This window comes from Salvelinus fontinalis, chromosome 10, assembly GCF_029448725.1.
Source record: "Salvelinus fontinalis isolate EN_2023a chromosome 10, ASM2944872v1, whole genome shotgun sequence".
Taxonomy (NCBI): domain Eukaryota; kingdom Metazoa; phylum Chordata; class Actinopteri; order Salmoniformes; family Salmonidae; genus Salvelinus; species Salvelinus fontinalis.
The window spans coordinates 35,826,387-36,114,744 of record NC_074674.1 but is presented as its reverse complement, the minus strand read 5'-3'; the positions used below and the strand labels follow the sequence as shown (position 1 = coordinate 36,114,744).

Sequence of the window (288,358 nt, the reverse complement as noted above, 5' to 3'; positions counted from 1 at the left end):
AGTGAGGGTAGGTGCCGGCATTGAGATAAAACAAGATTATGTGAATCTGTTTATCTGAGAATGGTTATTGTCCATCTCTCGTTAGCATTAGGATTCTACCCCCAGACCTCTTTTGTGGGATCCTATTTTCATTTTAAAAATATATTTTTTGAAAATAGGTTTATTCAAATAATATTTCTGAACATAACCTCACCAGGCCCTCTTTACAATTAGCATTTGAACTTACAGTATATTTCAAAAAAATATTTAACCCATTTCTCCAGAACATTCAAAAAAACGTGCTCTAAATCTGGAATTTTTCTTCACCACCTAAGGTTTTCTATTTTGTTCTGGCTAAGAAATCCACAAGGTCTCATTTATACAGCTAACAGTTAGTTCTTGAGACAATAATACATGTTTTATATTTAATTTGAAAGTTTCCATTAAATAAGCTTTGGCAGTTATAACCACATACCTTGCTTACGAGTGGAATGCAAGTGCAATGCCAAACCAATGAACACTCCCAACCAAAATACGGAAGTACTTTCATATGTATACAGATATGCTCTCTTAATTTGACCAGTTTCTCAAAGCAGGAAAATTATTCTGCAGCAACGAGAAATGTGAATTATTATGTGGATAATAATTAGAGGGGGGCTGCACTTGCTGATCTGGACACATTTTTTGGCTTCTTCCTCAAGAAATGCTGACTGCCATGACAAAAGCCAAACATGAGTTGGCTTGGGGGTGTGGTTTGGTTTGGGTGTTTCTTGGGCGTGTCCTTGCCACCACCAAGACACACCCATCTGTCAGAACCTTGTCCACAGCTGTTTCCACCCACTCAATCACAACAAACCTCGTACAAGATGAGTTCAATAACTACAGGCAGATGTATGGTGAGATGCCGGAGGAAGCTTTGAATAGGTCAGTAGCCTAGAGAGGGATATGAGAAGAATGCAATTGCTGAATTTGTGTAGATATTCTAAACTAAGTGTTTTGCTAACTTTCAAATGTAGTATCAGGTCCATGTAGAATAAACAACCCTTTACATAATACTATAGAAGCAGTGTTTTGCTAATATAACAATGTGCACCTTTCACCTTTCATTGTCATTCCCAGCAGATACAGATACTGTGCCAATTGGCATTTTGTCTGGTGGTAATGTGGCGCTTGGCAAATATGTCAGAGTGGTAATTCCTTCCTGTGTGGTGTCCCGTATACAACAGGAGTTCCCTGATCCTGGTGCAGTATACACAGGGTTTCTCCATCCCCATATTGACTGAAACCATTCAATTCAATAAAAAAACATACAATTAAAAGCCACATCTAGTAACATTTTAAAAACATCTTAAATGTAATGGCAACATTTTGATTTCCGCCTGAACAGACATACCCAAAAGTAACTGTTATTCATGAGTAATTACATGATTCTGACGTGCAACAACTTAGTATATTTGGAAAGAAGACATCTGGGAGATTGTGAGGAAATGATCAGAAGATAGATAGGAGTTACATAGTTCAGAATACATAAGATCAAGTACACACAAATAAAAAACATATATATTTTGAAACTCATCTTTCATTGACAAGTGAATTATTGATGACCAAAGCTGGAAACACATCAGATGGCTTCTACAACATGTGAACAATATCAGGAAAAAAATGGGATTGATAGACCTAACAACTTGTCACAATGGCGTGTATAAGTGGCAGAGGAAGTCAGGCGCAGGAGAGTCAAATAGAGTGTAGAATGGAGTACTTTAATTAAAGTCCTAGTAATCTGCTCCATAACACTCACTTAAAAAATATAAAACAAATCTGGGTACGAAGACCCGTCGCACACCTATACACAATTTACACAACACATGACAACGAACAATCTCTGACAAACACATGAAGGGAAACAGAGGGTTAAATACACAACAGGTAATGAATGGGATTGACAACAGGTGTGTGGGAAGACAAGACAAAACCAATGGAAAATGAAAAATGGATCGATGATGACTAGAAGACCGGTGAAGTCGACCGCCGAACACCGCCCGGACAAGGAGAGGCAACGACTTCGGCAGAAGTCGTGACATTACCCCCCCCCTGACGCGCGGCTCCAGCAGCGCGTCGACACCGGCCTCGGGGACGACCCGGAGGGCGAGGTGCAGGGCGATCCGGATGGAGGCGGTGGAATTCTTTTAACATAGAAGGATCTAAAACGTCCTCCACCGGAACCCAGCATCTCTCCTCCGGCCCGTACCCCTCCCAGTCCACGAGGTACTGAAGGCCCCTCGCCCGACGTCTCGAATCCAAAATGGATCGAATAGCGTACGCCGGGACCCCCTCGATATCTAGAGGAGGCGGAGGAACTTCACGCACATCAGCCTCCTGGAGAGGGCCAGCCACCACCGGCCTGAGGAGAGACACATGGAACGAGGGGTTAATACGGTAATTAATGGGCAGTTGTAATCTATAACATACCTCGTTCACTCTCCTCAGGACTTTAAACGGCCCCACAAACCGCGGACACAGCTTCCGGCAGAGCAGGCGGAGGGGCAGGTTTCGGGTCGAGAGCCAGACCCTGTCCCCTGGTACGAACACCGGGGCCTCACTGCGGCGACGGTCTGCGCCAATTTTCTGGCGCCTTATGGCACGCTGAAGGTGGACGTGGGCTGCCTCCCAAGTCTCCTCAGCGTGCCGAAACCAATTGTCCACCGCAGGAGCTTCGGTCTGACTCTGATGCCAAGGAGCCAGAACCGGCTGATACCCTAATACACATTGAAAAGGGGTAAGGTTAGTGGAGGAGTGACGTAGCGAGTTCTGGGCTATCTCTGCCCAGGGCACGAACTTCGCCCACTCCCCTGGCCGGTCCTGGCAATAGGACCGCAGAAACCTGCCCACATCCTGGTTAACTCTCTCCACCTGCCCATTACTCTCGGGGTGAAAACCTGAGGTAAGACTAACCGAGATCCCCAGACGTTCCATGAACGCCTTCCAGACCCTTGACGTGAACTGGGGACCCCGATCAGACACTATATCCTCAGGCACCCCATAATGCCGGAAAACATGTGTAAACAGAGCCTCCGCAGTTTGTAAGGCCGTAGGGAGACCGGGCAAAGGGAGAAGACGACAGGACTTAGAGAACCGATCCACAACGACCAGGATCGTGGTGTAACCCTGTGAAGGTGGAAGATCAGTCACAAAATCCACTGACAGGTGCGACCACGGCCGTTGAGGAACGGGTAAAGGTAAAAGCTTACCTCTAGGCAGGTGTCTAGGAGCCTTGCACTGGGCGCACACCGAACAGGAGGAAACATAAATCCTCACGTCCTTAGCTAAAGTGGGCCACCAGTACCTCCCATCAAGACAGCGCATCGTCCGACCTATCCCAGGATGACCAGAGGAGGGTGATGTGTGAGCCCAATAGATCAATCGGTCGCGGACAGCAGACGGAACGTACAGACGACCAGCTGGACACTCAGGAGGAGAGGGCTCTGCACGTGACGCCCGCTCAATGTCCGCGTCCAGCTCCCACACTACTGGCGCCACCAAACGCGACTCTGGGAGTATGGGAGTGGGATCCATGGGTCGCTCCTCTGTGTCATACAGCCGAGACAATGCGTCTGCCTTGACGTTCTGGGAGCCTGGTCTGTAAGTAAGCGTAAACACAAAACGAGTGAAAAACATGGCCCACCTTGCCTGGCGAGGATTTAGTCTCTTCGCCTGCCGGATGTACTCCAGATTGCGGTGGTCAGTCCAGATGAGAAAAGGGTGATTAGCCCCCTCAAGCCAATGCCTCCACACCTTCAAGGCTTTTACGACAGCTAACAGCTCTCGGTCCCCCACATCATAGTTACGTTCCGCCGGGCTGAGCTTCTTCGAAAAGAAAGCACAGGGGCGAAGCTTCGGTGGCACACCCGAACGCTGAGAGAGCACTGCTCCTATCCCAGCTTCGGATGCGTCCACCTCTACTATGAATGGCAAAGAGGGATCCGGATGAGCCAACACAGGCGCCGAGGTAAACAGAGCCTTCAGTTTACCAAAAGCCCTATTTGCCTCGGCCGACCACTGCAAGCGCACCGGTCCCCCCTTTAGCAGTGAGGTAATGGGAGCTGCAACCTGACCAAAACCCCGGATAAATCTCCGGTAGTAATTGGCAAACCCTAAAAAACGCTGCACCTCCTTAACCGTGGTTGGAGTCGGCCAATTACGCACGGCTGTAATGCGGTCGCTCTCCATTTCCACTCCTGAAGTGGAAATCTGATGCCCTAGGAAGGAGATGGATTGTTGGAAGAACAAGCATTTCTCAGCCTTGACATATAAATCATGCTCCAACAGGCGACCAAGCACCCTGCGCACCAAGGACACATGCTCAGCGCGTGTAGCAGAGTATATCAAAATATCATCGATATACACCACTACACCCTGCCCGTTCAGGTCCCTGAAGATCTCATCTACAAACGATTGGAAGACTGATGGAGCATTCATCAACCCATATGGCATGACCAGGTACTCATAATGACCTGAGGTGGTGCTAAATGCCGTCTTCCACTCATCACCCCTCCTAATACGCACCAGATTGTACGCACTCCTGAGATCCAATTTTGTGAAGAAGCGGGCCCCGCGCATTGACTCCATTACTGTATTGATCAAAGGTAGCGGGTAACTATATTTTACCGTGATTTTATTAAGGTCTCGATAATCAATGCACGGGCGTAAACCGCCATCCTTCTTCTTCACAAAAAAGAAACTCGAAGAGGCGGGTGAAATGGATGGCTTAATGAACCTCTGACGCAGGGATTCAGAGATATAATTATCCATAGCCACTGTCTCCGCTTGCGACAGAGGATACACATGACTCCTGGGATATGCAGCGTCTACCAGGAGATCTATCGCACAATCCCCCTGTCGATGGGGTGGTAATTGAGTCGCCTTCTTTTTACAGAAGGCGAGTGCCAAATCGGCATATTCAGGGGGAATGCGCACGGTGGAGACCTGGTCTGAACTTTCCACCGTAGTAGCACCAACGGAAACCCCTAAACACCTACCTGAGCACTCTCGCGACCACCCCGTGAGAGCCCTCTGTGGCCAAGAAACAGTGGGGTTATGACACGCTAACCAGGGTAGACCTAGCACCACAGAATACGCAGGGGAATCAATAAGGAAAAGACTAATCTTCTCCTTGTGACCCTCCTGCGTTATCATATTCAACGGTGCAGTGACCTCCCTGATAAAACCTGACCCTAATGGTCGACTATCTAAGGCATGAATAGGAACAGGCATATCCACAGACACAATAGGAAGCCCTAAACTATGAGCTAAATTTTTATTAATGAAATTTCCAGCCGCGCCTGAATCTACTAGCGCCTTATACTGGGACTGCAGGGAAAAATCCGGAAAAGTGACAGAGACAAACATAAGTGCAACAGAGGGCTCTGGATGAGAATGGTGCCTACTCACCTGGGGTGATGCCAGAGTGCCCTGCCTGCCTTCTCTATTCCCAGAGGAACCAACCCGGCACCGATCAGCAGTGTGATCTCTGCGATCATAGATGGTGCTCGAGCGGGTACCCCCTCCGGTCTCCCTGCGCACCATCCCTCCCAATTCCATAGGTTCGGGAGAGAGAGTGCGGGAGGATGGAACAACCAGACCCCGATCTAGACGTCCCCGAGTAGCCAGCATGTTGTCCAGCCTGATGGACATATCCACCAGTTGGTCGAAGTTGAGGGTGGTGTCTCTACAGGCCAGCTCCCGACGGACGTCCTCGCGTAGACTACAACGGTAGTGGTCGATCAGGACCCTGTCGCTCCATCCAGCGCCGGCAGCCAAAGTCCTAAACTCCAACGCGAACTCCTGAGCACTCCTCTTCCCCTGCCTCAGATGATAGAGGAGCTCACCTGCTGCTCTGCCTTCGGATGGGTGGTCGAATACCTTCCGGAAATGGCAGATGAGCTCCTCAAAATGGTCCAACGCCTTATCCTCTCCACACACAGCGTTGGCCCACTCCAGGGCTTTCCCGGTAAGGCAGGAGATGAGGGCGAAGCTTTTCTCACGGTCTGATGGTACTGGAGAGACCGTGGCCAGATACAAGTTTAGTTTTAGGAGAAAACCCTGGCAGCTGGCAGTATCTCCATTGTATCCCGTGGGTAGGGATAACTGGATCCTGTTCTGTTCCGGAGGGGAAAAAACGTTCGAAGGAATTCCAGGGGGTGGTGGAGGTACTGGACACGCTCCCTGTCTCTCCCAGCGATCCATACTCTGGACAATGCGATCCATGGCAGCGCACAGACTGTCAATCTCCGCCGCGTGTTCCAGGACGCGTTCCTCAACCTCCATTAGTGAAGTGCTTCCTCCTGCTGACTTCATTTTTTATTGGTCAGAGATTCTGTCACAATGGCGTGTATAAGTGGCAGAGGAAGTCAGGCGCAGGAGAGTCAAATAGAGTGTAGAATGGAGTACTTTAATTAAAGTCCTAGTAATCTGCTCCATAACACTCACTTAAAAAATATAAAACAAATCTGGGTACGAAGACCCGTCGCACACCTATACACAATTTACACAACACATGACAACGAACAATCTCTGACAAACACATGAAGGGAAACAGAGGGTTAAATACACAACAGGTAATGAATGGGATTGACAACAGGTGTGTGGGAAGACAAGACAAAACCAATGGAAAATGAAAAATGGATCGATGATGACTAGAAGACCGGTGAAGTCGACCGCCGAACACCGCCCGGACAAGGAGAGGCAACGACTTCGGCAGAAGTCGTGACACAACTAGAAATGGGCAGATGTTTCAGTAAGTGCTGTCAAGTATGGTCGCGGGACGTTTCAAAGTGTCCATAAACTTCTCCAAAGTGGAAATGTCTGTACATTATATAATTCCAGTGCTATTACATATTTGCAATCCCTAAATGCTATTTGTTCAGTATAAAAACACTATTTCTACCATATCAACCTCACTCAAACATTGTGGTGGTGTTATGGGGTATCCAGGGTATCCAGGGTATCCAGGGTACATTCAAGTGTCCCTTCAACCTCTCCAAAGTGTTTGAATGTGGTAATTGCACACTGGATGTGTCTAAAAGTTATTGTTCACTTTAAAAACAAAATTTCTACAACACCAACCTCTCTCAAACATTGTGGTGGTGTCGGGGAACATACAGGGGATATCTAAGTGCTTTATCAACCTCTCCAAAGTGCCTGAACATTTAGACTAGGCATATCCAATGTATTTGTCCAACATACAAATTATCTGTTTACAAAAAAATATAAAAGCAAGAGATATACATACATAATTTTTTTTAAATGTCACAAACTTGGTTACATGTGTCCACTAAAAAAGGTGCAAATATAGAAATAAGCTGAACTATTTACAAATGGCATTAGTGTTCGTTTTACATACCCGGTGTAGATGATGCGATTTCACTTTCACCATAGCTTGTGCAGGTGTGATAGTCTTTGAAGCAGTCCCTCTCTGACAGGAAACAAAAAGCGAATTGGCATTTCGGACAGAAGATCTAGCATTTCCCCCTTGTGTTTTGTGCAATGCTTGCAGTTCTTCCTTTTGTCTTTTGGCATGTGTGGGGTATAGTGGCTCACCTTGAGAGGGGGGTCTTGTGATGGTTGTGAGGTTGCTTTGGGCCCCCAATTAAGCCATTTCCAACACCAGTTGCTCTCGGAAGGCCAACTGGGGGAGAGGGGTTTGACCTTTTGCTTTGGCCATTTGCTTGTGGAGAATAAAAGCATTTACTGTAGCAATGTCCACAAAGTGGTAAAAACAAAGTCTTACACAACTTCCTGGTCTTGTGGAGGACCTGGGAGTAGCCTATCAGTGCATCAGATGGGTTGACACCCCCCATGCTGGCATTGTAGTCCTTCACAGAAAAGGAATGGGGACATTCTTCCTCACCCAATGCCACATTGGCATTTTTAACCATCCTTGAGACATCGTCGTTATTGAATGCCTTATGCTGTGTGGTGAGCATGGTTACTTCCCTAGTGTCCTTCCCTTTCACAAAAATCAGCTTGTTAGTCCTGATCCAACGTATGGTCCCCCTCTCCGCTGTCTTTGTCATGTTGTTTACCTTGGTCTTGGGGAAAGCGATTCTGTTAGGACGAATGGTGCCACAAGCCCCTATATTCATTTTGTAGAACCACCAAACAGGATGATTGACATAGCAGTGGGCGGTGAAGACCTTGACCGGCGAGGCACCTGCAGGATAGGGGTGGCTCCCAAACATCATCATCCAAATCCTTTGCATCCTTCACTCTGTGCTGAACAAAATAAAGGGATATGTTGTTGTAAGACACACAGAATTACAGCTGACTAAATTTACAAAACATTACTGTAAAGTAAAAACACCAAGCCTAAACTCTATCTGTACAGTGACTGACATAGAATGCGTGAAGCGCACACACAATGCAAACAATAACACTCTGGAGACAAAGGCAGTGGTGAGAATGACAAATAAACAATGGCCATGAGAGTTTAGTGATCTCTCCAAAGTAACAAGGATGAAACTTAGAACAGCATATAGTGAACTAATATGAAACATAGACAATAACTACTTTGGAATTATATAACATCGAAATGACTTGTTACATAGGCCTATGTAAACTAAATCCAAAGCACAAAAAGCAGACAACTTATAAAAAACGAAATACATGTAGTAAATTAGTTATATAAAAAGTCATGAAAATTATTTACTTACAGATCTAAAGTGGATCCAATCCTTATAGAAAGCAATCTTTGTCAGCCGAGTCGAAATCCTCTTTTTAGGTTCCTGTTTGATATTTTTTTTAGATTCCTGTTCGACATTCTTAGTTTTTACCTTTTTTTCCCCTCCTTGAGAATCCATTTCTACTGCTAAAATGATTAAATGAAAGCGATGAAATCTGTTTACAATGTAATGAAGCATGCTTGGTGCATCTTGCTGTGAGCCAGATAGCAATAGTTTGCATTACGCATAAAAGGTTCTAGGCCTTGCTTTGTCCCACCCAGGTCAACTGCATATCCCTGGAAAGCTTATGTCATTAGCTACAAGACTGTCAGGGTGCCATAGTAGCCAATTCCCTGTGTCATGGATGCCTACAGCGCGTAAGCAGGCAACGTCATATTTTTGACGCGCAAAGATGGTCACTCGGTGGACATTCGATGTTGCTATTGGCAATAGGCTATATTGGATCCGACCAACCTAAGGATTCATTTGATACCACCCATAGTTCCAACACAGACCAAATCAAAGCTTGCCTTGTAAGATGTTTTCTGTTTCGTGAAAACGTTGTGTAAAGTAAACATTTTGACTCTCGGGTCTGGTGATTGATAACAGTAGGTCACAGGCAGACAAATAATATATCCTCATGATCTATGGAGTCCCGGCTTTCGGGGTGTATCAACCTATTATGTGTTTATTTCATTTATGCTTCACAACGCTAACCGGAATGTAGGTAGCAGCCATCTTGAAGTTAGGTAACCGGCTCGGCCTGCGCTTATATATTTGTGTAACCAAATATGGTAGTAAGTCTCACCAAAGATTTTGAAGGCACCGATCAATAGCCAAGATACTCAGCTTTTCACGGACACCCTGCTTTTGCAGATAGGGGCTACCGTTCTCATACTAGACTGAATTGAATTTTAAAAAATCTGATATGAGGACTTTACATTTAAGAGGTTCCCAAATGCCAGGTCTCTTTCCATTTCGAGACATCAGTATCAAGCCCATCTATCAGTCTGGACTTAATAACATCATCTTGAAAGTCGCCAAGTGCTGGTGTAAAGGACGTCACACAAAAACTCCACTTTGTCCATGACAGCCGACAGAAGCTCATCATGACACCAAAGCACCACGTCCTCACGATTCAGCCCATACCTGGCGCAACTCGGTACCTCTGCCTAGCTATTCGCTGGCGCAAGTGGGGACACTTCAGGCTAAGGAGTAAGTTTCACACATCCTCATACACCTAAATGTGAAATTACAAACTTTACAAGCTTTTATTAACCTTGAATTAACATTTCAGGAAAATGATCTGTAACATCTGTAACAACAGACTGATAAAATAAAATAGCTCATCAGTAGATACTCTACCTGAGCACCAAAAACACCATAATCCATCTACATTTCATCACAGTCGTCAGAGCTTGACTAGTGAACTTAAGTAAACTGTTATTAAGCGATGGCAGCCATTGTCTGTTTCCTCCTCGTAGCATATTCAATGATACCATGTTGTGGCAGGGGGACAGATAATCGATGAGGCCAGCGGCAGCAGGCAGGGCCCAGGTCTCCTCACATTAGGCTAGGGGAAACAGTGGGACATCATTAACATGCTAGATGGATACATAGGTGACATGGTGAGGTGACAGATTGTTTACGAATGCTATTTGAATTCGAAGGGATTTGAATGGTTTCTGGAAGAGTAACACAGAATGTATTCCAGGTCATACCTAGGCCTCTACCTGCTTTCTTGTGCTCCATCTTTTCTATTGTTGCAAACCAGAATACACGTTTGGCAGATTTCAACTACCTGTAACTACAACATACCTGGTACAACCTTTTCCTTCCTCTTATGTCATGTAACATTTTGTCTTACTCCATTTCACTGGCATCGTTGTCTTTTGTTTCTCTATTTGGGGTTTTGGCAGAAACATTTTCGCGCAATAAAAGTGCTATTAATATCAACACACACAAGTCAAAGATTCCCTAGTACTAGTATTCCCTTGATGCCATTTTTCCCAGAGTAGAAGTAATCTAGACACAGGCCTCAATGACACCGAATCACACACTCAATCTAGGTTAGAACATTTGTTCTCCCAATCCATTGTTTTTTCATAATTCATGTCAGCAAGATCAGATAGCCTTATCTCTAGAGAAATGGGTAGAGGAAGGTGAGAAGGGGGAGGAGTTAATCCCTGGGTCAAGATGTATTTATTGAAGATTAATAACAGAGCAGCAATCTCATCATGCTCTCTATGATTTTATAATTTTGTTCCGTGTAGGATCAGGGGCAAAGACAGAGGTAGGGGCCATATTGACTGGCAGGCTACAGTATATTTTCAGCTTCAGGGAACTAAATTAATATCCGAAAAGGTATGGAAAGAGATTTATGTGGCCTTAAGGGACACAATGTGTAACTATCAACATCTTCCACCCCTCTGATAATTCAACATACTGAATGTAAAGAGCTAGCATGACTTCTCATATCAATGGGATGTTATATATCTAAGAAATATGCATATTTCAACAGGCCATTATCCTAGTGGTGAAATTATTATATGTGAAGCCCCAAGTAAAACACAACTTCTCACTTTTATACTCAACACTTATGGAGCAGTGGAACACCGTTGTTTGTGTTCACCTTGTCACGAACCACACAGTGACAAGTTATAATGGCGCTGGAGAGGATGGCTTCCATTTTATTGGCTCTTAACCAACCGTGCTATTTTTTTTATTTTTTTTCGCATTGTTTGTAACTTATTTTGTACATAATGTTGCTGCTACCATCTCTTATGACCGAAAAGAGCTTTTGGACATCAGAACAGCGATTACTCACCCCGAATTGGCTGAATAATTTTCTTTAATGAGTCGGACGGGAATGATATACTCCAAACACCTGAACAGGCCCTGATCCCCGTCATTCGCAGAAGACAGAAACTGAAATATCGCGGAAGGAGATAGGATCAGGCGACGACTGGCTATTCTGCCTTTGCCATCCATACTGTTCGCCAACGTTCAATAGCTGGAAAATAAGTGGGACGAACTAAGAGCATGTATATCCTACCAACGGGACATTAAAAACTGTAATATCTTATGTTTCATCGAGTCGTGGCTGAACGACAACATTAATAACATACAGCTGGCGGGTTATACACTCTATCGGAAGGATAGAACAGCAGCCTCTGGTAAGACACGGGGTGGCGGCTTATGTATATTTGTAAACAACAGCTGGTGCACGATATCTAAGGAAGTCGTGAGGTTTTGCTCGCCTGAGGTAGAGTATCTCATGATAAGCTGTAGACCACAGTATCAACCTAGAGAGTTTGCATCTGTATTTTTTGTAGCTGTCTACATACCTCCACAGACCGATTGTGGCTCTAAGACCTCACTCAATGAGCTGTATACCGCCATAAGCAAACAGGAAACAGCTCATCCAGAGGCGACGCTCCTAATGGCTAGGGATTTTAATGCAGGGAAACTTAAATCAGTTTTACCTCATTTCTATCAGCATGTTAAATGGGCAAGCAGAGGGAAAATAATTCTAGACCACCTTTACTCTACACACAGAGACGCGTACAAAGCTCTCACTCGCCCTCCATTTGGCAAATCTGACCATAATTCTATCCTCCTGATTCCTGATTACAAGCAAAAATTAAATCAGGAAGCACCAATGACTCGGTCCATAAAAATGTGGTCAGATGAAGCAGATGCTAAATTGCTAGCACAATCTGATGGCATTGAGGACCACATCAGTCACTGGCTTCATCAATAAGTGCACCGGTGACGAACCATCAAAGCCTCAACACAGGAATAAGATTGAATCGAATTCTGCCCCTGAACAAGGCAGTTAACCCACTGTTCCTAAGCCGTCATTGTAAATAAGAATTTGTTCTTAACTGACTTGCCTAGTTAAATAAAGGTTAAATAAAAAAAATATGAGTAAGACCTTTAAACGGGTCAATATTCACAAGGTTGCAGGGCCAGACTGATTACCAGGATGTGTACTCTGAGCATGCGCTGACCAACTGGCAAGTGTCTTAACTGATATTTTTTACCTCTCCCTGTCTGAGTCTGTAATACCAACATGTTTCAAGAAGACCACCATAGTCCCTGTGCACAAGAACACTAATATAACCTCCTTAAATGACTACAGACCCGTAGCACTCACATCTGTAGCCATGAAGTGCTTTGAAATGCTGATCATCGACACTATTATCCCAGAAACCCTAGACCCACTCCAATTTGCATACCGCCCCAACAGATCATGCAATCTCTATTGCACTCCACACTGCCCTTTCACACCCGGACAAAAGGAACACCTATGTGAGAATGCTATTCATTGACTACAGCTCAGCGTTCAACACCATAGTGCCCTCAAAGCTGATCATTAAGCTAAGGACCCTGCGACTAAACACCTCTCTCTGCATCTGGATCCTGGACTTCCTGACTGGCCTTCCCCAGGTGATGAGGGTAGATAACAACACATCCGCCACGCTGATCCTCAACACGGGGGCCCCTCAGGGGTCCGTGCTCTGTCCCCTCCTGTACTCCCTATTCACTCATGACTGCATGGCCAAGCACGACTCCAACACCATCATTAAGTTTGCCGATGACACAACAGTGGTAGACCTAATCACCGACAACGATGAGACAGCCTATAGGGAGGAGGTCAGAGACCTGACCGTGTGGTGCAAGGATAACAACCTCTCCCTCAACGTGATCAAGACAAAGGAGATGATTGTGGATGACAGGAAAAGGAGGTTCGAGCACGATTCACTGCCTGGTATGGCAACTGCTCGGCCTCCAACCACAAGGCACCGGGGACCTCTATACCAGGTGGTGTCAGAGGAAGGCCCTAATAATTGTCAAAGACTCCAGCCACCCTAGTCATAGACTGTTCTCTCTACTATCGCATGGCAAGTGATACCGGAGCACCAAGTCTAGGTTCCAGAGGCTTCTATACAGCTTCTACCCCCAAGCCATAAGACTCCTGAACATCTAATCAAATGGCTACCCAGACTACTTTCACTGTCTGACCAGAGAATCTTGTTTCTCATGGTCTAAGAGTGTTTTGGGTGCATTTTGGCAAACTCTAGTAGGCTGTCATGTGCCTTTTACTAAGGAGTGGCTTCCATCTGGCCACTCTACCATAAAGGCCTGATTGGTGGGGTGCTGCAGAGATGGTTGTCCTACTGGAAGGTTCTCCCATCTCCACAGAGGAACTCCAGAGCTCTGTCGGAGTGACCAACGGGGTCTTGGTCACCTCCCTGACCAAGTTCTTTCTCCCCCGATTGCTTAGTTTGACCGAGTGGACAGCTCTAAGAAGAGTCTTGGTGGTTCCAAACTTTTTCCATATAAGAATGATGGAGCCCACTGTGTTCTTGGGAACCTTCAATGCTGCAGACATTTTTTGGTACCCTTCCCCAGATCTGTGCATCGACACAATCCTGTCTCGGAGCTCTATGGACAATTCCTTGGACCTCATGGCTTGAATTTTTGCTCTGATATGCACTGTCAACTGTGGGACCTTATATAGACAGCTGTTTGGTTTCCAAAGCATGTCCAAACATTTGAATTTACCACAGGTGGAGTCCAATCAAGTTGTAGAAACATCTCAAGGATCATCAATGGAAACAGGATGCACCTGATTTCAATTTCGAGGTTAATAGCAAAGGGTCTGAATACTTATGTAAATGTAAATAAGGTATTTCTGTTTTTTGTTTTTAATACATTTGCAAAAACCTGTTTTCACTTTTTCATTATTGGGTATTGTGTGTAGATTGATGAGGAAAACAAACAAGTTAATACATTTTAGAGTAAGGCTGTAGCGTAACAAAATGTGGAAAAAGTCAAGGGTTCTGAATACTTTCCGAATGCACTGTACATGTTCCTCTTAGAGATGTCACACAATTTAAATTCCCCCACTTCTACTATATTTGGGACTTCTAGAAAATGGTACTCGCCCCTTAAACACAGCACTCTAAATAGTCTCATGTTAATCTACTTGCCCAGCACCAGTGCATGGAGAAGAAAATATTACATTTTCTCGCTCTAACAAAATGGTGTCTGGGAATATTGTATATGCAGAGTTGCGGTGTCCATCTCATCCGCCTAATGGATCAAGTGCATGCACGCCGGACCAGGGAGCGAGGGATGGAGATAGAGGTGTAGTAGAGCAAAAAACTATATATATGAATTCTCTCTCAAGATAAGGGTTCATGGTTCAAGGTTCAGTCCCAATCCACATTTGTTTATATCCCTAATAAGAGAGTGGATTGAATAGATTGGTAATACCTGACCTTGGTGTTCATCGAAACCTCATCCCACTATATTAGGGCAGACAGACATACAGAAAGACTGACAGATAGATGGGCAGGCAGGCAGCGAGCAGAACGTTGTGCAGTCTGATGCCTGCCCCACTGTCAGCCTGGAGATGGGGGATGATAGGACAGAAGGAGGGAGGGATGGAGGGACCATGTGGAGGAGTAGAGTTGGGGGGTGGAGGGGCACCTTGTTTGCATTCTGTATGGAAATGAGGAGGAGCTGAAGGGTGTGTGAAGGACACAAAGGAAGGGGTGTGTGTGTGTGTGTGTGTGTGTGTGTGTGTGTGTGTGTGTGTGTGTGTGTGTGTGTGTGTGTGTGTGTGTGTGTGTGTGTGTGTGTGTGTGTGTGTGTGTGTGTGTGTGTGTGTGTGTGTGTGTGTGTGTGTGTGTGTGTGTGTGTGTGTGTGTGTGTGTGTGTGTGTGTGTGAGAAAGAGAGAGTGTTCCCTAAAAAAGCCTCTCACCTTTATTTAATATGATGGTCCTCTGCAATTCACTGATCTAGATGCTATCCCCTACCCCCTTCTTACTCCGTTCTAGACACACACAAGCACACACACACACACACACACACACACACACACACACACACACACACACACACACACACACACACACACACACACACACACACACTTTGATGTGTATTGATATGTACAGTGTACAGGGGCCCATCACTCCCTGTCAAAATAAAAGTAAAATAAATAAATACAAATGTCTAAAAATATACAAAAAAATCTTTTGTCAATAATGAAAATTGAAATCAAATAAAACATTATATATTAGGAATATAAATTACAGGCTGATACACAATAGAGATAAGTAGATGAGGATATTCTCTTCCAATTCAAACGTTTCAAGGCAAGTTCTCCAAGATCAGCCCAGCACTGGCCATCCAACCTTCAACGGCCATCCTTAGATATATTACATGTATTTAGATCTTACAAAGTGCTCCCGGTTGGCTCAATCTCTTCTTTTAAATGACCGTGTGTTAAGAGAAAAAAATATCAGGTGCAGGAGGGAAAAAGCGAGTGGTGGATTTATGGTGACAAAATGCCCAGGTCAGACAGGGTGTGTGGCGTTGGTATTGATCAGAGAGGCTCGCGCCGTGCCCATGGCCTGATCCCTGACCTTTAAATAGCATATGAATCTCAATCCAATAGACTGGAGTGTCTGGGCTCCTTGGTTCAGCACGACCTCCCCTCCATCACCACCATCACACTCGGACCCCCACGATCAATACCCCCGGAGCATGATTTCCACATTGTGGATTGGCAGCCTCCTTATTAATAGAATAGATGTGTATGCGTTCGTTCGTGCGTGCGTGCGTGTGTGTGTGTGTCTGCGCACATGTGTTTGCGCCCTTTACTTTGCTTCATATTCTGCATTCAATTATGCCTATTATCCTGTGCACATTCAAAAATGTGAATTACAGAAATGGGTGGGGATCATTTCAACACGTGACAAAAATAGTTACACGCTCAGTTCGTAAACCTACATATAACTAGTATTGGCCAGATACCATAACACCAAACTAGACAATTCAGGACTGTGTTTGTGGGCCAGATGAGCTCTCATCTTACCCTGTGTGGTGACTGTGGATCTGACTGAAGGGGCTATTGGATCTTCCAATCCAAGCAGCCGTTCAAATATGAATTCCCCTGGGACACTTCCAAGTTCAAAAGGGCAGACGACCCAATGGGCGGTTCAGTGGACAGCATCAAACAGCAGCTTTAAGTCAAACGCATGCCGGACCTTGGAGGGAGAGAGGGTGAGAGGGGGAGAGAGGTGGAGATGGAGGCCCAGTCCAACTAATCTCCCAATAGAATGAAAGGCAACCACCCCAACATGGTGTCAGACACACACAGAGACAGACACGCACTGGCGATTACCCATTCAGTAAATGTTTAGAATTACAGGAAATTAGCTTTAAAACTGCAGCATTTTCTCTCAGCCTCATGGCAAAACGAGCTGACAAGGTAAAAACTGTTCCCCGGGTGCCGAAGACGTGGATGTCGTTTAAGGCAGCCCTCCGGACCTCTCTGATTCAGAGGGGTTGGGTTCAATGCGGAAGACACATTTCAGTTTAACGTGTTCAGTTGTACAACTTACTAGGTATCCCACTTTTCCCATTACTTGTGGTGCAACGAGACCACTCACGGTCTGTAAAGTTCTCTACTTTTGCTAGATTTAAACCAACAATATTCGAATCACCATGGTCACAAGCATAAACTGTCAACTCCATCTGCCTGATAGAATATACATTTTATTTCAAATATGTTAGATTTAATTAGGTTTTCAAATTATCAAGCAACTGAGGAAACACTAAATTGCTACTCTGTATACCACTTGAATGAAGAAGAAAAATGTAATTTTTGTCAACTCTGTAAAGCATCAACTCCGTCAGATTTTTGTCTAACATCAACTCCGTTAGAGTGCTGAAAAGATCTGATAGAAAGGGTTGTTTTATTGGGTATTTTTACATTTAATTTTTTTTTCCATATTTTACAAAAGTTTGTACTGAACTTTTATTTTTAGAGGTAAAAATATGTCTGTTTTGAGTATCTGTTGTCAACTTTGTTAGTGGCTTTTTAACTCTTTTTTTTGTCAATATTGAGAAAAAAACGTTTTAATTACTGTTCTACAACATATGCTTAAACAGTTGAACTATTTGCTGTGCTACACCTTAGGAATAAAGTTTGCTTTATAAATGTTGTTTTATATTCTAAATCTAGAAAAGCATGCCAAAATGCTAACAAAACTAGCCCTGGCACATTTAATAGTGCTATAAAACAAAACAAAAAGACGTTTGGAGATTTGTATTATATAGTTGAATAATCTAATGTTAGAATTAAACAAAACTGCACTACGCCACTGCATACACACATGTTCACAGGGAGACATATACAGTATATAAGATATACACACTCACACATGGATACATACACGCACGGTGCTATACACAAACACAAACTGTATACACAGACCTTCATAGCGTAATTTATGGCTTTCAACCTTACGTGGGGAATTCACATGACTGAGTACTGGGTATTAATAAGGCATTGACAATTAGCAACAACTGTTTGCAGACATGAACATTTTCAGTACAGATGAACAAATAGATAGACAAATCGTAACAATATTTTTGGTTGTTGATAAAATAGATACAGTAGGTACAGCACACCCCACAACTAAATACAGATAAGTGAGAACATTATTATTAAGGCTGATTGAGGATCAGACCGAGGTCACTCAGTCCCCTTTCTGCTTTTTCTTCAAATATTATAATTATTGAAATTGTCCTTTTTCATTCGGTTCTATATTCAGATTGCTCACCTGCATAAGTGCATGTTAAATCTAAGATGGGCCACCCATGCTTGGATTATTCTAATGTTGGTAAAAGGCTCTCCCCTTTATTTAATATGATGGTCCCCTCCTTACTTAAATCTCCACACACAGGCACGCACGCACGCACACACACACACGCACACACACACACACCTTGGCTAATAAAGACCTCCACCCACACACACACACACACACACACGCGCACACGCACACACACGCACGCACGCACACACACACACACAACACACACTCTCTCTCTCTCTCTCTCTCACAAACACACAACCCTTTTACGTAATGAAATTACAAGTAGTCATATGTTCCATCATTGGCTAGAGTTATAGGTACGTTTTACATAAAATTCATATCGGGGGCATTGTTGGGGATGCATGTGTGCATACGGATTTACATTATAGAAGTTATTAAAGAAATGAGCGTGGCGCAGAAAAATAGAAGGGTAAAAGGGAAAAGTGTCTGTTTCCAGTCCCATAATCTTAGATCCAGGCAGTAGGAAATAACGGTAAACTCTCAGACACACGCACGCACGCACGCACGCACGCACGCACGCACGCACACACACACACACACACACACACACACACACACACACACACACACACACACACACACACACACACACACACACAACAGGATTCCTGTTGTTTTCCCTCCATAAATTAAGCCCTGATGATAAGTGCCAACACCTTATGGAGATCTGAGGTTGATACCAATCTACAAAAGATCCTAAATGGCCACGACAGTTTTTATTTCTTCGGCCTGTGTTTTCTGCAAAGGAAAATCTGTAGTTTGTAGTTTTGTGATAAGCCTTGTAGTTTTTTTATATTCCCTTTAAACGCTAAACTAAATGATTCCCACCTAAGCATTTATTATGTGACTTCCAGTACATTCAGTCAGACATAAGGTTGAGAAGATCCTGGTGGGGGATTAAAGGGGGGCTGGTAAGAGGAAATTGTAATACTACACTCAATAGCTTTCTTTCCCTCTTCCTTTTCTCACTCTTTTGCTCTCTCTCTCCTCTCTCTCCCCTCTCTCTCTCCTCTCTCTCTCCAATCTCTGTCTCCAATCTCTCCTCTCATTCTCTCCATCCAGAGCTGAGGGTTGAACACTGGGTTGAGGAGTCACCAGGGGGCATGAGCCACAGCCTCACCAGCCAGGCCAAACCAGGTCAAGGCCAGGTCAAGGCCAGGTCAACCATAATCTAACATGCACCGCTGGATTCCAACAAGCAAATCTCTTATTTTTAAACACTGGATTATACATTTCTTTTATTACTGCTCAACAGAACGGAGGGGTGAGGGGCTGGTCTGACTGACAGGATTAGGAGAAAAGCCCTGGGACTTAATACTGAAGAGAGGAATAATAAAAAGTATCAAGATGAGCAGAGGACAAATATGAATGGTGAAAAGCTATAAATAAAAAAGGTAGAACTAGGTCTACTGTGGATGGAGTGCTAATCCTTAGTTTTAGCTTTAATGGTGGAGGTTAGCTAGAACTAAGACAAAAGACAGGATATGACCAATCAGTGATTCACACATAGATATGCTAATAGTTACACACGCACGCACGCACGCACGCACGCACGCACGCACGCACACACACACACACACACACACACACACACACACACACACACACACACACACACACACACACACACACACACACACACACACACACACACACACACACACACACACAGGACCGCTAACCAATGGCTACCATGTGTCCGGTCAACACAGGACATCTGCGTCTGGTACTATAGATAATCTTGTCATGATACCGTCCTCATAGTTATTCATACGTCTGTATATTTTCTCCATGTTCATCTCTTTATGTGTATAATACCATCACAGTGTGATGTCACAGCATGCTCAGTATGGCCCATCACAGCAAGACGAGAGGGGGGTTCCTTCGAGGGAGGGAGGAAGGGAGGGAGGAAAAATGACCTTGCTACAAATAACAACAGCAACCTTAATGTGCTGCATTACAAGATATGTAATAAAACACTTTTATGGGCTGGTAGTAAAAGGTACGGTGTCGTCCTGCACCAGGCCCCCATTTGAAGGCCACATCCACAAAATGGGTCAGGAACCAGGGACCGACGATCGCCGGGGTGAGTGCTGCCAATGACTAATGTTTTTGTTCTCACCTTGGCCCATGTTCTGCTGCATAAACGGGTTGGGCATTCCTCGCCTTGTACACCTGTTATGGGCCTCTCCGATGGAGGATGTGTCATTGTGTCTTGAAGTGCATTACTTTTACGGGCGTCTCTTCTCTCTTAGTGATTTTACCATAATGAGACATTCATTTTACAGCGTGCAGCAGACATTATATAGGTTTGTACAGGTTGGCCCAAAAAGGGGTTTTTGTTTTTCCATTTGGAGAGAGATGGTTGTGCTATCTATCTTTACACAGAGGATGCTCTCTGGAGTGCAGTGTGGTATTGGGATGGTGATACTGGTACCTAAATCCACTATTGCCCCCTGTTGGGGATGGCACAGAATAACACTGTCAGTAGGGGATGATGGCAGGTAAATCATGTAGTAGAACAATATGTATGGATGCTTCAACTATGCTAGCTTGTTAACATCTTCTTTGTATTTGGATTGAACTCAAATGGTTCTCAGTCTCTAAGAGTTGAACACAAGTAGTCATTGATTTTAGAGTGCTATCAGATGTTTTTGCCAAGTCTACAAGCTTTGCAGTCACTTGCCTTTTTCCTTAATGGCACTTATCCCTTTCCCTGCCTCTCACACTATCCTTATGTGCATAGCTCTTCTTTTATCTCTCACTCACTCTCTCCCTCCCTCCTTACCTTCCTCACCCTTTCCTTATCCTCTTTTCACTTCATCCTTTCTTCCAGCTGTCCTCTCTTCCTTAGTGAACCTTCTCTCCTTCCCTTGCTTCCTGTATCCCTCTCTCCTTTCTCTCCTCTCCCTGTACCATCTTAACATGCATTCCCTCCATAACTCCTTTTTTCTCCCTCTCAGTATCTCTCCATTCACACTCCCTTCAGTGTGTAGACCCTGACAGTCCTCCCTCTTATCCCAGCCCGTGGATGTTAGGCCACGACTTATCGATCACACCATAAATTACGCATGCATCTCTTCCTCTCCCCACCCCTGCGATCAGAGACTAGGCGAATAACAGAGAGAAAGTGAAAGAAATAGAGAGAAAAAAAAGAGAGAGAGCGAGAGGGAGAGTTTTCAAAAGTCTCTGAAAAATTGTTAATTAAATACAAATCAATTCTTGGCCATTTATCAGAGTGAGCACCCACCTCACTTTTAAAAAGGGTGTCAGGGAGGTGGTGGGAGGGAATTGATGAGGCAGATTCGAGGGAGGATTGTCATTTAATTTGCCAATCAAACTGTATCGTCTGTATAATCCTTAGCTGGGTATTAGGTCCCTTTGAGTGACATGTCTGAAGCTGATTTCTGAGTACTCATATTGTACCTATAAAGAAGACATGCACAGGATAAGAAAAGCAATACACACAGCATATCAGTAGAGAACTTAAAGAACTCCAAATGACAGAACTCAGCCACATAATCCCATTTATGAACATGTGTTCTGTAGAATCTTCTCCTCCCAGATACAAGAGCAGGGGAGAAGTATTGAGGGATCTCATATAACCAGTACCAGGGTAATCCCTAACTCTACAACAGCATAGATTTCAGTGGCAGATGATTTGGAGATGGTGTCTGAGGCTGGGACTCCCGTAGATCACCTGGTTTTCTTTAGCTAGAGGCAGAGATTGGCCATTGCGAAGAGAGATAGGCCCTACAGGCACTGTCTGCCAGACTGTTGTGATTTTGGTTGATTTCTGATGTACAATATGTGAAAAGAGTGGCTCACAACATCAAGTTTTTAATGTCACATGACATGCACAAGTACGGTGAAATGCCTTTCTTGCGAACTAAAAACCCTACAATGCATTAATCAATAGCAATGTAATAGTAGATAAAAACACACGCAAAATAAGAATATGTAGAACACAATTAGTAAGTAAGTAAGCATACTATATACAGGTGTGTGTGTGTGTGTGTGTGTGTGTGTGTGTGTGTGTGTGTGTGTGTGTGTGTGTGTGTGTGTGTGTGTGTGTGTGTGTGTGTGTGTGTGTGTGTGTGTGTGTGTGTGTGTGTGTGTGTGTGTGTGTGTGTGTGGGAGAGAGAGAGAGAGAGAGAGAGAGTGTGAGCGTGGGTGGCAGGGTCTGTCATGCGTCAGGAAGTATTTGAGCAACGATAAGCAGACCCCCTCCCAGCTATTGCTTTACCACCTGTTGAAAGTGTCTCCTTTCCTATTGCATAACACCTATCCATTTCCATAACATCTACAGTACAGTAGCCTCCATTACCTCAGTCTCATAACATGACCGACTACATAATAATGACGCTACCAAGCAGGCTAGTTTTCTATATCATGTAACATACAGGCTATGCTTAAACAGGTGCTGTCCAGTGCTGAAATCAGGCAATACTGCATGACTTTCCCCAAATGTGTGTATTCCATGACAAAATGTTTTGATGTGATGTGAGGTATTATAACCTTGACCTGTGTTAGTCCACTTTGTGTATAAAACACTTCATGAATTACTTCACGTACAAAAAATAGATATTCATATTTCCACGCGCAGTGCTGCAATTTATAGCAATGAGCACCATAAACATAACAACATGGCCAAAATATATAAAAACAGCATCTGAATGTGTGCAGGTGTGTGTGTGTGCATGTGCGTGCGTGCTTCCATATGTGTGTGCCCAAGATGGTTTTCATCTTTATTAATTACATAATCCAGATTTATGATCATAATTGCTGCCTCAGTTCAGCTCAGCAAATCATCCCTTTAATTATTTCAGTGGTGGCCTACCAAACAGACTGGCCAAAACTCTATAAATCCACTGAGACTGGGAATAACAAGGGATTTGACCCCAACTGTAAATCTGGGAGAGGCTGTAAAAGTTGCTGAAAGGACGGACACTGAACTGATAAGACTTTAACCAATGTTTAAATGTTTGATTTTGGGGTAGGTTATTCTGTTATGATTATGGTATCATGGCAAGGTGGAAGAGGTAATATTGAATAGGAACAGGTAGTTTGTTTCTGTGAAGTTAACTTATTAATGAGCTGTATGTAAAAACTATACTAGTAAGATGCCTAGCATGGCCGTTTTATACATGATAGGTTCATGTGTACTATGTACCAATAATACTTATGTGCAATACAAGCACTATACATTCTGAAGTCAACAGTATCCTTAAAATGTAAACAATGAAACCTAATCACTTTTGGGCCACAGTTACTTCTATGCAATTCTTAAATCCCTCCTGTGCCATTTTGACCTTGACCCTATAGGTTTCCGTAGTGTAAACTTAATTGTAAACCTCAGTATAGAATGGTAAAGTCTCTATACGCTCTAAGACACTGAGCTTAAAAGGCTGTGGCCAAAATCTGTCTGGAGTCAAGAGGAAGTCTGAGGCCCAGATGTCAGGAAGAGTGGTCTTATAGGAGAAACATGGTGGCATCCTGTTCCTGCTTGGCCTGGTCCTTCACTGGGCCGCCCAGTGGGTGAACTGGGATTACAGTTACAGCACATCCGGTGCCCTGGCACAAATGGTGCCCTGCTTCCATATCTGATCAAGCATGAAAGATTAAAAAATATATACTGTTTATACATGGCATGACAGATTTCACAAAGGTACCGACTTGCATTGGTTGTTGTTTAATATTATTAGAAATGTGGATTTCACTACGTTCATTCATTTGACCCAGGCTCTGATAGTCTTTACAGTAATATAATGTAGAACAATGAACGTTCGATAATCCTATTTTAAGGACAAAGTCCAAGATATAAATGACAATTAGCACATGATCTCAGTTTTCTAATAATGAAGGCGGGGCATTATGAGGTTGATTTATGACATCTCTGCTTATGAAGAAATATTTATCATCCAGATGTGACCCCTGGATCACGGCTACACTGCTGCTTAAGCCACACATACGCACACCGCTGACCAAATCCACTGATGTCCGACTGTGTGTGTGTTTGTTCTCGGGTGGATGGGTGGCAGAGTTTGTTCCAGGTGGCTGAATTTTCTCCTAATCATGTTGCTGCTGTCTCACACCTGTAATCCTGGCGCTGGAGCCTCGCCTCGCTCCTAATCTAACCCTGCATCTCTCTTGCAGATGGTTCTCTCCTTAAGCACTGCACAAAACTGAGTTCATCCCTCTCTCTCTCTCTCTCTCTCTCTCTCTCTCTCTCTCTCTCCCTCTCTCCCCTAATCCCCGATGTCAGAGGTGGAAGCACCAGGCCTCCCCATGCCCATCCAGTCCAAAACCTACCTACAGTCAAACAGTCAAAACTAACAGAAGAACATGATTTCAATGAAGCACCCTTCAAACCACCAGAAATGTCAAACACCTAAAAGACTGTATTCTAAAAATGTACCCTGAAAACATTGCAAATCAACAACGCTATCCCAAGTGGCCTTTTAGCATTAAGTGTGGTCTGGCCCCCAAAAAATACCTCTCCGCCCTCAATTGATAGTATGCTTTGCATGGTGTTCTGTAAATGGCACATCAAGAGGGAGAAGTGGGAAGAGGAAAGAGGAACAAAGAGTGCTGGGCAATAATCCAGGTGGGTTTCCATGACGACGGGGAAATAAAAGCTGTGAGGAATGGCGGGAAGCCGGCGCAATGATCTGGCACTGTCGGAACGCAAGAGGGAAATGCACGGGCCGGGAATGGATTGCTGTGTTGGATTCACTGCAGTCAGGGAAAGCTAAAGAGGGAAGGAGGGGAGTAGGAAAGGAGAGGGGGAAGAGAAAGGAGTGAGAGAAGAAGGGAAGGGGGGGTAGTAGAGATGAGTGTTAAGGCAGCATTTTTCACAGCAGACAAAAACATTTGCCTGGATATCAATTTGGAGCCGGCGAAGCAGTCTTCCCCCTCTGCCCTGTCATCCATCATCTTTTCGCGAGCTCACCCCTCCACTACCCCCCCACCCTCCCCCTTACTCCTCATCCCCCTTCACCCGCATCATGTTCCACCTTTCCCCACCTCCTCGTCACACCCCTCCCTCCACAATACATCCAGATAGCACAAAGCTGAAAGAGAAAGAGTGGAGAGAACGACATGGGCTGGTGTGTGGGAAGAACCACAAACGGGTGAGTGTGCGTGTGGGTGGGTGGGAGGGGGTGAAGGAGCAGGGCAGAGTGGTTTCCACAGCAGTCGTGGCCCCAGTCTCATGGCATTAAGCTCGGCGGGGGATGCCCCGCCCCCTTGAGGCCCCCTTATTGGCACCTTCCCCTGCACCCCATCACTCATCTCAGGCCCATCATCCATCACCCATCGCGATCAATAGGAGGCCGCGCATTCATCAGCCTTGGGTGCTGATGGGAAGAGGTAGGGGGAGGAGAGGGGGGAGTGAAGGGGGTGGGGAGGGGTGGGGAGGGGTGGGGGTATCACGTGGATTGGGCGGTGGTTTGGAGTTTGAGAGAATTACCAACGGGGGAGTAAAAAGAAAAAAGGGAGAAAGGAAGAGTGATGTTCAGGAGAAAGGGAAGAACAAGAAGAGGCTAAGAAGCACAGAAAGATGCATCAGCAGCCAAAAGAGGTTCTCCTCTCTTCCCACTGGGGATGGCTGGAAAAATGTCAGTCAAAAAATGAACTCTATGTTAAAAACTGAAAACGAAACAAAATATAAGTTACAACATAGATACTTGCAGCGCACCCAGCATCTGACACATGAATGTTGAGGTGTTTGAGCACAGGAATAGAGGTGCAGCTGCATCCCTATAGCTCCAGGTCAGGGGGAGAGTTGCTACCTTGCCTAGCCACAGTTCAGTTGTAGAGTTAAAACCCAGCCTCAGTTCAGTTGGAGCGTCAATACCCTGCCTATCCCCAGTTCAGTTGGAGCATTAATAACCTGCCTAGATCCAGTTCAGTTCAAGTGTTAATACCCTGCCTCAGTTCATTTGGAGCGTCAATACCCTGCCTAGCCCCAGTTCAGTTGGAGTGATAATACCCTGCCTCAGTTCAGCTGGAGCGTCAATACCCTGCCTAGCCCCAGTTCAGGTGGAACGTTAATACCCTGCCTAGCCCCACTTCAAATGGAGCGTTAATACCCTGCCTCAGTTCAGTTGGAGCATAAATACCCTAAATCAGTTCAGTTGGAGTGTTAAAACCCTGTCTCAGTTAGGTTGGAGCGTCAATACCCTGCCTAGCCCCAGTTAATTTGGAGCGTTAATACTCTGCCTAGCCCCAGTTCAGTTGGAGCGTTAATACCCTGCCTAGCCCCAGTTCATTTGGAGTGTTAATACCCTAACTAGCCCCAGTTCAGTTGGAGCATTAAAACACTGCCTAGCCCCAAGTTCAGTTGGGGTGTTAATATCCTGCCTAGCCCAAGTTCAGTTGGAGCATTAATACCCTGCATCAGTTCAGTTGGAGCATTAATACCCTGCCTAAACCCAGATCCGATGGAGCATTAATACCCTGTCTCGCAACAGTTCAGTTGGAGAGTAAATACCCTGCCTAGCCCAAGTTCAGTCGATGCGTTAATACCATGACAAGTCCCAGTTCAGTTGGAGTGTTAATACCCTGCCTAGTCCTTGTTCAGTTGGAGTGTTAATACCCTGCCTAGCCTCAGTTCAGTTGGAGTGTTAATACCCTGCCTAGCCCCAGTTCAAATGGAGCATTAATACCCTGCCTAGCCCCAGTTTAGTTGGAACATTAATACCCTGCCTAGCCCCAGTTCAGTGGGAATGTTAATACCCAGCCCAGCCCCAGTTCAGTTAGAGCATTAATATCCTACCTAGCCCCAGTTCATTTGGAGCATTAATACCCTGCATATGTTCATTTGGAGCGTTAATACCCTGCCTAGACCCAGTTCAGTTGGAGCGTTAATACCCTGCCTAGCCCCAGTTCAGATGGAGTGTTAATACCCTGCCTAGCCCCAGTTCAGATGTAGTGTTAATACCCTGCCTCGCCCCAGTTCAGTTGGAGCATTAATATCCTGTCTAGTCCCAGTTCATTTGGAGCATTAATACCCTGTCTTGCCCCAGGTCAGATGGAGATTTAATACCCTGCCTAGTCCCAGTTCAATTGGAGTGTTAATACCCTGCATATGTTCAGTTGGAGTGTTAATACCCTGCCTAGCCTCAGTTCAGTTGGTGTGTTAATACCCTGCCTAGTCCTTGTTCAGTTGGAGTGTTAATACCCTGCCTAGCCCCAGTTCAGTTGGAACGTTAATACCCTGCCGAGCCCCAGTTCAGTTGGAATGTTAATACCCTGCCTAGTCCTTGTTCAGTTGGAGTGTTAATACCCTGCCTAGCCCCCGTTCAGTTGGAGCGTTAATGTCCCGCCATGTCCCAGTTCAGTTGGAGCGTTAAAACCCTGCCTCAGATCAGTTGGAGTGTTAATACCCTGCCTTTCCCCAGTTCAGTTGGAGTGTTAATACTCTGCCTAGTCCAAGTTCAGTTGGAGTGTTAATACCCTGCATATGTTCAGTTGGAGTGTTAATACCCTGCCTAGCCCCAGTTCAGTTGGATTGTTAAAACCCAGCCTAGCCCCAGTTCAGATGTAGCATTAATATCCTGCCTTGCCCAAGTTCAGTTGGAGCGTTAATACCCTGCCTATCCCCAGTTCAGTTGGAGCATTAAAACCCTGCCTCGCAACAGTTCAGTTGGAGAGTAAATACCCTGCCGATCCCAATTTCAGTCGATGCTTTAATACCCTGCCTAGACCCAGTTGTTGGAGCGTTAATACTCTGCCATGCCCCAGTTCAGTTGGAGCATTAAAACCCTGCCTCAGATCAGTTGGAGCGTTAATACCCTGCCTAGCCCCAGTTGAGTTGGAGCATTAAAATCCTGTCTATCCCCAGTTCAGTTGGAGCATTAAAACCCTGCCCCGCAACAGTTCAGTTGGAGTGTAAATACCCTGCTTATCCCAATTTCAGTCGATGCGTTAATACCCTGACAAGTCCCAGTTCAGTTGGAGTGTTAATACCCTGCCTAGCCCAAGTTCAGTTGGAATGTTAATACCCAGCCTATTCTAAGTTAAGATGTAGAGTAAATACCCTGCCTAGCCCCAGTTCAGTCGGTGCGTTAATACCCTGCCTAGTCCTTGTTCAGTTGGAGTGTTAATACCCTGCCTAGCCTCAGTTCAGTTGGAGTGTTAATACCCTGCCTAGCCCCAGTTCAAATGGAGCATTAATACCCTGCCTAGCCCCAGTTTAGTTGGAACATTAATACCCTGTCTAGCCCCAGTTCAGTTGGAATGTTAATACCCTGCCCAGCCCCAGTTCAGTTAGAGCATTAATATCCTACCTAGCCCCAGTTCATTTGGAGCATTAATACCCTGCATATGATCAGTGGGAGCGTTAATACCCTGCCTAGACCCAGTTCAGTTGGAGCGTTAATACCCTGCCTCGCCCCAGTTCAGTTGGAGCATTAATATCCTGTCTAGTCCCAGTTCATTTGGAGCATTAATACCCTGTCTTGCCCCAGGTCAGATGGAGATTTAATACCCTGCCTAGTCCCAGTTCATTTGGAGTGTTAATACCCTGCATATGTTCAGTTGGAGCGTTAATACCCTGCCTAGCCCCAGTTCAGTTGGAGTGTTAATACCCTGCCCCGCCCCAGTTCAGTTGGAGCATTAATATCCTGTCTAGTCCCAGTTCATTTGGAGCATTAATACCCTGCCATGCCCCAGTTCAGATGGATATTTAATACCCTGCCTAGCCCCAGTTCAGTTGGAGTGTTTAATACCCTGCATATGTTCAGTTGGAGCGTTAATACCCTGCCTAGACCCAGTTCAGTTGGAGCGTTAATACTCTGCCATGCCCCAGTTCAGTTGGAGCATTAAAACCCTGCCTCAGATCAGTTGGAGCGTTAATACCCTGCCTAGCCCCAGTTGAGTTGGAGCATTAAAATCCTGCCTAGACCCAGTTCAGTTGGAGCATTAATACCCTGCATATGTTCAGTTGGAGCGTTAATACCCTGCCTATCCCCAGTTCGGTTGGATTGTTAATACCCTGCCTAGCCCCAGTTCAGATGGAGTGTTAATACCCGGCCTCGCCCCAGTTCAGTTGTAGCATTAATATCCTGCCTTGCCCAAGTTCAGTTGGAGCGTTAATACCCTGCCTATCCCCAGTTCAGTTAGAGCATTAATACCCTGCCTAGTCCCAGTTTTAGTTGGAGCGTTAATTCCATGTCTACCCCCAGTTCATTTGGAGTGTTAATACCCTGCCTAGCCTCAGTTCAGTTGGAGTGTTAATACCCTGCCTAGCCCCAGTTCAGATTGAGCATTAATATCCTGCCTAGCCCCAGTTTAGTTGGAACATTAATACCCTGCCTAGCCCCAGTTCAGTTGGAATGTTAATACCCTGCCTAGCCCCAGTTCAGTTAGAGCATTATTACCCTACCTAGTCCCAGTTCATTTGGAGCATTAATACCCTGCATATGTTCAGTTGGAGCGTTAATACCCTGCCTAGACCCAGTTCAGTTGGAGTGTTAATACCCTGCCTAGCCCCAGTTCAGATGGAGTGTTAATACCCTGCCTCGCCCCAGTTCAGTTGGAGCATTAATATCCTGTCTAGTCCCAGTTCATTTGGAGCATTAATACCCTGCCTTGCCCAAGTTCAGATGGAGATTTAATACCCTGCCTAGTCCCAGTTCAGTTGGAGTGTTAATACCCTGCATATGTTCAGTTGGAGCGTTAATACCCTGCCTAGACCCAGTTCAGTTGGAGCGTTAATACCCTGCCTAGCCCCAGTTCAGATGGAGTGTTAATACCCTGCCTCGCCCCAGTTCAGTTGGAGCATTAATATCCAGCCTAGCCCAAGTTCAGTTGGAGCGTTAATACCCTGCCTATCCCCAGTTCAGTTAGAGCGTTAATAACCTGCCCAGCCCCAGTTTTAGTTGGAGCGTTTAATTCCATGTCTAGCCCCAGTTCATTTGGAGTGTTAATACCCTGCCTAGCCTCAGTTCAGTTGGTGTTAATACCCTGCCTAGTCCCAGTTTAGTTGGATTGTTTATACCCTGCCTAACCCCAGTTCAGTCGGAGTGTTTAATACCCTTCCTAGCCCCCGTTCAGTGGGAGTTCAGGAGATGACACTGATTAAGCATTCTCAGTGATAAGTGGGACTTTCGTGCACAGCATCACAAGGCGGAATGAGAAAGGAGGGGAGGGGGTAGAGGGAGATGTAAAATAGGAGAGAGAGAGAAAATGAGAGGGAACAAATAAGAAATAAGCGCACATTCTCGCTGCAGTGTCAGTGTCAGTCATTCCCTGGTTGTCAGTTTCCGGCAAGGCTCTGCACTTTGTAGTGACAGCTCATAAGTTGTACCCACACACACGCTGGCTAAGGCCTTTCCACCGGCTGAAGTTGGGCTGGAATGGATCCGCACTTTGAGATGATGGATAACCCTCCTGCACAGAAAGGTTAGGGACAGGGGGATAAGTTACTGGGCAGCGTTTACCATGAATGGCGTCTCCGCTAACTCAGGAACATAGCTTTTACATTTATTTAGCGCTGTAGCGGAGCACTTCAGAGCTGCGGATTGAATCGAACTCTAAATGTGATGGCTTGACAGCTTGGAACATGTAACACACTTAGAAGATGCAGAGAACAACCTTGCATTGTCATGGATAGCCCTCAACATTGTTTAATGGGAAATAATGTACCTCATGATAAGTTACAAACCACAATACACCATCTGCCTGAGGCATTGAGACAACGTATCTACTTGCATTGTCAAACAAAAAACACCACCATTCCCTCCTACACAAGCGCACACACACACAAATGCGCACACACATACGTAAAAGACCACCACCACACTATTGGCAAAACAAGCATCCCATGACAATCTATCGAAACCAGACACTCCTCACATAGCCAGGTGGAAGAGTACATTTAACCTAGCCACGACCCTCTCTGTCTCTGTCTTCTGTGACCACGCCCAAGGACCAGCCAGTCCCCAGGTCTCTCCCTTGTACCTCCTCAGGTGTCTCTCTCCTGTTTCAAACAACCCCAGGTCCCCATCTGCCAGCCCATCTGCCAGCCGCCAGCTCACTCTGGTCATCTGGATTATTCAGGAGTGTCTAAACGCTCTTTGTAGTGGCATGCCTGGACAAACTACCAGCAGGCCCACTAAGCCACCAGGGCTCTGCTGCAAGCCCACAGCCTGAGCCACACCGTGAAGATGCAGTTTTAGCTTTACTGTGCTTTGGATAAACCAAAGAAATTCTTATTTGGACCGTGTTCAGCTATGCATTAGAGACTAGAGGTCTTCAGGGATCCATCTGTACCTGAATACCCGAGACCCAATCCGGCACCTGAGCGGTTCCGGATCCAGAATTCTAAATAATATCATGGGTTTGGGTCGGATCTGATTGTCACGGGTCTCGGGTATGTGTAATTTTAACTGACTTGTCTGGAAGGGCCCATACAGATCCAATCGTGGCTGCTGCAGTAGAGAGAGCAAAATCTTTTTGTTTATGCTGCTGCTCTTGCTTTTCACGAGAGTTGAACACGGCGCGTGTAGCTTGTTGTTGGCCAATCATGAGTCATCAAAGCGGCGATAGGCTACAGTCATAGAGCCTCGCTCCATGTGTGGCAAAAGTGAGGAGATCTCTAATCAATGGAATATGGAATTAAAAGTTAAAGGAGAAGGCTAGGTTACATTGACCAAGAGCCAACAGGCACTGTAGGCTGCTCCTTAGTATTCTGAATGGAGTTGTTGTAATTTGTAACTGTAGGATGAGAAAGGTCATGCACTGCAGCGTCAGTTAGCCTAGCTAGCTAACATTAGCTAGCTTTAACTATATAGTTTCTCTTGGTTTGATGCAGTCAAGACAGTTACTACATAATCATATTTGATGATAAATAACCTAGCTATGGCAACTATTAGTCTGCTGTAAAGCGAATAGGCTTGGTTGATTGGTGTCTCTAGATTCTCGCTCCCTCCTCCCTGTGTCACTCACTCACAGCATGGTCCCGCTCCGCCTGCTAGAGTGGCACCTCTCTCTCTCCTCTCGTGCTTTATTAGCTTTCTAGGGAGTTTTTCCTAGCCACCATGCTTCTACACCTGCATTGCTTGCTGTTTGGGGTTTTAGGCTGGGTTTCTGTACAGCACTTTGAGATATCAGCTGATGTAAGAAGGGCTATATAAATACATTTAATTTGATTTGGTTAATATCGTCACTTAAAACATTTATTTTCTGCTGCTTCCAACTTTTTGGACCCGTGAAGACCTTTAGTAAAGACACTTTAAAAAGCATAGCACACACCATCATGGAGTTTCACTGTACATATCAGGGTATAACTCCCTCTTGTTAATCTTCCTCATTTTCTCTTTTGGCTATCCGACCTTTAGCACCTCACAGCCTATGTGCTGTGCTTTTATAAATATTTTATCCTGGGCCTGTCCGTCTTCCTCTGTGTATGTACGTGCGTGGTCGGTAAAGAGCACCACGTCCCTGCCTGTGTAAAGGGAACAGGAGGACATAATGGAGGGGTGTGATTAATATTGGAGGAGCTGAAGTAACCGCAAACCTCCCAACCTGGGGTCACCATGTGTGAAGCTTGAAAACAGACCGGCAGTCATATCTTTAACCTGATTATGGTTGTATTTTTGTACTCTTATTTGTTTTCTTAGATAGTGGTATACTGTATGTATTAGAAATCTTATCTTCAATTAATGTGAGAATAGGCTATGTACTGTATTAGCATAATCAGATTACAAGAGAGGTGGTTTACCTGTGATAAGCTATACCCTACTGTACGTTAACACAAAACATGTATAGCTTCAGCCTACAACTTCCAATTTCTTGAGGTCATGCCCCACACAAATTCCTGAAGAATATATAACTTCAGAAAATGTCTCCAATAAGCCAGTGATGAGATACACTCACAGGTGGTTCACCTGCAGAATGACCTATCCACACAGACTGCCCCTGTGGTTGGATTTTCCCTGCCCTTAACTCAGACAAAACCAATCCTCCCATTTATGAGCCATATCTAGCTGCAGACTGGAATGACAGACAGGCAGGGACATATAGAGAAACAGAGAGAAAACCGGAGGGGAAAACGTCTCCTTCCCACCTCGCCGCCTGACCTTTCAATAAGAGGCCAGTTGTTAAGCGAATTTCGGGAATCCTATAAACACAAATTACCGTTTGTAATCTCCTGCCACAGAGCAGAGAAATATGACCACAGAGAGTGATCAATCAGATACTTAGAGCCCTGCACTGACATCTGGAAAGAGGGAGGGGGGAGGATGAGAGGAGGAGGTGGGAGAGTTGGCAAAGCCTCAGTCTAATGCTGGAAAAGAAGTGAGGTAGAGGGAGGAAGAAAAATGGAGGGAAGGAGTTATACTGTAGGGAGAGGGATACGTGTTATAAGGAGTGAAGGAGAGAAAGAGGTGAGTAAAGCATAAAATGAAAACAGAATGAGAGAATGAAGGAGGAAGAGAGAAATACCACATTCCCCATTCCCGTCATCATCCCCTCATCCATCCTCTCATCTCTTCATCCCTCCATTCAGGGTGATGCAACCACAGAGTTAGGTCACCGGTTAGGCCATTTCCCCATCCTTAACCAACAGACTACTTACGTCATGTCCCTCGGTCAGTGCGGAGTGTTGAGGTATTTCTTTCCAGCGGCTGTGGGAGATACGGTTTGGACGGGTTTAAAGAAGAATCGTATCCGAGCCGCAATACTGTTATATTTACTGTAACATTAATGGGCCCTGAGGAATATAGATCCCTAAGCAACGGGCAATGCATTACGTCGTTTGGTTCGGAAACTGCTTTTATCTCAATCTATATTTAGCCAGGTCATGTTTTGGTTCATGTCACATGTGGGTTTGATTAGTTTATTATTCATGGATGAACTTTTGAGCTCGGTTAGAGCTAGGGCTTAAAACAACATTCATTGGGTTTATTCAATAACAATATTCGATTTTAGGAGCTACCGGGGTTATAAATTCATACCTGCCACTCAACAATTTCTTTCAAAGTCTTATTTTTAAAAGCAATCAACTAGCATCAAAAATGTACATTGTTCACACATCAAAACACTCCCCCATGTCTAACTACAGTCAAGTACCTACGACATAAATCTGCATGCATTTAAAATGTTCACTTCAGCTGGTCAAGAGGCTTGTGGGGTTCAGTAGCCCAGGCGTAAATCACAATATGTGACCTGATAGATTTTCTGTGTTAATGTTGCCAGGTCTTGGCATGGCCAATAACTCGGGCTATTATTGCTAAAGGACCGGCCTTCCGTGCACTACTCCAATGGGGCTGATCATCCAATCGACAATGTGATTTACCCCTTGATTGACCCCTGTTGACCCCCTTGGCCAATCAGAGTAATGGTGGCGGTGGTCTGAGGGTCCTCAGTGACCCAACCTCACCACACACAAACACACACACACACAGACATACACACACCCTTCACACCGTGTGATCTCACACCCCGGGTGTCTAACCTGTCTCAACTTTAACTGCCCGTATTGATGCTTTTCTTCATTGAGGCAGTCTCGTTAGCGCTGACCTCTCTCCTTTTCTGCAGGGCAGTTAAAATCAACAGCCCCTGTCCTCGATCACTTCATAATAATGCAGCCAAAGAGACTAGCTAAACTAGAGGTCTTCATGACTCCAAAAAGTTGGACCCGTTCCAAAATGGACCTGGAGCTCTCCCACCCTGACACGATATGCATAAATAAAAATAAATAAAAATATATAGAAACCCGTTTTGAATGGACCCGAGGACAACTAGACCCGCTCCGTATTTTTAAAAACATTTTTTAAATGTAACCTTTATTTAAATAGGCAAGTCAGTTAAGAACAAATTCTTATTTACAATGATGGAAAGACCTGGTCGGATCCGATCTGAGTAAGGGAAGCAGCAGAAAAGTCCATTTTAAGCTACTTTATTGACCAGAGCTGATAAAACGCAAGAGGAAGGAGGTGCCGCTCTAGCAGGTGCCGTACTGTGAGCAAGTGACACAGGGAGGAGGGAGCAAGAGACTAGAGACAGCTACCAACCAAGCCGACTCGCGCTATACTAGACTAATAGTGAAGCTGCCATAGCTGTTATTTATCATCAAATATGATTACATAGTACCTGTCTTGACCGCATCAAAGCAGGAGAAGCTAATTAAGCTAGCTAATGTTAGCTAGCTAGGCAAACTGAGGCTAATCCTACAGTTACAAATAACAACAATTCACTGAGGCTGCAGTGCATGTGTTTTCTAATTCTACAGTTACAAATAACAACAATTCCATTCAGAATATTAAAGAGCAGTCTGCCTGTTGTCTCTTGGTCATTGTAGCCTATCCTTCTCCTTTAACTTTTAATTCCGTCATTTTAATTCCATCTTCCATCGATTAGAGATCTCCTAACTTCTGCGACACATGGAGCGATTCTCCAAGATTGTAGCCTATTGCCACTTTGATGACTCATGATTGGCCAACAACAAGCTAGGTGCAGCAGCATAAATTATACAATTTCTCTCTCTCTACTGCAGCAGTCGTGTTCAGATCTGTACAGGCCCTTCCAGACAAGTCAGTTGAAATTACACATACCCGAGACATGTGACAATCATATCAGATCTGACCCAGACCCGTCCCGTTATTTCAACATCTGGATCCGAACTCGGGTATTTCGATACAGGTGGATCCGTGAAGACCTTTAAGCTAAACCATAGGGGTTTTCACTAGTGTCTACATTGCAAAGTTCGAAACAAAAAGTTCTGAACAAATTTCTAGGCCAAGACAGTGAGATTTGAGGGGAAATCAAAATAGCCACTTGTGGACTTGGGACTATGGCATTGAACCCAGTATTACAACACATTGATTAGAGGCGGTCAACTTTGCAGTTCCAAATCAAATCAAATTGTATTGGTCACATACACTTATTTAGCAGATGTTATTACGGGTGTAGCGAAATGCTTGTGTTCCTAGCTCCAACAGTGCAGTAGAATCTAACAATTCACAACAATACACAGTTTCATGTTGGTGATACACAGTTAGTGAGCATTGTCTAAAAAACTAACAACACAAAAGCATCACTTTCACACCACAAAAAATGATTTGGTTGAATTCCATTCCTTTCTATGAAGACAACAAGGAACCACAGGACCAGCACCAAGTTGACTCCGTGACTTGAAAGGCCTCCACCTCCACACATCATCTCTTCCAGCAGGATGTGGAGGGAGCACTAGTTGGCGAGTGATGAAATAAGGCTGGTAGGGTGTACTGTAAATCCATTTGATTTGGGTTAGGGGAGGTTGATGAGAAGCTGTGAGGCTGCAGGCCTGGGAGGAGGATTAGCCACTGTAAGCTCCACACTAAGTTTCCTGATCGGCCTTCTCTTCCTGAGCCCTCCGGCCTGGCAGGCGACGTGTCAGAGGGACTTAAGCTGGCCAGTGGGGGACAGCTGCACAGGTTTGTGTGTGTGTGTTCCAACATGTATGTGTATGTGAGTATGTGTGTGTGGTTCATCAGCCCCACCACAGCTGCTTTTACTGGTACTCGCACGCACGCACGCACGCACGCACGCACGCACGCACGCACACACACACACACACACACACACACACACACACACACACACACACACACACACACACACACACACACACACACACACCCTCCTCACCACTCCCACACAAATGTTTCTCCCCTTGTCCCCCCCATCCCTCTTCCCTGACATCCACCTAATGGTCTCAAAGCTGGCTTTTTTTATCATTACACGCACCAAAACAAAAACTGTCTCTCTCTCTCTACACCAACTCTCCTTCCTCCTCAGCACCCCCTGTCAACCTTGGCTTCTAAATCATCCTGAGATATTAATAGCTCTATGTATCCTATGTTAACAAGGAAATATGAATATATGCTAAATGCTTCACTAGCGCCTGCTGTGTGGTCTCATTGGGAACCAGCAGTTTCTCGAATTATTAAATTGTGGATATTTATTTAACCTTTATTTAACTAGGCAAGTCAGTTAAGGAACAAATTCTTATTTACCATGACAGCCTACCCCGGCCAAACCCGGACAACGCTGGGCCAATTGTGCGCCGCCCTATGGGACTCCCAATCACGGCCAGTTGTGATACAGCCTGGAATCCAACCAGGGTCTGTAGTGACGCCTCTAGCAATGAAATGCAGTGCCTTAGACCGCTGTGCCCCTCGGCAGGTCCTCCTTCAATTGGTGTATTTTGTATGCAAGTTGTACAGTGTTCCAATGAGTGGAGGCTAGTGTTAATGAGCAGGTTGTTTTTGTGGGACGGAAGTAAGCAAACAAAAAGTCTGGACGTGTTCTGTATTTATTATCTTTTGAATTTTTATTGTGAGGGACAATATTGTTTTATGGTCTCCATTAACTACTAATGATGTTGAATGAAGGTTACGATACCAGGTGAAATTAAGGTAAAAATAAAACAATTCTAAACGATAAGATTGTGAAGATACACCTCAATAACCTCAATAACATCCATAGGCATGTAACAGAGATCTTTCTCTAAACCAAGACTCACAAGGGTTCCATCATAACATAATGTCACGACTTCTGCCGAAGTTGGTCCTTCTCCTTGTTCGGGCGGCGTTCGGCGGTCGACGTCACATGCTTTCTAGTCACCACCGACCACCGGTGCGACTGCAGTGGTCAGCTGAGGCGGACAGGGCATTTAGTCAACTGAAGGCTCTGTTTACCTCGGCTCCCATGCTGGCTCATCCTGATCCCTCCTTAGCGTTCATAGTTGAGGTGGATGCGTCCGAGGCTGGGATAGGGGCTGTGCTGTCTCAGCGCTCGGGTACACCACTAAAACTGCGCCCCTGCACTTTCTTTTCGAAGAGGCTCAGCCCGGCGGAGCAAAACTATGATGTGCGGGACCGGGAGCTGTTGGCTGTTGTCAGGGCTCTGAAGGCGTGGCGACATTGGCTTGAGGGGGCTAAACACCCTTTCCTCATTTTGACTGACCACCGCAATCTGGAGTACATTCGGGCAGCTAGGAAACTGAATCCTCGCCAGGCGAGGTGGGCCATGTTTTTCACCCGCTTTGTTTTCACTCTATCCTACAGACCAGGTTCCCAGAGCGTTAAGGCAGACGCACTGTCCCGGATGTATGACATGGAGGAGATGTCCGCGGATCCCACTTCCATAATTCCAGCTTCTTTCCTGGTGGCACCAGTGGTATGGGAGGTGGACGCGGACATCGAGCGGGCGTCAAATACAGATCCCCCTCCCCCACAGTGTCCAGTTGGGCGTCTGTACGTTCCGTTTGATGTCCGCGATCGTTTGATCTGTAGGGCCCATACGTCACCCTCCTCTGGTCATCCTGGCATCGGTCGGACAGTGCGCTGTCTTGCTGGGAAGTACTGATGGCCCACTTTAGCTAAGGACGTGAGGGTTTATGTTTCCTCCTGCTCGGTGTGCGCACAGTGCAAGGCATCTAGACACCTGCCCAGAGGGAAATTACAGCCTCTTCCCATTCCACAACGACCGTGGTCACACCTATTGGTGGATTTCGTGACGGATCTTCCCCCGTCACGGGGTAATACCACGATCCTGGTCGTTGTGGATCGTTTTTCTAAATCCTGCCGTCTTCTTCCTTTGCCCGGTCTCCCTATGGCTCTACAGAATGCGGAGGCCCTGTTCACCCACGTATTCCGGCACTACGGGGTGCCTGAGGATATAGTTTCTGATCGGGGTCCCCAATTCACGTCTAAAGACTGGAGGGTGTTTATGGAACGCCTGGGGGTCTCGGTCAGCCTCACATCAGATTTTCACCCCGAGAGTAACGGGCAGGTGGAGAGAGTCAACCAGGATGTGGGTAGGTTTCTGCGGTCCTATTGCCAGGACCGGCCGGGGGAGTGGTCGGTTTTCATCCCCCGGGTGGAGATGGCCCAAAACTCCCTGTGCCACTCTTCCACTAACCTATCCCCTTTCCAGTGTGTGTTAGGTTATCAGCCGGTCCTGGCACCGTGGCATCAGAGCCAGATCGAGACTCCTGCGGTGGATGAATGGTTTCGGCACTCGGAGGCGACATGGGATGCTGCTCATGTGCGTCTACAACGGGCCATCAGGCGGCAGAAGGCGAGTGCCGACCGCCACCGCAGTGAGGCCCCGGTGTATGCACCGGGGGACCGGGTCTGGCTCTCGACCCAAAACCTGCCCCTTCTCCTGACCTGCCGGAAGCTTGGTCCGCGGTTTGTGGGGCCATTTAAAGTCCCGAGGAGATTGAACGAGGTTTGTTATAGGTTACAACTCCCCCCTGATTACCGTATTAACCCCTCGTTCCATGTGTCTCTCCTCAGGCCATTGGTGGCTGGTCCGCTCCAGCAGTCTGAGGTGCGGGAGGTTCCTCTGCAGAGGGGGCCCCGGCGCATACTGTGAGAGCCATCATGGACTCAAGACGTCGGGCGAGAGGCCTTCAGTACCTCGTGGAGTGGGAGGGGTACGGTCCGGAGCAGAGATGCTGGGTACCGGTGGAGGACATCCTAGATCCATCATTACTGCAGGAATTTCACCGCCTCCGTCCGTATCGCCCTGCGCCTCGTCCTCCGGGTCGTCCCCGAGGCCGGTGTCGGCATGCTGCTGGAGCCACGCGTCAAGGGGGGGGTACTGTCACAACTTCTGCCGAAGTTAGTCCCTCTCCTTGTTCGGGCAGCGTTTGGCGGTCGACATCACCGGCTTTCTTGTCGCCACCGATCCATGTTTCATTTTTGTTTGGTTTTGTCTTCATCATACACACCTGATTTCTATTCCATTAATTATGTTCCTTATTTAACCCTCTGGCTTCCCTCTCTGTTTTGTGCGTTATTGTTTGTCATGTGGGTTCGTGTTCTTGTGCTTTGGATTATTTTGTGTTTTCCTTGTTGGAACATTATCTATATTTTTGAGTAAACTTTCGGACTATACTCATATCTGTGTCCTGCGCCTGACTCAGCATTTTTTCCATTCACCAACACCCTCACACATAGAAATATGATTTGATTTGATTATTTAAATATTTAACATGCAAGGCAGTCATTTACTATATCACTCTCATACCACTTTTGTTACTATTTTCAAACAGAAATTAAACCTGCTTAAATACAACACATTGCACTCTCTTTTTAATATTCAGAAACATATTTATTGATTATTGCATTACAATAACTCATATCATTAACATACTGAATGTATTGACATTCAAGCTCAAAGGGGTCAAATGTCAAAGAGCTCCTGCTGCCGCCCCCCTAAACACACACACGTAAACACAAAATAGTACACAAGAATACACACACACAAAAACACACACTTTGATCATGTGAACTACTAAGCAGGTTGTTGCAGTGAATACTGAAATAGATCCAGGCTGTAATTCCTGACCATAGATATCCCCCTACAGTATAACTACAGTTTTCTACAATCACTAACATCCTTTTGTCCAATCTGTAGTCACATTTTCAAAACTCTAAACACAATTAGCACAACATCCATCTGAATATGCAGTCAATTAAAACGTTTCTAAAATACATACATTTTCTTTACATGCAAGCTTACCCAATACCAAAATATATATCTTTCTTGTCTTACTTACAAATGTATGCACGCAGCATGCCAGAAATGAAGACCTAATGTTCAAAACCTTAAATATAGTATAAAGCTTCTACTTCTGCAACAACAGCAGCTCAAAAGCTATATTGAAACAGCTGATAAGCATTTTTGAATGAACAGATCATTGAAACATTGAGAAATAGCTGATTTACTGTAAATTGTGTAAAATAGACCAACCACAGCTGATTCCAATCTCAATCGATAACATAGCCAGGTGTTGAAGTTATTTCAGTTACATGAACATTGTAATGAACACGATGGGAGACAGAGTGCTGGTTTCAACCGCAGGGCGCAGCAGGTGTTTATTAGCAAAGGACCACAGGAGGCGGCAGGTAGCTGGGTCCAGGGACAGATTAGAAGGTCATACACTGGGACTCCAAAAGGGTAAGAGTACAGGCAGGGAAAAAGATAATAACGTAGTCCAGGAGATCAAGCAAGAGGTTGACACCTGGAAATCTGATAGGCAAAGTACAGGCAGGGAACAGGCAAAAAGGCATCATTAGTGAGGATGGCCAAAAGCCACCATACACGGGAGGACTAATACGGAAATAAACAGTGCTCTGACTAGAAATGTGTATCAAAACAAACAATACTTCACAATGATGGGGTGCAAAGAACTGAACTAAATAGTGTGTGTAAATGACATACAGGTGTATGATCAGAATTCAGGTGATTGGGATCTGGAGAGTGAGCTGCATTCAGGGAATCTATGTGTTTGAGAGTGTGAGCTGGAAAGTGGGTTGGAAAGGGAGCTGCGTTCAGGGGATCTATATGTTTGAGAGTGTGAGTTGAAAGCAGACGTTACAGATATACACAGTAAAGAGGGGACTCTTTGGGTTGATTTTGTTCAATGTGGCTACAGAACAACACAGGAGGAGCAGAGAGTGAAAAAATTATGTCTGGACCAGGGAGAGGAATAGTTGGACCAGGGAGAGGAGTAGCTGGACCAGGCAGAGGAGTAGCTGGACCAGGCAGAGGAGTAGCTGGACCAGGCAGAGGAGTAGCTGGACCAGGGAGAGGAGTAGCTGGACCAGGCAGAGGAGTAGCTGGACCAGGGAGAGGAGTAGCTGGACCAGGGAGAGGAATAGCTGGACCAGGCAGAGGAGTAGCTGGACCAGGCAGAGGAGTAGCTGGACCAGGGAGAGGAGTAGCTGGACCAGGCAGAGGAGTAGCTGGACCAGGGAGAGGAGTAGCTGGACCAGGCAGGGGAGTAGCTGGACCAGGCAGAGGAGTAGCTGGACCAGGCAGAGGAGTAGCTGGACCAGGCAGGGGAGTAGCTGGACCAGGGAGAGGAGTAGCTGGACCAGGGAGAGGAGTAGTTGGACCAGGACAAGGGAGAAGGAGAGGTAGGGGGAGAGGAGTAAGAATGCGTGGTGGTGTTCAAAGGAGAGTAAGAGCTGTTGTCACTGATGAAATAAGAGCCACCATCATAGACCATGTGATAAACCATGGTCTATCACTGAGAGAGGCTGGTGAAAGAGTCCACTCTAATACCATGGTCTATCACTGAGAGAGGCTGGTGAAAGAGTCCAGCCTCATCTCAGACGGTCAACTGTGGCTTCCATTATCTGGGAATTTTCAACAAACCAACAGGTAAGTGATGCATTTCACAAGGGCTTCTTGTATCATTACTGTTGCTATGTCCCACAGTAAATGTAGGCCACCAGTCCCTATGCAAATACATATGTTGTATTTTTGTTCCTCTAAAGGATCCAACGTCATCCTCCCTCTGGGGGAAGAGGACAGCTCCTCAGTGAAGACCAAGAGCCGTTGTAATACGTCCAGGTATAGTGTCTATCCAATATGTCTTGTTCTATAGTGAGTTCAACACTATGCTACTCTACATGTAAACATGGGTTACAGTATATACAGTAGGACATCCTGAAAAGCATTTACACATACTGTGTTTGATTTCTTTCAGAGAGTCATGGAGTTGAGGGCTAATTAGAACCCACATGAAATAATGTATGTAAATGAGGTAGGGTTTAAAATGGCAAAAACATGTTAGCGGGGAAGAAACGTCATCGGGAAAAGGGTCACCATTGATGTGCCGGCTCAGAGAGGATCATATATCACAATGTGTGCTGTAATGTCGAGTGCTGCTTTGGTCCTGCAGAAATGCCAGATTGGTCCCTTCAACACTGAGCGCCGCCTTTTGTTTTTAGATGACCTCCACCAACAACTGGTGCAAGAGGCAGAAATGGAACAGGTGTGAGGAAACATGAGGACATTTGTGATTGCATGTGACAATGTAGCATTCCACCATTCTCGTGCAATCACAAACTGGTTTGCAGCCCATCCAAGAATGGTTTCCCTTTTCCTTCCCCCCTACTCGCCTTTCCTTAACCCCATTGAATTATTTTTTTCTGCCTGGAGGTGGAAAGTGTATGACCATCGGCCACATGACCAAATGTCCCTCCTGGATGCAATGGATGCCGGCTGCAGAGACATCTCAGCTGAAGACTGCCAGGGGTGGATAAGGCATGACAAGCATTTCTATCCAAGGTGCATAGCGAGAGACGACATAAGATGTGATGTGGACGAGAGCACGTGGCCAAATGCTGACGATTGTATAGATTACAACAGAACTGCATTTTTGTGTTTTTTCCCTTCTGTGCCTTTTTTACAGTAATTGTGTTTTATTTTTACACATTTGGAACCAAAGGCCATGTATGTTGGATTTTTTGTTGATCACTGGCAGCAATTTCATGTTGCTAATAAAGCTTTTACTGCAGCAATTCTGTCACTTACTATGTTTTTCTACTGTACATTCTATAACGTAAAGATGACTCATTCACTTTTAGATAGTATGTTGCCAAAAAATGCACACATTTGACACTCAACCAAAAAAATGTAGAGTGATTTACAGTAAAATGTAGAGTGGTTTACAGTAAAATGTAGAGTGGTTTACAGTAAAATGTAGAGTGGTTTACAGTAAAAGGAACCTGAATTATAAAAAACAATGGATTTCATATTGTCTATTGTCTGCAGGTAGATCTGAAACATGAAAAGTTATGCAGTTATTGCAATGCCATGAACTGTTAGTATTATGAAAGTCGTTGTGCTATGATTGACTATACGTTCCTCTTGGATAGAAAACGTGCTAGTGTTTAGACAAAATGATTAGATATTGAGTCGGGTTTGCTGTGTTTTGATAGAGTTAGTGTATGTAGAGTTTTTTTGGCATTTTGAAATGTAGAGTTGGTATTTAATGAAAAAAAAGTGGTTTTGAGCAGAAAATTAACTGTTTGGCTAATTGTGTGATGTGGGTGTGTTACGAGTTTAGAAAAAGCATCTTCAGTATATGTAAACGCTTGTTAGCTATTGTAAAAAACTGTAACATCCTAGGAAATCCAGGACATCTTGGGCTCAAACCCCCTCCCTGTTACATCATAGCCCCAAACACATCCCTGCTCCCCCCAGGTTGATATAGCCCCCATACATATGTTTCCACATCAGTTTGTAATCCTGCAAGGATTAACACCAGGCCAAATCTGAAGATGCATGGGGAAAGGGATGGAGAGAGAAGAGGGTCTTTGCTCCCATTCGAACCAAACCAATGCTGATGTCTATCTTGTTTTCTACTCAACTGAAAAGTGTTTTAAAGTAAGCCTACAACTAATTAATTGTCATGAATCAATTATAAAGGGAATTCACAGATAAGATTTATACAATAACTGTACATATTTGCCCCTAAGCACATATTATTTTTTTGGTGCTATAACAATGCAAGTGCATTTTGTGTTTGTGTGTTTGTGTGTTTGTGTGTTTGTTTGTTTGTTTGTTTGTTTGTTTGTTTGTGAGAGAGAGAGAGAGAGAGAGAGAGAGAGAGAGAGAGAGAGAGAGAGTTTTGAGTTTTTATAAAACCTTTATTTTCTACTCAATTGTTAACATCAATAATGACACACTGCCTTTTCAGAAATGAAACAATAAATGTAATTCCTACACAAAATAAATAAAAATACAAAAGAACATATACATTCAACTTATTTCCTCAACAAAAAATAATTTCCACTCCTCTACAAAACAAAGCGCTCCTTCATATGCCCACTTCTCCTCAAACACAGGGAGATCTTTTACAGCTGAGAAGAACTCAAAATCCACTTTTATTCTTGCTTTCACTAATCCTTTAAAAACACATCTGATATCCTTCTCATATCCCGTGTCTATCTTATGTTTCCTACTCAAAAAAAATGACATCTTAGCTTGTCCCAAAATAAAATTTAACAGTTGACATTTTCTTTTCTGTTGCTTACTATATTGAAACCCCAAAATAAAAACATTGTTATTGAAAATCTCACCTACAGCTCTAAACAAAGATTCCAGTATTTCCAATAGAGGTTTTATCCTCTCACACTCCATAAAACAGTGAAAAAATTTTCTCTTAAATTACAAAAAGGACATCCATCTCTAACATCTGAGTTAATGACAGATACAAAAGCATTAACTGCAATAATGCCATGTAAAACCCTCCATTGCATATCACCAGTACCCTTTTGTAACGGTGGTTTGTACAGTGCTCTCCATGCTGGCTTTCCCTTGTCATCAATTCCCAATTTTACCCTCCATGGAGTGTCTTTTCTATCTTTCAATTTATCTTTATTTATCACCTTGACACACCCCCTATACAAGTCCTTCCCATTCACCTCAAACCCACCTCCTCCAACCCTCTCAAATCCAACAATAAACCCTTTCTCTCTGACTCTGGGATATTTGGTGTAATCCCTAGTCTTGGAAATGAGACATCTTCATCTTGTACCTTCTTCTCGTGGCTATTAAGCATTCCCCACTCTTCCTCTGACAGAGCCTTCCTGCAGCTTCCCAGCATTTGTTCGACAATCCTTTCCGACCTCACCCCCAAATGTTCAGCCACCCGTCTTCCATCCATTAAGGCGGGCCCAGCCATGGCAATTAACTGTTTTAAGGTGATGATTTTGCCCTTCACCAAAATCTTAGAGAAATGTGGAACAGCTGCAGTTGTACAATCCAGTCTTGCCCCATACACCAGAGGTTCCTCCAACAACCAATGCACTGACTCCGCTGAAGTTCGTCTGGACACCTTCATTATACTCCACACTCTGAGAAGACCTCTGTAAAACGGAGGTACTCCCTCCCTAGAAATCTGTCTACTATCAACCAGAAATAAAGCCTTCTTTAATCCTAATCCTCCAACCCTCTGTAATACAAGACCTGCCACCCCTCTCCACACCACCTTTTCCGGTCCATAAAGCAACCTTTGAATAAACTGAAACCGGAAAGCAGCAGCTCTACTAGCAAGATGTACAAGACCTTGACCCCCCTCCTCTTTTGATAAATATAAAACACTTTGTGGAACCCAATGATATTTATCCCAAAAGAAATCCACAATAATTGCCTGTATCTTAGCCAGAAGGCCAGATGGTGGTTCTAAAACTGACAACCGATGCCACAGTTGTCACGTTCCTGACCTATTTATGTTAGTTTGTTATGTGTGTTAGTTGGTCAGGACGTGAGGTTGGGTGGGCATTCTATGTTTTCTGTTTCTGTGTTGGTTTTGGGTTGCCTGGTATGGCTCTTAATTAGAGGCAGGTGTTTGGCGTTCCTCTAATTAAGAGTCATATTTAGGTAGGCGTTGTCACAGTGTTCGTTGTGGGTGATTGTCTTCCGTGTCTGTGTAATTGTTTGCACCATACGGGACTGTTACGGTTTGTTCGGTTTGTGTAGTCTAATTGTCCTATTCGTGCGTTCTTCTTGTTTTATGTAAGTTCGTCGTATAGGTCTGTCTACACCGTTTGTTGTTTTTGTTAGTTTAGTTAAGTTCGTGTTTTCGTTAAATAAATATGTGTTCAAACTCCACTGCGCCTTGGTTCGATCAATACTCCTCCTTTTCGGGCGAAGAGGAGGAGGACCGCCGTTACAACAGTGCAGAGGCAATCACATTATTAACTATAATAGTGCGCCCCCTATATGACATACGAGATAATAACCAACGCCATCTCCTCATCCTCCCTTCCACCATTTCAACCACCCCACTCCAATTTTTTTCCATAGTCCCCTCATCTCCTAGGTACACTCCAAGATACTTAAAACCTCCCTTACACCATTCTAGCCCCCCTGGCAAAGCCATGATCCCTCCAGCCCATTTTCCAATCTGTAAAGCACAACTCTTTTCCCAATTTACCTTTGCAGAGGATATTCCCCTAAAACGATCAACCATTATACTCAAACTATCCACCTCCGCTTGATTTTTCACTAACACAACTACATCATCAGCATAGGCTGAGAGACAAATAGGAGGAATATCCTCTGAAAGGTACTCCCCTTCAATGCGACTTCTAATGCTATTTAGTAGTGGCTCTATAGCAACGGCATACAACATCCCTGACAAAGAACATCCCTGCCTAATACCTCTACACACTTTAAAAGGAGCACTCAAACCACCGTTAACTTTCAATACACTTTCAATGTCACCATATATCACCTTTATCATGGCAATAAAACCCGAGCTGAACCCAAACGCCTCAAGCGTGTGCCATAAATATTTATGTTCAACTCGGTCAAATGCCTTTTCCTGATCAATTGAAATTAGACCAGCATCCAACCCAATAGCCTTAGAGACGTCCAAAAAATCACGAATCAGAGAAATGTTATCCCCTATCTGCCTGCCAGGAACACAGTAGGACTGGTCCGTATGTATGATTTGCCCCATCACCTCCCTCAGCCTGTTGGACAAAGCCTTTGACAATATCTTATAATCAGTGCACAATAAAGCCACCGGCCTCCAGTTCTTCACCTCCCTAGGGTCACCCTTTTTGGGCAATAGGGTGAGGACAGCCCTTCTGCAGCTTATTGGTAGTAACCCTCCGGTTAAACTATCATTAACTACCTCAAGCCAATCCTCTCCCAACATAGCCCAAAAAGACTTAAAAAAGTCATCAGGAAGCCCATCAATGCCTGGTGCCCTTCCATTTTCCATGCCTTTTAATGCAGTGTATAACTCCTGCAAAGACAATGGTTGCTCTAGCTCAAACGTGCGCTTCTGCAGCCACCTTTGGGAGCCCATCACAGAACTGCTGTGTCACTGTTTTATCCTCTTTGTACTGACACTTATAGAGCTCAGCATAGAACTCTACTGCCCTCTTTCTAATTTCACTCGGGCTAGTGAGCTCTTGTCCAACAGCTGATTTGAGACAATGAATAATTTTTCTTTGTCCATTCTTTTTCTCTAAACCAAAGAAAAACTTGGATGAGGCATCCATTTCAGATATTCCCTGAAACTTACTTCTCACCAATGCCCCCTGTGCCCTGATACCCAGCAGGTCTGCCAATGCAGCTTTTCTCCTCTTGAGGGCCTGCGTATGGCCTCGATTTCCTGTGGTCTCAACCAACGTCATGAGTTCCACTATTTCAACCTCTAAGGCTTTCATTGATCTGGTGATATCCTTGGTGACATTCCTCGTGTATTGATTACAGAATTGTTGAATCTGGATTTTCCCTATATCCCACCACTGTTGAAGGGATGCAAAACTGTCCTTTTTAGACCTTCACCTCTCCCACAATAAACTGAAACATTTCCTGAAATGAGCATCACTCAATAAAGTTATATTAAAATGCCAGTATGCACTTTTGGGTTTTACATCATTAATGAACACCACCTCTGTTATTAAACAATGATCAGAAAATCCCACTGGGGTTATCACACTTGATTTACAGACCTGAGGTTGATGCTCAAAACAATAAAACCTATCTAACCTAGCCATAGAGATGGTGTTCTCTCTCACATGCGCCCAGGTGTACTGCCTTGTGCCTCCATTTTGACTCCGCCAAATATCACACAGTTCATGTGTTACAATGAGGCGTTTTTAAAAAATCCTTGAAGCTATATGAGGTTCTTGGTGATTTCTATCTAAATCGCTGACTGTGCAGTTGAAATCCCCAGCAATAAATAAATAATCCTCTTTATTACATTTCTCAATGGTATTTGATAATGTCTCTAAAAAACATACCCTCTCAACTGTCACCACTGGGGCATATACATTTATCAGACACATAGTGATGTTTTCATACCTTGCTCTGACTTTTAATAACCTCCCCTCAACTATCTCCTCAACCTCATAAGACAAAGGCAAAAACCCTTTTGAGAACAAAATAGCCACACCCCCACTTTTTGAGTTTTTATGACTACACACCACTGTCCCCCCCCCCCACTCCTGTTGCCACATAACTTCATTTTCCAAATTACTATGCGTTTCTTGTAAAAAAATTATGTCACTTCCCTTTCCCCTAATTAACTCATACACCATGGCTCTTTTTTTACCATCTCTTCCCCCATTTACGTTTAAAGAAGAAATCTTAAAACTTCTCATGTATGAAAAAAATATACAGAGGATGATACAGCCACCACATCTCTTTACAGAGTTAAAACTGCAACTAAACTCTTTCATTTTCTTTCGAATTTACATCACTTATCACTCTCGTGACCACTTTCTTGAGTCTAGCAATTTCAGGGCTTTTCAACCCTCCTCCTGTAATTTTTGACATCAGAAACTTTGCTGATTCAATAAACAATTCACTTTCAGGGAAAAAATCATTTACATTGTAATCTTGCATATATTTCTTCCCTTTTGTCACCTTTAGAAATTGACGTATCTTCTCTATTCCATATCTCCCTTCCACCCCATTTGTCTCGCTATATTGTTGTGACGCGTCAGATGACTCACTCTCGCTATCCTCCCCAGAAGAAAACTCCACCATCTCTACCACTTGTTCATCTTCAACTGACTTATCACTCTCTACCTTTCTCTTAGAACTAGACCCTTACATTCTTCCTTTTACTCCTCGGTATTTTGAAAACATCTGCTTCTTTTTCCGTTATTTCAACCTCCTCTTGCCCTCCAATTTCATTCTCCAGCACCACCTCAGCGACGGCAGTCGCAATCTCACCACCTGTTTCCCCTCCCTCTTTTTTCTGATCTACCACAATTTCCACCTTATCCACAATGCCTTCTTCTCCTACTTTTCCAACCACATCTGCCCACCTTCTCCCTTCCCCTGCACCCTTAGCATTTTCATCCCCTCGCGTTGGTGCTTATTTGCACCAGCACTATAACTACTACCGGTCTCAGCGCGCTCATTCTCGGGACAACTGCGCACCAAATGCCCCTCCCTTCCACAACCAAAACATTTCATTGATTCAGTCGAAGCGTAAAATACGTAATCAAATCCATCAATCTTAAAACTGAACGCTAAATTCAGTTCATCTACGTCCTTTTTTAATATCATATGCACTTGCCTCCTATGAGACACGACATGTTTCAGCAACGGAGATTTGCATCCAAAAAGAACCTTCTTTATTGTAGATACGATTTGACCATGACGAGATAACTCTCGCTGCAACACTTCATCTCTAACAAAAGGTGGCACGTTAGAAAGTATCACTTTTTTTGCCAGGTTCATAAGCGGAAACACCTGCGTCTGTGTCTCCCGTAACACAACACCCGTCTCAACTATTTTATTCACCTTTTCAATAGAATCTAAGAAGATCACTACAGCGCTATTCATCCTTGAGGCTGATTTTATGCTATCATACCCAATGATAGCACCCACAGCAAGACTACATTCTTCTACTGAACACCCGGCCTCGGCAAGAATCTTCACTCCATGCCTCCGACTAAGTTTTTCAAACTCTACACATCCGCGAGTGGCCATTTCAACCAGCCCCACCCGCTGGTTGTGCCCTCGCGAAAAAACACACAAACAACCTCAACGATCCCACCACCCTTATATGTGCTTAATGATAGTTAAACAATATACCCTTAAAACAACTAAACTAATCAATATATATATATACATACCAAAACCCAATAGAGTGAAAAGAATTTCCATTCGCTCTCACAAACACTCCTGCTTGACGACTCACTCCCAGCATGCACTCCGAAGAGAGAGAGAGAGAGAGAGAGAGAGAGAGAGAGAGAGAGAGAGAGAGAGAGAGAGAGAGAGAGAGAGAGAGGAGAGAGAGAGAGAGAGAGAGAGAGAGGAGAGAGAGAGGAGAGAGAGAGAGAGAGAGAGAGTGAGAGAAGAGAGAGGAGAGAGAGGAGAGGAGAGAGAGAGAGAGAGAGAGAGAGAGAGAGAGAGAGAGAGAGAGAGAGAGAGAGAGAGAGAGACTCCCGGGTGGCGCAGTGGTCTAGGGCACCACCAGAGTCTCTGGGTTCGCGCCCAGGCTGGGCTGGGTTCGCGCCCAGGCTCTGTCGCAGCCGGCCGCAACCGGGAGGTCCGTGGGGCGACGCACAATTGGCATAGCGTCGTCCGGGTTAGGGAGGGTTTGGCCGGTAGGGATATCCTTGTCTCAGTATGTAAAAAAAAAAAAATGTAATAAAATGTATGCACTGGATAAGAGCGTCTGCTAAATGACTAAAATGTGAAAGTGTGAGTGTTTTATATGTGAACTATCTATTTTTTATGTGAACTTTCTAAGTGTCTTAAAAAAAATCACTGGACAAGTAAATGGAAACATAGCTACTGTTAGGGACAAACAAAAGCTTGCTAGTAAGAGGCAGATGTCAGCAGCAGAACAAACTCAAATCAACTAAAAATGAGTTTGTTTTGGCAGCGTAGGTAACTAGCTAGCTAGTTAGCATATTTATACAATTCGCTCTGATCAGCTGATAGCCACTCTTTTCCTGATGTCAATCGTTAGCTTGCTTGCAATGTGTGATGATGCAAAAATAAATAGGCCTTTTTTATTTTGAGCACCTTGCCTCCCAAAGGTCTGTGCACTGCCCTGTGACCATGTGCTTTTTAATAATAATATCAAGATATTCCTGATTGTGTCCCCAAGAAATCCAATATGCCACAGTTAGGCAGTACCACTCACAGAAAAGCAATTCAAATCCCTGCAAAAAGGATCAGTGTGTTTTTAACCTCTTTCCAGCTTCTAATTCCATGGAATACCATCAGCCACGATTGTGGAAAAGAGGGAAAGAGAAGAGACATTCAATCTTTCAAAGGGATTTTCTTTAAACCCAAACTGAAATTGTTCCTCAGACACAGACACACGCTTGTGCAAGCGTACACACACACTCTTCGCATCTTCACACTAACACAAACTAATGAAACAAAGCTCAACTCTACACAAAACTCAAAACAATTTGATCAAAACTACGAAAACCAAAATATTTTAAAAACAAATTCCACTGAAGTCTGTACCCTGGTATGTAAGGAGCCGGCCATTACACCCAGACACAGAACAGATGTCTGGCGACAGCCCCCATGCATCTTTACAGAGAGATGCACTGAACTAGCTCATAACGCCACACCCCCAAACACACTTTTAATTAAACTTCCTCTCTTCTTATTGGCTCCTCCTAATTTATTTAATGTGTCTTTCCTCAACTATTGGCTGTGAACTCTACTTAGTTAATGAATTAATTGATTTACCGCAAGTGTATTTGGGCTTCTAAGAGTATTTGGACATCTTCACCCTTTAATCTTATGCCGTGTGGTCACTCTGGGGCTGGACGGCGATGTATTAGGAAATGCTGCAGGGATTTTGCTATAGATTTAGACCAACAGCGATTGACGTACAAGGTCATATTCTCAGGCCTTCACACAGCTGCAAACTTCGCATCAGGCATTTTCCTTAATGAAATTAAACATAAAATATTGAGATGGTGAAGAAATAAAAAAGTCATCAACATAAATATAAAAGTACTGCCATTTATCTGTGGTTCGGGTTGACGTCAGAGTTTATTCAGTGTTGCGAACAACTTTAATCCCAAAGAAAAACTACACACAGTGTTTGTGGCCATAGAAGTTTGGAAGGATGTACTAGCCAGCGGGCGTGTGTTCCAAATGCCCTCGAGATTTAAGGGAACAACATACGAGGTGCTAATATTGCTGTAATTAATGATTAGGACCAGTATACCTCCTTTACGAGGGGCTCGGATACAGAAATCACAGACACTGGTTTATGGATGTCGTTTTTCTTAATAACTGTGTGGGCACTGGACTAGATGCACTCATTAAGGAGACTGTGTAGGAGGAGAGGACATCAACTTTTGGCACCATTTTAGTGCTGTTTGCTTTAAGGAGGTAGAAACTGTAATGGCTGCTGAATCTGCCCATTTGTCAAAGGATATGTTGTTAATGTATGAGCTGGACATTGTTCAAATTTGCCCACTTCTATGAAAAAAGGCAGTTATCTGCCATGCCCATGGAAGAGCTCTTTACCATTGACCCAAGTGTGTGTGGGTGCATTAGTTTGTATGTGAGTGAGTGAGTGTGAGTGCCTACATTTGTGCATCTTAAGTGTAAGTTGGTATAAGGAAAATGTTTCCTAATAAAACTTTTTATATTATGTTATTCTAAGAACAGACCAGAAAGAAACATGTGAAATATGTTAGACAAAGAAGCTGTGAGTTATAATGTACATTGTTATCACAATAAGAGAGTTATGCTCACCAGACTTCTCTATGTACATCATTGTCTGCTTACTGCGTTTGAGAAGGCAGCATGCAGAGATGGACAAACAGCTCTCTCTAGTGGTGAAAGTGCAGACTGACATGATGTTATTTATGTATCTTTTTCAAGCTTGTGCTCCTATATGAGGAAAATAGCAGAATATCAACAAACCATTGGGTACAATACACAACCTACGATGTACAGTTCTTTGCAAAAGGTTCAAGACTAGTCATTCAACTGAGACTGCTCTTCTCTGTGTCACGGAGGCGCTCCGCACTGCTAAAGCTAACTCTCTCTCCTCTGCTCTCATCCTTCTAGACCTATCGGCTGCCTTTGATACTGTGAACCATCAGATCCTCCTCTCCACCCTCTCCGAGTTGGGCATCTCCGGCGCGGCCCACGCTTGGATTACGTCCTACCTGACAGGTCGCTCCCACCAGGTGGCGTGGCGAGAATCTGTCTCTGCACCACGTGCTCTCACCACTGGTGTCCCCCAGGGCTCTGTTCTAGGCCCTCTCCTATTCTCACTATACACCAAGTCACTTGGCTCTGTCATATCCTCACATGGTCTCTCCTATCATTGCTATGCAGACGACACACAATTAATCTTCTCCTTTCCCCCTTCTGATAACCAGGTGGCGAATCGCATCTCTGCATGTCTGGCAGACATATCAGTGTGGATGACGGATCACCACCTCAAGCTGAACCTCGGCAAGACGGAACTGCTCTTCCTCCCGGGGAAGGACTGCCCGTTCCATGATCTCGCCATCACGGTTGACAACTCCATTGTGTCCTCCTCCCAGAGTGCTAAGAACCTTGGCGTGATCCTGGACAACACCCTGTCGTTCTCAACTAACATCAAGGCGGTGACCCGTTCCTGTAGGTTCATGCTCTACAACATTCGCAGAGTACGACCCTGCCTCACACAGGAAGCGGTGCAGGTCCTAATCCAGGCACTTGTCATCTCCCGTCTGGATTACTGCAACTCGCTGTTGGCTGGGCTCCCTGCCTGTGCCATTAAACCCCTACAACTCATCCAGAACGCCGCAGCCCGTCTGGTGTTCAACCTTCCCAAGTTCTCTCACGTCACCCCGCTCCTCCTCTCTCTCCAATGGCTTCCAGTTGAAGCTCGCATCCGCTACAAGACCATGGTGCTTGCCTACGGAGCTGTGAGGGGAACGACACCTCCGTACCTTCAGGCTCTGATCAGACCCTACACCCAAACAAGGGCACTGCGTTCATCCACCTCTGGCCTGCTCGCCTCCCTACCTCTGAGGAAGTACAGTTCCCGCTCAGCCCAGTCAAAACTGTTCGCTGCTCTGGCACCCCAATGGTGGAACAAACTCCCTCACGACGCCAGGTCAGCGGAGTCAATCACCACCTTCCGGAGACACCTGAAACCCCACCTCTTTAAGGAATACCTAGGATAGGATAAAGTAATCCTTCTAACCCCCCCCCCCCCCCCTTTTAAAATATTTAGATGCACTATTGTAAAGTGGTTGTTCCACTGGATATCATAAGGTGAATGTACCAATTTGTAAGTCGCTCTGGATAAGAGCGTCTGCTAAATGACTTAAATGTAAATGTAAATGTAAAAGTATTCAGACCCCTTGGATTTCTTCATATTTTATTGTGTTACAAAGTGGGATTCAAATGGATTTAAGTGTAATTTTTATATAATAATCTATATAAAATACTCTGAAATGTCAATATGAAAGATTTTTATTTATTTAAGAAAAAAATATATATAAATAAGATATAGTCGTTGCATAAGTATTCAGCCTCTTTGTTCAGGCAAGCCTAAATGATTTCAGGAATACAATTTGGCTTAACAAATCACATAATAAGTTACATGGACTCACTCTGTCGAACTAACCCTTCCTCTGTGCCTCATACATACAACATCTGTAAGGTCCCACAGTCAAGTATTGGATTTCAAGCACAGATTCAACTACAAAGACCGGGGAGCTTTACGAAAGGCTCATAAAGAAGGGCAGTGATTGGCAGATGGGTAACAATAACAAATCATACATTGAATGTCTCTTTAAGCATGGTCAAGTTAATAATTATGCTGTGGTTTATGTATTAAACCACCCAGACACATCAAAGATATGGTTGTCCTTCTGAATTGAGCTGCAGGACAGGAATGAAACTGCTCATGGATGTTGCCATGAGGACATTGGTGATTTAAAAAAAGCTACAGAGTACAATGGCTGTGATGGGAGAAAACTGAGGATGGATCAACAACATTGTAGTGACTCCACAATAATGGCCTAAATGACAGAGTGAAAAGAAGAATACAAATATACAGAATACAAATATTCCAAAACATGCATAGGTATGCAACAAGGCTCTAAAGTTATACTGCAAAAAAACCACAGCAAAGGGATACACTTTTTGGCTTGAATGCAAAGCCTTATGTTTGGGGCAAATCGAACAAATCACATCACTGAGTTACTGCCTCCTTATTTTCAAGCATGGTGGTGGCTGCATTATGGTATGGGTATGCTTGACATAGGTAAATACTGGGGAGTTTTTCAGGAGTAAAAGAAATGAGATGGAGATATCCTAGAGGAAACCCTGCTTCAGTCTGCTTGACACCAGAGACTGGGAGGGGAATTCTTTCAATAGGACAATAACCTACAACACAAGGACAAATCAACACTGGAGTTGCTTACCAAGAAAACAGTGAATGTTCCTGAGTGGCCAAGTTACAGATTTGACTTAAATCTGCTAAAAAAATCTATGGCAAGACTTAAATTGCTGTCTAGTCATGATTGCCAACATCTTGATAGAGCTTAAAGAATTTTGAAAAGAATAATGGGCAAATATTGCACAATCCAGGTGTGCAAAGCTCTTATAGACTAACACATGAAGACTCAGATATGTAAACAGAGTGTGAATTACACCATGACATTTGGGGGTCTCTATTGAGTGCACAATTATTTATGGGACTAATAATAAAGATGTCATTTAAACAGTAATAATGAATTACCTTTTACTGTGGCATGAACAAAACCAGTCCTAATATTTTCCTCTGATTGTCATGTTCGTCTACTCCAAAATAATTTCAGCATCCAAACTACATATCTACTCGTGCCATTTGATGAATGGAAATAGACATCTGTTAAAAAACATCAACAAGTGTCACTAATGACATTCAGCTATGGTCATTGATTAGGCCTACATTAATTGATGCTCCTAGCTGACAAATTGACCTTTTTTTGTAGCCTGAAATGTCGGGACACGTGAAATGGGGGCCGGGGCTGAAACTATCCCAGGAAAAGGGATACACACATGGTCAACTTATTTGACTGGGCTACAATGTGTATTACCATGAACTTCAAATAGGCCTACTGGTAGCCACTGATGTAGTGGTAAATATAGGTGGGTAATCTCTGAATGCCAAAAATATAAATAAAAAAAGGAACGCTCCATATACTTTAAAAGCATTTTTCTGAAAAAGTTGGCCTACACTAGGCCTACACCACTGCCGGTAGCCTACCCTCTCAGCCGAGGCAATTTTACACACATGAACACAGGCAGAACAGGTAGCCTACATTCAATATAATACATGAGTTGAATCAAAACATGTTTCACACCTTAGTTCATGAGTTTTCCAAAATGTATGCATTAATGCTAGGAGTCTTCATAGATGGTGTGACATAAAACAATACCTTTCTTTCCTTACATGAATTACATTTTTGACAGTGTTATTTGTCATTGTTAAGCATTAAACTTTTTTATTTTATTTTTTATTTCCCCTTAATTTAACCAGGAAGGCTAGTTGAGAACAAGTTCTCATTTGCAACTGCGACCTGGCCAAGACAAAGCAAAGCAGTTCGACACATACAACAACACAGAGTTACGCATGGAATAAACAAACATACAGTCAATAATACAGTCAATAACACAGTAGAAAAAGAGGTAAGGCAATAAATAGGCCATGGTGACGAAGTAATTACAATATAGCAATTAAACACTGGAATGGTACATGTGCAGAATATATATATATGTATTTATGAATGTGCAAGTAGAGATACTGGGGTGCAAAGGAGCAAGATAAATAAATAAATACAGTATGGGGATGAGGTAGTTGGATGGGATATTTACAAATGGGCTATGTACAGGTGCAGTGATCTGTGAGCTGCTCTGACAGCTTGTGCATAAAGCTAGTGAGGTAGATATGAGTCTCCAGCTTCAGTGATTTTCTCAGTTCGTTCCAGTCATTGGCAGCAGAGAACTGGAAGGAAAGGCGGCCAAAGGAAGAATTGGCTTTGAGGGTGACCAGTGAGATATACCTGCTGTAGCGGGTGCTACAGGTGGGTGCTGCTATGGTGACCAGTGAGCTGAGATAAGGCGGGGATTTACCTAGCAGAGACTTGTAGATGACCTGGAGCCAGTAGGTTTGGCGACGAGTATGAAGCGAGTGCCAGCCAACGAGAGCGTACAGGTCGCAGTGGTGGGTAGTATATGGGGCTTTGGTGACAAAACGGATGGCAGTGTGATAGACTGCGTCCAATTTGTTGAGTAGAGTGTTGGAGGCTATTTTGTAAATGACATATCACCTAAGTCAAGGATCGGTAGGATGGTCAGTTTTATGAGGGTATGTTTGGCAGCATGAGTGAAGAATGCTTTGATGCTTTGTTGCGAAGCCGATTCTAGATTAACTTTGGATTGGAGATGCTTAATGTGAGTCTGGAAGGAGAGTTTACAGTCTAACCAGACACCTAGGTATCTGTAGTTAACCACATATTCTAAGTCAGAACTGTCCGGAGTAGTGATGCTGGACGGGCGGGCAGGTGCGGGCAGTGATCGGTTGAAGAGCATGCATTTAGTTTTACTTGCATTTAAAAGCAGTTGGAGACCAAGGAAGGAGAGTTGTATGGCATTGAAGCTCGTCTGGAGGTTAGAAAACACAGTGTCCAAAGAAGGGCCAGAGGTATACAGAATGGTGTTGTCTGCGTAGAGATGGATCAGAGAATCACCAGCAGCAAGAGCGACATCATTGATATATACAAAGAAGAGAGTCGGCCCGAGAATTGAACCCTGTGGCACCCCCATAGAGACTGCCAGAGGTCCGGACAACAGGCCCTCCGATTTGACACACTGAACTCTATCTGAGAAGTAGTTGGTGAACCAGGCGAGGCAATCATTTGAGAAACCAAGGCTGTTGAGTCGAAAGCCTTGGCCAGGTCAATTAATACGGCTGCACAGTATTTTTCGATCTTATCGATGGCGGTTAAGATATCGTTTAGGACCTTGAGCGTGGCTGAGGTGCACCCATGACCAGCTCTAAAAACCAGATTGCATAGCGGAAAAGGTATGGTGGGATTCGAAATGGTCGGTAATCTGTTTGTTGAGTTGGCTTTCGAAGATCTTAGAAAAGCAGGGTAGGATAGATATAGGTCTGTAGCAGTTTGGGTCAAGAGTGTCCCCCCCTTTGAAGAGGGGGATGACCGCAGCTCTTTTCCAATCTTTGGGAATCTCAGACGACACGAATGAGAGGTTGAACAGGCTAGTAATAGGGGTGGCAACAATTTCAGCAGATAATTTTTAGAAAGAAAGGGTCCAGATTATCTAGCCCGGCTGATTTGCAGGAGTCCAGATTTTGCAGCTCTTTCAGAACATCAGCTGACTGGATTTGGGAGAAGGAGAAATGGGGAAGATTTGGGCGAGTAGCTGTTGGGGGTGCAGTGCTGTTGACCGGGGTAGGGGTAGCCAGGTGGAAAGCATGGCCAGCCGTAGAAAAATGCTTATTGAAATTCTCAATTATAGTGGATTTCTCAGTGGTGACAGTGTTTCCTATCTTCAGTGCAGTGGGCAGCTGGGAGGAGATGTTCTTATTCTCCATGGACTTTACAGTGTCCCAGAACTTTTTTGAGTTCATGTTGCAGGAAGCAAACTTCTGCTTGAAAAAGCTAGCTAAATTTCTAACTGCCTGTGTGTATTGGTTTCTAGCTTCCCTGAAAAGTTGCATATAACGGGGGCTGTTCGATGCTAATGCAGAACGCCATAGGATGTTTTTGTGTTGGTTAAGGGCAGTCAGGTCTGGAGAGAACCAAGGGCTATATCTGTTTCTGGTTCTACATTTCTTGAATGGGGCATGCTTATTTAAGATGGTGAGGAAGGCATTTAAAAAAAATAACCAGGCATCCTCTACTGACGGGATGAGATCAATATCCTTCCAGGATACCCCGGCCAGGTCGATTAGAAAGGCCTGCTCGCTGAAGTGTTTCAGGGAGCGTTTGACAGTGATGAGTGGAGGTCGTTTGACCGCTGACCCATTACGGATGCAGGCAATGAGGCAGTGATCGCTGAGATCTTGGTTGAAAACAGCAGAGGTGTATTTAGAGGGCAGGTTGGTTAGGATGATATCTATGAGGGTGCCCGTGTTTACGGCTTTGGGGTGGTACCTGGTAGGTTCATTGATAATTTGTGTGAGATCAAGGCATCAAGCTTAGATTGTAGGATGGCTGGGGTGTTAAGCATGTTCCAGTTTAGGTCGCCTAGCAACACGAGCTCTGAGGATAGACGGGGGGCAATCAGTTCACATATGGTGTCCAGAGCACAGCTGGGGGCAGAGGGTGGTCTATAGCAGGCGGCAACGGTGAGAGACTTGTTTTTAGAGAGGTGGATTTTTAAAAGTAGAAGTTCAAATTGTTTGGGAACAGACCTGGATAGTAGGACAGAACTCTGCAGGCTATCTTTGCAGTAGATTGCAACACCGCCCCCTTTGGCCATTCTATCTTGTCTGAAAACGTTGTAGTTAGGGATGAAAATGTCAGAATTTTTGGTGGTCTTCCTAAGCCAGGATTCAGACACGGCTAAAACATCCGGGTTGGCAGAGTGTGCTAAAGCAGTGAATAAAACAAACCAAGGCTATTACGGTTACAGAAGTCATCAAAAGAGAGCGCCTGGGGAATAGGAGTGGAGCTAGGCACTGCAGGGCCTGGATTCACCTCTACATCACTAGAGGAACAGAGGAGGAGTAGGATAAGGGTACGGCTAAAAGCTATGATAATTGGTCGTCTAGAACGTCTAGAACAGAGAGTAAAAGGACGTTTCTGGGGGCGATAAAATAGCTTCAAGGAATAATGTAGAGACAAAGGTATGGTAGGATGTGAATACAGTGGAGGTAAACCTAAGTATTGAGTGATGATGAGAGAGATATTGTCTCTAGGAACATCATTGAAACCAGGTGATGTCATCGCATATGTGGGTGGTGGAACTGAAAGGTTGGATAAGGTGTAGTGAGCAGGGCTAGAGGTTCTACAGTGAAATAAGCCAATAAACACTAACCAGAACAGCAATGGACAAGGCATATTGACATTAAGGACAGGCATGCTTAGACGAGTGATCATAAGGGTCCAGTGAGTAGAGGTTGGTTGGGGTCCCGGCGATTCAGACAGCTAGCCGGGCTATCGGTAGCAAGCTAGCATAGGATGGAGGTCTGTTTTTAGCCACCTTGTGCGTTTCCGTCAGTAGATTAGTGGGGTTCCGTGTGGTCGGGGGGGATCAATCCAATTGGCAAAATAGATATAGTTATAGTGACCCAAGAAAAATTGTCCGAAAGACTTATTCAGATAGCAGCCGATAAGACAGCTAACGATTAGCGGGCCCCAGATGAGCGTTCAGGTAACGTCGCGACGGAGGTGCCAGTTGGATAACTCCCTCGGGCAGATAACGTCGGTAGTCAGTCGTGAAGGCCCGGTGGGGCTCCGCATTGGCAGTAAAACGGGTCCGGATAGGTGATTGTAGCCCAGGAGTGGCTGATGGAACTCTTCAGCTAGCTAGCTCCGGAATAATTGATGTTTGCTCTGGGACGACGTAAGCCAATAGTTACACGGGTAGCAGCTAGCTAGCTGCGAAATCAAGGTGTAAATGTCCAAAGCTTGCGGTTGAAATCCGGGGATATGGAGAAAAATAGGTCCGGTATGTTCTGGTCTGAGTCGCGTTCTACAAAAGTGACGATAGATTATCGAGCTAAAGGAATAGCTGATGACCACAAACCGTGGTTAGCTGAAATACTAACGTTAGCCAGTGAACTGGCTAGCTTCTGGGTAGCTTCAGGTTAGCTTCTGGCTAGCTTCAGGTTTCTGGTTAGCTTCTGGCTAGCTTCTATTGTGGATTTTCAGATTTGAGGTAAATAATATTTGTTATTTGTAATTGGTGAGGCGGGTTGCAGGAAAGCGTTTTGAAGTTGAATTTTTGGAAAAGAAAATATAGAAAAGATATGCAAAGAAAGGTGTAAATATATATACGGGACACGACAAGACGAGGACAAAAGGACGTCTGACTGCTATGTCATCTTGATTATTATACAAGCTTGGCACACTTGTATTTGGAGAGTTTTTTCCGTTCTTCTCTGCAGATCCTCTCAAGCTCTGTCAGGTTGGATGGGGAGCGTTACTACACAGCTGTTTTCATGTCTCTCCAGAGATGTTCGATCGGGTTCACGTCCGGGCCCTGGCTGGGCCACTCAAGGACATTCAGAGACTTGTCCCAAAGCCACTCCTGCGTTATCTTGGATGTGTGCTTAGGGTCGTTGACTTGTTGAAAGGTGAACCTTCGCCCCAGTCTGCGGTAGCAAAGAGAACAGTCTCTGACTTAGATGATTGGAGTCTGACAATTGTTTCGGCCTAGGTAGGTCGTGGATGGCAGGAAGGTTGGCCCCAGTGATGTACTGGGCCGTACTCACAAACCTCTGTAGCGCTTTACGGTCGGATGCCGAGCAGTTGCCATACCAGGCAACAACCGGTCAGGATGCTCTCGATGGTGCAGCTGTAGAACTTTTTGAGGATCTGCGGACTCATGCCAAATCTTTTCAGTTTCCTGAGGGGGAAAAGGTGTTGTCGTTCCCTCTTCACAACTGTCTTGGTGTGTTTGGACCATTATAGCTTGTCGGTGATGTTGACACCAAGGAACTTGAAACTCTCGTCGTTGTGAATGGGGGCGTGATCGGCGCTCCATTTCCTGTAGTCCACAACATTTAACCTTGACATTGTTCCCACATTCACCACAATCATGTTCCCCTCCACACTTGGCATATCTTTTCTTTCCTTTGCACAGAGCTGCTACATGTCCCATTCTTTGGCATTTAAAACACCTTAATGGAGGTGGGACAAACTCTCTAACAGTGAAATCCAGGAAGCCCATCTGTATTTTCTTAGGTACAATCTTCTCAAACATGAATAATAATGACAGGCTTTCACTTCTCTGCCCCTCTTTCTTACTGAACAGCCTTTTGGCTTCAACCATTTTATTTGATATAATCTACGCATATAAATAGTGAAACTCCAGAAATGACCCCCCTCAGCTTAGCCAAAGTTCCAGACATGACTGTGATTTTCTTCCCATTGAGAGTTTTAATTTTCAGAATCTTCCCTTGCTGAACATGGTCAGCACAGAATGTTGACGGTCTACCATTACCAATGAACCGGGCTAACGTGACTTCCCCTATCTATTTATTAACGCCATTGGTTAATTGAATAGGGTCTAGATGAGACACATCATTACTTTTGCTTATAGCAGGGCCATTCTTTTAACTTTAACTTTTCACCACAGACCATCCAGGTCCATGACTTTCATCATCCCACCCATACCATCAGAACTATCATCCATGTCAACCACAGACTAGCGCTGCTGTTGCTAAAACCGCCTACAACAATATAGAACAATGGAATCTATTTTGCTTCCTTGTTTGAAGTCGAACCTCGCGCGTCCAAGCTTACAAAGATTCTGTTGCAAAAACCTATCACTCCTCTAGTGAGAATCGTCCGACCCTTCCTACCCGTTCCACCTCCTCTGACATGCACTGTCAACAGTGGGACCTTAGATAGACAGGTGTGTGCCTTTCCAATCAAGTTGTTGAAACATCTCTAGGATGATCAATGGAAAAGAGCTCAATTGCGAGTCTCATAGCAAAGGGTTTGAATACTTATGTAAATAAGGTATTTCTGTTTTTTATTTTTAATACATTTGCAAATAATTCAAAAAACTGTTTTTGCTAACTCATTATGGGGTATTGTGTGTAGAGTGATGAGGATTTTTAAAAATGTAATCCTTTAGAATAAGTCTGTAACGTAACAAAATGTGGAAAAAGTCAAGTTGTCTGAATACTTTACGAATGCACTGGATGTGTGCAGTTATAAGTTGTGTTCCTCTGCTCAGATGTTGCTGACACATGCCAGCTCGTACAACGCCTGAACAGCTATTTTACGTATCAGCGAACCACATCATATTGTAGCGAATTCGGAGGGTACCCCCACCAGGACTCAAATCCGGACCCAGTGACTGTTTAGCCAGGTCTGAACCTCTTGACGAGGTCGCTTGGTGGTAGGTTAAGGTCACTACATTACCCCCTTCTTCGGGACAGCGTGTCTCCACCCTTCTCTATACCAGGTATAGGTGCCTCTCCGATGGCCTACTCGGTTAATGCTCACTGCTCACCATCTGGAGAGGTAGCCTTTTTAGATGTTGTCACGATCGTGTTGACATGAACGAGAGGACCAAGGCGCAACATGATTTGGATACATCTTCTTTTTAATAACGACGAAGATGAACACGACACACTATTACAACAATAACGAAAAACAACAAACGATCGTGAAAACTTCAAACGTAAGTGCACACACAAACTACTTACGTTGAACTATACATATACACAAACAATGACCCACAAACAGCTAAAGCCCATGGCAGCCTTAAATATGGCTCCCAATTAGAGACAACCGAAATCAGCTGTCTCTAATTGAGAACCCATTCCGGCCACCATAGACTTTCCTAGAACTACACCCAACATAGACACAGCTAGACACATACACTCAACACCAAACCATAAACTACACCAAACACCCCCTCTACCATATAATACCCCAAAATACACACATACCCCATGTCACACCCTGACCTAACTAAAATAATAAATAAAACAAATAATACTAAGGCCAGGGCGTGACATAACCCCCCCCTTAAGGCGCGAACTCCGGACGCACCAACACATAGTCTAGGGGAGGGTCTGGGTGGGCTTCCTTCCACGGCGGCGGCTCCGGCACTGGTCGTGGTCCCCACCCCACCATAGTCATAAGGGGCAGCACCGGGATAAAGGGCAGCACCGGGATAAGGGCCAGCACCGGGATAAGGGGCAGCACCGGGATAAGGGGCAGCACCAGGATAAGGGGCAGCACCAGGATAAGGGGCAGCACCAGGATAAGGGGCAGCACCAGGATAATGGGCAGATCCTGGCTGGACGGCTCATGGCTGGCTGACAGATCTGGCTGCTCATGGCTGGCTGACGGATCTGGCTGCTCATGGCTGGCTGACGGATCTGGCTGCTCATGGCTGGCTGACGGACCTGGCTGCTCATGGCTGGCTGACGGACCTGGCTGCTCATGGCTGGCTGACGGATCTGGCTGCTCATGGCTGGCTGACGGATCTGGCTGCTCATGGCTGGCTGACGGATCTGGCTGCTCATGGCTGGCTGACGGATCTGGCTGCTCATGGCTGGCTGACGGATCTGGCTGCTCATGGCTGGCTGACGGATCTGGCTGCTCATGGCTGGCTGACGGATCTGGCTGCTCATGGCTGGCTGACGGATCTGGCTGCTCATGGCTAGCTGACGGATCTGGCTGCTCATGGCTAGCTGACGGATCTGGCTGCTCATGGCTAGCTGACGGATCTGGCTGCTCAAGGCTAGCTGACGGATCTGGCTGCTCATGGCTAGCTGACGGATCTGGCTGCTCATGGCTAGCTGACGGATCTGGCTGCTCATGGCTGGCTGACTGATCTGGCAGATCCTGTCTGATTGGCGGCTCTGGCAGATCCTGTCTGGTTGGCGGTTCTGGCAGATCCTGTCTGGTTGTCGGCTCTGGCAGATCCTGTCTGGTTGGCGGCTCTGGCAGATCCTGTCTGACGTACGGCTCTAGCGGCTCCTGTCTGGCTGGCGGCTCTAGCGGCTCCTGTCTGGCGGACGGCTCAGTAGGCTCATGGCAGACGGGCGGCTTTGCAGGCTCATGGCAGACGGGCGGCTTTGCAGGCTCATTGCAGACGGATGGCTCAGATGGCGCTGGGGAGACGGATGGCTCAGATGGCGCTGGGGAGACGGATGGCTCAGATAGCGCTTGGCAGACGGGCAGTTCAGGCAACGCTGTGCAGACGGCAGACTCCTGCCGGCTGAGGCGCACTGTAGGCCTGGTGCGTGGTGCCGGGACTGGTGGCACCGGGCTAAAGGCACGCACTTTCAGGCTAGTGCGGGGAGAAGGAACAGGGCATACTGGACCCTGGGGACACACATTAGGCCTAGTGCGTGGGGCCGGAACTGGTGGTACCGGACTGGGGACACTCATCTCAGGGCTAATGCGGGGAGCAGCAACAGGATGCACAGGACTCTGGAGACGCACAAGAGGCTTAGTGCGTGGTGCCGGAATTGGTGATACCGGGCTGGAGACACGCACCATAGGACGAGTGCGTGGAGGAGGAACAGGGCTCTGGAGACACACTGGAAGCCTGTTACGTGGTGTAGGCACTGGTGGCACTGAACTGGGGCGGGGAGGTGGCGCCGGAAATACCGGACCGTGCAGGCGTATTGGCTCCCTTGAGCATTGAGCCTGACCAACCTTACCTGGTTGAATGCTCCCCGTTGCCCGACCAGTGCTGGGAGGTGGAATAACCCGCACCGGGCTATGTAGGCGAACCGGGGACACCATGCGTAAGGCTGGTGCCATGTAAACCGGCCCGAGGAGACGCACTGGTGGCCAGATATGTAGGGCCGGCTTCATGACATCCGGCTCAATACTCAATCTAGCCCTGCCAGTGCGGGGAGGTGGAATAACCCGCACCGGGCTATGCACACGTACAGGAGACACCGTGCGCTCTACTGCGTAACACGGTGTCTGCCCGTACTCTCGCTCTCCACGGTAATTACAGGGAGTAGGCGCAGGTTTCCTACCTGACTTCGCCACTCTCCCTTTAAGACCCTTCCCAAGAAATTTTTGGGGTTTTCCCACAGGCTTCCTACCGCTTCGTCGTGCTGCCTCCATTCGCCGGTATCCCTCCTCGCACTGCGCCAGAGAATCCCAGGCGGGCTCCGGCACTCTCCCTGGGTTGATCGCCCACCTGTCGATCTCCTCCCACGTAGTGTAGCCCAGATCCTTTGTAGGTTCCTTTTCCTGCCTCCTAGCTAGCTCCTCATATCGCCGCCTCTCTGCTTTCGCTGCCTCCAGCTCAGCTTTGGGGCGGTTATATCCTCCTGGTACCTCCCGGTCTAAAATTTCCTCCCATGTCCATGAATCCTTGCATTGCTCCTGTTGCCGCTGGTCATGTTGCTTGGTCGTATATAGGTGGGTCATTCTGTCCCGATCGTGTTGACATGAACGAGAGGACCAAGGCGCAACATGATTTGGATACATCTTCTTTTTAATAACGACGAAGATGAACACGACACACTATTACAACAATAACGAAAAACAACAAACGATCGTGAAAACTTCAAACGTAAGTGCACACACAAACTACTTACGTTGAACTATACATATACACAAACAATGACCCACAAACAGCTAAAGCCCATGGCAGCCTTAAATATGGCTCCCAATTAGAGACAACCGAAATCAGCTGTCTCTAATTGAGAACCCATTCCGGCCACCATAGACTTTCCTAGAACTACACCCAACATAGACACAGCTAGACACATACACTCAACACCAAACCATAAACTACACCAAACACCCCCTCTACCATATAATACCCCAAAATACACACATACCCCATGTCACACCCTGACCTAACTAAAATAATAAATAAAACAAATAATACTAAGGCCAGGGCGTGACAGATGTACTGTAGGCCTACGCAGGGTTATTGTTGTCATTATATAAACCAGCAGTTTACTTTTATTAAATTTAGTTATATTTTTGTACTAAAGTTCCTGTAATACTTTTCCCTTTTGCTCTTTGGATTCCTACAAGAAAATAACCAAATCTAAACGTGGTTCCTGGTGCAGCGACTCCCTCCTTTCACTCCACCAACACCCTTTAATCACCAGTACCATCACTGCAAGACTTAGGCTCTAGGTCTCTTTCTTACAATCTTTCATAGCACTTTGCTGCATTTGTAGAGTTTGACAGGGCTTTGTTACTAATAGGCTGCATGACGTTATTACAACTTTGCAAAAAAGTTGTGACATTACTATGTGACAATGCTGTGACAACCTAATTTGGTTAGTTGAGTTCTCCCTACAAAGCAGTTCAGTTGGTGGGCAACTGGGCATGTAGAGAAATAAAGCATTCTGTAATGGATGGAATATATGCCCTCCCATTTTAATCATAATCCCCAGAGCTCTCTGCAGAAGTCCTTATCTCTGTGTTCGCAAATCTGATATCAATCCTCAGCCACCACTCAAATTATTACACTGTTGATTTAATTAGTAAAAGCAATCACAATCTGGAAGTAAGGTAATTGGGATAATTTATTAAGCCCTGGCGACAGCTTTATGCATGTTTGATTAAGTATTATAAGGTTTGTTTTTCAGATTTTGCATAATATACCTTTAAATCCTGTGCAAAGTAATCTGGCGCACCATTAACGACTGTAATAAACTCTTTTTAAAAACGACTCTGTTCATGATTTATTTGCATGTGCCTTGTCTCTCCCGCGGCCGTCTGGCCGTCTGACAAATACCCGGGCAGTAATCATTTGGTCACCTCGTAAATCTGCCCAATGAAGGTTGCTTGATCTGCTGGAAAGTTAGAGAAGGGTTAGAGACAGTTTACAGGGGTGACATGCGACCCGTCCAGGCGATAGCACGGCACCACGGCCAAAAGTGCATGACATAGTGACGTCAGAAAGAGAAATGCTTCCCAAGTTTGGCTCAGTGCTTTGAAATACATTATAGTATTTGAGGATATTATGGCTATGCAAAGGTTATGGCTAGCCTACTGCTCGTACCACTGTCGCGGAACTAATTGTGACTCAAGGAACTATGTTTCATGATGTATGAGTTAAAGCCCCAGTGCAGTCAAAAATGTGATTTTCCTGTGTTTTATACAGTTGAAGTCGGAAGTTTACATACACTTAGATTGGAGTCTTTAAAACTCATTTTTCAACTACTCCACAAATTTCTTGATAACAAACCATAGTTTTGGCAAGTCGGTTAGGACATCTACTTTGTGCATGACACAACTAATTTTTCCAACAATTGTTCTCAGACAGATTATTTCACTTATAACTCACTGTATCACAATTCCAGCGGGTCTGAAGTTTACATACACTAAGTTGACCTTGCCTTTAAATAGCTTGGAAAATTCCAGAAAATGATGGCTTTAGAAGCTTCTGATAGGCTAATTGACATGATTTGAGTTAATTGGAGGTGTACCTGTGGATGTATTTCAAGACCTACCTTCAAACTCAGTGCCTCTTTGCTTGACATCATGGGAAAAACAAAAGAAATCAGCGAAGTCTTCAGAAAAAAAATTGTAGACCTCCACAAGTCTGGTTCATCCTTGGGAGCAATTTCCAAACGCCTGAAGGTACCACGTTCATCTGTACAAACAATAGTACGCAAGTATAAACACCAGTCATACTGCTCAGGAAGGAGACACATTCTGTCTCCTAGAGATGAACGTACTTTGGTGCGAAAAGTGCAAATCAATCCCAGAACAACAGCAAAGGACCTTGTGAAGATGCTGGAGGAAACAGGTATAAAAGTATCTATATCCACAGTAAAACGAGTCCTATATCGACATAACCTGAAAGGCCGCTCAGCAAGGAAGAAGCCACTGCTCCAAAACCGCCATAAAAAAGTGCACATGGGGACAAAGATCATACTTTTTGGAGAAATGTCCTCTGTTCTGATGAAACAAAAATAGAACTGTTTGGCCATATGACCATTGTTATGTTTGGAGGAAAAAGGGGGAGGCTTGCAATCCGAAGAACACCATCCCAACCGTGAAGCACGGGGGTAGCAGCATCATGTTGTGGGGGTGCTTTGCTGCAGGAGGCACTGGTGCACATAAAATAGATGGCTTCATGAGGTAGGAAAATTATGTGGATATATTGAAGCAACATCTCAGGACATCAGTCAGGAAGTTAAAGCTTGGTCGCAAATGGGTCTTCCAAATGGACAATGACCCCAAGCATACTTCCAAAGTTGTAGCAAAATGGCTTAAGGACAGCAAAGTCAAGGTTTTGGAGTGGCCATCACAAAGCCCTGACCTCAATCCCATAGAAAATGTGTGGGCAGAACTGAAAAAGTGTGTGCGAGCAAGGAGGCCTACAAACCTGACTCAGTTACACCAGCTCTGTCAGGAGGAATGGGCCAAAATTCACCGAACTTATTGTGGGAAGCTTGTGGAAGTCCACCTGAAATGTTTGACCCAAGTTAAACAATTTAAAAGCAATGCTACCAAATAGTAATTGAGTGTATGTAAACTTCTGACCCACTGAGAATGTGATGAAGAAATAAAAGCTGAAATAAATAATTCTGTCTATTATTATTCTGACATTTCACATTCTTAAAATAAAGTGGTGATCCCAACTGACCTAAGACAGGGACTTTTTACTAGGATTAAATGTCAGGAATAGTGAACAACTGAGTTTAAATGTATTTGGCTAAGGTGTATGTAAACTTCCGACTTCAACTGTATATATTTCCACACTATGAGATTGGACTAATACTGTGAATTTTTTAAAATGATGATACTGTACTTTTAGTGTAGGAGCTGTTTGAAATTTCAGCCTGTTGTGGTGGGAGGGAGTTTTGGCCTGTCTGGTTACATCACCAGGTGGTGCGTTAGTTAATAGACCAATAAGAAAGAGGGTTCCAAACCTCAAATCAAATTGCAAATTAGCATATGTTAATGCATGTGTAGAGAAATGCTTGCACTTCTAGTTCCGACAGTGCAAAAATATCTAACAAGTAATCTAACAATTCCCCCAACAACTACCTAATACACACAAATCTAAAGGGATGGAATAAGAATATGTACATATAGATATATCGATGAGCGATGGCTAAACATCATAGGCAAGATGCAATAGTTGGTATAAGATGCAGTATACACATATGTGATGAGTATTATAAGATATGTAAACATTATTAAAGTGGCATTGTTTAAATTGACTAGTGAGTCTCTATGTACGTCAGCAGCCTCTCTGAGTTAGTGCTTGCTGTTTAGCAGTCTGATGGCCTTGAGATAGAAGCTGTTTTTCAGTCTCTCGGTCCCAGCCTTGATGCACCTGTACTGACCTCGCCTTCTGGATTGTAGTGGGGTGAACAGGCAATGGCTCGGGTGGTTGTTGTCCTTGATGATCTTTTTGGCCTTCCTGTGACATCGGGTGCTGTAGGTGTCCTGGAGGGCAGGTAGTTTGCACCCGGTGATGTGTTGTGTAGACCACACCACCCTCTGGAGAACCATGCGGTTGAGGGCGGTGCAGTTGCCGTACCAGGAGGTGATACAGCCTGACAGGATGCTCTCAATTGTGCATTTGTAAAAGTTTGTCAGGGTTTTAGGTGACAAGACACATTTCTTGAGCCTCCTGAGGTTGAAGAGGGGGGTGCTTCTTCACCACACTATCTGTGTGGGTGGACCATTTCAGTTTGTCTGTGATGTGTACTCCGAGGAACTTAACACTTTCCACCTTCTCCACACTGTCCCTTCGATGTGGATAGGGGGGTGCTCCCTCTGCTGTTTCCTGAAGTCCACAATCATCTCCCTTGTTTTGTTGACGTTGAGTGAGAGGTTGTTTTCCTCACCTCCTCCCTGTAGGCTGTCTCTTCATTGTTGGTAATCAAGCCCACTACTGTTCTGTCGTCTGCAAACTTGATGAATGAGTTGGAGGCGTGCATGGCCACGCAGTCATGGGTGAACAGGGAGTACAGGAGGGGGCTAAGAACACACCCTTGTGGGGCCCCAGTGTTGAGGGTCAGTGAAGTGGAGATGTTGTTTTCTACCTTCACCACCTGGGGCGGCCCGTCAGGAAGTCCAGGACTCAATTGCACAAGGCGGGGTTGAGACCCAGGGCCTCAAGCTTAATGATGAGCTTGGAGAGTGCTATGGTGTTGAATGCTGAGCTGGTATCAATGAACAGCATTCTTACCTAGGTATTCCTCTTGTCCAGATGGGATAGGGCAGTGTGCAGTGTGATGGCGATTGCATCGTCTGTTGACCTGTTGGGGCGGTATGCAAACTGAAGTGGGACTAGGGTGGCAGGTAAGGCGGAGGTGATATGATCCTTGACTAGTCTCTCAAAGCACTTCATGATCACAGAAGTGAGTGCTACGGGCAATAGTCATTCAGTTCAGTTATCTCTCTGCCAATAACAGATCGTTTTCAGTTTCCCCCTCCGCACTCAGAACACTCCCAGACAATTCTAGCAAAATTCTTGGTTTAGAAAATGCTCTTTGCAATTTATTTTTCACAGTAAAGTACTTTATTGTTACCCTGAAATTAGTTGATAATGAGATTTAAAAATGGCTGCATTGAACCTTTAAACTTTAAAGTATACTTTATCAAACATATTTAGATGTACATTTGAATTAATCTATAGGTTTCAAACACACTTACTAGGTCAACATGCTTTAGGAATGACTGTAGTGGGCAGGCTATGGCTAAACCTTAGTTTAGGCCTTTTGTGTTAGGGTGAAACTAGCAGTTCGCTGTCTCCCAATATTACAATGACAGATTGGGGGTGATCTCTGTTCTCTGAGGCTATAACATGATGTGGCCATGTATTCTCTCTCTGAACTCTCTCCAATACTTTTTTAATTTCAAAACCATATTGCAGTTTGGCTTGACTGACATTGAGACTGAGGAGTTTTTCACTGTCATCACACATTCACGGAAATCATTAACCTCTATGCAACTTGGATTTGGGGAGGTAGCCGGGCAAGCCATTTTTCTCACAATAACAATCTCTATCACCTCCAAGGCAAAAAAGAGAACCAACTACAGTTTTAAACCGGAAAAAAACAAACAATTGAACTCTTCTCCTTTAAATTTCAGATGTTGTCGTGAGGAGAATGACTGAAACATTTTACGACAGGATGTATTCACCAGTTGTCAGAGCAACACTACCGCCCCTGTTGAGTTACATTGCAGCAAGCGTAACCATCTATGTCAATACAATGATGTATCAGATGGCTGTAATTACGGTTTGTTGTTTTTGAAAGGTCTTTATGCGACGAGTTATAACATGATAACTTGCAGCAGTCGTTTCACAGCATACTACGACGAGTTTGAGGAACTCATGTATGAGCATCGAATCGAATGCTGAGAATTCATTGTGCAAGACATCTTTCAATAACTCGAAATAATTTTTCTAAACGAACGGTATGTACAATTTCAGCTTGATAAATAAGATACATATTTTAATGACGTTTACAAGCGGTCAAGTCTATAGGCCCAGGCTACATCCATAATTGAGATTTTAAAATATTTGACAATTATCATTTTCAATAGACATAAGCAGCATAAACCATGATTTACTGCTTTTACTATCAAGGCTGTCCTAATGTCACACTGCTATCATAGTGTGTGAGGGAGATGGATTGCTCCTTGCAATGTCCATATTTAGTTGGGTGTGTGTAACACAAAAATGTAGCATAAATGTGTTGTGCTCTCTTTACAGAGCCTTGTTGCCTTTTGGATGCCTGTAGCGACAGACTCCAAACAGACCTAATCAGAGGTCCACATTCCATGCCTGGGGTTCCGTTTTAAGCTCTAAGCCAGTCAATGATGCTAACCCCCACCACCCCTGAAGCAGAGGACAAGGCCTATTGCTGTGACTCCCCACAGAAGCTTGCGTCTCAATTCTCCCACTCATGCCTGTGATCCCCATCCCTCGGCGTGTGCGTAGCTTCCATGGTCCCCACACCACCTGCATGCACTCGGCCTGTGGGCCTGCACGCACCACCCAGCTTGTGCGCACCAAGTACAACAACTTTGACCTTTACCTGCGCTCACGCTGCATGTACGGCTTCCTGCGCTTCCTGCTCTACTTCGGCTGCAGTCTTCTGACCTCCCTCCTCTGGGTGGCGCTGTCGGCTCTATTCTGCCTACAGTACGTGAGCGCCCGTGTCTTCCTGCGACTGCAGTACAAGCTGTCCGTCATCCTGTTGTTGCTAGGACACCGGCGCCTTGACTTTGGGGTGCTCAACAACCTGTTTATCTACAGTATGCAGGTCACAATGTTCCTGGTGGGAGGCCTGGGCTGGTGCTTCATGGTGTTTGTGGATATGTAGCTTCTGGTGACAACAGTGACGATGGATTTTTTATTATAAACAAAAAAAATGTAACCTTTATTTAACCGGGTAGGCTAGTTGAGAACAAGTTCTCATTTACAACTGCGACCTGGCCAAGATAAAGCAAAGCAGTGGACACAAACAACAACACAGAGTTGCACATGGAATAAACCAACGTAGAGTCAATAACACAGTAGAGAAAAAAAAGTATATATACAGTGTGTGCACTGTTATATACCAATGTCAGACCTCTACCTAATGCACAGCAGCCATTTTGTACCAAAACATTACCACACAGCAGCAGTTGCGATGAAGGCGTAAGGATGACCAGGAATAGAAGCTGGACAGAATATATGGTTACACTCTGCTGCTATTTGCCTGAAAACAGCTGATGCATACTTACTCTAAGACTTCTGTAATACTTACAGAAGTCTTAGAGTAAGTTACTTTAGTTTGGACTATGAAGGCCTTACTTTAGTTTGGACTATGAGGGGTGGGATGCCTCGCAAGGCCCTAGAAAGGAAAACATGCTATCTTCTGTTTGACTGGAGAAAACAAATCACACAAAATGTTGAATTCTAAACATAAAGGATACGTTTGTATTGGTGTTGGAATCAATTCCCTAGGTGACCAACATTATTTTTGTAACATTATTATTTTACACATCGTCTTTTGATAAAAAAAATAAAAAAGCATCAGTATCGTGCTATAAAGTATATGGATAAGTGAGTATGTGTGAGTGTTTGCAGATTGTGTCTTATTGATGCCACTAATATCTGCCATGGGCAAGGCCTGCTGCTTGAGCTGTGTCATCGAGTCTGTAACAGTGCGAGTTAGTTACAGTGGGTGGCTTTGGGTGAAGTGTTCATTTAGTCCCTCACATGGTCCCAGAATCCCTCTCGCAGAGAGAACACTCTGTTCGGCCTCCCTCAGAAAACAATAGCCAATCACAGCCAGACACCTCCGTCTCTGCCAACCAAAACAATGGCTGTGGCTGTATCCCAATGGCCTCCTTTACTCAGCTTCCTCCCTACACTAGGACTGATCTGATAAGTATAGGAAAGGCTGTAATGATAGGATGAAAACCTATTCAGAATGTTTATCAGTGTGGTCATGTGTAAAGCCTGTAGTTTTCACTCACCATGTGCCAATAACTTTCTCATTGTTCATTTTAAGTATTGAAATCCTGATAAATTTCTCCTAAATTCTCCTCTTTTCCTTGTCCCCTTTTCCACAAGCCTAGGTTCTGGCCAGGAAAAGGTCTGGCCCTAGTTATAGTCACAGCCTCTGTTTCAGTACTTAAACAGTAAACAGTGTGCAAGCCAAGTTTCCACCATGCTACTTTCTATTCAGTCTGTTTCAGATCAGTGCTCAATACTACCATTTGAAAGATTTGGGACTCGGCCCCAGTTGTTGGATGGAGTTCAGAGATAGATAGAGGACTCATCTTAATATCTGTGCCATTATAGTGTCTGTGATAGCCAGTGAGGCTACAACCCATAGGAATCCCTACCCAGTTGACTACTTTGACCAATTTAAAATGGCGACATGGAAAAGGACTGGCATTGGGCCGAATTGGGTACGCAGCACAACCCTGTATTGTTCTAGAATCAACTCATCATATACCTCATACTCTGGGCTACTCATATTTGTTAGCCTAGTTCGTATATGTCCTGTTAAAACTGAAAGGAAGGAAGAATTGTGTTTTTGAAGGAAGTGTTCATACCCCTTTACTTATTCCACATTTTGTTGTGTTACAGCCTGAATTCAAAATGGATTAAAATATATTTTTTTATCTCACCCATCTACACACAATAACCCATAATGACAAAGTGAAAACATGTTTTTAGAAATGTTTGCTAATGTATTGAAAATGAAATATAGAAATATCTCATTTACATAAGTATTCACACACCTAACTCAATACTTTGTAGAATAACCTTTGGCAGCGATTATAGCTATGAGTCTTTCTGGGTAAGTCTCTAAGAGATTTCCATACCTGGATTGTGCAACATTTGTGCATTATTCTTTTCAAAATTCTTCAAGCTCTGTCAAATTGGTTGTTGAGCATTGCTAGACAACCATTTTCATCTCATGGATTTTCTAGTAGATTTAAGTCAAAACTGTACCTCGGACACTAAGGAACATTCACTGTCTTCTTGGTATGCAACTGCAGTGTAGATTTGGCCTTGTGTTTTAGGTTATTGTTCTGCTAAAAGGTTCATTAATATCCCAGTGTCTGGTGGAAAGCAGACTGAACTAGATTTTCCTCTAGGATTTTGCCTGTGCTTAGCTCCATTCTGTTTATTTTTTATCCTGAAAAACTCCTGTCCTTAACTATTACAAGCATACCCATAACATGATGCAGCCACCACTATGCTTGAAATTATGGAGAGTGGTACTTAGTAATGTGTTGTATTGGATTTGCCCCAAACATAACACTTTGTATTCAGGACAAAAAGTGAATTGCTTTTCCACATTTTTTGCAGTAATACTTTAGTGCCTTATTGCATCCAGGATACATGTTTTGGAATATTTGTATTCTTTACATGGTTCCTTCTTTTCACTCAGTCAATTAGGTTAGTATTGTAGAGTAACTACAATGTTGTTGCTCCATCCTCAGGTACCTCCTATCACAGCCATTAAACTCTAACTATTTTTAAGTCACCATTGGCCACATGGTGAATTCCCTGAGCAGTTACCTTCCTCTCTGGCAACTGAGTTAGCTTTGTAGTGACTGTGTTGATATACCATCCAAGTGTAATAACTTCACCATGCTCAAAGGGATATTCAACATCTACTTTTTTATTTGTACCCATTTACCAATAGGTGCCCTTCTTTATGAGGAATTGGAAAACCTCCCTGGTCTTTGTGGTTGAATCTGTGTTTACAATTCACTGCTTGACTGAGGGACCTTGCAGGTAATTGTAATAATAATGTTAAACTTTATTATTGTACACAGGCCATGCAGATGATTTTCTCCTGAACTTACACTGAATATACCAAACATTAGGAACACCTTCCTAATATTGTGTTTCAACACCAACCCCCCCCCCCCCCCCCCCCCCCCCCCCCCCCTACTACCATACCCCGTTCAGAGGCACTTTAAATATTTTGTCTTGCCCACTCACTCTCTGAATGGCACACATACAGTACACAATCCATGTCTCAATTGTCTCAAGGCTTAAAAATCATTTAACCTGTATCCTCCCCTTCATCTACACTGATTGAAGTGGATTTAACACGTGACATCAATAAGGGATCATAGCTTTCACCTGGATTCTCCTGGTCAGTCTGTCATGGAAAGAGCAGGTGTTCTTAATGTTTTGTACACTCAGTGTATTTAGACTTGCCATAACAAAGGAGTTGAATACTTGAGTCAATAAGACATTTCAGCTTTTCATTTTTCATGAATAATTTGTAAAAATGTTTTTAAAAAACAACACATAATTCCATTTTGACATTATGGGGTATTGTGTGTAGATCAGTGACAATTCACAATTTAATAAATTTTTTATTCAGGCTGTAACTCAACAAAATGTGGAAAAAGTCAATGGGTGTGAATTCTTTCTGAAGCCACTGTAGCTGTTCAATGCAACATGTATAGTAGGCCTATGGCAAGTAGGGTTGGGGTTAATTCGAAATCAATTCAGTTGAGGAATGTAAAGAATTCACCTTGTATGAAATGAGAGTTGCAAGTTATTTTTACCAACATTTCAATTTGAGTTGATGGATGCCAGGTGGATGCCAGGTGGTTTGACCCTCCATTGAACCTGGTCGTCACTAGTTACCAAAGCCACAAAGTCATAATTATGTCTAAACCTTGCCTATTTCTACAATTTCTCATCTTAAAATGTAATTTTAAGCCTAACCCTAACCTTAACCACACTGCTAACCTTATGGCAAATCCTAACCTTAAATCAAGACCAAAAAAGCATTTTTTTGTTCTCATGAATGTTTACAATATAGCCAATTTGACTTTGTGGCTGTGGTAACTAGTGACAACCATTGACCCTCATTAACAATATCTCAATCTGTCCCGAAGCTGTTCAGAATGCTTATGTGGAAAAGTCTGTGTGAAATGGACATGGTATGTTATTGTTTCCTCCGTTGCTGCTGTTATTCAGGGCATTGTACTGTACATTTTCATTTTACCAAAGCTGCTCGGGAAGAGCATATGAATAAATGTATATATAACATTTAAAAAATGTGTCTGCTTCTGGTGTTTTTATTTGGGTAATTCTTTACCATACTAATGTATTCCCTGTTATATAATAAATACTGGGGCAAAGCTTGATATGCTTTAGGTGTTTGCAATGTTTCTGGACTGATAATTTATGGTTTCATAGAATTACAGAGACAAATTTCCATATTGTGTTGTATTTAGATTTTTCTTATACATTTGTGTAGTATATGGAAATACATTAGGATACAGTATACAATGTATACAGTATGAATGATGGGGACCTTATGGTTATTAAACATTACCAATGACCATACATGTGTTTATTGACAGTGGGCATAGTCTACATTGCACCCTCTGTCGAGGTACACACACTAATGTTTGGGAATATTTGGTCAGACATGGTTAAGGTCCGTTGCTTTTGTCATGAAAATGCACAGTTGGGATTTAAGGGCATGGTCTACATTTACATTTACATTTAAGTCATTTAGCAGACGCTCTTATCCAGAGCGACTTACAAATTGGTCTACAAACAGTAAATATAATATCAGATTTTATGGAAATAGAGTACTGGATAGACATATCAGTGAATGTAAATATATTTTGTTGCCTGACAGTGGGTGGTATATGGATTCACTACAGTAAAACAGATATAGCAGTTAGGGGACAGTTGACTTGCGGTCATAATATGTAGCCCGCAGTTGGTCCCCAAAGTTATGAGCTGCACACATGCGCAGTTTGCAACTAATAGGCCACGTGAGGTAACCATGCATGTAAGTGCACTCCAGAGCGCACGCTCCATATGTTGCGTGCTTGAGTTTTAGCTAGATTTCGGTACAGTTAAACAATTAACTTTGTCGTGACTTCTGTCATTAGAATCGAGTGCATGTAAAGGTGTCATAATTTAGAGGTGCATAACGTAGAGCGCTCAATGTTTTTTGTATGTACAGTAAAGTACATAACATCTGAAAGACTGTACAGTAGCATCTCTAAACGCCGAGTCTGTGTCTTTAATGGAAGTGTATCGACTGTAGAATGATGTCAGTCTGCGGCTATGCGCACAGTTCATATAGCGTCCATGTAAGCGTCATTCACTTCCTGCACAGGGATACATTGGGGAGAGAGAGAGAGAGCAGCGAGAGAGAGCGCGCTGGGGGCGAGCAGGCAATATAGGAGAGCGAGCAAGCAAACGAGGTGAACTCGGGGCCTGCCTATGCTACAGACGGAACCTGGAAACTTTACATCGCAAGAAATAAAGCTGTGCCGGCTACTGACAGCACCCTTTTATGGAGGAGCGACATATCGGGTAAACATTTGTCTTAATCGTGGCTTGATATGTAGGCTATAGTGTTTGTTTGATTAACGCATATGGTTTTGCCATGTTTTATTTCCTCGTATGTAGGCTAGATTTAATCTGCCCATCTTTCATATCCATCGCTTGATATAGTAATTCACGAATGACATAGCGATATTGACATAAACTAAAACAACGATTTAACTTTTTATAGCATTGTAGAATGGCCTAATAATTTCGTCGATTTTGTGATTATGTTAGAACCATGACATTGATTTAATGCAACTGGATTCCTGAAAAATATAACCCGCCAGTATTTTAGACTAAAGGAATTTGCGCAGATGTTTAGAAATTCTACTTTAACAATGAACTTTATGAAATGTAGGCCTAACATTTTGTGACCACTTTTTATCAGTCAACGAAATACAGTGTTTCTAACGGGATATGTGGAGGATATATCGGTCATTGCGTCGCTGTCAAGTCCAAAACAAAAACGCCCCCCACTTCTTTGTAGGCTATAGGCATTATAACACACATGTAGCCGACCTAACCACACCCCCAGACATACAGTATGTTATATACAATGTAGCCTATTCATAGCTGTTGATCTTACAGTTATGGGATCCAAATGAGAGCGGTTATACTGTGAACTTAGGTCAACTCGACTCACCACCATCAGACCAGAATATTTTGTGGCATAATATAGGCTTCGACCTTATATATCATAGTATTTTTATGTCCTCGGTGCTACCATAATTTGTGAATCAGGGTGTACAGAAAATCAATCTAAGTCTGAAGCCTCAGGAGTAGACTATAAAGTAGGCTATGCAGCATGGAGAATAGCTTATAAACTTGGTATAATTGAACTATGATGTCCTCTTGTAATTCTGTCCAATATTTAAATGGGTCTGTAGTTGTTTAAATGTACCCCACGTGCCTTAGCCTATGGAGTATACATTATTTTGTTTGTGAATAGGTAATAGGCCATTATTGATTCAATGGACTCTCAATAGGCTACATCCTTGCTGTTTGTGGCAAGAAATGACAGAATTATCAAAATCGTCAAAGTCAGTATCTTCTTGCAGAATCCCAGGTTTAAAACCATTCACTCTGACAGTGACACACTAGACCAGTGCTTCTCCATGACCTGGGGTCTGACTGGCATGTCACTCACTTTCTGCTTCCCTTGAAGCCCCTGACATGTGACCAATGCCTACTGTACTGTTTGCGCCTTGCATGTGACTTGTGGAAATGTATTCACTTCCTGCTCTCTCGCTCTCTCTCTCTCTCTCTCTCTCTCTCTCTCTCTCTCTCTCTCTCACACACACACACTTTCTCTAACTCTCTCTCTCTCCCACACACACACTTTATGTTGTTTAGTTATTGTTTAGAGATGATTTACAGCTGTTAGACCAGTACATTGCAAGATGTTCCCTCTATTTTCATCTATATGAGGTGGAATGGTGTCGGGTTGGAGGTTGGCCTCATTTGCCTCCTGTGTGTGTGTGTGTGTGTGTGTGTGTGCGTGTGCGTGCGTGTGTGTGTGCGCTTGTGTGCGCGTGTGTGTAGCTTTAACTAACATGGCTGGCATCCAACACTCCAAGTCTACAGGTTTGCCTTTCACACACAGCTCTCAACACTGTGAAATCCATCTGAGCTGTCATACCAAACAAGAGAAAGATATACAGACAGAGTGACTCCCATCTCTCTGCTTATTGATTCAAACGAAATCTATAGGCACATTGTGTGTGTAGGCGTATACTTGGCTGCCTGCCTTCCTATATACACTACATGACCAAGAGTATGTGGACTCTTGCTCGTCGAACGTCTCATTCCAAAATCATGGGCGTTAATATGGAGTTGGTCCCCCCCTTTGCTGCTATAACAGCCTCCAATCTTCTGGGAAGGCTTTCCACTAGATGTTGGAACATTGCTGTGGAGACTTGCTTACATTCAGCCACAAGCATTAGTAAGGTCGGGCACTGATGTTGGGCGATTAGGCCTGGCTCGCAGTCTGCGTTCCAATTCATCCCAAAGGTGTTCGAAGGGGTTGAGGTTAGGGCTCTGTGCAGGCCAGTCAAGTTCTTCCACACCGACCTCGACAAACCATTTCTGTATGGATGGTGCATGGGGGCGTTGTCATGCTGAAATAGGAAAGGGACTTCCCCAAACTGTTGCCACAAAGTTGGAAGTACAGAATCGTCTAGAATGTCATTTTATGCTGTAGCATAAATATTTCCTTTCACTCGAACTAAGGGTCCTAGCCCGAACCATGAAAACAGCGCCAGACCATTATTCCTCCTCCACCAAACTTTACAGTTGGCATTGGGGCTGGTTAGCGTTATCCTGGCATCCGCCAAACCCAGATTCATCTGGTCAGACTGCCAGATGGTAACGCGTGATACATCACTCCAGAGAAAGCGTTTCCATTGCTCCAGAGTCCAATGGCCGCACGCTTTACACCACTCCAGCCGACGCTTGGCATTGCACATTGTGATCTTAGGCTTGTGTGCGGCTGCTCGGCCATGGGAACCCATTTCATGAAGCTCCAGACGAACAGTGCTTTTGCTGACATTGATTCCAGAGGCAGTTTGGAACTTGGTAGTGAGTGTTGCGACAGACGATTTTAACACGCTATGTGCTTCAGCACTCGACGGTCCCATTCTGCGAGCTTGTGTGGCCTACCACTTTGCGGCTGACTTGTTGGAAAGGTGGCATCCTATGACGGTGCCACGTTGAAAGTCACTAAGCTCTTCAGTCAGGCCATTTTACTGCCAATGTTTGTATATGGAGATTGCATGGCTCTGTGCTCGATTTTATACACCTGTCAGCAATGGGTGTAGCTAAAATAGCTGAATCTCCTAATTGAAGGGGTGTCCACATACTTTTGTATATATAGTGTGCTTCACACAATGACACCTTTTTTTCTTAGTGGTTGCTTTATTGCTGGGAAGTCAGTGAGGGCATCGAGGTGTACTGCCAAGTTCTTATCTTCAATGTTTAACACAACATACAGTACATGGAAGGAGTGTGCTCTTTGTTAACTTTTTTTTTCTCAACCAAGGCCTTCACCGCCACACGTCTTTGAGTTGGACGGCTGCCAAGCGCTGTGATGGCGCTCAACAGCTGTATTTGTGTGTGCCGTGTCCTCAGATGCCCTTCCTCCATAGGCCCCGCACTACAAAACATTCCACAGGGGGGCCAAGGGGGGAAGTGAGAAGAGAGACACACACACACATTTTGATAGACACCTACATGGGAAGAGAGAGAGGTTGTAGGGTTCACTCAACTGCATCATCAGATGCTTGACTGAACAGTCTGGACTCATTATCATAAGGGGTGATCGACAGTAAAAGAAATGTTTAGGTTTATTGTTACCTTCCTTAATGTTTATTCTCCAGCCTTGTAGGACAAACCCACTATGTTGCTCGACCAGTAGAACTATTTTCTCATATTTTTGTACTACCATAACTTGAGTCTGGTTTTTGTAATATGAATATTCAACCTTATAGTAATGTCTAGAGAATTTGTTTTATTTAACTTCCAGTATGTGGGAGTAAATGTTATTTATTTGACAACCAATATTTGAGATGAGATTTTCTCATTCTTTGTTTACAGTGCTCACTGAAAAATGCCTAGTGTTGATTTCTGTCTCTTTGGCTCCTTGGTTTAGCTAGTGCACTTGGTGAGAGGGAGGGGGTAACCATACTACAAAGGCTCTGTGTAAAAAAAGCCCTAAACGGCATTCATCTGGCCTCTGTCTGTGAGGCCCTCTAGAGATGATGATGGAACAATGGGATGACAATGTGCATGGTACGTGATACAGAGCAGGCATACATTATTTTCTCATACGTCATCTTTATGTACAGTATGTACAGTTGCGCTGGGCCAGTGGCGTTGTCGCAGATCCCATCACAAGGTCAACTGAGTGCACTACACAGTTCCTGTCATTTAGATGTGGAGTGGGTTCGGTCATACAGTATAGTATAGATGTGGAGTGGGTTCGGTCATACAATATCATACAGCCTTATTCTTTTTGACGTGTGTGTGTGTTTAGTTATGGGTATGGTTTCAAACCTTGGTTTGGTTTTGTTTCAAACCTTTTTCTCTTAGTTTTTCCTTATTTTTTCCATATAATATAGTGTTTAAAGATTCTTGTGTGAAATGGACTGAAAATAGTTTGATGGATTTGTATCTGTATGGCGAGACAGATCTGTATATACATTTGTTTCTATCTTTCAAGCATTCTAAGCATATGCAATCAATAAACAATAAACAGGCCTACCTATGGAGCCTAACTAGTGATGTCGACGTATGTTGACTTTATTTGAACTACTGTTGACATTTTGGGTGGCAGATTAAATCAAACTGTAGGTAGTGTAGCATGGCGTTGGTTCTTGGTTGGTCAACAGTGGATTGTTCGTCAAATATTATTTTCCTCTTTGGCGTTGTTCTCAAAACACCCTAGCTGTGTAAATCCTTCTACCAGAGGGGTTTAAATGAAAAGCAGAGGAGAGAAAAGTGTGTTTTCGTAACTGCTAACCCACTGTACATTCTAAATGAAGACACACACACCAATACAAACATACACATTCAGAGAGAGAGAGAGAGAGAGAGAGAGAGAGAGAGAGAGAGAGAGAGAGAGAGAGAGAGAGAGAGAGAGAGAGAGAGAGAGAGAGAGAGGAGAGAGAGAGGAGAGAGAGAGAGAGAGAGAGAGGAGAGAGAGAGAGAGAGAGAGAGAGAGAGAGAGAGAGAGAGAGAGAGAGAGAGAGAGAGAGAGAGAGAGAGAGAGAGAGAGAGAGAGAGAGAGAGAGAGATTCAGATTCATGAAATGTAACTGATTTGGGTGCTTTGGCTCATTCTGTGATTTTCAGGAAGTCTTCCAAGAACTGAGACAATGGACAGTAAACATGCTCTCCAGAACAATTTAATATAAGAGCTCATGTGCTCCTTGTTACTAAGGGCTCCTTGTTACTTAGGGCCTACTGCCTCAAGAACATTGGAGAAACAGAGAAAAGTCATAATGCTTCATATGCTTTTTCAATGTACGTTGTGGAGAGGATTGACAAAGAGCTCTTGCATAACTAAAGGCCCTTTACTCTCCCCTTCCTTGCTTCCCTCCCTCCCTTCCTTTCTCTCTCTCTCTCTCTCTCTCTCTCTCTCTCTCTCTCTCTCGCTCTTGTGCACTCTCTCTTTCTCTCTGTATGAGATTTCTGGTAAGTGACATGGTTGGCCTTTGGCATAACGCCTGGCAAGATCACATGGCATGGATGTCACGGCAGTTTTGTGTGTGTGTGTGTCCGTGTTTGAGAGGAGGGGAGAGAGAGAGTGCGAGAGAGATTTTGTGTGCATTTTACTGTTCTAAGTGTTTCCCTATGAATGAGAGCACATAGCCATTGCAGCAAATTAAGAGAAGTACTAAGGGGTGGAATGTTTATGGAATTCTAATGACATTTTGATAGCCTTACTCATGCAGTTTCCCCTGTTCCCACTGTATACAAAAATTCAAGAGTAGATTTGTCTTGGTTTGGCCGAAAAGAAGTCAATCACTTAAAATCACTAAAAACCATCAGTAAATAGTTTGTAGACCATTAATAGATGTTGTGTAAATCATTAAATAATTTGTTTTATGTATCATTAGCATTTGTGAATACATACAAAACACTAAATGTTAATAATTTATTATGAGGACTTGTAGTACATATAGTATATGAATTTACATAGATTTTTGAAAAAATATAGTAATGTGTATAAGAAGTATAGCAGACCTTCAAAAGGAAGTGTTCCCTACAGTATCTATAAGATTATGCTATACAGAAGCTCGCGGTCAGTGGTATTACTAATGTGTATCCGTCCATGGACCTTGAGGTAAAATGTAAGTTAATTTGCTAAGGGGAAAACAATACCATTGGAGTTATCTCTCCAGTGAACACTAAATGGGTCTTGAGAGTGTGTGGGCTCAAAACAGCATTTTAATTTCCCTTATCTTTTTGAGGGTCCGGCTTTCTCTGATTACAGGCTTTATCTGATTACGTCTATAGCTCAATTATAGGTTAATATATCTCAATTACCTACAGTACATGTTATTCCCTCAGTCCCCAAGGCTTTTAAGTGACTTGACAATTTGGAATACTTACAGATGTAGGATCTTAATTTGAGCCAGTTGGCTACAGCAGGAAAATAATCTTGCAGCAACAGGACATGTGAATTATTATGTGGACTATAATTAATGGACATTTTTTGTAGGTGTTGATACATTTTTCTTTAGGGCAAAGAAATTACAAACTTGTTTAAACCTCCAATACACTTCAACTTTGTATTACCTGATGCAATTAAGATCCTACATCTGTATATATACACACCACACATAGGTGCATGCACACACAGGCACACTCAACTTGACAGTGAAATATATAACAAAGTAGTGTGGCTCGAGTTCTGTGTAACGTCTGCGCAGTATCTTACTCTGGTTTCACTTTAAACAAACTACAACTTAGAATTGCTTTATATAGTATACATAACATCTTTATTTTACCTTGTCAGTTTACTGAGGGCATGTGTTATTGGCTTAGTTTAGCATAAACACATTAGGCCTCACATGACGGTTACACCTGTCCTGCTCCAGGCCAGAACACGAGGTATCCACCAAGTATGGCGGTTGCATATGCAAATTAAAACTGTTTATAGGGAAACTAATGTTATGTGTAATCTATATCGCCATCACAGAGTACACTTCCACTGCTATGCTGATGGTACCTAGCTCCACCTCAGCACCAAACCTAACACTCCCCTCCCTCTTCAGCTGCCACCAAGACATCGGGAGCTGGATGAGCATGAACCTCGTCAAACTCAACAGCAACAAGTCCACTGTCTTCAAATGGCACAAACTCAGCATCACCATTGACGGTTTCCAGGTCCCTTTGTCAACAAAGTCAAACGCCTCAATGTCACCCATGACTGTAACCTGTCATTTGAACCCCACATAAAAACCATCACCTGGACAGGATTCTTCCACATCCGCAATATCTCCAGGCTCCGCCCCGCACTGTCACACTCTATCACTGAAACCCTCATCCATGCTTTTGTCCCCTCCTGACTGGACTACTGCAACACTCCTCACTGGTATTCCCACCAAACTCACCACCAAACTTCAACTGGTCCAGAACACTCCTGCACGAATCCTCACCTGCACCAGATCAATTGAACACATCACACAAATCCTCATCAAACTACATTGGATCCCTGTCCAATTCTGTATTAACTTTAAGACACTCCTCACCTACATATCCCTCCAACAATCTGGCACCTACCTGGCACCTACCGACCTCTCTGAACTCCCACTCTATGCCCCCTCCCGCTCTCTTTGCTCTCTACTTGTCACCCCTCCATTACGCTTCTCCACCATGGGTGCCGGGCCTTCAGCTGCTCGACACCCAGGCTCTGGAATAGGCTTGGGCTGAATATCATATATACAGTTGAAGTCGGAATATTACATACGCTTAGGTTGGAGTCATTAAAACTCGTTTTTCAACCACTCCACAAATTTCTAGTTAACAAACCATAGTTTTGGCAAGTCGGTTAGGACATCTACTTTGTGCATGACACAGTAATTTTTACAACAATTGTTTACAGACAGATTATTTCACTTATAATTCACTGTATCACAATTCCAGTGGGTCAGAGGTTTACATACACAAAGTTGACTGTGCCTTTAAACAGGTTTTAGAAGCTTCTGATAGTGTAATTGACATCATTTGAGTCAATTGGAGGTGTGCCTGTGGATGTATTTCAAGGCCTACCTTCAAACTCAGTGCCTCTGCTTGACATCATGGGAAAATCAAAAGAAATCAGCCAAGACCTCAGAAAAAGAATTGTAGACCTCTTGGGAGCAATTTCCAAATGCCTGAAGGTACCAGGTTCATCTCTACAAACAATAGTACGCAAGTATAAACACCATGGGACCCCGCAGCCGTCATACTGCTCAGGAAGGAGACGCGTTCTGTCTCCTAGCGATGAACGTACTTTGGTGGGAAAAGTGCAAATCAATCCCAGAACAACAGCAAAGGACCTTGTGAAGATGTTGGAGGAAACAGTTACAAAAGTATCTATATCCACAGTAAAACGAGTTCTATATCGACATAACCTGAAAGGCCGCTTAGCAAGGAAGAAGCCACTGCTCCAAAACCGGCATTAAAAAGACAGACTACGGTTTGCAACTACACAAGGGGACAAAGATCATACTTTTTGGAGAAATGTCCTCTGGTCTGATGAAACAAAAATAGACTGTTTGGCCATAATGACCATCGTTATGTTTGGAGGGAAAAGGGGGAGGCTTGCAAGCCGAAGAACACCATCTCAACCGTAAAGCACGGGATTGGCAGCATCATGTTGTGGGGGTGCTTTGCTGCAGGGGGGGCTGGTGCACTTCACAAAAAAGATGGCATCATGAGAAAGGAAAATTATATGGATATATTGAAGCAACATCTCAAGACATCAGTCAGGAAGTTAACTTCACTAGGGTAGGGGGCAGCTTCGGAATTTTGGATGAAATGCATGCCCAATTTAAACTGCCTGCTTCTCGGGCCCAGAAGATATGATATGCATATAACTGGTAGATTTGGAAAGAAAACACTCTAAAGTTTCCAAAACTGTTATAGTAGTGTCTATGAGTATAACAGAACTGATTTGGCAGTTGAAAACCTGAGAAAAATCCATTCAGGAAGTTTTTGGTTTTGTAGTTTTCTATTCAATGCCATTACAGTATCCATTGACTTAGGACTCAAACTGCAGTTTCTATGCCTTCCACTAGATGTCAACAGTCTTTAGAAATAGTTTCAGGCTTATATTCTGAAAAACGAGGGAATAAGAGCATTCGGAATGACTGGACGCTAAAGTGTCGCAGAGCTTTTTCATGCGCTAAATTGTATCGTTTACCTTTTAAATTTACGACGTTATTGTCCAGTTGAAATATTATTGATTATCTAGGCTAAAAACAACCTGAGGATTGAATATAAACATCGTTTGACATGTTTCTATGAACTTTACGGATACAATTTAGATTTTCTTGTCTTCCTGTTTTGACTGCTTTTGAGCCTGTGGATTAAACGCGCAAACAAAACTGAGGTTTTTGTATATAAAGAGACTTTATTGAACAAAATAAAAATGTATTGAGTAAATGAATGTCTGCTGAGTGCAACCATATGAAGATCATCAAAGGTAAAGGATTCATTTTATCTCTATTTCTGACTCTGACTCTGTTCTACTCTGCTGGTTACTGTTTGTAATGAATTGTCTAGTGGGCTATGTTCTCAAATAATCGTAAGGTATGCTTTCGCCGTAAAGCATTTTTAAAATCTGACACCGTCGTTGGATTCACAAGACGTTCATCTTTAAACCTATGTAAAATATGTTTTGTTTTTTGAATTTTTATAATGAGTATTTCTGTATTTGAATTTGGCGCCCAGCAGTTTCACTGGCTGTTGAAGAGGTGGGACGCTAACGTCCCACATACCCAGGAGAGGTTCAAGCTTGGACGCAAATGGGTCTTCCAAATGGACAATGACTCCAAGCATACTTCCAATGTTGTGGCAAAATGGCTTAAGGACAACAAAGTCAAGGTATTGGAATGGCCATCACAAAGCCCTGACCTCAATCCCATAGAACATTTGCGGGCAGAACTGAAAGTGTGTGCGAGCAAGGAGGCCTACAAACCTGACTCAGTTACACCTGCTCTGTCAGGAGGAATGGGCCAAAATTCACCCAACTTATTGTGGAAGCTTTTGGAAGGCTACCCAAAACGTTTGACCCAAGTTAAACAATTTAAAGGCAATGCTACCAAATACTAATTGAGTGTATGTAAACTTCTGACCCACTGGGAATGTGATGAAAGAAATAAAAGCAGAAATAAATCGTTCTCTCTACTATAATTCTGACACTTCACATTCTTAAAATAACTGACCTAAGACAGGGACTTTTTACAAGGATTAAATGTCAGAAATTATGAAAAACTGAGTTTAAATGTATTTGGCTAAGGTGTATGTAAACTTCCGACTTCAACTGTACCATATACTGGGGAATTTTGAAATACAGACGGTATCATTTTCAATGCCGTCCCCCCAAAAATATATACAGTGTGTGCAAAGCTGTGTGCAAAGTGTGTGCAAAGCTGTCATCAAGGCAAAGGGTGGCTACTTTGAAGAATCTCAAATATAAAATATATTTTGATTTGTTGAACACTTTTTTTGGTTACTACATGAGTCCATATGTTATTTAATAGTGTTGATGTCTTCACTATTATTCTACAATGTAGAAAATAGTAAAACATTTAAGAAAAAAAAAACCTTGAATGTGTAGGTGTGTCCAAACTTTTGACTGGTACTATATATATATATATATATATATATATATATATATATACACACACAGTACCAGTCAAAAGTTTGGACACACCTACACATTCAAGGGGTTTTCTTAATTTTTTACTATTTTCTACATTGTAGAATAAAAGCTTTGCACACACCTTTGGCTTGAATTGGAACCCCGGCTGCGAGCCAGGCGTAATCGAACCAAACATCAGTGCCGACCTCAATAATGCACTTGTGGCTGAATGAAAGCAAGTCCCTGCAGCCATTTTCCAAGATCTGGTGAAAAGCCTTCCCAGAAGAGTGGAGGCTGTTATAGCAGCAAAAGGGGGACCAACTCCATATTAATGCCCATGACTTTGCAATGAGATGTTTGACAAGTAGGTCTCCGAATGCTTTTAGTCATGTCATCTTATGTATCAAAATTTGAAATTGTGATTTTTACATATGAAAAAGTAGAGCTTTTATCCAATGTAATGATTTTCAGAGCTAGAAAATGGTATATCATACACTGCAGTCGAGGAACAATGGGAAAGTAATTCTGCTTTGAAAGTTGATAAACTTGTAACCCCACTTTTGGGAAAATGGCCCTTGTATGTTATGGTACACCTACTGGAGAGTGCTTCTTTGTCTACGCACATTCAGCATTGTTCACACCCTCTTAAGCCTTAGTCCCACCCATCTCTTTAAGGATTCACATGTGAGGCCATGTACTAAACAGAGTGAGTAGTTTAGTAAACAACCTAAGATTTAAAGATTAAAAGTAGTAACCTACAATAAGGAAAAACTCCAGGTAGAATTACACTTTATCTAGTGCTTGGCCTATATCCTAATCTGACTTTGGTGCAGGTCATGCTGTTGTCATGTTTATTTGTCACATGCACAGGAAACAGAAGGTGTAAACGGTACAGTGAAATGGTTACTTGCATAGTAGCAATATCAAAAATAGAGAGTGTCCAGATAAAAATATTTTAGAAATATTTTATAATTATTAGATGACGCTTACCCGACACACTTGTCTAAATTGATGGGTCATGTGAAGGAAATGCTATAACCACCCCAAAACACATCTAGCTAAGTGGATGGGTCGCTATTGTCTAGACATGTACTCATGTTCATGAAATGCAATAGATGGCCTTACTCACCCCCAGACACACCTGGCTAACATGATGGGTCATGTAATCATTTGGTGAAGTGGAGTCTTTTGTTTAGACATGTAGCTAGCTAGCTAAACAATGAACCGGCATAATCCCAACTCATACTACTACCAATACGAACATTTTCTTAGCTGTAGTATAAATCTGCAGGTAGCTAAAGAGCTAACTAACTATGTTCAATGTTAGCTAGCTAACATTAGGCATGATCTTCTCTAGGATAGGGGGTAGCATTTTCACGTTTGGATGAAAAGCATACCCAAATTCAACTGCCAGCTACTCATCCCAAGAAGATAAGATATGCATATTGCTAGTAGATTTGGATAGAAAACACTCTGAAGTTTCTAAAACTGTTTGAATCATGTGTGTGAGTATAACAGAACTTATTTAGCAGGCGAAACCCAGAGGACAAACCATTCAGATTTTCTTTTTTTTGAGGTCATTCTCTTTTCAATGGAGTTTCATTGGGAATACAGATTTCTAATTGACCTTCTTGCAGTTCCTACCGCTTCCACTGGATGTCAACAGTCTTCAGAAATTAGTTGAGGGTTTTTCCTTTGTGTAATGAAGAAGTACGGCCATTTTGAATCAAAGTCACTTGAAGTGTTAGATAGAGACGCATGACCAGAAAGCATGCTACAGATTGTTTTAATCCTGTATTGAACACAGATCATCCCGTCTTCAATTTTATCGATTATTAACGTTAAAAAATACCTAAAGTTGTATTACAAAAGTAGTTTGACATTTTTTGGCAAAGTTTACAGGTAACCTTTGAGATATTTTGTAGTCACGTTTGAGCAAGTTGGAAGCTGTGTTTTTCTGGATCAAGCGCGCCAAATAAATTGACATTTTGGATATATATCGACGGAATTAATTGAACAAAAGGACCATTTGTGATGTTTATGGGACATATTGGAGTGCCAACAACAGAAGCTCGTCAAAGGTAAGGCATGAATTATATTTTTATTTCTGCGTTTTGTGTCGCGCCTGCAGGGTTGAAATATGCTTATCTCTCTTTGTTTACATTGGTGCTAACTCAGATAATAGCATCGTTTGCTTTCACCGAAAAGCCTATTTGAATTCTGACATGTTGGCTGGATTCACAACCAGTGTAGCTTTAATTTGGTATCTTTCATGTGTGACTTAATGAAAGTTACATTTTTATAGTAATTTTTATAGTAATTAATTTGAATTTGGCGCTCTGCATTTACTCGGGCTTTTTGCCAAGTGAGACAGTAGCGTCCCGCCTAAAATCAGATTTTTGGATATAAATATGAACTTTACCGAACAAAACATACATCTATTGTGTAACATGAAGTCCTATGAGTGTCATCTGATGAAGATCATCAAAGATTAGTGATTCATTTTATCTCTATTTATGCTTTTTGTTACTCCTCTCTTTGGCTGGAAAAATGGCTGTGTTTTACCGTGGCTATGTACTGACCTAACATAATCGTTTGGTGTGCATTTGCCGTAAATCCTTTTTGAAATCAGACATGTTGGCTGGATTCACAACAAGTGTAGCTTTAATTTGGTGTCTTTCATGTGTGATTTCATGAAAGTTGGATTTTTAAAGTAATATATTTGAATTTGGCGCTCTGCATTTTTACTGGCTTTTGGCCAAGGTACCACATATCCTAGAGAAGTCAACTAGCAATGCAAATGGATTTCTGAATAGAATAATATTACCACACAGATCATACCCGTAACATTAGCTAGCCAGCCAGGAAGCTAACATTCGCTAGCTAGCAAACAATACGTTTTAACTTGCAATGAAAATGACTTTCTGACAAAATTTGAAACTTAAAATATCTGAAAATGCAGCTACACTTACCCGTATATATGGATGAACGCTTCACGGCAGACTAGGATCATTTAACTCGGTTTGTGTGTTGTTAGCTACATCTTGTTAGGCGAGCATTGTGTCAAGTCACTCCGGTTCACGCTGACCGTGGCGTGTGCAGAAAGTAGCCCATCACTTTTTCCAACTCTGTTGATAGCGCCTGCTAAATTCAGAGCCTCAATGTTGTTGAGAAAAGTAGCAAAAAGTTTGTTGTTCTCAATGGCTTAAGTTATATCTTTCAAAAATGGCGTGGTAGAAAGGACTATTAACACGTACTGAGCAGCTGATGTTATAGACGGCAGACCAATCCAAATCTCCTGGCATGTCCAGCCCATCCATTATCTCAGCCAACTATGGCTAGCGGAAAGGTTACTGACTTTTTCAATGGCTAAACCAACCATGGTTGAGAAACAGTTGAGAAAGCGTTGAGGTGACTCCAGGATGCTGGCTTTCTAGGCAGAGTTCCTCTGTCCAGTGTCTGTGTTCTTTTGCCCATCTTAATCTTTTCTTTTTATTGGCCAGTCTGAGATATGGCTTTTTCTTTGCAACTTTGCCTAGAAGGCCAGCATCCCGGTGTTGCCTTTTCACTGTTGACGTTGAGACTGGTGTTTTGCGGGTACTATTTAATGAAGCTGTCAGTTGAGGACTTGTGAGGCGTCTGTTTCTCAAACTAGACACTCTAATGTACTTGTCCTCTTGCTCAGTTGTGCACCGGGGCCTCCCACTCCTCTTTCTATTCTCGTTAGAGACCGTTTGCGCGATTCTGTGAAGGGAGTAGTACACAGCGTTGCACGAGATCTTCAGTTTCTTGGCAATTTCTCGCATGGAATAGCCTTCATTTCTCAGAACAAGAACAGGCTGACGAGTTTCAAAATAAAGCCATTTTGAGCCTGTTATCGAACCCACAAATGCTGATGCTGCAGATACTCAAGTAGTCAATTTTATTGCTACTTTAATCAGAACAACAGTTTTCATTTGTGCTAACATAATTGCAAAAGGGTTTTCTAATGATCAATTACCCTTTTAAAATGATAAACTTGGATTAGCTAACACAACATGCCATTGGAACACAGGGGTGATGGCTGCTGATAATGGGCCTCTGTACGCCTATGTAGATATTCCACAACAAATCTGCGATTTCCAGCATCAATAGTAATTTACAACATTAACAATGTCTACACTGTATTTCTGATCAATTTGATGTTATTTTAATGGACAAAAAATGTGCTCTTCTTTCAAAAACAAGGACATTTCTAAGTTACCCCAAACTTTTGAACGGTAGTGTATCTCTTGGTAATCTGTTTGCATGCATCGCTAATTCACCAAAGTAGCCGAAAGTCTGCCTCTTCCTCTCTGGTTTTATTTAAATTACACAACTCTCCCCAGGCCTTTATAGCCTATCGTCTAGTTAGGCTATAACACAGAAAATAATGTTTTTTACAAATTTTATTGTGTTACAGCCTGAATTCAAAATGTATTCAATTGAGTTTTTTATCACTGGCCTACACACAATGCCCCATAATGTCAAAGTGGAATTGTGTTTTTTTAAATGATTACAAATTAATAAAAAATGAAAAGCTGAAATGTCTTGAGTCAAACAGTATTCAACCCCTTTGTTATGGCAAGCTTAAATAAGTTCAGGAGTAAAACAGACATTGAATATTCCTTTGAGCATGTTAAAGTTATTAATTACACTTTGGATGGTGTATCAATACACCCAGTCACTACAAAGATACAGGAGTCCTTCCTAAATCAGTTGCCAGAGAAGAAGGAAACCGCTCATGGATTTCACCATGAGGCCAATGGTGACCTTAAAACAGTTACAGAGTTTATTTTTATTTATTTTTCCTTTATTTAACTAGGCAAGTCAGTTAAGAACAAATTCTTATTTTCAATGATGGCCTAGGAACAGTGGGTTAACTGCCTTGTTCAGGGGCAGAACGACAGTTTTTTACCTTGTCAGCTCGGGAATTCAATCTTGCAACCTTTCGGTTACTAGTCCAACACTCTAACCACTAGGCTACCTGCCGCCCCAGTTTAATGGCTGTGATAGGAGAAAACTGAAGATGGATCAACAACATTGTAGATACGCCACACTACTAACCTAATTGACAGAATGAAAAGAAGGAAGCCTGTACAGAATACAAATATTCCAGAACATGCATACTGTTTGCAACAAGGTTCTTAAGTACTACTGCAAAAAAATGTGGCAGAGCAATAAATGTTTTTCCCTGAATAAAAAGTGTGTTTGGGGCAAATCCAATACAACACATTACTGAGAACCACTCCCCATATTTTCAAGCATAGTGGTGGCTGCATCATGTTATGGGTATTCTTGTAATCATTCAAAGACTGGAGTTTTCAGGATAAAAATAAATGGAATGGAGGCAAAATAGGCAAAATCCTAGAGGAAAACCTGGTTCAGTATGCTTTCCACCAGACACCCGGAGATGAATTCACTTTCATCAGGCCAATAACCTTAAACACAAGGCCAAATCTACACTGGAGTTGCTTACTAAGAAGACAGTGAATGTTCCTGTTAAAGTTTTAAAGTTTTCGAGTTAAAGTTTTGGCAAGACCTGAAACTGGTTGTCTAGAATTAACAACAACCAATTTGACAGAGCTCGAATAATTATTTTAAGAATATTGGGAAAATGTTGCACAATTCAGCTGTGGAAAGCTCTAATAAGATCTTTCTGTATTTCATTTTCAATACATTTACAAACATTTTAAGAATCATGTTTTCAATTTGTCATTATGGGGTATTGTGTGTGTAGATGGGTGAGAAAAAAAATATTGAATTCAGGCTGTAACACAAAAAATGTGGAGTAAATCAAGGGGTATGAATACTTTCTGAAGGCACTGTTGTTCTTCAGTTTGGGAGTTCCTTGTGTGCCTTCCCAGTATCCCTTCGTGGCCTGTCCTGTTTTGTCTGGTCTTTGATTTTAATTGCACAATTGATTGATGCACTTGATTTATGATTTGATGTATTGTCACTAGATTTTATGCAGGCATACTTTTATTGTAAGATGTCCTTGAGTTCCCTGAAAGGCATCTGCTAAATAAAATGTATTATTATTATCAACAATTGCAAATGAATTAGCATGTGTTATAAAGAACATATTTTGGGAGGAATGTATATATTGAGTTATGTTACATTAGGCAACACACCTTACATAGGGAGATTTGATGATTTGTGAAATATCTGTGTTGTGCTCATAAAGTAGTTGTTTGTTCAAAGTGTGATTCTAACTATCATGATATTATAATACATGACATTGTGACAAACAGGTTTCTCTGCAGAGCGAAATCCAACCTAAATCAAACCTCTGTGTGTAAAGTCAGATTTCAGCAGGAGTTAGCACCATTACCCCTCTCTCCCTCTGCAGTCCTGCCCTGTATGTGCGCTGTTTGTTCAGTTTGTGCCAGAGAGTTTAGTGGACTTCCAGTGCAGGCCAATGGAAAAAGCCTGCCATCTGAGGCCGCAACTGTCTCTGCTACACAGCTCCCCTAGTCCACTGCAAAACACATGAGCAATTAGCATAGCATTATCGGATGCTCATGCCTGTCATGGTAATTTTATGTTGAAGGGGGCTTTTGTAATTTGTCAAATCCTGAAATTTCCATCCCTAACTATAACATTTCTGACAAGATAGAACTGCCAAAGGGGGCGGAGTTGCAATCTACTGCAGAGATAGCCTGCAGAGTTCTGTCATGCTATCCAGGTCTGTGCCCAAACAATTCAAGCTTCTTCTTTAAAAATCCACCTTTCCAGAAACAAGTCTATCACCGTTGCCACTTGTTATAGACCCCCTTCAGCCCCCAGCTGTGCCCTCAATACCATATGTGAATTGATCGCCTCCCATCTATCTTCAGATTTCGTACTGTTAGGTGACCTAAACTGGGACATGCTTAACACCCCAGCCGTCCTACAATCTAATCTAGATGCCCTCAATCTCACACAAATTATCAAGGAACCTACCAGCTACAACCCTAAATCTGTAACCATGGGCACCCTCTTAGATATCATCCTGACCAACTTGCCCTTTAAATACACCTATGCTGTCTTCCACCAGGATCTCAGCGATCACTGCCTCATTGCCTGCATGCGTAATGGGTCCGCGGTCAAACGACCACCCCTCATCACTGTCAAACGCTCCCTATAACACTTCAGCGAGCAGGCCTTTCTAAACGACCTGGCCCGTGTATCCTGGAAGGATATTGACCTCATCCCGTCAGTAGAGGATGACTGGTTGCTCTTTAAAAGTGCTTTCCTCTCCATCTTAAATAAGCATGCCCCATTCAAAAAAATATAGAACTAAGAACAGATATAGCCCTTGGTTCACCCCAGACTTGACTGCACTTGACCAGCACAAAAACATCCTGTGGCATTCTGCATTAGTATCGAATAACCCCTGTGATATGCAACTTTTCAGGGAAGTCAGGAACCAATATACTCAGTCAGTTAGGAAAGCTAAGGCTAGCTTTTTCAAACAAAAATTTGATTCCTGCAGCACTAATTCCAAAAAGTTTTGGGACACTGTAAAGTCCATGGAGAATAAGAGCACCTCCTCCCAGCTGCCCACTGCACTGAGAATAGGAAACACTGTCATCACCGATAAATCTTCGATAATCAATCATTTCAATAAGCAATTTTCCACGGCTGGCCATGCTTTCCACCTGGCTACGCCTACCCCGGCCAACATCTCAGCACCCCCTGCCGAAACTTACCCTCCCCTCCCACTTCTCCTTCACCCAAATGGAGACAGCTGATGTTCTGAAAGAGCTGCAAAATCTGGGCCTGTACAAATCAGCTGGGCTAGACAATCTGGACCCTCTCTTTCTAAAATTATCCGCCAAAATTGTTGCAACCCCTATTATTAGCCTATTCAACCTCTCTTTCGTATCGTCTGAGATCCCCAAAGATTGGAAAGCTGCCGCGGTCATTGCCCTCTTCAAAGGGGGAGACACTCTAGACCCAAACTGTTATAGACCTATATCCATCCTGCCCTGTATAAAATCTTCGAAAGCCAAGTTAATAAACAGATCACCGACCATTTTGAATCCCACCGTACCTTCTCCACTTTGCAATCTGGTTTCCGAGCTGGTCATGGGTGCACCTCAGCCACGCTCAAGGTCCTAAATGATATCATATCCGCCATTGATTAAAGACAGTACTGTGCAGCCGTCTTCATCGACCTGACCAAGGCTTTCGACTCTGTCAATCACCGCATTCTTATTGGCAGACTCAATAACCTTGGCTTCTCAAATGACTGCCTCACCTGGTTCACCAACTACTTCTCAGATAGAGTTCAGTGTGTCAAATCGGAGGGCCTGTTGTCCGGACCTCTGGCAGTCTCTATGGGGATGCCACAGGGTTCAATTCTCAGGCCGACTCTCATCTCTGTATATACAGTATATCACAAAAGTGAGTACACCCCTCACATTTTTGTAAATATTTGAGTATATCTTTTCATGTGACAACACTGAAGAAATGACACTTTGCTACAATGTAAAGTAGTGAGTGTACAGCTTGTATAACAGCATAAATTTGCTGTCCCCTCAAAATAACTCAACACACAGGCATTAATGTCTAAACCGCTGGCAACAAAAGTGAGTACACCCCTAAGTGAAAATGTCCAAATTGGGCCCAAAGTGTCAATATTTTGTGTGGCCACCATCATTTTCCAGCACTGCCTTAACCCTCTTGGGCATGGAGTTCACCAGAGCTTCACAGATTGCCACTGGAGTCCTCTTCCACTCCTCCATGACGATATCACGGAGCTGGTGGATGTTAGAGATCTTGCACTCCTCCACCTTCCATTTGAGGATGCCCCACAGATGCTCAATAGGGTTTAGGTCTGGAGACATGCTTGGCCAGTGCATCACCTTTACTTTCAGCTTCTTTAGCAAGGCAGTGGTCGTCTTGGAGGTGTGTTTGGGGTCGTTATCGTGTTGGAATACTGCCCTGCGGCCCAGTCTCCGAAGGGAGGGGATCATACTCTGCTTCAGTATGTCACAGTACATGTTGGCATTCAAGGTTCCCTCAATGAACTGTAGCTCCCCAGTGACGGCAGCACTCATGCAGCCCCAGACCATGACACTCCCACCACCATGCTTGACTGTAGGCAAGACACACTTGTCTTTGTACTCCTCACCTGGTTGCCGCCACACACCATCTGAACCAAATAAGTTTATCTTGGTCTCATCAGACCACAGGACACGGTTCCAGTAATCCATGTCCTTAGTCTGCTTGTCTTCAGCAAACTGTTTGCGGGCTTTCTTGTGCATCATTTTTAGAAGAGGCTTCCTTCTGGGACGACAGCCATGCAGACCAATTTGATGCAGTATACGGCGTATGGTCTGAGCACTGACAGGCTGACCCCCCACCCCTTCAACCTCTGCAGCAATGCTGGCAGCAATCATACGTCTATTTTCCAAAGACAACCTCTGGATATGACGTTGAGCACGTGCACTCAACTTCTTTGGTCGACCATGGCGAGGCCTGTTCTGAGTGGAACCTGTCCAGTTAAATCGCTGTATGGTCTTGGCCACCGTGCTGCAGCTCAGTTTCAGAGTCTTGGCAATCTTCTTATAGCCGAGGCCATCTTTATGTAGAGCAACAATTATTTTTTTCAGATCCTCAGAGAGTTCTTTGCCATGAGGTGCCATGTTAAACTTCCAGTAACCAGTCAGTATGAGGGAGTGTGAGAGCGATGACACCAAATTTAACACACCTGCTCCCCATTCACACCTGAGACCTTGTAACACTAACGAGTCACATGACACCGGGGAGGGAAAATGGCTAATTGGGCCCAATTTGGACATTTTCACTTAGGGGTGTACTCACTTTTGTTGCCAGCGGTTTAGACATTAATGCCTCTGTGTTGAGTTATTTTGAGGGGACAGCAAATTTACACTGTTATACAAGCTGTACACTTACTACTTTACATTGTAGCAAAGTGTCATTTCTTCAGTGTTGTCACATGAAAAGATATACTCAAATATTTACAAAAATGTGAGGGGTGTACTCACTTTTGTGATATACTGTATCAATGATGTCGCTCTTGCTGCTGGTGATTCTCCGATCCAACTCCACGCATACGACACCATTCTGTATACGTCTGGCCCTTCTTCGGACACTGTGCTAACAAACCTCCAAACGCGCTTCAACGCCATACAACACTCCTTCCGTGGCCTCCAACTGCTTTTAAATGCTAGTAAAACTAAGTGCATTCTCTTCAACTGATTGCTGCCCGCACCCTCCCACCCGACTAGCATCACTACTCTGGACGGTTCGTACCTAGAATATGTGGACAACTACAAATACCTAGGTGTCTGGTTAGACTGTAAACTCTATTTATTGCTATTTACAGATTGGCTGTGTACAGGTACAGTGATCGGTAAGCTGCTCTGACAGCTGATGCTTAAATTAGAGAGGGAGATATAAGACTCCAGCTTTAGAGATTTTTGTAGTTCGTTCCAGTCATTGGCAGCAGAGAACTGGAAGGAGAGGCGGCCAAAGGAAGAATTGGTTTTGGGGGTGACCAGAGAGATATACCTGCTGGAGCGCGTGCTACAGGTAGGTGCTGCTATGGTGACCAGCGAGTTGAGATAAGGGGGGACTTTATTGATTGAGAATCATACCCGGCCGAACACAAACAACCCAACAAGAAAATAACACCTCGACCACCCACCCCAACTCACGCCCTGACCAACTAAATAAACACAAGAAAAAGGAAAAACAGGTCAGGAACGTGACACCATAGTTCTTTTGTGTTTTCTTTGTTTTAGTGTTGGTCAGGACGTGAGCTGAGTGGGCATTCTATGTTGTGTGTCTAGTTTTCCCGTTTCTATGTTTGGCCTGATATGGTTCTCAATCAGAGGCAGGTGTTAGTCATTGTCTCTGATTGGGAACCATATTTAGGTAGCCTGTTTTGTGTTGGGTTTTGTGGGTGGTTGTCTTCTGTCTTCGTGTGTCTGCACCAGACAGAACTGTTTTGTTTTTTTCACATTTGTTGTTTTGTATTTTGTAGTGTTCAAGTTTATTGTCTTTATTAAACATGATGAACACTAACCACGCTGCGCTTTGGTCCTCTCCTTCTTCCACCGAAGAAAACCGTTACATTATCTTGGTCAGGTCGCAGTTGTAAATGAGAACTTGTTCTCAACTGGCCTACCTGGTCAAATAAAGGTGAAATAAAATAAATTGTGTCTTGACTGTTAACTGTGTGTAGTCAGTAGGGTAGGAAATATGCTATAGAAATATCAATGAAAGGCGTGGTAACACTTTACATTAAGTCAAAGAAGTAGTATAATTCTTACTACATCATTGTACTAACATGGATTTAATAAAGTTATCACTGCCACTTTAAATAAAGCCACTTTAATAATGTCTACATATCCTACATTACTCTTCTCATATGTAAACTCAGCAACAAAAAAAACTTCCTCTCACTGTCAACTGCGTTTAGTTGTTTATTTTCAGCAAACTTGACATGTGTAAATATTTGTATGAACATAACAAGATTCAACAACTGAGACATAAACTGAACAAGTTCCACAGACATGTGACTAACAGAAATTGAATAATGTGTCCCTGAACAAAGGGGGGGTCAAAATCAAAAGTAACAGTCAGTATCTTGTGTGGCCACCAGCTGCATTAAGTACTGCAGTGCATCTCCTCCTCATGGACTGCACCAGATTTGCCAGTTTTTGCTGTGAGATGTTACCCCACTCTTCCACCAAGGCACCTGCAAGTTCCCGGACATTTCTGGGGGGAATGGCCCTAGCCCTCCGATCCAACAGGTCCCAGACGTGCTTACTGGGATTGAGATCCGGGCTCTTCGCTGTCTTGCAGGAAATCACTCACAGAACGAGCAGTATGGCTGGTGGCATTGTCATGCTGGAGGGTCATGTCAGGATGAGCCTGCAGGAAGAGTACCACATGAGGGAGGAGGATGTCTTCCCTGTAACGCACATCATTGAGATTGCCTGCAATGACAACAAGCTCAGTCTGATGATGCTGTGACACACCGTCCCAGACCATGACGGACCCTCCACCTCCAAATCGATCCCGCTCCAGAGTACAGGCCTCGGTGTAATGCCCATTCCTTCGACGATATACGCAATTCCGACCATCACCCCTGGTGAGACAAACCGCGACTCATCAGTGAAGAGCACTTTTTGCCAGTCCTGTCTGGTCCAGCGACGGTGGGTTTGTGCCCATAGGCGACGTTGTTGCCGGTGATGTCTGGTGAGGACCTGCCTTTACAACAGGCCTACAAGCCCTCAGCCCTCTTTCAGCCTATTGCGGACAGTCTGAGCACTGATAGAGGGATTGTGTGTTCCTGGTTTAACTCTGGCAGTTGTTGTTGCCATCCTGCACCTGTCCCGCAGGTGTGATGTTCGGGTGTACCGATCCTGTGCAGGTGTTGTTACACATGGTCTGCCACTGCGAGGACAATCAGCTTTCCGTTCTGTCTCCCTGTAGCCCTGTCTTAGGCGTCTCACAGTACAGGACATTGCAATTTATTTCCCTGGCCACATCTACAGTCCTCATGCCTCCTTGCAGCATGCCTAAGGCACCTTCACGCAGATGAGCAGGGACCCTGGGCATCTTTCTTTTGCCGTTTTTCAGAGTCAGTAGAAAGGCCTCTTTAGTGTCCTGTTTTCATAACTGTGACCTTAATTGCCTACCGTCTGTAAGCTGTTAGTGTCTTAACGACTGTTCCACAGGTTCATGTTCATTAATTGTTTAAGGTTCATTGACCAGGCATGGGAAATAGTGTTTAAACCCTTTACAATGAAGATCTGTGAAGTTATTTGGATTTTTACGAATTATCTTTGAAAGACACGGTTTTGAAAAAGTGACGTTTCTTTTTTTTGCTGAGTTTATATACTGTATTCTATACCATCTACTGCATCTTGCCTATGCCGCACGGCCATCGCTCATCCATAGATTTATATGAACATATTATTTTTCCATCCCTTTACATTTGTGTGTATAAGGTAGTCATCGTGAATTTGTTCGATTTGTTAGATTACTTGTTTGATATTACTGCACTGTCGGAACTAGAGGCACAAGCATTTCGCTACACTCGCATTAACATTTTAACATCTGCTAACTATGTGTATGTGACCAATAAAATTTGATTTGATTTGACATACTACATAGTATTTTAGTGATTACAGCGATAGACATTTATAGAGATTTAAAAAGGGCTGCCACAATCAATTCCCTTATTATGAATCCTATCATGCATGGAGACTAATCTCTCATGGACAGACTACGGGTCTCCATGTAATCTCGGTTAACCCAGAACAAAAATGTTGTATAATTTGGTCAGATGCTCGATGTTTACGTAAACATCAAGTATCTGACCAAATGATGAGAGATTTTAGTTCTGGGTTAACCGAAATTACGTGGAGACCCATGACTTTCCCGCTTTTAAGTAAACTCACTGAAGGTCAATCCCATGTAAATATAAGGAAGTCTTTGTCTATGCTGTTTATTACTAGGTCTATAGGAAAAGACACCTCCTTTGAGTGGACTGGTCAGGGGCTTCCAGTAATTATTTAAGTTGACATGCTATTTGAGTTCACATGTATGTGGAGTGTGGGGGGATGTAACTGCTATAATACCTAGCCAAGTCTGGTAAACCACTAACGTGAGATTCTGTCTGTGTGTGTGTGTGTGCGTGCGTGCATTCTTGCCTGCGTGCCTAGCTGTGTGTTTGTGTAAAGCGCCATACCTACGTGTCTAGCTGTGTCTGTGGAAAGCAAGTGGAAACAATAAAATTACACTGAACCAAAATTGAAACGCAACAGGCAACAATTTCAGAGATTTTACTGAGTTACACTTCACATAAGGATATCAGTCAATTGAAATAAATTCTTTAGGCCCTAATCTATAGATTCAACATGACTGAGCAGGGGCGCAGCCATGGGTGGTCCTGGCAGGGCATAGGCCCACCCACTGGAGAGCCAGGCCCAGCCAATCAGGATGAGTTTTCCCCACAAAAGAGCTTTATTTCAGAAAGAAATACTACTCAGTTTCATCATACCAAGGTAGCTTAGCAGTTCAGACGTATTTTTCCGTGTTGTCGTGTCGTGTCCTGTATATATATATATTTACACCTTTTCTTCACATATCTTTTATTTATTTTATTATCCAAGAACTCAACTACAAAAGCTTTCCTGCAAAAGCTTTCCTGCAACCCGCTTCACCAATTACAATAAGTACTATTCACCTCAATCTGAAAATCCATCGTGGAAGATAGCCAGGGGCTAATTCAGAAGCTAGCCTGAAAGCTAATCCAGAAGCTACTCCGATAGCTAGCCAGAAGCTAATCTGTAGCTGCCCCGAAATTAGCCGGTTTGCTGGCTAGCGTTGGTGTTTCAGCTGCCCACGTTTTGCGGTCATCAGCTATTCCTCTAGCTCGATAATCTACCGGCACTTTAGTGCAACGCGACTCGGACCGGAGCATTCCGGGACTTTTTTTCTCTCAGTTTCCCCGGATTCCAACCGCAGCCTCAGCCTCTATTTTGCACCTTGATTTCGCAGCTAGCTAGCTGCATACCGTGTGACTATTGGCTTACGTCGACCCCGGAGCTAACTCAAATCATGCTGGAGCTAGCCAGCTGAGGAGTTCCATCACCATCCGGACCCGCTTCTTTGTTGCTGCTGCAGATACGGAACCCCACCGGGCCTTCACGACTGACTGCCGACGTTATCTGCCCGAGGGATTTATCCAACCGGCACCTCCGTCCCGGCGTTACCTGAACGCTCATCTGAGGCCCGCTAATCGTTAGCTGTCTTATCGGCTGCTATCTGAACAAAACCCCACTACACGGAACCTACCGACGGAAACGCACGAGGTATCTACAAACAGACCTCCATCCTATGCTGCTACCGATAGCCATATACCCGGCCAGCTGTCTGGATCGCCACGACCCCAACCAACCTCTACTCACTGGACCCTTATTTATCACTCGATTAAGCTTGCCTCTCCTTAATGTAAATATGCCTTGTCCATTGCTGTTCTGGTTAGTGTTTATTGGCTTATTTCACTGTAGAGATTCTAGCCCTGCTCTCTATACCATATCCAACCCTGCAGTTCCACCACCCACATATGCGATGACATCACCTGGTTTCAATGATGTTTCTAGAGACAAGATCTCTCTCATCATCACTCAATACCTAGGTTTACCTCCACTGTATTCACATCCTACCATACCTTTGTCTGTACATTATTCCTTTAAACTATTTTATCGCCCCCAGAAACTTCCTTTTACTCTCTGCTCTGGTAGCTCTAGGCGACCAATTCTCATAGCTTTTAGCCGTACTATTATCCTACTTCTCCTCTGTTCCTCTGGTGATGTAGAGGTGAATCCAGGCCCTGCAGTACCTGGCTCCACTCCTATTCCCCAGGCGCTCTCTTTTGATGACCTCTGTAACCGTAATAGCCTTGGCTTCATGCATGTTAACATTAGGAGCCTCCTCCCTAAGTTTGTTTTGTTCACTGCTTTAGCACACTCTACCAACCCGGATGTATTAGCCGTGTCTGAATCCTGGCTTAGAAAGACCACCAAAAATTCAGACATTTTTATCCCCAATTACAATATTTTCAGACAAGATAGAACGGCCAAAGGGGGCGGTGTTGCAATCTACTGCAAAGACTGCCTGCAGAGTTCTGTAATACTATCCAGGTCTGTTCCCAAACAATTTGAACTTCTACTTTTAAAAATCCACCTCTCTAAAAACAAGTCTCTCACCGTTGCCGCCTGCTATAGACCACCCTCTGCCCCCAGCTGTGCTCTGGACACTATATGTGAACTGATTGCCCCCCATCTATCTTCAGAGCTCGTGCTGCTAGGCGACCTAAATTTGAACATGCTCAACACCCCAGCCACCCTACAATCTAAGCTTGATGCCCTCAATCTCACACAAATTATTAATGAACCTACCAGGTACCACCCCAATTCCGTAAACACGGGTACCCTCATAGATATCATCCTAACAAACTTGCCCTCCAAATACACCTCTGCTGTTTTTAACCAAGATCTCAGCGATCACTGCCTCATTGCCTGCATCCGTAATGGGTCAGCGGTCAAACGACCTCCACTCATCACTGTCAAACGCTCCCTGAAACACTTCAGCGAGCAGGCCTTCCTAATTGACCTGGCCGGGGTATCCTGGAAGGATATTGATCTCATCCCGTCAGTAGAGGATGCCTGGTCATTTTTTTTAAATGCCTTCCTCACCATCTTGAATAAGCATGCCCCATTCAAGAAATTTAGAACCAGGAACAGATATAGCCCTTGGTTCTCTCCTGACCTGACTGCCCTTAACCAACAGAAAAACATCCTATGGCGTTCTGCATTAGCATCGAACAGCCCCCGTGATATGCAACTTTTCAGGGAAGCCAGAAACCAATATACACAGGCAGTTAGAACAGCCAAGGCTAGCTTTTTCAAGCAGAAATTTGCTTCCTGCAACACAAATTCAAAAAAGTTCTGGGACACCGTAAAGTCCATGGAGAATAAGAACACCTCCTCCCAGCTTCCAACCGCCCTGAAGATAGGAAACACTGTCACCACCGACAAATCCACTATAATTGAGAATTTCAATAAGCATTTTTCTACGGCTGGCCATGCTTTCCACCTGGCTACCCCTACCCGGGACAACAGCACTGCCCTCCCCTCTGCTACTCGCCCAAGCCTTCCCCATTTCTCTTTCTCCCAAATACAGTCAGCTGATGTTCTTAATGAGCTGCAAAATCTGGACCCTTACAAATCAGCCGGGCTAGATAATCTGGACCCTTTCTTTCTAAAACTATCTGCTGAAATTGTTGCCACCCCTATTACTAGCCTCTTCAACCTCTCTTTCGTGTCGTCTGAGATCCCCAAAGATTGGAAAGCAGCTGCGGTTATCCCCCTCTTCAAAGGGGGGGACACCCTTGACCCTAACTGCTACAGACCTATATCTATCCTACCCTGCCTTTCTAAGGTCTTCGAAAGCCAAGTCAACAAACAGATTACCGACCATTTCGAATCACACCACACCTTCTCCGCTATGCAATCTGGTTTCAGAGCTGGTCATGGGTGCACCTCAGCCACGCTCAAGGTCATAAACGATATCGTAACCGCCATCGATAGGAAACAATACTGTGCAGCCGTATTCATTGACCTGGCCAAGGCTTTTGACTCTGTCAATCACCACATCCTCATTGGCAGACTCGACAGCCTTGGTTTCTCTAATGATTGCCTCGCCTGGTTCACCAACTACTTCTCTGATAGAGTTCAGTGTGTCAAATCGGAGGGTCTGTTGTCCGGGCCTCTGGCAGTCTCTATGGGGGTGCCACAGGGTTCAATTCTTGGACCGACTCTCTTCTCTGTTTACATCAATGATGTCGCTCTTGCTGCTGGTGATTCTCTGATCCACCTCTACGCAGACGACACTATTCTGTATACTTCTGGCCCTTCTTTTGACACTGTGTTAACAACCCTCCAGGCGAGCTTCAATGCCATACAACTCTCCTTCCGTGGCCTCCAACTGCTCTTAAATACAAGTAAAACCAAATGCATGCTCTTCAACCGATCGCTGCCTGCTCCTGCCCGCCTGTCCAACATCACTACTTTGGACGGCTCTGACTTAGAATATGTGGACAACTACAAATACCTAGGTGTCTGGTTAGACTGTAAACTCTCCTTCCAGACCCACATCAAACATCTCCAATCCAAAGTCAAATCTAGAATTGGCTTCCTATTCCGCAACAAAGCATCCTTTACTCATGCTGCCAAACATACCCTTGTAAAACTGACCATCCTACCAATCCTCGACTTCGGTGATGTCATTTACAAAATAGCCTCCAAAACCCTACTCAATAAATTGGATGCAGTCTATCACAGTGCCATCCGTTTTGTCACCAAAGCCCCATATACTACCCACCACTGCGACCTGTACACTCTCGTTGGCTGGCCCTCGCTTCATACTCGTCGCCAAACCCATTGGTTCCAGGTCATCTACAAGACCCTGCTAGGTAAAGTCCCCCCTTATCTCAGCTCGCTGGTCACCATAGCAGCACCTACCCGTAGCACGCGCTCCAGCAGGTATATCTCTCTAGTCACCCCCAAAACCAATTCTTCCTTTGGACGCCTCTCCTTCCAGTTCTCTGCTGCCAATGACTGGAACGAACTACAAAAATCTCTGAAACTGGAAACACCTATCTCCCTCACTAGCTTTAAGCACCAGCTGTCAGAGCAGCTCATAGATTACTGCACCTGTACATAACCCATCTACAATTTAGCCCAAACAACTACCTCTTTACCTACTGTATTTATTTATTAATTTATTTTGCTCCTTTGCACCCCATTATTTCTGTCTCTACTTTGCACTTTCTTCCAATGCAAACCAACCATTCCAGTGTTTTTTTTAGTTTTTATTTTACTTGCTGTGTTGTACTCACTTCGCCTCCATGGCCTTTTTATATTTTTATTTATTTATACATATATCTGTTTGCCTTCACCTCCCTTATCTCACCTCACTTGCTCACATTGTATATAGACTTCTTTTTTTATCTTTTTCACTGTATTATATGTTTGTTTTTACTCCATGTGTAACTATGTGTTGTTGTATGTGTCGAACTGCTTTGCTTTATCTTGGCCAGGTCGCAATTGTAAATGAGAACGTGTTCTCAATTTGCCTACCTGGTTAAATAAAGGTTAAATAAAAAAATAAAATAAAAAATCAGCTGTCTGGGTGGCTGGTCTCAGAGGATCACTCAGGTGAAGAAGCTGGATGTGGAGGTCATGTTCTGGCGTGGTTACACGTGGTCTGCGATTGTGAGGCCGGTTGGATGGACTGCCAAATTCTCTAAAACGATGTTGGAGGCGGCTTATGGTAGAGAAATTAACATTACATTCTCTGACAACACCTCTGGTGGACATTCCTGTAGTCAGCATGCCAATTGCATGCTCACTCAAAACTTGAGACATCTGTAGCATTGTGTTGTGTGACAAAACTGCACATTTTAGAGTGGCCTTTTATTGTCCCCAGCACAAGGTGCAACTGTGTAATGATCATGCTGTTTAATCAGCTTCTTGATATGCCACACCTGTCAGGTGGATGATTATCTTGGCAAAGAAGAAATGCTCACTTACAAGGATGTAAACAAGTTTGTGCAAGTCTGAGAGAAATAAGAGAAATACGATTTTTGTGTGTATGGAACATTTCTGGGATCTTTTATTTCTGCTCATGAAACAAGGGACCAACACTTTGCATGTTGTGTTTAAATTTTTGTTCAGTATATTTTTAGAGGCATGGGTGGACCCACAGCAAAGTACAGCAGAAGTTTGCCAAGTCCTTATCATGGAAAATCTGTAGGTTATATAATATAACTTGCTGGAATTCAATATTTCCTGCAGGTTTACAGTAGTTTATCTGCAACCAGTTCTCTGTGCTCCATTTCAGAAGTATACTGAGGGTGTTGTGTATGTTTCGGTGTGCCGACCGTGACCGGTGATGCTGAATGATGTGTCCTCCTTTCACTTTGCGCATCAGCAGCCATGTTGCCCCACTCTGATGTCAGACGTGCATCACATGATGTACAGTAATTCACTCAGCTGAGAATGGAGGTTATGTATGTGCTCTGCTGACCTGACTAGCATGTTTTCTGTCTTTCACTCTCTCTTTTTTTGAATTTTTTGTCGTCTCTCACTCAATCACTTTCCAATTTCGAGACTGCATATAGCCTACTACAGTTTGTCTTTCTCATTCATCCCTATGTGCCTCTTCCCTCTCTTTTTCTCTCTCTCTCTCTCTCTCTCTCTCACTCACTCACTCACTTTCCCTTCATATACCATGTATCTCTGTGTTTTTCTAATCTCATTTCTCTCTCCCCCTCTCTTCTGCTGACTCATATAGAATCAGGGCGTTCCGTCCTTAAAAACAGGTGACTCAATGGCACAAGAACACAGCAGAGTTTTTTTGTAGATTGAGTTATAGAGTCCTCTTACCCTGCAGAGGATGCTGTACCCAATTCTGTCCTCCACACACACACACACACACACACACACACACACACACACACACACACACACACACACACACACACACACACACACACACACACACACACACACACACACACACACACACGCCTACACTCGTTTCTCTCTCTCTGTGTCATACTGTACACAAACAAGAACACACTCAGGCACACGCCTACACTCTCTCGCTCTCTCTTTCAAACTCACACCAACTTACTCTCATACACATGCATGCATGCTACACTTTCTCACCAACTCTCTTTCACACACACACACACACACACACCCACACACCCACCCACACACACACCTCCCATTACCTCAGACCGAGTGGAAACTACATCCCTGTATGAGACAGTAACATTCTGCAGGCCCGAGTCTGTAGTGTTGACCCCCCTGTCCTTAAAGGCCCAGTGCAGTCAAAATGATTTTCCTTGTGTTTTGTATCATATTGTACAACAGCTGATGAAACAAACACTGTCAAAGTGTGAAAACATTTCATCAGTGTTATTTCCTGATAGTTGCTTGTTGAAAATACAGTCACATGACCTAATCAGCAGGTTTGCTGATTAGAACAGCAAGCGTTTGTGTCCCTGGCTAGATTGCTATTAGAGGACATTGATGCTAGTGTCGTGGAAATTCTACACAGGGACACTCGGAGTCTATCTTAAATTAATAATTGTTTATTAACAGCAAGCTGGAGAGGTCACAGTATGTGGACACTTTTCAAATGAGTGAATTCGGCTATTTCAGCCACACCCATTGCTGACTGGTGTATAAAATCAAGCACACAGCCACGCAATCTCCATAGACAAACATTGGCACCGTCATAGGATGCCACCTTTCCAACAAGTCAGTTAGTCAAATGTCTGCCCTGTGGAAACGTCTAGAAGCAACAACGGCTCAGCTGTGAAGTGGTAGCCCACACAAGCTCACAGAATGCATAGTTCCAACTGTAAAGTTTGGTGGAGGAGAAATAATGGTCTGGGGCAGTTGATTTGAATTAGGCCTCTTGTTTCTAGTGAAGGGAAATCTTAGCGCTACAGCATAGACATTCTAGGCGATTCTGTGCTTCCAACTTTGTGGCAACAGTTTGGGGCAGGCCCTTTCCTGTTTATTCATGACAATGCCCCTGTGCACAAAGCGAGGTCCATAAAGAAATGGTTTGTTGAGATCGGTGTGGAAGAACTTGACTGGCCTACACAGAGCCCTGACCTCAACCCCATCAAACACCTTTGGGATGAATTGAATGCAGCCTGCAAGCCAGGCATAATCGCCCAACATCAGTGCCAGACCTCACTAATGCTCTTGTAGCTGAATGGAAGCAAGTCCCCACAGCAATGTTCCTACATCTAGTGGAAAGCTGTCCCACAAGAGTGGAGGCTGTTATACTTTTGGTCATGTAGTGTATTTGTGAGTTTATTCTAACACCTGATTCGCACAAGGTCTATGACCCTCAAACTCAACTCTGGACCTCGAAGCCAGTTCCACTGCATTTTTTCATTGTTCCCCTCTAATCAGGGACTGATTTAAACATGGGACACCATGTGTGTGTAATTAACTATCAAGTAGATCAGAAAACAAGCAGGCCTCATATGGTAAGAGTTGAGTACCCCTGGTCTATGATATAGACTGTGACAATGACTGTCGTCTTACTGTAGCTATTATTAGATCACATGGCACTTATGCTGCCCTCGATACACAGCTGATACACACGCTCATGTTAGCACACACACACACACACTCCTCGGGTTTGGGTTTCCCTGGACGGAAGGGAATAACCTGCACAATTCTCTAATGTAATACTGAGTTCTCTACTGCTGTCTTCTTCAAGCACTCTAATGGCATTTTTTGTGTTATCTCTCTCTTCACCTAGATCATTTTCTCTGTCTGTTTCTCTTTTTATGTCTCTGCCTCTGTCACTCTGTCCCACTTTTTACCTACCTCTCGCTGTCTCCCCTGTTCCACCCCCTCTCTCTTTCTCTCTCTCCCTTTGTCATCCTCCATCCCCTCTCTCTCATGCTGTATTCATTGTCAGTGGGGCTGCTGTGAATGTTTGTTTGTTTAGCTCCTACGCCCACTTGGAGTCCATTAGCGCACTCACTGGCAGTCCCTCTACTGATTTTACTCCCTAGGAGTACAGTCAGAAACCTGTGTTGAGAGACTCAAGTGGAGGGTGGTTGAGATGTGAGTGTATTGGTTAATAGAAATAGTAGTTAGTTACTACAATAACTATACGGCTATGCACCAGACTAGTTAGGGAATATATGGATGTTGTATGAATATGATAAATATTGTGATAAATGATACATGTGTGTTATGCTCTGTACGTTTAAACTGTAAGTTGTGTTGTATATGTAGCCATTGTGATGATAACGAGAGCTTAGAGACAGCTAAGAAAGCCTTGAACAAAAAAAACTAAACAATATTCATAGCAACAACAAACAAATCATTGTATGCATATTACACAAGCCGCAATTCACAAAATGATTCCAACGACAAAAATAAATGATCTGACATTGACTTTGCGCAGACAACTTCTCCCAGGGGAGTAGTCAAACAAAGCCTGACGTTGTATTATAGGCAGCCATAAGCACTCAGACACCTCTCCTCTGTTCCTCCTCCTCTCTCTCTCTCTCTCTCTCACACACACTTCTCTCAATGCATACCATAATGCTCCTCTCAGACAGAGAGCTGAGGCTCTCTCCCAATTGGTAGAACTGTTGCCATGGAGCCGACCGTCTCAACAATGTAGATGGAATCTGTTGTCTGTTAAACTTTAGACATGAGAACAACTGCAGTATCTGAATATTTATAGAGAGGGATTGTTCATATTATCAGGATAAAGATAAGACCCAGATGCCGACCGTGTCGAAGTAACAATGTTTATTACAGCAACAGGGGCAAAGGTACAGGACGGCAGGCAGGCTCAGGGTCAGGTCAGGCAGAGGTTGGTAATTCAGAGACGGGGCAAAAGTACAGAAAACGCTGGTTGACTTGACAAACAAGACGAACTGGCAACAGACAAACAGAGAACACCGGTATAAATACACAGGGGATAATGGGGAAGATGAGCTACACCTGGGGGGGTGGAGACAATCACAAAGACAGGTGAAACAGATCCGTGTGTGACACATATTGAGAATGTATAGCTTCACCATTATAGCAGTGACTAGACTTTGTGCTGGAAAGCTGTTAGCCTATGTTTGCCTCTGTTTAACATTGTATAGAATTTGAATTGACTTGTATCTATCCTCGAAGGGATATTGAATAACACACATTATAAGCATTGAAAGGTGCTGCTGCACTATATGCATTAAAACATATATTGTTAAGCCTACATATGTAGGATCTTAATTTGAGCCAGTTTGCTACAGCAGGAAAATAATCCTGCAGCAACAGAAATGTTGAATTATTATGTGGATTATAATTAATAGACATTTTTGTAGGGGTTGATACATTTTTCATGAGGGCAAATCAAGTCTGAAATTTCAATGTGGAAATTACAAACTTTAGATCCTTTTTGAGACTCTAATACACTACAAGTTTGCATTTCCTCCTGTGCAGGAAAATTCTCAGCAACAAAATACTGATCAAATTAAAATCCTTGCTGGGACGGCTACTTCAGTTGCTGAGACCGCTACTATTTGTCCCGGAACACTGCCAAACCCTAAAGTCTGAAGAGCTGCTACTTGGCAAAGCAGCTAGCCTATCTGCTAGCTATTGAGCTAGCCAGGTTTCCTTGACAGTGTGAACACAGCCCGTGACGTGGTTAGCCCTTGTGGCTGGGACCGCGGATATTCCCGGGTTTGTGGCAGTTTAAATATCTGCTGTTGCTGTTTCCATTGGCCTATGTGAACTTGCTGGCAGGAATTGTGTGGAGTTCCAGCGTAAGCCAACGTTGCTACCATCATGCCGTCCAAAGTTAAAGAAGGTTGGAGTAATGGAGAGACAGTGTTTCCCTATCACAGGTGTGTGATCTTTTAAATCAACAAAATATGTCTACAAGTAATTGTTACAGCAACAGGAAAAGATTTTACCTGCGCTACAGACGGCTATATCGGTCCGCTAATACAGGACTACTTATTCTGATTTTTCTGTGGGTGCTGCAGCACTCTCAGCACATCTACTTCCCGCAGCTATGTACCAGCATCTCCACATGAGACCTGGATGGAGTCTGAGGAGAAAGTGAGAAAAATGATCACCAAAATGCTGCAGATGGATCATAGGAATATTGAGGTGGAGCGCCTGTAACCAGCCCAGGTGACATACCCAGGCTGATAGTGTTCAAGTTCCTAAGTTTCAAGGACAAGATGGCTGTTATGGAGAGAGCCAAGAACTTGAGAGGAACCAACATCTTCCTCAATGAGGACTTCTCTGAAGCTGTGCGCCAGAGGTGGAAATAACTTATTCCAGCTATGAAAGCTGCCAGAGAACATGGGGACATTGCTTAAATCTGCTACGACAAGCTCATTGTCCACCCTCCCTCCCAAAAGCCTGGGTGAGAGAGAAAGGCAAACTTCCGGGTCAGTAGCTTCAGTCCAACATCACACACATACACCAACTGAAACTCACAAGTGCCTGATTATTGGTCTCTATTAGCTAAACAATGTTTGTTTTGTACTTATTTCTTTCTCCATATTATGCCTATCTCTGTCCAAATACAATGCTATTTTTCAGTTAACTACTGGCTTTCAGCATGCATATAGAGAATGGCACTCAACTTGTACTGCACTGACTCAGATGACAGATGATTGGTTAAATTAAATGGATAACAAGATGATAGTTGGAACTGTATTGTTAGATTTCAGTGCAGCCTTTGATGTTATTGAAGAAACTCACTTGCTAAGGCTTTACATCACCTGCCATCACATAGTGGAAAGTTATTTATCCAATAGAACCCAGTGAGTTTTCTTCAATGGAAGCTACTGCAACATCAGATATGTACAGTGTGGTGTCCCTCAAGGCAGTTACCTTGGGCTGCTACTCTTCTCTATTTTTACATGATTTGCCACTGGTCTTACACAAAGTTAGAATGACTATGTATGCGGATGATTCCACACTCTACATGTCAGCACCCAAAGCCAGTGAGCTCACTGAAATTCTAAGTAAGGAGTTACAGTCAGTATCAGACTGGGTGATTAGTAATACACTGGTCTTAAATACTGTACATCTAAAACTAAAAGCATTGCATTTGGCTCAAAACATTCTCTAAGACCTAAATCTCAACTGGAGTTGTGCATGAAGGGTTAACCATTGAGTAAGTTGAATAAGCTAAACTCCTAGGTATCTCTACACTCTACTCAGCAAATTGGATGTAGTCTATCACAGTGTCATCCGTTTTGTCACTAAAGCCCCATATACTACCCACCACTGCGACCTGTATGCTCTCATTGGCTGGCTCTCCGTCGCCAAACCCACTGGCTCCAAATCATCTATAAGTCTTTGCTAGGTAAAGCCCCGCCTTAGCTCAGCTCAGTGGTCACCATAGCAACACCCACACGTAGCACGCGCTCCAGCAGGTATATCTCACTGGTCATCCCCAAAGCCAACACCTCCTTTGGCAGCCTTTCCTTCCAGTTCTCTGCTGCCAATGACTGGAACGAATTGCAAAAATTATTGAAGCTGGAATCTTATATCTCCCTCTCTAACTTTAAGCATCAGCTGGCAGAGCAGCTTACCGATCACTGTACCTGTACACAGCCCATCTGTAAATAGCACACCCAACTACCTCATCCCCATGCTATTATTATTTTCTTCTCTTTTGCTCACCAGTATCTCTACTTGCACATCATTATCTGCACATCTATCACTCCAGTGTAAATGCTAAATTGTAATTATTTTGCCTCTATGGCCTATTTATTGCCTTACCTCCCTAACCTTACTACATCTGCACACACTGTACATAGATTTTTCTATTGTGTTATTGACTGTACATTTGTTTATCCCATGTGTAACTGTGTTGTTTTTTAAAATTGTATTATTCGTTTTTCTATTTCACCTTTATTTAACCAGGTAGGCTAGTTGAGAACAAGTTCTCATTTACAACTGCGACCTGGCCAAGACAAAGCAAAGCAGTGCGTCACAAACAACAACACAGAGCTACACAGGGACTGCATCCAATTAGAGTGTTGGAGGCTATTTTGTAAATGACATCGCCGAAGTCAAGGATTGGTAGGATAGTCAGTTTTACGAGGGTATGTTTGGCAGCATGAGTGAAGGATGCTTTGTTGCGAAATAGGAAGCAGATTCTAGATTTAATTTTGGATTGGAGATGCTTAATGTGAGTCTGGAAGGAGAGTTTACAGTCTAACCAGACACCTAGGTATTTGTAGTTGTCCACATATTCTAAGTCAGAACTGTCCAGAGTAGTGATGCTGGATGGGCGTGCAGGTGTGATAGCGATCGGTTGAAGGGCATGCATTTAGTTTTACTTGCATTTAAGAGCAGTTGGAGGCCACGGAAGGAGAGTTGTATGGCATTGAAGCTCGTTTGGAGGTTAGTAAACATAGTGTCCAAAGAAGAGCCAGAGGTATACAGAATGGTGTCTTCTGCGTAGAAGTGGATCAGAGATTCACCAGCAGCAAGAGCGACATCATTGACGTATACAGAGAAGAGAGTTGGCCCGAGAATTGAACCCTGTGGCACCCCCATAGAGACTGCCAGAGGTCATAGAGACTGCCAGAGGTCCGGACAATAGGCCCTCCGATTTGACACACTGAACTCTATCTGAGAAGTAGTTGGTGAACCAGGCGAGGCAGTCGTTTGAGAAACCAAGGCTGTTGAGTATGCCGATAAGAATGTGGTGATTGACAGAGTCGTAGCCTTGGCCAGGTCGCAGTTGTAAACGAGAACTTGTTCTCAACTGGCCTACCTGGTTAAATAAAGGTGAAATAAAATAATTAAAAATTATTATCATGGTCAAGTCATATTGACAGAGTTGTTGTGAAGATGGGGAGGGGTAGGTTTGTTATTAAAATATGCTCTGCCTTTTTTTACACAAAAAACAACTGTACTAGTTGTTCAGGCTCTGGTCTTGTCCCATCTTGATTATTGTCCGGTAATATGGTCAAGTGCAGCAAAAAAAGACCTAGCAAAGCTGCAGCTGGCTCAAAACAGAGCAGCACACCTTGCCGTTAACTACACCTACAGAACTAACATCAACAACATGCCTGCCAGTCTTTCCTGGTTGAGGCTTAACGGGAAACTAACTGCATCTCTCCTAGTTTTTATGAGAAATGTTACTGTGATGAATATTCCAGATTGTCTGCATAATCAAATAACATTCAGCTAAGACACCCATACAGTGGGGCAAAAAAGTATTTAGTCAGCCACCAATTGTGCAAGTTCTCCCACTTAAAAAGATGAGAGAGGCCTGTAATTTTCATCATAGGTACACTTCAACTATGAAAGACAAAATGAGGGAAAAAATCCAGAAAATCACATTGTAGGATTTTTAATGAATTTATTTGCAAATTGTGGTGGAAAATAAGTATTTGGTCACCTACAAACAAGCAAGATTTCTGGCTCTCACAGACCTGTAACTTATTCTTTAAGAGGCTCCTCTGTCCTCCACTCGTTACCTGTATTAATGGCACCTGTTTGAACTTGTTATCAGTATAAAAGACACCTGTCCACAACCTCAAACAGTCACACTCCAAACTCCACTATAGCCAAGACCAAAGAGCTGTCAAAGGACACCAGAAACAAAATTGTAGACCTGCACCAGGCTGGGAAGACTGAATCTGCACTAGGTAAGCAGCTTGGTTTGAAGAAATCAACTGTGGGTGCAATTATTAGGAAATGGAAGACATACAAGACCACTGATAATCTCCCTCGATCTGGGGCTCCACGCAAGATCTCACCCCGTGGGGTCAAAATGATCACAAGAACGGTGAGCAAAAATCCCAGAACCACACGGGGGGACCTAGTGAATGGCCTGCAGAGAGCTGGGACCAAAGTAACAAAGCCTACCATCAGTAACACACTACGCCGCCAGGGACTCAAATCCTGCAGTGCCAGACGTGTCCCCCTGCTTAAGCCAGTACATGTCCAGGCCCGTCTGAAGTTTTCTAGAGAGCATTTGGATGATCCAGAAGAAGATTGGGAGAATGTCATATGGTCAGATGAAACCAAAATATAACTTTTTGGTAAAAACTAAACTCGTCATGTTTGGAGGACAAAGAATGCTGAGTTGCATCCAAAGAACACCATACCTACTGTGAAGCATGGGGGTGGAAACATCATGCTTTGGGGCTGTTTTTCTGCAAAGGGACCAGGACAACTGATCCGTGTAAAGGAAAGAATGAATGGGGCCATGTATTGTGAGATTTTGAGTGAAAACCTCTTTCCATCAGCAAGGGCATTGAAGATGAAACGTGGCTGGGTCTTTCAGCATGACAATGATCCCAAACACCGCCCGGGCAACGAAGGAGTGGCTTCGTAAGAAGCATTTCAAGGTCCTGGAGTGGCCTAGCCAGTCTCCAGATCTCAACCCCATGGAAAATCTTTGGAGGGAGTTGAAAGTCCGTGTTGCCCAGCAACAGCCCCAAAACATCACTGCTCTAGAGGAGATCTGCATGGAGGAATGGGCCAAAATACCAGCAACAGTGTGTGAAAACCTTGTGAAGACTTACAGAAAACGTTTGACCTCTGTCATTGCCAACAAAGGGTATATAACAAAGTATTGAGATAAACTTTTGTTATTGACCAAATACTTATTTTCCACCACAATTTGCAAATAAATTCATTAAAAATCCTACAATGTGATTTTCTGGATTTATTTTTCTCATTTTGCCTGTCATAGTTGAAGTGTACCTATGATGAAAATTACAGGCCTCTCTCATCTTTTTAAGTGGGAGAACTTGCACAATTGGTGGCTGACTAAATACTTTTTTGCCCCACTGTACATACCCCATACATACCCCATACATAACCCACAAGACATGTCACCAGGGGTCTCTTCCCTAAGTACAAAACAAATTCACGGGAACCCACAGTATTATACAGACCAATGATCGCATGGAACTCCCTTCTGTCTCCAATTACTTAAGCAAACAGTAAAATGACCTTTAAAAACTGATTAAACAACATCTCATGAAATGACGGGGACTGTGAAGGGACACGCATACAAACACTCACACACAGACACACTCTAACCCACACGTCATTTCTGTTGTTGTATTGTTTGTGTATCGTTGTATATTACATTTGTGTGACTGTCCTTGTCTATCATTGTGTCCGTGTTCTGTTACTTGTCATGTATTGCATATTCAAATACTCCATACTGCTACTACAAGTAATCAGCACCAGGCCCCAGAGTGCTGCCCTGATTCAAATTTCCACAACACATTCCAACAAATTTAGAAGGAGCAGTAAAAGCATTCAAATGTCATCTCCCATTCTATAAACTACACCTACACACTCATAACTCACAGTGACACATAAAGAGTGGACGCACACACACACACACACCCTCTCTGACACACAAGCGCATTAACTCTCTTTCTCTCTGATGAAAGTATCTTGTTATTCTTGTCATGTGGCATCGCCCTCTCTCTCTCTCTCTCTCTCTCTCTCTCTCTCTCTGATGTGCTGTGCGCAGTGCTGTGTCGTCCCGTCTGCCTGACTCAACATATTTCTGGCTCCCCCTCCCCCTCTCTGCCCAGGCTGGCACGTACATGCATGTCTGTAGACTCTATACCCAGCATGCTTCACTTCTCTCTGTGCTGTGGCGCACGCGGGACTCACTGCATTGCAGCCCCGTGTGCATTAATTGGCAGAAGGACAGCAGCTCAGAGGGAAAGTGGTGTGAAGAGAGGGAGGGGGAAAGAGAAAGCAGGAGTGAGGGGATGTATCCTAAGACTTCAGCGTGCAGACAGACAGACAGACAGACAGACAGACAGACAGACAGACAGACAGACAGACAGACAGACAGGATGAGGGAAGCGTGTCAATGACGGTATGCAGGTGTTAAATGGGACAGAACTCGTCTGAGTTTTAGTTTTTTTATACAGACATCACCACTGCTGTGGCAGGAATATGAATGCTGATGTGTGACCACACTAACTGACTGTGTGATTCCCCTTCTCCATTTTCTTTCCCTGTGGTGATGTGAAGTGAGAAGTTTGCCCAGTTTTGGTATCTTTTCATTACATCTGGCAGGCTGGGTTTTTGTCTGAGAGGGAGCGAGAAAGAGAGAGAGCCAGAGAGGGAGGTAGATAAAAATTCTGGTGTTGTTTACATAGCAGGTGTTGTTTACATAGCTAAGCAGTGAGTAAATTATGAGTGAAACTCCAATTTTTTACAAACACACATTTCATGTTGCCCACACCCCACACTCTCCCTTTTTCCCTCTCTATATCTCCCTGTCTTCTCTCTCTCTCTCTCTCATGTGTGTGTCAGTCTGTGTCATGGTTGGTTTATGTTCACAGCTTCCCTCACAGTCCTTAGCAGAGACACTCTCTGTACTGTAAGCTGCTGTCTAACCTTTCCCTGGGCTTTCCTCTGTCAAACTCAATGACGTCTGGGGTCCTTTTTCCTTCTCTAATCCATCCCAAACACCAGTCCGGGAGCCCTGCTTAGTGCCCGTGCAAAAATGTAACCATACATCAACAGAGGAAATTGTCTACCTGAACAAACAGTGAACAGTGAACTCAGTGACATCTCACTGGGAGAACTCATTCACTCATGTTAGAAATCCCCCAACAGACACTCACAGCATTTTAAACAGACAATCTAACGTAATACTTGCACAAACGCTAGCAAGTTCAATCTTTTCCGTCATTCAGAATCAGTAGTGGTAATAGTAGGAGCTGTTTTTGTGTGAGTCACATTCTCAATAAGATATTGCATTGAAGATTTCAGAGCAAATGACTGTGTTATGTTCAACTTCAAATTTCCGACAGTATAATTAACTCCTTTTCTCTCTGCTCCCCTTTTTCTCTGATTTAACTTTCATTTTATTTACTTAGTTCTTTGATTATGTTTTCTCTCTTTGCCATTGTCTACATCCAGATAGGAGCTGAAGTTGCTCCAAACGCAATTGTCTTTCTTTGCTCGTACTGTCCTTAGATGACTTTCCCTCTGTCTCAGCCCACCCCCTCCCTCCCTCGCCCAGTCTCCATCTCTGTCTCTGTCTGTAACTGTAGCCTGTGTTTTTCTCTCTCTCTCTCTCCCTCCATCTCGCTCCCTGGCTCCATCCCTCCCTCTCCCTGCGACATACGTATAGATGCTGCATTGATTGCACACAGAGAGCCTCCCACTCCCTTCATCATTGATGCGCTCTCTCCAGCTGCAGCAGCACTTGTTGAATTCAGCCCTGGGAGAGACAGAGGGAGAAAGAGAGAGAGAAAGAGCGTGAGGGTGAGTGAAAGGAAAGAGAGAGCGAGGGAGAAAATCTTTAAAAGAGAGAAACAGTGGGAGAGGGAAATGCTCAGAGCGCTGAGTGAGACAGAGAGCAAGGCTTTGAGACAGATGAAGAGCATGAGAGCGCTTTTTTCTCTCTCCCCCTTTCTTCTCTTCTGGTCCTGGCGTGCGAAAGCTTCATGGTGTGTCCACTCTCCTTTCCTAAGGACTGGGTTGTACAGGTCAGAGTTGTCTGGGATGGAGGTGTGTGTGTGTGTGTGTATGTGTTTGCGCTTGCGCTTGCGTCCATCCAAGTGTGTGTGAGAGAGAGAGGAGAAGAGGGCTGTGCGTGTGTGTGTCTATGGAGGGGGTAGAGCGGGGTTGACAATTTTCCGTTTGTATTCTTGGAAACCCTTCTGCAGCGTTGCTCAATAATGAAACTGGCGAGTGTGTGGTGGAGAAAAACACCGAGATAAGGTTCATGGAAAGTAGGAACGTAGGAACGTATGCAAATATGTCTGGGGAGCATGTCTGGCTGTAACTGGGTGTTATCGTAAAGGGAGCTATCAAAGTCACAATTATTTGTGTCTCTGAAGTTATGTGTTTCTAGTTATTATACATGCGTTTCCTTGCTGGCTACAGCTTAGTTTATACAGTCAAAGTGATGGGAGCATACTTATTGAGTTGGAAAAATACATGTAAATTATTACATTACACTGATTATACTAACTGTTCCTTTGGTCATTGAGGCCTACTACTTTGAATACTTACTTTGCATATTACCTTAATTCATGTTTTTATACCATATTTCTGCAGTTCTCCCATGTCTCTCTCTTCACTCACACATTCTTCTCTCACATGTCTCTTTCTGCTCTCTCTCCAACTTCCCCCTCTCTCTTCCTCCCTTTCCCGCTGTACCCTCTGTTTCACACATCGGTTTCACTTATCTGTCTCACCTCTCTTTTTGCTCTCTGTCTTTCACATACTCTATTCTCCTCTCTTCTCAAGTTTTCCAATTTGTCTAATCCATCCCTCCTTCTCTCCTTGTACAGATGTCCCTTTCTCTGGCCTTGTCTGTGGTGACTCTCTGAAGCCTCTTCCTCCTCCTCCTCTTCCTCCACCATCATGTCCCAGCTGCTCCACTTGGAGATCCCCAACTTCGGCAGCACGGTGCTGGGCTCTCTCAATGAGCAGCGCCTGCTCGGTCAGTACTGCGATGTCTCCATCCTGGTTAAAGGCCAGGCCTTCAAGGCCCACCGGGCTGTACTAGCCGCCAGCAGCCTCTACTTCCGAGACCTGTTCAGCAGCTCGTCCAAGAGCCAGTTCGAGCTGCCCTCGTCGGTGACTCCCGCCTGCTTCCAGCTGATATTATCCTTCTGCTACACAGGAAAGCTGACCATGGCAGCCAGCGAGCAGCTGGTGGTGATGTACACCGCCGGGTATCTTCAGATCCAACATATTGTGGAGCGGGGCATGGACCTGATGTTTAAGGCCAACTCGCCCCACTGTGACTCTCAGACGGCAGCCATAGAGGAGCAGCAACCAGGCTCAGAGCCCCAGAGCCCCAGTAACAACACACTGGCCGGGTCAGGGACGTCCATCCTGGGGCCACCGGGCTGGTCCCCCTCCCTGGTGCAGCCCACGCGGAGGATCAAACTGGAGGGGTGCGATCCGTTGCCCAGCCTGAGTCATCATAAGAAAGGGTCCTCTTCATCTGAGCTTGGAGGGCGGCTCTCCAAGGGAAGCTCATTGTTCTACACGGGGGCGGGGGGAACCACCATCTTCCCGGGGATGCAGCCTTATCCAGTGGCAGGGGGAGAGAGGTCCAGTCCTGGGGCCTCCAGCCTGCCTACCACAGACAGCCCAACCTCCTACCAGAATGAGGATGAGGAGTTTGAGGAAGAGCCTTACGACGGGATCACAGAAGAGGCCTACAGTCAGATCTATGGGCGCTCAGCCAACCCATATGGAAGTAAGTATCAACTGTTGCTTAATAATACAGTTCTCAGTTACTGTATATTAGTATAACTGCTACTCATTTGTTTAACTGACAGCTATTTCCTTGGTGTTCACTTTGATATGCAAGGGATAAATGCGACGTTCTATACATCACCTTGAAAATAATGGATGACCGCCGAGTCCCTTTGCGGAGTTCATTATTCCAAGGTAATGTGCAGAACGGAGGCATTTATCCCGCATATACCACAGTTACCAAAGAAAACAATGCTTAAGCACACATTTACCGGTAGAAATAACATATAATACATGTTATACCACAGCATTGTTGAATACTCGTTTCTGATTGGCTAGAAGAGCATTCTAGAATGGACATTAAAACCAAATAACTGGACGGTTGGACAAGATATTGGGACAGTTGGAAAAGATACTGGGAAACCTTGCAATCATGATGCAATATGCACCTACACATGCAGACCATTGCTACAAAGTTACAGAAAGCTAAACCAACAACCACACAAACCCGAAATTGGATACATTGTAAAAGCAGGTCCAACAAAGAAAAACATTGCTAGCTAACTAGCAATTTATTTGTTTTTGTAGAGACATATTTTTGGGAAGACCTAATGTGGTGAATGATGAACATGAAATTCTATGGTAGTCATGACGCAAGTGGTGCTATGCTGTCAAATCCTCCGACATGTTTCTAGTTTGACTAGCTGTTTTCAGCAACTGATATTTTTTAATTTGGTTGTCAAATTGGCAGGTTTGTTAGCAACAAACTATTTATATCGACGAGTGTCCTGAGAGAAGGCACTATGCCAGGCAACATCGACGAGTGTCCTGAGAGAAGGCACTATGCCAGGCAACATCGACGAGTGTCCTGAGAGAAGGCACTATGCCAGGCAACATCGACGAGTGTCCTGAGAGAAGGCACTATGCCAGGCAACATCGACGAGTGTCCTGAGAGAAGGCACTATGCCAGGCAACATCGACGAGTGTCCTGAGAGAAGGCACTATGCCAGGCAACATCGACGAGTGTCCTGAGAGAAGGCACTATGCCAGGCAACATTTGGGCATGGTCTGCTCATTGTTATGTCTGTATCCATATGAATGTCAATAGAAAACAGCTTAAGCAAACGCAAATTCAGCTACTTTGCTGTTATTCTGTCTGCAGACGCCGTGACTGTGTTAACCGTAGTTAGTTGGCTAGCTAGCAAGCAAGGGATAAGAACATTCCTAGCAAGCATAGTAATGGAACATATAGAATTAACATCTGGGTTGCGTCCTTAAATATAGAACTAATCGAATGAACGACTGGGTCGCGTCTCTAGCAACCAAAAGATGAAAAAGTATGAATTTGTTATAAAAATGAAAATATCAATGATTTTTTTTTTTCTACCGGTAAATGTGTGCTTTAGTATTGTTTTATTTGGTAACTGTGGTATAAGCGGGATAAACTCTTCTGTTCTATACATTACCTTGGAAAAATTAACTCCACTACGTTGTCCATTATTTCCAAGATAATGTACAGAATGTCTGCATTTATCCCTTACATAACTGCCTAGCTGCTGTCATCATTATTACCATGTATAGTCCTCCTGGTTTCTAATACTTCATAGGGAAAATAAGCACAAGTTCCATTTTGTGTAAAGTTGCCAGTTGTATTTAACCATTTCAAACGAACTCGTCCAAAGCAGCCCAAAGTGAATACTGACAATGAATACCAACACCTGCCAAACTGCCAATTGTTGCAAATACTTTACAGGACTGTATCAAATAAAGTGCTGCCCAGTTCTCTGACTACCTCTTGTTATGAGAATATCCTTTCATGTCAAAGCAAGGGCTCACTTGCAACATCTCACTTCATGTGCACTGATGGGGAACGTTACTTTTAAAAGTAACTTGTTATATTACAACATTACTTGCATTAAAAGTAACACGTTATGTTACAACTAGGGCTGACCCCATTTAGTCAACTGGTCGATTTTTTTGGTCGATAGGTTGTTGTTCGACTGAGATTTTTTTAGTTCAGCCGTCAAAAATTGTAACAAAAAATTCATGGCACACTAGACACCTGTCTGATTCGCGCCTGTCTCATTGGACGAATCCGTTGCGGAGGCCACGGAGATGGCACAGTCCATCACTCTTAGACAGGTATCGGCAAGAGTGAGAGTATTCCTTAGGCCCACAGTAGGTGTGAAAATAATGCGTCTTGGGTATAATTTAAAATGTTGAGTCAAGAAGAAGGAGATTGTGACTTAGATGCACCAGGCTTGTCTCTCTCTAGAATGTGCTCTCTCCCGCCAATTTGTGCGCATTCATTGTTTCATAACTTAATTGTGTGAATTGTTTGCCCTTTGATTGTTAGTGTCTAGCAACTCACCATTACATATATCACCAGTAGTACATTTACCATGAATTCCTATAATTTCTAATATACAATGTTTGTTTGGTTACGGTCATTTCTGTTAATGCGTTCAATATATTATTATTCCAGTCTTTTTTCATTCTCATTGTCGGAGTGGACACGTTGTTTGCAGAGCGCACAACCTAGGTTACACTTGTGAGAAACAAGTTTTGGTTTATTTCATTCCATTTATGAGTTGTCAATTTATTCATTGTATTTTGTTGGGAGCGCTCCTGTCATATTGTTGAGTAAGGACACACACCTGATTACGTATACATGTAGGCCTAAACCACCTGGCCTGCGCGCAAATGTATAAATGTGCTCATTTGGGCATGTCTGATAGTATTTGTAATTGTTTGAACTCGCCATCACTAATGAGCTGTGGAGCTTCTCAAAGTATTTTTTTATTCACCTCAAACAGCAAGTAAACAAAGTCTGTTTTTACATCCATTAAGAATGACAATAGTTCCTCAATATATTTGAAAAATCTATCCAGCTCTACCCCTTTCAATAACCACTGACCCTCGGTGTGAATGGGAAAAATGTCATGCTCAGATCCAGTGTAAACGTCATAAGAAAATATTACTTCTTATCCCTTGCGCAAATACAGCTGTGTCTGTCTGAAGCTCACTGGCACAGGAAACTCTGAGGCCCCAGAGTAATTTATACAATGTTGCAAGTTTGCTAGACCCAGTTGCAGGCCATACCCAGTTGATAGTTGATACAATGTTTCAAGTTTGTTGTAGACAGGCAGAGTAGAGAGATGAATGCGATTGGAGAACATGAACAATCCTCCATGTGTAGCCAGTGATTTATAGGATATTTATTTATATCAAGATATTTTCTATCTGTTTTTGTTTGTTGGCTTTATGTAGGCAATTTGTACCTAGTTTGCAATATATCTAAAATACGTTATTATAATTGAAATTAAACTGTTCCATGAAAAGGTGCTCATGAAAATCATAAGTGGCACGCTGATCGGTAGAAATGGTAAGATAAATTGTAAATTGGCCCTCCACATGAAAAAGGCAAAGGCCAGCAGGAGCGAAAGGGGAACGGTTGGGAACAGATTTTTTCTTCTGGTTATCTTGATCTCTGGCTCCCTCTTGAGTCATTTATGTGTCTTAATTATTTCATCAAACAGTGCACTTAAAGTATTAGACAAGCTCAGTGCATATAGTTGATTTTATTAAAACACATAGGGTGTGTCTATATATGGAAAAATATAAGTTAAAACAGGCGACTCTCAGGCGACCAATATATTTTTTTATTGGGTCTGGGACAGCCCTAGTTACAATGTTACTTACTATGGAAAGTAACTTGTTACATTACTTTTGCGTTACCAAAAACAGAAAACCCTCTGAAGATGCCTTGCATGTGTTGGTCATTCTTATGCTCAGTAAAGGGTGCACACTACCTTTGAATGCCTTGCATAGCCTACCATCCGTAGCCTAATCTATAACTCTGGGCTATACCAAGTAATAATGACAGACACAATATCTCCTTTACAATACTTAAAATAAATGATTTTGTTGAATTATTTACACATAAGTACTGTAAATGCATATATAAAACCAACTGGGCACATTAAAATGAGAGCTCAAATACAACGACAACTGGCTTTTCTTCTACCAATTCGAAGTAATGTGAATAATTCCACGATAAAGGATATTGTCTCTGCCATCTCGCTAGCTATCTAGCTACCAGCTACTATGCCAGCTACCCGCCACAACATTCTTGTAGAAACAGGAAGAGCACCCAAATGTATAGTAGCCCATGGGGAGGGATTTTCATGTTTTATTTGTGCCAACAAAGAAAAAGGGAAATAATATTGTAAAAGTAAGTAGTTACTTATTTGAAAAAGTAACATAGTAACTGATTACTTCAATTGAAAAACTACTGTGTTAGGTTATTTCTCTACCACAAAAAAGTAATCAGAGTACAATAGCATGTCACTTTATAACACATTACCCCAACACTGTTCATGAAACATGCAAAAATCAAGCAATATTTTTTTTCATTTTTAAATGTTAGAATCAAGAATATGCATGTTAGGTAAATTCATTCACCTTATACACACAAAAACAGCCATCTATAAAATTGGTTTTAAGGGGCAATTTTTAATTAACACATTACTGAGTGTTGCGTGTGAGCTGGAGAATGGATCAGGTTAGTACTCTTGTATCAGGTAACACATTTGATAGCCGTGCATGCCAGTCTTCCAGGCTGACCTATACATTGTTTTTACAAAATCATGAATGTGTCATAAATAATGTCACAAAATGGGATTTCATTTAATGAAATCTCATAACATCAATCATGAACATCGTGCACTATTAGCATTGTGTCTTGTCATGCTCATTTGATGGTGGGCTTTAAATAGTCTCATTTAAGTAGACTTATGAGAATGTTATATGAGGTTATAGTTACTGTATTAATTATACAACTAAAAGGCTCTGCATGGTCAATCCGACTTCTGCAGCATTTACAACATTTACTGCAATACAGCATCTGCAGTTTTCAGGGCATATACTTCTTGCGAGCAGAGCTGTTGTGAAGGAAGTTGTTAAGGAAGTGAGTTTGTGTTTATACTGGATCTCCTGCCACCACCTACCATCAACCAATCATGTCAATGCGGTGCTATACGGAGCTATGCGGAGGCGTCCACATTGTTAAAAAATGTAGGTGGCGCATGGCAATGCGGTACAGAGCTCAATTTGGCCTCTGCATGCCTCCGGCGGCTCCGCAATTGCATCACACTCTCCATCTTCGGCTCGAGCATGAATTGGCTTTTATGCACACACACGCAGGCACACATACAGTGCATTCGAAAATTATTCAGATCCCTTTACTTTTGCCACATTTTGTTACATTGCAGCCTTATTCTAAAATTGATAAAATTATTTATTTTTCTTCATCAATCTACACACAATACCCCATAATGACAAAGTGAAAACAGATTTTTAATACATTTGCAAACATTTTGAAAATGTCGATAATAAAAAAACAGAAATACGTTATTTACATAACTATTCAGACCCTTTGATATGAGACTCGAAATTGAGCTCAGGTGCATCCTGTTTCCATTGATTATCCTTGATATGTTTTTACAACTTGATTGTAGTCCACCTGTGGACATGATTTCGAAAGGCACACACCTGTCCATATAAGGTCCCACAGTTGACAAAGCATGTCAGAGCAAAAACCAAGCCATGGTAGAAGGAATTGTCTGTAGATCTCAGAGACAAGATTGTGTCATGGCACAGATCTGGGGAAGGGTATCTAAACATTTCTGCAGTATTGAAGGTCCCCAAGAACACAGTGGCCTCCATCATTCTTAAATGGAAGAAGTTTGGAACCACCAAGACTCTTCCTAGAGCTGGCCGCCCGGCCAAACTGAGCAATCGGGGGAGAAGGGCCTTCGTCAGGGAGGTGACCAAGAACCCGATGGTCACCCTGACAGCTTCTCTGTGGAGATGGGAGAACCTTCCAGAAGGACAACCATCTCTGCAGCACTCCACCAATCAGGCCTTTATGGTAGAGTGGCCAGACGGAAGCCACTCTTCAGTAAAAGGCACATGACAGCTCGCTTGGAGTTTGCCAAAAGACATATAAAGGACTCAGACCATGAGAAGCAAGATTCTCTGGTCTAATGAAACCAAGATTAAACTCTTTGGCCTGAATGCCAAGCGTCACATCTGCAGGAAACCTGGCACCATCCCTGCGGTGAAGCATGGTGGTGGCAGCATCATGCTGTGGGGATGTTTTTCAGTGGCAGGGACTGGGAGATCAGTTAGGATCAAGGGAAAGATGAATGGAGCAAAGTACCTTGATGAAAACCTGCTCCAGAGCGCTCAGGACCTCAGACTAGGGCAACGGTTCACCTTTGCAACAGGACAGCGACCATAAGCACACAGCCAAGACAACGCAGGAGTTGCTTCAGGACGTCTCTGAATGTCCTTGAGTTGCCCAGCCAGAGCCCGGACTTGAAACTGATCGAACATCTCTGGAGAGCCATAAAAATAGCTGTGCAGCAAAGCTCCCCATCCAACCTGACAGAACTTGAGAGGATCTGCAGAGAAGAATAGGAGGAACTCCCCAAATACAGGTGTGCCAAGCTTGTAGCGTCATACCCAAGAAGGCTCGAGTCTGTAATCGTTGCCAAAGGTACTTCAACAAAGGACTGAGTAAAGGGTCTGAATACTTATGTTAATGTGATATTATTTAGATTTTCAGAAACTAAGTAACATATTTTAGGCTGTAACGTAACAAAATGTGGAAAAAGTCAAGGGGTCTGAATACTTTCCGAATGCACTGTACTTGCACTCATGCGCACACACACACAGACACTAAAACACCCCACTGTCCTTACTGCAGAGGTTTTTATTTTTTGTTGCAGAGGGCATTGCTATTGGACAGGTTTGTCTAAGTCTAGAGTTTCAGATATTTATGAAATCCATTCTATCTACAATCAGTCAGAACACCCCAGGGTGACATTGTGGGATATTTGAGAGAGAGAGAGAGAGAGTGTGTGTGTGTGTGTGTGTGTGTGTGTGTGTGTGTGTGTGTGTGTGTGTGTGTGTGTGTGTGTGTGTGTGTGTGTGTGTGTGTGTGTGTGTGTGTGTACACGCGCCATCTTAGAGGTCAATGTGAAGGTTTTGGGAGGGAAATTAATCCACAGTTTGAAACCAGTAACACTCTCCCCTGTGTCTCTCAAGATGCTGATACAGCACGTTGCTTATCTGGAACTTAGCTGTGCTAGGCCTTGAATCATTTATTAAACACCCTCATTTTTAATGGAGATCACCTTAACCTTGTGTAGGCTGATGTTAAATTCTATCTAGCTTTCTCCTTGAAATATGTAAGAGCACTGTAGAAGGACGAGATAGTAGCCAGTGTGTCTGCCTGTCTCTCTTTGTCTTTCTGTCTCTCTGTATTTCACCCAGGGTGATCTTACCTCCCTCTATATAGAAAGGGTTTATAGTTATTTCCATAACTCTTATGATATCTTCCACTACAGAGTTAACCCACTCCCTCTCCTCACCTGTTTCTCTCCTCACCTGTCCCTCTCCTCACCTGTCCCTCTCTCCACCTGTCCCTCTCCTCACCTGTCCCTCTCCTCCCCTGTCCCTCTCCAGTTCAGGAAAAGCCAGAGATGGCAGCCATGCCCCTGTCCCTGGAGAGCCGCTCCTGTGTGCTGATCCGTAGGGACCTGGTGGCCCTGCCCGCCAGCCTCGTCAGCCAGATCGGCTACCGCTGCCACCCCAAGCTCTACACTGAAGGAGACCCGGGGGAGAAACTGGAGCTGGTGGGAGGTAGGCAGCAGGAGGGGAGAATGAGAGGGGGATTGGTGAATACTGGTTAGATGAGACCAGTTTTTTTGAAGTAGCAAGGCTGAGGTCTCTGTTGGTCTTTGGTAAAAGGGTTGAGGTAGAAGGTAGAGATTAGATCAAATGCTGTATGAAATGTTGAAGTTCAAGTTGATTTGCCATTTGTAATGAATACAATGGAAATCTTATTTATTCAAGAGGTGTCACATAAAATAAGTGATGGGAATGAAGATAAGTGATGGGGTGAAATAGCACTGTCTCGGTGAGAGTACTTTTACAGCATAAATGTTTAATGAAAGAAATGAGAGTTGGGTTATAAAGTAGCGATAGAAATACATAGGGTAATGGAGTCATGATGGGGAAACCTATTTCAATCAGGAAGCTCTCTCTCACGCCACCCAAGGTACATCTGTGTTTATGACACGGGGCCAGCTGATGAACTGTCACCTGTGTGCTGGCATCAAACACAAAGTCCTACTGCGTCGCCTGCTCGCCACCTTCTTCGACAGGTAAGTCAAAGCTAATCTAAAAGGTATTGATTAACAGTTAAATGATTTACATGTTTTAGGTGTGACTCAGATCCAGAAGCTGTTAGCTTTATTAGTATAGTTTTCATGATGAAGTGTCTGTTTCATATGCGATCGTATTCAGACTAAAAATCCATAGACATATCCAACTTACATTTAGATTCCTTGTTTTCAATGCCCTTACTTGCACAAAGTTTAGTATATATGTATGAATCTATTTTCTCAAGTCAACATAAACCTACGGTTTGCAGTGCGGTATAGTCGTGTTGAAACGTGTACTCATATGGAAGTGGTGTTCACACTGCCCTCTGGTGTTGGCTCTGTGTACCTGCAGGAACACCCTGGCTAACAGTTGTGGGACTGGCATCCGCTCTTCTACCAGTGATCCCAGTAGGAAACCTCTGGATAGCCGTGTGCTCAACGCTGTCAAACGTGAGTCTGAAGTTGATCACATGGTGATCTTACATTGTTAAATATCTGGTTGTTTAGAATGGAGGATAATGGTTCAGGGGGATGGCAGCCTCTGTTGAATGATGTTACTGTTTCAGAGTCAAACTATTGTAGATGGTTTATGAGACTTAGCCATTTTAGGTTATGAAAACACAAGCATTTATGAATTTATGGAAGGAGTAAAAAAATGTTTTAAATGGCATACTGTAACAATCATTTTTGGGGGTTTTTGATCAACTATTCATATAGACTGAGCCACAGGCAAAACAGCTGGTTATTTAAAAAAATAATGTCTTCCAACTCTTTCTGTCTCTTTCTCTCTCTCTCTGTATCTTTCTGTCTCTCTCTTTTTTCTCTCCCTCTGTCTCTGTCTCTTGTTCTTTCTCTCTGGCTTTTTCTGTCTGTCTCTCCATTTCTCTGTCTCTCTCTCTCTCCAGTCTACTGTCAGAACTTTGCACCCAACTTCAAAGAGAGTGAGATGAACGTGATTGCCGCAGACATGTGCACCAACGCGCGGCGTGTCCGCAAACGCTGGCTACCCAAGATCAAGTCCATGCTGCCTGATGGTATGGAGGTCTACCGGGCCAGTGTGGGGGTGGCCGCTGGTGTGGGCCTGGGCCTAGCCCTGGGAGCCGCCGGACCCGGGGTGGTGCTCCCCTTCGAAACCGATTTTAAATCCCTGACCCCCTCTAGCCTGTCCCTAGACCAGAGGCTGTACTCAGAGCAGAAGGACCCACGCAGGACTCACTCTCTGTTGGACACAGTCAGCCCAGGGTTGGGGGAGCCTGGAGGGGAGGGCGTGGACGCAGATATTGTCGGTCCCCAAGCAGGGGAGGAGGAACAGGAGGAAGAGGAGGAGGAGGCTGGGTTGGAGGGGGCCTTGATGCCGGGAGGCGAGGCCGGGGGGCGGGGTGACATGGCCCCAGGACAGGAAGGGAAGGAGTTAGGAGAGGACCTGAGAATGAACGGGCAGTGAACATCCTCTGGCGTCTATCTCTGATCCATCCACCGCCACACTTTCTTTCGCTCGCTCTTTCTCTCCTCTTCCACCCCTCCTCCTCCGCCCTTTCCTAAGGTAACCTCTCAGTACAAAAAGCCATGCTCTCAGAACTTACAGTACAACACACACACACACACTGTGTATTCTTTAGCAGGGCAAGGAGTACAAGATGTGTTATGTTGAACAGACACAAGCATTGCTGGGGAACAAACAGAATTACTTAGCGAGAATATAAAAGCTCTCATTTGAACATGAAAGAACTTTACTTTAGACCTGAGACATCAGGTAATTTTCTCCGGACTATTTTTAGTATTCATCTTCAAGACCACATTGTAGTAAAACTGAACAAAGTAACACTGTTGTGTTATCATTCCTGCATAGTTGTAGAACTTTCTACACAACAGTAACAGTTACTGTACATCTATGGAGTGTGGGTCAGATAAGACTGTAAAATGATAGTCCTCTTTCTAGGAAAGCAGCATGGGTTCTATAAATAACCTAAGTAACCTTGAAACAGATCACACTGCACTGGGGGTGTGAGAGACTAAACATGCAGTACTCTACAGGAGCAACATGGCTCAGTGTATTTAATACAATTTACCATATTCCTTCTTAAAGTGCAAATTCTTGGAAGAAATAATACGATCTCATCGCAACATACAGCAAATCAGTTGAACAATTTCACGTTGGGAAATAAAACAGCATGTGATGTTGTGAGATAGAGAGAAGAAACTTTTAACCTCCTTTTGTGTTGCTTAAGGGTTGTGGTTTTCCACGCAATTGAAAAAATTATCTGGAAACACGAAGAGCTTTTTGTCTATGGATCATCCTTAGACAAGATGACGTCATCTTCGATTGGCCAGTCAATGCAATGCCTGTGTCTTTTAACGGATAGACGCACGTACATACAGTACATATACACACACGCACAATCACTGTTCCCACACACTTTGTGATTTTAACCTCTAATACAGTACTGAGGCATCTGAGACTCTGACAAATCAGCTTAACAGTACTTGCAAACTTAGCATACCCTTACAATAGTACACAGTAACACAGACTGAGTCATGGAAATGTCAGAGACACGAACATGCACTTAAACAAAGCTTGCATGCAAAACGAATACAGAGGATCTGAAATACATCAACAACAGTGCCACTTATGAATATGCATACAGAAAAGAAACAACAGCTGCAGTTGCCTGAAGATATATCATTAATATGGAAGGAGATACCTTTATATATGCGTTTCTTTTCGGAGTCATGCATTTCGCCTGTGTTTCACCCAGGTTTGTTAACTTGGGTATGGCCTGGCTTTCATCTGGGGTGGAGGGCACTAGAGACATGCTGAATTGAGCACACGACATAGTAGTGAGGACTTGAAAGTGAGTTGCAGGTGAAAAGCCCGGTTTTACTAACGTTACGGCGTGCTCAAAAGGATCAGCACTAAGACTACAGCACCCAGCCTACAGCTTTCTTGCATCCGCTATTTGTTTTTTGTAAATTATTGAATGAAACTAATCTGATACATTTCTGTTGGCTTATTGCATTTGCACTTGAAGAGGTTATAGGACGAGATTGATGGGGAGCTTATGGAGATGCCTAGACTGTTCTAAAGAAGTAGGCTAACTGAAATTTGCCCCATATCTCCCTGTTCGATTGGAGAATTTGAGGTTTGTGGACTTGGACGGTCGGTAATGCTGACAAAGACTGTTGCTCTACGGCAGGGGGGAGACGAGAGACAAAATGTTGCACAGCGACATTTACTAGTTTTGTTGCACTTTAGTTTTTATATATTTTGTCTGTTCTCGCTCTGTTACTTTTTGCCTAAAGTAGGGAAGGAGTCTATAAATAGCTTCTAACGATAATGGTTGGTCGATAACCCACCGGAATTAGTGCTTGGGGTAACACATTGATAGGCCTATCAGACACCCACACTGTATGTTGTAGTTTATGAATGTGTACTTGATCATAAGACCTTGGTAAAACCATGAGGTAAGGAGACAGTAGAATTGGAGTGGTCCCAAAAACCTAAATAATCAACTTCCAAGAGAGTAATTTTAATGGCCAGCCTTTTGAAAAGCCTTGCTTTGAATTGTTGTCTTATAATCGCATGATGCAAAAGCACATCATGTTTGTTATATGTTATTGTTCTATATTAAGTGAAAACAAGATTCATCTGGTTTTAGAAACGAATATCAATGTCAATCGACTACAGCCTACACTAAGCCACGATTCAAGACGCTGGCAGTTATCATATTGGCTTGGGATCTCAAAACAACGAAACAAGAGAGAACAAACAAGATCACATTTCCTCTGTCAAATTCAAATGCTTTATTATATGTGCCATTTTTTAGACTGGGCCTGTTATGTTGTGTTGAATATCTATATGATCCTGTTGTATGGTTATTTTGGGGAGGCATTAACATGGTCCGGTTTCTTTAATAAGGAGCACAGGGTTATAATTGCACTAGGTAATGAGAAAACACAAATGTTTACAAGAGTATTTTATGGAGAAATGTGACCTGCAATGGAGAATAAGGCAGGGGAGGGGGGTGGGTGAATAGGTGTGTGGGACTATGGGTAAATGTGAACTGTAGAACTGCTTCACCTAGCCTTGGTAGAGTACGGGAACAGTGCTGTACAGTAAAATACAGTATCTTGGTACCACAAGAGAAAACTATTTTCTAGCACCTTGTACAGTGTTGTATGTATTCATTTAAAAGTGGGCTGGAGAATGGAATAACATGACACTTCTTTGAAAACAAAGGTGGGGTATCTGACTTTCCCTCTAAAGGCCACTAGAGCTGCTGTGTGATTTCAATAAATAAGGACTGTGAAAGTCTTCCATTGTGGAAAATCTCCAAATATACAGTCAAACTAGCAATGTTTGTACTGTAGGCCTATATACTTATTCTATCCACATCCCGACAAGAAACCAATTATCTTCCTTGTTCTCAATCTCTATTCATCTATAAGTAAACCTTCTTGTTGCAAATCACTAATAGATAGGAAAGATAGACTGTAAACCAAACCTGTAATATAGAGGTAATAACTGCAAATCGACTCCTTTGGTCAATTTGCATGTGCAACCACTACTGGCTCTAAGGGGAAGTGAAATGGCTTTCCAGTAAAATACTGTCATAAGGGAGGTGAGTTTTCCTGTTCTGAAGAAGGGGCGGGGATCAGTGCCTTAATTGAGACTGCAGGGGGAGAGAGTGGTGTGCTTAGTCACCATCTATTTGCATTGGGACATCAACAAATACAGAAACTAGCTTGAGATTCCTAATGACATAATGGAGAGTTTTATGTACAGTTCTGAATGCTATGGTAAATGATGCTGATAGGCTCTGTTTTCTCAGAATACATTGGCAGGTGAGGTTAGGATGTGGGAGGTGTCTTGCTTTTTCTTGGAAAATAACCCCTAAGGCTTTACTGTGTTCTTGTAAGCAAATAATAATAATGATTTTGGACTTAAGCCCCGAACCAGTTGCCTTCCTAAAATTCAGCAAAATATGTGTAAACTCGAGAAAAACAATACTGTGACATTTTGCATGGAAATGCTTGTGTAGGTCTAGAGAATCTGACAGACTACAATAGTGACATATTATCACATATATTAGAGACCTTTGTTAGTTTCATGCTACTGGATGGTATAACAACCAGGTTTACTCCATGACTTGTCAGTAGTGGTCTATACTGCTTGAGTGGCAGGATATTTAGTTATTGGTGTCACTTTGTTATTTCAAAACCACCTGGATAACATGAGAACTTGATCAATCTGCAAGGTATATCACACACTCAAACAGTTATCACCATAAATGTCCACAAAGACTGGAAAAGCTTCAGATGACCCGTGGAGTAGGCTACAGTAGTACAGACTTTCACCCATAGGAGCCCTTATGTACATTATCTTTGTTTATTTACCTTTTTTAATGCTTCAACTTGTTTATATCTGATCCGCTTCCTGCCTACCTTTCTGCATCTTCTGTACCTGATTCTGTCCAAGCCCCCCAAAAACACCCTCACAAACTGTATTCTTAGCTCTCGCCCTAAAGTCTTTTTGTGGGGGTGAAGTTGGAAATGAAATGATGTTGCACTAGAAAACTGAGTGAAGCTCAGAGAATGTCATGGCTAACCTAAAGAGAATGAGCTCTTTTTGTGGTGGCTGAAGAAATAAAGTTCTGTCCCATATGTAACATAATACAATGCTATAATTTACAATGTTTACGTTAGTGTAGCACTTTGCTATTTCTTCAAATAGAGGCCTATTGACTACCAGAAATCAGTGATAATCTGACATTGCATTTTGGTCCAGCTTGTCCAATGAATTCAAAGAGTAGGATAGAATATGGGATTGTGCTGAGTGGGTGTATAAATCCACCATTTTGGCAATGCAATGTGAACAGTCTGCACAGAGTAATCTGAGCTGTTAAGTGTTCCCCTTAACCAACTGCTTTGTCTGGCATTTGGTTACCCAATTCCTACAGTACACACTTCTACACAGCTCTAACTCAGTACCCCTGGTTTGGCTTTTAGTCCTGAAAGGAGAGGTTCTAAAATACAGTAAATACAAGTCCTTTCATATGGATTTTCGACATGTTGAAATAGGGTCAGCCTCAGTAACAACAGGCTTTTTTTCAATGTCTGTAATGCATGCTGATACCCAGACACCCATTATTCCTACCTTATTGAAGTCTATGATCTTGTCACATTTTACTTCTAAGTTATATCAAGCTCTTTGCTATAGTCGCTTCTGACAAAGCAGACGGCCATGAATGAGTGTCCATTTTGTCTACCAATACAAAACCTATTGACTGTTAGCATAAACCCACCCAGCTTACTACAGTAAAGTCTGAGGAGTTGGAAGACTGACTATTGCAATGGATGTGCATGTGAACCTATGGACAGACTAAGAAATTAACTGCACTAAGTTTGTTTGTTTGTCTTTGGACATAATGCCATTAAAATAAAGAATAACTATATTAAATAAAATAAAAATGTAAGAGTGAAGGTTGGACGACAGACTTAAGTCTCTGGGAGCAACCTTCAAAGCCATGTGCTCAGAGCGCTGACAATCAGAACAGGGAAGACCCATGTGCACTATGGGAGATCTGTCGTCAATAACTGGGCTCCTGCTAATTCCTGCCTTGTTGCTTCAAGCTTTGCTATTGGTCCATGTGAGCTACTTACTCCAGAGTGGAGGCCCGTGGCAGTTCCAACTCCAGCCCTCAGGATTGCCTGGGCCAGTGTTTCCCAACTCTGGTCCTCGAGTATTCCTAACAGCACACCGTTTTGTTTTAGTCCCGGACAAAAACACCTGATTCAACTTCTCAAAGGCTTGATGATAAGTTGACAAGTAGAATCAGGTGTGATTGCCTAGGGCCACAACAGAAATATGTACTGTTGGGGGTACTCGAGGACCGGAGTTGGGAAACACTGGCTTAAGGCAACTTATTGGTTCTCAGTGCACCTCTCTCAGCTACTGTAGATTTGATTGAGAACCTTTGTTTTTAGATAGAAGTTCCCCTTAAGTACTGATCCAGGACCTGCTGTGTTTTTACTCCTAAATGTCATGTTCAGGATGAGGGTAGTTTAAGCTGATCCCAGAGCAGTGCTTTGGAGTAACTTCGCCTACTTGACAAATCTATAGGACAAGTGACTTGACATTTGTCGATCTCTTAGAGATTGGGTTCCATAGGGTTGGAACCTGGCAAAATGGTTTTAATGGAACTATGTGACTGCTTTATATTTTAAAAGACGATGATTAAAATGTGTATGCGCTTTCTAACTCAAGCATCAATAATATATAAAAGACAAACACAAGATGCCACTTTTGATGTTGCATAAAGAATACAAAATCTCCATCCCCGTTATGTTTTTTCCTTCCACCATCAGTTTTAGTTGAGGTTGACATTTGTGTAGTTCAAGAGTAACTGATTTCTTTCAAATGCAACATTGAGAAGTCTGCTTTTTAATAAAACTCCTTCACCATATCTTCTGTCTTCTTGTTTTATATTCCCTGTTTATCATTGTTCTTTTTAAAAAATAGGCCACATCAACATGTACCAGTCCTTGTTTAACTGGTATCAACAGCATGAATAGAGCAATTGCGATGGTAGGCCTATACAGTGTTGAGAACTCTGGAAACAAATAGAACACATTTCTCAAAATGATTTATAGTTACTCTAGGTCCCTAAAATTCTAATCTAGACCTCGAAGCCGTTACAGTGCTTTTCTTCCCCATTTTTCCCTCTAATCAGGGACTGATTAAGACCTGGGACACCAGGTAGGTGGTATAAATTATCAAGTTGAACAGAACCGGCAGTAGCCTACTCCCGACCTTGGTCGTAGGGTAAGATTTGAATACCCCTATTCAGGTGTATATCTTTTACTCACACAACAGTTTGGAGAATAAAAAGTTATTGGGACAAAGCCAAGGCCAAGGGGGCACATGACAGGTTTGATGTGTGATTACTGTGGACTGGCATGGTCTAGCTAGCTAGCTTACTGGGTATCCAACCATTTCAATGATTGTGTTGTTAAATAAAATGTCTAACATTATAGTAAACATTGTAAACATAGCATTTCATAATTTATCTTCTCCATTCTACCAATATTTTGGGATATTTTTTCTTTCTCTTACCATCTTGAGGTTGATTTGCTCTCTGAGAAGCTCCTGTCTGATTTGGACACTTCCAAATTTGACGTCACATGTGAGTCTTGGGCAATGATGTATATGCCACGTTCAAATTCGTAACTTGTAAACTTGTTGTAGAACGAGTTTCCCAGGATTGGAAATGATGCAGACAATTACATTGATGGGAGCAACAATCTATCTGCAATATTAAAGCTGATCCACCCCCCCCCCCCCCCCCCCCCTCTTTAATATATATATATATATATATTAAAGAGTTTCACAATTGGAAAGTATCAGAATCAACCAATAGGAAGCTCTACGCAAAAAACGTACATAAAAAAATAAAATAGTGTCGAGTTCCCGAGTTGACTTGAACGTAGCATTACACCCTGGATTGCTCATGCTCTTGCCGCGTTCAAGACAACTCGGAAACTCAGAATGTGCGTTCGTTTTTTTGCGTTGAGCCTCCTATTGGTGGATTACTGGTGCCCTTGCTGCATTCAGACAACTCGGAAACTTGGATCCTCCGAGTTAACAATGTGCGTTCGTTTTTTGCGGAGAGCTTCCCAATCTACAGCGAGTCTGGAATTTCCAATTTCTGAGTTGTCTTGAACGTGGCTTATCCATTCGCGAATGCGAGGCTTTGATGCCACCGGACATATTGGTACTCCTCAGAATTCCAGAGGTGTATTTGATCTGGTATATTTGATCTGCGCATGTGCCAGCACCGGTAGCACAAGCCTCAGCTCTATTGTGGCAGTAAAGTGAGTTCGGAAGAACTGAAAGTATGCATCTTAGAAATAGTTTTCCTCTACAAACTTTAAATGTCCGAACTCGGAATCAAATAGGCTTCACAAAAATAACATGGTGTGGTAGAACGTTTATTTTATTGTTCATTTTCTGCATTTGTTTAAGTTCCATCAGGTAACCTGATTTAGATGTCCATGTAAACCGGATTATTAGGGAAAACGGTCTTCTTGCAAAGCATAAACGTTTTAAATCTGACTATCCACAATAATCATAGAATTGTGTGCGTGTAACTGTACTCAATGTTTCAAGCACAAAATTACCCGTCATTAAGTATTTTTTTGTTAAAGTGGGGACATAACATTGGTGCTCTCAAAAAGTATACTTTAAGGAAAATGTTTTTATATATTTTATGTTTTATTTATTTGTATGTTTAGCTCAATATAATTTTAAAGTGTATGTTATAGAATAAACGTGGCAAAACCGAATGTAGATTAGTAAAATCATTTTTATAGCTTCCAAAATATAGCTTTTTTACAACGATGGGGGAGTACTAAAATGGAAGCTGGCTTCAAAACCTTGTCCCCTGGAAATTCATCTATATATAAAGCAATGGTCTCGGCGATACATCTCTTCTGAACGGAAGCGAGCATGCCTATCGCTCTGGGTTTGATTATTCTGCCTTGCAGATTACTTTTGCGCGTCACTCCATTACCGTTTTCCTAGAAGCAAGATATTGACAGTACAGTATGTAGAAACTCTGTGGTATTATGCTGGCAGCAATATCCCTATTATTTATATTTTAAATAAGAGTCCCTCTGCAAAAACATGCTTTTGTACAAATGTTTTTCACAGCATTGCAACCACCTTTGAAAAAATAAGTGGATAATTTTACATTTTGTTTTTAATATTGTATCATTTATACCAGCATCACTTTTGAAAGTTTACACAAATACTGGTATGTTGAAAGGTATTTTGTAGGCTATATTTAAATACACTTTTACTGAAATATGTTCATCTATGGATTTCCCATGATTGGGAATACAGACATGCATCTGTTGGGCACAGATTCGTTTAAAATTAAATTAAATGTTATTTGTCACATGTGCCGAATACTTGTGAAATGCTTACTTATAACCCTTAACCAACAATGCAGTTTTAAGAGAAATAAGAGTTAAGATAAACTAAATAAACGAAAGTAAAATATAAATAAAAAGTTACACAATAAAATAACATTAACGAGGCTATATATAGCTGGTACAGGTACTGAGTCAGAGTGCAGGGGTACAGGTTAGTTGAGGTAATTGTGGTAATATGTACATGTAGGTGGGGGTAAAGTGACTATGCATAGATAATAAACAGTTAGTAGCATCAGTGTACAAAAAGGGGGGGGGGGGTCAATGCAAATAGTCCGGGTAGCCCTTTGATTAACTGTTCAGCAGTCTTATGGCTTGGGGGTAGAAGCTGTTAAGGAACCTTTTGGATCTAGACAGTACCGCTTGCCATGCAGTATCAGAGAAAATAATCTATGACTAGGGTGTCTGGAGTCTGATCATTTTCCACAGGCCACAAAAAAGGTAGGAGAGTGGATCAGAAAAACAGTCAGTATCTGGTGGGATCCCCATTTGCCTCATGCAGTGCGACACATAGAGTTGATCAGGCTGTTGATTGTGGCCTGTGAAATGTTGTCCCAATCCTCTTCGAAGGCTGTGCGAAGTTGCTGGATATTGGCGGGAACTGGAACCCGCTGTCGTGCAATTCGATCCAGAGCATCCCAAACAGGCTCAATGGGTGACAAGTCTGGGGTGAGTATGCAGGCCATGGAAGAACTGGGACATTTTCAGATTCCTGGAATTGTGTACAGATTCTTGCAGCATGGCGTTGTGCATTATCATGTTGAAACATGAGGTGATGGCGGCGGATGAATGACATGACAGTGGGCCTCAGGATCTCGTCATAGAATCTCTGTGCATTCAAATTGCCGTCAAAGAAATGCAAATGTGTTTGTTGTCCGTAGCTTATGCCTGCCCAGACCATAACCCCACTACCACTATGGGGCACTCTGTTCACAACGTGGGACATCAGAAAACTGCCCGCCCACACGACGCCATGCTGGCAGCTCCCTGGTACAGTTGAAACCAGGATTCATCCATGAAGAGTACACGGCCACTAGCGTGCCAGTGGCCAGGGAAGGTGAGCATTTGCCCACTGAAGTCAGTTACGATGCCAAACTGGAGTCAGGTCAAGACCCTTGTGAGCATGACAAGCACGCAGGTGAGCTTCCCTGAGATGGTTTCTGACAGTTTGTGCAGAAATTCTTCTGTTGTGCAAACTCACACTTTCATCAGCTGTCCTGGTGGCTGGTCTCAGACGCTCCCGCAGGTAAAGAAGCCGGATGTGGAAGTCCTGGGCCGGCGTGGTTACACGTGGTCTGCTGTTGTGAGGCCGGTTGGACATACTGTCAAATTATATAAAACGGCATTGGAGGCGGCTTATGGTATTCTCTGGCAACAGCTCTGGTGGACATTCCTGCAGTCAGTAAGCCAACTGCACACTCCCTCAAAACTTGACACATCTGTGTTGTGTGACAAAACTTTACATTTTAGAGACTGCACTGTTGGTTAGGGGCTCATAATTAAGAATTTCACTGTAAGGTCTACACCTGTTGTATTCGGCGCATGTGACTAATACAATTTGATTTGATTTGGCCTTTTATTGTCTCCAGCACAAGGTGAACCTGTATAATGATCATGCAGTTTAATCAGCTTCTTGATATGCCACACCTGTCAGGTGGATGGATTATCTTGGCAAAGGAAAAATGCTCACTAACAGGGATGTAAACAAATTTGTGCACAACATTTGAGAGAAATAAGCTTTTTGTGCATACAGTATGGACATATCTGGGATATTTTATTTCAGCTCATGAAACATGGGACCAACACTTTACATGTTGCATTTATATTTTTGTTCAGTATAAATTGTCTCTTGTGCTGGGTAATGGGTTTAACAGAGTGCTGGTGACTCCTTACTCCACCCACTCCATTCACTGCAATGCAATACACTGAGTGAACCAAACTTTAGGATCACCTTCCTAATAATGAGTTGCGCCCCCCCCCCCCCTCTTTTGCCCTGAGAACAGCCTTAATTTGTTGGGACATGGATTTACAAGGCGTCGAAAGCATTCCACAGGGATGCTGGCCCATGTTGACCAGCAGTGTTGCAATTCTTGACACAAGCTGGTGTGCCTGGCACCTACTACCATACCCCATTCAAAGGCACTTAAATATTTTGTCTTGCCCTGTAAGGGCTGTCTCTCTCCTCATCCTCGGACGAGGAGAGGAGAGAAGGATCATCAGACCAAAATGCAGCAGTAGGGAAATAGGCCATCTCTTTATTTGAAAAAACTATGATGGCAACACGAAAAAACAAAACTTTCAAAAATACAAAACAAGAAAACGACGTTGACGAAACCTGAACATAAACTTACATAACTAAACGAACAGCCAAACAGTCCCGTATGGTACATACATTCGACGACACAGGAGACAATCACCCACAAACAAACAGTGAGAACACCCTACCTAAATATGACTCTTAATTAGAGGAGAACGCAAAACACCTGCCTCTAATTAAGAGCCATACCAGGCAACCAAAACCAACATAGAAACAGATAACATAGACTGCCCACCCAAAACACATGCCCTGACCTAAACACATACAAAAAACAACATAAAACAGGTCAGGACCGTTACATGCCCATTCACCCTCTGAATGGCACACATACACAACCAAGGTCTTTAAATAAGACAAGACAAAGGCTAAGTAATAATCACTTTTTCTAAGAATTGACAATTTGGAGAGATGGAGAGGTGAGAAGGTTGTACATAATTGGGGTGATATAAACATATATCAACATGATTTTACTAGCATACTGCCTCAAAAATATTTTATTTTGTCAGGCCAAGTGATTGACATGATGCATTTTTTGGTTCATGTCAAGACTGGCCTTGGGCTGGTTTATATGTGTAAAGGTGCAGCCATTTCCATTACCATTAGGTTAATCTAATTCGTTTAACAGATATGTTAGTCCATCATTGTTTACATTGTGTTTTTGAAGCAGTTGACTTCTCGACTAATCAACTGCTAATAATCGGTATTTGGTACCTCCATTGGGGCAAGGCAAGAGTGCATGAAAGTCTAGTATGAAATGGCATTTTATTTCACACTGGAAGCAAGCAGGGTAAGCAAAAGATAAAGTGTTATGGTGTTTTGTCTTCCCAACTGATATTCATCAAAATAACAGTACATTAATTTATTATTTTGGAATTAATATAACATTCAAGACTAAATGCATATGTCTATAACACATGTCTATAACACAGTCCCCCTCTAAAGTGACACATATTTGGTTAGTAGAGACGTTACTGAGTATTTTCCACCCAACTTTAGATGATACGGGTAGAAAGGTTTTCTCTCTACAATCCAATATGTATTCTATGTACAATGTATTGCATAGGGGGCTATGGAGGGGGTGGAGTGAAAACCATCAGCAGGCGGTGGGACACAGTCCCCCTCCAAAACGAAACATATTTTGTTCGTGTAGAGACCCTACAGAGTATTTCCCAACCCACTTTAGCTGAGGCAGGTAGAAAAGTTGTCTCTGCATCCCATTATTGTATTTCCCCCCAAAAGTTAACCATATATTGTTTTATTGTTTTCATAAATTACTTATTGACTTTTCTTGTTGGCACCATAAAAGTGGTCATTGATTAAACCGCAATATCTTTTGAATGAGTTGTCCACATTGCAATGTTTTGAAATTCAGGCTTATATTTTTAAGGAATTCCTCATTACCATACGATAGTGACGTCATAATTTGTGCTGCTGGTAGAATACCCGTTCTTATAACAGCCGGGTGACTGACTGCTTCTCAGAAGGAAGGCTGGCGAGGGTGAGAGACGTGACTATTGTGGGTCCTCTGGGGAGCCTCAACAACATTACAATTACATTACATTTAAGTCATTTAGCAGACGCTCTTATCCAGAGCGACTTACAAATTGGTGCATTCACCTTATGACATCCAGTGGAACAGCCACTTTACAATAGTTTACAACATCATGAAGCTGACGAGGCAGAGAAGAGTCTCTCGATTCCCACCGGGGACCAGAATGAAATATTGTGAAAAATGTATGCACTCACTACTGTAAGTCACTTTGGATGAGAGCGTCTGCTAAATGACTTAAATGTAAATTGTAAGCCTGACCTCTGCTCTGTCTGCAGCGAAATGCTTTGCTCAATCAACCCATCTTAAAGTACACCAGCGCACACAAGAGAGAAGACATAAGGTTGCCATAGACACCATTGAAAACGCAGTGAATTTTGTAATGATTTGGGGGTGAAGGGGGCCACTAGGTACTTACACATCCATAAATCACTTACAGTCCTCATCTTATTTAATGTAAGCCTACTGAAATGTATACATATACACAATGTCAGTCCGGAGTTCACGCCAGTCAAACTCAATCAAGCCCAGATAAAGTATTAGTAATTATTTCAGTCACAATGTACACAATGTTAACAATGTAATACTGGGGATGTTTAAGCAATGTCAAATACAAATAAAAAGCTTGTTCATCACAAAAACAAAAACAAAAAAAGTTATTATATTAAGCGGCGTTCAGAAACATGTCGGAACTAGGAAACTCCAACATTGCTGACTTGCCTTTTCTTTGAAAGTGGGACCTGTAAAACTACAACCAAATAGCATATCGGAAATATCCGAGTTTCCTAGTTCCGACTAATATATGAACGCGGCATAATACATTCGTGAATAATGCTAGTGTCACTTCCGTATTGCATTTCGCAAAATTCGAGCGCGGTATGATTTCGTTTCATGTGGAAACGAAAAGTTAACCCGTGTACATTTCTTAGAGTTCGGCTGTATCCAAAACAATTATACCTGCTGTTATTTCAACATGAGTGACGACCCGGACTCTCCTCCCGAAAGGGAAATGAAGGTAGGCATATTATTGTACGTAGTGTAGCATGCTAGGTTCAGGTTGCGGCAGTAGCTTTTTACTTGCGCAGCAAGTGGTTCGTTAGCTGGCTGGATAACGTTAGCTAAAGGCAACATAGACGGGTTAACTCGTTTTTGTTTCGGCCTGGGGATAACCTTCCAACTGAAGTACTGTATGGGCTATTCCTTACTGCCAAATCCCCACAATGTTACTGGCTAACGTTAGAAGCTTGCCTGTACTTTAGTGAACGATGACTAGCTAAGCCAGACTCCGCTAGGTAGCTAACAACAACATCACGAACATCAATATGTCTCCATAAAAGCAATGTAACTTTATGGATTAACAGTTGATAGCTAACGTTACCTAGCTAGCTGTGTACAATAGGGTGTCTAACACTGACCTTAAGCTGTACCTTAGTAAGTAACGATAGTTAGCTACTAACTACTGTACGTTTATTTGTTATATACATTTTTTAAATGAACAATAGCACACATACAAAAACAAAAATATACAGACAAGGGTGCATAAACCTAGCTACATAGACAGGTGTATTACATGTCTAAATACATTTTCAATTTGTCAGTTTTATGGTACGTACTTTTTTTTGTTTTGGCATTTACTCACCATTAAAAATATCGTTTCAATTCTATCTTAAACAATGTAAAGATGGGTTTGTTCTTCGCCCACATAAATAATCTTGGCCTTCAAGGCAGAGTGGTAAAGAAAAAGTCATATCTCAGACTGGCCAATAAAAATAAAAGATTTAAGATGGGCAAAAGAACAGACACTGGACAGAGGAACTCTGCCTAGAAGACCAGCATCTCGGAGTCATCCTCTTCACTGTGAACGTTGAGACTGTTGTTTTGTACTATTTAATGAAGCTGCCAGTTGAGGACTTGTGAGGCGTCTGTTTCTCAAACTAGACACTCTAATGTACTTGTCCTCTTGCTCATTTGTGCACCAGGGCCTCCCACTCCTCATTCTATTCTGGTTAGGGCCAGTTTGCGCTGTTCTGTGAAGGGTATAGTATACAGCTTTTCACGAGATGTTCAGTTTCTTGGCAATTTCTCGCATGGAATAGCCTTCGATTCTCAGAACAAGAATAGACTGACGAGTTTCAGAAGGAAGTCTTTGTTTCTGGCCATTTTGAGCCTATAATCGAACCCACAGATACTGATTCTCCAGGTACTCAACTAGTCTAAAGAAGGCCAGTTTTAATGCTTCTTTAATCAGCACAACAGTTTCAGCTGTGCAAGCATAATTGCAAAAGGGTTTTCTAATGATCAATTAGCCTTTTAAAATGATAAACTTGGATTAGCTAACACAACGTGCCATTGGATCACAGGAGTGATGGTTGCTGATAATGGGCCTCTGTACGACTATGTAGATATTACATACAAAACAAGCCGTTTCCAGCTACAATAGTCATTTACAACATTAACAATGTCTACACTGTATTTCTGATCAATTTGATGTTATTTTAGTGGGCAAAAAATGTGCTTTTCTTTCAAAAACAAGGACATTTCTAAGTGACACCAAACTTTTGACTGGTAGTTTGGCACAACAGGTGTAAATATATGGGTCAGGACAGTGTTATGTCTGCTGATATGACATGGTTATAACTGTCATGATGGTTATAATGGTGGGCGTCAAGTAAAACGTTACCTACTACTGATGACCTTTCCTTTAAATGTACCTCTTAAAACTGCTACTCTAGCGACAACCATTTATGAATGTTGTGCTCTGAATCTTGTTTTTGCTATTAATAGGAGCATTTTTTCCCAGAAGGCATTCATTCAGCTACTAACTATCCCAACATTGGTGGTAGTAGTACTATAATAAAGCACCACTAACTACCGTTTTGACTTATTTACAAATCTAACTCATCCTATGAACAATATATGTTTATTAACATAGTCAGAATGTTCTTTACAGGTCTTAAACCAGTAGCCTACAGTACAAGACTTTTAGTGCTATCACGGTCATTAACTATTTTATTATTATTTTATGCAGGATTTTCAGTTCCGGCAAATGAAGAAAACCCGGGTATTTGATTCACCTGATGACCTGCCAAAGGATAGATCAAGTCTACTTGCCATCTCAAACAAATTCGGACTGACATTTGTCGGACTAGACAAAAAGATCAAGGTGTACCGCACGCAGGACATCCTAGCTGCAGACAAGGTTGATGGGAACTCCAATGAAATAAGTAAGAATGCCCTTAATTTGGTCATTCCATCTTGTACAGTTTTTGCTAAGCGAAGACTGTTAATGGCTTGCCTTGGCCAATTTGACTTGATTTCTACCTTTTTCTCTACATCTTACTCCCTTCTCTCTCTTATCCCCTTTCTCTCTCCCTTAGTTGAGGGGATAGCAGCCTTGGCTGATGTTCCTGTGGAGTTGCCTGTGCACAACCTGGGCCTCAGTAGTGATGAGCTCACCCTGTCAGTCAGCGGCACGTCAGAAGAGTCTGGCCTGTCATTGGACTTCTACGACGTCCGCACCTTCATCAACAAGGTGATTAACTAACTCTCATAACAACCCCCACCTGCTAATGGAGCAGATGGATCGGTTTATGTTCTAGTATCTGCTGCAATATGTGTGTTCTCTTCATTTTTCATTAGAATGTGTTATGGCCTGCTTTTTTGAGAGGCAATATGTCCATCTTTGGAGGACAGTGTTAGAAAACCACTTTTTTTTCAGAGTGAAGCGATACAGTTTCGTCATGAGTCCAAGCTTTGATATCAACCACAAGCATACTAAGACTAGTCACCCCCACTTCTTCAGTTCCATATTTTCCCCACACACTTAATCCCCTCACTTCTATGGCTGTCCCCTTTCTCCAGGCCCGACTGCAGAAGTTGCCGTTTGTGACTCTGCGACCTGGAGTCGGCCTGGGCATAATTGTGCAGGACCTCAAATGGAACCCGGTGCAGGCGTCCGTTCTGGCCACCTGTCTGTCTGACGGCAGCATGATGGTGCTTGAGGTCACAGACAGCGTCACGGTGCAGGCCCAGCTCCCCGCCACCGAAGGAATCACCTGTGGTGAGTGTGACATTGTGTGTCATCACTTTAAAGATTACATTACATGTTATTATCATTTCTACAGTTTTGCTCACTATTTCTGTCATCCTCTCTCTTCATACAGTATGCTGGAGTCCCAAAGGAAAGCAAGTGGCAGCAGGAAAAATGAATGCGACAGTCAGTCAGTACACTCCAGTAAGTCTGACTCAACAACTCCAGCATAGTACAGTAATTGTAGACACACTCATTATTCCTGTGCCGTGTGTATGATGTAGTATACGCCCTGGTGTGACTGACTCTGCTCTCCTGAACAGGGGCTTCAGGAGAAGAAAGTGATCCCTTGCCCAAGCTTCTACAGCTCCGACAACCCTGTCAAAGGTAAACTAGACACAGATCCCGCTGGCCTGAAGCAATAAACCTCTTTTTAGACATTTTCAGTGCCTTTATTCTCCGGCCAAATAACCCGAATCTCACAGATATGTTTTCTTTGTGTTGTCCTTTCTCTGTCAGTACTTGATGTGCAGTGGCTGAGTACATTTGTGTTTGCCGTGGTGTATGCAGCAGCCGATGGCTGTCCAGAAACACCCCCTGAACTGGTGGTGATCTCCCTCCCTGTGAGTAGTACCGCTGCTCTGTCGTACATCTGAATGATTAGATCATTTTGCATTGTTTAATTGTTATAATATTACAAGGTTCATTTCATGCAGTGACAGAAATGTTTTCCTTCCTGATAGATTGTGACATTTTGACAATTAACATGTTGATCTGACAGACAAAGACCGAGAAGAGGGAGGAGAGGTACCTGAACTTCAACGACCCCGTCTACGGCACCTGCACAGAGAGACAGTTGCACTACTTCCTCAGCCACATAGAGGACTGGTGAGACGCTGCCGACACTGTATTCTGCCCTGCCTGTGTACAGAACACTGCAAAAGTACTCAGTTGGTATAAGCTCTGTTCTGTTTTGAGGAACAACCGTGAGGTTGGTTAATCACATATACTCGCTGTTTCTCCTTCTTTCAGGGATGTTGTTCTTGCCGCATCGGCAGCCTCCATTGAAGTCAGTGTCATTGCCAAGCAAGAAGATAAGGTAATATTTGGGGACCAGCTATTGGTTTGATTCTCACCTTGGGTCTTAGAAACTATAGCAGGTCAATGTGGATTTCTCAACTTCAGATGTCTTTGTGCACCACATAGTCAGATCCATTAGGTACCTCCCACAAGCAAACATCACCTCAGCATCTTCTGATAAATTATTATAGAGTAGCAAAGCCTGGGCGGCATGTAGCCTAGCGGCTAAGAGCGTTGGGCCAGTAACCTAAAAGTTGCTGGTTCGAATCCCCAAGCTGGCAAGGTGGAAAAATCTGCCTTTCTGCCCTTGAGCAAGGCAATTAACCCCAAACAACAACTACTCCCCGGGCGCAATGATTTGGTCGTCGATTAAAGCAGCCACCGCACCTATCTGATTAAGAGGGGTTGGGTTAAATGCGGAAGAAACATTTCGGTTGAATGCATTCCGTTGTGCTGACTAGATATCGCCTTTCCCTTCCCAAAGGCCAACTAATTTTGATCAAGTGAGCAACTGAGTGTCTATGTTATGTAACCTCTGCCATGTGTTGTTCAGTCCAACTGGGAGCTGTGGCTGCTGGAGGACGCCAGTAGGGGAGAGCTGCCCGTTTCACAGAATAACGACGACACGCTGCCTTTGGGCCTGGCCATCGTCTACACCAGCCAGCAGGAGATCCACATCAGTGAGTGGTTGCTGCTCTCTCCTCTTCCAACTTTCCAAATTCTTCTATGACCCCATTCCAAACCGGTCACTTGATCCTTGACCTGCATTAGGATTTGTAAATGTTTAAAGTAAGCTATTTGAAGAACACTTCCGCCAACCTGCCATATTGTTACCAGTCCAGTTCTCCCAGATCTGAGAATGTAGACTACACAGGAAGCTTCAAGCAAAATAAGATGGTGAACCATTTGGAATCAGCTGATATGTTGGTCAACCATGGCAGGATTAGTGAATGTTGCACTTCAATTAGAAGCATAGTTCAACTTTTTTCAATACACTGCAACGTTCATCTCCTCGGTAGCAGTTGGTAGGCAATGCTGGTTGGCGCAGTGTTTTTTTTGGGCAGCTGGGAGATGAAAAGTGATAAGCTACTGTCTCAGAATCTACTGTTTAAGGCAGTCAGACAGTCACATAGCACCGCTGATGTTGCTGTCTGGGCTACCCACTCAAAAGGACTCCACCAGCAAACCAAATCAGCAGTTTGTGCAGCATTTTGAAATGATTGTACTCTGATCAAACCCAAGTGAGACCTCAGCTGTATTGGAGAGAAAGAGCGAGGGAGAGATGGTGAGGCCCACGCTCATTAGAATGACTCAGACAAATGAAATTACAACAAACAGCATAGCCAGACAAGCATGTCTGAGAATGTTGATGAGGTTTACCTTGAGCTTTCCAAACTTTTGTGTTCCCTATGGAGAGCAGTCTCAGGCAAGCACACTCATTCTTTGTCTCATCACACTGGCCTTAGTGATGGTGCTCGGGGCTTTGTTTCTTATTAAGACCTTAAAGTCTCTTAATTCACACAGAAATATAGCCCTTCCTATGCTCTGTCCTTGTATTTATCTCAGCTTTTGTGTGTGTGTGTGGGCGTGCATCTGCCTCGAGAGCTTTAGTGTGTTTGTGCCTTTCAATGGCTGTGTGTTTGCTTTTGTGTTGAAGTCTGTGTGTTTATGCCTGTGTGTATCTCTCTGACTACCCATAGTTGTACTGCGCTTCTCATTGGCCCTCTAACATATCTATCACCTCAACTGTCATTACAGCCGATGAGAAGACTCTTCCCCCGGTGCCCACTCTGCTGCTGCTGTCTACAGATGGAGTGTTGTGCCCCTTTTCACTGCTCAACCTTAACCCTGGGGCCAAGCAGCTGGTCGCTGCCCCCACCAACCTGGCTCTGGACGGAGAGAGACTGCCCCCTGCGGGTCTGGAGGAACTTTTTCATATTTACAAATATTTGTATTTATTTTCTGTCTCACTGGAGACATTTGTCTTATGATACTTGCTATACCTATACTACTAACATACTGTGGAGTACTTATAATAGTATTGTGATATGGCCCACTAAAAGCAGCGCTCTCCTCTGCTTTGCAGGTTCTGCAGCTCCCCCGCCCCCTTACCCAACCCCTCTCGCATCAACCCTGGGGTCGTTCCCTAATCTCCGCCCCCCCTCGTCCCCCACGCAGACTCCCCCTGCATCCCTGTTCATCACCACAGCCCCTGCCCCAGCTCCAGTCTCCTCATCCGGCTTCTCATTCTCCATGCCCCCTTCCTCCTCCACTGCTCCTCCCGCCTTGTCCCTTGGGGGCTACGCGGCCTTCAGCGCGGCCCCAGCCTCGGGCACCTCCGCTGGCTTCTCCTTTGCCTCCAAGCCCCTGGCTGATACCCCCGCCGCAGCCTTCTCCTTTAGTGCCCCCAAGCCTCCAGTGGTGGAGACTACTCTAGACCCCTCCCCCACTCCGACGCCCACCCCCCAGCGCCTGGCCACCGCCTCCCCTATCACGGTGCTCCGAGGTACCCCCGAGCTAGCCACTCCCGCTGTGAAGATGAACCTCAATGACAGGTGAGAGGAGAGTTTGATATTACTTGCTGAATAACTTTTACTGTGTTCAAATATCTCTTAGATGCGAGCTGGCTGACTTGGCTAGATATATTTATGTTTCTGGTCCTCAGGTTCCTGGCAGTGGAGACCCCTGCTCCAGCTGCAGTTCCAGCCTCTCTACCCTTCTCCTTCACCTCCAAACCTGCCTTCTTTGAGCCCACCAGCCAGCCCGCCCCGCTGCCCATTGCCACCAGGCCCGCAGCCATGCCAGGTAAGGAGAATGATGAGCTTTACAGCATTATTCATACATATTTATATGAATGGCTTTGATAAAATACTACCATTTTAATTTGCATACCAATATTAGCATATTTGTCAAATCAAATTTTGTCACATACACATGGTTAGCAGATGTTAATGCGAGTGTAGCGAAATGCTTGTGCTTCTAGTTCCGACCATGCAGTAATATCTAACAAGTAATCTAACCTAACAATTTCACAACTACCTTATACACACAAGTGTAAAGGAATGAATAAGAATATGTACATATAAATATATGGATAAGTGATGGCTGAACGGCATAGGCAAGATGCAGTAGATGGTATAGAGTACAGTATATACATATGAGATGAGTAATGTAGGGTATGTAAACATTATATAAAGTGGCATTGTTTAAAGTGGCTAGTGATACATTTATTACATGCATTTTTCCATTATTAAAGTGGCTAGAGTTGAGTCAGTATGTTGGCAGCAGCCACTCAATGTTAGTGATGGCTGTTTAACAGTCTGATGGCCTTGAGATAGAAGCTGTTTTTCAGTCTCTCGGTCCCCGCTTTGATGCACCTGTACTGACCTCGCCTTCTGGATGATAGCGGGGTGAACAGGCAGTGGCTCGGGTGGTTGTTGTCCTTGATGATCTTTTTGGCCTTCCTGTGACATCGGGTGGTGTAGGTGTCCTGGAGAGCAGGTAGTGTGCCCCTGGTGATGCGTTGTGCACACCTCACTACCCTCTGGAGAGCCTTACGGTTGTGGGCGGAGCAGTTGCCGTACCAGGCGGTGATACAGCCCGACAGGATGCTCTCGATTGTGCACCTGTAAAAATTTGTGAGTGTTTTTGGTGACTAGCCAAATTTCTTCAGCCTTCTGAGGTTGAAGAGGTGCTGTTGCGCCTTCTTCACCAAGCTGTCTGTGTGGGTGGACCATTTCAGTTTGTCTGTGATGTGTACGCCGAGGAACTTAAAACTTTCCACCGTCTCCACTACTGTCCCATCGATATGGATAGGGGGCTGCTCCCTCTGCTGTTTCCTGAAGTCCACGATCATCTCCTTTGATTTGTTGACATTGAGTGTGCGGTTATTGTCCTGACACCACACTCCCAAGGGCCCTCACCTCCTCCCTGTAGGCCGTCTCGTCGTTGTTGGTAATCAAGCCTACCGCTGTAGTGTCGTCTACAAACTTGATGATTGAGTTGGAGGTGTGCATGGCCACGCAGTCGTGGGTGAACAAAGAGTACAGGAGAGGGCTGAGAACGCACCCTTGTGGGGCCCCAGTGTTGAGGATCAGCGGGGTGGAGATGTTGTTACCTACCCTCACCACCTGGGGGCGGCCCGTCAGGAAGTCCAGGACCCAGTTGCACAGGGCACGGTCTAGACTAGAGGTTGACCAATTATGATTTTTCAACGCCGATACCGATTAATCAGCTGATTTAAAAAATATATATATATATTTGTAATAATGACAATTACAACAATACTGAATGAACACTTTTCTTTTACCTTAATATAATACATCAATAAAATCAATTTAGCCTCAAATAAATAATGAAACATGTTCAATTTGGTTTAAATAATGCAAAAATAAAGTGTTGGAGAAGAAAGTAAAAGTGCAATATGTGCCATGTAAGAAAGCTAACGTTTAAGTTCCTTGCTCAGAACATGAGAACAAATGAAAGCTGGTGGTTCCTTTTAACATGAGTCTTCAATATTCCCAGGTAAGAAGTTTTAGGTTGTAGTTATTATAGGAATTATAGGACTATTTCTCTCTATACCATTTGTATTTCATATACCTTTGACTATTGGATGTTCTCTAAGCACTTTAGTATTGCCAGTTTAACAGTATAGCTTCCATCCCTCTCCTCGCCGCTACCTGGGCTCGAACCAGGAACACATCGACAACAGCCACCCTCGAAGCAGCGTTACCCATGCAGAGCAAGGGGAACAACTACTCCAAGTCTCAGAGCGAGTGACGTTTGAAACGCTATTAGCGCACACCCCGCTAACTAGCTAGCCATTTCACATCGGTTACACCAGCCTCATCTCGGGAGTTGATAGGCTTGAATTCATAAACAGAAGAGCTGCTGGCAAAATTCACAAAAGTGCTGTTTGAATGAATCCTTATGAGCCTGCTGGTGCCCACCATCGCTCAGTCAGACTGCTCTTTCAAATCATAGACTTAGTTATAACATAATAACACACAGAAATACGAACCTTAGGTCATTAATATGGTCGAATCCGGAAACTATCATTTCGAAAACAAAACATTTATTCTTTCAGTGAAATACAGAACCGTTCCGTATTTTATCTAACAGGTGGCATCCATCAGTCTAAATATTCCTGTTACATTGCACAACCTTCAATGTTATGTCAAAATTACGTAAAATTCTGGCAAATTAGTTTGCAATGAGCCAGGCGGCCCAAACTGTTGCATATACCCTGACTCTGCGTGCAATGAACGCAAGAGAAGTGACACAATTTCACCTGGTTAATATTGCCTGCTAACCTGGATTTCTTTTAGCTAAATATGCAGGTTTAAAAAATATATACTTCTGTGTATTAATTTTAAGAAAGGCATTGATGTTTATGGTTAGGTACACGTTGGAGCAACGACAGTCCTTTTTCACGAATGCGCACTGCATCGATTATATGCAACGCAGGACACGCTAGATAAACTTGTAATATCATCAACCATGTGTAGTTATAACTAGTGATTATGATTGATTGATGGATTGTTTTTTATAAGATAAGTTTAATGCTAGCTAGCAACTTACCTTGGCTTCTTACTGCATTCGCGTAACAGGCGGGATCCTCGTGAGGCAGGTGGTTAGAGCGTTGGACAAGTTAACCGTAAGGTTGCAAGATTGAATCCCTGAGCTGACAAGGTAAAAATCTGTCGTTCTGCCCCTGAACAAGGCGGTTAACCCACCGTTCCTAGGCCGTCATTGAAAATAAGAATGTGTTCTTCATGTGTCACTTCTCTTGTGTTCATTGCACGCAGAGTCAGGGTATATGCAACAGTTTGGGCCGCCTGGCTCGTTGCGAACTAATTTGCCAGAATTGTACGTAATTATGACATAACATTGAAGGTTGTGCAATGTAACAGGAATATTTAGACTTAGGGATGCCACCCGTTAGATAAAATACGGAACGGTTCCGTATTTCCCCGAAAGAATGAACGTCTTGTTTTTGAGATGATGGTTTCCGGATTCGACCATATTAATGACCTAAGGCTCGTATTTCTGTGTGTTATTATGTTATAACTAAGTCTATGATTTGATAGAGCTGTCTGACTGAGCGGTGGTAGGCAGCAGCAGGCTCGTGAGCATTCATTCAAACAGCACTTTCGTGCGTTTTGCCAGCAGCTCTTCGTTGTGCGTCAAGCATTGCGCTGTTTATGACTTCAAGCCTATCAACTCCCGAGATGAGGCTGGTGTAACCGATGTGAAATGGCTAGGTAGTTAGCGGGTGCGCGCTAATAGCGTTTCAAACGTCACTCGCTCTGAGACTTGGAGTGGTTGTTCCCCTTGCTCTGCATGGGTAACGCTGCTTCGAGGGTGGCTGTTGTCGTTGTGTTCCTGGTTCGAGCCCAGGGAGGAGCGAGGAAGCTATACTGTTACACTCGCAATACTAAAGTGCCTATAAGAACATCCAATAGTCAAAGGTATATGAAATACAAATGGTATAAAGAGAAATAGTCGTATAATTCCTATAACAACTACAACCTAAAACTTCTTACCTGGGAATATTGAAGACTCATGTTAAAAGGAACCACCAGCTTTCATATGTTCTCATGTTCTGAGCAAGGAACTTAAACGTTAACTTTCTTCCATGGCACATATTGCACTTTTACTTTCTTCTTCAACACTTTGTTTTTGCAATATTTAAACCAAATTGAACATGTTTCATTATTTATTGTGAGGCTAAATTGATTTTATTGATGTATTATATTAAGTTAAAATAAGTGTTCATTCAGTATTGTTGTAATTGTCATTATTACAAATACATTTTATTTTAATCTGTATCGGCTTTTTTTGGTCCTCCAATAATCGGTATCGGTGTTGAAAAATCATAATCGGTCGACTTCTACTCGATACTGACGCTTAGCTTGTATGATTGCCTTGCGGAGGGAATAGCTACACTGTTTGTATTCAGTCATGTTGTAGTTTGGTTTGTGATCCTTTATCCTTTCTGTCTCATCCCCAGTTCGCCCAGTCCAAACCAGTACACCCCCCATGGTTGCACAGAAACCTGCCCCAGCCACCCAGACAAGTGCACCCACTCCACAGGTATTAAAACATCAGCCTTCTCAGGTATTAGGCCAATCCATTTCTTGTAGTACTGGTCATAATAGTAGAGACAAAATCTGTCTGTGTTCCCTCCTGTAGGCAGCGCTGAGTGTGAAGACCCTGGAGAGACAGCTGCAGCAGAGGAAGGACTCGGACCCAGTCATGGCTGGAATACTGGAGGAGGTAACAGATTCATCTAATGGTCTTCCTCTTAAAGCTGTAATCTGCACAGGTGAAACAGCACCACTGTTCGTCCCAGCGCCTTTGTTATTGCTTTGTTTGGTTGATGAAACAGAGGCGAGGAGTGTCCGGCATTGTGATTTAAAAATGTTTATATACAGTACCAGTCAAAAGTTGGGACACGCCTACTCATTCAAGGGTTTTTCTTTATTTTTAGTATTTTCTACATTGTAGAATAATAGTAAAGACATCAAAACTATGAAATAAAACCCCAAAAAACAAATCAAAATATATTTTAGTTTCTTCAAAGTAGCCACCCTTTGCGTTGATGACAGCTTTGCACACTCTTGGCATTCTCTCAACCAGCTTCATGAGGAATGTATTTCCAACAGTCTTGAAGGAGTTCCCACATATGCTGAGCACTTGTCGGCTGCTTTTCCTTCACTCTGCGGTCCAACTCATCCCAAACCATCTCAGTTGGGTTGAGGTCGGGTAAATGTCCCACTAAGCGCAAACCAGATGGGATGGCGTATTGCTGCAGAATGCTGTGGTAGCCTTGCTGGTTAAGTGTGCCTTGAATTATAAGAAATCACTGACAGTGTCACTAGCAAAGCACCATCACACCACCACCTCCATGCTTCACGGGGGGAACCATACATGCGGAGATCATCCGTTCACCTACTCTGCGTCTCATAAAGACACGACGGTTGGAACCAAAAATCTCCAATTTGGCCTCATCAGACCAAAGGGCAGATTTCCACTTGTCTAATGTCCATTGCTCGTGTTTCTTGGCCCAAGCAATTCTCTTCTTATTATTGGTGTCCTTTAGTTGTGGTTTCTTTGCAGCAATTCGATCATGAAGGCCTGATTCACACAGTCTCCTCTGAACAGTTGATGTTGAGATGTGCCTGTTACTTGAACTCTGAAGCATTTGTTTGGGCTGCAATCTGAGGCTGGTAACTCTAATGAACTTATCCTCTGCAGCAGAGGTAACTCTCGGTCTTCCTTTCCTGTGGCGGTCCTCATGAGAGACAGTTTCATCATAGCGCCTGATGGTTTTTGCAACTGCTCTTGAAGAAACTTTGAAAGTTCTTGAAGTTTTCCCTATTGACTGACCTTCATTTAATGATGGACTGTCATTTCTCTTTGCTTATTTGATCTGTTCTTGCAATAATATGGACTTGGTCTTTTACCAAACAGGACTATCTTCTGTATACTACCCCTACCTTGTCACAACACAACTGATTGGCTCAAACGCATTAAGAACATATTAACTTTTAACAAGGCACACCTGTTAATTAAAATGCATTCCAGGTGACTACCTCATGAAGCTGGTTGAGAGAATGCCAAGTGTGCAAAGCTGTCACCAAGGCAAAGGGTGGCTACTTTGAAGAATCTCAAATATAAAATATATCTTTAACGCTTTTTTGGTTACTACATGATTCCATATGTGTTATTGAATAGTGTTGAAGTCTAAACTATTATTCTACAATGTCAAATGTACAAAATGGTACTGTATAGAAGAAAGTATGTGGACACCCCTTCAAATTAGTGGATTTGGCTATTTCAGCCACACCTGTTGCTGACAGGTGTATAAAATCTCCATAGACAAACACTGGCAGTAGAATGGCCTTACTGAAAAGCTCAGTGACTTACATAGTTTTGATATCTTCACTATTATTCTACAATGTAGAAAATAGTAAAAAAATTATAAAAACCCTTGAATGAGTAGGTTTGTCCAAACTTGACTGGTACTGTATATTCTGGTGTTCTGTTGCGCGTGCAATGATGGCCGTTGTTTAAAGTAACTTCTTTGTTGTTATAATATTCCAAACGGGCGTAGCTGTTTCACCCAGTAAGGATTCCAGATTTAAACTGCTGCTATTTCATTACTTTTTAATTGTATTACTTAATGCTGTTTGTTGTCATAACCTCACATAATCACTGGAGTTAACCCACAAAGGAATCGAACACACCACTTGGCTTTCGAAAGAATTTTGTCCTCAAAGTAGTTTCATGCCGATTGTGTTCCTCTCAGATCGGCCATTTCCAGAAGGAGCTGGCTGACCTGAAGGCGCGCAGCCACAAGGCAGACTTTAGAGTGGGCACCATAGAGGAGATGAAGGAGCTGAGGAAAGAGTCTAAGAACCTCCACGTCTTCACCCTGGAGATAAAAGAAACCACTGAGGTACGAACTGAATTTGATTAGATTGTATTATTAGAATGAGAGGTAAAGCCAGTCTGAGTCAGGACATGAAGCTTGGTGAAGTTGCCATTCTTAATGTATCTAGTTGTGTCCAATTCAAAATAACACACAACAAACTGGTACCACACACACTACAACCTCCTAAAGACCTAGACCCTTTCTATCCCTCATAGGCTCTGACCATGTGTGTGTTCTTGTTCTCCCCAGTCTCTCCATGGGGACATCAGCACTCTGAAAACCACCATGCTGGAGGGCTTTGCCGGTGCAGAGGACGCCAAGGCCATGAGTGAGCTCAACAGAGACAGGGGCTACCTGCAGCTGCTGTACAAGAAACCACTGGACCCACGCAGTGAAGACCAACTCAAGGTAAGCCTGGGGGGGAGGAGGGTGATGGCTCTATACATTATGGGAGGAAGAGATGGATGGTTGGGTGTGTGAAGGGAACTTCCATGATTCATCAGGGTGGAAGTTTTAGAAATGGCAAAGGCAGAACACTATTGAAAAAGATGACCCATGTTAAACTGTTTTTCGTACAGCGGACTTTGTTTTGTTGGGTGATAATTTCCTCTGGTGGTTTTTCCCCAATATCAGGAGATCCGCAGGCTGTACCAGTATGTGAAGTTTGCTGTGGAGGATGTGAACGATGTGTTGGACCTGGAGTGGGAGAAACATCTGGAGAAGAAGAAGAAGAAACAGAAGTGAGTGAGAAAAAGAAAATAGATCACTTTACTGTTTTGACATGTTAAATGTTTCCTTTCTAACCAATTCCCTCTGTGACTCCTGTCTCTCCCAGACACATGATTGTCCCAGAAAGGGAGGCTCTGTTCACGGCCCTGGCCAACAACCTGGACATCATCAACCAGCAGAAGCAGAGACTGGACACACTGGTCAAAGACCTCCATGCCCTGCAGCTCTACAACAAGACTGCAGCCTGGAGTACTCCTGGCCCCACCCAGCCCGCTGCAGCCACCCCCACAGAACAGGGGTATGTACAAGGGTGTATACCTGAAATACAATGGCCAGATATGTAGCAGCACGAGGATGTTTTTGGTCTGTTTATTTTTTTTATATGTCAAATGTTCACTGGGGCATGTGTGTGTTACAAATAGCAGCACCCACCCGTAGCACGCGCTCCAGCAGGTATATTTCACTGGTCATCCCCAAAGCCAACACCTACTTTGGCTGCCTTTCCTTCCAGTTTTCTGCTGCCAATGACTGGAACAAATTGCAAAAATCACTGAAGTTGGAGACATATCTCCCTCACTAACTTTAAGTGTTAGCTGTCAGAGCAGCTTACAGATAGATCACTGCAGCTGTACACAGCCCATCTGTAAATAGCCCATCCAACTACCTACCTCATAGCCATATTTGTTTTTGTTTTTCTGCTCTTTTGCACACCAGTATTTCTACTTGCACATCCTCATCTGCACATATATCACTCCAGTGTAAATTGATCAATTGTAATTACTTCGCCACTATTGGCCTATTTATTGCCTTACCTCTTTACTTCAATTGCACACACTGTATACAGATGTTTCTATTGTATTATTGACTGTACGTTTGTTTATCCCATGTGTAACTCTGTAGTTTTTGTCGCACTGCTTTGCTTTATCTTGGCCAGGTCGCAGTTGTAAATTAGAACTTGTTCTCAACTGCCCTACCTGGTTAAATAAATAAAAAATACTTTTGTGTTTAATAGTTTGGACAACGAGCTGGAGAGTTTGAGAGATGCACTCCTGAAAGCCAGTCTAGAGACCATTCCTAAGACATTAAAGTCTTCAGGTAAAATACTTTCCAACCTGTGTCTCACTGTGTTAGCTATTGTTCTTGAGTGATGTAAATGTATTATAATTCTTTCCACTTCTTCAGCCAAGATGTCTCCAGTGAAGCAGTCTCAATTGCGTAACTTCCTTTCCAAGAGGCAGACACCACCAGTCCGCTCCACTGCTCCAGGTACTCCCTACACACATAACATAGTGAGCAGTGTAGTGTAAGTAATGTGTGGAATGTACTTCTCCTGAATGGTTCCATCTTTTACCCCAGCCAACCTGTTCCGCTCGGCCTTCCTCTCTCCCAATTACTACGAGGATCTGGACGATGTGAGCTCCACCTCCTCCCTGTCTCAGGCCCTGGACCCTGACTACTCCCACTGTTTTGAGGAGGAACCGGAGCCCGAGCCTGCCCACCTCCCCGTGCTGCCCACCTCTATGCCCCGCCACCCCACGGTGGTACGCACCCCTTCCATAGCCCCAGGGTTTGGTGCCATCCAGTCCACTCCTTTCAGCAAGGTGCACCAGGGCCTGGGCATGGGCCTGGGACTCAGCCCCATCCTAAGCACAGGTAGGAAACTCCATTTACTTTTTAGTTGACCTTTATTTAACCAGGTTGGTCAGAGAACAAGAGGTTCTAAAACTTTGCTGTTGTACTATGTAGTTTGTATTGCATGTTTTATCTTCTAGTAACAACCATCAGGACAGAGAGGGGACAGCCAACCATATGGTTTTCAGAGAGCTGGTCTGTTGTAAAATAAGTTATCAAATGTACTAACATCTTTAGCTGTTTTTCTAGTTCCAACCAATAAGATCAGCATGGGAGGTGCGGACAGCACGGCACTAGCCACTAAGACGGTGAAACACGGAGCCCCTCCCACTGAGAAGGCCACACCCGTCCCCCTCCCTGCCCAACAGGCTGCTGCTAAAGCCGCTTTCCTCAGGCAAATGGCTAATCAGAAAACAGGTGGGCGGGGCTTGACCTTTGTAGAGGTTGCAAATAATGGAAAGTGTATTGCCTTTGTGACTGTTTTTCTGTCACTGTAACTCCCGTACAACGTTGCATTTACCTAGTAAAAAATCTATCAATGTTTCATTTTCTGCTCCGCACAGGACATGGGACCTGTTTCTGTATTTTTTTACCATATTAGGCTCTTTTAACCTCAGTAGAATAACTTGCTAGTTTGTTAATTTTTCAATCTGGGAAGAAGCTTTCATTGGTAGTCTCGCTACACTGAAAACAGTTTGACAATCCGATGTATTGACCAGCAGAGCTTTAGTGACCGCTAAAGCTTTTCTGCTCAACAACTGTCTTCATGCCATATTCATACTCCGACACCATGGGGAGACAAAGACCAGGATCGCTGGTGAACTGACAACCCCATGGTTTTACTATGCAGAATTATGGTTGATAAAATTTTAGTCAACAAATGTAATTATTTAAACATGACTTTTAATCAATTAGGTCTATTCATGATAGTATACGTCTGTTTGTCAGTAACCCAACATAACGTGGCATTGAGTACTGTTAGATTCACACAATTATGCTATTATTGTGGATAGTCAGATTAATATAATATTTTGATTAAAATGTTTACATGCTTTGCAAGAATAGCAACATGCTTTTGCACGTATTTGATCACTTTTGTATAATGATGAGGATCATTTGATTTTTCTCCTTTGTGGACAACCAGTGGTCAGTTCCTCTCTGGCAGAGTCTACCCTGAAGACCGTTCCCCAGGTGGTAAACGTTCAGGAGCTCAAGGACAAAGGACCGCCACTGCCTGTATCCACTGTGATCAAGTAAGTCTTCATCTTTATTACCATCCCTCTTCATCAGGGCTTTACCTGGGGCCTACTTTGAACAATGCTAGGCACCTTTTCTGATTGCTGTTCCCAAAACATAAAATATATGCACATAGATAAGACATTATATAAAAAAAATATATATGTAGATAAGAAATGTGACAAAGTAAATACATTTCTCGTGATTAGGAACACGGCTGAATGATTCCTATCTCATAACACTACAATATTACAATAATTGGATGATTCCAATCTGACTCACCATTACTGTACACAGAACCTACAGTCCACATAAATACTGTACACAGCAGCTTTCTTGTGTGTGTTTCTGTTTGTCTAAGTTAAAGTCCTGTGTACTGCAGTGTTGGGTCTGCTGACAGTGCTGTGTCCCTCACGGAGTCTCTTAGGGTCTGCCACAGTGAATCTGTTTCTCTTTTTTTAAACAACTCAAGTCACGGAAATACAACGTCTTTCTTAGTCTAATACGCATAACGTGGATTTTTTTTAGTTTGAGCGATGCAGGGTTTTCCGATTGGCCAGGCTTTAAAATGAGGTCACGCTAGAGGAAGAGAGGGGTAGAGGGAGAGAATCGCTATTTTAGCTTGGTGAGGCATGTTTACAATGACTCGCTGAGGCAGAAAGATACAGCCACACACAAATAGGGGCAATGAAAGAACGTGGTGAGCGAGTGTGCCATACACAGTACACAAAACATATGAACTATTTTCACTGGTCCAGCACATAGACGGTCACAACACTAGACTCGCGCTGCATGGAAGGGCTGTGTATGTGGGGGATGGGCATACACGAGGGCAATGGACCATGATATAAAGTATGTGTGTAAGAGCGAGACTGTGTGTGCGTGTTGTGAGTTTACGTCCTTGGGGGGGGGGGGGGGGGGGGGGGGTGAAGGCTCACGTCAGTACTAGCCTATGCCGTTTGTCTATGCGCGTGGCTGCGTACGCCCATATACAATATGTGTGGTTTGGGATCTTTTGTGCGAGTCCCATCACAGCTGGCATATCCCAGGCCTCTATTCCATATGCTGGGGGCCACAACAGCACAAAGCACAGCACTGCCATTTTCTCTCTCTCTCTCTCTCTCTGCCTGTCAGGTCTGACATTTAAAACCTCGCCCCCCCGTCTCCCTTATCAGGTCAAGATGACCAGCAATAAACTGATAAATTAATCTGAGAGCACAAACACACACAGAATTGAGCAATCATAAAACACAAGGGTGAAACGCTTGCCTGACACCCAGGTTGTAACGCTAATGGGGTATATGTGAAGGGCATTGGTGTATAGACTAGACGAAAGCATGATATTGAACCCTTAAGATCAACACACACAAAAAGACATCAAGTATTTTTTATGTGAATATGTCTAGAGACTGAAAGCATTAAAGAGATTCTCTGGTACTTTTGTATACTTTTTAGCCATTAGTTCTGAAAGTAGCGCTCACAAACCGTAAATTGCATACTATGTCACAAATTTGCACCAATTCATTGCTCTCTCTCACTCTGCTGTGTGTGCATCTTGCTAGCTGTCACTCATAGTGAGGGGCTGAAGTTCATTGGCTATAAATCGAATTGCTAGTGGGCTTGCCCAGGGAAAATGGCACATCAGTTTCCAGAAAAGGTCACTTTCAAACTATGGATTTTGTGGCTAATTGAGGTAATACAGTAGTACTGCTCATAGATTATGCATATATGAAGTACACATTGACACATTCAGCCCAAAGCGGGAGGTTTAAAAATAATTTTCAGTAGTCACCAAAGTTCCGGAGCATGTAACCAGCTGTTTTTGAGGCTGGATTGGCAAGATCAAGACCCTCCAAAAATGCTTAGAGAAGCATTCATACAACAGTCCCAGATTTATACCAACCATAAGCCTGTCGCATGCCTCCCAGTGGAAACAGTTTGCGCACAAATTATGGAAGTGTTCGGACTTTTGGCGTTCGTCAGGTTTCTTTAGGCTGTTCAGGCACACACACTTGTTTTGAGGCAAGTAAAAGTTCGGTAGCCGAAGTCTATGCCCCTTCGTCGGTGATTGGTCAGCAGTACTACTTCTAGTAGGAGTGGGAACTGTGGACGGGATTCTTCAATGAAGTGTTTGTTATTCAATAAGAGACGACTAGCTTTCATGCACATTTTTTCACTTGAGAAATACTGCACCAAACATCTTGGTTAGATGTAAAATGTTGCGACTAAGACCTCAACAAAAACGTAAAATTGAATGACAGATTTTCTTTATTTATCTTAGATCAATTGACTGCTATTTTTACGGTTTCTCAGGAGGGACAAAAAGTAATATTGCAGCTTTTTTCTAGTTTTTCATGCGAAGGTCTCTTAAAGGGAGTATTTGAGGAACAGACGTTTGTGTCGCCTAGCCGAGTTCTGCTAGGATCAAATTGAACCTACTATGCGGGCGCCGTTAGAGCCTAGATTGACGGTTAGATGGCTGACGTTCTGACCTTGTGACTTTAAGAGTCAGATGGAACGCTGCTAATTAAAGACTTAACATTACTCAATAGTATGAGATGTGTATTAAAGAGCTTTGCAGTCACACACACGTGTACACACGCGCACTTCCCAAAAAGTACATACATTGGATGCACACACAGACTCCCGTCACGCTTGCGTGAGTGTGCTACATTTTTGACCTCTTGTGTCACTGCAATTGCTGATATAAATGGCTGTTGATGACAGCTGTGCATGTAATTTGTCAATGCCAGAGGGACTGAGCGGTGCAAGGTTGGACAGAATGGACAGATGTTGGCAGCTGGCATACGGGTGCAGGCTAGTGATGGGGGATAAATAGTTACATATCGGGATATGATTTTTGACGATGTATAATTTTGATATCGCAATATTATTTTTATGCTAGTTAGTTGTACCTGCACCAAAACTCCAGTATTTTTCCTTCATAGTGTTGTTCTCCATCTTTTTAAATTGGGAGCAAATTTGCTTTCAGCACTTTTATTTCCACGACTGATCAAATACTAGTTTCCTCATGCTCTCTCTTGTCCCTCTGTAGCAGACATACGGTGAGCAATATGTTTGGAACATTGAATCGCAATAAAAAATCACTGTATTGAATCACATTACATATAGAATCGTGAGAATCGCAGTACATATCGTATCTGCACTTAAGTATTGTAATATCTTGAAGCCCCTGGCAATTCCCAGCCCTAGTACAGGCCTGTGTCCCTGTTACCATAATGACAGAGAGAGAATGTCACTCCCCAATGTCACAGCACATTCAGACTGGAGGGCGGAGGAGGACCTTCAATTTGTACCATCAGCGGTTTCTGTTTTTATAATAATTGTTCTTGGGGGAAGGAGCAGTTGAAAGTGCGTTTTATGCTTCTGAAGTGTAGATAACGGATAAACCCACAAAGGTTCTACTCTTTGTAGACAGTAACTGGTATTTGGGAATTCAATAGTTTGAATAAATTGATTTATTTAGAGCACTCCTTACATTTTGATTACATTTAAGACCGTTAAATGCACATTACCCATCATCCTTGTCTAGGGAGATCTTTGTCTCTTACTTTGACCCTGATCCCTATTTTTCACCATAGCTAAATCACCCATAGCTAATAGTCACCTATAAGCAGGTTATTACTTCCCAGAAGAGCTGTACGCAGGTACAGCCATTTACTAATCCCATGTCCCCAGCCTGTCCTGTCTTTACTGCAGTAGTGGTGTTGTCCTGCCCCAGCCACGGTGTGTAACTGGGGACATAGTATAGATTATCAGAGCTGGTGCTGCCAGCCAGATGCAAAGAGCCACTGTGACCTTTCACTTGATGGCGTGCCAACGTCCGGACGGAGAATGGGATTTGGTGTATAGGGGAAAACCTAACCGCAGCAGTAATAGTGTTTTCTCTCACACAACCTCTCTCTCTCCTCTGTCCTCCGCACTCCCATTTCTTTCCTGTATTTCTCTTTCTTGTTACTACATCTGTCATCTCATGCCCTTTTACAGACACACACACACACACACACACACACACACACACACACACACACACACACACACACACACACACACACACACACACACACACACACACACACACACACACACACACACGACTGACAAAATGTATCTTACTTAAACATGCCAGTCATGGTCTTTTGAGCAGAGCACCTCCAAGCATATAGCCAGCTGTAGCTTCCTATCCTTCCTATTAAGATTTACTTTGATTAATTCATTTCATTTTATCCGTGGGTGGTCTTTTAATTTCAAGCTTCAGTGGCTGTGTGATAGAGTTACAGTGTACTATGTTCCAATTAACAGCAGGAACATTGCACTGGAGTGGGTGGTCACTGGTGCCTGGCCTTGCCTGGCTGGCAGTGTCAAAGCCAGCTGACTTGTAAACCTGGGCTGATACATAGCAGTAATTGTAAATGTGTGTGTCTGTTGGTGCCAGGTTACGCTGCACATGTGTGCGTGTGTAGGGCTGGCTCAGTTACCATCTAACTGACGGTTATGGATGAAGACCGTCATGGGGCGGCAGGTAGCCTAGTGGTTAGAGCATTGGGCCAGTAACCGAATGCTGGATCGAATCCCCGAGCTGACAAGGTAAAAATCTGTCTTTCTGCCCCTGAACCAGGCAGTTATTCCCTGGTAGGCTGTCATTGTACATAATAATTTGTTCTTAACTGACTTGCCTAGTTAAATAAAGGTTTAAAAAAAAAAAAAAAAAAAAAAGAATAACTGTCATAAAAAAAAGTGTTTATTAATATTTTCTGGGAATGAACAGCTGATGCGCGTGTCTGCTTGACTTATAGCACCTAGGAAAGAGCAGGCGACAGCAGAGCGCTCTCACATCTGAGTTAATGCACTGCTAAGGCCTGCCCATGCAACTTTGATGGAGAGACACTGAATAATTCAGTGGGTCTGGCTGACCCAAGGCAAGCTGCAGGGGGAGCGGTCAACAGATAGGTGCTGCTCAGCAAACTGACATGTTTTTAACTATGGATGTGTTGTAGCATGGAGAAACAACTCCTAGCCGCGGCCTTTGCAGATCTGAAATAATTAGTTGGGTGTAAGCAAAATGGAGGAAGCTCCAATAAAAACCAGCCATCACCATTTTGCTTACAACTATCTAATCCTTACCGTGCTTGGAGTAATTCAGAATTTTTGCATGCTTCACTGTTGGTTAGCTACTTATCTACTCATGTTCCAGTGCACCGTACTACCACAGATGGAAGAAGGAGCCAAATGTCTCACATTGTAGAAATGTTGTAGAAATCTGTAGAAATCTGAAACACCTGTTTAGTCTAGTGGTGTGAAGTGAGAGAAGATGGAACTAGATGAAACTTGGCTGACATTCTGCTAATTTTGTCATCGATGAAACATTCGATCTCAATTCAGGTTTCTGTTCCCATTACTAAAATCTATTAAGAAGAGTGCACCATGTTTTGGAGACTTCACCCATTGCCAAAGTTTTAAAAAATGGTTTTGTTTAGAAGGAGTGTATGGGTGAATTGAGTTATTGGATAATGGAAATGTGCTAAAACGCACCAGTATGATCTCGCTAGCTTGTGCTTGGCTATGCCAACCACCTTTGCATGTTCTGTGCACTATGCTTAATTTTCTCCCATTGAAAACAACGCCAGTGACAGATCTTGAGTTAGTTACCAGTATCTTTGGCACTGCCTGATGAGAGAGCTTGTCCCTGGAAGGGGCCCTGTTGGCAATAGGATTTCACTGGCCATTCTTGGTCTGACTTGGGCATGCTTGAGTGAGTGTGGGCTTCAAGATGACAGCATTGGCACCCCACAGTTCAAACTCATCACCATGTGATTAAACTTTGTCAGAGGAGCAGCTGTCACTTTACACTACACATCCTCCTCTGTCTGTAACCTCACTGGCTATACATCTATAGCGGATGATCCAGGATCTAATAGCGTTTGGAGTGCATATCTGTCAAGCCTGTTCAGTGTGTCTGTCTTGTTTAGTGCTTAGGCTATTTCCTCCACACACACACACACACACACACACAGTCCTTTGCTTGTGTGTCTATTGATCCATGCGGGCTGCCCATTGTGGCGTGGTGCTCATACTGATGCAGCACTGAGACGGCCATGAGGAAAGCGGCTGATGAGCTGAGTGATCATCCCCAGCTCTACCACCTGCTCTTCTCTGTCTCTGCGTCTCTCTCTGAATAGTTACAATGCAACTTCAGTTAACATGGAATTCTGAAGGCAATTTATTTCTTAAAATGACAAGGCAATGCATTCTTGGAGACAGTATATATTTTTCAAAATAACCAGAGTAAAGCAATGAATGTACAGGATGATGTGATGGCAGAATGATGTACTAATGTGATAAGCTAGAGAATCAAACAGGGAATGGGGATTAGAGGGCCTAAGACCAAACAAACAGTTATTCTTGATATTTCAGAATGAAACAAGGCAGGCAGGGATTATAGGAGAAATATAGATAGTAATGACAAAAGTAACAGATACAGGTTACACACACATTCAAAGCAGGGAAAAGATAGGTGGAATAGCATTCCTCATGAAGCTGGTTGAGAGAATGCCATGAGTGTGCAAAGCTGTCATCAAGGCAAAGGGTGGCTACTTTGAAGAATCTCAAATATATTTAGATTTTTTTAACACTTCTTTTTGGTTACTACATGATTCCATATGTTATTTCATATTTTTGATGTCTTCACTATTATTCTACAATGTAGAAAATTGTAAAAATAAAGAAAAACCCTTGAATGAGTAGGTTTGTCCAGACTTTTGACTGGTACTCTAGTCAAAATGTTTGAAAGCAATACCGTGTAAAATTCAAGTCAGTTGGGAGTAGGTTTTTGAAGTCCCAATGCCTTTTTCATCGGGTCTATGACCTGACGTATAATACAACAATTGACACATCAATCTGTTCGTTTTGATTTAAGCTAGTCTATAAAATACTTTCTACAAAAAAGAATCCTCAACATATGGGGCATTGAACAGTCAGCCTTGTGCAGACTCTTTCACGAGGAAGCAGAATCAATAGAACATATTTTCTGGTATTGTCCATCGGTGGCTCGCTTTTGGAGTCAGGTCCAGGAATGATTGTTATGTCATAATATCAGGGTTCAGATAGAGCTACAAACTGTTATTGTTAGGGGCTCTGAAAAACCAAGATCAGTCAATGGGAAATGCACTACATGACCAAAGGTATGTGGACACCTGCTATTCCAGAATCGTGACCGTTAACATGGCTATGTGCTCGATTTTATACACCTGTCGGCAATGGGTGTGTCTAAAAAAGCCAAATCCACTCATTTGAATGGGTGTCCACATACTTTTGTATATATAGTGTATCATTATACTCTTGGGTAAAGTATTTCTTTTTGGGGCAATATCGGTAGAAATTGTACAAATAGGGAGGTCCGGGACCCTCATAATACATGATAGCAAAATGGAGGGATGTATTGCAAAAGGAAATGACAAAATGGCATTATACTGGGAAAGATGGGTTCATTTGTGGACATCGGAAGGTTGGAGTTAAGATCAGAATGAATGGTGGATTGGCCGCTATGGGTGAAAAATCCTGCACTTAAAGAAAATTAGGAATATATGTATAATTATTTAACTACAGGTAAATTAGGAATATATGTTTAGTTATTTAACTACATGTACTGTAGAAAATAGCTGTAAGTAGCAGTAAAAGTATTGCTGTCTGTCTGTTTACTCCAATCAGGGTAGGGTAAAAATTTATCAGAGGGAAGGTTTAGCATCAAACCATGGAAGCTGTCTGTTCAATGTCTAGGTAGGAGGAGTGCTAATCCCACACACTTAGTGGAGTTCATCACAAATTCTAACGGTGTGAAAAGACTGACTTCAAGTTGACTACGAGGACTATACACTATAGAGCTTTACCACAAAGATTACAATACACAACCAAGACAATTGTTTATGACTAACCAATAGTAACCAATATACTATTCTGCAACTAAAGGTAAAGTTCAAATACTATTTAGCGTTATCTGAATGCACATCGACCAGGGAGTGCCTGGCTTACAGAACGAGGAAGACCGTATGGGGCATTGCAACCCCCCCCCCCCCCCCGTTCATTTCCCATGAGGGAATTGCTGTACAGTCTATGACCGGAGTGAGACAATTTAGCATAGTTTGGATGTTAAAATGATGGTCACCCCCCTGGAAGTCTTTTTGAGTTGCTTTGCAAAGGGCGTGTGACTGGTTGAAATTGGGAACAAACTAGGCAGCTTTTGCCTCTTTAGGGGTATCTTGTGTCATCTGTGGCCGATAGACTACCTGGAGCAATGTATTGCATGTCGTTCCTAAAAGACTATCCTCCTGCAAGAGTTGCATGTACATATAAAGAGCTTGTTGGCTCTGGGAAATACACATATAAATTATGACTGGTTCAGGTTGTGTACCCTGTCACGTATAGGCTTCGATCACTAGCAATGCTAACGTGGTCACGCAAACAAAAATAGTACGCCTAACTCAAAGAGCAGGGAACTTTCAGACAAAAGTTATAGGTTGTCACCTAACGTAAGTCGCCTAACGTAAGTCTCAATCAAAATGATGGCTCAAGGTCAAGTTACACTAGTATGGGCAATGGAGGTTGAGCAGCCTCATTTACTATCAGAAAATCATTAGCAATACCAGCGGACACTGAATATTACCTGGATAAAACAAAATTGGACAACTAATTAAAAGAGAAGGATACCAAACGATATAGCTTATCACCTACTATAAGGGTCAAAATTACAATTATTAAACTGTAATTAAAGTCTGTGGTAGTCTTTGTGAGGGGGGATGGCAGCTCCCCCTGAACTCACTATCAGAAAATATAAATCGTAGTTAGGTTGATCAGACCTTACTCTATTGCTAGCAGGAACTCAATAATCGTAGGCTACCAGTCAGATACTGGACAACCTAATTAGATATATTGTTTTCCAAAAACAGTAACTCAACTCAGAGGCACTATATTTAGCGGAGAAGCTAGGCTAATTCAATAATCACTGTTAATTCATTATTAATTAATTAACACTACCAACTTCTTATGGCTGCATCCCGCTACCGGGATCGATGTGAAAGTGCAGGGTGCCAAATTCAAACAACAGAAATCTCATAATTAAAAATCCTCAAACATACATGTGTTTTACATCATTTTGAAGGTAATCTTGTTGTTAATCCCACCAAAGTGTCCGATTTCAAATATGCTTTTCAGCAAAAGCACTACAAACGATTATGTTAGGTCACCACCAAACCACAATAAGCACAGCCATTTTTCCAGCGAAAGATAGCTTTTACAAAAAGCAGAAATAGAGATAAAATGAATCACTATCCTTTGATTATCTTCATCAGATAACACTCATAGGACTTCATGTTACACAATACATGCATGTTTTGTTTGATAAAGTTCATATTTATAACAAAAAATTGGAGTTTACATTGGCGCGTTACATTCACTAGTTCCAAAAACATCAAGTGATTTTGCATAGCCACATCGTTTCAACAGAAATACTCTTCATAAATGTAGATGATAATACAAGTTATACACATGGATTTATAGATATACCTCTCCTTAATGCAACCGCTGTGTCAGATTTCAAAAAACTTTACGGAAAAAGCAAATCTTGCAATAATCTGAGACGGAGCTCAGAACAATAGCCAAATTAGCCGCCATGTTGGGGTAAACAGAAACCATAAAATACATGATAAATGTTTCCTTACCTTTGATGAACTTCATCAGAATGCAGTCCTAGGAATCCCAGGTCCACAATAAATGCTTGATTTGTTCGATAATGTCCGTTATTTATGTCCAATTAGCTACTTTGGTTAGCGCGTTTGGTAAACAATTCCAAAGTCACAAAGCGCATCCACTATAACGTGACAAAATGTCCAAAAGTTCCGTAACAGTCAGTAGAAACATGTCAAACGATGTAATGAATCAATCTTTAGAATGTTGTTAACATACATCTTGAATAACGTTCCAACCGGAGAATTAGATTGACTTCAGATGAGCGGTGGAACGGAGGTCCTCCTCATGTGAACGCGCATGTGAAAGCATGGTCAGCTCGTGGCAGTGATTACTTATTCCTGTCTCCTTCGGCCCCCCTTCACATTAGAGTCATCAGACAAAGTTCTATTGACTGTTGACATCTAGTGGAAGCCGTAGGAATTGAAAACTCATCAATATCTCGCTGTAATTTCAATGAGAACTTGGTTGAAAATCTGCCACCTCAGAAAAAATTCAAACAGGAAGTGGAACTTCTCAGGTTTTGCCTGCCATATGAGTTCTGTTATACTCACAGACATAATTCAAACCGTTTTAGAAACTTCAGAGTGTTTTATATCCAATACGAATAATAATATGCATATATTAGCAACTGGGACTGAGGAGCAGGTAGTTTACAATGGGCACCTCTGTGCACCTTTCATCCAAGCTACTCAATACTGCCCCTGCAGCAGTTAAAGTTAATTAACACTACCTTAAAGTACGCCTTGACCAAAGGGGTCAACACCAAGTTACAATATCAGAATAGTATGATTTGTCCAAGTCCATAGGTTACACAATGCAATAGAATCCAACAATAGAATTGTCAAAGAAATAGGGACTAAAGTATGAATCATGCACGACTGCCTTTGCTCCTAATCTGGGAGGAGGGATATATTCAACTAGGCTAAACTAAGGATAGAGGCAAGCGATTATTCTAATAATCCTAAAACAAAACAAAGGAGACATACAGCGTGGGTCTAATCATAAGGAACATCTTCATAGGCTTAATTCACAATAACAATTTACCGATTATGCGCCTGTTTCAGGCTAACATAATAGATTCTTATTGACTCAAATAAACTCACATGGGCTCTCAGAATAAGGACTGTTGTGTTCGGACGGCGACCAGCCATATGGTTACTGTTATGAACTACAAAACAGTCCAAGGACACCCCACGCGGGGACTTTGCAAGATTTCTCTGGACTACTGAAATGCTTTGTTTTGGACTGCCTGCCAATGTCCTCTGAAGACATTGGTTCAAGTTCGGACACACCTACTCATTCAAGGGGTTTTCTTTATTTTTGTTGTAGAATAATAGTGAAGACAAACTATGAAATAACACATGGAATCATGTAGTAACCAAAAAAGATTCTTCAGTGGCCACCCTTTGCTTTGATGACAGCTTTGCACACTCTTGGCATTCTCTCAATCAGCTTCATGAGGTAGTCACCTACAATGCATTTCAATTAACAGGTGTACATTCTTAAAAGTGAATATGTGGAATTTCTTTCCTTCTTAATACATTTGAGCCAATCAATTGTGTTGTGACAAGGTAGGAGTGGTATACAGAAGATAGCACTATTTGGTATAAGACCAAGTCTGTTTTATGGCAAGAACTGCTCAAATAAGCAAAGAGAAATGACAGTCCATCATTACTTTAAGACATTAAGGTCAGTCAATCCAGAACATTTCAAGAACTTTGAAAGTTTGTTCAAGTGCAGTTGCAAAAACCATTGAGCTATGATAACTGGCTTTCATGAAGACCGCCGCAGGAAAGGAAGACCCAGAGTTACTTCTGCTGCAGAGGATAAGTTCATTAGAGTTACCAGCCTCAGAAATAGCAGCCCAAATAAATGCTTCAGAGTTCCAAGTAACAGAGACATCTCAACATCAACTATTCAGAGGAGACTGCGTGAATCAGGCCTTCATGGTCGAATTGCTGCAAAGAAACCACTACTTAAGGACACCAATAAGAAGAACAAGAGAATTGCTTGGGCCAAGAAACATGAGCAATGGACATTACACCGGTGGAAATCTGTCCTTTGGTCTGATGAGTCCAAATTTTAGATTTTTGGTTCCAACCGCTGTGTCTTTGTGAGACGCAGAGTAGGTGAACGGATGATCTCTGCATGTGTGGTTCCCACCGTAAAGCATAGAGATGGTGTGGGGGTGCTTTGCTGGTGATAATGTCGTGATTTATTTAGAATTCAAGGCACACTTAACCAGCATGGCTACCACAGCATTCTGCAGTGATACGCCATCCCATCTGGTTTGTGCTTAGTGGGACTATCATTTGTTTTTCAACAGGACAATGACCCAACACACCTCCAGGCTCTAAGAGCTATTTGACCAAGGAGAGTGATGAAGTGCAGCATCAGATGACCTGGCCTCCACCCAATTGAGATGGTTTGGGATGAGTTGGACTGCAGCGTGAAGGGAAAGCAGCCAACAAGTGCTCAGCATATGTGGGAACTTTTTCTAGACTGTTGGAAAAGCATTCCAGGTGAAGCTGGTTGAGTGAATGCTATGAGTGTGCAAAGCTGTCAACGTAAATTGTGTCTACTTTGAAGAATATTAAATATATTTAGATTTCTTTAAGTTTTTTGTTTTATTTCATAGTTTTGATGTCTTCTATTATTCTACAATGTAGAAAATAGTAAACATAAAGAAAAACCCTAGAATGAGTAACCAGCTCGATCTCACCTATCTTTTTCCTGATTCGAATGTGTGTGTAACCTGTATCTGTTACTTTTGTATTACTATCTATATTTCTCCTATAATCCCTGCCTGCCTTGTTTCATTCTGAAATATCAAGAATAACTGTTTGTTTGATCTTAGGCCCTCTAATCCCCATTCCCTGTTTGTGCCTCTGATTCTCTAGCTTATCACATTAGTACATAATTTTGCCATCACAATATCCATTATTCATTCATCCTGCACATTCATTGCTTTACACTGGTTATTTTTGTAAAATATCTACCGTCTTGCATTGCCTTGTCATTTTAAGAACATAATTGCCTTCAGAATTGTAACAACCTTAGTTATAATTGTAACTATTTGGTGCCCCGTTAATAATTTCATAGTAATAAAGCATACACATTCCATTTCACTACCCACCAACCTTATATGAAACACACACACACACTCCCTGGCATATCTCCACTAGAGCGGGAGATGAGCTATGCCTCTAGTCAGGCTGATATACAGTATCTCTGATGTAGAGTCATGGCACAGTCGAGGTGAGTCCATCACACGAGCCATCAGCCCTGGTTTGTGTATGTGGCCCTCAGCCGAGATAAATAGACCCCAGCTAGATAGCAGGTCACTGCCTCCATCGCATCTGATTCACTGCCAGCATAGGCTAACAATCTGAGTGTATCTCACCTCTCATTTCTCTCCTCTCCCAACTGTCTCTCCCCCTCTTTCATCCCTCACAGCACTCACTGCCCCAATCCCCCTTTTTATCACTCTTTTTTTTCAGCCTCTCTCCCATTCTCTCAATCGAACAGCTCCCTCTGTCCCCTCCCTCCCTCATCTTTGGTTCTCCCATCTTTCTCTCCCAGTCGCTCACTGTCTTTCATTTTCTCTCTGCCTTCTCCCAATATCTTTTTCTTTTCATCTATGCTAGTGCTGAACGATTAACCAAATTGTAGTTGTAGTTTTCTGTAAGCAAATATTCAACCTAGTTCAATGCAGAAACATGGTAATTGTCTACAATGACCATAATCCATTGTGCCTGTTCTTTTCCGTCTATGACACAGATGGATACACTTTTACGCCTGCTACTTTAAGTTCGATACACACAGACCGCATACGCCACCGCATGAGAGAGGAATGTACACAACACAACGAGAGAAAGGGATAGAGAGTTCGTGAAAGTATGTCTTATCTACTAGTTCAATTATTTCATCAGACAGCTCTACAACATATTTAGGCAGGCTAGCCTAGCTAAATAGGTTGATTAAAGATTGTACAGTATGGGGAGAACGGAGATAACATTAGATGGTTGGTTGGCTGGCTGCTAATTCCTAAGCAGAGATGAGATGATGAATTTAAAGTTTTATAAAGTCATCACATTAAACTAAGTAATATACACGACTGAAATATTTTGTTATTTAATAGATAATTTCCTATTTCTCTGTGGAACATTTTCAATGTTTTAGCAATTGAATATTCAATATTTTTGTCTTTGGAATTTCCATTAAAAAGCTCTTTTATAATTTGTCGTTATTTCATAATGCATTTAATGTTCAAGAAAAATAATTTAAATCTGTAACAGTGATTTATTTTTTAATAATCGAACCGAACAGACCTCAAAAACCACTAATCACTCAGCCCTGATATCCACCCCTTTCCTCTCTCTTTCTCGCCATCTCTATCGCTCTGAGATTATGTAATTAATGGACCTCTCTCAATTTCTGCTGGGCCAGGCCTCGTTCCACTGTTGTGTTGAGGTTGAATACATTTTAGGCAGGACTCCCCCTGGGGCCATTTTCCAAATTAGCCTTGCTCACAATAACGAGTCCACCCCAGCCAAACCGTCAGATAGGGGGCTTATTTTAGAGATGCACTCCCCAGCCAGTCAGTCTCTCAGTCACAACACTGGGTCTGTAATGTGTCTATCCACGTCAGTATGGTTCAGTTGGCTATGGTCTGTCTGTGGCAGTAGTTATAGGGTTGATGCTAGAGAATAATTAGTGAGGCAGTGCAGTTCACCATGGCTTTTGTTTTCTGTGTTCTATTCACTACTGTAGGTATTGTGCATGGCCCTGGCTTTTATCTGGGACGACATTAGCCTTGGATTATGCCACGTATTTGCAGATGGGGCAGTAAATTATAGGCTGATACAAAGTTCTAATGCGCACACACACCCCAATTAATCAACGTGGCGAGAATTGTTATCATACCTCATTTGTAGATATATGCATGTCTCCTCATGACTGACTTGCATTCACTTACTTTTAAAAGCTAATCCTGATGAGATAGTGTGGAGAAGAGAAATTAGGCAACATTTAAAATTTGATGTGCGGTGTAAATCCAACTCGTTGCTCAATTATTTTCCTTCCCCTCTCTCTCTCTCTCTCCCTCTCAGCTCGTCAGTCCCAGCCCCGGTCGGTCAGGTTGTTCAGCAGGTTTTGGCAACGGTCGCAAACACCAACCAGGCCAAACGAGTGAGTATGAGGAGTCCATCTAACATGCTCCCAACTGTCAAGGTGTTTCATCTGTGTGCTTTCCGCTATCAGAGGCTGAATATCTCTTGTACATCCCATCTCTAAGAACTCAGCAACTCTGTGTAGTGCCTGGAGTTCCAGTGTACTTGGCTGACCGCTGGCCTGCGATGTTATAGGATAGAGTTTAAGGTCATTATGACAGGGCTGTGAAATGCCCCAGGTTTCTCCCATGTGCCGGCGGAGGAGTGATACAAGTGGCGACTGGGTGGGAGCTGATTCATACAGGGGAACTCTCTCACACATCACACCTCAATCCGAACCAGGTTCAAGTTCATGGGATGCATGACTGATAAACCTACACACAGAAACACTCACAGAAAACACTGCGTATACGAACACTAAAACACTGTTTTGACATAAACAGAATCCAAAGTCTGAGTAGTGAGATGATAAATTACATTTAGCTTTGACTTAAGATAAACATGAACATTGATTGTTAGGTTCTCTAAAACACCCTCTTACTTTGTGTGTAGTTATTCTTGAAGCCATGGCAATGAGAGATGTATAAACTTTCCTTCTGTTGTTTTTCTCCTCAGAATTCTACTCAAGGCATACTGAAGATGTCTGCTGAGAGTATCCGCTCAGCTTCCCCCCAGGGTTTTGTGTTTGGTAAGTACATAAAGATAAGATGTTTTAGATGCTCATCATATCAAGACTCGTTGGAAAATGCCTTCCACCTTTTCCCAGGTAATATTCTTTCCAAGGGTTTTTATATACTACAAATCTACACCATTTCTGGGTGAACCATTTATACATTACATCTGTTTGATTACATTCATTATATTACATATTTTATTAGCTCTTAGTATAAGGTGTGTTAGAACTCTTTTGTCATGCTTATTTTAATGCCATCTCCTCCTGTCCCTCTCTCCCAGGCGGACCCCCTAAACCTGACGCCCTAGTTTCCCTGGCCTCCTCCAGCTCAGCCCCGTCACTAGGGGAGCAGAGCAGCAAAGCCTTCTCCTCCTTTACCACAGCGTGAGTCACTGGGGGTCAGCGGTCAGAGAGGGAAACTTCATGTCAGACGTTCTTGATCAGAAAACAGGAATGTTTTTTTTTAGCTATGGCTGACTGTGTTTTCTCATACTTTATGATGCTTTTGGACAGGTCTGCCGGGGGCTTCAGTTTCTCCTCTGTGTCCCAAGGAGCTCCACCAGGTACCTCTCTCAAATGTACAGCCACATATGTCACTCGTTGGTGTTATTAGACAGTAAAGTCAGTGCTATAGTTCATTGAATGCCATATCAATGAATTACAGTGACTTCAATTAATAGCCCGGGTGTTTATTTTCTTAAATTACTGAAGACAGGCGTATTAGAGACAGGCGGAAGACACATTTAAGTTGAATGCATTCAGTTGTACAACTGACTAGGTATTCCCCTTTCCTTTTCTATTTGAGCCAGATGTCTATTTCTTTAATGCACACAGCTTTTGCTCATTTGCATAGTTAATTGTTTAATTCCAGCATTCACTTACATAATTTAAATCAATTAACAAATAACACATTAAACCTCGTCAGCAATTAATTTAGACCCGCCATTTATTTGAAACGGGCGAGTATTTATTTAAAGGTTGCCCGGCTATTAAAAAGGACGGGCGGCTATTTTAGTCTCAGCTTTTAATTGAAGTTTTACGGTAGTCATGTATTAAATCTATTTGTTCAAAGTGTTTCAATGTCTGGCATAGTTTGTAAATCTGCTGTCTATGTTTCTTCCTCCCAGTGAAGGACGCCAGTAAATTCTTCTTTGGCGGTGCTGGCGCCACCGGCAAGATGATGTTCAGCTCCACTGCTGGGGAGGAACCCTTCTCCTTCATCCCAAAATCCACTTCCCCCGCCCTGGGGAGCACTAGCTCCCCTCCTCCCAGCATACCAGGGGAGCCTGTGAGGCCCACCCCCACCTTCAGAGTAGAGCCCCAGGCACCCAAGGTGGTAGGAGGAGAGACCCTGGGGAGTTTCTCGGGTCTACGCGTGGGCCAGGGGGACGAAGAGAAGCCCTCAGCGGCCGCGTTTAGCTTTGGCCAGCCGGACAATGGAAAGGGGCTAGGTTTAGGCACGGGGACGGCCCAGTTCAGTTTCGGGTCGACCCTCCAGCAAGGAAAGCCAGCTGAGGCTGCGTTTGGTGAGGCGAATTCTACCGTGACAGACTTATCCAAGACTGCATTCAAGCCTCCCGAACCGGCAGCCCTGGCGATCACCAAGCCTGCGTTCTCCACGTCAGCAGCCACCTCCTTCAGCAGCCTCCTAGCTGCACCCCTCTCTTCCCCGTCCCCAACCTTGGAGGAAGAGCCCCCCAAAGCCCCCACCCCCCCATCAGACCCCACTCCACCCCCAGAGCCTGTTCCCTCACAGCCCAGCCCCTCCGTCAGCCCCCCTGTTGCTGAGCTTGAGGTTACTACCTCCCCAGTGTCCTCAGTCACCCCCACCCCTACCATCCCTGAAAAAGCCCCAACTCCCCCTGCCTCGGCCCCCTCCCCAGCTCCCCCCATTGCCTCCACCACCCCTGTCCCCCCTGCCTCTACCAGCCCACCAGCCCAGGCAGCCCCCAGCACTACCCCAGACCCTGCCCCCGAGGCCCCACCACCCGCTATCACCCCTACCCCGAAGGCCCCACCACCAGCCTACCCGGCCCCCAGCTCTGACAAACCTGGCTCCATCTTCACCCAGCCACCGTCCATCACCACAGATAGGACCACTATAGCTGTCACCAGCCTCACAACGGTCATAAACACCGCAGCCCCTGCCGCCACCACCACCACCCCTACTGACTCCAACACCACAGCCCCGGCCACGGGCTCAGTTTTCGGACAGCCTGCTCCAGCGGCTGCCGGCGGCTTTAGTTCCACCGGCTTTGGTGCTCCACCTGCAGGTGCAGGGGCTGGCTTTGGAAAACCTGTATTTGGGCAGACAGTTGGCGGGTTCGGCCAGCCTGTTCCTAACGCAGCCAGTGGCTTCGGTTTTGGCCAGTCTGCGTTCGGGGCCAGCCCTGGATTTGGACAGCCTGCAGCGGCCACCACTGCTGCAGCTGCTAGTACCGCTGCTAGTGGAGGTGGTCTGTTTGGAGCCCCCAGTGCCAGCAATGCCAGCAGTTTTTCCTTTGGCACCCCCAGTGCCAGTACGGCCAGCAGTACGGGCACGGGCCTGTTTGGGCAGCCGAGCGCAACCCCGGCCTTCGGGCAGCAGAGTGCTGGGTTTGGGCAAGGCTCTGTGTTTGGAAGCAACACCACCACCACATCCTCTACTGGCTTCAGCTTTGGACAGCCTGCAGGTGAGTGTATCTGTGATATGTCACATGTTTGTGAAAATGCACTAATACGAAGTAGCTGTTAGGCCTCTGTATTCCATATCACAAAACTGGAAATGAATGGTCAATGTAATGGTATGTATTTTATATGTGGCAGACAGCTCAGGACAGTGGTCTTATTGGAAGAGCATCTCTTGGACATCACCATGACACTTAAGTTGTTTTAAGCCTCTAGCATTTACACAGACGGCCACTCAAGCTGCCAATCTGTCTTTCTTATTGACTGGATGTACAATCTCTTTAGGAATCACATGATACCTTAAATGTTTATGGATTAGATTACCAGATTCTAGTTGATTTTGATTGATCTCCAAAATCCATATTTAGGACTACTAGGCTGGTATTATTTCAGCCATGGTATGTTGACCTATACAATTGCAGCATACAGTGCCTTCGCAAAGTATTCAGAGCACTTTACTTTTTCCACATTTGAAGTTACAGCCTTATTCTAAAATGTATTAAATATGGATTTTTCCTCATCAATCTACACACAATACCCCATAATGACAAAGCGAAAACAGGGATTTCGAAATTTTGGCTTAGTTATTCAAATAAAATACTATATCACATTTACGTAAGTATTCAGACCCTTTACTCTACTTTGTTGAAGCACCTTTGACAGAGATTACAGCATCGAGTCTTCTTGGGTATGATGCTACAAGCATGGCACACCTGTTTGGGAAGTTTCTCCCATTCTTCTCTGCAGATCATCTCAAGCTGTCATGTTGGATGGGGAGCGTTGCTGCACAGCTATTTTCAGGTCTCTCCAGAGATGTTAGATTGGGTTCAAGTCCGGGCTCTGGCTGGGCCACTCAAGGACATTCAGAGTCTTGTTCCAAAGCCACTCCTGCATTGTCTTGGCTGTGTGTTTAGGGTCGTTGTCCTGTGGGAAGGTGAATCTTCTGAGCTCCTGAGTGCTCTGGAGCAGGTTTTCATCAAGGATCTCTCTCTACTTTGCGCTGTTCATCTTTCTTTCGACCCTACCTAGTCTCCCAGCCCCTGCCGCTGAAAAATATCCCCACGGCATGATGCTGCCACCGCCATGCTTCACTGTAGTGATTATGCCAGGTTTCCTGCAGACGTGACGCTTGACATTCAGGCCAAAGAGTTCAATCTTGTTTTCATCTGACCAGATAATCTTGTTTCTCATGGTCTTGAGAGTCTTTAGGTGCCTTTTTGGCAAACTCAAAGCGGGCTGTCATGCGCCTTTTACTGAGGAGTGGCTTCCGTCTGGCCACTCTACCATAAAGGCCTGATTGGTGGAGTGCTGCAGAGATGGTTGTCCTTCTGGAAGGTTCTTCCATCTCTACAGAAGAGTTTAGAGCGCTGTCAGAGTGACCATCAGGTTCTTGGTCACCTCCCTGACCAATGCCCTTCTCTCCTGATTGCTCAGTTTGGCTGGGGGGCCAGCTCTAGGAAGAGTCTTGGCGGTTCCAATCATCTTTGATTTAAGAATGATGGAGGCCACTGTGTTATTGGGAACCTTCAATGCTGCAGTAATGTTTTTGGTACCCTTCCCCAGATCTGTGCATCGACACAATCCTGTCTCGGAGCTCTACGGACAATTTATTCAACCTCATGGGCATGCACTGTCAACTGTGGGACCTTTTATATAGACAGGTGTGTGCCTTTCCAAATCATGTCCAATCAATAGAATTTACCGCAGGTGGACTCCAAGTTGTAGAAACATCTCAAGGATGATCAATGGAAACAGGATGCACCTGAGCTCAATTTCGAGTGTCATAGCAAAGGCTGAATACTTATTTAAATAAGGTATTTCTGTTTTTTATTATTAATAAATATGCAAACATTTATAAAAACCTGTTTTCGCTTTGTCATTATGCTGTATTTTTGATTGATTTCTGAGGAATTTTTATTGCCATTTTAGAATAAGGCTGTAATGTAACACAATATGGAAAAAGTCAAGGTGTCTGAATACTTTCCGAAGGCGCAGTATGTAGGGAACGAAGCAATGGGGAATCCTGAAAAAGGCAGTTACCTCAGTTACTCATCCATTCAGAGCTGCTGCCAAAGTGCTTAAATTAATGTAGTTGTTTTCCCTCTGTGGGACTGAGCAGCATCATTAGGATGAGTATTTATCACGCCATTAGGATAATGGAGTTTAGAGAGAAGGCCACTACTCTCTGATGGTCTTATCCAGTCCAATCCCATCCATCCATCAGGGCCTATTAGGATCTGCTGGTATTGGCTGGCAGACCATACTCCTCCATGTGTCCATGGGTCATAGGCCTCTAAATCACTATGCTGGAGGAAGTTGGAATTGACTACTAGTATAGGGTCAGTTTTGTTTCACCTGGTACCGATGTGGTTAGGGTTGAGGATGGTGGTTAGCTGATCCCTGATCTTTACTTCTAGGGGTAAGCTCTACCTTGACCCTGTAAACCCAAGTATAAGGTAAACACTTTACTTATTGCCGGGACGATACCAGTATTTCGATAGTCGTTAGTATCGTGACAAGGAAAACAATGCAAATTTAACTTCTTTAGAAAACAGCCCTAATTTTGGAAACAAACATTGTTTATATCCAGAGTCACATTTAATTTATTTTCCAAAATATAGACAAAATGTACATACTGCAGTTTTTTAAAGAACCGAGAGTTACTGTTTAAAATGTTCACGTTACTGGTATTGTCACAACCCTACGGTACATGTTAGCAAAAATTGCAGAACTGCAAATTACAGAAGATTCAATGTTTTGTTTGATTATGCAAATTATAGTATTTTAGCAACATTAAATCTTATTATAATCTGTTCATATACACCCCCAGGAAGAATATAACACCATTTTTTTTTTCTTACATTTTTTTGTCAAACGAGCACTTAAATATGATAATTTTCACGTTTTCATAAATTCTTAGAATGTTTGGGAATTATGTATACTAAGGCATTTGTGAAAATTTGATAGCAATATAGAGTGGGAAAGCAGCCATGCGTTTGGACAATTAATAGACACTGCAGGAAATAATACCTAATAAAAACGTCTCTCCTCCAGGACCGGAATCTATGGAGACCGGTGTGCCATAGCCAATCGGCGCTTCAGTAGGCCTTTATACAAATAACCCATTTGCCACATGGGCCTGCCATCATTCACTTTGAACTGTACTGTGTGTTTACAGGCAGTAGCAACTGGTGACTTTAGATCATTAAAACACATTCACCAAATTCCACAAAATACACCTGAATTGATTTTTTTTTTAATGTAAATACCACGAGTTCTCTTACATTTTGGAACTTTACAGTCCTATTGATCAAACAACCATGAAAAGATAGGCTTTCTCTACCTCAGTTATGCACATCAACAATAAGATCAACAACTAATGCTAGTCAGAGCAAGATGAGCTAAAAATCTAACGAGGGAACATTCGATAAACCCTTTCAAGCTTTTTCAGCTAGTTGGCCATCAGAATTTCACTGATAAAAGATGGGTAGCCTGTTTGTCCATCTGCAGCTTGCCTGCCAATGCATATTTGTCCCAACCAAGCGCCCAAGCTAACTGGCTAAAGTTGTCGAACTTGCTAGCTAGCTACTTCCAGACACAAAGAGAACACCTCACTCTGACCGTTTTACTCGCCCCAGCAGAGCTGTTTATCTAGAGCGTTCCTGACTAACTATTACTTTTTTGCCTACGTTTACTGACACTGGTCATATTCAGCGGGTGTTGCACGTTTGTAAGTTCATCAGTTATTCTGCACACTCAGATGAGTGCTCTGAAATTGGAGTAGATAGAGTGAATTTGCAAACGCAGGAGATATGCTAACTGGATAACAGTTGTTCAGCATAGCTGCTAGCAAAGCAAAGCGATTCACATTTCTTGCTAGCTAACCAAATGACACCTGCATCTCTAGCTGTGTAGCCACCGAAAAACGATATGAGTTGAAAAAGTCAGTCACTCACCCACTCCTCCAATTAAATTACATCCTCCTAGCTAGCTATCTAGCAAACATTAGGCTCTGTGTTTTGAGCATGCTACATAAATAGATACGCTAGCCTATTTTCCGTGTTATCACTAACTTGTGATCATTGCCCTTGCTAGTTTGATTGTATTGACATTCCCAGCCTTCGTTACAGTCGTCCGTTTTTGTCCAGAATATTAATTGTAATTGAAACTGAAACAGTGCATCGCAAATGGAGGCCGCAAACAATGTACTAAGCCAGCTGTGATTTATAACCTGATAGTAATATTTTTTGGACTACCAAAATATGTATTGGTAAATTATATTAATCATTAATTGAACTGTATGCATTTATTCTGCCAACAGTGCCTTACTGTATGTCATGGAATGTTGAATCAAGTCGAACATATTTTTAAAACCTCTTGTAACATTTGTTTTGTAGCATAAACTGGGAATTTGATATTTTTTACTGCTATGATTCTGTTTTATAATTGCAAAGTAGTTAAAACACTGTCAGTTCCACTTTAATTAAGCCATTATTATGGCACCACGTAAAAAAAAAAAAGAATTTGGATGGTGAAGTAATGTTGAGCCGGGAGTTTCCCTATTCCCAGGGATTCTCTGAACTCCCACCCGTGCTAAGAGGGGCTGGGCCGCGGGAAGACAGTTGACCTGTCTGTGTGTGTCACAACAACTCAGCAGTTACTGAAGCAATGTCTCGGTTCTGACTGTCCTAGGGCTTTGTGTTCCCACCCAGATAGGCTTTCTGTTATATCATAGTGACAATGTGTCTGTCTGGCCATATGCATGTACTAATAGTGGAGATAGGCTTACACTTCAAAGCCACGTTGGGATTACTTTTTCATTTTAATTACACAAAGAATTGAATGTGTAATGCCCCACCGGCTAACTGCACATAAGACTTGTGGAAGCAGGGTTAGTCACGCTGTCAAAGTGATGAGGTGAACAGGAAATCTGAACTAGTTATCTGTAACGGAGGAGGTTGTGATGGGGGTTAATTGAGCTCACTGGTGCGCATGGTCTGTGCCACTGTTGGTGCCTTTGTCAGTCTTTACTGTATTAGATAGGCAATATGTGAGGAGAGCAGCCCTTGGCCAGTAATTTATCTGCGGAGCCCCACAGCAGGTTAAACATGAATTAGGCCTACTTACCCTGCATCAGAGCACGCCTGGTCGATGTCGCACTTAACAGAGCTTGATTAAGATGTTATAGCCAAAGACCAGACTACATTGAATCTGTCTTGAAACAGAGGACGAACTGCCTGAACTTGTCTAATAAGAAAGCTCCATTTTACATCATAGACATGGAAGAAATCGGAGAGACTTTAACTTTGCTCTGTAAGCCTAGGGGTGATTTCTCTTAACTCTATTAGCAGTTTGGTAGAGAGGGCAGTTAGGGGTATCTAAGGGAGTGTTAATAGCCAGGGTCATGTTTGTTTCTAAATGTCTTTGTGCAGGTCTGAGGGGACAGCATCCAGTCTTATAGCTACAATAGCCAACTAGCTAGCAATGCCAGGACAGCAACAGGTGTTACACTATAAATGGCCCTAGAATTCCTATTGAGTCTGGATATGTTATGCATTCCCATATATTATTTCTGTCCCCTTCACGGCTGGCTAGTTATTTCAGGCAGTATATTGTCAGCATAGCTATGTGAACTAGCAAAAAGGCTGCTGTTACATTTTAGTTCGTTGCACGTCCGTCGTCCGCAAACTGCACATGAACATTCGTGAATGTATTCGTTAATAAAAATGCATGTTGACTGTGCCTTAGGGCTGCCCCCGGAGAGAGAGAAAAAAGAAAAAGACTTGTCACTTCTTTCGACCAATCAACTGGTCCAAAATAAAATTGAAAAATTTTTCCATATATAGACACACCTTATGTGATTGAATAAAATCAACTAAATGTAGGCTACTGAGCTTGTCTGATGCTTTAAGCACACTGTGATTAAATGCTTAACACACAAATGACTCGAGGGAGCCAGAGATCAAGATTGCCTAACCAAAATAAGAAAATATGTTCCCGAATCATCTCCTCCCTCTGCTGCTAGCCTTCGCAGAGTCTGCCACTACGCTCTAGAAGTTGTCGGTAACCTTTTTCCATTTGGAGTGCCAATTTATCTTACCATTTCTACCAATCTGTGTGCCAGTTATGATTTTCATATGCACGTTCTTGTGGAACAGTTCAATTTATTTGATAATAAAGTCTTCATATCTCAAAATCATTGTCATGTGATTAATAAAAATGGTATCTAAATGAAAATTATACAAATCTAAAAGTAACTTCTATTGCCATTGCCAACTATGTAAAAATAGCCTACCTGAAGCCAAAAAATAAAAACATTGCAGCCTGCAGGTAGAAAATATCCTGATAAAAATAAATTACATTGGCTATTCATGGCCTGTCTGCAAGGAACTTCAAAAATTGTATCAACAATCAACTTGGTCCAGCCTGAAGCTTGCACTAACAAACTTGCATCATTGTATAAAATATTAAGGACCCTCAGTTTCCCGGGCCAGTGAGCTCCAGACAGACACAGCTGTAGTCTATTTGCTTAAGGGATAAGTAATCAGGTATGCCTATTTTAAGACGTTTCCACCGGTTCGGAGCATGACATTTTTCCCCCACTTTTTTTTCGAAAGGGAGAGAGCTGGAAAGATTTTTCAAACACGCTACATTGAGGAACTATTGTTATTCTCAATGGATGTAAAAACAGACTGAGTTTACTTGCTGTTTGCGGTGAAGAAATAATTCCTTTGACGCTCCACAGCTCATTAGTGGTGGTGAGTTAAATCAGAAATGCTATCAGATCCCCAAATGGGCACATTTATAAGCCTACGTTTGCACGCAGGCCAGGTAGCCAAGGCCTACTTCTGTGTAGTCAGGTACGTGTCCTTACTCAACATTGACAGGAGCCCTCCATACGAAACACAATAAATAAATGGACAACTCGTAAATGAAATGAAATATACCAAAACTTGTTTCTCACAAGTGTAACCTAGGTTGTGCGCTCTGCAAACAATGTGTCCACTCCGACAATGAGAACTGTAAAAGATTGAAATATTGAATGCCTATATTGAATGCATTAACAGAAATTACTGTAACCAAACAAACATTGTAGAGGATAAATTATGGGAATTAACGGTACATGTACTACTGGTGATACTGGTGTGCCATCCCCGCTTTCTCCCCAATGGATTAGTCCACTCAGACAGGCATCAATCAAGACATGTGCAATACATTTTTGTTGTTGCAACTGCTCAACTAAAATATTCTCGATCGACCAACAGCCCATCAACCAAACAATCGACCAGTCGACTAAATGGAGTCAGCCCTACTGTTTCTTTTATAGAAAATGTGCATACACAGTCGGAAGCATTTAATCTATGCCCTAAACTTGTTCACAAACAATGTCACCACATGGACTAATTCAAGCCACAGTAAATGATAAGGTGGGTGTCATGAGTGAGTGAGTCATTGCCAAGTCCCAGGTCCAGACTAAAGGCAGTCCCTGCATTAATTTGTAGACCTGTCCCCATACTCTGAGAGAATAACATTTCATGTTCTGCCTGATTATTAGAGGGGAATTGATTCTCGGCACGAGGGATTTAATGGACAGTCGTACAGCCCGCTTTCTAAAAGCCACCGATTTAAAGGGGGAACGAGCAGAGGCCCAGGCAAAATGGAAGTGGAAGAAAAGGGAAATGTGGAGTTGACTGGTGGAAGATATCCACCAGCCAGTATGGCTGGCTTTCTCACACACACAGCTTACGCTCTGCCACACACACAGCATGTACGCATCGATCTAGAGTTTGTCAGAGGGCTTATCACACTGCATACATATCCAGTGTACATGGTGGCATTGTGTCAGAGATAAATGTGTGGATTTGTCTTTTTCTGCTCCACTGTCTTCCCCCCCCCCCCAGTCATCTATAACCTGCAAAGAAAATAGTTCTGTCGCCATAGTCTAATGCTGCTGGAACGAGACCATCCATAAAAAGACTGCACTATCAGCGTACACACACACACAGTTCTGACTTCCTACCATTGTCATCATCGCTAACCTTAAATGACTGTACGTCTAAAGGACAAATTGTGATAGTTTGCATGGTTGTATTGTACAGAGCCTGCTTAATGTATTTTATGTGCTACTTATTATTTTCTGTCCTCTTCCCTCCCAGCTTTCGGAAGCTCCTCCACTACCTCAGTGTTCGGTCAACAGCCCAGTACTGGGAGTGTCTTTGGACAGGTAACATTCACATTTGACAGTGTGTACAAAATAGACAACCATCCTACCATTTTGATATGTAACACTTCAGGGAAAGACTCCCAAATGCCCCTCTTCAAATGTGCACACGCTCGCACCACTCACATACACATTAGATGTATTATTGCATTTGGGTAAGAATCATGGAGAGAACTCATCAGGGAGGCTCATATGTACTTATTACTGCATAACCATCACTGATCATTGTGATCTTGTTGTGACTGTGGCTGTGCACCCCTCCCCCTATCCTACCCAGCAGCAGCCATCCAGCGGTGGGGGTCTGTTTGGATCTGGCTCTGCCCCGGCTGCAGCCTCCCAGCAGGCAGGGGGAGGCTTCTTCAGCGGCCTGGGGGGCAAACCCAGTGAGGACGCCGCCAACAAGAACCCTTTCGGCACTGCCGCTGCCACCGGGGGCTTCGGACAGCCCAACCAGACAGGTGGGAAAAGGGGTCGAGAAGGGTTGTAGCAGAAAGGATGACTGATCTTAGATTTAAACTTCCTGTTAAATTTTAAGACGGACGGGTGCAGTTATCATCAGCAGGGGGGACCCTTTGATTGACATCCCTCTTGCACAGAATGATAAAGTCCACTGCAAGCAACACAATGCAAATCACCAGAGTTCTTAAAATTATAGCTAAAATATTTTTGCATTAATGTTATCAAGACCGATGTTTTCATGTGGGGGAAGGTAGCGAATATAATAATCTTTTTTGTTTCTAAACACAGCCTCACGTAAATCGATTTTCCTCAGCATTATGCTGCGAGTCTTAATCTAATAAGCAGAGCAGTGATTTAGCCTGTTGCTGCTGGAGGCACTGACAGCGTATGTATCTGTGCTATCCTATCTATGACACAACATTGTTACTGCTCAACAGACTGGCATAGTTTTCCATAGCAAATAGGCTTGTATCTGTATGTTTTCTTATTCCTCTAATGCACACAAACTGCATCGAATCATCCATGTTTGTTCTGTAGATGAATGCAAATATGTTCATATTTTCCCAACCTTGAGGTGGTACGTGATTCATTTGTGTTAAACAATGTTAATGAAATCATTAGTCTACTTTTCTTCCAAACTATATTTCACTGTGGTACTGTACATGTAGGTTTGATGAGTAGAAATATCCACTTGAGCCACCCCCATACTGTCCTATGCCCTATTTTGTTCCGAATTGAAATGGTGCAGTATTCTGATTATGGCTATGTGAATATGTATGACCCATTTCATAGGGACTATGTGATAGTATAGTATATCCCTGGTTTGCCTACGGCTTTGATTCTTATGAGATATGTCATGCTATGGCACTCATGTATTGCTTTTTATTACATTTTCCCTGAACATATTCTTACCCACATTTTCACCCATGTCTTTGCTGCATGCAGACCATTAGCTTTTAGTCAAATTCCTCAATTCCATTGTTTCTTTGACAATCACCTTTGGGAAGAGCACTGCAAATTACTATTTTCCTTGAGTCGCTCTTAACTGACAGTAGGCGTTGTGCCATGCTACGTAATACATCAAGTGTCCGTCCCAATGTCTTCTACACACACCTAATACCATTCAGCCACATATCCATTTCCTCCCTCCTTGTCTCTATGATGAAAAGTGACCCCCTTTATCTGGTAGTCAGTCAGGTAACTTGTTTATGTAACCACCCAGCCACAGGAGAATCCATTTTGATTTGAAAGGTGATTATTTTATTTTCTCTCACGTTGTTTGCTTTCAAGTTGCTATGTTGCAAATTGTTGGAGCGGGAAGTGCTAAATTGCATCTCAAATGAGATTTCAGTGTTGCGTGTCATTTACACACAAGTACTTTCCATGCTCAGTATTACCATTATGGTGAAAAGCATTGTGCAAAAAAAGTATGAAAATGTCTCCTAGAAAATAGTCTGGACTCTCTGCTGATTTGATATATGATGTCTGGGACTTGAAAAAGATGTGTGAAATGAACATTGCAGGAAACCTTAATTCGAAAACTAAAATTTACCGATCGTAAATTAGGCTTTTAAACATCTCTCCAGTGTCTCTCTATCAAAAAGAGAGGAAAGATTTAAATGAGTATTGAAACATTGGCAGCGTTGACATGGGGGCCACATCTGCCAGTGCAGTCGGAACAAAAAGTGACCAGTGGGCTGTTAGGTTGCAACTGATCCCAGGTCAGATGAAGAGGCCGACTTCCCAGCCATTTAAAAGTGAGACGCACTGCACTGTGAAGATCAAAAGACAGAGGGAGACCTGGGTCAACCGGAAAGTGTGTTGTTCTCATGACACCCCCGAAACAATATTCCACCACATTGTTCTAGAGATGAACATCTAATGAGCTTGGAGGGAGATGGATGGAGAGAGAGAAAGAAGTTAGGCGGCTGATTTTCCTCGCATGATTAGGATTTTGAAATGGATGTGTCTGAGTGAGGAATCGTGGGCAGGTTCCACTGGGCGTTTAGCACTGCTATAAATCCATTGTTAACCTCTGTTTGTCCTACAGGAGGAACTACCCTGTTTGGGAACAGCGGGGCCAAAACCTTTGGCTTTGGCTCCCCAGCGTCAACATTCGGAGGGGGGGAGCAGACGGCCAGTGGAACCTTCAGCACGAGAGGGGGGAGCGTGGCCGCTCAGGGGTTCGGCTCCTTCTCCACCCCCACCAAACAAACAGGTAGGCTACACGCTCACCCCAAAACAAGTGACAAGTCACCCAGCTCTGTCAACTCCAGACTTTTGTGTCCATGGTGATGTACTGTATATGTTCAAAAGTGTTATCCAACAATGTTACAAATAACCCTTCTGTTGTTAGCCGCACTGCTTCTTGACACACTGCCCGCTTAACCGAAGTCAGCGTGCATGCGCCCGGTCAGCCACCAGGAGTTGCTAGAGCACGATGGGACAAGGACATCCCGGCCGGCCGGCCAAACCCTCCCCTGACCCGGATGGTGCTGGGCCAATTGTGCACCGCCTCATGGGTCTCGGTCGCGGCCGGCTGCGACAGTCTGGGATCAAACCCGGGTCTGTAGTTACGCCTGTAGCACTACGATGCAGTGCCTTGGGCCTCCCAAGTGGCGCAGCGGTCTCTTTACAATACCTTCTACCCTCTGTGAACGCATTCCCCATCACTATCCCCTCCAGTCTCTTTGACTGTAATAGTAACAGCCATTTACATTCTTGGCTCCGTCTCTGATGTTGTCCTGTCCGCCTCGGGGTATTGATGCGGCGGGCGGCTCAGTGACGTGTGAGGGTCAGAGAGAAGGGCAGGTGGTTATGGATGAACACTCCACACACGCATCACTTCCTCTTTGGCCCTGTGGCAGCAGCAGATCCACTCCCTGCAACCTCAGCTGCCGCCAGTGCTTGCTCCCCAAGGAGAGACTCACTCTGTACTCCTTTATCATCTGAGTTACAGCTAGAGTCACATTATCTCTCTCTCTCTCTGCCAGTACAGCACTAGTAGATCATGGTTAGGCTATCTTCCACAATGTAGCATCTTTCCGAGCTAATGAACAGTCTTGGCGTCGACTTGGCTAAAGAAGTCAAAGCATCAATCAATTTAGTCAACGCCGTTATATTTCCTCAATTTAGCAAAAAATATAGCATATCTTAGCAATTAGAGTCATAGCGTTCCCCAAAAGTTAGCACCACCGCAGTTTTGTCTTGGCATTTTACTCAGCTAGCTATATAGCAGTAGCATCTACCCCTAAACTCTTCTGGTCATATTCACAAAGCATCTAAGAATAGGAGTGCTGATCAAGGATCAGGTCATCCCTCTTATTCATTACCTGATCATAGATTAGCCCTCGTACTCTGAGACGCTTTATTAATACGGAACCTGTTTTTTTTGGCTACTATCACTGGCCAGGGTCCAAGGAATGTAATCCCATTACATTAGCCCAATCAATTATTCACTGGGCCGTGCTCGTAGCCAGGCTGTCATTTCAGTGATCCCCTCTCTTAATGACTCTCTTTTCATCCCAGAGAGTGTGTGGTTGGAAATTGATTCCCATCAAGCCCTCATCGCCCCAATGCTGTGCGTGTGCGTGCAGAGAGAAATCTGTTGTCCCTGAACAGAAATGGAGGTGTTGTAGAGCAGACCACAATACAATAAAAACTTTATTTATCATGTTGGGGCTGTTAGTTTCAGGGCAACAGCAGGTGTGACATACACATCCATCAAAGTTGAGGAAGAATATAAACATTGCCTGTGTTTGCTTATATTTTTGAAGTATTTACTTATGTATGGTTAGTATTAGACTGTGGTAAGTGTCCCCTGAGACATTCTGTCCTGCCCGCCCATCTCAACGAATTCAAGAATATTGCTCATATACGTGTCAGCTTTATTCATGTAACCATCCCTCTCACGTATTGTTATCAAAGCAAAGTCAGCCAACTTACTCTTCCTCACACCCCTCTATCTGTACCCCTTCAGGTGGTTTTGGGAGCGCCCCTGTGTTCGGTAGCCCCCCTGCTTTCGGGGGCTCCCCAGCGTTTGGGGGGACAGCAGCGTTTGGCTCGGCCCCATCCTTCAGCAGTCCCATGGGCTCCTCAGCCAGCAAGGTGTTTGGAGAGGGCACGGCAGCCGCCAACGTGGGAGGATTCGGGTAAGAGAGACACCCCTCTTAGACATTTATTGGATATGGAGAGTGAGATGTTTTGTATTGTTTTAAAATGACAGTGTAGAAGATCTCAATATTCTTGATTATACTGACCATAAAGGCTGTAGAATGTCTTGCAAGGTTTTTATGCATTTATTGCTGTATATTGGTTATTGTCTTGGTTTTGTTATGTATATTATGTATAGGGGCGGCAGGTAGCCTAGGGGCGGCAGGTAGCCTGGGGCGGCAGGTAGCCTAGGGGTTAGAGCGTTGGGGCAGTAACCGAAAGGTTGCTAGTTCGAATCCCCAACCTCCTTTCTCAACTTGGGCATAATACCCTAAACCCCGCTCGGCTACACTGGCACACGTTAATGAGCTTGACATTTTAATTTAGGAAAGTCCACAATAGTTTAGTATTGAAGATTTACTTACGTCAAGTATTTACCGTAATTGCTGGACTATTAAGCGCACCTGAATATAAGCCGCACCCACTGAATTTAATTTTTAATTTTTTTTTGTACATAAATAAGCCGCACGTGTCTATAAGCCGCAGGTGCCTACCGGTACATTGAAACAAATGAACTTTACACAGCCTTTAAACGAAACACGGCTTGTAACAAAAATAAATAGGCTTTAACGAAACACGGCTTGTAACAAAAATAAATAGGCTTTAACGAAACAGGCTTGTAACATTTTTTTTTTTTTAAATAGCAGTAAACAATAGCCTACCAAGAAAGTCCTTGGTCACTATCTTCCTCCTGTGCACTGAAACCACTGAAGTCATCTCCTTTCTCCTTTGGTGTCGGAGTTGAATAGCCTCAGAATTGCTTCATCCGATGTTGGATCGTTTTCATTGCGCTCTCCTCACTTTCATCCGGAGGCAAACTCATCCAAGCCTCATTTTCTAGTTTGGGCCATCTGCTTTTCTTTCCTCTGAAAACTTTTGTTGTCTTTTTGCACTAAGTCAGTTTCTCACGCTGCTGTTTCCAACGTCTTATCATCGACTCATTAAGGCTCCCGTGCAGCAGCACTATTTCCTTTTCCAACAGCCAGATCGATTGCATTCAAATTGAAAGCTGCATCATATGCATTTCTCCGTGTCTTTGCCATGATGAGGGTGACAAAATGACTACCGTAATCAGAATGATGGAAAGTTTGAGCGCGCTCGATTTACGTCACATTGTGACGGTGCTCAGTTTTTTGGCGGCATGAATTTGTGAAAGCGGGAAAAATCCATAAATTAGCCGCGTCATTGTATAAAGCGCAAGGTTCATAGCGTGGGAAAAAAGTAGCGGCTTATAGTCCGGAAATTACGGTAAGTATTTCTGGTATTTGTTTATCACTATACATCAGGGGATGGAAATCAGTCAGCTATAACCACCTAGACCTCCTGCAGAGTCAACCTTTGTTCTGAATTTAACCTCAACCCTCATTGTACAATTATGGGAGAAAATGGGATTATTCCTCCATCCCCTCCCGCTCAGCTCCCTCTCCCCCTGGAGCAGCCCCCCTGACACGTGCAGGCCTGCTGAGGCGTTGGGCACCTCTGCCAAGCCCCAAACCACGTAGGCAGGCAGAGCTAGATTATTCCAGATAATCCCACTCTGAGGTCATACCGCCAGCAGATTAAGATGGGCTAGTTCCCCCCTTCTCTCTAGCCTCCCTCTCTCTCTCCTCCCTGGGGTTGTTGTATTAGGCACAGGTCTTCTAGAGGGAATTGCCAACTAAACCCCCACCCCTCAATTCTCTACCACGCCCTCTACACACAGACACACGCTTTACACCCTCTGCCTCGGGTCCTGTTGGTTGCAGGGAGATGGGAGCTAGCCTTGCCGTGCGTGAACTCATCTCTCTCTTTTTCTTATTCTTCTCCCATTCTCTCACTCCTTTCTCTATTTAAGTTGTCAGGGTTTCATCCTATTGGGCTGTCAGATGGCAGCAGGCCCAGTGGCTTGGTGTTTTCATTCATTCCCTTCCTCCATTCAGTCATACTTATTAGATTTTTTTTTTAAATGTGTTATTATGTCAGGACTCGTGAGGTAATTTTTTCCCCAGTCTTTATCTCACTTGTTATCACCCCGTCGTCTTGTTTACAAGGAGAAATATTGATAAAGTTGTTTACGAATGCCTGTCCTAGTTTTGTTGTTTTCCAAAACCCTGCAAATATTTATTGAAAGATGGTTTCGATGATACAGTATTTCATGACTCCCTACAACCAGTAAATGTCACCCTCCCTATCTTTTTAAAGTGGCTCCTCAATTTAGCAGTTTGCCGTACCTAGAGATGAGGCGATTGACCCAAGGGCGGTGGAGGTGGGCAGGCTGACCAGAAAGAGATTGGCTCCTGTATTAGGGTCAGAGGTCAGCCTTTATTTCTGTCCAGGGGTCTACCCATGCTGCCTCCAAGATTAGAACCAGTAGAGCAACTGAGCTGGCTGGACGTCCCGGACTATTCTGTACCCCTCTCTCGCTGTCCCTCTCTTCTCACTCTCTTCTTTCATGTCTTTATTCTTATTTTTCCGCTTCCCCTCTCTGTCTCCTCTCTGACCACTGCAACACACGTATTACACATGCACATAGTATAGTATCTCTCCTTCACTCGTCCTCATCCCCTCATCTCTCTGCTGATGTTTGATGACTCTAGTCAAATAATCCTGGTTCGGTTGTGTGACTGGCACTGGTCTTGTCTGTCTCGCTCAGGGCACCTGAAGCCTCTGTTAGAAGTAGCTTCCCCTCACACTGTTCTACTACACATTTAAACTCAATAAAACATCAAACAAACTCTGCTCCCTGACTGTGTCGCAGCTTCCACACACAGATCCCAGATCAGTAGGGTGAAGAGCCGTGGGAGCATTAGCGACTTATTCCGTTGTAATTTAAATCAAGGCTTATTGCAATATGCTTTGATGTAATGGGCTCTGATATTATTCCAGGCAAGGCTGTTCCGCTGCATATTTTAGGTTACCTCTCCTCTCTGGGTTAGAATGGTAATGGGAACAGAGTAGAGGGACTGGGGTATTGTGCTAGACTAGCTGTACTAAACAGTCTACAGACTGGAGGGAGAGGGAGTTAAAACTTCTTATGGCTGGAATCCCGTTAACGGGATGATATGACAACAGCCAGTGAAAGTGCAGGGCGCCAAATTCAAACAACAGAAATCTCATAATTAAAATTCCTCAAACATACATGTATTTTATACCATTTTAAAGGTAATCTTGTTGTTAATCCCACCAAAGTGTCCGATTTCAAATAGGCCTTTCAGCAAAATCACCACAAACGATTATGTTAGGTCACCACCAACTCACAGAAAAATTCAGCCATTTTTCCAGCCAAAGAGAGGAGTCACAAAAAGCACAAATAGAGATAAAATGTATCACTAACCTTTGATTATCTTCATCAGATGACACTTATAGGACTTCATGTTACACAATACATATATGTCTTGTTCGATTAAGTTCATATTTATATCCAAAAACCTTTACATTGGCGCCATGTTCAGAAATGCCTCCAGAATATCCAGAGAAATTGCAGAGAGCCACGTCAAATAACATAAATACTCATCATAAACTTTGATGAAAGATACATGTTTTACATAGAATTAAAGATACACTTGTTCTTAATGCAACCGCTGTGTCAGATTTCAAAAAGCTTTACGGCAAAACACAATATTCAATCATCTGAAAACAGCGTTCAGCCACAAAAGCAAGCCCATACAGTTACCCGCCAAATTGTGCAGTCAACAAAACTCATAAAAAGCATTATAAATCTTCACTTACCTTTGCTGATCTTCGTCGGAATGCACTCCCAGGACTCCCACTTCCACAAGAAATGTTTATTTTGTTCGGTAATGTCCATCATTTATGTCCAAATAGCTTTTTTGCGTGTTTGGTAAACAAATCCAACGTCTGGAAGCGCGTTCACTAAAAGCTGACGAAATGTCCAAAAGTTCCGTAATAGTCAGTAGAAACATTTCAAACAATGTATTGAATCAATCTTTAGAATGTTTTTAACATAAATCTTGAATAACGTTCCAACCGGAGAATTACATTGACTTCAGATGAGCGATGGAACAGAGCTCCCTCTCATGTGAACGCGCATGATCAAAGCATGGTCAGGTCATGGCCGCCCTTCACAGTAGGCATCAGACAAGGTTCTATAGACTGTTGACATCTAGTGGAAGCCGTAACTCATCCATATCTCGCTGTGATTTCAATAGGATCTTGGTTGAAAATCGACCAGCCTCAGAATTCCCACTTCCTGTTTGGATTTTTTCTCGGGTTTTTGCCTGCCATATGAGTTCTGTTATACTCACAGACCTAATTCAAGCAGTTTTAGAAACTTCAGAGTGTTTTCTATCCAATAATAATAATAATATGCATATATTAGCAAATATGACTGAGAAGCAGGCTGTTTACTCTGGGCACCTTTCATCCAAGCTACTCAATACTGCCCCTGCAGCCATAAGAAGTTAAGGAGCACAGAGTATAGTAATTCTTCCTCTGACTGTATGGTCTCAGGACTGACGTAGATATAGAGTATTATAAAGTGGATGTAAACGGACCAGTGCGTCAATAACGTAAGAAATCAATTGTACCAATGGTTATTCAACACATCCTCATGAAATGTTGATTAGGCTATTGTTAGACTGTAATATTGAATATTCAGTCTTTTAATGTTTTTAATATTTTATGTGCATTTCTCTTCCTTCACAGCTTTGCTTCCACTCAACAAAACACACTGTCGTTTGGTGCTCTAGCCAACCAGAGTGCCCCATCATTTGGTAACCTGGCCCAGCAGCAGCAGGGGTCAGGGTTCGGAGCTCCTCAGCCCAGCGGCTTCTCTGGGTTCGGACAGCAGGGAGGAGGAGGTGAGTAGTAATATCTCACCCGTTCAGTTCTATCAGATTATTGCATAGGAACGCTGCTCTAGATTATCCAGATGCACCCCAAGCCTTAATTGACTATTCCCTTCCCTCCCTATTCTTGTGACTAAACTGTATGAAAGGAGTCCAACCCCCGGCTTAGTCATTTCTGCCCCTGCAGTCTCCTCCCCACTCCCCCAGCCACGCTAATAAGGAACAAATTAACAAGGTCCTCGTTTGAAGCCTTGCCAGTGAGTCCCTTCCCCTATTCCCCTGTAGTAAAGCCACAGTTTTTTTAATGTAACCTTTATTTAACTCGGCAATTCAATAAAAACACATTCTTATTTACAATGACGGCCTACCGGGGAATTCGATTTTTACCTTGTCAGCTCGGGAATTCGATACAGCAACCTTTCGGTTACTGGCCCAATGCTCTAACCACTAGGCTACCTGCCGCCCCTGGTTAACTAAGCCCATTAGTGACTGTTTAAATAGCAGTCATTTAGCCTAGTGGCTAATGCTATCCCCAGCACTCTGTCTGCTGTGCAGTACAACAGGGCCACAAGATGCATCGCTAGGTTAATTCTAGGCTAGGCTAGCCGTGGGGATTGTGGAATCCCACAAGTGGCTTCCTATTAACCCACATTCCTACTGCGGTCACATGCCGCCATGCAAGTTATCTTTTTTGTTTGTATATGGCACAGTTTTCTCAAGATGGGAAGAGGAGGGTGGGAAGAACTCTTTCAGCATCTTAAACCGAACAAAAATATAAACGCAACATGTAAAATGTTGGTCCCGTGTTTCATGAGCCTGAAATAAAAGATCCCAGAAATGTTCAAGAAGGTGATTAAACAGCATGATCATTACACAGGTGCAGGGGCAATAAAAGACCACTCTAAAATGTGCAGTTTTGTCACACAATGTCACAGATGTCTCACGTTTTGAAGGAGCGTGCAATTGGAATGCTGACTGCAGGAATGTCCACCAGAACTGTTGCCAGAGAATTCTCTACCATAAGCCGCCTCCAATGTTGTTTTAGAGAATTTGGCAGTACGTCCAACCGGCCTCACAACCGCGGACCACGTGTATGTTTTTGTGTGGGTGAGCGGTTTGCTGATGTCAATGTTGTGAACAGAATGCCCCATGGTGGAGTTATGGTATGGGCAGGCATAATCTACGGACAACGAACACAATTTAATTTTATCGGTTGCAATTTAAATGCAGAGGTACCGCGATGAGATCCTGAGGCCTGTTATGAGGCCCATTTTTTTGTACTGTAGAGTACCAGTCAAAAGTTTGGACGCCTACTCGTTCAAGGGTTTTTCTTTATTTTTACTATTTTCTACATTGTAGAAAAATAGTGAAGACCTCAAAACTATGAAATAATACATATGGAATCATGCCGTAACCCCCAAAAATGTGTTAAATCAAAATATATTTGAGATTTTAGCGTCTTCAAAGTAGCCACCCTTTGCATTGAGGATTGCTTTGAACACTCTTGGTATTCTCTCAACCAGTCTTGAAGGAGTTCCCACATATGCTGAGCACTTGTTGGCTGCTTTTCCTTCACTCTGCGGTCCAACTCATCCCAAACCATCTCAATTGGGTTGAAGTCAGGTGATTGTGGAGGCCAAGTCATCTGATGCGGCACTACCATTACGCTCCTTCTTGATCAAATAGCCCTTACACAGCCTGGAGGTGTATTTTGGGTCATTGTCCTGTTGAAAAACAAATGATAGTCCCACTCAGCGCAAACCCGATTGGATGGTGTATTGCTGCAGAACACTGGTAGCCATGCTGGTTAAGTGTACTGTTTGAATTCTAAATCAATCACAGACGGTGTCACCAGCAAAGCACCATCACACTTCCTCCTCCATGCTTCACGTGGGAACTACACATGTGGAGATCATCCGTTCACCTACTCTGTCTCATAAAGACACGGCGGTTGGAACCAAAAATCTCAAAGTTGGACTCATCAGACCAAAGGACAGATTTCCACCGGTCTAATGTCCATTCCTCGTGTTTCTTGGCCCAAGCAAGTCTCTTCTTATTATTGGTGTCCTTGGGTAGTGGTATCTTTGCAGCAATTCGACCTTGAAGGCCTGATTCACGCAGTCTCTTCTGAACAGTTGATGTTGAGATGTGTTTGTTACTTGAACTCTGTGAAGCATTTATTTGGGCTGCAATTTCTGAGGCTGGTAACTCTAATGAACTCATCTTCTGCAGCAGAGGTAACTCTGGGTCTTCCTTTCCTGTCGCGGGCCTCATGAGAGGCAGTTTCATCATAGCGCCTGATGGTTTTTGTGACCGCACTTGAAGAAACTTTCAAAGTTCTTGAAATGTTCCGTATTGACTGACCTTCATGTCTTAAAGTAATGATGAACGGTCGTTTCTCTTTGCTTATTTGAGCTGTTGTTGCCATAATATGGACTTGGTCTTTTACCAAATAGTGCCATCTTCTGTATACCACCCCTACCTTGTCACAACACAACTGATTGTCTCAAACGCATTCAAGGTTCACCTGTTAATTTAAATGCATTGTAGGTGACTACCTCATGAAGCTGGTTGAGTGAATGCCAAGAGTGTGCAATGCTGTCAAGGCAAAGCGTGGCTGCTTTGAAAAATCTCAAATATATTTTGATTAGTTTTTTGATGAGTACATGATTCCATATGTGTTATTTCATAGTTTTGATGTCTTCACTATTATTCTACAATGTGGAAAATATAAAAAATATAAATCTTTGAATGAGTAGGTGTGTCTAAACTTTTGACTGGTACTGTATCTGTGACCAACAGATGCATATCTGTATTCCCGGGGGCGGCAGGGTAGCCTAGTGGTTAGAGCGTTGGACTAGTAACCGAAAGGTTGCAAGTTCAAATCCCCGAGCTGACAAGGTACAAATCTGTCGTTCTGCCCCTGAACAGGCAGTTAACCCACTGTTTCTAGGCCGTCATTGAAAAATAAGAATTTGTTCTTAACTGACTTGCCTAGTTAAATCAAAAAAAAAAAGGTACATTTGTAAGTCGCTCTGGATAAGAGCGTCTGCTAAATGACTTAAATGTAAATGTAATTCCCATTCATGTGAAATCCATAGATTAGGGCCTATTTCAAATCATGTTAGGTCTAGAGGAACTAGATAAGCAATCACATTATTATGGTTTTTGTTGGCACCCAAGTGGTTGACTGGCTCTGGAACTGAGGTTTTAAGGTGGAAGTAGTAGTAACTCACCCGGGGTTTCTCTCTGTGTTATTCAGTCAACAGAGTCATTTTAAATAGTCTCTACTGATAATTCTACCTAGATCAAGGGTGTCAAACATCTGGGGGGGCAGGCAACTCAATATAATTTAAAATTACTAAAACAAAATTGAAACTGTAGAAATGATACTGAACCTACATTCATACAGTTTCTTGACTGTGTCCAGCTGGCTAATAATCACTGAAATGAAAGCTAGACAGTCAGAGAGCACTGAAAACACCAAACATTGTTTGCACATTTTGACGACACGGAAATCTAAACAATTTTCAGTGCTCCTGGGGCAAAAAGAGTTTGATCTAGATTAAGTGTGTTTTGTTTTTTTGTGTCTATTTTGTTGCAGGTTTTGGGTCTGCTGGCGGTTTTGGATCAAATCAGTAAGTATCACTCATCTTTTTGTGTGTGTGGATGGGTGTTTTGGTGTCTGTTCACATTTGTTGTGTTCATGAGTGTCTTTGTCTTTGCTTGAGTGTATACATTTGTATGTTGAGTGTTTGAACCCTCCCTACACGCACTCGCTTGTGTCTCTGGCAGTAGCGTGTGAAGGAAAAGTGTGACCACAGCCCACTTATAAGAATCTGATGGACAGCACGAATTCATAACAAGCTGCCCTAATATATCATCCCTCCTTCCCCCCTTTGTCCCTCCTGTACCTTATTCAACCCTCACCATTCTCATTTCTAACACCACTGATCTCATCACCCTCGAGGCCTCACCCCAGACACTCGCCTACTCGAGCCGCTTCTCCCTCTTTGCTCTCCTTTTCCCCTACCCCATCTACCGCTCTCCTTTTCCCCCTACCCCATCTACCGCTCTCCTTTTCCCCCTACCTCTTCCCTTTCTCCGTCCTTTATCTCCTGCCTCATCCCTCTCTCTCCCTCCCTCCCTCCTTTATCTCCTGCCTCCTCCCTACTTTCTTTATCTCTGCCCTCCCTCTCTCCCCTCCTCCCTCCCTCTCTCTCCCCCCTCCTGCCTCCTCCCTCTCTCTCTCCCATCCTGCCCCCTCCCTCTCTCTCTCTCTCCCATCCTGCCTCCTCTCTCCCCCTCTCTCTCTCTCTTCCTGCCTCCTCCCTCTCTCTGCCTCCTCCCTATCTCTCCCTCCCCTCCCTCCCTCCCTCTCTCTCTCCCATCCTGCCTCCTCCCTCCCTCTCTCCCTCCTTTTGTCTCTGCCCTCCTTTTCCTCCTCCCACTCTCCCGTGCCTCCTCTCATTGTGCTGCTGTGTCACATGGCTCCTGTGTATCCCCCAGGGTGCATTGCAGTGGAATGCGACCTGAAGTGCCCAGGAGAGTGTGGCGACACGGCCCAGCTCAGAGTCATTCACACGCTGTTAGATAAGCTCCTCTGTCTCCCTCTGTTCCGCTTCACCCTCTCCCCTCCTCTTCTCCCTGTTCTTGTCTTCTATTGCTTGCTTTCTCTTCCTCGTCCCTCCTTTAACCCCCCATTTCTGACCTTGCTCCCTCCCTCATCCCCCCCTTCTTCCTAATTCTCCTTCGCTCTCCTCTGTTCTTCCTCATCCTCTCATCGTACCCATTTTATATTTGTTGATGAGAGCAAAATGCTGCCAAATGCTCTCAGATGGTCCTCTGTATGTTTTAGTTTCATTTGATGCAACTAGAATGTATGCTTAAAGAAACATGGTTTATATTAATACTCTTTGACACAAGCAAGCATTGCGGGGGTTTTTTTACAAGTCTTGATGTCATTCTGAATACATTTTCATGAAGCAAAGTGTTTTCATGTAGACAGAATTTACAGTACATAACGGCAGCTATATGTAGTTCTTAAGTGAAGTTCATTTCATTCCCTCCTCCGTCGCATAGAAACTGATGCCACTCTTCATGTAGCTGCGTCCTAGTATGACTCTAACTACCTGGACAGATCTCAAGTCCCTCTCATCACTCTTCCTCTCCTCCTTCTAGTCCCATTCCTACTTTCTTCTCTCCACCTCCCTCAGTTCTCCCCCCCGCCCGCCTATCTCAACCCTCTCTCTCCTTCTCTGTTCCACCCATCCATTTATGCCTTCATCTTCCCTTTTTAGTGTGCTATGTGTTGATATGTGTATCGTGTGCCCTCCAGGGCTCCCTCCTCATATATGTTGTATGTCCCTGTGTATACAGTACGTACATCCCTCACAGTACTGTCAGACAGCAGTAGTATTCCTCATAATCATCAGTCAGGGCAAAGCAGGGCCTAGGGGGAAAAGTCCAAACCATCACATAATAAGGTAGCTAACCTTCCAAGCAGAATTTTGTTTTTTTTGTTTTGTTTCTGTCTTCATTGTTTGTTTTTTTCTTCAGATCATCTTCTCAAACGTTTGGAGCCGGTCCGGGTTGGAGAAGCTAGTTTTTGTTGACCCCCCTCCCCCCCGCCCCCGGGCGAGTGCACCTCTGGTGTGTGTGACCAGCAACACTGCTCTCTGCAATCAAGCTCTTTGAGTAGACGACACCTAAAGGGAGAAGGGGGAGGAAGGGTGCGCAGGTTGGGGGTGGAAGGAAGGGGGGTTGAGGTGAGACAGTCCAAACTAGTTGTAAAGTATGTAGACTAACCTTATAGACCATCGTAATAGTCTCACGTCAAGTACATCAGTGGTGACTACCATGTGGAATGTGTATTTGGATGAGTGAATTTACATTTTGTGTGTGTTTTTTAAATCAAAACAGTTGGTTGTAACGCTATAATAGATTTGTTCATCCATATGAACTTTGTTTTCCTCTATAAAATAGTTCTGCAGTTCATAATTGAGCCTCGTTCTCACATATTTTGAATCTGGGAAAGTTTAAAACTTTCAATTGAAGTTTTAAGATATCTTATATTCCAAGCTTTAGTAGTTCTGATAAGAATCAAGTTCTTAATGTTTCTCAAAACGTGTCTTGTCTCACTAAATGGAGTAGAAAATATCATCCTCAGCAACAATAATTCATCATTTACTGACTCCAGACAAGACTTAGTCAAGTCGTTGATAGAAGTATCAACTCTTGATTGCGTACAATGAACTGCAATATGAGAAAATATTTTGCTTTTTATAATGCCTACTGCTGGTACCCCCATTCCTATAAATATGTATATTTTATACATGGAAAATGGGAAATAAACTTGGCAATTCTCAAATGTGTATCTAATGTAGTCTCTCATTTTTTGACAATGCACTGAAGATGAGCACTAATTGATCGCCTTTTGTTGTTTTAATGATGACAGCCTCTGGCTATTTTCCTATTGCTTTTGTGTCTGTTTTATTTATTTTTTATTTAACTAGGCAAGTCCGTTAAGAACAAATTCTTATTTACAATGGCGGCCTACCCCGGCCACATCCTCGCCTAACCCAGACGACACCGGAGTCTGTCTGTCTGCTTATTAAACAGAAGATTTCATATATGATTAGCTTGCAGTTTAACAATTAGATGTCTTTGGACTAAATACTTTACTGACTATTGTATCCGTGGGGAAAATTTGTTGTAAATTTGTGGCAGTATCATGTAAGTTGATGTAATTCATTCATCAACCTTGGATTAAGAGTATTAAAATCAGAGAGGAGCTGCTGAAGAGGGTTGTCTCTGGCATTAGCTGGCGAAAAATGAAATAATTGAATGCAGCGTAAGTAAGGTAAGGGAGCTACAGGCGGGTGGAGAATGTGGAGGAATTCTCTGGCCCTTATTAAGTATTAGACATTTGGATGTAAGCCTAAGACATTGCAGGAATGAGTGTATAGTGAAAAGAGGGGTGCTAGTGTTTTGTAGTGGTATCTGGTCTTTGTGGCTGTCACCAGATTGCCATCCATGGCCACCGCAATTGAGAATGTCACCGTCGCTCTGTCCCCTTAACTCTGGCGGGCCTGGCAATGGGGGGAATGTTGCAAGCCCAGCCACTCAAGTGATTGGGGAATGTTGCAGTCACAACATGTGACCTAGAGTCCTAGCTTCCCACTGTAACAGTTGAATTTATCCTCCCCTGTTTGCTAGGATATGATTGGTCACACACACTGTCGTCAGGGCAGATAATATTAGAGATGGATAACAGTCAGTGGTATCAGAGGTAGGCAAGACTAGAGAGAGGGAGTTACATTTGTATTGGACTTCTGGATGTTTTCTTCCGCTTATTTTTCATACTAATGTACAGTACCAGTCAAGTTTGGAGACACGTACTCATTCCAGGGTTTTTCTTTATTTTTTACTATTTTCTACATTGTAGAATAATGGTGAAGACATCAAAACTATGAAATAACATATGGAAACATAAATTAACCAAAAAAGTGTTAAACAAATATATTTGAGATTCTTCAAAGTAGCCACCATTTGCCTTGATGACAGCTTTGCACACTCTTGACAGTCTCTCACCCAGCTTCATGAGGTAGTTACCTGGAATGCATTTCAATTAACAGGTGTGCCTTGTTAAAAGTTCATTTGTGGATTTTCTTTCCTTAGTGTGTTTGAGACAATCATTTATGTTATGACATGGTAGGGGTGGTATACAGAAGATAGTCCTATTTGGTAAAAGACCAAGTCCATATTATGGCAAGAACAGATCAAATAATCAAAGGGAAGTGACAGTCCATCATTACTTTAAGACATGAAGGTCAGTCAAACATTTAAAGAACTTTGAAAGTTTGTTCAAGTGCAGTCGCAAAAACCATCAAGCGCTATGATGAAACTGGCTCTCATGAGGCCCGCGACAGGAAAGGAAGACCTCTGCTGCAGAAGATGAGTTCATTAGAGTTACCAGCCTCAGAAATTGCAGCCCAAATAAATGCTTCACAGAGTTCAAGTAACAAACACATCTCAACTTCAACTGTTCAGAGGAGACTGCGTGAATCAGGCCTTCATGGTCGAATTGCTGCAAAGAAACCACTACTAAAGGACACCAATAATAAGAAGAGACTTGCTTTGGCCAAGAAACACAACCAATGGACATTAGACCGAGAATTTTGGTTTCAACCGCCGTGTCTTTGTGAGACGCAGAGTAGGTGAACGGATTATCTCCGCATGTGTGGTTCCCACCGTGAAGCATGGAGGAGGAAGTGTGATGGTGTGGGGGTGCTTTGCTGGTGACACTGTCTGATTTATTTACAATTAAAGGCACACTTAACCAGCATGGCTACCACAGCATTTCAACTGGACAATGACCCGACACACCTCCAGGCTGTGTAAGGGCTATTTGACCAAGAAAGAGAATGATGGAGTGCTGCATCAGATGACCTGGCCTCCACAGTCACCCGACCTCAACCCAATTGAGATGGTTTGGGATGAGTTGGACCGCAAAGTGAAGGAAAAGCAGCCATCAAGTGCTCAGCATATTTGTAACTCCTTCAAAACTGTTGGAAAAGCATTCCAGGTGAAGTGTGCAAAGCTGTCATCAAGGCAAAGGGTGGCTACTTTGAAGAATCTAAAATATATTTTGATGTGTTTACCACTTATTGTTACTACATGATTCCATATCTGTTATTTCATAGTTTTGATATCTTCACTATTATTCTACAAATAGTAAAGATAAAGAAAAACCTTTGAGTAGGTGTGTCTAAACTTTTGACTGGTACTGTATGTTTTGCTGTTATTGCCCAAGGGGAAGTGTGTGTGTGTGTGTGAAATGTCAGTCATAGGTATACGTATGTGGAATATCAGATCCGTTTTAATATATCTCACTTGGCAATTAATTATACTGTAATGAAACAGCAGGTCTCGAACCCTCAACCTTCTAGCCCGAAGTCCAGCGCGCTATCGACTGTGCCGCAAAAGCATGCTCGTGCGGCAGAGTCGATTTCTGCGCTAATAAACCCAGGGTCGTTACAATACATTTTGCTACACAAGCTACCACGGAGCCAAAACTGCACTGTTTGGATTGTAGGTTTACAGCACAGTATCCGCTCTCCTTCCCACAATTGACTTATTTGAACAGATCAAGAACAGTCTACTTTGTGTTGTGGATTTGCTGCTGCTGCGCAACGCTGATACGTACTCCGTGTCCTGTGGTGCTCAACAATGACAACTCCCAGAGTGCAGCACTGCCTTCTCTTTCGTCCTTTTCTCTCCCTCTGTCGTTGCATCCCTCTGACAGAGATCGGGAGAGTAAAGCAGTCATACAAGCACCCATGGGGACAGCAGCTGTTTTTGAGGAATTCAGATAAAAAATAACCACTCGGTCGGTTTCTCTCTCCCTCTTTTTACAGAGGGGTGATTGGCATTGTTCACGCTCTCGCTGCTTCATCGGTCCAGCCTTTTCTGCTCGCTGGCTTGTCTACAAGCCGGCAGAGTGTGTAATGCAATAAGCCCACCCAGTGTTGGATGCAGGGCTGATTTCTGGGGGGTCAACCTATGTTGATATACCCAGAGACCTACAGTTAAAGTCGTAAGTTTACATAAACTTAGGTTAGAGTCATTAGAACTTGTTTTTCAGCCACTCCACAAATTGTTTACAGACAGATTATTTCACTTATAAATTCACTGTATCACAATTCCAGTAGGTCAGATGTTTACATACACTAAGTTGACTGTGCCTTTAAACAGCTTGGGAAATTCCAGAAAATTATGTCATGGCTTTAGAAGCTTCTGATAGGCTAATTGACATCATTTGAGTCAATTGGAGGTGTGCCTGTGGATGTATTTCAAGGCATACCTTCAAACTCAGTGCATCTTTGCTTGACATCATGGGAAAATCAAAAGAAATCAGCCAAGACCTCAGAAAAACAATTGTAGACCTCCACAAGTCTGGTTCATCCTTGGGAGCAATTTCCAAACGCCTGAAGGTACCACGTTCATCTGTACAAACAATAGTACGCAAGTATAAACACCATGGGACCACGCAGCCGTCATACCGCTCAGGAAGGAGATGTGTTCTGTCTGCTAGAGATAAACGTGCTTTGGTGTGAAAAGTGCAAATCAATCCAAGAACAACAGCAAAGGACCTTGTGAAGATGCTGGAGGAAACAAGTACAAAGTATCTATATCCACAGTAAAACGAGTCCTGTATCGACATAACCTGAAAGGCCGCTTAGCAAGGAAGAAGCCACTGCTCCAAAACCCGCCATAAAAAGCCAGACTACGGTTTGCAACTGCACATGGGGACAAATATCATACTTTTTGGAGAAATGTCCTCTGGTCTGATGAAACAAAAATAGAAAATAGAATAGATCGTTATGTTTGGAGGAGAAAGGGGGAGGCTTGCAAGCCGAAGAACACCATCCCAACCGTGAAGCACGGGGGTGGCAGCATCATGTTGTGGCGGTGATTTGCTGCAGGAGGGACTGGTGTACATCACAAACAGATGGCATCATGAGGAAGGAAAATTATGTGGATATATATTGAAGCAACATCTCAGGACATCAGTCAGGAAGTTAAAGCTTGGTCGCAAATGGGTCTTCCAAATGGACAATGACCCCAAGCATACTTCCAAAGTTGTGGCAAAATGGCTTAAGGACAACAAAATCAAGGTATTGGAGTGGCCATCACAAAGCCCTGACCTCAATCCTATAGAAAATGTGTGGGCAGAACTGAAAAAGCACGTGTGAGCAAGGAGGCCTACAAACCTGACTCAGTTACACCAGCTCTGTGAGGAAGAATGGGCCAAAATTCACCCAATTTGTGGGAGGATACCTGAACTGTTTGACCCAAGTAAAATAATTTAAAGGCAATGCTACCAAATACTAATTGAGTGTATTTGAACTTCTGACCCATTGGGAATGTGATGAAAGAAATAAAGGCTGAAATAAATCATTCTTTCTACTCTTATTCTGACATTTCACATTCTTAAAATAAAGTGGTAATCCTAACTGACCTAAAACAGGGACTTTTTACTAGGATTAAATGTCAGGAATTGTGAAAAACTGTGTTTAAATGTATTTGGTTAAGGTGTATGTAAACTTCCGACTTCAACTGTATGTAGCTAGCATTTAGAGGTATGGCACCTGTCCTGTTTTCTCGTCAGATGTATGCCACTTTTAGGTTATGGGAAAGTTATTGGCTTTAAGTTGAAGGTTTGGTCGCCTGTTGTCACTTACAACTCGTTCATCCTAGGAGAATTGGATTTGATTGTCTTCAAAGCCCCAGTGACTCGTTTAGCAACAGAGGCATGGGTGCCAGTGAGGGTAGCATTTGATAACCTTGGTATAAATACCCCTTTCTCCCCACCACAGGGATTGGACAGGGAGAGAGGTAAACAGATGTTTTAAAGTCTGATTTGGAGAGTGTAGTCATTAATCACTATGGTCTAGCTTTGTGGCTGGCAGCTTATTTTATTATGTAACTGGATGCAAGCGAATGATAGCACACCGGAGACTCCAAATTCAAGATCAGTGAGAGGTTTGCAAATTCGCACTTCAAACTGTGATTGCTTTCTTATTGCCTGATATACAGTGGCATTAGAGGTGTAGTTAGATGAGGTGTGTGTGTGTGCCATCTCCCAGCTGCCCAGTGCTGTCCCAACAACACCATGTCATGCCAAGTGCATGTAGCCAATGTTCCCTTCACGTGGTCAGAGGTTTTGAAATACTGCTCGCTCTCTCTGTGTGTGTGTGTGTGTGTGTGTGTGTGTGTGTGTGTGTGTGTGTGTGTGTGTGTGTGTGTGTGTGTGTGTGTGTGTGTGTGTGTGTGTGTGTGTGTGTGTGTGTGTGATAAATAGATAGTTGACCCTACTCCCAGTCTGTATTGCCTTGTCTGATTGGACAGTAAGGGTGCAGGAATCAGTCTGTGTGCCCGCTAGGGCTTTTACAGTAATTACATGCAGACATTTTGTATTTGATCACCGTCTGTGCGAGGGCGCGCCAGTGAAATCAGCCATGCGACCCTGACTTTAACATCACATCAGCCAGCCAGTTATCTGATGGAGCCACAATCCACTAACTGAGGAGAGAGGAAATAACCTTCCATATCTTAAGCTGTGTGCTGTCAGTGTTTCTGTGTGGATGTATAGATTTACCTCAGCCGAGATAAGAGTGCCGCAGGCAGACATCGTAAATGAAATGAATCACAATTAGTGTCCACGCTCATCACTGATACCGGAAGAAGGCCGGTATTGTTATTTAAGAGGCTCTCGGTCTTAGCGCTGTTAGCGGAGGCTGGTTATTCATGCCCGGAGTGGAAACGCTCTTTACTGTAAAAACAACCTTCTCTCTCTGTCTACTCCCGTCTGTTAATATAGTACTCAATGTGTAGGTTTATATATGCATGGGTTTGCTGTGAGTTCAGCTGCTGAATGCATCACACGTGATTACAAAATATTAGCATTAGCCCACTATCCGCTGAGCCCCTCTCTTATTTCATCCAGTGATTTAACTCACCCCTTGGTTGGTGTTAAAGTTAATGGTGCCCCCCACTTTCATTGTTTGGGCATTAGCTTATCAAGTAGGAAATTGTCTTTAAACACAAATAACCTAAAAATAAGTTGTTTCTTTCAGATGATCCAGTGAGGTCCCCTAATCCAGGAGGAAACTAAATGGTGTGTTTTCAAGTTGAGAACAAACCTGCTACAGTTAATAATGGAGGCCTGCGCAGCCATGCCGTGTCTAACACTGATGTTTCTGTGCTTTTACAGACCAAGATGGCCTGGACTACAGTAAAGAATCTACGCTGTTTTAATTTGGAGGGAGGGAGATCTGTTATTTTTGCCCACAAGATGTTTATTATGTAAGCTTGGTCTACGGTATCCATAAAGAAATTATATCTGTTTCATCACAGGAAAAGAGCCTAACTAAACTCAAACTTGCTGTTTGTGGCAGTCATGCTTTACTGTACCTTTACAATATTGCGAAGGATTATTCTGAAAAACACTAGCCTGACAACTCACACTAGATTTTTCTGCTGTTCTGTCGTTCGCTACATACTTTAGTCTGAGACTGCCATCATTGAAGTTGTTTGTGGTGACGAGGCGTTGTACAAGAAGTAATCAGCAATTGGATTGTCTCTAACCAATCAGAGTATGAAAGCCAATGATGAACTTTCAAACCACCGCTTTCCTCACGCTCTGGCAAAACCCATAGGTTTCTGGACCAATCAGACGGCCCCAAATGCGTTCCTATTCGGTGAAGGAGGTACTCAGATACAGACTCATTGCAGAGAAGAAACTAACGTCCGTGGGCATGGTGTAGTGTTTGACCTGAACAAGGAGTGTGGGTAGCCAGGCAAGAAATGCACTGGACCCTTGCAGTTTTCAGAAACAGTAGCACATTATTGACCTTACCATGACACCATAATAGGAGTTTATCCAAAAATAGCAGAGTTGTGATTAAATTCCCTTCACATGATCAAATATTTACAGCCTGATATAAATTAGCAACAACAACAAAAAATCCGGTTTTTGCTTTGTCATTATGGGATATTGTGTATAGATTGATGAGGAAAAAATAACAGAATAATCCATTTTAGAATAAGGCTGTAACTTACCAAAATGTGGGACAAGTCTAGGGGTCTGAATACTTTCTGAAGGCACTATATACATATTGATTTCAAAATCAATAGTGGTGGTTGAGAAATTAGTCCCGTAAAATTCCAGCGCAATGAATATTTCATATTTCATGTCAAACCTTGCTCGTTGAAGACACAGTCACATCTCACGGTCTGAAATGTTGCATAAGAACCGCAACAATATGAATACATCTCATTTGAGTTGAATTCCTTCTCAAAGCTTCCCTTCCTGTTCCAGCAAATCTATAGCAGAATTATTAACTGTAGCACTGTTGAGGCAGCTCTTTAACTGCTTCTGGTGATCATTCATTCTTTACCATTAGAAAAATAGGGTCCAACTTATGCACAAGGCTTGCCTGTCGATCAGCTGCCTTGCTTTAGCATGGGAACATGTTCGTGACCAGGCAACACCAGTTGTTGTGGATGTTGTAAGGTGTTACACTTGAAAGGGGCATGTGGAATTTGAAGTGGACGTAAAACATGTTCTGTAGGTGTGCACCGTATAATGGCCTGGAGAAATGTAATCAAGGTTCAATGTGCAAAACGTTTTATTAATATGCTGGTACTATTGCAAGGCACATGCAACTGGATGCGGACGTGCACTCTACACAACTCATTCTGACCATGGAAAGTATATTGTTTCAATGGGGCACTCCTCGTTCTGTCACACAGAGATGCCAGTCGTCAGTGGTGCCCCCCCCCCCCCCACCTTTCTTAATCCTGTCATTCTTTACCTCGGTCCCCATCACGTGTAATCCCTGTTGGATGATAAACTGTGGGGGATTGGAAGATCTGGGTGAAATGAGAGGAAGCGGCCACATGTTTTATTAATGGCGGTGTGTGGGTGCAGGACTGACAGTGTCAGCTTAAAACTCTGACAGGAGAAGATCCCTTGCACAAGCCTATTTTCCTCAGTAATTGGTGAAGCGTTGGTGAATTTGGAAGCAGTGTTGAAGCAACTGATCTCAGATGCAACCTCTCATAAGTAAATTGCATTGGTTAAGTATATTATGCTTCAAAATGATTTTTACTGTGTTGGTATTGTTTGTAACAGTGAGTCTTGAAAATGATGCTGAGTGGATTGAATTCTGCATGGATCCGATTTCAAAAGGCTTTGTGATTTATTTGACACATAATATTGTAGTATCATTAGTCAAGCTGGCCTTTCACCACATCTACTTTTTCTCTGTTACCCATGCCGTTTCCCCCAGCTGCACTCTGTCAACTCTAATCTGCCCACGAAGCATCGATCAATCTGTTACATAATGTAGACATGAAGGTCGCAGCCAGGTTTTCTACACAGATCTATCTTTTTCCAAGGAACCGTTTTTGCACCAATTACACAGCATGTCATTCATTTTACCACCATTGCAACAAAGCTTAAATAATTATAATTGTTAACAGGTATAAAACACCTGATTCTCTCACTGGCAGCTGTTGACATACTGTTAGCTGTTACTAAGGTGTTAGACTGACCAGGTGAATCCAGTAGAAAGCTATGATCCCAGTGGTGGAAAAAGTACCCAAGTGTAAAAGGAAAGATACCTTACATGTACATATTCTCATTCACGCCTTTAGATTGGTGTATATTAGGTAGTTGTTGGGGATTGTTATATTACTTGTTAGATATTACTGCACTGTCGGAACTAGATGCACAAGCATTTCGCTACACTCGCATTAACATCTGCTAACCATGTGTATGTGACAAATACATTTGATTTGATTTGACCTTCATACAATCTGACTCAAGTGAAGGTCACCCAGTAAACTACTGCTTGAGTACAAGTGTAAAAGTGTTTGGTTGTAAATATACTTAAGTAACAAAAGTAAAAGTATAAATCCTTTCAAATTCCTTATGGAACACTGGTCACTTGTATAATGTACATACTGTTACATACAGTACTTACCTATTTCATATGTATATACTGTGTTCTAGTTGAGGACATCCTATTCAATTATTGCTGTACATATACTATTCTATCCTTTTGTATTCTTCATATATACTACATATTCTTTCCACATACTGTCCATAATGTCTATACATCCCATCACATACAGTGCCTTTGGAAATTATTCAGACCCCTTGACTTTTTATACATTTTGTTACATTTGCCTTATTCTAAAATGTATTAAATAGATTTTCCCCTCATCAATCTACACACAATACCCCATAATGCCAAAGCAAAACGTTTTTTTTTAACATTTTTGCTAATTTATAAAAAAAATAATATCACATTTACATTAGTATTCAGACCTTTTACTCAGAACTTTGTTGAAGCACCTTTGGCAGCAATTACAGCATCATCTTCTTGGGTATGACGCTACAAGCTTGGCACACCTGTATTTGGGGAGTTTCTCACATTCTTCTCTGCAGATCCTCTCAAGCTCTGTCAGGTTGGATGGGGAGAATTGCTGCACAGCTATTTTCAGGACTCCGGAGATGTCCGATCGGGTTCACTCCTGCGTTGTCTTGGCTGTGTGCTCATAATCACTGTCCTAATTGGAACGTTCACCTAGATGTGCAGCGACTCTCCCCATCCAACGGATCTGTAGCTGTCACGATCGTGTGGCGGATTGATGGACCAAAACGCAGCATTTGGAAAGTAAGCCATCTTCTTTTATTTTAAAAGATGACGAAAAATAAACACGAAACACTTAATACAAACTAACAAAAAAACAACAAACGATCGTGAAGCTAATAAACGTTGTGCACATACACACACAGGCTACAAACGTTCTACATAGACAATTACTCACAACCAATGAGAGCCTATGGCTACCCTAAATAAGGCTCCCAATCAGAGACAACCGAAATCAGCTGTCTCTAATTGGGAACTCATTCAGGTAACCATAGACTCTCCTAGAAAACTAAACATACATAGACAACACTAGACACATGTACTCCACACAAACCCATATACTATACCCAACAACCCCTTTACCATAAAAACACCCAAAACCAACAAAACACAAACATTCCCCATGTCACACCCTGACCTAACTAAAATAATAAAGAAAACAAAGAATACTAAGGCCAGGGTGTGACATAACCCCCCCCTTAAGGTGTGAACTCCGGGCGCACCATTACACAGTCTAGGGGAGGGTCTGGGTGGGCTTCCATCCACGGTGGCGGCTCCGGCTCCGGTCGTGGTCCCCACGTCACCACAGTCCCCAACCACCTCCTAGGCTTCCTCCAAATGACCCCCCTCCACATTAACCCCATTGCATTAAGGGGCAGTTCCGGACTAAGGGGCAGCTCCGGACTAAGGGGCAGTACCAGGGTAAGGGGCAGTACCAGGGTCAGGGGCAGTACCAGGGTCAGGGGCAGCACCAGGGTAAGGGGCAGCACCAGGGTAAGGGGCAGCACCAGGGTAAGGGGCAGCACCAGGGTAAGGGGCAGCACCAGGGTAAGGGGCAGCACCAGGGTAAGGGGCAGCTCCGGACTGAGGAATGGCAGCTCCGGACTGAGGAATGGCAGCTCCGGACTGAGGGACTGCAGCTCCGGACTGAGGGACGGCCCATGGCTGGCTGACAGATCTGGCTGCTCATGGCTGGCTGACGGATCTGGCTGCTCCTGGCTGGCTGACGGATCTGGCTGCTCCTGGCTGGCTGACGGATCTGGCTGCTCATGGCTGGCTAACTGATCTGGCTGCTCATGGCTAGCTGACGGATCTGGCTGCTCATGGCTAGCTGACGGATCTGGCTGCTCATGGCTAGCTGACGGATCTGGCTGCTCATGGCTAGCTGACGGATCTGGCTGCTCATGGCTAGCTGACGGATCTGGCTGCTCATGGCTGGCTGACGGATCTGGCTGCTCATGGCTGGCTGACGGATCTGGCTGCTCATGGCTGGCTGACGGATCTGGCTGCTCATGGCTGGCTGACGGATCTGGCTGCTCATGGCTGGCTGACGGATCTGGCTGCTCATGGCTGGCTGACTGATCTGGCTGCTCCTGTCTGATTGGCGGCTCTGGCAGATCCTGTCTGGTTGGCGGCTCTGGCAGATCCTGTCTGGTTGGCGGCTCTGGCAGATCCTGTCTGACGGACGGCTCTAGCGGCTCCTGTCTGGCTGGCGGCTCTAGCGGCTCCTGTCTGGCTGGCGGCTCTAGCGGCTCCTGTCTGGCTGGCGGCTCAGTGGGCTCATGGCAGACGGGCGGCTTTGCAGGCTCATGGCAGACGGGCGGCTTTGCAGGCTCATGGCAGACGGATGGCTCAGATGGCGCTGGGGAGACGGATGGCTCAGATGGCGCTGGGGAGACGGATGGCTCAGATGGCGCTGGGGAGACGGATGGCTCAGATGGCGCTGGGGAGACGGATGGCTCAGATGGCGCTGGGGAGACGGATGGCTCAGATGGCGCTGGGGAGACGGATGGCTCAGATGGCGCTTGGCAGACGGGCAGTTCAGTCATCGCTGTGCAGACGGCAGACTCCTGCCGACTGAGGCGCACTGTAGGCCTGGTGCGTGGTGCCGGGACTGGTGGCACCGGGCTGGGGACACGCATCTCAGGGCTAGTGCGGGGAGCAGCAACAGGACGCACAGGACTCTGGGGACACACAGGAGGCTTGGTGCGTGGTTTAGACACTGGTGGTAAAGGGCTGGAGACACGCACCATATAGCTAGTGCGTGGAGGAGGCACTGGTGGTACTGGGTTGGGGCGGGGAGGTGGCGCCGGAAATACCGGACCGTGCAGGCGTACTGGCTCCCTTGAACGCCGAGCCTGCCCAACCTTACCTGGTTGTATGCTCCCCGTCGCCTGACCAGTGCGGGGAGGTGGAATAACCCGCACCGGCCTATGTAGGCGAACCGGGGACACCATGCGTAAGGCTGGTGCCATGTACGCCGGCCCGAGGAGACGCACTGGTGACCAGATGCGTTGGGCCGGCTTCATGACATACGGCTCAACGCTCTGTCTAGCCCGGCCGATACGTGGAGCTGAAATGTACCGAACCGGGCTATGCACGCGTACAGGAGACACCGTGCGCTCTACTGCGTAACACGGTGTCTGCCCGTACTCCCGCTCTCCACGGTAAGTACAGGGAGTAGGCGCAGGTTTCCTACCTGACTTCGCCACACTCCCTTTAAGGCCCCCCCCAAGAAATTTTTGGGTTGTACTCACGGGTTTCCAGCCTTGTCTCCGTGCTGCCTCCTCATATCGCCTCCTCTCGGCTTTAGCTGCCTCCAGCTCTTCACGAGGAAGGCGATATTCTCCCGGTTGAGCCCACGGCCCCTTACCATCCAGTATCTCCTCCCATGTCCATGAATCTTGTGTAGGTAGGTCCTGTTGCCTTGTTTTCCGCTGCTTGGTCCGATGGTGGGTAATTCTGTCACGATCGTGTGGCGGATTGATGGACCAAAACGCAGCATTTGGAAAGTAAGCCATCTTCTTTTATTTTAAAAGATGACGAAAAATAAACACGAAACACTTAATACAAACTAACAAAAAAAAAACGATCGTGAAGCTAATAAACGTTGTGCACATACACACACAGGCTACAAACGTTCTACATAGACAATTACTCACAACCAATGAGAGCCTATGGCTACCCTAAATAAGGCTCCCAATCAGAGACAACCGAAATCAGCTGTCTCTAATTGGGAACTCATTCAGGTAACCATAGACTCTCCTAGAAAACTAAACATACATAGACAACACTAGACACATGTACTCCACACAAACCCATATACTATACCCAACAACCCCTTTACCATAAAAACACCCAAAACCAACAAAACACAAACATTCCCCATGTCACACCCTGACCTAACTAAAATAATAAAGAAAACAAAGAATACTAAGGCCAGGGTGTGACAGTAGCGTCATACCAAAGAAGACTCAAGGCTGTAATCGCTGCCATCTGTACTTCAACAAAGTACTGAGTAAAGGGTCTAAATACTTATGTAATTGTGATATTTCCTCTTTTTTTTATATACATTTGCAAACATTTCTAAATCTGTTTTTTCTTTGTCATTATGGGGTATTGTGTGTAGATTGATGAGGGGGAAAAAACAATTTTATCAATTTTAGAATAAGGCTGTAACGTAACAAAATGTGGAAAAAATCAAGGGGTCTGAATACTTTCCGAATCCACTGTATGTTGGTGTTTCATTTATTTTGACAGTTACATGTTTTAAAATTCAATATTGGTCCACAAAATATCGAAGGTGTAACGACCTGGGTGTCGGGGGGTGTGAAATCAGACGCAGGAACAGCAGAGCACAATGCGGTGATTTTTAATTCCCAACCGGCAAACCAAAATGTCCAACACGGACTTACTGGGTGTCATAAACACCTGTCTACTAATACGGGAGACAAACCCAGTATACAATACAATACATCACTCCCGAAATCCACAGCTACAGACGAACACTGTGAAACAACCTACCTAAATATGACTCTCAATTAGAGGAACGCCAAACACCTGCCTCTAATTAAGAGCCATACCAGGCAACCCTTAAACCAACATAGAAACAGAAAACATAGAATGCCCACCCAAACTCACGTCCTGACCAACTAACACATACAACAAACTAACAGAAATAGGTCAGGAACGTGACATAACCCCCCCCATAAGGTGCGAACTCCGGGCGCACCAGCACAAAGTCTAGGGGAGGGTCTAGGTGGGCATCTGACCACGGTGGTGGCTCAGGCTCAGGGCGAGGTCCCCACCCCACCATAGTCAATCCCAGCTTACATCTCCCCCTACAAATGACCACCCTCATATTACACCCACTAAATCTTTTGGGTATCATCGACACAAGGGGCAGCACCGGGATAGAGGGATAGCTGAGGACAGAGGGATAGCTCAGGACAGAGGGATAGCTCAGGATAGAGAGGTAGCTCAGGATAGAGGGGCAACTCCGGACTGAAAGGCAGCTCCGGACAGAGAGACAGCTCTGGACTGAGGGGCAGTTCTGGATAAATAGCCGCTCTGGGCTGAGGGACAGCTCATGACTGGCTGACGGCTCTGGACGCTCATGGCTGGCTGACGGCTCTGGACGCTCATGGCTCACTGACGGCTCTGGCAGATCCTGTCTGGTTGGCGGCTCTGGCAGATCCTGTCTGGTTGGCGGCTCTGGCAGAGCCTGACTGACGAATGGCTCTAGCGGCTCCTGACTGACTAACGGCTCTGACGGCTCGGGACAGACGGGCGGCTCTAATGGCTCGGGACAGACGGATGGCTCAGACGGCACTGGGCAGACGGATGGCTCAGACGGCGCTGGGGAGACGGATGGCTCAGACGGCGCTGGGGAGACGGATGGCTCAGACGGCGCTGGGGAGACGGATGGCTCAGACGGCGCTGGGGAGACGGATGGCTCAGACGGCGCTGGGGAGACGGATGGCTCAGACGGCGCTGAGGAGACGGATGGCTCAGACGGCGCTGAGGAGACGGATGGCTCAGACTGATCCTGTCTGGCGGAAGGCTTTGGCTGCTCCTGTCTGGCGGAAGGCTCTGTAGGCTCATGGCAGACGGGCAGTTCATGCGGCGCTTGGCAGACGGACAGTTCAGGCCCCGTTGGGCAGACGGCAGACTCTGGCCGGCTGATACGCACTGTAGGCCTGGTGCGTGGTGCCGGAACTGGAGGCACCGGACTGGAGACACGCACCGTAGAGATAGTGCGTGGAGGAGGAACAGGGCTCTGGAAACGCACTGGAAGCCTGGTGCGTGGTGTAGGCACTGGTGGTACTGGGCTGGGGCGGGGAGGTAGTGCCGGAAATACCGGACCGTGCAAGCGTACTGGCTCCCTTGAGCACCGAGCCTGCCCAACCTTACCTGGTTGAATGCTCCCCATCGCCCACCCAGTGCGGAGAGGTGGAATAACCCGCACCGGGCTATGTAGGCGAACCGGGGACACCATGCGTAAAGCTGGTGCCATGTAAGCCGGCCCAAGGAGACGTACTGGTGGCCAGATATGTAGAGCCGGCTTCATGGCACTTGGCTCAATGCTCAATCTAGCCCTACCAGTGTGGGGAGGTGGAATAACCCGCACTGGGCTATGCACACGTACAGGAGACACCATGCTCTCTACTGCGTAACACGGTGTCTGCCCGTACTCCCGCTCTCCACGGTTAGCCTGGGAAGTGGGCGCAGGTCTCCTACCTGCCCTTGGCCCACTACCTCTTAGTCTCCCCCCAAGAAATGTTTGGGTGGTACTCACGGGCTTTTCGGGCTTCCGTGCTAGACGCGTCCCATCATAACGCCGGTTCCCTTCTCCGGTTGCCTCTGCTCTCCTCAGTTTTTTATTTATTTTATTTTATTTTATTTTACCGTTATTTTACCAGGTAAGTTGACTGAGAACACGTTCTCATTTGCAGCAACGACCTGGGGAATAGTTACAGGGGAGAGGAGGGGGATGAATGAGCCAATTGTAAACTGCCTCCAGCTGTTCCCATGGGAGGCGATCCCTTCCAGCCAGGATCTCCTCCCATGTGTAGCAACCTTTACCGTCCAACACATCGTCCCAAGTCCATTCCTCCTTCTTGCGCTGTCCCTTCCTCCGATTACACCGCTGCTTCCAACTCCGCCTTGGGACGGCGATATTCCCCTGGCTGAACCCAGGGTCCTTTACCGTCCAGGATCTCCTCCCAAGTCCAGGAGTCCTGGTTGCTCTGTTGAGCTCTCCCCCGCCGCTTGGTCCTAGTTTGGTGGGTGATTCTGTAATGGCTGTCGTCCTCCTCTTCCTCGGACGAGGAGAGGAGAGAAGGATCGGTGGACCAATATGCAGCAAGGTATGATGACATAAAGTAATTTATTGAAAGACAAAGACGAATACGAAAACACTTGGAAAATTAGAAAATAAGAAAACGACGTAGACGAAACCTGAACATGAACTTACATAACTACACGTAGAACTCACGGACAGGAACAGACTACATCAAACGAATGAACAGCCAAACAGTCCCGTATGGTACGGACACGGACGACACAGGAGACAATCACCCACAAACAAACAGTGAGAACAACCTACCTTAATATGACTCTCAATTAGAGGAAAACGCAAAACACCTGCCTCTAATTAAGAGCCATACCAGGCAACCCAAAACCAACATAGAAACAGAAAACATAGACTGCCCACCCAAACTCACGTCCTGACCAACTAACACATACAACAAACTAACAGAAATAGGTCAGGAACGTGACAGAAGGGATGCAAAAGAAACCTATTTCGTGGAAGGACCCTCCAATTGAACTACCCCCGGTTTAACTAGACACTAATGACTACATCAATTCATGTATACATACAATCAGGTCCATAATTATTGGTACCCTTGATAAAGATAAGCAAAAAAGACTTTTTAAAAATAAATTATACAAATACTGAGCTATATTGTATGCTAAAAATGTATACAATTTATATTATTTTATACTAACACAATTGCTCAGATAAATAGTTTTTGTTTAACAAGTATTTATTTTTTTAAAGATAGGGGTCAAAATTATTGGCACCCCTGTTTTCAATACTCTAGCACCCTCCCCTTGTGAGGACAATGACACTGAGCCTTTTTCTAAAATGTTTTTTGAGATTGGAGAACATGTTTGGATGGATAGACCATTCCTCCATACAGAATCTTTCCAGGTCCTTGATATCCATCTGTTCTTATGGACTGCCCTCTTCAAGTCAAACCACAGGTTTACAATGAGGCTCAAGTCTGGAGACTGAGATGGCCATTGCAAAATGTTGATTTTTGTGGTCGATGAACCATTTCTTTGTGGATTTTGATTAGTGCTTGGGGTTACTGTCATGCTGGAAGATCCACTTGTAGCCAAATCCTCCACAGTGAGCTCCACAGTGAGTCCCTAGGCCATAGGAAAAGATCATGGATTTTCTTGGCTCCTAGGTCTTGGAAAGCTTATTCTAAACTCCAACCTCTTCCATGTATACTGGGATGAAATGCTATTTTAGCAATACAATTCAGAAGGACTGGAAGGTGTGCTTTTAGAATCTTTTTGACATAAGGCTGAAGATTAAACCAAAGATACCCGCAGAGTGTGCACAGTATTTCATTCTCAAAGCTTTTTTGAATGAGTATTTCTGTGCCACCGAATTCAATTTGTCTTTGTATGCACAGCACTTGAGAAACACTGCATCTGTGTACACCACTGTGAGACTTTGATTCTAGTTGCCAGTGTGTTATGTTACAAACCTGTGTTTGTTTGTGTTTGTACCCCAGGGTGTATTTCTGAAGGTTAGCACTATGATTCTTAGACATTCACTGTGAGTTTGAACATGCATTCTATGTCCCTATGGGAATCTGCGCTGTTTACACACACAGTATATCTCCCTGTTGTCATTTCCCCTGTGTGTCTGTCTAGTTAGCCACATCTATTCCTTTCTGTCTGTCATGTGACGCGCATCCCCACCCCACTCCCAGTGGAATGGCCACAGCCAGTATCAGACATTTGATTGGTGCCTCCCAGAGCGGACCGTTCCATCCCAGCGCTCCTCTCTCTCTCCATGGGGGACACAGGGTGCGCTTTGATTGACACACGTATGAGTCCATGTTCCGTGCCACTAGTCATGCCCCACACCACGCTGGCAGCACTGTGACAGTCAGGCAGAGAGCCCAGTAGTGCAAGTCCAAGGGGAGAGAGACTTACAGACAACGCATAGGTGGGGAGATAGCAGCTATTTCTCTTGCTTAATGTCTGTCTGCCTTTACTTCCACTTTACCATGATAATTTAGCATTTTAGAGTCAATAGTGCCTCCAAATTGTCTACCCATTTGTTTATATACGTAGACATTCTTATTGTCTACTGGGGGAACAAATGGTTGTACGATCGGAGCAGTGAATATTTTCATTCATACGGTAGGAGAAAGGAATGGCTATTCCCAAAAAGGGAGAGACCCAGAGTTGGGGGGAAAAAGATCTGTGAGATGGAAAGAAGGGATGAAAAGGAAGAGAGAGAACAGGGTAGAGCGAGGGAGTGACTGTCTCCCTCCCTTAAAGGTTGTTTACAGCTGGGCCAGTGGGGGAGTTGATATTCTGCTCACCGCAGCAGACGGTACAGCACACTCCACCCCTGCTTCAAAAGCACCAGCCAGTCAGTCGCATGGACTTGGTTTCAATCAAAGAAGATCCATCATTACTGTTTCAGTTATTTACTTTATCACCTAGAGAGGAAATGATTGAATCCACACAACCATGGGCTGTCAATCATTCACTACTAATGGCTAAAAGAAGGTAGTTGATGAAGAGAGAAAAGAGCTGCCATTGGATGAAATGACTGATTATCCTGCCCTGATTGAATCCATTGAGGTTCACACACCATACTATATAGTACATGCCTTTATATCACTTGTGCTGTGTAGTTATATTGAAGCAGTGTAGAAATATGCACATGTCAATTAAACATGTATAACATATAAGTTAAAAAGCTTGTGAAAGGAGCTATTCTATACAAATGTAATTCATAATTCATGAACACACGACTTTAGCAAAACTATAGAGCCCCCAATCTTCAGAAGACATACTTTTGGAATGTCTGAAAACTAGCTGAAGGTGTGGTGGCTGTGATTCTATTTGCCTGCCCTTTCATACAGTTTGTCGAGATATCTCAGAGGAGCAGCCCTGGGATCCAATCTAAATGTCACCTCCCTCTAATACCATAGCCCCAAGGCTGGTCTACTTGATGTGATATTTCAATCAGTCTGGACTGCTGGTTACTCTTTGATGGAGGCTTGGCAGACATACTCTCTAACACATGCGCACACACATGAGGAAGGTTAAGATCAATCAAGTAAGCTTTTCCATGTTGGTTGCTGATCTCATTCTAGGTCATTTTAACAGAAGCATTGGTCTTGAAGTCTAGTCACAAAATCATCACTATCAACTCAAGATGGGTGATAACTTTTAAGATTTCTCTCCCTCCAACTGACACATAGATGTATAAAACGTAAAGATATTTCCTCTAGGCATAATAAGGATTCAAATGTATCCAGGAAAACTCTAAAGACTACTCTATAGTACCACAAATACACATCTGTTTTATTCTTCTAGATGTAGCAGCAGTTCTTGTCCCCCCACTTAAAGAAAGTGCTAGTAGAGGTGGTGTAATGGAGGTTTCGGGTCATAGCACAGGCTTGTCGCTGTCATGGCTTTGGATGTTGATGATGATGTCAGAGGTTATCATCACCAGTGTTCCCATCTCTGTGCTTACACATCTCTCTTCCCAGATTATACTGCTCTCTATCAATCTCTCTCTATATTTATCTTTGTATCTATCCCTCAGGTTTATCCTTGTCTCCCCCCCCCCACTCTCACCTCCTCTCTCTCTGTCGCTTTCTCTCTCCCACTCTGTGTCTGTCTCTCTGTACAGTAGTGGTGTTTTTCAGAGGTATTTCACAGCCCATGCACATCAGCTCATTGATTTATTGCTCCCCTGTGGCAGAGGCACTCACCAGGCCCAATGCCCGAGCAGCATCATTAATAACCTGCCAATCTCCTCTTTTCCTTTACTCTCTCTCTTGCTCTCTCTCACTCACTCTCTGACATCCTCCTTGACCATCTCTCCCTTGCTCATCCTCCCCTATTCTATCACTCTTTCCACCCCCCCCCCCCCCCCTCCTCTTGTTTGTTCAAGGCTTACATCATCAGAACTGAGGAGATCAAAATAAGTAATGTTCAGCAATGTGTGTCCTATGCACAGCAAGGTGTCCAAACCCCTGGCCGTAAGGGGCCCTGGTGCATACAGGGTTCTTTCCCTTGACACTATAAGTAAATGAGTCATTGAGGTGTCTACACACCTGGGGGGGTATGCGACGAAGCAAGCTAGATCTTCTCAGGGTTTACTAAAGATTCAGTTAGCTTCCCATTCCAGCTAAGGCTTCATCCGTACAATGACGGTGGATATTGCTCTCCTCCTGCAGCTAACTAACAGGCTTGTAACTGCACGTGCATGTCGTGCGTGGCTATCCGAACACCAAACTCTTCATTGAGACAATGCTAAATATCAATCCATGGGCAATTCAGTGCCATGTTTTTATTTGTGCCGAAATCAAAATGAAAGACAAATTATGTTGCAAATTCAGCAGGCTGTGGTGTGAAATAGGCTTTTAGAAGTGTCGTCTTTATTTTATTACTTTGGTGTGTTTGGGTGTGGTTATCAATGCACAAGCACCTTTTTTCTACTATCGATTTAAAATATTTGTATTAAGTCATACAAAAGTTTTACTGTGCATGAAGTTTCAAATGCATTTGTCATTACTGAATGTGTAATGTAATAGGTATTTTAACATTATGTTTTAGCACACACATACATTTAATAATAAAATATTTAATCAGTTGTTGTCCTCAAATGAAGTGGATGATGATGCAATCTTTGCGAGAGGGAGGTAATCTGATTTCATTGGTCCTCAACTCGGGGCTCAGACATTTCATCAGAATAAATGGAGTTAGTCCTGAGTTATCCTGCCCCGGAGCAGGTTAGATCTGAATGATCCGTTGCCATAGCAATTTACCTGGCTTTCGTGGTACCGGTTATTCCAAGTTGATCTCTGAGTTGACCAAAGTTACCTTACTAACTCCTCAAACTACATTCGTAGTATAAGGCTCTGATTTTACTCTGAATCGGCAGTTTAGTAGTAAGAGGAGACAAAAATAACAGCAGCCACATGATATGTGGTCCTTGTGTCCTTGCATAGACACCCACTTAGTCAGGGTGGCGCAACATTAAATCAAAATCCAAATGAAATGTTATTTGTCACATGCGAATACTGTGAAATGCTTACTTATAAGCCCTTGACCAACAATGCAGTTCGAGAAATGTAGTTAAGAAAATATAAGCTTTCTTGGCCACAGGGACAATGGTGGTCTGCTTGAAACATGTAGGTATTACAGACTCGGGCAGGGAGAGGTTTAAAATGTAATTGAAGACACTTGCCAGTTGGTCCGCACATGCTTTGTGTACCTGTCCTGGTAATCAGTCTGGCTCAAAATTGTGCGCCGCTACTCAAATAATTAAATTATGTAATTTGTTACACTATACCCCAGCCTTACTCATAGCACTGGAGTACAATGTTTCAAATGTTGCAGATAAATGTCATGTATAGAGCTGATACAATTCCCTATTGTACAAACTGGAGGATCATTTCTGTTGTACGCAATACATTTCTATCTTAAGGCTCTGTCATGGTGGTAATGTCTTCAAGGAGGAGGACACTAATCCGGACGCTTATAAAAAATACCGCTACGCCCTCAGACGTACCATCAAACAAGCCAAGCGTCAATACAGGTCTAAGATTGAATCCTACTACACCGGCTCTGATGCTATTACGGTCTATAAAGGGAAACCCATACACAAGATGCCTAGTGATGCAAGCCTACCAGACGAGCTAAATGCCTTTTTATGCTCGCTTTGAGGCAAGCAACACTGAAGCATGCATGAGTGCCCCAGCTGTTCCGAACGACTGTGACCGATGGCGTAACCGATGGCAGCCAGAACATTAATCAGGTCAACATTCACAAAGCCGCGGGCCCAGACGAGGTCCCGAGTTGGATGACCATTCAAAATGATTTTTTCCCCCAGTTGTCTTGAACACTCGGAAGTCGGAGAATTCCCAGTTCCCAGTTGTTTTGAACACGGCATCAGATGGTAACTTGGTGCTTCAGAGTTGCCAGCTCAGACCCCCCCTCCCCCCACTTTCCAGGGGTTTTATTTTTATTTAGCATATAAACTTCTCTTGTGTTTGCCCCCCATTTAATGATAAATCCCCCATCATAGTAATATTTCCTGCATCATATCCCCCCACGATACCTTTGTCCCCCCCACCAAAACCCCCTAAAATGTTTTGGGTGATGAACTGTGAGGTGATAACATTTTATTTGCTTTGTGATTGGTCAAAAACTGAAAACAACTTGTCAAGTCATGTGTTCCGGTTCTTGTATACACTGTAACAAGTACATTGACAATTTGTAATATGCTGAAAAGTGGCTAAACTAAGTTCATATTGTTCAGGTAATGAGCGCAGCCATCTTTGACTGTGCTTATATGCGTCTACAACATTACAGTAGTCTCTTGTGCTCACCAGAGATGTGGTACATTGTAAACTAGTCTAGCTGTTAGGTCGCTAAGTTATGTTTTGTTTTTTTATCAGCGCAACCTGTTATTTAGACTGGTTTATGGAATTAGTTTGGCTGTGGATTGTCACGTTCCTGACCTATTTATGTTAGTTTTTGTGTGTTAGTTGGTCAGGACGTGAGGTTGGGTGGGCATTCTATGTTATCTGTTTCTATGTTGGTTTCGGTTTGCCTGGTATGGCTCTTGATTAGAGGCAGGTGGTTTGCGTTTGCCTCTAATTAAGAGTCATATTTAGGTAGGGCATTCTCACTGTTTGTTTGTGGGTGATTGTCTCCTGTGTCAGTATGTTTGTTCGTACCACACTGGACTGTAGCGTTTGTTTGTTTCGTTTTCGTTTCGATGTCGTCTGTTTCCTGTACGTAAGTTTATGTTTAGTTATGTAAGTTTATGTTCAGGTTTCGTCAACGTCGTTTTGTTATTTTGTAGTTTGAAAGTGTTTTGTTTCGTTTCGTGTTTGCCATCATAGTTGTTTAATAAAGATGGCTTATTTCCCAAAGCCTGCGTTTTGGTCTGAGGATCCTTCTCTCCTCACCTCATCCGAGGATGAGGAGAGCGTCACCCGTTACAGAATCACCCACCAACACGCTAAGACCAAGCGGCAAGGGAAAACGAAACGGAGTAAGGGACAGGAGAGAAAGGAGCAATGGACATGGGACGAGGTTTTGGATGGAAAGGGTTGCTACACTTGGGAGGAGATCCTAGCTGGTAGAGATCGCCTCCCATGGGAACAACTGGAGGCACTGAGGAGAGCGGAGGCTACCGGAGAGAGGAACCGGAGCTATGAGGGAACGCGTCTGGCACGGAAGCCAAAAAAGCCTGTGAGTAATTCCCAAAAATTTCTTGGGGGGGGGCTAGGAGATAGTGGGCCAAGGGCAGGTAGGAGACCTGCGCCCACTTCCCAGGCTTACCGTGGAGAGCTGGAGTACGGGCAGGCGCCGTGTTACGCAGTAGAGCGCACGGTGTCTCCTGTACGAGTGCATAGCCCAGTGCGGGTTATTCCACCTCCCCGCACTGGGAGGGCTAGATTGGGTATTGAGCCAGGTGTCATGAGGCCGGCTCAACGCGTCTGGTCTCCAGTGCGTCTCCTCGGGCCGGCATACATGGCACCTGCCTTACGCATGGTTTCCCCGGTTCGCCTACATAGCCCGGTGCGGGTTATTCCACCTCCCTGCACTGGTCGGGCAACCGGGAGTATTCAACCAGGTAAGGTTGGGCAAGCTCAATGCTCAAGAGTGCCAGTACGCCTCCACGGTCCGGTATTTCCGGCACCACCTCCCCGCCCCAGCCTAGTACCTACAGTGTATACACTACGCACTAGGCTACCAGTGCGTATCCTGAGCCCTGTTCCTCCTCCACGCACTCTCCCTGTAGTGCGTGTATCTAGCACGGTGCCTCCAGTTCCGGCCCCACGCACTAAGCTACCAGTGCGTCTCCAGAGCCCTGTACACACTGTATATTCTCCCCCTACTAATCCTGATGTGCTTGTCCTCAGCCCGGCGTCACCAGTGCCGGTACCACGCATCAGGGATAGAGTAGGCTTTGAGAATACAGTGTGCCCTGTCCCTGCTCCCCGCACTAGTAGGAAGGTGCTTATCATTAGCACGGTGCCTCCAGTTCCGGCACCACGCACCAGGTCTACAGTGCGCCATATCCGGCCAGAGCCATCCGTCTCCCCAGCGCCATCTGAGCCATCCGTCTCCCCAGCGCCATCTGAGCCATCCGTCTCCCCAGCGCCATCTGAGCCATCCGTCTCCCCAGCGCCATCTGAGCCATCCGTCTCCCCAGCGCCGTCTGAGCCATCCGTCTGCCAGGAGCCTGCAAAGCCGCCCGTCTGCCATGAGCCTGCAAAGCCGCCCGTCTGCCATGAGCCTACAGAGCCGTCAGCCAGACAGGAGCCGCTAGAGCCATCAGCCAGACAGGAGCCGCTAGAGCCGTCAGCCAGACAGGATCTGCCAGAGCCGCCAACCAGACAGGATCTGCCAGAGCCGCCAACCAGACAGGATCTGCCAGAGCCGCCAACCAGACAGGATCTGCCAGAGCCGCCAACCAGACAGGATCTGCCAGAGCCGCCAGCGAGCCATGAGCAGCCAGAGCCGTCAGAGCGCCATGAGCAGCCAGAGCCGTCAGAGCGCCATGAGCAGTCAGAGCGCCATGAGCAGCCAGAGCCGTCAGAGCGCCATGAGCGTCGAGAGCCGTCAGAGCGCCATGAGCGTCGAGAGCCGTCAGCCTGCCATGAGCGTCGAGAGCCGTCAGCCTGCCATGAGCGTCGAGAGCCGTCAGCCTGCCATGAGCGTCGAGAGCCGTCAGCCTGCCATGAGCGTCGAGAGCCGTCAGCCTGCCATGAGCGTCGAGAGCCGTCAGTCAGCCATGAGCATCGAGAGTCGTCAGTCAGCCATGAGCTGCCCTTCAGCCTGAAAAGGCTAGATACCCAGAACTGCCCATCAGTCCAGAGCTGTCTCTCTGTCCGGAGCTGCCTTTCAGTCCGGAGTTGCCCCTCTATCCTGATCTCCCTCTCTATCTTTATCTACCTCTATAGTCTTATCTATCCCTCTGTCTTGGTTTATCTCTCTGTCCCGGTATGGTCATTATTAGATATGTTATTAGGAGGATTTTGTGGGGGAAGTAAGAGGGTGGACATTCTTGAAGGGAGGGGGCTAGGATGGATTATGGTGGGGTGGGAACCGCGCCCGGAGCCTGAGCCACCACCGTGGTTAGATGCCCACCCAGACCCTCCCCTAGACTTTGTGCTGGTGCGTCCGGAGTTCGCACCTTGTGGGGGGGGTACTGTCACGTTCCTGACCTATTTATGTTAGTTTTTGTGTGTTAGTTGGTCAGGACGTGAGGTTGGGTGGGCATTCTATGTTATCTGTTTCTATGTTGGTTTCGGTTTGCCTGGTATGGCTCTTGATTAGAGGCAGGTGGTTTGCGTTTGCCTCTAATTAAGAGTCATATTTAGGTAGGGCATTCTCACTGTTTGTTTGTGGGTGATTGTCTCCTGTGTCAGTATGTTTGTTCGTACCACACTGGACTGTAGCGTTTGTTTGTTTCGTTTTCGTTTCGATGTCGTCTGTTTCCTGTACGTAAGTTTATGTTTAGTTATGTAAGTTTATGTTCAGGTTTCGTCAACGTCGTTTTGTTATTTTGTAGTTTGAAAGTGTTTTGTTTCGTTTCGTGTTTGCCATCATAGTTGTTTAATAAAGATGGCTTATTTCCCAAAGCCTGCGTTTTGGTCTGAGGATCCTTCTCTCCTCACCTCATCCGAGGATGAGGAGAGCGTCACCCGTTACATGGATGTGTTCCGTGTGATGCTTGGATGATGAATTTAGCGTTTATCTTTTACAATAAAAGTTCAAATTGAGGAATAAAGTTTAAGATCTTTATTTTCCATCAGTACAAAAAAAAATATTTAGATGCTGTTTAGACATCAATGCTATTTAGAGGCGTTTGTTGCGTCATACGTTCTGTTGCTACTGTTCCAATCACATATTTGAGATCGTTCGCTGCAGGGACTACTCAACAATGATCACAAATACATGATCGTATGCGTCAAAGGGTTAACAGGTATAACACTAGATTGGGGTGAATAGACAAATTAGTCAAATACATACAGTGGTAATTGCCCATTAAAGCTCTGGCATTCTGATCAAAGCCTGGAAATTCATCTTAGCAGGGCCAGAGCAGAGGGGAAGGACGAATACCTCTGGTCTTCAATAGGGAGTTAAATTAATACTCTCAAACTCTAAACCAAGTCTGCCTTAGTGAAAAAATAACAAGAAAATTACTGTATTTACTGATGTTAATAGATGGTATATTATGTATTCCAAAGTTGACTAATGGACATTTGACTATTGATTATGGTTAAGAAATAGTTTATAAGCAGACTTTCAAATAAGTGTCACCAACTCTTTTCCTTCATAAAGTATGACATGGTATCAGAGTTGATCAAAGCTAGGGTGTTGTGGGTGTGTGTGAAGCATCTTGGCAAGGCGCTTCTGTAGATAGAATCACCATGTCACAGTGTGCATATTCTCCCATCACAACACTTTAGGAGACAGATGCCAGGGAACAAATAACATTTGCACATTTTTTTTATTCATGAAAAATACCACTCTTTTAATTTTCAGTATTTTTTTTATCATTGTGCATTTTCACAGTTTTAAATATTTGTCAGTACTGTTCCATTTTCAAGTATTGAGTATCAGTGTCAATGACAAAGCAAAACAAGAAAATACTGTATTTTTGTTTCAGTGCTGTGAAATATATTAGAGCATTTTTCAGAAGACAAACCAACAAACCCAAAGAAATTAGAAATACATAGCCTATTGTGTATAATCTGCTACAGTTAGCCATAGGGCTACTCGTCTGAAAACCTAGTCAGAGGTGAAGGGAGCGAATGGTAAGATGGACAGACAAATGGAATATCCAATCAACTCTTGTTTACATGGGGTAAGCCAATAGCAAAGGATAGGAAACAATGGTGGGTGATCCTGAGAGTGAGCTTGGGCCTGTTATTGGTTGAACTAAAGCGAAATCTTTTCTGCTGGTCTATGAAGAGTTGCTGGACTGTTTACAGGACTCTTTTACATAAATATCCATAGAAAAGGTGGTAGCCCTCAACTAGGAGTTGTGGGTTTAGGAAAGGAAGGCTCTACCCAGTGGCACAACCCCAGAAGGAGAAAAATGAAGTCCATGAATTCCACTCGTTCAATGATGGCATCGTAATCTCATAAGAACGTTTACGTAAATGTCAATTTTTAAAAACAGAACTCAGTTAGAGGCGTGTTTCCAGGAAGCACTTGTACATTATGAGATGGCCTCATCAGTAGCAAAAACACGGTCAGAATCAGAGACACATTGAGGCAATCGTCTCCTCTGGGACCTCCCTCTCGTATGTGTGTTTTGCTGGGGGCCACGTGCTCTGCCAATAAGTGCTGTTCACACTCGGTCCCAGTGTGATGTTGTGACGATCCGATAGGATGCAAGGAGAGACCGTCCCCGGGGGCCTCTGTCCCTGCTGTCTTATGACAACTGTGTGTGTGCCCCACCCCTTCTAACACTGACCTTTGCCCTCTAGCCCTAAGAGCCCATCATATATCACTCCAGCCACCCTTGGCACAGCCCAACACAGTGCATCTGAAGGGGGCTCAGTATTTCACAGCAGATATAATAATGGCAGCACTTCCCCCCCCCCACCAGTCCCCTCCTCCCTCCTCCTTCAGCCCAGATGATTGAGTCCAGAGCAGCGGCTATCTCACATAGCTGACACGGGGCAACGAGGGCCATCTGATTAGGCTATTATGCGGGTCCAAAATGTAATTATAACAAGGGAGAGCTGCAGTATACGTACTGTATCATAGCTATCATACTGAAGATCTCATTTGGCGAGGCTATCAGTCTATCTGGTTTCCTAACCCTGTCTCTTTTTTAATTATGTTCAGCTGCTACACACTTGGCTGCTCTGTCTTTTCTCATCAGGCAAAGATGTCAAATTAAGGTTGATATTTGGTTGAGACGTCAACAGATTTGAGTAATTTTAAATAAACCAAACCACGAGGTAGGCTAAAATAACAAAGGAAACAATTATGACTCAACACATTTTTGGCCAGTTGTTGGTGGCATTTGATGGTAATATTACTCTACCAAGAAAGCGTTGCCTCCAAAAAATATCAAACCAAAATGGCATAACATCTATACTAAAACAATACCATCAGTGACAAAAGTGGAGATGCTGTTTTCTCAACCACTTCAAAATGACAGCTTGACCCCAGTGTTACAAAACACAAACATCGGTCCCTGTTCCTTTTTTTTTAGCTCGTTGTTGTCGTTGATGATGTTATAAGGAGATAAAAAAGCCTGATGCCAAATTCTGCCCCACAGTCGTCCCTCTACCACACCCCCCCCCCCCCCTGCCTCCTCCATGAGAGAGATTTCAGCCCGGGGTAAAGCCGCCCTTCCCACAGATAAATGAATGACTAGACATTGTCCCGTTTATGGAGGTATTTAGCTAGCCGGGGCTCTGTGCGTTATCCCTGCGAGAGGAGGGAAAAAACACCACATTTCTACAGCGGGCTACAACTGTCAGTGGCTACCCCTCAAGTGGGTCATCTATATGCCAGGCTGAGCCTCGCTTTTCTACTACTGCCTGCCCTTCCTCCACACAAGGAAGACAGAGGGCAGGGTGAAGAGAGGAGGGATGGAGGAAATAGAGAGATGGATCGAGGGGAGCAGAGAGAGGAAAAAGTGGAGACGGTGAATGGGGACGAACATCAGAAGTGGAGAGAGAGAGGGTGAGGGGAGCGGGGGGGGGACAAGGAGAGAGAATAGAGAGGGAGGGCAGTGGGCTACATCCAGTTAACCTCTGCAGAGCCACCCCACACACAGGGACCGTAAAGCCAAGATTATTTATCTCCAATAGCATTGCATGGAGGATTGCTGTCTTATTGCCCCGGGATTTGAAACACAGTCATTTCCCCTGGCTACTGCTTGCCGTGATTGCTTATTAATACCAATATTGATTAGGTGCTAGCATGCCCCTCTCTTCTGACAGCTGTAGAGAAGAGAGAAGAAAGGCAGAGGGATGGATGGATGGGGCGAGGGAGGTGTGTGTGACAAACACTTTACAGTGGCAGGGGCCCTGAGATGGAGGGAGTGGTGATAAATCAAATAAAAGATAACATGATGAAAGACAGTATTCTCTCTGTAAAGGGAGTTTGTTGACAACCCTTGCTGTCTATCTGAATGTCAGCTGAATGTCACTCTCAATGGGTTTGAATGTTGTCAGAAAACCTTTTACACTGCCAAACATAACATGTGCGTTTGCATTGATGAGATGAGCAAACTGGCATTGTGAAAGGGTTTGTTTGAATGATTTGTCTGTATGTTCTGTGGGAGTAAAGAGTTCTAGCAGTATTAGGACCAAATTTGGTTCCCTGTAACCCCATAAATAATGCTAATTTAACCATTCTCCTATTTGTTTCAAATGCTATTTGTCCTGCTACAGTGGTAAATATTTCTACAAAAATTACAATTGCTGAATGTCATTACACTTTTTGGTGTTTTGTAACAGATGCCTCTTTCCATATATCAAATGGGTGCACATGTTTGGGATGCTGGAATTATTTTGGTGTGGACGAACATGTGCAGGTAGCCTACTTTTTGAAGAGATTTGTTTGACAATCAGATGAAACCATCGTGACTGGTTGTGTACATAGCACATTAAAAGGTAATATATTTAAACTGTTAAATGACATGTGCTTACTATTAGGCCCATAAAAACATGTCACTGTATAATTTGCACTCTGTTGCCACTATTCCGTTCCTAAACCCACAAACAACAGCACCGACAATCTGGATGGAAGAAGAGACAAGACATGTGAAGGAATATTGCATTGCACATGATTAAAGGCTAAAAGTTAAAAGCGATGTAAACTTAAGGCAGCATGGATTGAACGTCTCGCATGTTTAAAAAAGTACTAAAACTACATGTCTCCCCGATGTGGTTCGTATTCACTATCCCTCATGTAGAGCACAGAATAGTGCTTATTCACAAAAAGTGAACTCTCTCCAAGACCATAAATAAAAACACAACTTTGTGCATGTACCATGTACATAAACACGAACATAAATACTATGTTATTTTTTCAACCCACACACACTCCCCAACCCTCCCAAATTACAATCCCCAAAATGCAACAAAAAACGCAAAGTTTCTGTGGGTATTTTTTTGCAATTACTTCATCTAGCACAGTGAAACCCGACCCAGATTGAAGGTAGAATGGTTGCAGTTTGTTCATTCCTGTTTTAAAGTCCGCTCCAGCTCCCACTTATAGGCAACGGGTGTCCTCTTTCTCCAAGCTGCTCTTGTCCTTGTTTCACTTTCTCTCCCTCTCTCGCTCAATTCTTACAAAAAGCGAGAGAAGAGATAGGAAACGTAGAGGCAAATAGAGGCAAGGAGCTTGAGGGAAGGTTAAAAGGAGAAGAAAGGAAAAGGAAATTAGATAAAAAGAGAAGAAAGGAAAAGTGAGGTGAAGGTAGAGGAGTGGGAGAAGAGAAAGAGCGTTTAACCTCCAGAGGTCAGTCAGTATTTGGGCGGGATGACCACGACGGCTTCCCCGGTCTTTGGCCGCCACATGAGCACTTGAGCGTCGTTGGCATTGGGCTTGACCATGGCGTTGGGGGGGATGGGTTCGTTCTTGCCCAGGATGTGGGGCTGCTCCTGGGCCACGGGCTCACGCAGCGTGGCCCTCTGGCCCAAAGGCTTGTCCGGGTCCACCTCCATGTGGAGCTGCATCCTCCAGCGGATGGTCTGCAGCACCAGGGTCTCGGTCTGGTTGATGGCCACCAGCCAGGTGGTGAAGCTCTGGTCGCGGCGGATGCTGCTGAGCTGCGGCATGTTGCTGTCGCTCACAGGAACTCCCCACGTAACGCTGGGGTAGAAGTTGTCGTTCATGCTGACCGTAAACTTGGTGTCCTTCTTGGTAGGGCCCACAATGGTGCACGTTTCCGTGGTGTTGCCATACCAAGGATAGTTGACGCCATCCGAGTCGCTGATGGCCTGGATCTTGCCATCCCGCAGGTCAGGGAGTTCCCAGCTCGACCTGGAAGTGGAAAAGCAGGTAGTTAGATTTAACCCAGAAAGTTAAAAAACAGAGTGAGGTTTAAAGTTCACGACAAAATCAAAGATAGTGCCAATCACTCACATTCATATGGGATTGAAGTATCCTTGTGTGTATATATAGCTAAATCTACACAACAGATGGTGTGAACTGTCAACGGAACTCGATTTAGAGCACTTTTTTGATGTGAATTTTGGAAAAACTATTCCTTTAAACCTGGAAGTGGAAACAAGAAGGGGAGACTTGTTTTACACGTGGGAATCTCTCTGCATTTGGTTGCTGCTTTCCTGACAACTTCTTTGAGAGATGTGTCAATCGTAATAGGCTCTTACCCACTGTTAAATAATGGCTGAAGGATAAAAGTGGAGGAGACTATCTCCCTGAGAGGCTCAAACAGCCTGGCTGAGTGGGTTTGTTATTGAGAAGCAGGGCAGCACAATCACAGCACATCCCAGGTTCCCATTGTTAACAGCCTCCCCGCCTGTCTAACCCACTCCTGTGTAGTAAGTCACTGTAGATGCATGTCAATGATCTCAAATGGCTTCCTTTTCTCATTTCTCACTGACCAATGATCTGTCAACACAGGATAGGTGAAAGCAATATGTCCTAAGCCTATCGGGATTGCTTTGCCTCGTCCACCCTTAATTCAGATCTGAGTGAATTAAGTGAAGGTGAATTTTGTAGTATTGAGACGTAGCGGGTGACATTGTGGGACAGAGGCACCTCATAAACAATCCTGTCCGCCCCCTCGGCAGGAAGAAAATTACCTTTCTCCCAGAAGTGGAGGATCAGCAGAACTGCTGTAGATAATAGTGTGATTAGTCAAGTGACAGGTCTGCATGGACATTGGTTCAGTTTCTGTATAAGCACTTTGTGACAACTGCTGACGTAAAAAGGGCTTTATAAATCAATTTGATTCATTGATTTATTCAAAGAGGTTCTAGATTGTGATCTTTAGGCAAGCCTGTGTGTGTGTGTGTGTGTGTGTGTGTGTGTGTGTGTGTGTGTGTGTGTGTGTGTGTGTGTGTGTGTGTGTGTGTGTGTGTGTGTGTGTGTGTGTGTGTGTGTGTGTGTGTGTGTGTGTGTGTGTGTGTGTGTGTGTGTGTGTGTGTGTGTGTGTGTGTGTGTGTGTGCGTGCGTGTCTGTCTGTTATCCATGTCCGTTTTCCATGTCCATTCTTGTCGCTACAAATCACTATCCTCTCTATCGATCTGGCTCTAAAACAACTTGAGCAATCTTTACATCTATAAATATATCTCTGACAGATGGTTCTCAATCACTTCCTGTTGAATCTGCAGACGTGTTGCTGTGCGTTTTGTTGCTTTTGTTGCTGTGCGATTTGCTGCGAACTTTACTTTACTTTGCTAGCTGACAACTTTACGTTTTTTGTTTTGTTTCTGTTTTTAATTACCGTTTATATTTTTAGTTTTTCCATCGCAACTTTTTTCCCTCATTCAACCTTTTCACTCCGGACGCTTTATCTGGACATGGTTCGTCAACACCTTCAACAGCCGAAGCTAAGTAGTAACATTAACATGATGTCTTCTAATTGCAGTCGCTGTACTCATAATATACAGGAGAACGATCGCCTTACGGCGAAAATAGCTGTGCTGCAAGCCCAGCTTCAGACGCAATCGTTAGGCAAGGGTATTTTCAGTGTAGGAAAGGAAGAAACAGCGTCTGTGCCACCAGTAAGTACAGATAGTAACGTTAGTATAAATCCCCCCGCACAGTCCCCGCAGCCGGACAACTTTCTCATGGCTTCTGGAGGGAAATGCTGTTGGAATGCTCAACCGGTGTCGCTCATTCAGCCGACAGAAACTTTCAACCGGTTTTCCCCATTATGTAGCGAGTCGGAGTCTGAGTCTGAGTCTTCTCTTGTCTCTACTCCTCCCGTTACGGGGTCTGAGACGCCGAAGGCTCCCACCGTTAGCTCTGACAAATTGAAAACCCTAGTCATTGGCGACTCCATTACCCGCAGTATTAGACTTAAAACGAATCACCCAGCGATCATACACTGTTTACCAGGGGGCAGGGCTACCGACGTTAAGGCTAATCTTAAGATGGTGCTGGCTAAAGCTAAATCTGGCGAGTGTAGAGAGTATAGAGATATTGTTATCCACGTCGGCACCAACGATGTTAGGATGAAACAGTCAGAGGTCACCAAGTGCAACATAGCTTCAGCGTGTAAATCAGCTAGAAAGATGTGTCGGCATCGAGTAATTGTCTCTGGCCCCCTCCCAGTTAGGGGGAGTGACGAGCTCTACAGCAGAGTCTCAGCACTCAATCGCTGGTTGAAAACTGTTTTCTGCCCCTCCCAAAAGATAGAGTTTGTAGATAATTGGCCCTCTTTCTGGGACTCACCCACAAACAGGACCAAGCCTGACCTGCTAAGGAGTGACGGACTCCATCCTACCTGGAGGGGTGCTCTCATCTTATCTACCAACATAGATAGGGCTCTAACTCCTTTAGCCCCACAATGAAATAGGGTGCAGGCCAGGCAGCAGGCTGTTAGCCAACCTGCCAGCTTAGTGGAGTCTGCCAATAGCACAGTCAGTGTAGTCAGCTCAGCCATACCCATTGAGACTGTGTCTGTGCCTCGACCTAGGTTGGGCAAAACTAAACATGGCGGTGTTCGCCTTAGCAATCTTATTAGGATAAAGACCTCCTCCATTCCTGCCATTATTGAAAGAGATCGTGATACCTCACATCTCAAAATAGGGTTACTTAATGTTAGATCCCTCACTTCAAAGGCAGTCATAGTCAATGAACTAATCACTGATCATAATCTTGATGTGATTGGCCTGACTGAAACATGGCTTAAGCCTGATGAATTTACTGTGTTAAATGAGGCCTCACCTCCTGGTTACACTAGTGACCATATCCCCCGTGCATCCCGCAAAGGCGGAGGTGTTGCTAACATCTACAATAGCAAATTTCAATTTACAAAAAAAAAATGGCGTTTTCGTCTTTTGAGCTTCTAGTCATGAAATCTATGCAGCCTACTCAATCACTTTTTATAGCTACTGTTTACAGGCCTCCTGGGCCATATACAGCGTTCCTCTCTGAGTTTCCTGAATTCCTATCAGACCTTGTAGTCATAGCAGATCATATTCTAATTTTTGGTGATTTTAATATTCACATGGAGAAGTCCACAGACCCACTCCAAAAGTCTTTCGGAGCCATCATCGACTCAGTGGGTTTTGTCCAACATGTCTCTGGACCTACTCACTGCCACAGTCATACTCTGGACCTAGTTTTGTCCCATGGAATAAATGTTGTAGATCTTAATGTTTTTCCACATAATCCTGGACTATCGGACCACCATTTTATTACGTTTGCAATCGCAACAAATAATCTGCTCAGACCCCAACCAAGGAGCATCAAAAGTCGTGCTATAAATTCTCAGACAACACAAAAATTCCTTGATGCCCTTCCAGACTCCTTCTGCCTACCCAAGGACGTCAGAGGACAAAAATCAGTTAACCACTTAACTGAGGAACTCAATTTAACCTTGCGCAATACCCTAGATGCAGTTGCACCCCTAAAAACGAAAAACATTTATCATAAGAAACTAGCTCCCTGGTATACAGAAAATACCCGAGCTTTGAAGCAAGCTTCCAGGAAATTGGAACGGAAATGGCGCCACACAAAACTGGAAGTCTTCCGACTAGCTTGGAAAGACAGTACCGTGCAGTACCGAAGAGCCCTCACTGCTGCTCGATCATCCTACTTTTCCAACTTAATCGAGGAAAATAAGAACAATCCAAAATTTCTTTTTGATACTGTTGCAAAGCTAACTAAAAAGCAGCATTCCCCAAGAGAGGATGGCTTTCACTTCAGCAGTAATAAATTCATGAACTTCTTTGAGGAAAAGATCATGACCATTAGAAAGCAAATTACGGACTCCTCTTTGAATCTGCGTATTCCTCCAGGGCTTAGCTGTCCTGGATCTGCACAGCTCTGCGAGGGCCTGGGATCGGGAGAGACACTTAAGTGTTTTAGTACTATATCTCTTGACACAATGATGAAAATAATCATGGCCTCTAAACCTTCAAGCTGCATACTGGATCCTATTCCTACTAAACTGCTGAAGGAGCTGCTTCCTGTGCTTGGCCCTCCTATGTTGAACATAATAAACAGCTCTCTATCCACCGGATGTGTACCAAACTCACTAAAAGTGGCAGTGATAAAGCCTCTCTTGAAAAAGCCAAACCTTGACCCGGAAAATATAAAAAACTATCGGCCTATATCGAATCTTCCATTCCTCTCAAAAATTTTAGAAAAAGCTGTTGCGCAGCAACTCACTGCCTTTCTGAAGACAAACAATGTATACGAAATGCTTCAGTCTGGTTTTAGACCCCATCATAGCACTGAGACTGCACTTGTGAAGGTGGTAAATGACCTTTTAATGGCGTCAGACCGAGGCTCTGCATCTGTCCTCGTGCTACTAGACCTTAGTGCTGCCTTTGACACCATCGATCACCACATTCTTTTGGAGAGACTGGAAACCCAAATTGGTCTACACGGACAAGTTCTGGCCTGGTTTAGATCTTACCTGTCGGAAAGATATCAGTTTGTCTCTGTGAATGGTCTGTCCTCTGACAAATCAACTGTACATTTCGGTGTTCCTCAAGGTTCCGTTTTAGGACCACTATTGTTTTCACTATATATTTTACCTCTTGGGGATGTTATTCGAAAACGTAATGTTAACTTTCACTGCTATGCGGATGACACACAGCTGTACATTTCAATGAAACATGGTGAAGCCCCAAAATTGCCCTCGCTAGAAGCCTGTGTTTCAGACATAAGGAAGTGGATGGCTGAAAACTTTCTACTTTTAAACTCGGACAAAACAGAGATGCTTGTTCTAGGTCCCAAGAAACAAAGAGATCTTCTGTTAAATCTGACAATTCATCTTGATGGTTGTAAAGTCGTCTCAAATAAAACTGTGAAGGACCTCGGTGTTACTCTTGACCCTGATCTCTCTTTTGACGAACATATCAAGACTGTTTCAAGGACAGCTTTTTTCCATCTACGTAACATTGCAAAAATCAGAAATTTTCTGTCCAAAAATGATGCAGAAAAATTAATCCATGCATTTGTTACTTCTAGGTTAGACTACTGCAATGCTCTACTTTCCGGCTACCCGGATAAAGCACTAAATAAACTTCAGTTAGTGCTAAATACGGCTGCTAGAATCCTGACTAGAACCAAGAAATTTGATCATATTACTCCAGTGCTAGCTTCCCTACAAGGTGAACGGAAAGGCTCTGGAGCAACGAACCGCCCTTGCTGTCTCTCCAGGGCCGGTTCCCCTCTCTCCACTGGGATTCTCTGCCTCTAACCCTGTTACTGGGGCTGAGTCACTGGCTTGCTGGTGCTCTTTCATGCCGTCCCTAGGAGGGGTGCGTCACTTGAGTGGGTTGAGTTACTGACGTGAACTTCCTGTCTGGGTTGGCGCCCCCCCTTGGTTGTGCTGTGGTGGAGACCTTTGTGGGCTATACTCGGCCTTGTCTCAGGATTGTAAGTTGGTGGTTGAGGATATCCCTCTAGTGGTGTGGGGGCTGTGCTTTGGCAGAGTGGGTGGGGTTATATCCTTCCTGCTTGGCCCTGTCCGGGGGTTTCTTCGGATGGGGCCACAGTGTCTCCTGACCGCTCCTGTCTCAGCCTCCAGTATTTATGCTGCAGTAGTTTATGTGTCGGGGGGCTAGGGTCAGTTGGTTATACCTGGAATACTTCTCCTGTCTTATCCAGTGTCCTGTGTGAATTTAAGTATGCTCTCTCTAATTCTCTCGTTCTCTCTTTCTCTCTGAGAACCTGAGCCCTAGGACCATACGTCAGGACTACCGGGCATGCTGACACCTTGCTGTCCCCAGTCCGCCCGGCCTTGCTGCTATTCCAGTTTCAACTGTTTCTGCCTGCGGTTACGAAACCCCTACCTGTTCCAGACCTGCTGTTTTCAACTCTTAATGATCGGCTATGAAAAGCCAACTGAGATTTATTCCTGATTATTATTTGACCATGCTTGTCATTTATGAACATTTTGAAAATCTTGGCTCTCTCTAATTTTCTCCTTCTCTCTTTCTCTCGGAGGACCTGAGCCCTAGGACCATACGTCGGGACTACCGGCCGTGGTGACTCCTTGCTGCCCCCAGTCCGCCTGGCCTTGCTGCTATTCCAGTTTCAACTCTTCTGCCTGCGGTTATGGAACCCCTACCTGTCCCAGACCTGCTGTTTTCAACTCTTAATGATCGGCTATGAAAAGCCAACTGAGATTTATTCCTGATTATTATTTGACCATGCTTGTCATTTATGAACATTTTGAAAATCTTGGCTCTCTCTAATTTTCTCCTTCTCTCTTTCTTTCTCTCGGAGGACCTGGGCCCTAGGACCATGCGTCGGGACTGCCGCCCGTGGTGACTCCTTGCTGTCCCCAGTCCGCCTGGCCTTGCTGCTATTCCAGTTTCAGCTGTTCTGCCTGCGGTTATGGAACACCCACCTGTCCCAGACCTGTTGTTTTTCAACTCTTAATGATCAGCTATGAAAAGCCAACTGAAAATTATTCATGATTATTATTTGACCATGCTTGTCACTTATGAACATTTTTGAACATCTTGGCATAGTTCTGTTATAATCTCCACCCGGCACAGCCAGAAGAGGACTGGCCACCCCTCATAGCCTGGTTCCTCTCTAGGTTTCTTCCTAGGTTTTGGCCTTTCTAGGGAGTTTTTCCTAGCCACCGTGCTTCTACACCTGCATTCTAGCTGTTTGGGGTTTTAGGCTGGGTTTCTGTACAGCACTTCGAGATATTATCTGATGTACGAAGGGCTATATAAAATAAAATTGATTGATTGATTGATTGACAGGAGCCAAATTGTAACATCAATTTCACTGTGAAGGGCCAACAACTACAGACAATGGCCAACAAAGCACTCCCCGTATTTTTATCTGGATAACACATGGTTTCATGAGAGCAGAACATGCCCCAGAGCAAGAACATTTGGCCTTTTCTTTCTCCCTCTATTGGAGGCCTAACGATACTACAGGATCTACCTACTCTTTATAGATGGTATTTTATTATAGTACTATACTTTTTTCAGTACTGTATTCAAAACCATGGGAGGTGCTCTATTGAAATAGATACTAGGAAGAACTCAACAGACGTGTATTTGTGCCATCTGAGGTGATAGCTGCTCAGAGAGAAGGATCTGTTAATACCAGTTCATCTCTCTCTCGCTCTCTCTCGCTCACTACCCTCTCTATTCTCTTTTCATATTATGTTTTGTTTGCAGAGCCGAGATACGTCTCTCTAATCTTCACACAGCATCATTTTTTTTTATTTTTTTTCCCCCCCATTCAGTGGTTCTTTAGGACCAGTGTGAGGGATTAACACACAGACACACACACAAACACACACACAAACAAACAAACACACATCTCAGAGCAGCTATCACCTCATATGGCACAAATACTGCACACATCCTCTATTCTGGGCAGATCAATGGCCAAAGTAAATGTGCCTCTCCTATTTCATCTAAGCGACACATTTCAGCTGGTTTGGGGTTCAAAAGAAGAATGCCCCAGTAGTCTGATTTGTAAGAGGGCACAACAAAACCTATTCCCCCTCAGGAGACTGAAAATATTTGGCATGGGTGCTCAGATCCTCAAAAGGTTCTACAGCTGCACAATAAAGAGCATCCTGACTGGTTGCATCACTGCATGGTATGGTAACTGCTCGGCCTCCAACCGCAAGGCACTACAGAGGGTAGTGCGAACGGCCCAGTACATCACTGGGGCCAAGCTTCCTGCCATCCAGGACCTCTACACCAGGCGGTGTCAGAAGAAGGCCCTGAAAATTATCAAAGACTCCAGCCACCCTAGTCCTAGACTGTTCTCTCTGCTACCACATGGCAAGCGGTACCGGAGCGCCAAGTCTAGGTCCAAGGGGCTTCTAAACAGCTTATACCCCCAGCCATAAGACTTAAGACATAACATCTAATCAAATGGCTACACAGACTATTTGCATTGCCCCCCCCCCCTTTACACCACTGCTACATCTATGCATAGTCAATTTAATAACTCTACCTACATAACCACCTAAAATTTGTTCACCATCTACAGTTGAAGTCGGAAGTTTACATACACCTTAGCCAAATACATTTAAACTCAGTTTTTCACAATTCCGGACATTACCACTTTATTTTAAAGAATGTGAAATGTCAGAATAATAGTTGAGAGAATGATTTATTTCAGCTTTTATTTCTTTCATCACATTCCCAGTGGGTCAGAAGTTTACATACACTCAATTAGTATTTCGTAGCATTGCCTTTAAATTGTTTAACTTGGGTCAAACGTTTCAGGTAGCCTTCCACAATAAGTTGGGTGAATTTTGGCCCATTCCTCCTGACAGAGCTGGTGTAACTGAGTCAGGTTTGTCGGCCTCCTTGCTTGCACATGCTTTTTCAGTTCTGCCCACAAATGTTCTATAGGATTGAGGTCAGGGCTTTGTTATGGCCACTCCAATACCTAGACTTTGTTGTCCTTAAGCCATTTTGCCACAACTTTGGAAGGATGCTTGGGGTCATTGTCCATTTGGAAGACCCTTTTGCGACCAAGCTTTAACTTTCTGACTGATGTCTTGAGATGTTGCTTCCATATATCCACCAAATTTTCCTACCTCATGATGCCATCTATTTTGTGAAGTCACTCCTGCAGCAAAGCACCCCACAACATGATGCTGCCATCCCCGTGCTTCACGGTTGGGATGATGTTCTTCGGCTTGCAAGCCTTCCCCTTTTTCCTCCAAACAGAACGATCCCTCCTGCAGCAAAGCACCCCACAACATGATGCTGCCACCCCCGTGCTTCATGGTTGGGATGATGTTCTTCGGCTTGCAAGCCTCCCCCTTTTTCCTCCAAACATAACGATGGTCATTATGGCCAAACAGTTCTATTTTTGTTTCATCAGACCAGAGGACATTTCTCCAAAAAGTATGATCTTTGTCTCCATGTGCAGTTGCAAACCGTAGTCTGGCTTTTTTATTGCGGTTTTGGAGCAGTGGCTTCTTCCTTGCTGAGCGGCCTTTCAGGTTATGTCGATATAGCACTCGTTTTACTGTGGATATAGATACTTTTGTACCTGTTTCCTCCAACATCTTCACAAGGCCCTTTTTTCGCACCACAGTACATTCATCTCGAGGAGACAGAACGTGTCTCCTTCCTGAGCGCTATGATGGCTGTGTGGTCCCATGGTGTTTGTACTTGAGTACTAGTGTTTGTACAGATGAACGTGGTACCTTCAGGCATTTGGAAATTGCTCCCAAGGATGAACCAGACTTGTTTTTCTGAGGTCTTGGCTGATTTCCTATGATTTCCCCATGATGTCAAGCAAAGATGCACTGAGTTTGAAGGTAGGCCTTGAAATACATCCACAGGTACACCCCCAATTGACTCAAATTATGTCAATTAGCCTATCAGAAGCTTCTAAAGCCATGACATAATTTTCTGGAATTGTCCAAGCTGTTTAAAGGCACAGTCAACTTAGTGTATGTACACTTCTGACCCACTGGAATTGTGATACAGTGAATTATAAGTGAAATATTCTGTCTGTAAACAATTGTTGGAAAAATTACTTGTGTCATGCACAAAGTAGATGTCCTAAACGACTTGCCAAAACTATAGTTTGTTAACAAGAAATGTGTGAAGTGGTTGAAAAAAGAGTTTTAATGACTCCAACCTAAGTGTATGTAAACTTCCGACTTCAACTGTACATACTACCTCAACTAACCGGTGCCCCTGCACATTGACTCTGTATCAGTACCCCCCTGTATATAGTCTCGCTATTGTTATTTTACTGCTGCTCTTTAATTACTTGTTACTTTTATCTTTTATTCTTATCCGTATTTTTTTTAAACTGCATTGTTGGTTAGGGGCTCGTAAGTAACCATTTCACTGTAAGGTCTACCTGTCGTATTCAGCGCATGTGACTACATTTGATTTGATTTTGATTTGACATAGCCAGACTAGGGCAAGGGGAGGAGGTCATGTTGGGGATTGTAGTATTGGGACAGTGTGTGTAATCTTTGACATGCAGACCCGAAACATCCCATGCTGCAACGGTTGAAGATTAACCCTCTGCATTCTGGATATACAGTGCCTTCAGAAAGAATTCACTCCCGATGGTGCAGTGGTCTAAGGCACTGCAACTCCGTGCCAGAGGCGTCACTACAGTCCCTGATTCTAATCCAGGCTGCATCACATCCGGCCGTGATTGGGAGTCCCATAGGGCGGCACACAATTGGCCCAGCGTCGTCCGGATTTGGCCGGGTTAGGCCGTCATTGTAAATAAGAATTTGTTCTTAACTGGCTTGCCTGGTTAAATAAATAAAATAAAAAATCACACACCTTGACTTTTTCCACATTCTTTTGTGTTACAGCCTAAATATAAAATGGATTAAACTGAGATGTTGTGTGTAACTGGCCTACACACAATACCCCATAATGTCATAGTGGAATTAGGTTTTTAGAAATGTTTACAAATTAATAACAAATTAACAAATGAAATGTATTGAGTCATTAAGTATTCAACTCCTTTGGTATGGCAAGCCTAAATAAGTTCAGCAGTAAAAATTTGCATAACAAGTCACATAATAAGTTGCATGGCCTCACTCTGTGTGCAATAATAGTGTTTAGCATGATTTTTGAATGACTACCTCACCTCTATTACCCACTCATACAATTGTCTGTAAGGTCCCTCTGTTGAGCAGTGAATTTCAAACATTGATTCAACAGCTGTAATCGCTGCCAAAGGTATGTACTGACTCAGGGGTGTGAATACTTATGTAAATTAGATATTTCTGTATTTAATTTTCCAAACATTTGCAAAAATGTCCAAAAACATATTTTCACTTTGTCATTATGGGGTATTGTGTGTAGATAGGTGAGGAATAAAAATAATAATCCATTTTGAATTCAGGCTGTAACACAACAAAATGTGAAATAAGTCAATAGGTATGAATACTTTCTGAAGGCACTGTACGTCAACTTATGGTCCCCTGCCACAGGATGTGGGACGAACTGAATTTGTGTAAGTCACAGACATCTGTCAATAGACAGGGGGAAGTCAATTTGAGCTAACTGCCTGAGCTCACTTTAACAAATTTTGTAATATTTGGAAAATAATGTGATTTCTCATACCATACAGTTTCTGTTGACTCCAGTAGCCTACCTAACAATGAAACCCAGCTTGAATGGATCAATTTAACAGAGTGTTTATGAAAGCCTTGGCTTTAGAGAAAATTGTGGACTCAGTCCTTGCCCACCACCGCTCTATAGAATCCAACAGTCTAAAGCGTACTGCATCTCCAAGGACACTTTCACCTCTCTATGCACCAGAGACAGTGAATTGATACACTATATATGCAAACGGACGATTTTGGGTTTGGCGGATGCCAGGAGAATGCTACCTGCCCGAATGCATAGTGCCAACAGTAAAGTTTGATGGAGGAGGAATAATGGTCTGGGGCTGTTGATTGGGACTAGGCCCCTTAGTTCTATTGAAGGGAAATCTTAACGCTACAGAATACAATGACATTCTAGACGATTCTTTCCAACTTTGTGGCAACAGTTTGTGGAAGGCTATTTCCTGTTTCAGCATGATAATGCCCCTGTGCACAAAGCGAGGTCCATACAGAAATGGTTTGCTGAGATCGGTGTGGAAGAACTTGACTGGCCTGCACAGATCCCTGACCTCAACCTCATCAAACACCTTTGGGATGAATTGGGACACTGACTGCGAGCCAGGCCTAATTGCCCAACATCAGTGCTCGACTTCACAAATGCTCTTGTGGCTAAATGGAAGCAAGCAATGTTCCAACATCAACTCAATATTAAAAAGTTGTACTTAATGTTTTGTACACTCGTGTATGCATTACATATCTATCAAAAAGGCTAAAGTTACCTATTACTATTTGAGGCTTTCAATGATATAGGGGCATAAGGTTTATCCCCATGGACATGGGATATAAAAGTGGATTTTTGTAAAGTCTTGATGGTTTGGTTTTTTCAATCTAATAATTGATTTGATTTCGCAAAAGGATGGATTTGCAATATGAATAAAAATGTGTCTTGGCTTTTCTGCCTTTCCTAATTTCCACTATATTTTCTCGAACTTTTCTCGGGAAGTCATCATGACGCAAGTGTGTTCCAGCATCGAGGTACAGTAGACCGTTGACGTTCTGAAGTTAGCCCTCCAATCTCCAAAAATATCTTGGAGGTGTCAAAGCCCAAGCGCCATTGAGAGGTGAATATGAAAAATGAAGTAGATTACGGATGGCAGGTATGGTCTGGAATTTTAATTCAGGGTTATTTATATTTGGTCTTAGTCTACTCAAATGTGATTGCATCTGCACCTGATCGGACTGTAGCCCTAAGTAACCTAGTCCATCACCTGCACCGTTGGTGAGCTTGAAGTAGGCCTACACTTACATTTCACATGGTTGTTTACGTTCCCTTGTAATGTGGGTTGAGTTTAGGTTGATACTCACATCCCTTTGGTTCCATATTTGTTGTAGAACTCCATGTGGTTGCATGCTTGAATCCAGCCAACAGTCCACGTCTCTTTACCGGCCACCGGCGGCACTAATACTCGAGCAGAGGCTCGGAAGTGCGGTGTTCGATAGCGCAGAACCACGTTGGATGACTCGTCGATGCTGGTTGGATTGGAGTCGATGGAGGAGTTCACCTCGAGAACGATGATACTTTCACGGAAACACTTGGGCTTACACCTGATACTCTGGATACAGCCCATTGCATTAAATAGCAACACAATCCACAAACAACGTCCTGAGATCTGGAGGAGAAGACGCATGGAAACAGCAACTAATTCACAATTGCATCCATATTTTCAATAGTTAAAAAATACAAAAAAACGAAAAAGGGTGGCACTGGCAAATGGCCACTCCACTGTTCTCCGTTGAGAATGACTAGACTATCACTTTTCTGACATGTTCATAAAAGCCATGCATTTTGCAACCAGTTCTGTATTCCAACACTATGAGGGAAAATGTATTGTTTTACTCAATAATGGTACAGTTGTGAATACATTCACAGCAGTATGCTTTCTGCTTTTCGTTAGCGATCCGCTCACATCACCAAAAAAGGGCCGATGCAACTTTCTTTTCCGCGTCTTGAAGCTTCCTCCATCAATAGAAGTGCCTATTCAGATGTCTGTGCTGTGTGATCTGTTTCACCCCCACAAGAAGCTTGAGGTCGCCCGCGATCACTGGCAACTTGCGACCATCGGAGATGTACACCAGAAAAGATTCACATTTAGGCCTACTTTGTGATCTAATAAAGCAGACGAAATAGCTAATTGTGACGCATAATTTACAAAAACTGCTAACGTAACATTTCGACGTCATATTGGCGGAGCTCAGCGCCTCTCATCTGTGAGCCTATTCATTTCCACTTTCATTATCCTCCTGAGTGTGCGTAAAATCAACTTTCCCTCGGATACGCATTCTGTTTTCCATAAGCCACCAGTTCGGTCACCGGTGAAAGGTTTATATTCCCAAAAAATGTGTTTTTGTGTGGATAAGAGGGCTGCAGCCAGCAACGGCTTGCATTGAGCAACGTCTTAATTATGTAACAATAAACGATTAACACTTAATGCCACAGTAATAAGCCCCCTTTCACTGACCCCAGTGTTACGACAATTATAACAATGTCACATCAAAAATACATTATGACTAAATGAGGTGCACATCTCATGAGGTGCATGTACATAAATAACCCATCTAGAATAAGTTGCTGACGGTCTTCACTGCAACAGACACACAGCCCGCGTGCAATCCTACAATAACTCTATGCACAGGGATTATATGAGGGATAAGAATAAATATTGCTGTCCGTACCCGAAGTCGACGAACATTTTAGACATGGTATGCAAAAGGCAATAGGGCAAGTGAAACGGTTAGCTTAAAATTAAACAATTGGACGTAGGTATCATTGCAAACGGCCTGTTGTAGCATAAACCCAATATATTCTATTAAAAAAATAGAGGTTCACCACACTTTTGGACAATGCAAGGCAAGACCGTCTTTTTGACTTGTCCCAAGACAGTTTATTGGACTGTCCTATATGCGTGCGCACGTGGTTCGAGTGGTAATTCCGTTATCTTCCCAGTTGGTTCCTTTCTCTTTTATTGTTACGATCAATTGCAAGGTCCAGTAGTGGTAACATTTCAATGTACAGTTATTTCATCGTCGGTTATTATAATGAACACCGCTTAACATTCAAAGGCAACTTTCCCCTCTCCGTTTGGATCTCTATCTTCTTGTAGATCAACTAATAAAAAAACTGTTTTAATTCTAATCATGGAATGTCCGATAACCCAACCAGGCTCCCTCCTCGATCCCTGTCCTTTGGGTATAATTTAGTCCCAATTCCAGAACAGACTGTCATTTCTCTGCGCTTGTCCCATCGCGGCCACAGCAGGTTCACCCTCCCGCATTGGTCTATTTCAGCGGCTTGAGCTGCAGCTCCTTTAAGTAGCCTACCTTTGAGACGACACTTCCCCTCACCATTGCAAGCATTCTGGGAAATGTAGTGATGGGCTTTTTTGCTATGTTTATTAAATGACACATAATTCAGGCTATAATAGGCCTACTTCCATCAGTCAAAGTGAAGTGAATAGCCCTAATTTAATTGAATATTTTTGAGCAATGTAATAGGCTATAGTCTATAACTCACATCAATTTGAATGCATGACCAATTATAAAATATAAATGGGTGAATATTCAATAACAAAATAAATCATTTAAATGTAGGGCTAATTTGAATGCTCCTGAGAAAACCCCTTTTATTATCTATAGGATAAAGTAAGTTTTCATAATTGAATGTTTGTTGTTTTTCTTTTCTTCTATTTTGGTTCGTGCTGAGAGCGTCTCTGTCGCTGTCCATTTAAGCACCTTGGAGAACTCCCATCTGGAAGAGCGCGTCGGTAGATGAGCGCGGAGGAAGTGGGACTGTGCGTAGGCTACGTCATGTCCACGGAAAACGACTGACTATCGAAAGAGCTCTCCTCTTTTGTAAATACTGAATGACTCGCCGAGCTGACTATGGATGCTTGTTCCTTGATTGACTTTAATAGTATCGGGGCTACAGTGTATCTGTCTAACTAAGAATTCCTTGACGCGTTCTCCAAATTCCATTCGTGAACGATAGCCCATTCTTATACATTGGCCTGGTAAGACGATAACAAAAATGTGTCTTTGTCGTTGAGCATAACAGACAAAGTAAAACCAGTGTATTTAGTTTCTGCCGTTCAGGATCAAAACATTATGCCATTCCATGTTAGTTGCTGATGGTCGTATATTTTAGTTTATGACATGTTAAATGCTGATGATGTTTCACTGTAGATTGTATCTCGTTTGATTGGCCCAGGCAGATGCCAGTCAAGCCTCTTTGTGCCTGCATGGATCCGGTTGTAGGCTTAACACAGCAGCATGGGCAGCGCGCATTCCAACAGGCCTAAATATATCTGGTAGGGACGCAGTGGGGGAAGGAGAGGGCGACAGAGCTTAGCTTTGGATATTTAGCCTTCGTGGTTAAAACGAGAAATTGACCTTCTGAAACGTAATACAGTAACTTTTTTCACCAAGGTGGCGAAGTGGGACCAACCCAAAATGCCCGCAATTCCGAGTTCTAGGTCCAGGACGCGGAATCGGAACAACATCATGAGCAGACCCGAGTTCATACCCCTGAACCAGCCCCTTTGGAGTGGCAACTCGGAGAGCCGGGGAAACTCAAGGCGACCTGGTCAACCCAAACACCAAGCAAGCCTGCCGTGCGACCCGCAGGAACCTACTGACAGTGCCAGCAAGGACCGGAAAGAGCCCACGAAACTGCCCGAGGAGGACTGTATCCAGCTGAACCCTTCCTTCAAGGGGATAGCGATGAGCTCCCTCCTCGCCATTGACATTTGTCTGTCCAAGCGCCTGGGGGTCTGCGCCTACACGTCGTCGTCTTGGGGCACGGTTCGTTCCATGGTCACCCTACTTGCGTTCACGGGACACGGCATCACGTGGATCATTGGCACTATTGTGTGTCTGACAAGGAGTAATACGCTGGCGGGACAAGAGGTCTTGGTCAATCTATTACTTGGTAAATGCACGCCTCACTCTACTCAAATCACATTGTGTAATAATTCAGCTATTTAATTGTACACATATGATTCAGCTCTTCTTTAATGGTTTTGTTATTATGCTATAGTGTGTCTATCGATGCATGCATTTTTTAATTAATAGGTATAGGCTAGGCAGTCTACTGATATGATCACATCTCTACTTCCTTATCCCAGGGCCTGTATTAGGCCTATATAACCCATGTAAATAGGCTAATATTTATGCCATAATTGTTAACTGTTAATGCTTCTCACTAAAATATGTCATTGTCCACCAGAAGTTAAAGCATCCCATGGTAGAGGATCAGAAGCAGGTAATTAGGAAATCCTATCCCTTCATGGTCCCTCTCTCTTTCACCCAGCACAGAAGCAGGCCTGGGGAACAGATACTAGGCTCCACATATCACAAGTTTACTTTGGACTGAAGAACTATAAGTAGACATTTTACCAAGCCAGGGGCCTACATCGAAAGACTCAGTGAAGTCATTATCATCAGTGTCAAGCATAGCACTTCTTATCCCCACTATGGCAGCTGGTGCAAAATCTACAGTGGAATAATTTTCCAAATGACCTCATTTAAGTAAATATACTTGGTTATACTTACTTCCTTAATAGGTGTTTTCCCTACATTAGCTATAGTAATGCGAATGTAACAGATTTCTCTAACTAGCGGTAATGAAATCAACCTACAGTTGAAGTGGGAAGTCTACATAGAGTACACTTAGGTTGGAGTCATTAAAACTTGTTTTTCAATCACTACACACATTTCTTGTTAACAAACTATAGTTTTGGCAAGTGGGTTATGACATCTACTTTGTGCATATCACAAGTCATTTTCCAACAATTGTTTACAGACAGATTATCTCATTTATAATTCCCCGTATCACAATTCCAGTTGGTCAGAAGTTTACATACACTAAGTTGACTGTGCCTTTCAACAGCTTGGAAAATGCCCGAAAATGATGGATCGTTGTTCCGTCAAAGGGACAGTTGTAAATCATGCAGCGTGTTTTGTCAAGATTGCAGAATTTAGAGAAACAACAAATGTTGGAACATATAAGTGTCTTATATCGTCAGAAAGCTTAAATTCTTGTCAATTTAACTGCACAGTCCAATTTACAGTAGCTGTTACTGCGAAAAAATGCTATTGTTTGAGGAGAGTTCCTAACAACAAAACATATTTTTCACCGCGATAGGTTTGATAAATTCACCTCTAAAGGTGAAATGTGTACTTACATTCTGAAATCTTGCTCTGATTTATCATCCAAAGGGTCCCAGAAATAACAGGAAGTGTTGTTTTGTTAGATAAAATCCTTTTTCATATCTTAAAAAGGTCCATATAGCATGTACGATCGATTTTGTATTTCCACTCGTTCAATTTGCAAAGAAAGGAATCTGTGAAAATATCACCCTAAACATTGTTTCAACAACTCAAATCACATTCGTATGTATTCTTCAGAGATCCTAGAAGGTAACAAGACTTCACTATGTCATTAGGGGTGTAGTATATCCTATAGGACACCATATTTGGTCAGAGAGCAACTCCTTCATGGCACGCCGATGACGCTGGCGTCCATCACTTGAACGACTGTATATTTGTCAAATATGCACCAATCTGGGTCAAACAAAGCTAGCTAGATAGCCATGTACATGTCATAAAATGTAGCTACCTGCCTTTAAATTTCGGACAAAAATTATAAGGATATTCAGAGGTATGAATTTATGAAAACTGTTTGTTTTGCAAATGTTGAACTTATAATATGGCTACTAATACATGGAAAGCTAAATGAAAGTCCAAGTATACAGATCTGACAATATTCTTGCAGAAAATGTAATATGAAAGCGAATGTCTCCTTCACAATTTGCCCAAATGTACCTGGCGAATTCACACTAAAAGTCTTGTAGTTCATACTTCAAGTTATCCATCTGAAAATTTGCACAAACACTGTTGCCATCTTGTGGACACTATCAGAATTACAATGAGAGCGATATATCTAGAACTGTGCCCTTAATCTTGCATTTCAAAGATGGTGGAAGAAAAATACTGTTTTCTTCTTTGTATTTTCTGCTACCAGATCTATTGTGATATATTCTCTTACATTCAATTCACATTTCCACAAACTTCAAAGTGTTTCCTTTCAAATGGTACCAGAAATATGCATATCCTTGCTTCAGGGCCTGAGCTACAGGCAGTTAGATTTGGGTATATCATTTTGGCGAAATTAAAAGAAGGGGGCTGTCCCTAAGAAGCTTTAAGCAGCTTGAAAAACTCCAGAAAATTATGTCATGGCTTTAGAAGCTTCTGATAGGATAATTGACATAATTTGAGTCAATTGGAGGTGTACCTGTGGATGTATTTCAAGGCCTACCTTCAAACTCAGTACCTCTTTGCATGACGTCATGGAAACATTTAAAGAAATCAGCCAAGACCTTAGAAAACAATTGTAGACCTCCACAAGTCTGGTTCATCCTTGGGAGCAATTTCCAAACTCCTGAAGGTACCACGTTCATCTGTACAAACAATAGTACGCAAGTATAAACACCATGGAACCACGCAGTCTTCATACCACTCAGGAAGGAGATGTGTTCTGTCTCCTAGAGATGAACGTACTTTGGTGCGAAAGGGAAAATCAATCCCAGAACAGCAAAGGACCTTGTGAAGATGCTGGAGGAAACAGGTACAAAAGTATCTATATCCACAGTAAAACGAGTCCTATATCGACATAACCTGAAAGGCCGCTCAGCAAGGAAGAAGCCACTGCTCCAAAACCGCCATAAAAAGCCAGACTACGGTTTGCAACTGCACATGGGGACAAAGATTGTACTTTTTCCTCTGGTCTGATGAAACAAAAAAACAAAAACAAAAAACTGTTTGGCCATAATGACCATCATTATGTTTGGAGGAGAAAGGGGGAGGCTTGCAAGCCGAAGAACACCATCCCAACCGTGAAGCACTGGGGGGGCAGCATCATGTTGTGGGGGTGCTTTGCTGCAGGAGGGACTGGTGCACTTCACAAAATAGATGGCATCATGAGGTAGGAAAATATGGTGGATATATGGAAGCAACATCTCAAGACATCAGTCAGGAAGTTAAAGCTTAGTCGCAAATGGGTCTTCCAAATGGACAATGACCCCAGGCATACTTCCAAAGTTGTGGCAAAATGGATTAAGGACAACAACGGCAAGGTATTGGAGTGGCCATCACAAAGCCCTGACCTCAATCCTATAGAAAATTTGTGGGCAGAACTGAAAAAGCGTGTGCGAGCAAGGAGGCCTACAAATGTGACTGGTCCCGTGTGGCTCAGTTGGTAGAGCATGGCGCTTGCAACGCCAGGGTTGTGGGTTCATTCCCCACAGGGGGACCAGGATGAATATGTATGAACTTTCCAATTTGTAAGTCGCTCTGGATAAGAGCGTCTGCTAAATGACTTAAATGTAAAATGTAAATGTGACTCAGTTCCACCAACTCTGTCAGGAGGAATGGGCCAAAATTCACCCAACTTTTTGTGGGAAGTTTGACCCAAGTTAAATAATTTAAAGGCAATGCTACCAAATACTAATTGAGTGTATGTAAACTTCTGACCCACTGGGAATGTGATGAAGAAATTAAAGCTGAAATAAATCATTCTCTCTACTATTATTCTGACATTTCACATTCTTTAAAATAAAGTGGTGATCCTAACTGACCAGGATTTTTACTAGGATTAAATGTCAGGAATTGTGAAAAATTTAGTTTAAATGTGTGTGTGTGTGTGTGTGTGTGTGTGTGTGTGTGTGTGTGTGTGTGTGTGTGTGTGTGTGTGTGTGTGTTTGTGTGAGTTCAAAAGTACTATACACACAAAAGTAGTATACACACATTGTTCCCATTCAGGTATGTGCCACTGAAGCTAAGCAGGGTTGGTCCTGGTCGATCCCTGGATGGGAGACCAGATGCTGCTGGAAGGGGTGTTGGAGTTCCAGTAGGAGGCACTCTTCTCTGGTCTAAAAAAATATCCCAATGCCCCAGTGCAGTGATTGGGGACATTGCCCTGTGTATGGTGCTGTCTTTCCGGATGGGACATTAAACGGGTGTTCCTCACTCTCTGTGGGCTTCCAATATGGGCTGGTTCATACCAGTGAATTCACCATGTCCCTTTCGACACCTGAAATCTTGAGGGATTCTATTGTAACTCCTGTGCTGGATGCCTGGTTGCTTTGGGCTGATGTGTGTGGGAGGGTTGTGTGTGTTATACCAGTAGAGTGATTACTCAGAAAAACACTGCAAATCTGTGGACTAAATCTATATTGTGTTCAGTCTATAATCTGTTTAATTTGGTAAAGTTTGGGCTATTGTGTTTGTAGCAATGTTCAGGTCATTGTTCAGGTCATTAATAGTGATCCTGGATAGGATAGGGAACCACCATGTTTGAACAACCATCCTGATTAAGGCAGCTGTGAATGCAGTATCATTCACAATAGCATCTCTATCTCGCTTCATTTTGACTTCAAGTTGAGATCCGGTTACTGTGCTGGCCACTCCATTATAGACAGAATACCAGCTGACTGTTTCTTCCCTAAATAGTTATTGCATAGTTTGGAACTGTGCTTTGGGTCATAGTCCTGTTGTAAGAGGAAATTGGCTCCAATTAAGCACCATCCACGACATGGCGTTGCAAAAGGGAGTGATAGCCTTCCTTCTTCAAGACCCCTTTTACCCTGTACAAATCACCCATTTTACCACCACCAAAGCACCCCCAGACCATCACATTACCCCCACCATGCTTGACAGATGGCGTCAAGCACTCCTCCAGCATCTTAATTTTTTCTGCGTCTCACGAGTGTTCTTCTTTGTGATCCGAACACCTCAAACTTAGATTTGTCTGTCCGTAACACTTTTTTCCAATCTTTCTCTGTCCAACGTCTGTGTTATTTTTCCCATCTTATTGCCCAGTCTGAGATATGGCTTTTTCTTTGCAACTCTGCCTAGAAGGCCAGCATCCCGGAGTCGCCTCTTCACTTTTGACATTGAGACTGGTGTTTTGTGGGTACTATTTAATGAAGCTGCCAGTTGAGGACTTGTAAGGTGTCTGTTTCTCAAACTAGACACTCTAATGTACTTGTCCTCTTGCTCAGGTGTGCACCGGGGTGTGCCTCCCACTCCTCTTTCTATTCTGGTTTGAGCCAGTTTGCACTGTTCTGTGAAGTTAGTAGTACACAGCGTTGCATGAGATTTTCAGTTTCTTGGCAATTTCTCGCATGGAATAGCCTTCATTTCTCAGAACAAGAATAGACTCACGAGTTTGAGATGATAGTTCTTTGTTTCTTGCCATTTTGAGCCTGTAATCGAACTCACAAATGCTGATGCTTCAGATTCTCAACTAGTCTAAAGAAGGCCAGTTTTATTGCTTAACATAATTGCAAAAGGGTTTTCTAATGATCAATTAGCCTTTTTAAAATGCTAAACTTGGATTAGCTAACACAACGTGCGATTGGAACACAGGAGTGATGGTTGCTGATAATGGTTCTCTTTACGCCTATGTCGATATTCCATTAAAAATCAGCCATTTCCAGCTACAATAGTCATTTACAACATTAACAATGTCTACACTGTATTTCTGATCAATTTTATGTTATTTTAATGGACAAAACACTTGCTTTTCTCTCAAAAACAAGGACATTTTGTAACGGCGGTCCTCCTCCTCTTCTACCAAAAAGGAGGAGTAGTGATCGAACCAAGGCGCAGTGGAGTTTAACGACATAATTTATTTAACAAAACACGAAAATGACTAAACTAACAAAACAACAAACGGTGTAGACAGACCTATACGACGAACTCACATAAAACAAGAAGAACGCACGAATAGGACAATTAGACTACACAAACCGAACAAACCGTAACAGTCCCATATGGTCCAAACAATTACACAGACACGGAAGACAATCACCCACAACGAACACTGTGACAACGCCTACCTAAATATGACTCTTAATTAGAGGAACGCCAAACACCTGCCTCTAATTAAGAGCCATACCAGGCAACCCAAAACCAACACAGAAACAGAAAACATAGAATGCCCACCCAACCTCACGTCCTGACCAACTAACACACATAACAAACTAACATAAATAGGTCAGGAACGTGACATAAACCCCCCCCATAAGGTGCGAACTCTGGGCGCACCAGCACAAAATCTAGGGGAGGGTCTGGGTGGGCATCTAACCACGGTGGTGGCTCAGGCTCCGGGCGAGGTCCCCACCCCACCATAGTCAATCCCAACCTCCATCTACCCCTAAAAATGTCCACCCATATCCCACAAAATCCTCTTTGTAACATCCATGACAGGGACAGCACCGGGACAGAGGAATAAATCAAGACAGAGGGATAGATAAGAATAAAGAGGTAGATCAAGATAGAGAGGGAGATCATAATAGAGGGGCAACTCCGGACTGAAAGGCAGCTCCGGACAGAGAGACAGCTCTGGACTGAGGGGCAGTTCTGGGTATATAGCCATTTCTGGCTGAAGGGCAGCTCCTGGCTGACTGACGAATCTGGACGCTCATGGCAGGCTGACGGCTCTCGACGCTCATGGCTGGCTGACGGCTCTCGACGCTCATGGCAGGCTGACGGCTCTCGACGCTCATGGCAGGCTGACGGCTCTCGACGCTCATGGCAGGCTGACGGCTCTCGACGCTCATGGCAGGCTGACGGCTCTCGACGCTCATGGCAGGCTGACGGCTCTCGACGCTCATGGCAGGCTGACGGCTCTCGACGCTCATGGCAGGCTGACGGCTCTCGACGCTCATGGCAGGCTGACGGCTCTCGACGCTCATGGCAGGCTGACGGCTCTCGACGCTCATGGCAGGCTGACGGCTTTGCAGGCTCATGGCAGACGGGCGGCTTTGCAGGCTCATTGCAGACGGATGGCTCAGACGGCGCTGGGGAGACGGATGGCTCAGACGGCGCTGGGGAGACGGATGGCTCAGACGGCGCTGGGGAGACGGATGGCTCAGATGGCACTGGGGAGACGGATGGCTCAGATGGCGCTGGGGAGACGGATGGCTCAGATGGCGCTGGGGAGACGGATGGCTCTGGCCGGATAAGGCGCACTGTAGACCTGGTGCGTGGTGCCGGAACTGGAGGCACCGGGCTAAGGACACGCACCTTCATACTAGTGCGGGGAGCAGGGACAGGGCACACTGTACTCTCAAAGCCCACACTATACCTGGTGCGTGGTACCGGCACTGGTGACACCGGGCTGAGGACAAGCACATCAGGATTAGTAGGGGGAGAAGAAACAGTGTGTACAGGGCTCTGGATACGCACAGGAGGCTTAGTGCGTGGTGCCGGAACTGGAGGCACCGAACTGGATACACGCACTACAGGGAGAGTGCGTGGAGGAGGAACAGGGCTCAGGAGACGCACTGGTAGCCTAGTGCGTAGTGTAGGCACTGTAGGTACTAGGCTGGGGCGGGGAGGTAGCCCCGGAAATACCGGACCGTGGAGGCGTACTGGCACTCTTGAGCATTGAGCCTGCCCAACCTTACCTGGTTGAATGCTCCCGGTCGCCCGACCAGTGCGGGGAGGTGGAATAACCCGCACCGGCCTATGTAGGCAAACCGGGGAAACCATGCGTAAGGCAGGTGCCATGTATGCCGGCCCGAGGAGACGCACTGGAGACCAGACGCGTTGAGCCGGCCTCATGACACCTGGCTCAATACCCAATCTAGCCCTACCAGTGCGGGGAGGTGGAATAACCCGCACTGGGCTATGCACTCGTACAGGAGACACCGTGCGCTCTACTGCGTAACACGGCGCCTGCCCGTACTCCCGCTCTCCACGGTAAGCCTGGGAAGTGGGCGCAGGTCTCCTACCTGCCCTTGGCCCACTACCTCTTAGCCCCCCCCCAAGAAATTTTTGGGTGTTACTCACGGGCTTTTTGGGCTTCCGTGCCAGACGCGTTCCCTCATAACTCCGGTTCCTCTCTCCGGTAGCCTCTGCTCTCCTCAGTGCCTCCAGCTGTTCCCATGGGAGGCGATCCCTACCAGCCAGGATCTCCTCCCATGTGTAGCAACCTTTCCCGTCCAATATATCGTCCCAAGTCCATTCCTCCTTCTTTTCCTGTCCCTTACTCCATTTACTCCGCTGCTTGGCTCTGGATTGGTGGGTGATTCTGTAACGGCGGTCCTCCTCCTCTTCTACCGAAAAGGAGGAGTAGTGATCGAACCAAGGCGCAGTGGAGTTTAACGACATAATTTATTTAACAAAACACGAAAATTACTAAACTAACAAAACAACAAACGGTGTAGACAGACCTATACGACGAACTCACATAAAACAAGAAGAACGCACGAATAGGACAATTAGACTACACAAACCGAACAAACCGTAACAGTCCCATATGGTCCAAACAATTACACAGACACGGAAGACAATCACCCACAACGAACACTGTGACAACGCCTACCTAAATATGACTCTTAATTAGAGGAACGCCAAACACCTGCCTCTAATTAAGAGCCATACCAGGCAACCCAAAACCAACACAGAAACAGAAAACATAGAATGCCCACCCAACCTCACGTCCTGACCAACTAACACACATAACAAACTAACATAAATAGGTCAGGAACGTGACATAAACCCCCCCCATAAGGTGCGAACTCTGGGCGCACCAGCACAAAATCTAGGGGAGGGTCTGGGTGGGCATCTAACCACGGTGGTGGCTCAGGCTCCGGGCGAGGTCCCCACCCCACCATAGTCAATCCCAACCTCCATCTACCCCTAAAAATGTCCACCCATATCCCACAAAATCCTCTTTGTAACATCCATGACAGGGACAGCACCGGGACAGAGGAATAAATCAAGACAGAGGGATAGATAAGAATAAAGAGGTAGATCAAGATAGAGAGGGAGATCATAATAGAGGGGCAACTCCGGACTGAAAGGCAGCTCCGGACAGAGAGACAGCTCTGGACTGAGGGGCAGTTCTGGGTATATAGCCATTTCTGGCTGAAGGGCAGCTCCTGGCTGACTGACGAATCTGGACGCTCATGGCAGGCTGACGGCTCTCGACGCTCATGGCTGGCTGACGGCTCTCGACGCTCATGGCAGGCTGACGGCTCTCGACGCTCATGGCAGGCTGACGGCTCTCGACGCTCATGGCAGGCTGACGGCTCTCGACGCTCATGGCAGGCTGACGGCTCTCGACGCTCATGGCAGGCTGACGGCTCTCGACGCTCATGGCAGGCTGACGAATCTCGACGCTCATGGCAGGCTGACGGCTCTCGACGCTCATGGCAGGCTGACGGCTCTCGACGCTCATGGCAGGCTGACGGCTCTCGACGCTCATGGCAGGCTGACGGCTTTGCAGGCTCATGGCAGACGGGCGGCTTTGCAGGCTCATTGCAGACGGATGGCTCAGACGGCGCTGGGGAGACGGATGGCTCAGACGGCGCTGGGGAGACGGATGGCTCAGACGGCGCTGGGGAGACGGATGGCTCAGATGGCGCTGGGGAGACGGATGGCTCAGATGGCGCTGGGGAGACGGATGGCTCAGATGGCGCTGGGGAGACGGATGGCTCTGGCCGGATAAGGCGCACTGTAGACCTGGTGCGTGGTGCCGGAACTGGAGGCACCGGGCTAAGGACACGCACCTTCATACTAGTGCGGGGAGCAGGGACAGGGCACACTGTACTCTCAAAGCCCACTCTATACCTGGTGCGTGGTACCGGCACTGGTGACACCGGGCTGAGGACAAGCACATCAGGATTAGTAGGGGGAGAAGAAACAGTGTGTACAGGGCTCTGGATACGCACAGGAGGCTTAGTGCGTGGTGCCGGAACTGGAGGCACCGAACTGGATACACGCACTACAGGGAGAGTGCGTGGAGGAGGAACAGGGCTCAGGAGACGCACTGGTAGCCTAGTGCGTAGTGTAGGCACTGTAGGTACTAGGCTGGGGCGGGGAGGTAGCCCCGGAAATACCGGACCGTGGAGGCGTACTGGCACTCTTGAGCATTGAGCCTGCCCAACCTTACCTGGTTGAATGCTCCCGGTCGCCCGACCAGTGCGGGGAGGTGGAATAACCCGCACCGGCCTATGTAGGCAAACCGGGGAAACCATGCGTAAGGCAGGTGCCATGTATGCCGGCCCGAGGAGACGCACTGGAGACCAGACGCGTTGAGCCGGCCTCATGACACCTGGCTCAATACCCAATCTAGCCCTACCAGTGCGGGGAGGTGGAATAACCCGCACTGGGCTATGCACTCGTACAGGAGACACCGTGCGCTCTACTGCGTAACACGGCGCCTGCCCGTACTCCCGCTCTCCACGGTAAGCCTGGGAAGTGGGCGCAGGTCTCCTACCTGCCCTTGGCCCACTACCTCTTAGCCCCCCCCCAAGAAATTTTTGGGTGTTACTCACGGGCTTTTTGGGCTTCCGTGCCAGACGCGTTCCCTCATAACTCCGGTTCCTCTCTCCGGTAGCCTCTGCTCTCCTCAGTGCCTCCAGCTGTTCCCATGGGAGGCGATCCCTACCAGCCAGGATCTCCTCCCATGTGTAGCAACCTTTCCCGTCCAATATATCGTCCCAAGTCCATTCCTCCTTCTTTTCCTGTCCCTTACTCCATTTACTCCGCTGCTTGGCTCTGGATTGGTGGGTGATTCTGTAACGGCGGTCCTCCTCCTCTTCTACCGAAAAGGAGGAGTAGTGATCGAACCAAGGCGCAGTGGAGTTTAACGACATAATTTATTTAACAAAACACGAAAATTACTAAACTAACAAAACAACAAACGGTGTAGACAGACCTAGACGACGAACTCACATAAAACAAGAAGAACGCACGAATAGGACAATTAGACTACACAAACCGAACAAACCGTAACAGTCCCATATGGTCCAAACAATTACACAGACACGGAAGACAATCACCCACAACGAACACTGTGACAACGCCTACCTAAATATGACTCTTAATTAGAGGAACGCCAAACACCTGCCTCTAATTAAGAGCCATACCAGGCAACCCAAAACCAACACAGAAACAGAAAACATAGAATGCCCACCCAACCTCACGTCCTGACCAACTAACACACATAACAAACTAACATAAATAGGTCAGGAACGTGACATAAACCCCCCCCATAAGGTGCGAACTCTGGGCGCACCAGCACAAAATCTAGGGGAGGGTCTGGGTGGGCATCTAACCACGGTGGTGGCTCAGGCTCCGGGCGAGGTCCCCACCCCACCATAGTCAATCCCAACCTCCATCTACCCCTAAAAATGTCCACCCATATCCCACAAAATCCTCTTTGTAACATCCATGACAGGGACAGCACCGGGACAGAGGAATAAATCAAGACAGAGGGATAGATAAGAATAAAGAGGTAGATCAAGATAGAGAGGGAGATCATAATAGAGGGGCAACTCCGGACTGAAAGGCAGCTCCGGACAGAGAGACAGCTCTGGACTGAGGGGCAGTTCTGGGTATATAGCCATTTCTGGCTGAAGGGCAGCTCCTGGCTGACTGACGATTCTGGACGCTCATGGCAGGCTGACGGCTCTCGACGCTCATGGCTGGCTGACGGCTCTCGACGCTCATGGCAGGCTGACGGCTCTCGACGCTCATGGCAGGCTGACGGCTCTCGACGCTCATGGCAGGCTGACGGCTCTCGACGCTCATGGCAGGCTGACGGCTCTCGACGCTCATGGCAGGCTGACGGCTCTCGACGCTCATGGCAGGCTGACGGCTCTCGACGCTCATGGCAGGCTGACGGCTCTCGACGCTCATGGCAGGCTGACGGCTCTCGACGCTCATGGCAGGCTGACGGCTTTGCAGGCTCATGGCAGACGGGCGGCTTTGCAGGCTCATTGCAGACGGATGGCTCAGACGGCGCTGGGGAGACGGATGGCTCAGACGGCGCTGGGGAGACGGATGGCTCAGACGGCGCTGGGGAGACGGATGGCTCAGATGGCGCTGGGGAGACGGATGGCTCAGATGGCGCTGGGGAGACGGATGGCTCAGATGGCGCTGGGGAGACGGATGGCTCTGGCCGGATAAGGCGCACTGTAGACCTGGTGCGTGGTGCCGGAACTGGAGGCACCGGGCTAAGGACACGCACCTTCATACTAGTGCGGGGAGCAGGGACAGGGCACACTGTACTCTCAAAGCCCACTCTATACCTGGTGCGTGGTACCGGCACTGGTGACACCGGGCTGAGGACAAGCACATCAGGATTAGTAGGGGGAGAAGAAACAGTGTGTACAGGGCTCTGGATACGCACAGGAGGCTTAGTGCGTGGTGCCGGAACTGGAGGCACCGAACTGGATACACGCACTACAGGGAGAGTGCGTGGAGGAGGAACAGGGCTCAGGAGACGCACTGGTAGCCTAGTGCGTAGTGTAGGCACTGTAGGTACTAGGCTGGGGCGGGGAGGTAGCCCCGGAAATACCGGACCGTGGAGGCGTACTGGCACTCTTGAGCATTGAGCCTGCCCAACCTTACCTGGTTGAATGCTCCCGGTCGCCCGACCAGTGCGGGGAGGTGGAATAACCCGCACCGGCCTATGTAGGCAAACCGGGGAAACCATGCGTAAGGCAGGTGCCATGTATGCCGGCCCGAGGAGACGCACTGGAGACCAGACGCGTTGAGCCGGCCTCATGACACCTGGCTCAATACCCAATCTAGCCCTACCAGTGCGGGGAGGTGGAATAACCCGCACTGGGCTATGCACTCGTACAGGAGACACCGTGCGCTCTACTGCGTAACACGGCGCCTGCCCGTACTCCCGCTCTCCACGGTAAGCCTGGGAAGTGGGCGCAGGTCTCCTACCTGCCCTTGGCCCACTACCTCTTGGCCCACTACCTCTTAGCCCCCCCCCAAGAAATTTTTGGGTGTTACTCACGGGCTTTTTGGGCTTCCGTGCCAGACGCGTTCCCTCATAACTCCGGTTCCTCTCTCCGGTAGCCTCTGCTCTCCTCAGTGCCTCCAGCTGTTCCCATGGGAGGCGATCCCTACCAGCCAGGATCTCCTCCCATGTGTAGCAACCTTTCCCGTCCAATATATCGTCCCAAGTCCATTCCTCCTTCTTTTCCTGTCCCTTACTCCATTTACTCCGCTGCTTGGCTCTGGATTGGTGGGTGATTCTGTAACGGCGGTCCTCCTTCTCTTCTACCGAAAAGGAGGAGTAGTGATCGAACCAAGGCGCAGTGGAGTTTAACGACATAATTTATTTAACAAAACACGAAAATGACTAAACTAACAAAACAACAAACGGTGTAGACAGACCTAGACGACGAACTCACATAAAACAAGAAGAACGCACGAATAGGACAATTAGACTACACAAACCGAACAAACCGTAACAGTCCCGTATGGTCCAAACAATTACACAGACATGGAAGACAATCACCCACAACGAACACTGTGACAACGCCTACCTAAATATGACTCTTAATTAGAGGAACGCCAAACACCTGCCTCTAATTAAGAGCCATACCAGGCAACCCAAAACCAACACAGAAACAGAAAACATAGAATGCCCACCCAACCTCACGTCCTGACCAACTAACACACATAACAAACTAACATAAATAGGTCAGGAACGTGACACATTTCTAAGTGACCACAAACTTTGGAACAGTAGTGTACATATTTTTAGCTTGGAAGTGCATCATAGATAACATTGACTCTAGGCTGGTGAAATCCGTGGCTTGGCTCTCCTCCTCCCTCACCTTCAGTAGTGCTGAGGTGGGCTATATCAGGGGGCAGAGCTGGGTCCTGTAGCTGGCACCATTGACTTTCATTGGCAGCTCAGCACTGTGTCCCCACTGTCCCAGAATGACCCCCAAGGTACCTCATACTCACTTCCATGCTGTCCATTCCCCTCTCTCTACCTTCTTTCAATTTCCTCAACTTTCCTTTTTCATCCTTCCATCCTTAACTCCTTCCTATCTTTCCTTCCTTCATTTCCACCATCTCTCCCTCCCTCATTCATTCCACCAACTCCCAAATCTTAATGGTCTGTGAAAACTGTGAATTCTAATTTGCTAGAAGTCTACTTTACAATAGAACTAGGGTGTTATGTGTGTGTGTGGGTGTATAGGAAGGAGACAGTGTCATCAATGTCTGAATCCTGAGTCCTGACAGGTTCCACAGGGTGGGGTGGAAGCCGGGTAATCAGAATTAAAGGTGGGGATATTTTGGTCCGCACAAAAAGGGTTGGATGCTGCTAAAAAGAGATTGAAAAGAGACACTTTAGGACGGGATCAAGTACTGTAGGTTAGTCATATCCAAATAATAAATAATGATCTATCACACCCAATCATAAGTAAGTCTATTATACTGTACATCTATATTATTCAAGTCTTTTCCATTCTTATTAGAAACGTTTTCCACCTGAAACCTTTGTATCTCAGTATTTCACTTGCAAAAACTCTCTGCGACTATCGCCTCAGATCGAATCACTACACAGATAGCCAAGTGCACATACAGTAAGCCAAAGCTGAACTATAAGCTAGGTGCTCTCAGTTCTGTGCTAGCTTCCAGACCTATTTAGAGAGTAACTGGGCTGCTAGCCTGATAATGTGGCCGATTGGGATGCTGTAGCACAGAGGCTTATACATTCTGATCACACACAGGGAAGAGAGAGGGGATGTAGCGATGCGCACCTGTTCCACAAACTCTTGGCTCTTCTTAACCTTTTACTAAAGTGGGCTAAATCAGGGCCACACAGAGTGTTTCTTGGTAGTCTGAAACACTTCACACACATGGTTATGGCCTTTCAAAAAAGAAGACACCTGTACATGTCAGATATAGAGTTGGAATGCATTCCATTTTGAGTTTATATACACTACCGGTCAAAAGTTTTAGAACACCTACTCATTCAAGGATTTTTCTTTATTTTGAATATTTTCTACATTCTAGAATAATAGTGAAGACATCAAAACTATTAAATAGCACATATGGAGTCATGTAGTAACCAATAGTTTTTTTAAAACAAATCCAAATATATTTTATATTTGAGATTCTTCAAATATCCACCCTTTACCTTGATGACAGCTTTGCACACTCTTGGTATTCTCTCAACCAGCTTCACCTGGAATGCTTTTCCAACAGTCTTGAAGGAGTTCCCACATATGCTGAGCACTTGTTGGCTACTTTTCCTTCACTCTACAGTCTGACTCATCCCAAACCATCTCAATTTGGTTGAGGTCGGGGGATTGTGGGGGCCCGGTCATCTGATGCAGCACTCCATCTCTCTCCTTCTTGGTCAAATAGGCCTTACACAGCCTGGAGGTGTGTTTGGTCATTGTCCTGTTGAAAAACAAATGATAGTCGCACTAAGCACAAACCAGATGGGATGGCGTATTACTGCAGAATGCTGTTGTAGCCATGCTGGTTAAGTGTGCCTTGAATTCTAAATAAATCACAGTGTCACCAGCAAAGCACCCCCACACTATAACACCTCCTCATTCGCGCTTTACGGTGGGAAATACAAATGCGGAGATCATCCGTTCACCTACACCGCTTCTCACAAAGACACAATGGTTGGAACCAAAAATCTCCAATTTGGACTCCAGACCAAAGAACACATTTCCACCAGTCTAATGTCCATTGTGCGTGTTTCTTGGCACAAGCAAGTCTCTTATTATTATTGGTGTCCTTTAGTAGTGGTTTCTTTGCAGTAATTCTACCATGAAGGCCAGATTCACGCAGTCTCTTCTGAACAGTTGATGTTGAGATGTGTCTGTTACTTGAACTTTGAAGCATTTATTTGGGCTGCTATTTCTGAGGCTGGTAACTCTAATGAACTTAATCCTCTGCAGCAGAGGTAACTCTGGGTCTTCCTTTCCTGTGGCGGTCCTCATGAGAGCCAGTTTCATCAAAACGCTTGATGTTTTTTGCGACCACACTTGAACAAACTTTCAAAGTTCTTGAAATGTTCCGTATTGACTGACCTTCATGTCTTAAAGTAATGATGGACTGTCGTTTCTCTTTGCTTATGTGAGCTGTGCTTATCCTTAATATAGACTTGGTCTTTTACCAAATATGCCTATCTTCTGTATACCCCCCTAACTTGTCACAACACAAGCGATTGGCTCAAACACATTAAGAAGGAAATGAATTCCACAAATAACTTTTAAGAAGCCACACCTGTGCATTCCAATTGACTACCCCATGAAGCTGGTTGAGAGAATGCCAAGAGTGTGCAAAGCCGTCTTCAAGGCAAAGGGTGGCTATTTGGAGAATCTCAAATATAAAATATATATTAATTTAACAGTTTTTTGGTTATTACATTATTCCATATGTGTTATTTCATAGTTTTGATGTCTTCACTATTATTCTACAATGTAAAAATAAAGAAAAACTCTTGAATGAGTACTTTTGACCGGTAGTGTACATCACAGAAGACTGAAATATATCAAAACTGTTTGACATAGAAACACCAGATTTTCTGCAGATTCCAAAAAATAATGTTTATTAATTGTGAAAAATATGAATAACATTCCATCCATGAGACCACAAGGTCATTTGACTGCAGGAAAGGGCTACAAGCCACTGTGTCATTGCTGGGTTACCGCCTGGCCTGCCTCGTTGCTTCATCACTGATGCTTAGCCCTATAACAGATATAGAGCGAATTACACGAACTACAAGCTAATTGGTCACCATGGGTTTTTGACTGGAGATATTGTGTGTTGTGGTTTACTGACCTGTGGTTAATTGATTTAGTTTGGCTGTTTCATGCAACATCTTCTCTCCTCAGCCCTCCTGCTTGATGTCATGACAGTGGCCGGAGTCCAGAAGCTGATCAAACGCAAAGGACCCTGGGAGATGAGTCCGGGATTCCTGGACTACTGTGTCATGGATGTGTACTCCTTCCCAGCGGCCCACGCCAGCCGCGCCGCAATGGTGTCCAAGTTCCTGCTTTCCCACCTGGTCCTGGCCGTTCCTCTTCGCATACTGCTGGTGCTCTGGGCCTTCCTGGTGGGCATGTCCCGGGTGCTGTTGGGTAGACACCATCTGACCGACATGGCGTGCGGCTTCGCCCTGGGCCTTCTGCACTTCAGCCTGGTGGAGACGGTGTGGCTGTCGTCCAGCGCCTGTCAAACCCTCATCTCTATAGGGACCCTCAGCTGGAGCTCCTTCTACTGAACACAGGGCCAGGAGTTCTTCCTGATGTGATCTGGAACAGAGTTTTCCCTGATCAAGGCCTACTGTCAAAGGCTGCATTAGACCTACGTATAGGCTTTATCTTGATTTCCTTTCAATGATGTTTGTATTTTTCTGCTGGAAACTATCATTTGTTTAAACTATACATTTTTGAGAAACAGGTGGACTGGACTCCAAATGTAAATAGATTTTTGCTGTCATTGAATTGTGCTGTATGTGTTAAACAAAAACATGATTGTTGTCTAGAAGATCAGGGATTTTGCTACAGGGTTAAATATTTATCCTATCCAAATAAGTTTCAAAAGATAGTTTTGATTAGTTTAAGGCAAGCGGTTTCATCATAGATCTCTGTATGTTGTATATTCCACATTGTTTGCCTTCTCTGCTGCAATCTAAGCATTAACCAAGCAGATAGACACAGTTAGTTTATGGTGCTGATTTCATGCCTCACTGAGTAACTGAACAACGTCTGTGTGAAGTCATCTACAGTACATCAGGCTTGGGGTTACCATTGATACTGTGACATGTGTGTGTATATGGGTGATTGTGTGTGTGCTTATGTGTGTTTTGTATGCCTCCATGCAAGATTTCTTATGTGTGTACCTTTGTGAGTCAAATGTAATGTCTTTTGGAGGGTAAAAGTCACTGAGTAAACCTTTGCTGGGTAAAGTCCTGAATGGCATGTACAAAAAATGAATTATACCCGATATCAAAGGCTTTTTTACCTACTGTATGCCTTCATGTATTTCATTTATTGGTCTTCTGCTATCTCTTTTGGTTGTTTATTTTTGTTGTGATATTATGGACTTGGGAACCAAACTATTTAAGCTGTAGCCTTTTTGCTTTAGCAAAAAAATATTTAATTGGGTTGAACCTGTATATATGTATGTATGTATGTGATATTGAATTAGTGCAAGTCAGCATGTTTTGTTTTGTACAAGGATGACAAGAAAGTCATCTTTTCATGCAGTGTTTGAATTTATCCAGTCTAATTTGCTAAATTAAGAAGATGGCTGGATAGTCTTTATAAGATGTGGATGTCTTTCCTGCGTTGTTTATGCATGCCCATAAATATACCATTTGCCATGACTTATGGTATATTGTTGTTTTTCTGTGTGTGCTTGTGCGTGCGTGTGACATTCATTTTTTGATTGTGGTGGATGCTTTTAAGAACATGTCAATGTGCTAAACCCAAGTAATGGCTCTATTTGGACTCATTGACCACAAAATTGATTGGTAGCCACCACCTGAAAACCATTGATTTACATGACTCCACTCCATCAATATGCCTCACTGTCTGCAGTTACTCATCAGTAATGAAGCTGAAACAACAGCTTCCTTATTTATTCAGGGAAAAACCATTGAGATACATGTATCACAGCTGACCACACACACACACACAAACACAAAGTTGCATGGTCAGCCTCTCACCATTTACATACACTCAGAGAAGGAGCTGAGCCACACGTGTCTCCCCTTTTACGGGGAAGAAGGACAGGAACAAAGGAGGGATAATCTGTCTCAGCAAATGGGAAAATGTCGTTTACGGTGCCTTCAGAAAGTATTCGCACCGCTTGACTTTTTCCACATTTTGTTGTGTTACAGTCTGCATTTTGATTTCACTGGCATACACCCAATACCCCATAATGTCAAAGTGGAATCATGTTTTCCATTTTATTTTATTTTTTATACAAAATTAAAAGCTGAAATGTAATAAGTCAGTAAGTATTCAACCCCTTTGTTATGGCACACTAAATAAGTAAAAATGTGCTTAACAAGACACATAATAAATTGCATGGACTCACTTTGTGTGCAATAATAGTGTTCATCTCTCTAAACCACACAGACAATGATATGTGGCACAGATCTTTGTGGGCTATACTTGGCCTTGTCTCAGGATGGTAAGTTGGTGGTTGAAGATATCCCTCTAGTGGTGTGGGGGCTGTGCTTTGGCAAAGTGGGTGGGGTTATATCCTTCCTGTTTGGCCCTGTCCGGGGGTATCATCGGATGGGGCCACAGTGTCTCCTGACCCCTCCTGTCTCAGCCTCCAGTATTTATGCTGCAGTAGTCTATGTGCCGGGGGGCTAGGGTCAGTTTGTTATATCTGGAATACTTCTCCTGTCTTATCTGGTGTCCTGTGTGAATTTAAGTATGCTCTCTCTAATTCTCTCTTTCTTTCTCTCTCGGAGGACCTGGGCCCTAGGACCATGCCTCAGGACTACCTGGCATGATGACTCCTTGCTGTGATTATTATTATTTGACCATGCTGGTCATTTATGAACATTTGAACATCTTGGCCATGTTCTGTTATAATCTCCACCCGGCACAGCCAGAAGAGGACTGGCCACCCCTCGTAGCCTGGTTCCTCTCTAGGTTTCTTCCTAGGTTTTGGCCTTTCTAGAGAGTTTTTCCTAGCCACCGTGCTTCTACACCTGCATTGTTTGCTGTTTGGGGTTTTAGGCTGGGTTTCTGTACAGCACTTTGAGATATCAGCTGATGTAAGAAGGGCCATATAAATACATTTGATTTGATGGTAAGGTCCCTCAGTCAAGAAGTGAATTGTAAACAGATTCAACCACAAAGGCCAGGGAGGTTTTCTAATGCCTCTCAAAGAAGGGCAACTATTGGTAGTTGGGTCAAAAATAAAAAGCAAACATTGAATATCCCTTTGGGCACGGTGAAGTTATTCATTACACTTTGGATGGTGTATCAATACACCCAGTCACTACAAAGATATAAGGGTCCTTCTTAACTCATTTGCCTGAGAGGAAGGAATTTGTTTACGGATTTCGCCATGAGGACTGTGGTGACTTGAAAACAGTTAGAGTTTAATGGCTGTGATAGGAAAAAACTGAGGATGGATCAACAACACTGTTTTTACTCCACAATACTAACCTAAATGACAGAGTGAAAAGAAGTAAGCATGTACAGAATAAAAATATTCCAAAACATGCATCCTGTTTGCAATAAGGCACTAAAGTAAAACTGCTAAAAATGTTGCAAAGAAATGAACGTTGGATCCTAAATACAAAGCATTATGTTTGGGGTAAATCGAACACAGCACATTACTGAATTCCACTCTTCATATTTTCAAGCATGGAGGTGGCTGCATCATGTTATGGGTATGCTTGGCATCGGCAAGGACTATGGAGTTTTTTCGGATAAAAATAAATGGAATAGAGCTAAGCACAGGCAAAATCCTAGAGGGAAACCTGGTTCAATCTGCAAATTCACCTTTCAGCAGGACAATAACCTAAAACACAAGGTCAAATATACACTGGAGTTGCATACCAAGACAACATTGAATGTTCCTGGGTGGCCTAGTTACAGTTAGGACTTAAATCCTAAAATCGGCTTAAAAATCTAAGGCAAGACTTGAAAATGGCTGTCTCGCAATGATCAACAACCAGCTAGCGCTTGAATAATTTGTTTAAGAATAATGTGCAAATATTTTATAATCCAGATGTGCAAAGCTCTTAGAGACTTACCCAGAAAGACTCACAGTTGTAATAGCTGCCAAATGTGATTCTAACATGTATTGACTCATGTAATGAGATATTTCTGTATAAAATTTTCAATAAATTTGCTCAAATTTAGAAAAAAAATATTTTCACTTTGTCATTATGGGATATTGTGTGTAGATGGGTGAGAAAGAAATCTATTGAATCGATTTTGAATTGACTGTACGGGGGTATGAATATTTTCTGAAGGCACTGTACGTATCATACTTCCTCCATCCTCTGCTTTTGTCTTGTCCAAAGGTCACATATTATTATACACATTTACATTCAGGGGCAGCTCCGGACTGAAGGGCAGCTCCGGACTGAGAGGCAGCTCCGGAAAAAAGGGCGGCTCAGGCGCCTCTGGACTGAAGGGCAGCTCAGGCGCCTCTGGACTGAAGGGCGGCTCAGGCGCCTCTGGACTGAAGGGCGGCTCAGGCGCCTCTGGACTGAAGGGCGGCTCAGGCGCCTCTGGACTGAAGGGCGGCTCAGGCGCCTCTGGACTGAAGGGCGACTCAGGCGGCTCTGGACTGAAGGGCGACTCAGGCGGCTCTGGACTGAAGGGCGGCTCAGGCGGCTCTGGACTGAAGGGCGGCTCAGGCGGCTCTGGACTGAAGGGCGGCTCAGGCGGCTCCTGACTGAAGGGCGGCTCAGGCGGCTCAGGACAGACGGGCGGCTCAGGCGGCTCAGGACAGACGGGCGGCTCAGGCGGCTCAGGACAGACGGGCGGCTCAGGCGGCTCAGGACAGACGGGCGGCTCAGGCGGCTCAGGACAGACGGACGGCTCAGGCGGCACTGGACAGGAGGGCGGCTCAGGCGGCGCTGGACAGGAGGGCAGCTCAGGCGGCGCTGGACAGGAGTGAGACTCTGACCGCGCTGGACAGACGGGAGCACCTGGAGGAAGGAAACGGAGAGACAGCCTGGTGCGTGGGGCTGCCACCGGAGGCCTAGTACGTAGAGGAGGCACCGGATAGACCGGACCGTAGAGGCGCACTGCAGGTCTCAGCACCGAGCCTGCCCAACCCTACCTGGCTGAATGCTTCCCATAGCCAGGCCAGTGCGGCGAGGCCGCACTGGGCTGTGCTGGCGAACCGGGGACACCATGCGTAGGGCTGGTGCCATGTACCCCGGCCCGAGGAGACACACTGGAGACCAGATGCGTTGAGCCGGCTTCATGGCACCTGGCTCGATGCCCACTCAAGCCCGGCCGATACGAGGCGCTGCTATGTAACGCACCGGGCTATGCCTACGCACCGGGGACACCGTGCACATCTCCGCATAACACGGTGCCTGCCTGGTCCCTCTCTCTCCACGGTAAGCACGGGGAGCTGGCTCAGGTCTCCTACCTGACTTAGCCACACTCCCCGTGTGCCTCCCCCCCCAGTACATTTTTGGGGCTGCCTCTCTGGCTTCTAGCCACGCTTTCGTGCTGCTTCCTCATACCGCCTCTCAGCTTTAGCTGCCTCCAGCTCTTCCCGAGGGCGGCGATATTCTCCAGCCTGTGCCCAGGGTCCCTTGCCGTCCAGAATCTCCTCCCAGGTCCAGGAGTCCTGCGATCGCTGCTGCTGCCCGTTACCACGCTGCTTGGTCCTTTGGTGGTGGGTGATTCTGTAACACTCGTCTTCCTCCTCTTCTGAGGAAGAATAGTAGGAAGGATCGGAGGACCAATGCGCAGCGTGGTAAGTGTCCATATTTTAATAAAGAAATAGAACACTGAACAAAAACAACAAAGTGAACGAACGAAAACGAAACAGTCTCGTATGGAAAAACACAGACACAAGAACAATCACCCACAACCCACAATGACAAAACAGGCTACCTAAATATGGCTCCCAATCAGAGACAACGCCTGACACTTGCCTCTGATTGAGAACCATATCAGGCCAAACACATAGAAACAGACAAACTAGACATACAACATATAATGCCCACTCACATCACACCCTGACCAAACAAAACATAGAAACATACAAAGCAAACTATGGTCAGGGCGTGACAGATACTTTGAAAGAAATATCATTTTCAATTAAAAAAATGAGACATGGCAATCTGCACAAAGGCAAAAAGGCCGTTTTTAAACAATGGATGAGCTTTTCTTATTAATCTACTTGAGAACCATTTAGGGTTCAAATAAAACTTTTGAATGAGTGAAGCTTTTAGAGAGAGGTTTAGTGCTTTTATATTTAATCATCTCAACCCACCCAATTCAGTTTCATTATATAGATAGGCTCGTTTCATTTTGTCTGGTTTAGCGTCCCAGATAAAGCAAAACATTTTTTGCTCATATGATTTGAAAAACAAATCATCAGGAGTAGGCAGCGCCATAAGTAAGTGAGGAAACTGAGATATGACTAAGGAGTTAATCAGGGCAATTTTTCCATAAATAGACAGGTATTTACCTCTCCATGGTTGCAGGATCTTGTCTATTTTTACAAGTTTTCTATTGAAATTCATTGTGGAGAGCTTATTTATATCTTTTGTATGAATACCGAGAATGTCTACTTCTCCATCAGCCCATTTTATAGGTAAGCTGCAAGGTAATGTAAAAGTTGTATTTTTTAAGGATCTAATACGTAATATTGTACACTTATCATAATTAGGTTTTAGTCCAGAGAGTACAGAAAAGTTATCTAGATCTTTAATGAGACATTGCAGGGATCTAGCTTGCGGACTAAACATAAAACTTGAGTCATCGGCATACATGGACACATTTGTTTTTAAGCCTTGGATCCTCTAATGTTGTTATTGGATCTGATTTTAATAGCTAGCATTCGATGGCCATAATGAATAGATATGGTGACAGCCGACACCCCAGTTTAACTCTTCTTGACAATTCAAAACTCTCTGAGAAGTAGTAATTATTTATTATTTTACACCTAGGGTTGCTATACATTATTTTTTACCCATTTTATAAGAGAATGACCAAAATTGAAAAAATCTACCATAATGATCTACCATAAACCTACCATAATGATTAGATAATTTGTTGCCTGTAAGTTAATAAATTGGTATAAATGTTTTTGAAGAAGTGTGGATCATCCTGATTTGGACCATATAGATTAATGAGCCAAATCCTTTTTAATCCTTGACATATGAAGAGAAATAATGAAGAGAAATTATAGATAAAACGTATCGGTGCTCATTGGCCATTGGACATAAAGATTACACAACAAGTTAGAAATCGCAAATTCAACAATGAGTTGTTTGGAAGGAATCAGTGGCTACCTGCAAGCATTGCAAAGCAGCCACTAACGTTAGCCTGCTATTCAATGGAGTGGCTGTGTGCTTTCTTTCCAGAGTTCCCACCATAAATCCAGAGAATGCCAGACTTGGATGATAAAGTTTGATGACAAAATTTGCCCACAAAGGACCACCGTGCCACCTTCACAAGGTGAATCCAAAAATGTATTGAATGCTGCTGCATAAATGATGTAATATGCAAGGGAGATATGTATACTGTAGCTAAGAAAGTGATAATAAGTGTATGTTGTGTAGTAAGCTATTATTAGCCCGTGTGCCTCACCCTAATAATTTGGTCTGTTTTCACCAACGCGGTATTGTAAACACATCATTCGTGGCCGGTGTTTGCTTGTTTGCCAACTTTTTTGTACAACTTTGATAGTGCTACTGATAGTAGTGGTGGCGCTTGGCTTGCTTGTATAAATACAGCATACACAAGATTCTATAATAGAATTGTGTTATTTGACATGTCAAATTTAAAGCTTATTTAGCACGTCAAATAGTGTTATATGACGTGTATCTTTTTTGACACACAAAGACCCAAAATGTGTTCAATGTGCCTATTTTGGTCTATTTTTACCTCTTAATTTCACCTACTGTTCTAACTTGATGGTGTACATGTAGCCTATAAGCTGTTTTAGAGAAATGTAATAATCAAATATTGTGAGAGATTCTCATACCACAGACTGTTTATACGTCCCCTTTATTTATCCTATAGTTCTGACTTGTTGTACAGGGAGTACACTGTATGAACGGCCCATGTTCTAAATTCTGTCGCTGTACATTTCAAAGGTGCTGAATAAATAGTTATATTGACTATGTCCGATGTCACTCGCTCATTAATGTCTTAATCGAAATTACGGATTGCCTCTTATCCGCTTGTCATCCCCTTATGCCATAGTACAGGTAGAAGGTAGTGAAGGTAGAAACCACATTTGTTCAAGCAAGTCAGCCATACAGTGGCTTGCAAAAGTATTCACCCCCCTTTGTCACACCCTGGCCATAGAGAGGTTTTTTATTCTCTATTTTGGTTAGGCCAGGGTGTGACTAGGGTGGGCAGTCTATGTTCTTTTTTCTATGTTGTTGGTTTTCTATGTGTTTGGCCTGGTGTGGTTCCCAATCAGAGGCAGCTGTCTATCGTTGTCTCTGATTGGAAGCCATACTTAGGTATCCTGTTTTCTCTTTTTGTGTTGTGGGTGATTCATTTCTGTTTAGTGTGTGTTGCACCTGACGGAGCTGTTTCGGTTGTCACTTTGTTGTTTTGCATTTTAGTGTTCAGTTTCTATTAAACATGACGAACACTTACCACGCTGCGTTTTGGTCTTCACCTTCTTCCGACGACAGCCGTGACACCCTTGGCATTTTTCCTATTTTGTTGCCTTACAACCTGGAATTAAAATAGATTTTTTGGGGGGGTTTGTATCATTTGATTTACACAACATGCCTACCACTTTGAAGAGGCAAAATGTTTTTTCTTGTAAAACAAACAAGAAATAAGACAAAAAAACTAAAAACTTGAGCTTGCATTACTATTCACCTCCCCAAAGTCAATACTTTGTAGAGCCACCTTTTGCAGCAATTACAGCTGCAAGTCTCTTATGGTATGTCTCTATAAGCTTGGCACATCTAGCCACTGGGATTTGTACCCATTCTTCAAGGCAAAACTGCTCCAGCTCATTCAAGTTGGATGGGTTCCACTGGTGTACAGCAATCTTTAAGTCATACCACAGATTCTCAATTGGATTGAGGTCTGGGCTTTGACTAGGCCATTCCAAGACATTTAAATGTTTTCCCTTAAACCACTTGAGTGTTGCTTTAGCAGTATGCCTAGGGCCATTGTCCTGCTGGAAGGTGAACCTCCATCCAAGTCTCAAATCTCTGGAAGACTGAAACAGGTTTCCCTCAAGAATTTCCCTGTATTTAGCGGAATCATCATTCCTTCAATTCTGACCAGTTTCCCAGTCCCTGCCGATGGAAAAACATCCCCACAGCAGGATGGTGCCACCACCATGCTTCACTGTGGGGATGGTGTTCTCGGGGTGATGAGAGGTGTTGGGTTTGTGCCAGACATAGCATTTTCCTTGATGGTCAAAAAGCTCAATTTTAGTTTCATCTGACCAGAGTACCTTCTTCCATATGTTGGGGAGTCTCCCACATGCCTTTTGGCGAACACCAAACGTGTTTGCTTATTTTTTTCTTTAAGCAATGGCTTTTTTTCTGGCCAGTATTCTGTAAAGCCCAGCTCTGTGGAGTGTACGGCTTAAAGTGGTCCTATGGACAGACACTCCAATCTCCGCTGTGGAGCTTTGCAGCTCCTTCGGGGTTATCTTTGGTCTCTTTGTTGCCTCTCTGATTAATACCATCATTGCCTGATCTGTGAGTTTTGGTGGGCAGCCCTCTCTTGGCAGATTTGTTGTGGTGCCATATTCTTTCCATTTTTAAAAAAATAATAGCTTTAATGGTGCTCCGTGGAATGTTCAAAGTTTCTGATATTTTTTTATAACCAAACCCTGAACTGTACTTCTCCACAACTTTGTCCCTGACCTGTTTGGAGAGCTCCTTGGTCTTCATAGTGCTGCTTGCTTGGTGGTGCCCCTTGCTTAGTGGTGTTGCAAACTCTGGGGCCTTTCATAACAGGTGTACAGTGTATATATACTGTGATGTGACAGATGATGTGAAACTTAGATTGCACACAGGTGGACTTTATTTTACTAATTATGTGACTTCTGAATGTAATTGGTTGCACCAGATCTTATTTAGGGGCTTCATAGCAAAGGGGTGAATACATATGCACAGACCACTTTTCAGTTTTTTATTTTTTGTAATTTTTTGAAAGAAGTAATTTTTTTCATTTCACATCACCAATTTGAACTATTTTGTGTATGTCCATTACATGAAATCCAAATAAAAATCAATTTAAATTACAAGTTGTAATGCAACAAAATAGGAAAGACGCCAAGGGGAGTGAATACTTTTGCAAGACACCGTATCAGCGATGCTTTTTTAAAAGTCAATAAATGAGGCTGAATGATCTGTTTCGCTGCCAGACAAGGCTCCGCTGAAAGCCAAGTGTAGCAGTGGTAAGGTGTTGGGAGTCTGCTGTTGGGACAGCTTTATGTATGCCCTAAAAGTTTATGGGTATCGTTTGTCACTGTTATAGTGCAATTCATGTATTGTTTAGTGTTGTGTTGTGCCGTGGCTTTGCTGGCATGCATCCCAAGTAATTTTTTTTGCCCCACCAAGATTTACATGCTAAACTCGCCACTGCCTACAGCACTAGACTAAACTTAACGTGTGTCATCCTTGTGGTATTGAGAGATAAACATGGTAATGCATTCACTGATTGCAGATAATTCCTAGATGATAGAGTGCTTGCTTTGTTATCCAACTGATTTTGCATCCTTTCTGATATGCTGTGAACCCCATTCATTGCTGCTCGCAGCTATATTTCGTTATCTTTTTCTCTCACATTGCTCATGTTCACATACCTATGTTACAGTTGTCTAACACTATCACAAGGAGATCATTTGAGAGATGATTTGCCTTTGTTACCAATGCCTGGGCGCGTGTTCTGAAACAGCTGGTGACAACTCTGTCCCACTTTAAATTACAGTTTTTCTCAATTGCTAAAACACTAAAACCCATTGGCTGAACAAAGTTCTCAGTTGCCTGGACTCATTTAGCTAATTATGCAGTCTGTTGTCAATACCTTAAACCATTTCACATGGTAAAACACAATTTGCAGATCTCACTTAGACTTTCCAGCAAAACTCTTAACACATTCTCATTCTCAAAACACATTCTGCACTCTAATGCACATGTCATCCATACCGGTAAACACAAGTGGCAACAATCAAATACAAATAGAGAACATATGTCATTGATTGAACACAACCACTCAAAATTGATTTAACCTGTTTCAAATGATGCGACACAACCAATATAAGCCAGTTCAGAGAGCAAACAGGTTGTTGAAGGTGGGAAGGAGAAAGTCTGAGAATGGATAGAAGAAACAATGTGAGAGGACGAGGACGAGTGCGTATGCGAGATGGGCGACGAGGAGGAAGAGGAGGAGGAGGAGGGCAAGAAAGAGGAAGAGGAGGACGAAGAGGAAGACAAAGAGTGGAAATATCTGATGAAAGCAACAGTTATAGACCATATTCTTGTCCATGGACTGACAATGAGGGAAGCAGGACTTAGAGTGCAACCCAATTTGAGCCGATTTTCTGTGTCCACCATAGTAAGGACATTCAGAGAAGAGAACAGGTACAGTATACTACTGTATTTTTGTAATTGCAAATTTACTGTACTACACTAAATGCAGCTGTTTCAATAGACATCGGTAAAGTTAATCACTATGTATTGTACTGCATAAATATGTTTTGTAACTGCAGAACTACTTTTTGTAGAATTGCAAGGCTGCCACATGCAAGTGGAAGGACAGCTATATTCACTCGGGAGCAAGAGGCCGTTATAATTGGCATGGTCCTTCAAGATAATGCAATACGACTCAGAGAAACCCAGGAACGAGTGATACAAGACAACACACACTTCCAGGGAATCGACAGTGTGAGCATTTCCACAATTGACCGTGTCCTCCATCGTAACAGGATGCGAATGAAACAAGTATACAGAGTACCTTTTGAGCGCAACTCACCAAGGGTGAAAGAACTGTGAGCTCAGTATGTGCAAGTAAGTGTACATTCAGAAACATTTACTGTAATCCAGATTGTCTACAGTACTAACACATACTATGTGAATGACATTACTCTTCAGTACATTCAATGTATGTGAATCAGAAGCCTAATTGTACTCTACAGTATAGCACTGTCTCTGTACGACTTACAAAATCCTACATACAGTATATTGTATTTCTACACAGACAATATTTGACTTGGAATCCTTGGACAGACCCCATGAGTTCATCTTTGACGATGAAGCAGGCTTCAATCTAACAAAGAGGAGAAGGAGAGGCCGAAACATGATTGGACAGCGGGCCATTGTTGAAGTCCCTGGTCAACGAGGTGGCAATGTCACAATCTGTGCTGCTATCAGCAACCATGGTGTTCTACATCACCATGTTACACTCGGGCCATATAACACCCAGCACCTTCTAAGATTTATTGCCAATCTAAGAGATGTTTTATTTGAGCAGCAGGTTCAAGAGCAGCAGGGTCAAGAGCTAAATGAGAATCCCATTCCCACCTATGTGATAGTGTGGGACAATGTCAGTTTCCACCGAGCTGCTCAGGTAAGGGAATGGTTTAACATCAATGGGCAGTTTATGAACTTGTACCTCCCTCCATACTCGCCTTTCCTGAATCCGATTGAGGAGTTTTCTCCTCTTGGAGATGGAAAGTGTATGATAGACAACCCTACACCAGAGTAAATCTGCTGCAAGCCATGGATTTAGCCTGTGGTGATATAGGTGAGGAATCATGTCAGGGCTGGATACGGTACACAAGAGGCTTCTTCCCCCGTTGCCTCAGGAGGGACAATATTGCTTGTGATGTCGATGAAGTGCTCTGGCCTGACCCAGCCCAAAGACAAGAAGAAGTGCTCTGGCCTGACCCAGCCCAAAGACAAGAAGAAGTGCTCTGGCCTGACCCAGCCCAAAGACAAGAAGAAGTGCTCTGGCCCGACCCAGCCCAAAGACAAGAAGAAGTGCTCTGGCCCGACCCAGCCCAAAGACAAGAAGAAGTGCTCTGGCCCGACCCAGCCCAAAGACAAGAAGAAGTGCTCTGGCCCGACCCAGCCCAAAGACAAGAAGAAGTGCTCTGGCCCGACCCAGCCCAAAGACAAGAAGAAGTGCTCTGGCCTGACCCAGCCCAAAGACAAGAAGAAGTGCTCTGGCCTGACCCAGCCCAAAGACAAGAAGAAGTGCTCTGGCCCGACCCAGCCCAAAGACAAGAAGAAGCACATTGATCACATGTTTACTCCTTTGATTTTTGTCCCTTTTAGTGTTGTATACTGTAGTACAGTGCATTGTAGGCTGTATACTGTAGTACAGTGCATTGTAGGCTGTATACTGTAGTACAGTGCATTGTAGGCTGTATACTGTAGTACAGTGCATTGTAGGCTGTATACTGTAGTACAGTGCATTGTAGGCTGTATACTGTAGTACAGTGCATTGTAGGCTGTATACTGTACAATGAACAAATTGTATGGCCCTGAACATTGTGCTTTCCATTTATTAACAGTACTGACTGCTCAATAGATTTTGACTGTTTGCAGGTTCATATCAACAAAGAACAAGAATTACAGTATCACAGAGACAAAGGACAAGTTTGTGAGATGCAGGGTATAGTACTGTAAAAATAGGGGTACAAGGAGGAGGAAGAACAAAGAAACAAATTGCAAAGAGCAAAGCAGAGTAGTAATTTCTGATCAATTTTGAGCTACTATGATAGAACATGTTTTCGTTCATCAAAAGACAATGACGGAAAAATATGAATATTTTTTTAGATAAAAAATGTACTTCTCCCTAAGAATTGTATGTTTTGAACAATGTGTTTTCTATTTTTCGGTGTATTGTTTACTGACTGCTTGAGAGTGTATATCATTTTGATCACTTTGTTTATGATTTGAGAACTGTGTTTGATTTTGAACACAGGTAAAACTGTTTTGAGGCGAATGTTTCATTTTGCGAGAGGAGTTAGGGGTTATGTAAATAGTGCTTGAAGATGAGGTTTTGTTTTTAATGTTTTCAGGAAATGGAGCAAGGTTTCAGAAATTGTGTTTTAGCAATTGAGAAAAACTGTAATCACTTATAAAGCATTCGTAGAGTGCATTCGTTGATTTACAAATAATTGAAAAGCAAAATCATACTACATAAACTTTTTTGTCAGACTTCCTTTTTTCATGATCTATTTACTTCTCTACCCATTTCTCACTTTCTTCTTCTCTATCTGCATGGTGAGCTTGCTTCTCTCCCCCCACTTTTTCTCTCTTCCTGTTAGTTTTAGAGTTCCTGTTCAATGAATAGTACCCACATTATGAAGGCCATCCTTTACTGAGAGGTCCTTTCAGCCCATTCATAATACATCTGCTAGCGTAGGCCATATAACACCACCATACATCACCTCCAGATCTCTTACTCATAATGTTCAGAATTAATCATTCAACAATGAGCCAACGCAATTACACCACTGATAACATGCAAAGCATTTCCTACAGATCCACTTCAAACGGCCCAGTGAAAAGCAGCTGAAAGAGAGAGAGAGAGAGGTGTCCTTCAGGGGGTTCAGTTGCTGTCTGGCAGTAATGTCAGCCATAAAATGAGGGACAGTGTCTGACAGACCAACCAGGGACAATGATATCAATCTCTACAATATACATTATCTTGGAAATATATTGTACCAAGTGAGACAGATTAACCTGGGAAAATTTGGCTCTAGTGTGTAACTTCAAGTCTCTTTCACAGTGTTGTCATTGTCCTATCCTTCTTTGTCTCCTACTAGTATCCAGGCAGCTGTCTGCTCCCACTCCCTGATAACAATAGTGGTCAAGTATCCTTTGCTCAGTCTGTGGGCCAGCCCTGACTCAGCACTCTATTAATACTGCTTATCGAGATCCTATACCCCAAAACTAACTGCATCAAACACACACACACACACACACACACGCACACACACACGCACACGCACACGCACACACACACACATATACACAAGCATAAACCAGCATTAATTTCAGTTCGGTTTAGAATAAAAACCTACAGCAATAATGACAGTATTGATTAACCCAATAACTGTGTCAGTATTTCATGAGTTGAAAATGAGTGTTCATTCATTTAATTTAATTATTGATTTATTTCATAAAAGGTAGTTTATGGACAGAATTACATCTAGAAATGTGTAGTTACATCACATTGTTGCAACAACAAAAAAGACGACTCTTTCTTTATTGACATCGCTTATAGCCTGATATCTGTAGGCATACTTACTGCATCTAAAAGGGAAGTGAAAGGAGTTAAACATCCCTCTGACTCATCATCAGACATGTTCATGCAGCCGTGCAATAGGCTTTCTTGCCTAACGTAACTGAGAGAGGAAGTAGCTGTTTTCCTCTGTCTTGACCATATTCTGAAATACTTTTTTTCAGAGCATTTCTGCCATATTCAAGCAGGACGTAAAACAGATGCTGTGGATTGCACCAATCCTAATACAGAGTCCCGTATTCATTTGAACAGGAACAATAATTGGTAAAGTGTCAATGTCTAAAATTACACAATTCTGATTATTTTTTATGTGACTTTAATGATGGAATAGGTTTTGATATTATGTGACTAAAACTGTATGTTCTCCATCTCCCAGTATTCCCTCCCAATGCTAAAAGGGTTTCTGTCTTCAACTTTTCATCTCTGGTTAGAGACCAATCCATCAATTTACCCCTCAGAGCAGGGAAAGGAAATAACACCTTCTTCACACATTAATGACAAAACATTGATGAGTGCATGTGGGCAAATGCCAAAGCCTGTGAGTCAAAACAAGGTTTGGCATTTAAATGCTTGTCTAGTTATTCAAATTTCTTGATAAGTGCGCTCTCTAGTGGACATTCTAAGCTCTTACACTATGAGACTGGTTTTCAATCAATGAGAGAATCTCAGTTGCATACTCTTCGTGTCCTCTCCTCGCCTCCTTCTCAAAACCCATTAGATGAGAAAGCCAGAGGTCTGACCTTCTCCTCCAATGGTTTTTGAGAAGGAGGCGAGGAGAGAGGAGAGAGGACACGAGGAGTATGCAATTGAGATTCTCCCTATATGTGAGCTGGTACAATGCTGGCAAATTACTGTTATTGCTCTGAAATATCGATGTGTTGGTCTTTTAATTTGGATTTGTAAGTACTGTGTACCTTTATGTCTCAGTACAAGTATTGATCGATAGTTAGTTTCAGTATGCGGTCAAAATAAAGGCCATGTGAGACTGGTCGTGATACGTGCCATACACTGATAGTAGTATACCCAAGGTTTCTTTCTACTCAACCAGATGCTTCTATGGATGAGTCATAAAGGTCAGTCTTCACAATGACATTGTAAACAACCGTCCTCATCGCACACCCTGACACAGACATACTCATGGATGCACTCAAAGACACACACACGCAGACGCACACACACACACCACAAAAAAAATATGCACACACAGATGTGGGCACACAGATACACACACACAAATAAACACACCTCTTCACTGGATTGAGTGACCTAAAATCTAATCAACCTGTACTCCAAAAAATAACTGCATTCATTAGTTCCTCGCTCACAATCACAAGGCTTCAAAAGCTGTCCAAGTAAGATTCGTAGACAATGACTGGATTCTGCTCTAAATCATAATCTGAAAGAACATAAGCAAGTACAACATCACACACACACACACACAGAGAGAGAGAGAGAAGAAGAAGAAGAAGTGAACCCAGCCATGTTAGTAGATACCCTTGGCACATCCACCTATCCCAGCTGCCTTTGGGAAGTAGTGGAGATTATTTTGCACCCTGGGGTCAATGGTATTACCCTGGTCATTGTCTACCTCGCTCTTCTTACCCTCCAGTCACTCAATGCCTCCATTGTAAATACATGTATTCTGCTCACTGGAGATGGATTGTTGGCATCAGGTTTGGCATTATTTACCAATATAGTTATTAAAATTAATGTGATACAGTGCTACTGGCTGCAGTTTGTGTTGTCCACCACTGAACTTGATATTGGAGCCACAGCAGTCAAGGGTAAGATTTCTGTCATTGGTCGAATAGTCTGAGCAAAGCATTGGTACTGACTCATTGATCTTTATGAAAACAGCGTTTTTGCCCATGAATCAAGACATCATTTTTTTTTAAAGTAGAGGATAGACAGGTTTTCCACAAGAAACATGACATGTTTTAATGCAAGGAACTATCCTCCTTTTCAACACCAAATTATTAAAAAGAAATACAACCTGGAGAAGAACCTAAGGGAAAACCAATCACAAAAGTGATATTACTTTAGCCTACGTTGCTTGCAACCAAACAACAGTTCATACAGTTTACTGTAACTCAAATCCAATGTCCTAAAAAGGACACCATCAGAGCCATGTATTTAGCAGTGGTGGAAAAAGTACCCAATTGTCATGCTTGAGTAAAAGAAAGATAACTTAAAACGAAATGACTCAAGTAAAAGTGAAAGTCACCCAGTAAAATACTACTTGGGTAAAAGTCTAAAAGTATTTGGTTTTAAATGTGCTTAAGTATCAAAAGTAAATGTAATCGCTAAAATATACTTAAGTATCAAAAGTAAAAGTATAAATAATTTCTTATATCAAGCAAACCAAACGGCACGGTTTTCTTGATTTTTTAAATTAACGGACAGCCAGGGGCACACTTCAACACTCAATACATAATTTACAAACAAAGCATTTGTGTTTCCTAAGTCTGCCAGATACGATGCAGTAGGTGATAGCTCCCTATTAATATTACATGGGGAATATTTAAACAATGTACAGTTGTGGCTAAAAGTTTTCAGAATGACACAAATATTATTTTTCACAAAGTCTGCTGCCTCAGTTTGTATGATGGCAATTTGCATATACTCCAGAATGTTATGAAGAGAGATCAGATGAATTGCAATTAATTGCAAAGTCCCTCTTTGCCATGCAAATGAACTGAATCCCCCAAAAACATTTCCACTACATTTCAGCCCTGCCACAAAAGACCAGCTGACATTTGACGAGGACAAGGCTGGAGATCACTCTGTCATGCTGATTGAGTTCGACTAACAGACTGGAAGCTTCAAAAGGAGGGTGGAGCTTGGAATCATTATTCTTCCTCTGTCAATCACGGTTACCTGCAAGGAAACACGTGCCGTCATCATTGCTTTGCACAAAGAGGGCTTCACAGGCAAGGATATTGCTGCCAGTAAGATTGCACCTAAATCAACCATTTATCGGATCATCAAGAACTTCAAGGAGAGAGGTTAAATTGTTGTGAAGAAGGCTTCAGGGCGCCCAAGAAAGTCCAGCAAGCGCCAGGACCGTCTTCTAAAGTTGATACAGCTGCGGGATCGGGGCACCACCAGTACAGAGCTTGCTCAGGAATGGCAGCAGGCAGGTGTGAGTGCATCTGCACGCACAGTGAGGCGAAGACTTTTGAAGGATGGCCTGGTGTCAAGAAGGGCAGCAAAGAAGCCACTTCTCTCCAGGAAAAACATCAGGGACAGACTGATATTCTGCAAAAGGTACAGGGATTGGACTGCTGAGGACTGGGGTAAAGTCATTTTCTCTGATGAATCCCCTTTCCGATTGTTTGGGGCATCCAGAAAAAAGCTTGTCTGGAGAAGACAAGGTGAAGCTACCATCAGTCCTGTGTCATGCCAACAGTAAAGCATCCTGAGACCATTCATGTGTGGGGTTGCTTCTCAGCCAAGGGAGTGGGCTCACTCACAATTGTGCCTAAGAACACAGCCATGAATAAGGAATGGTACCAACACATCCTCCGAGAGCAACTTCTCCCAACCATCCAGGAACAGTTTGGTGACGAACAATGCCTTTTCCAGCATGATGGAGCACTTTGCCATAAGGCAAAAGTGATAACTAGTGGCTTGGGGAAAAAAACATCAATATTTTGGGTCCATGGCCAGGAAACTCCTCAGACCTTAATCCCATTGAGAACTTGTGGTCAATCCTCAAGAGGCGGGTGGACAAACAAAAACCCACAAATTCTTACAAACTCCAAGCATTGATTATGCAAGAATGGGCTGCCATCAGTCAGGATGTGGCCCAGAATTTAATTGACAGCATGCCAGAGCGGATTGCAGAGGTCTTGAAAAAGAATGGTCAACACTGCAAATATTGACTCTTTGCATCAACTTCATGTAATTGTCAATAAAAGCCTTTGACACTTATGAAATGCTTGTAATTATACTT

The 288,358-nt window shown here is 43.9% G+C and overlaps 5 protein-coding genes across 15 annotated transcripts; 4 read left to right on the top strand and 1 right to left on the bottom strand.

Annotated features, from left to right (window-relative positions):
• Positions 1-72,456: 72,456 nt before the first annotated feature.
• LOC129864115 (transmembrane protein 250-like) lies at positions 72,457-76,705 on the top strand. The gene is made up of 2 exons (XM_055936729.1): positions 72,457-72,745; positions 73,044-76,705. Exon 2 carries the CDS (start codon positions 73,237-73,239, stop codon positions 73,654-73,656), a length of 420 nt encoding a protein of 139 aa, XP_055792704.1. The 5' UTR covers positions 72,457-72,745; positions 73,044-73,236; the 3' UTR covers positions 73,657-76,705.
• A 1,916-nt stretch (positions 76,706-78,621) lies between these two features.
• Positions 78,622-138,557, top strand: LOC129864114 (nucleus accumbens-associated protein 2-like). 4 transcript variants are annotated; one of them, XM_055936727.1, is made up of 7 exons: positions 78,622-79,145; positions 120,774-120,907; positions 121,942-122,861; positions 130,394-130,570; positions 130,989-131,094; positions 131,447-131,544; positions 132,000-138,557. In XM_055936727.1, exons 3-7 carry the CDS (start codon positions 122,015-122,017, stop codon positions 132,536-132,538), a joined length of 1,767 nt encoding a protein of 588 aa, XP_055792702.1. In that variant the 5' UTR covers positions 78,622-79,145; positions 120,774-120,907; positions 121,942-122,014; the 3' UTR covers positions 132,539-138,557. The 4 variants fall into 4 exon arrangements, with proteins under 4 accessions (XP_055792702.1, XP_055792700.1, XP_055792701.1 ...); XM_055936725.1 differs by lacking the exon at positions 120,774-120,907; XM_055936726.1 differs by lacking the exons at positions 78,622-79,145; positions 120,774-120,907 and adding an exon at positions 120,938-121,092.
• Positions 138,558-145,744: 7,187 nt separating this feature from the next.
• LOC129864113 (nuclear pore complex protein Nup214-like) lies at positions 145,745-212,002 on the top strand. Of its 6 annotated transcripts, XM_055936723.1 has the most exons (37): positions 145,745-145,965; positions 147,979-148,174; positions 148,328-148,482; positions 148,812-149,010; positions 149,114-149,184; positions 149,304-149,367; positions 149,500-149,603; positions 149,762-149,868; positions 150,013-150,079; positions 150,614-150,740; positions 151,819-151,977; positions 152,147-152,615; positions 152,726-152,865; positions 157,073-157,155; positions 157,255-157,338; positions 159,374-159,523; positions 159,749-159,907; positions 160,133-160,239; positions 160,335-160,526; positions 161,241-161,323; positions 161,411-161,494; positions 161,585-161,881; positions 162,110-162,277; positions 163,005-163,113; positions 177,970-178,048; positions 178,645-178,717; positions 178,984-179,086; positions 179,216-179,280; positions 179,830-181,374; positions 189,526-189,593; positions 189,868-190,048; positions 192,100-192,267; positions 194,029-194,200; positions 198,906-199,060; positions 202,653-202,686; positions 211,690-211,730; positions 211,827-212,002. In XM_055936723.1, the coding sequence occupies exons 1-36, from the start codon at positions 145,924-145,926 to the stop codon at positions 211,691-211,693; spliced, it is 6,063 nt and encodes a 2,020-aa protein (XP_055792698.1). In that variant the 5' UTR covers positions 145,745-145,923; the 3' UTR covers positions 211,694-211,730; positions 211,827-212,002. The 6 variants fall into 6 exon arrangements, with proteins under 6 accessions (XP_055792698.1, XP_055792697.1, XP_055792694.1 ...); XM_055936722.1 differs by lacking the exon at positions 211,690-211,730; XM_055936719.1 differs by lacking the exons at positions 211,690-211,730; positions 211,827-212,002 and adding an exon at positions 204,608-205,422 and having other exon boundaries at positions 189,871-190,048.
• A 19,841-nt stretch (positions 212,003-231,843) lies between these two features.
• Positions 231,844-250,892, bottom strand: LOC129864112 (protein FAM78A-like). Its single transcript, XM_055936717.1, has 2 exons — positions 248,936-250,892; positions 231,844-236,370 (listed from the first exon to the last, which is right to left on the bottom strand). Exons 1-2 carry the CDS (start codon positions 249,256-249,258, stop codon positions 235,851-235,853), a joined length of 843 nt encoding a protein of 280 aa, XP_055792692.1. The 5' UTR covers positions 249,259-250,892; the 3' UTR covers positions 231,844-235,850.
• A 461-nt stretch (positions 250,893-251,353) lies between these two features.
• LOC129864111 (inactive phospholipid phosphatase 7-like) lies at positions 251,354-270,812 on the top strand. Of its 3 annotated transcripts, none has more exons than XM_055936715.1 (3): positions 251,354-251,637; positions 252,053-252,554; positions 269,317-270,812. In XM_055936715.1, exons 2-3 carry the CDS (start codon positions 252,077-252,079, stop codon positions 269,703-269,705), a joined length of 867 nt encoding a protein of 288 aa, XP_055792690.1. In that variant the 5' UTR covers positions 251,354-251,637; positions 252,053-252,076; the 3' UTR covers positions 269,706-270,812. The 3 variants fall into 3 exon arrangements, with proteins under 3 accessions (XP_055792690.1, XP_055792687.1, XP_055792691.1); XM_055936712.1 differs by having other exon boundaries at positions 251,354-251,934; XM_055936716.1 differs by having other exon boundaries at positions 251,355-251,637; positions 251,835-252,554.
• The last annotated feature ends 17,546 nt before the right edge of the window (positions 270,813-288,358 follow it).

Bases quoted from the DNA above. Each gene is read 5' to 3' on its own strand.
- LOC129864112 (XM_055936717.1), bottom strand. From the start codon at position 249,258: ATGCGTCTTCTCCTCCAGATCTCAGGACGTTGTTTGTGGATTGTGTTG. The intron at 236,371-248,935 runs GTGAGTATCAAC...TTCCACTTCCAG, and splicing joins AAATATGGAACCAAAGGGAT to GTCGAGCTGGGAACTCCCTG.
- LOC129864115 (XM_055936729.1), top strand. From the start codon at position 73,237: ATGCCTGTGATCCCCATCCCTCGGCGTGTGCGTAGCTTCCATGGTCCC.
- LOC129864113 (XM_055936718.1), top strand. From the start codon at position 145,924: ATGAGTGACGACCCGGACTCTCCTCCCGAAAGGGAAATGAAG. The intron at 149,011-149,113 runs GTGAGTGTGACA...CTCTTCATACAG, and splicing joins CACCGAAGGAATCACCTGTG to TATGCTGGAGTCCCAAAGGA. The intron at 179,281-179,829 runs GTACAGCCACAT...TCTTCCTCCCAG, and splicing joins ACCAGGTACCTCTCTCAAAT to TGAAGGACGCCAGTAAATTC.
- LOC129864111 (XM_055936715.1), top strand. From the start codon at position 252,077: ATGCCCGCAATTCCGAGTTCTAGGTCCAGGACGCGGAATCGGAACAAC. The intron at 252,555-269,316 runs GTAAATGCACGC...TTCTCTCCTCAG, and splicing joins CTTGGTCAATCTATTACTTG to CCCTCCTGCTTGATGTCATG.
- LOC129864114 (XM_055936725.1), top strand. From the start codon at position 122,015: ATGTCCCAGCTGCTCCACTTGGAGATCCCCAACTTCGGCAGCACGGTG. The intron at 131,095-131,446 runs GTAAGTCAAAGC...GTGTACCTGCAG, and splicing joins CTCGCCACCTTCTTCGACAG to GAACACCCTGGCTAACAGTT. The intron at 131,545-131,999 runs GTGAGTCTGAAG...CTCTCTCTCCAG, and splicing joins TGTGCTCAACGCTGTCAAAC to TCTACTGTCAGAACTTTGCA.